Source organism: Lipophrys pholis (genome assembly GCF_963383615.2).
Source record: "Lipophrys pholis genome assembly, chromosome: 1".
NCBI classification, from domain to species: Eukaryota; Metazoa; Chordata; class Actinopteri; order Blenniiformes; family Blenniidae; genus Lipophrys; species Lipophrys pholis.
In genome coordinates, this window is record NC_137635.1 from 43322406 (window position 1) to 43587990 (window position 265585).

The 265585-nt window shown below is 40.3% G+C and overlaps 13 protein-coding genes across 22 annotated transcripts; 12 read left to right on the plus strand and 1 right to left on the minus strand.

Moving 5' to 3' along the window:
* The first annotated feature begins 350 nt into the window (after positions 1–350).
* apol1 (apolipoprotein L, 1) lies at positions 351–15014 on the plus strand. 3 transcript variants are annotated; one of them, XM_080458178.1, is made up of 38 exons: positions 351–591; positions 702–749; positions 1658–1729; positions 2099–2164; positions 2253–2318; positions 3143–3214; positions 3322–3384; positions 3521–3574; positions 4746–4811; positions 4911–4979; positions 5098–5169; positions 5255–5326; positions 5563–5625; positions 5694–5762; positions 5914–5985; positions 6080–6145; positions 6281–6340; positions 7233–7295; positions 7496–7549; positions 7663–7710; positions 7850–7918; positions 8005–8058; positions 8182–8244; positions 8491–8544; positions 8911–8976; positions 9191–9259; positions 9347–9406; positions 9599–9679; positions 9788–9841; positions 10112–10213; positions 10805–10861; positions 10972–11064; positions 11233–11283; positions 11756–11803; positions 12559–12645; positions 12739–12778; positions 13184–13235; positions 13559–15014. In XM_080458178.1, exons 1-38 carry the CDS (start codon positions 589–591, stop codon positions 14517–14519), a joined length of 3279 nt encoding a protein of 1092 aa, XP_080314304.1. In that variant the 5' UTR covers positions 351–588; the 3' UTR covers positions 14520–15014. The 3 variants fall into 3 exon arrangements, with proteins under 3 accessions (XP_080314304.1, XP_080314305.1, XP_080314306.1); XM_080458179.1 differs by having other exon boundaries at positions 10127–10213; XM_080458180.1 differs by lacking the exon at positions 8491–8544 and having other exon boundaries at positions 354–591; positions 10127–10213.
* Positions 15015–16733: 1719 nt separating this feature from the next.
* On the plus strand, positions 16734–39424 carry LOC308110624 (uncharacterized protein). Of its 3 annotated transcripts, none has more exons than XM_080465037.1 (48): positions 16734–16806; positions 19808–19866; positions 20721–20747; positions 20859–20921; positions 21733–21786; positions 21875–21949; positions 22168–22227; positions 22314–22361; positions 22454–22519; positions 24120–24194; positions 24358–24408; positions 25100–25204; positions 25460–25528; positions 25779–25883; positions 26082–26153; positions 26247–26309; positions 27126–27197; positions 27343–27408; positions 27564–27629; positions 27723–27788; positions 27885–27953; positions 29699–29761; positions 29903–29974; positions 30171–30227; positions 30399–30455; positions 31316–31381; positions 31665–31718; positions 32070–32141; positions 32227–32289; positions 32370–32423; positions 32536–32604; positions 33076–33144; positions 33662–33733; positions 33993–34058; positions 34137–34190; positions 34286–34351; positions 34430–34501; positions 34773–34832; positions 35098–35163; positions 35267–35326; positions 35422–35493; positions 35609–35671; positions 35772–35834; positions 36050–36130; positions 36223–36262; positions 36376–36427; positions 36517–36931; positions 37026–39424. In XM_080465037.1, the coding sequence occupies exons 2-48, from the start codon at positions 19813–19815 to the stop codon at positions 38523–38525; spliced, it is 4824 nt and encodes a 1607-aa protein (XP_080321163.1). In that variant the 5' UTR covers positions 16734–16806; positions 19808–19812; the 3' UTR covers positions 38526–39424. The 3 variants fall into 3 exon arrangements, with proteins under 3 accessions (XP_080321163.1, XP_080321162.1, XP_080321164.1); XM_080465036.1 differs by lacking the exon at positions 16734–16806 and adding an exon at positions 18226–18388; XM_080465038.1 differs by lacking the exon at positions 16734–16806 and having other exon boundaries at positions 19821–19866; positions 20699–20747.
* A 9147-nt stretch (positions 39425–48571) lies between these two features.
* On the plus strand, positions 48572–53148 carry LOC308113236 (putative ferric-chelate reductase 1). The gene is made up of 7 exons (XM_080469307.1): positions 48572–48653; positions 49313–49417; positions 50073–50279; positions 50820–50924; positions 51971–52112; positions 52202–52351; positions 52667–53148. The coding sequence occupies exons 2-7, from the start codon at positions 49319–49321 to the stop codon at positions 52717–52719; spliced, it is 756 nt and encodes a 251-aa protein (XP_080325433.1). The 5' UTR covers positions 48572–48653; positions 49313–49318; the 3' UTR covers positions 52720–53148.
* A 1468-nt stretch (positions 53149–54616) lies between these two features.
* On the minus strand, positions 54617–60816 carry LOC308113244 (heterogeneous nuclear ribonucleoprotein C). 4 transcript variants are annotated; one of them, XM_080469320.1, is made up of 9 exons: positions 60668–60816; positions 58573–58686; positions 57113–57381; positions 56926–56998; positions 56663–56713; positions 56402–56565; positions 55822–55935; positions 55439–55608; positions 54617–55177 (listed from the first exon to the last, which is right to left on the minus strand). In XM_080469320.1, the coding sequence occupies exons 2-9, from the start codon at positions 58575–58577 to the stop codon at positions 55076–55078; spliced, it is 948 nt and encodes a 315-aa protein (XP_080325446.1). In that variant the 5' UTR covers positions 58578–58686; positions 60668–60816; the 3' UTR covers positions 54617–55075. The 4 variants fall into 4 exon arrangements, with proteins under 4 accessions (XP_080325446.1, XP_080325447.1, XP_080325444.1 ...); XM_080469321.1 differs by having other exon boundaries at positions 60053–60790; XM_080469318.1 differs by having other exon boundaries at positions 54619–55177; positions 55439–55611; positions 60668–60793.
* A 3115-nt stretch (positions 60817–63931) lies between these two features.
* glis1a (GLIS family zinc finger 1a) lies at positions 63932–110771 on the plus strand. Of its 3 annotated transcripts, none has more exons than XM_080481472.1 (9): positions 63932–64068; positions 85426–86505; positions 91605–91766; positions 96909–97022; positions 99850–99976; positions 102167–102317; positions 108578–108711; positions 108799–108897; positions 109339–110771. In XM_080481472.1, exons 2-9 carry the CDS (start codon positions 85654–85656, stop codon positions 109482–109484), a joined length of 1785 nt encoding a protein of 594 aa, XP_080337598.1. In that variant the 5' UTR covers positions 63932–64068; positions 85426–85653; the 3' UTR covers positions 109485–110771. The 3 variants fall into 3 exon arrangements, with proteins under 3 accessions (XP_080337598.1, XP_080337599.1, XP_080337600.1); XM_080481473.1 differs by having other exon boundaries at positions 63932–64046; XM_080481474.1 differs by lacking the exons at positions 63932–64068; positions 96909–97022 and having other exon boundaries at positions 85532–86505.
* Positions 110772–113265: 2494 nt separating this feature from the next.
* LOC308116787 (uncharacterized protein) lies at positions 113266–118929 on the plus strand. Its single transcript, XM_080475181.1, has 2 exons — positions 113266–113352; positions 116591–118929. The coding sequence occupies exon 2, from the start codon at positions 116593–116595 to the stop codon at positions 117805–117807; it is 1215 nt and encodes a 404-aa protein (XP_080331307.1). The 5' UTR covers positions 113266–113352; positions 116591–116592; the 3' UTR covers positions 117808–118929.
* A 3117-nt stretch (positions 118930–122046) lies between these two features.
* On the plus strand, positions 122047–126187 carry best4 (bestrophin 4). Its single transcript, XM_080475168.1, has 9 exons — positions 122047–122275; positions 122348–122448; positions 122764–122997; positions 123181–123335; positions 123461–123538; positions 123624–123776; positions 124236–124316; positions 124403–124557; positions 125880–126187. Exons 1-9 carry the CDS (start codon positions 122124–122126, stop codon positions 126118–126120), a joined length of 1350 nt encoding a protein of 449 aa, XP_080331294.1. The 5' UTR covers positions 122047–122123; the 3' UTR covers positions 126121–126187.
* Positions 126188–127816: 1629 nt separating this feature from the next.
* Positions 127817–138547, plus strand: LOC308118355 (E3 ubiquitin-protein ligase HECTD3-like). Its single transcript, XM_080477738.1, has 20 exons — positions 127817–127948; positions 129268–129671; positions 131030–131286; positions 131367–131523; positions 131762–131877; positions 132661–132771; positions 132860–132942; positions 133056–133221; positions 133354–133435; positions 134129–134311; positions 134419–134471; positions 134570–134738; positions 134825–134938; positions 135015–135104; positions 135341–135547; positions 135666–135795; positions 136028–136102; positions 136889–136970; positions 137787–137858; positions 138035–138547. Exons 2-20 carry the CDS (start codon positions 129327–129329, stop codon positions 138102–138104), a joined length of 2562 nt encoding a protein of 853 aa, XP_080333864.1. The 5' UTR covers positions 127817–127948; positions 129268–129326; the 3' UTR covers positions 138105–138547.
* A 254-nt stretch (positions 138548–138801) lies between these two features.
* hectd3 (HECT domain containing 3) lies at positions 138802–145895 on the plus strand. Its single transcript, XM_080458831.1, has 20 exons — positions 138802–139064; positions 139445–139901; positions 140136–140389; positions 140489–140624; positions 141234–141355; positions 142054–142167; positions 142282–142364; positions 142506–142671; positions 142777–142858; positions 142940–143122; positions 143238–143290; positions 143398–143566; positions 143642–143755; positions 143852–143941; positions 144157–144363; positions 144482–144611; positions 144982–145056; positions 145195–145276; positions 145358–145429; positions 145657–145895. The coding sequence occupies exons 2-20, from the start codon at positions 139557–139559 to the stop codon at positions 145739–145741; spliced, it is 2562 nt and encodes an 853-aa protein (XP_080314957.1). The 5' UTR covers positions 138802–139064; positions 139445–139556; the 3' UTR covers positions 145742–145895.
* A 2279-nt stretch (positions 145896–148174) lies between these two features.
* On the plus strand, positions 148175–150945 carry LOC308123088 (small ribosomal subunit protein eS8). Its single transcript, XM_080485353.1, has 6 exons — positions 148175–148210; positions 149050–149156; positions 149396–149495; positions 149700–149875; positions 150246–150375; positions 150786–150945. The coding sequence occupies exons 1-6, from the start codon at positions 148207–148209 to the stop codon at positions 150893–150895; spliced, it is 627 nt and encodes a 208-aa protein (XP_080341479.1). The 5' UTR covers positions 148175–148206; the 3' UTR covers positions 150896–150945.
* A 1865-nt stretch (positions 150946–152810) lies between these two features.
* Positions 152811–160779, plus strand: acadm (acyl-CoA dehydrogenase medium chain). The gene is made up of 12 exons (XM_080488479.1): positions 152811–152909; positions 154226–154337; positions 154427–154524; positions 155097–155166; positions 155522–155622; positions 156720–156800; positions 157013–157143; positions 157256–157364; positions 158432–158572; positions 159213–159308; positions 159403–159651; positions 159737–160779. The coding sequence occupies exons 1-12, from the start codon at positions 152895–152897 to the stop codon at positions 159806–159808; spliced, it is 1275 nt and encodes a 424-aa protein (XP_080344605.1). The 5' UTR covers positions 152811–152894; the 3' UTR covers positions 159809–160779.
* A 1073-nt stretch (positions 160780–161852) lies between these two features.
* Positions 161853–167810, plus strand: rabggtb (Rab geranylgeranyltransferase subunit beta). Its single transcript, XM_080486004.1, has 9 exons — positions 161853–161919; positions 162250–162357; positions 163835–164032; positions 164314–164419; positions 164638–164690; positions 164969–165079; positions 165207–165332; positions 165597–165746; positions 166237–167810. Exons 1-9 carry the CDS (start codon positions 161917–161919, stop codon positions 166375–166377), a joined length of 996 nt encoding a protein of 331 aa, XP_080342130.1. The 5' UTR covers positions 161853–161916; the 3' UTR covers positions 166378–167810.
* Positions 167811–188357: 20547 nt separating this feature from the next.
* On the plus strand, positions 188358–264898 carry st6galnac3 (ST6 (alpha-N-acetyl-neuraminyl-2,3-beta-galactosyl-1,3)-N-acetylgalactosaminide alpha-2,6-sialyltransferase 3). Its single transcript, XM_080463277.1, has 5 exons — positions 188358–188645; positions 216197–216361; positions 223733–224142; positions 260320–260427; positions 263076–264898. The coding sequence occupies exons 1-5, from the start codon at positions 188628–188630 to the stop codon at positions 263263–263265; spliced, it is 891 nt and encodes a 296-aa protein (XP_080319403.1). The 5' UTR covers positions 188358–188627; the 3' UTR covers positions 263266–264898.
* Positions 264899–265585: the final 687 nt, after the last annotated feature.

Sequence of the window (265585 nt, forward strand, 5' to 3'; positions counted from 1 at the left end):
TGCTGTCCGGTTTTGGCCCACAGGCCTTATGTTTGACACAACTGCTCTAATAAATGATAATCTGCTGGGTTTTGAACGAAATAACACCCCTCTCTAAAAGAAAATATAAAGATTAAAAAATTCACATATTTATATTCCAATGTATGGAGTAAAATCTTGAAGTTGTCCGAAAAACAAATACTGTATTATTTAAGTCCTATCTTCGCCTGACATTTCTGAGACAGGATTTTCCGTGCAGTCCGTGAACGCAGCAGCGGGTGCACGGCGGCTCCCGGGTGGGACGGACGCGCCCTCACCTGCGCTGCAACACCCAGGTGAGACACACAAAACTGGATCCACCAGTTCCAGCCTCCTCTCTTCTAAAAAAAACACAGGTGTGTGGGAGGTTGTTCCCCTCAGCCGGTTCCCACTCTTTCTATTTTTTTCTAAACGGGGAGGATCTAGAAGTGGTCGGCGAGTGAAAACAACACGGAGTATCAACACGGAGGACGCGCTCCATATTCCGAGGATTTAAGCGTTTTATGCGCACATTTACCGGTTCATCTGCGGAATAACTTCACTTTGGAGGAGTTCGGAGCCGCTGCATTAATGGTAAGACAACGACTCAAGTTAAACCTGAAGACTGGAGCCGATTAAAAGGTCGGGTTTTATCCGTCCGTGTGTTTTAATGTGTCAAATAATGCAAGTGGCCGTTTTGACAGGATCGATACGATGATCTGGATCTGGACTGTGATGAGGGAAATGTTTCCGTGAGTGTTTCACCCTGTTTGCTTTTTCCTCTCAAGCTGAGAATAAACTTTCATTATACTCTTTATAGGCGATACACACCCTCCGTGTGACCTTGCCGTCATAACTATTCATATGATTCACTCTATAAGTGTGTGGATCAAGTAGATTTCTGTCTGTTTAGGATTACTTGGAGATCCAACTAGTCAACATGGCCGTATCACCCTGCCAGGGTGCTCCGGGGTATTAACAGCCTCCTGGGGCACCAGCAGACCCACCCTCACCTTCTCCAACTGAGTTTAGAAACTGTGTCGTAGATTTCAGCTTAACGGTTTTGGAAAAATGAATAAACTACTTAAATTGAGGTCAGAGAATGATTAAAAGAAGTCAGTGGTTTTGTCTGTGCTGACGCTATGGGTGTTTTCACTCACGGGTCATGGGCTAGTTCTAAAATGACATTGAGGTGCGTCATTAAAGGACCACGGTGTGAAGTATATTTATTATTCTTTTTCAGAAGGGAAGGAATTATCTAATACAGAATTAATATGGGATACTTTAACTTTTAATAAACAGTCTCCGTGCACTGGGTTCACCTCACCTGGCTTTACCTAATTTGTTATGACAAATTTCATCATATAAAGTATATTGTGCTTTCTAGATGTCTTAGTTTGATCAGTTTTCATTTCACACTGGTCGACACTGTTGCTGTGTTTTCTTGCTTTGTGAACTTTAGACATGAAAACAGTCGATTTGAATCTACTTTCATCACTTCTTTGAGTTTGTATGTGAAACAAGCATCAAGTCAAGACTTTACATTTTTCCCTGAAGTTGGACTCTAATATTTAAATGAGTCACTTTTTCATCGTTACAATCAGGAGAGACTGTCGTTGTTTTTTTGCGGTTGGTTAAAATGACATTTCTCCTGTTCCAGCAAAAAGCTGCGCTATTCGGTGGGATGTTCAAGAAATCGCTGAAGTCCCCAGAACCATCAGTCCAGGCTCAGGTGAGGTTGTAATTTGTCTTGTGGTGACTTTACTTTGAGGGCAGAAATGAGCCGTTATTTCTTATATAAAAAATTTGCAAGAGAGTTTTTTTTCAGGAATAATTTTTTCAGTTTTTTTCTGAAGTTCAGAGAAAATGAACATTTTATAGTTTTCTTTTTGTTCCAAAATTGGCTTTTTTTGTGTGACATTTTGCACGTTTCTATAACCAACGTTGATAACGTTTTTAAAACTACGTCTGAATCATCTTTAAAGCTGGGAGGTAAACCTGTTGAGGATGTGCGGAGCAGGAAATCACAACCACCAACAATGAATCTGCAATATTGGAGTCTGCATATTTATCACTCAAAAGCTTCATGTTGACATTTCAGGACAATTTATCATCCAACAAAGAACTGTCAAAGAGCAACGACAGTCTGACTGAGAGCAACACCAAGGTGAGCAGGAGGTGGGGTTCCTCAGATGTTCCTGTCTGAAAAATGCCAACGTGGTAGACATTGTTACCGTTGTTTATTTATATTTCAGGACAAAGGAGTGTTTAAAGGGATGTTTAAAAAGGCGACCAAAGCTTCCAAGGAGGATCAGCCACAGGTTTGGAGATTGTTCCCATTTGTTTTGTTGTACGATCGGTGTAAGTTGATACGCATATATTACCTCTAAAGTGTGAGAATGTCCTCCTCGTGTGATTGGGTTTTTTTTGGTTGTTGCATATCCTACTTGAGCAATGACTCTGTTCTAGTTAAATGTCTTACTATTTCCTGATATACAGTAAAAGTACATCTGGAAACGGTGACAAAGTTTATTTTTTCATTTTAAACTGGGAAAAGTCCACATTTATTACACATTAAGTGAAGCGATTAAACTTTTTTTAAACTCTATTCTTGATCGTTTTAGCTTCTAAGTAATAAAAATCCAAATTACAATATCTCAAAATATTACAATATCTAATAAGATAAATTATTTTTGTCACTTTTTAACCAGTGACCACAGTTAACATAATCAAAGTCCAACCAACCAATTTTTTCATTCGCTTTCCCTCTTGAGTTACTTTGGTTTTGTCATTTTTAGTCACCAGGAGCGACATTTTTCTTTACCTTGTTTTATTGAAAACGCAGAATCGTTGTACTTTCAAGTTACATATGTAGCCGATACCCATTATACTTTTTGGTATAGCCAGCCAGTTAAAAAAATGCTCACAGGCCATAATTAGGACACCTCTGGAATGATGCTTAATGAAATAATTAACATTAACTTTTATACTCAGTAAGTGTGTAGAAAATAGTTTACTTTAAGTCACAGCAGCAAAAAACAAAAGCATCTTTAAGGATGCATTTATATACAAAACTTAAACCTGAGCGTTTTGCTTTAACTAGACTAACCTGTAGACTAACATTAGACTGTTGTTTCTGTTACAGCAGGCCACCTTATCGATACAAAACCCTGAACTGTCTGCCAGTAGTGACAGCCTGAACAGCAAGTCGTCAAAGGTGTGTGAGCTTTTTTGTCATTTTGGATTTTCCTCCACAGGGTATCAATGTTTAAGCTTTGAAAGAGACTTTTTGTACTTTTTTTTTTTTTTTTTTCCCCCCAAAAGGATAAATCGGCTGGAAAATCTAAACGCTCTCCCAGACTGGGACACATCCGCAGGGCTTCACAGGTGAAACCATAAATGCTCGACACTGTGTCTGAAAGCTTATCTGGGAGATACAACAAATAAGTGACGGCCTAAAATGCGAAAAATGCAGTTTTGTTTGGCAGGCGAGGAGACTGATGGATAATATTGTGTTTTTCAGGATCTGTTGGATTTCTCTGGTAGTAATGACAATCTGTCAGAGAACAACACTAAGGTGAGTGTCATCACAGGTGTTTTGAGAAGAGCTTCCAACATATACCATTCAAGTAAAAAGACAAAAGTAAAAATAAATGTTTAATTTTATTCATACTCTGCCTTTTTTTCATGGTGGTGCTGTAATATGCTTGTACATAATTCAGAGTCAGAAACAAACAACAAAAATCCCAAGCACTTTTTATAAAACACTATGAATATCAAAAACAAACAACTTCAGCTAATATTCTCTCAGAAAAGGGCAGATACCAGTACAGTAACAAAGTCCAAATATTTTACTTCCTCACCTCTGGTTTTCAGTTTTAAAAGAACAGTGTTATAAATCTCTTTTTAGTATTTATTTTTCAAATATGATAAAATAATAAAAAATACACAGAAATTATAAGTTTAAAAAAAATACTGAAGTGAATGATGGAGCGAAATAAGTGGTGGTAATATTGTAAATCAGGATTTTTTATTTTAATTCTTTCTTAAAATGGAAAAAAAGGCAGTGTGTAGCAGGGAGCATTTATTTTCAATGACGGGAGATGTTGGCATTTACTTCTAAAAATATCTCTTTAATTTTTTTTTTCTGATTAAAAATGTACATTTATATTGCACATGGAAACATTTAACAAAAGTTCAGAATACTAATATTTGATTATCTCTGATACGAAACCATGTTCTGTAAACTAAACTACCTACATAAATCTATTATAGTTTTCATAATTCAGTCGGTATTACACAGTGGACACAGAACTGTTACAGTAACATTGAGAGCCAGTGAATGACAGTATGACGGTGATGTGACCGACAGTAGCCGTGTAAACTCTGACTCACTGAATTGGCATTTTGTGTGTGTGTGTGTGTGTGTGTGTGTGTGTGTGTGTGTGTGTGTGTGTGTGTGTGTGTGTGTGTGTGTGTGTGTGTGTGTGTGTGTGTGTGTGTGTGTGTGTGTGTGTGTGTGTGTGTGTGTGTGTGTGTGTGTGTGTGTGAGAACGTGCATGCATCAGCAGTTTGTATAAAGAGCAGCCAATTGTTTCTAACACAAAATCCCTGTCTGTCCAACTGGCATCTGCACCAGGAGTTTCTAAAAACAAACAAACAAATAGAATAGAACTATATAAAACTGAAAAAACACTTTTTCTAATATGGATAGACGGCTCTTCTAATGGGACTTTGCTAATTTCCAGGAATCTGGAGGCATGTTCAGTGGGATGTTTAAAAAGTCCCCGAAGCCCTCTGCAGCCAAGTCTCAGGTACTTATTGATTTACTTTTTACTTGTTACTTTTGAATTGATTGTATTTTCTCACCTACTTTTTAATCCGTTTTTTTTTTTTTTTTTTTAAATTCTCAGGAGGATTTATCTGCTGCCAGTGAGCATTCAGGCAGTGCTGACAATCTTTCTGTGAACAGCAACACTAAGGTGAGCTTTGGAAAAGTTTCTACTTCTAATCCTGAAACATTACAATCTGATCTTTCACTGTAATCCTCTTCAATGGAGAACCATTCTTGAATAATACGGGGTTTTTTGGGACTTCCAGGAATCAGGTGGGGTGTTCAGTGGGTTCTTCAAAAAGCCACCCAAGCGCTTAGGAGTAAGGGCACAATCTCAGGTATTTGTTTAGCATGTTGCTATTTCTCATTTAAATATGTTTATATGTATTTTTAACGTATTTTTTTCCGGTTTCTGGCCTCCAGGAGGATGATTTGTCTGCAGACGGTGAGCTCTCCGGCAGCAACGACAACCTTTCTGTGAACAGCAACACTAAGGTGAGCTTTGGAGGAGCCACTTCCATCTTCCATCCATTCTTCTATCTTTTATCCAGCTTCATCCCGTTCACAGGGCTAACTTTTAAACTTATTCAACTACGATTTTCTTCTAACAAAAGCAAACGATATGCAAGGCGTTTTGTTTAAATATGAAAACTTGCCGTCATTGTTAATCCTCCACCGTGTGGAAATGTTCTCAATCTGTATGTCGTTAATGTGACTTTTGGCACTTGCAGGAGTCAGGAGGGATGTTCAGCGGGATGTTTAAAAAGGGCCACAAGCACAAGACGCAGTCTCAGGTATTTACTTAGAATGTTATATAACCATTTATCCGTGTTCATATCGACACTGACTGGTTTTCCTGCAGGAGGATTTGTCTGCCGACGCTGAGCTCTCCGGCAGCAGCGACAACCTTTCTGCAAACGGCAACACTAAGGTGAGCTTTGTACAACATTTTCCTGTCGTTTACAACTATAGTTCAGCAGCTATTTTTAAAGAATGCACTCCAAGCAAACAAAAGTGTCTGAATGATAATCAACCCGGACCATCGTTAATCTGTGGTTATGATGTGACTGCTTTGCTTTTAGGAGTCTGGAGGAATGTTCGGTGGGATGTTCAAAAAGCCTCCCAAGCACTTTGGTGCACGGTCTCAGTCTAAGGTACGCTATGTGGGAGTATTTGTGCAGTTTGTTTCTAAGCCTATTAAGATGTGTAAAATAATTCAACTGGCTGACGTTGTTCTCTCACCTTCAGGAGGATTTGTCTGCTCCCAGTGAGCTCTCGGGAAGCAGTGACAATCTCGCTGAGAATCCCTCAAAAGTTAGTTTGATCTTCTTCTTTTTTTTTTTGGTTCTAGTATGACACCTCCTACCTCAACAGCCAGACATTAAGAACGGTCATTACACTAATATAAACAAATTATGATTAAAAGCTGGTTTCATGTGACGTCCTCAGGAGAAAGGAGGAATCTTCGGTGGAGTGTTCAGAAAAAAAGTTGCCAGGTCTCAGTCACAGGTAAGTGACAAAACAACACAAGGTACCTCAGGTAGCCTCTGCAGCAGGCGTCACACAGTGGATGCTGCAACATGAAACCACTTCACAGAGGTTTAGGGAAGTACCTTTTAGTATTGTGACATCAGAGTGACGTGCTGGTTTCAAATTTAAGTTGGATGCAAACTCTTAAAGAACAGAGATTTTTGTTGCTCTTTCAAAAGTGGCATGAACCGCCATGACATCATTCGATGTACACCTTAATATAGGAATAATTCCTCCATCCAGCACACACACGCTGTTCAAATACCAATTGTATCTGTACAGTCCTGGGTGTGTTGCTCTTATATTAAGGTGTGGTCAAACAAATTGTGATGCAGCGCTGTCAACTAACACTACACCTAAAAGTCTGCTTATAACCAAGGCGCTAAAATATATTTTCTGCGTGTGTTTTTCTATGCCTGCTGCAGGTTGAATTATTATTAATGTTATTAGCAACCCCTTTGAATCAAATGCTGTTCTATTTTATTTTTCTGATGACGCTTTACTTTCCCCACCTACAATTGAACACAAATATCTGCATGTTAAACTTCAACATTGCTCCTTTAAACTCTGAGGACGATTCAGAGTTCATTAGATGGCTCAAAGCATGTGACGGTAATATTTTATTTGACATTGTTTTAAATAAAGTCTAGTCGGTTTACTTTGTACCTGATGACTATGACACAAGTTTATTTACGATCTGTGTCATTGCCACAATTTAAGTTGGTCTTTAAGTGTCTTATTGTTGCATGTCATACCTGAAAAAAGCCGCAGAACTATCTGTACTTTAGTAATGAGTGTTTTCACTTCCTCTGAAAATGGTGGATTTCTGGGAAATCTTTTTAATATACGTTTGCTGTTTCTCTCTGTGAAGGATGATTTGTCTATGGACGGAGAACCGTCTGCGGACAGAAAAGGTCACGAGAAGTCAACAAAGGTAAGCGGCTTAAGTTTGTGTCCTTCCTCTCTGTTGTATCTGTTGACTCGGACGAAGATCAGTATCAGTTTGTGAATTTTCTTCGGGTTTGAAACGTCTCGGAATCACTTCCCCGCCTCATCACATGCACGTTCATAACACCTGTGAAGAGGCTTTTCCGGTGCTGATATGCTCATCAAGTGTGGTTTGTCTCCCGTCAGGAGAGGAGTGAGAACTTGGAGGAGTCCACTTCAGAGAAACCCAAAACTAAACAGGTTGGTTTCTTTTTGCGACAAAGTAATTGCGACTCTACTCTGTGTGTAAAATCTCTTAGTCTTCTTTTTTTTTTTAAGTTTTCTGACAATCTCAGCATCTTGACTTATTTCAGAATGGATTCAGTGCAATGATGAAGAACACATTTCACCCGGACAAAAAGGTGAGACGTGAAATATGTAATTCCTCTCAGATTAGAATGAATTAATAGTAAAATCCCTGCCACTATAAAATTAATCGGTGATAACTTATATTATTTAATTCTACTATTATTTAACAACTAAAGTTGACTTCATCTGCAGGAAAAGAGCCCGAACTCTGACGACGAGGAGACATCGGACAACGAAGATGGCCAGACTGGTCAAAAGCAGGTTTCTACTTTTAGGATTTCATAGTTTAGAAATGTTCTTGAGGTTTTTCTTGATTAATCTTTTGATAACATTTTGTCCTCACTCAGAATAAACTGGCAGGAGCAATGACGAAGCTGAATCCCTTTCGAGGTGCCAACAAAGTAAGCTGGATTTTGTGCTTGTTGACACCGGTGAAATAAAACTGCAATTTTTGTAATAAAAATAAGCTTAAAAACTACATTTATGTGCTCTCAATTGAATTTTTGATTTTTTTTTTTGTGCAGCACGAGAAGCAGATGAGCTCAGATGAGGACGATCCAGCTGAGAAATCATCAGGTCACAAACAGGTGCTTTCATGGTTACTTGTTCCTGTTTCACTCGGTTTGAAATTTAACCGAGTCTGTTTATTCAAAATTCACCTTTTTATACTTTCAACAATGATGGTCTCCTCTCCAAAGCACCGTGCTCAGTGACTCACTGGGTGGCTCATTTAGTTTTTTTTTTTTTTACCAATGTCAGATTGTGACTCTCAAAGCTTCGATAAATTTTTCGATATCCACCTAAATCCTGTGTGAACGTGTGCTCCTCTCCAGAATGCTTTGACCGGAACCAAGTACTTATTGAATCCTTTCCGTTCTGCAAATAAAGTAACTATGACGTTAAATGTGTTGGGTGATGGTGGCGGTGGTAGTTTGGCCGTCGGTTCGAGACTGTTTTGCTTCTGTAATACGACAGTGGTTTTGAAACACTGTTACAGGTTAACTAACCATTTCACAACTGTTGTGGTTGTGACTGTTGCGTTGAGAAGTTTTTTTTTCTCACTGGTTTATACAACAATAATACCCCTGCAGATTTATTACAATTTGAACAAGACGCAAACACAGATGTGTGTATTTTGTAAAATAACCTCAAGCTTTATTCAGAAATGTGTTTTGTACAAATGTATTTCGATTAATGAATGTTTCTTCTCACTGGTAAAAAAAACAAACAAAAAACAATTATCTTTTAATCAGAAAGGCACTGAAGAGGCAGAGACCCTCAAGGAGAATGAGCATCAAGTGAAAGAGAAGCCAAAACCAGTGAGTCTATTTACTGCCTCACATAGTAGTCACACACACACACACACACACACAGACACACACACACACCTGATCAACTTCTCCTCATGACCTCCTCTTTAGTATCTTCCCCACATCCTCCTTACCTCTCACCTGCTGCCCGTGGAACCTCCTCGTCCGTCTGCTCTAGTACACCGACTGACTGACTTGGTGTGTGTGTGTGTGTCCTTGTCAGGTCAAAAGCAACATGAGCCAGCCAGAAAAGACAGACAGAAGTGAAACGCCACCCAGATCAGCGGAAAAGGTTTGCATGCAGTCAGACGGTGACCTGTGGTCTTTATGAATCTTCGGTAGCTTCTTCTCTGTCTGACTCTGTGACATCGTGTTGCAGGAGGTGAAGAGGACGCCCGCAGACGACAGAGAAAAATCAAGAAGACAAGAGTACGATAAGGTAGCCTTCTCAGTTCCTTTTCAATAATATGTAGGCTGTCTATGCGTTCTGCTTGTCCACGGAGTTTGATTGGTGTTTGAATATCGGTTTGAATACAAATCTGCTGAATGAGCGCAATGTTACACTTTCAGGAGAATTTTTTATATACATGAAAAAGCCTTTGTCACGGATATTTACTCTTGTTTTCTTCAGGAAAACAAAGATATGAGACCGAGACAGAGAAAAGAAAACCCTGAAGAAACTCCTACAGTTCCATCCAGACCGACTGAGCAGGCGAGCGGTCTTTGTCAGGGCAATGGGGCTCATTTATATCAGCTTATAGGTATGGAAAGTGTACCGTAGACCGTTATTTTTTAGGTAACGCCTGTGGTTTCATTTCAGGAGATGAGCAGAACGAGAACTCGTGATCTGCAGAAGCAGAGACACAAACATCAGGTATTGCCACGGACAACACATAACACAAGTTAAAACATTATAGATTGTCAATAGAGAGTTTTAGCTTTCAGATATCAAGCATCAGCTTTGAGTGTGTGTTTTCTTTCCTCCCACAGTAGCTATGATATAAAAATAACAACACTTTAAGATTGAAAAAGGTTTCAAACTTTTCAACTGAATGTACTGATACTAATACTGATGCAAAATATAACCCTCTGCCATCTCAACACATCTGGAACATGAAAAATACAAAAACGATGAACCGATCAGTTTAATGTGCCGCAGAACCAGTCGGGGGATGAAGGCATTGAAGGAGACGAGTCTGCTGCAGCCAGAGACGGTGAAGAGACGAACATTCCAGAGAATCAAGCAGTAAGTATGATTTGTCATGATTACAAGTCAGGATAGAATCACTATTAATCCCCAGTTATTAGATTGAAGAGTTTTCTTAAATGTGTAGAAGGTCATTCACCATTCTTTTGATTCTGACAAATAGATGATCTTATAAATAAATGCGTCGTTCTGAGATGATTTAAGGTAGGGTTTTTTTCATCATTGTGCGCTCTGAACTCTCACCGACTGCAGGAAAGCATATTTGTTGTGGCTCCTCTGCCAGGATCTAACTTTTCTAGTTCCTGCTTCCTTTGTCTTCAGTTATATCTTGTATAAACATGCAAAACACATGTGACACCTGCAGATACCATCACAAAGAAGAACTAAAATATATATATATACGGTAGTGAAGTTGGACTGTAACTGATTTTAATGTGGATGAAAAACTGAGAGTTCTGTTATTTTGAGAAGCAGCAGATTACTTTTTTCTGGGAATCCTGAAGCCCCGATGCTCTTTCTTCATTTAAATACAAATCAACAATGGCTGGAATATTATATACTAACAGTGTTGCTCTTCCAGTTGTTGTTTCTCATGTCACGTACTTGTGATTGTGCCAATTCTCTCGACAGACTAAGGTGAAAAGACACAAGCAGGCTAATCCATTCATGCCACGTACTGCAGACAGGGTAATGGAGTTTGGACACAAGTGGTTGCCAAAATTAAACACACTATAATTTGTATTTATCTCGGTGTCATGCTGACTGGGGTTTTTTGTGTTTTGTTTGTTTGTTTTTAGGCTGCGTCTGATGATGAAGGCCTGAAAGATGAAGATGAGGCTTCCTCAAAAGAGGAAAATAAAGAAGAGGAGGGCCAGGATAAAACACTAAAGGTCTTTCAGATAAATTCTCTTTCATGTGCTTGTTGAATAGAAGTTTTTCTGTTCAGCTTTAACTCAGCGTTTCAGGAACAGAACCTCGTGTTTTCTGACGACAATGTACAGTACGTATAGGACCTCCTCCAGGGGACAGTGTAATAATGTTGCGCTCTGTTTTTACAGCCCAAAGTCAAGAAATACAAGAAGCACAATCCCTTCATGCCTCGTGTCAAGGTAACGCTCAAACATGGGACGTGCTCAAACTTGCCTTTTTCTGTCTGGTCGGCACTTGTTTGGTTGAACCACACAGTTTAAATGCCCTCCGTTACAATAAACAACATTACAAGGACATTTTCTACCTCCTGGAGCGGTTGTCCTTCATTCAGCTGACCGCTTTATTGCAGCTATTTGTTTTTTCTGAAACTGCTTTACGTGAATTAATTTTCATTGGCATTGCACTCTGCTGAAATCTTTAACCTGTCCCCCTTCTTAAACGTCCCTGAAATGACTTTAGTGTAATATAATTTCTAGTCTTGCTGTGTTATTTTGATGAGTGTATTTGCATAGCAGAGATTCCACGTTAGTTCTACATTTATGAGTAAATCTCTGAAGACTAAAGACATGGCAAAAGAAATCACAATGGAACTGGAGCCTATATCAACGTTGTCAGTGTTTTAATTGTGTGTTGTGTGTTCATTGGTTTTAGCCCAAAGTTATACAGAAGAATGAACCAGGCGAAGCAGGAAACGCAGAGGTAATATAAGAAATACAATGCTTTTTTCTTAGAAAATGACTGGGATGGTGTTTCTTTTTGTAATTATGTAAACTAAAACCGACTCTTCTAAGTCTTTTCTCACCCAGTTGGTGTGTTTGTCACACAGAATTGTCTCTTTACTCATTGTGGTTCAGGGTTACAAAAGCTCTGTCTCAGTCACCTGACCCGTCCTTCTGCTCCGCCCTCAAACCAACCTCATTCTTCTTGCCATTTACAGAGTTTGTCTGGAGGGTATCGGCTCTGCTCTCTCCGCAGACTGCCCTCCTCAACATGTGTTTTGTATTTATTTCTCTTCCGCTGCTGACATGAAACCCACCCCACTCGGTGTTCGTGCTTGTCCTGAGCCGAGATTAGGCTGAAATGTGCCCAGACTTGTTCCTCCGGATCCCTTTTGAATGTGTCCCTGCGACGTTCTGGTCCTTTCACTTCTGCAAAAACAGCAGAAATACATCAGTACAACCAGAATCTCTTTTGCCATAACTTCCTCCTACTTGTTAGAGTATAAACCAGTTAAAAGTGTGCATGGGTTCAGTTGGGGGGGACTTAAAGGAAAACTGAGAAAATGTGATGACAGCTTTGGTTGCTCACACTTTTTTCTTTTTCTTTTACGGTAGATTAAATTGTATGGCAAGTGATGCATTGAAAGACACGCACATAGACTTTCCTTCATCAAAAAACAATTCATCCTTTTGGTTATATTGAACTGTAAAGATGCATGACTTGTGTTGTCTCAGAATGAAGGGGCAAACAGGTCCTTGTTTGACCAGCTGGAGGAATATCGCATTGACCCTGGAAACCCTGACAACTCCCAGGAAAGTCAGGTTGGTCGTTAAAAGCAAAACATTTTCAACTAAACTATTCAAATGTAGTCCACTGATTCATCAGCAACATACAAATATGATGGTGTCTTTCAGGATGCTGAGGATCTTATGGACTGGTGGAACACTGTGGAGCGTAAGTATTAGATTCAGTTGTGTTAATTATGGTTTGTCCAATCACTGAATGGCTGACTTTATTCAAATTACAATATTTGCCTACTGCATTTAACTAAATTTCCCATATAACAATCAAGAAGTGCATGCAATTCAAATACTTCCAATCAGTATTTCTTAATATGGCCTTTTTAATGAAAAAAAACAATAAAAATTTAACTGCTTTACATAATAACAGCAAACACAGTCATCACACCAAAATGAGCTACAACTACTACATTCGTATTAATAAGAATGAATAAGTAGTACAGGTTGTAGTGGCAGAATAATGCCCAAGTTTTCTATGTTATTTAATGTGTTCACATAGTGTTTGCTCTTTAGTTTATGTAACGTTATGAAAAATATCCCTCTTCTTATTCTTTCTCAGCATGGGAGGAAAGACAAGAAGATGAAGACATGACAGAAAAAGAAGAGGCTAAGTAAGTGACTACATTATATATACATAAGTGTCTTATTTGAAGCTTCTCAAAGGTCTGTTGACAAGTGTCTTTTCATGACTTCCCATTGGAATCAACCATGTAAGTTTCATTTCCGCGTGTCAAAGTTTTGACATTTCCACATCTGGAATCCACCTCATAACAGCTATAGATGATAAACTCATGTAAAAATATTCCATTCAGAGAAAGTTGTTTATCTGCACCACAGTTTTTTTTTTTTTTTTTGTTTTTTTTTTTAACAATAACCTTGATCATTCTGCTCAAAAATCCACTGTATACTGACCCTCAACCTCTTCTCCCCTTAGGGCCTTTGCTGTAACAGCAGATAAAGTGCAGAAAGGCATCCGCGTCTTCAACAAGCTGTTCACGGAGCGCGCCGAGTCCCTCTGGCAGCACGTCATCGACCTCAACGCCATCGCAGATGGACTCGACAAGTTCAACAAGAACACAAAGATTGCTCAAATCACTGGTGGATCCACCAGCGCCATCGGGGGCGTGGCCACCATCACTGGCCTCGCTCTGGCTCCCGTCACCCTGGGAACCTCCTTAATCGTGACCGCGATCGGACTGGGCATCGCCACAGCCGGTGGTCTGACATCAGCAGGAGCCGGCATCTCCAACCAGGTCAACAACTCTATGGATCGCAAGAAGGTGGAGAAGATTGTGGAGGACTACCAGGAGAAGATAACGGACCTCAACAAGTGCCTCAAATTCATCAAGCAGGGGATCGAGAACCTGCGCAGGTTCGACCTGATGAAGATGAAAAATCAGGCGTACAATCGAGACTTCCCTGCCCTCACTAGTAGTTTCTATGAAGACGGCGCCATGGCAGGGAAGGCGATCCTCGTCAACGCCAATGAGATCATGCGTGTGGTGCAGATCGCCAATGTGGCGGGCAGCACGGCAGCCAGAGCGGTCCAGATCGCCAGTATGGCCACGGGCGTGCTCACTGGACTCTTTGTAGGTATGGATATCTACTTTGTGGCCAAAGATTCCAAAATCCTCAAGAAAGGCGCCAAGTCGGAGTTCGCTGCCAAAATCAGGGAGGTGGCAACACAACTGCACGAAGGTCTGGTGGAGCTGAATACGATCCGAGATGAGCTGCAGTCCACCACTACACCAGAAAACCATCAAGGCGAAGAAACCAAGGCTTCGGACGGTGATAAGAAGGAGAAAGAAGACCACCACGACAGCTCCAGTGAAGATGAAATCGACCGCATTAAAAAAGCTATCAAGAAAGAATACGAGAACAAAGAATACGTTTGACACGCAACACCTTGTTAAAGTTTCCATTGAAATTTTCGATTTTAAGCTTTCGGTTAGATAGTAGTGAGATAACACTGAGACTGTTGACAGGCGTAGAGATTGTTTATATTTATAATGCCTTAGAAATGCCATATGGTGCGGCAGTGTAGCCTTACTTTGGCTTTTGTTTTCTCTCAGATGGAGCGTTTTAATGGTCTTCAGATGCTAAAGAGTCCCTCATTAGATGGCCTCAGTAAACTAGCCAGAATTGAGAAGAACTGCTGGTCTTTTTTTTTTTTTTGCCATTTTTATTCTTGTTAGCACTGCTATTATTATACCACATGTAATGTATTCTCTGATGAGGTCACCATTGTAGCCAGTTTATGCAACTTATATTTATTTGTATTTGTTCAGGGCAGAGGTATTTACTTACTGATATCTTTTTATGTGCAATACTTTTCACTGTCCAGAAGAATTGAATGTAAATGTGAAATTAAAGGCCATAGCATCACCTTCTGTCTGTCTTCTTTTTATAGTTGCTGTTCAGCAAACACTTGGTTTCCTCACACACAAACTGCTGTGCACTTACGTGAGCGAGTATTTACTCAGTCAGTAGCCAACATCAACTTAATCACTGTTTGCTCTCATTCTCAGATTCCCACTATGAGTAGGTGAGGTATGTTGTCTGAAGCAAGTACTGTGCCTCACAAATCAAAAAGTGTAATATTTTCAGGCTTATTGATTATTGGTGGCGTCCAAAGTTAACATATTGTGAATGCGCCTGTGCTTTCTGATGGCACGCCCCAACACAACTCTCTGGATTTGCTCATTTTTATATTCAAGTTAGTTTGCGATCATTAAAAAAGAATTTAAGAAAAAAAAAATGGGGAAAATGAAAATAGAATGGAGTGCAGCAGGATGGGCTACCTTTTTTTTTTTATGGTCGCCATTTTCATCCAAGATTGTGCATGTCGTTCACTGCTCTATCGTGACACGTGTTGTTTCGTTTATGTGACACACAGCAGAAGAGGTCATTCATAAATATGCAAACGCCAATAAACAGAATGTCACCTGCCGACGAAAGGCTGCACTCAGTAGTGATGTCAGTGTGTCAACCACACCTTCAGTGTCTCGATGTCACTGCAGTCAGACATGAAGTAAAACCAGTAAAGGTGTGGAAAAATAAGACTTTCAGCTGTTACCAAAAAAGCTTGTTTTATATTTTTGTATTTTTTCTATCTTAATAGCTTATAATCAAATGATAGTTGTATCCTACAATTTAGAAATGGTCTAGGTTATGAGATTCATGTGAAACAAAATTAATGTTGTTTTCCAAATATGAGGTCAGTTTACAAAGTCTCGGTTCAGTTTGAAGAGTCCATGGGTAAATAGCTTGAAACTAGTTTAGGTTTAGTTACTTTAGAGTAGTTTAATTGGAGTGGGTCAAATAGAAAATTTGTAATTCTGTTTTAAAGATTCAAGGTGTGGTTTGATCAGTCCAGCTATTTTAAACAGTCTGAAATAAAAGGTTGTTACTTGTTTGAAGGATTTGTGTCTTCTTTTTAAAGTCAAAACATTATCCCATGCATTCTTTAAAGAGCTCAATGTCAATTTAAAAAAATTACATACATAAAAAAGAGCCACGATGAGATGAAATAATTTAATCAAGTTCAAAATCTGCATCTCCATTACAGAGTACAGATTTGGATTAAAAATCTAAATCTAATAGAATTTCAAAACATTTAAGAATTCCAGGTATTGCTCAAAGTAGCCTGGTTTTTGTTTTGAGCGTTTTTGTGTGGTTCAGGGAGTTAGTCTCTCGTGTAGAGAGTCTGGGTCAAGATTTTAAAGGGTTGAAATGCAACTTGAATGATTTAAGAAGTGTGAAATTATATATAGACATGCACAGGGTGTACTCTGAATTTGCATCCATTGCCCTATGACCCTGAACAGGATGACGCAGTGATTGAACAGAAGATTGATTGATTAGAATAATGTATGATTAAAAAAAACTAAAGAAAACCATCCACCATGATTCACCTCCAGTCACTGTTATGGTTTCTATTTACATGACTGTTTTTCTTCTCCTGCTACGTTTCTTTGTGTGTGGAGGTATCTATTTCTGGAGCGACTCTCGTCATGTTTGAGGTGTATTCACATGATTCTTGTGAAACTGGTGAGTCAGAGTCACACAGGTAAACCCTCATATTGGCCACGCCCTCTCCCAGGTGAGTTCACACAGAAACCTGAAGGGAGACAAAAGGGTGTCTGCTCCTATCCTCCCCTCCATCTTCTGCTATTAGTCAAGGTGAGACATGGATGGACATTTGGCGACCAGTGTATTTCATGGTGCAATGACCCTCCTGATTGTGTAACAGAGTTTAATTGAGAGGATTGGTCTCTCAGGTTGCTGTCAGGACGTGTTTTCCCTGTTTTAAGATGCTTCGTTCCACTGGTGAGCGACGTTGCCTTTATGTGGTGTCGGAAATCTGTGTATTACCTAATGCGGACGTAAACTCACTGGAAAAACATGTAAGGCAATGAAAGGCAGGTCGAGATAAAGATCATTGAGGTTTGATAAGTAAAGGTGGAGCAAAATCAGCAACTAAACCAGACAGCAATGTCTGTTTTATGACTTAGCATTTTACATATTATTGCAGTGTCACCATGATGGTTTTAGAGATTTTGTCTTTGTTTGTTACTCATTCTGCAGTTTAAAGAGAATTATTTTGTAACATCTGCTTTCTATACAGAAATCAAGTTACGAGTGTTGATTTTTAGCCTACTTTTTAATTCTAGTAAATTATCTGATTTCATTAATCCTAAATCGTTTACTCCAAGATGGATGTCTTACCACCCGCATTAAAGTTTCTATTAAAACTAAAGACTATGCATTTGCCAAAATGGAGGGGTAAATATGCTTGTGCTTTTGAAACACTACAAATAATCACCACAGCAAACAATCTTTTAAAAAACAAAGAGTGAGGATATACGCTGGGGGGAAAAAAAATACATGTGAAATATAGGCAACCAAAAGATGAATAGACTGCATCTATCTTCTGTGCCGCATTATCCTGTGACAGGTCGCAGGGCACTGGAGCCAATCCCAGCTTGCGATGGGAGAGGGCAGGATACACTCTGGACTGATTTCCAGTCCATCAGAGAGCAAACACACAGAGACAGACAACCACACACACACATTCACACCGAGGGACAATTTAGGGCCTACCAATTAATCTGTATGTTTTTGGACAATGGGAGGAAACCAGAGCACCCAGAGGAAACCCAAAAAGGCCCAATATGATTGTGAACCCACTGCCTTATTGTTGTGAGGCAAGCACCCTAACCACTACCGCACTGTCGTCAAAACAATATATTTTACTTGACTGAATGCATAAATATTTCAGTTATGTGCATTACTAACAATATGTGAACATAACTGAGAGTTAAGGATGCTCATTTTTAAGTTGTAGAACAAGAAAAAGAAAAACAGCTGTGCACTAGAATATATAAGTGATTGTCTAGAAAATATAGATCGATCTTTTTTATTTTCTAAACCTTATTTTGATAATATGGTTTAAATACGTTGTTAATAATATTCGAGTTTTCATTTTAAAAACACGTTCTTTTTCCCAAAAACAATTCTTTTTTTCCCCCCAAAACAAGTCCAGTACGAATGGGAGGACACCGCGGCTGCTGTGAAGTTCAGATTTCCGAGCTGTTGCGGGGCTCGTGAAGGCGTCGTGGTGCAGATGTTAGTGAGGGTGTGGTGAAGTTTTAAAACTCCTGGGAATGTGTTGACAGTGAAGGAGCCGCCAGCTCCGCTCCGTTTTATCTTTCTCCTCTTAAAGCAGGAGGCTCAGCGCTTTCAATACGTCTTCACATAGATAGTAAGTAAACGTTTCCTCAATTTACTCACGGCTGGGCTTATATCTTTCTTGTTTTTAGCGGTTTGAAGTCACTTGTTTTACGTCTCTTCTTGATATTATCCTTACGAGCGCGAGCAAGCGAGCTAAACTGTTTTAGCCTGGAAGCTAAACAGAAGTGACTGAAATGTTTTATTTACTGTATTTACACTCAAAACGTGACTTTTACAATAGCTGGGATCTTGAACAGAACTCACTGTATTTTATTTTCATCTTGTCATGGTGATTAAAGTCACTGTAGATATTTAAGTGTCAAATTAAATATTCCTCACTAAGAACTAATTCAATATTTTCTCGTATATAAAAAAAAGAAGGTTGATCTGCAGGTCTTCTAGTGGAAAACATTGTGAAATTTGGGCTTTTTTTTCCCCACATACACAAATCCCTGTTTTTGAGTCAAGTAATTGACAGAGGATTGTTTATCCTTGCACAAAGTCAACATATATCCATTTATCACAAATTCAGAAACATCTTTCTTTACAGATCTCACTGGTCACTCCTGCAAATACAATATCTAACTTTAGTTATGTTGACTTGAAGCTGAATACATATATCCACTTGGTCTAAAAAGGGATTCTTCAGATTTTCTTAAACAAATAAAATGATTTAATACGACATCGCTGACATAAATATCCTTTTCTATTTTGCCCAGTGATTGTTATTCTTGTATGAAGCACTCAATTATGTTTAAAATAAAACTTTTCAAGAAGGAGACTTTAAATCAGGGTAAGACAAACAAGTACGTGTCATTAATTCAGTCAGATTTCTTGCAAAGTAGTGTAAAACTAACCAAAATACACTTATTTCAGAGTAAGAATACTTTAATAATCCCTGGGAGGAAATTATTAAATCATCTACTGTTTGAAATGAATACTTCTTCTTTTCAAATGGGCCTCAATCTCTTCTTAAAAATTACAGATAAATTTTTTATGTATATATTTATTTTATTTTATTTGAAACAATTTATTAATAGGTATCAGTGTCTGTCTCCATCACTGATAAACACCAGACGCATACATACATCTAACAGAGCACCCCTGAAAGACACTAGTGCGAGATTAAGATAGTTGAAATATTTCATTTTTAGGAAATTTTAAAAAATGGCTGCTAAATGTTACAGCAAAGTGGTGAAATGGTTCAAAACAATCCAGCGAAATAAAAAAAATGATCACAAAACTGAGACTGGTCCTGTTTAAAACTGTATCAATGGTCACACGGCTGTGGCGAGCTCCTGATCCAGAACAAAGTAGATAAAGATCCGGCTTAAAGAAGAACTTTTTAATTCATCAGTCACACTTGGTTGCATATGGTTTGTTTTAATTGATGGGGTTCGAGCACCGTGCGTGATGTGTAAACTTTAATCCCTCTGTGTTGCTGCGGCAGGCAGGATGGAGGCGTGCATGATGAAACCAGAAGCCAGAAAGAAGCCAAAACCAAGGCCGGTGAGAAAATTACACACACACACACACACACACACACACACACACACACACACACACACACACACACACACACACACACACACACACACACACACACACACACACACACACACACACACACACACACACACACACACACACACACACACACACACACACACACACACACACACACACACACACACACACACACACACACACACACACACACACACACACACACACACACACACTCAAAAAACCCACAGATATAATGCTCACAAAAATCTCATCATTAAGAAATCATCTGCAGGGAAAACAATGATATGCACCAGTCAGTCTTTCTGATCCAGCTCTGCATGTTTCACATGTTCCTGCTTTATTGAATTGACATCACACACGCATCCGTGCAAGAACTGAAGATGCTGTTGCACCATTTGTTTTTATTATGTCCCGCCTGGTGGGGGCTTGGGTTCGAATCCTGACTGCAGCAGGAAGGAGATCTGATGTAAAAACTGGTCTATGATTCATTGACTTGCTGTGGGAGCTGGATAGACACTTGAATATTTCTTTCTTTAATAATTTTCCATCCTAGTTCCTCCATTCATGTACTTACCTGATACTCTATGTACTCTTATAGTTCTATTTCACTGTTAGAAAACCTGAAAACATACGACCATAAACCACGTCCTGTTTCCTTGATTTCTACGTCAGTAAAATCAAAGAAAACATTTAAAATGCGTTTAAAATGGCCTTAATGCTTCTGTGTAGTTCTTACTATCAATAAGTGTGATTCTGATGAACTGAGAATGATCGAATATAAATTTACACGGACGAATTAAATCTCATCCAGTTCTCACAATGTCTCTTCACAGAACACAGCTCCTCCAAAGCCTCCAGAGGTCGAGTATCAAACCCAATCCTTTCAGTAACTACAGCCTCGCTGAGGTCAATAAGTTGGTTTTAACCAACGTCTTCAGAATGTCCGAGTGATGACAAAACTCTGTTTACAGATGGAAAGATATGAGAGACCGGAGAAACCAGCTCCTGTGGCGCCTCCGCGGCCGACGGACGCTGTGAGTCCACATCTTTGTCATGACCACCAAGATCCAAAGAGTCAAGGCTCTGCTGATTATAGCGGCAGCAGTGTCTCTCTGAGTTGTATGAGAGGGTGTCATTTATTTGTCAAACACATGTTGTTTTTTTTAATGCAGCAAGTGTAGTGAGTTAACATTAAGTCTGCTAACTGTCAGAGCGACAGAAGAATACCGATACCAACGCCGATATAAGTCAAGAAAAGTCATCATCAAACACGACCAAGGTGTAGAAATCATAATTCCTTCATGGAAACAATTTTTCCTTTTTGAAATCAAAAATATTGTCTCATTGAAGCCATTTGATGTATTTCCATCACAACTTTGTGCCAGAATAAGTGTTCTTCATTCTTTTCTTTTTTTTATACAGTTTTGTGAGGTTTTCAGGTCCTATCTGTGGCCTCCGAATAGAAGTTGTCAAAATATCTCAAAACATTCACAGAGGTTTCCAATTTCCCCGCGCAGCTCACAAGGCCCCTCGTAAAAATCACAGAAGATTGTGTTTCTGAGGTTGTTTCCCCCAAAATTCTGCAGTGATCTTCCACGGTAGTTGAGGATTTAATCGACATGTTTAACCGACTTTTTGATTCTGGCTTTTATCTAATTGTACGTCTGTTAGTTTGTTTGTTTTTTTTGTACCAGGTGCTATATAAATAATCCTTCATGTGTTCTTGCAATTTTGCGTCTCCAGGTAGTCGCGTTCTCTCACAGTGTCGATACGTAGGAGGAGAGGAATTCAGTAGGGAAAAAAATGATATAAATCAACTTTCTCTCTGTGTGTTTATCCGTGCAGGAGCTGGGTCACACGCAGCACAGAGTGAAACGACTGGCGGCAGTATTCGATGTGGTATTATTAAGTGTTTCATTTGTATTTTCAATTTTTTTGCAAAGTTCTTTATGATGCTTAAGTTGATTTTGAATTTTTTTTGGCGTAGCAACCAAATGGGAATGTGAGGCAACAAGAGAAATCGTCTGAAACGCCAGTGATTCCACCCAGGCCCAGCGAAAAGGTAGACCCCCCCCACCCCCCACCCCCAAAAGTGTCTTTATTGAGATCAAACAAAAGATCTGTTTGGTTTATTATTATATTTTTTTTAGAAATTGTTATTAATCAGACTCGTGTGGCGTTTGGTTGCATAGTGTGAGAGCAGAGCGACTCTGAGTGTCACGCTTCTTCCCTGTTTCATAAATCTTTTGTTTTTGTTCCTTTGTGGGTGTTTTTGTGCAGGAAATGAACTCCACCGCTGTGTACAGCCAGCACACGAGGGCAGAGGTTGGGGGCACACAGGTACACACACACACACACAGCTGCACACCTTTCTCCCCACGTGCCTTCGTTACCAGTCGAGTCAGCCCCTTCCTCTTCTTTCTCAGAAGTCCGCTCAAGCCAACAATCCCAGAGATGAAGCGGATTTCAAATCGGTACTGGAGCTGCAACTTTGAACTCCCAGTTTCTATGTGGTCTTTATGGAATACAAACAGCGTTCTCCTCTGTCTTCTCACGTGACATGTAGAGTCATCAGCGAGGAGTGCCTGGGATGTTTCAGCGGAACCAAAAAGGGAAAGCGCCTACATTCACAGTAAGAATTGCAGAAGTTACACAGCCTGCTGAAAGGCTCGAAAGCATTGCATAATCCTATTTATTAAAGTTTCCACATGGCTGACATGACCTTACGGTTGAGTCCGTCTTACTGTTTCTGGTGAGGATTCTGCAAGCATGCATATAGGCTGTTTTTGTTCATTGACAATAAGAAATATGAAGTATGAATATAACACTCTATATTATATAATACTAAATAATTCTATTGCACAGTGGTTAAAATCTATCTAATTAGGCTCCGTTTACATGACAGTGTTTTGAAGTGAAGAAATTTAGAAGTTTTTGAAAATGGCTGCCAAGGTGGAACGTTTCCAAAACACTCAGTCTCCATGGAAACGGGGGGGAAAACAAAACTTTTCTAAAAGGCCGCTACTGTGCTTGTGCACCACTGCCACAGTCAATAGTTGTTCTGCACATGTGCGAGTGGCTGGACAATAAGAACAACGTTTGCCTCCAGAGTGTCACGACTCCTCGTCCATATATTTTTGGTAGTTTTATAGTTGACATTCATCCAGAATAGCAATCCAGCTTCGTCGTCTGTCCACACGAGTGTCCATGTACTCGCCAATGTTTATAGCGTATTGCTCTCTGTGCGAGTGTGTGTGTGGTTTCATTACAACAACTCATAACAGCACATACTCGTGGCCCAAAATGAAAACTACATAATTTTCAATGTTTCTGCGATGTGTGAAACTTTTCATAAACTAAAAATGCAAAAACGATGCGTATTCCCTTCAATGGTTTTACTGTACGTGGGGCCTTAGATAGCCAACTGTACAGAACACTTTCTGTATGAGAGATTGCTGCTCGGCTGATTACAGGCTGTTTACTTTGTTTCATGTAAATTAGCAAATTGTGGTCAATATCCAGCTTCCTGTGTGATTTCACAATAAACTGGTCTGTTGCCACCATTCCTTGGGATCATGAAAGCATTGCAGAAGCCGTGCCAATTAAACATTTACTTTAAAAGTGAATGTTAAGTGGGGAGGCCCGATCACTTAAGGTTTTGCTTTGTCATTTGTCTTCAACACATTTACATTACATTCACTTCTAAAGTTGTTTGAACTCCACTTCTTACTTTTTTGGATAATTTCTTGTAAACCTTTATAAAGAATTTAAGGCAAGCTGGGACATCAATGCACTCGTACTCATACTCCAGACAACTGTCTTGCTCAGCTTCAAAGTGAGTATTGAAGTACTCGAATGATGAGTTAGTCAATCCAGAAATCCCAGACTGTAGTTTCCTGAACACCAAGATGCCTCTCTGTGTAGAAAGGCTGTTTAGAAAGAGAAAAGAGCTACTGTTGTCTCTGCTGAACTGGTTCTGGATGGCAGACAGGTGTGTGTGGGTGTGTACGCTGATGCACGAGGAAATACAGTCGGAGTGTGTCAGCAGACTGAAGCTGCTGTTCCTGACTTGGTCACTGTTGTAACTTAGTCAAAGAGTAAACAAAGATTTTTGTGGCAAAGTCCTAAAATAGTCATTGATCTATGATGTGTTAGAGGCTTTCTGCTCAGCACTGTAGGTAAACGGTTTCTTTCTTGGTGGAGTTCTTTGTCCTGATATTTGCTCTGTGCAGGCTTACCTCAGTCCAAACGCTGACAAGGAAAATCCTGATGAAGTCCAGGTCAAACAGGCTACAAGCAGCAAACCGGTATGTGTGGTTGGGATTGGGTGTGTCTGTTGGGTTGCGGAGACCAAAATGCTGGACGCCACATCCTTCCTCATAGATTTACATGGGATGCCATGTGTGTGCTCTTAGGGATACATTTGTGTTCCTATGGGTCCGGATTGTAAGATGTAATTGTGATTGGCAGGGCGGTCTGAAGGGAGTAATGAAGGGGTTACAATTCAAGTCAACCCCAAAGGTATGAAGCACCGTCAGTGTTGGTGTTTTCTGCTGGTGGCGGCTGCTTTGCTTCAGTTTTCTTCTGTTTACTACAATTTCTATGGTGGCGGTAACTGGACATGTTTGTTTAAATTCAACATAAGTTTCTATTAAATTCTGATTATGGAACGTTTCAGGATTTATTAATTTTTTGTTTCCAAACGTATCCAAGATAAGAGATGTAACATGCAATGCAATGGGAAACAGGATGGATGGATGGATGGATGGATGGATGGATGGATGGAGTTTGCAATCGTGTGTTATTATAACCTGATTGGGATCAGTAGATATAAAAAACAGGAAAACGTTCACGACTAAGATTGTCCTTAACTAAGGTCTTTCAGTGTCACATAGTTAATGGTAAATCATATAATACAGAGCTCATTCAGTGTGGTGACAGGCTGGAAAGTGATTACTGTATGGTCCTGCACGCTACAAGAGACTTTACCATAAAGTATTGTTGTTCAAAGTGTTTCATTTCTGTTTTAAAAACAAATATGATTCAAAAAATGATTGCTCTAATAAAATGTGGACCTGGTCTTGTTTTTTTTTAATGTTTGTTGGTGTGTAAACTGATTTTAAAGTTTCAAATACGTAGGTCCAACATCAGATTCTCTTCCTGTTTGAGAGTTTTTAGGAATCAATGATCTTGTTGTTGTTTCCTCTCTCAGACCAGCAGAGACCAGAGTTCTGATCCCCAGACAGAGGAAGCCGCCTCAGAAAAGGAACAATCTGCAGAGAAAAACCTCCTCGAAAAGAATGCAGAACCCAAACAGGTACATTTCAACAATAGTGCATCAAAGTTCTGCTTCTGCTTTTACAAACAAAATCATTCTATAGTTTTTTGTTAGTGTATCGTCGGTGTCATAACATAACAGATTTTTAAGGCTTTCAGGAAAAAGCGACGACACATTGTCCCCCAAACACGTAACGGTTCAGCAGATCTCACATTTTGGGCCAAAACGAGGCGTTATGCTGTGAAAATATGTCCCTATTTCTGCTATAATTATTAGAAACATTTTTCTTCCCAGGAAAAAGGAGGCTTCTTCTCTGGCATCCTTAAAAAGCCTCACAAATCAAGTGATGGAAATTCTTCATGGGTAATACACTCTAAATACAGCTTTATGATGTAAAGCAATGGAATCGAATGATGAATTTAAGAAAAAAACATGAATTCAAAAGTAGAACGCAGGTTTGAGACCTGCATTTGTCTGAAACGTGTTTCTCATGGGAATACACAGACTTGAGGTTGACATCCACTCAGAACCAAATAATCGAGACACTTATGGCTCTTTTAATTTAGTTCAGAATAAAGAGTTCAGCAGATTAATAATGATTTTTACTTTTCAGGCGAGCAGAGATCCAAGTCCAGAACCCGGTGCAGAGGAAGGATGTGCAGAGAAGCAGCAGTCTGCAGAAAAAAACAAGCAAGAAAGAAATGCAGAAACCAAACAGGTGCACAGAGACCACTGCATTTTAAACTTTGGTGTTTCAACGAAAATTTGAAAATGATGTCGTTCGTCTAAACCTGGAAGAAAATAACGGGGGGAAGTATTTACTTTGGGAATGGGATTACTTTCTTTATGCTGCGATATAGAAACGTCGCTTAAAGCCAAAGATGGGAAAATATTTCACTTTTTTCCATTTCTTCAGGACAAAGGAGGTCTTCTCACCGGAATGTTTCGCAAAACACCCAAAGATAAATCCTTGTCTACGGCCCTGTCGGTAACCTCAACTCTCCTGCAGCTTTATTCAGCCTGCGCTTGTATTTTTATAATGTGGGCTTGATTTTTCACTCCTGGATCTGTTTGTGAGCAGATCAGCAAAGCAGACAGCGACAGCGACGATACAGACGAAGAGAAGAAAAAGGAACACGGACATGTAAGCCTCATCCTGACTTGGAGCGAGTAAAATAAACTACAAAAAGAAATTCCATGCAGATGACGTCAGGCGAAGAAGGTTTACGTGAAGTGAGGTGGGACCTCCCCTGGGTCGAATGAGAGCTTCATGCACAGCAGCTGGAAAAATCTGAGAAATTATTTTTATCTTTTAAATCTCAGAAGGAGTCTTGATGAAAGAAACAAGTTGAGTGGAAACACTTAAGGCATCTGTGAACTATATATGAAGACTGAAGCGTCTAAATGGCAGCAGAAGTGCAAGGACTTTTGCATGTGGATCGAAATGGTTGTTCACAATAAGTGACTCTTCCTCACATCAAAACCTCTGATCTGTTTGTTTTGTTCAGTTATTATTTTTGATGAAACCACCAACCTTTAAAATGAATGACGACAAATATCCAGAAAGACCGACATTTAGGTATTCAAATCAGTTTTTATTGCTTTTTGCTGCACAAGGTATAAACAATCAAACAAAGAAAAATTTTTATAAAGTACAATTCTACAGCTTTACAAATTTGATCTACAGAAAGTAGCAGGACATTGTGTTGTCTTCAACACTATTACTACCCCTCATACTAATGAAAACTGAACGAAAAGAAAAAAAACCTGATCTGACTTAACAACTTTTCTATCAATTATTATTATTTTAACAGAATCCTGAGCTGATTAGTCACGAGCTGAATGTCAGGCATTACAGGCTACTGAAACGCAGAAAAGTAAATTATGATAACCACCCAGGCTATTGTTATAGTTAATTGTTGTTTATGTGTTCTGTTTAAATAAAACTATTTCTTTACAGGAAAAAGGAGGCTTCTTCTCTGGCCTACTTAAAAAGTCCAACAAGCCGGCAGCGGATGACGTCACGGCACAGGTGAGCTGTCATTTCCAACAACACAAAGTCTTTTGACCTATTGATCGCAGGATATAGCTCATCTAAAATATGTTTAATAGTTTGATGATTGTTGTTGAATTCTGCTTTTCTATTTCTTTTTTTTCTTTTTTTTTGATTATTTCAGGATAATCTGAGTGTTCCCAGTGAGCTGTCTGCCAGCAGTGACAGTCTGTCTGAAAACGGCAACAAGGTGAGCTGCTTTGTGTTAAAATAGCAGGAGTAACGATAACATTATCTGTAATTACAATGTAAACACAGAATTACAGTGAGGTGACCTGTCGTTGACCTCAGCGTGGCCGAAATTACACCTTTCGAACTGGTCCCTGCACTGTGTCTGTATTTCAGGATAAAGGAGGAATATTCAGTGGGATGTTCAAGAAGAAACCAGCAGAAGCTTCCGAAACCGATCAGGCGAGTAAGAATCACGTAAAACACGCTGAGTCTATGCGCAGACGTAAAGATTTTGTGCAAACATAAAGTGAACCTGGTTGTTTTGTGTTTCAGGATGAAGAGTCTCTGCATGGAGAGCTCTCTGGTAGCAAAGGCAGTCTCAATGAAAATCTGCAAAAGGTTCGAATGTGTTCGTTTAGTGCATTTGTTGGAAATTCCTACAGAGTAAATGTAATGAGTATGGTCGGCACAACATCATTTGTCTGATTTCACCAGGAAAAGGGTTTTTTCAGTGGAATGCGACGCAAACCAGCAAAGACTCCTGGAGAGGCGACTCCTCCACAGGTAATGAATCACAAGAAGAAAAATAAAATGCAAATGTGCGTCGGTTTAGTTTCTGGTAAGCTGCGTTTACGCAGGACGACGAGGCACGAATCTCCATTCGTGTCCACGGATCACGAAGTGGACCAAAATGTTATGATTCAGGGCAGAGGCGTCACGAACGGTCGCGACCTGTTACCATGCGTTACAATTAATAGCACGAAACTGTGGCGGGTCATCAAGTATCCACATCCAGAGGAAGTTTGTGCTCGCATGCATAGTTGGGCTCTATGCCGTAGAGTTGTGTAGAGAGGAGGAGGATGCTGTGAAGAGAAGGTCAAATTTAGGTAAGCTTGTGCTGTCACGGACCCTCACCTTCAAGAATACATTAGGAATGCTGTCACGCTCTATCACACATCTCCACGCATCACAACTAATCGACACGCTCTGTTGCAAACTTCACGAATCGAAGATTTTTTTGGGCCCAGATGAATCCATTGTTTACATTTAACTGTTTGCTTTAAGAAGTGAGAACAGACGATATTTGAATATAAATATAATGACGGCGATCACAACATTAAATTAGATTATGTTCCGTTTTCTTGCTACAAATTTGCTTTCTCGGAGCCGCTGCTTGTTAAAGATGGACCTTCTTTCAAACAGTTGTTTGAAAATGTAACTTGTCTGATAATTTAATTCAGTAAAGCATTACTACATTTTTAACTTTACCTTGTAATTCATGAAAAACAAAATTCTTATTTTATTTCTCAAAACAAATGGAATCAGTTTGGTCATATGTCCATGTATTGGAAGTGTCTCCATCAGTTCATGCTTGACGTGGCCTGTCAGTTGTTTTTTTTTGTTTGTTTTTTTCCTCTATGATAAATTGGATTCCATAACGATCACGATTAGAAAATGCTTTACGCTTTTCACTTGATAGTATGTTCTTAATCCAACACACAATTAAACACAATATGTAGAGAATGTTATGCTCTTGTGAAGACGAACCACAAAGAAAGCACCAAAGCAAAGAAAAGGTTTTAGAGAGGCGAGACGAGCATGAGTGGAAACGTATGTGAAAGAAAAGCTGCGGGACATTTGCAGAGGTGCTTAAAGAAACAACTTCAGTTTTCCTGTTTACACATTGAAGCAGTTGACACTGTGGATGTTTCACATGTTTATTGCTTTTCTTTTGTGTCCAACGTTTTTTTTGTTTGTCACTGTGATGGATTATCTGCATTTCCTTCCTTTCGAAGCCGGATGTCTTTTTTTTTTTTTTTAACACTGACAGGCACTCGTGCAGAAGTGTCAACTTTCTAAACTGCAAACTGCAAACTGCAGTCTGCAAACAAAGACTGAAGTGCAGTCAAAAGACAGTCTTGTCATGGCTCACACTGTACAGTATTTATTTCCCCAAGTCAATGTAGTTTCTTTACTGTAAAATGTAACTTCAAAACACAAGTTTTTTGGCTTGTTTCAGAGTATATAAATTAAGTAGTTTTTTTAACCTCTAAAACTCAGTGATACTCACTTTATTCAGCAGTTTTCTTGTTGTTTCTGCTACAATAAAGGAAGAAGATGATTTTTATTACTGATCAAACATGCTATTGGGATTTTAAACAGTTGTCTACAATCAGTAGGGTTTTAGTGTCACTCATGAAGCAGCCATTTATCTGTAGCGTCAGACTTCCCCTACTGGGACTACAAAGTATGTGTTGATAAATCGAGGTAAATGTAATTTTTGATCACTTTTGTTGGTTGTGTTTTAGGAGAAAGAGTCCCTGCAGGCTGAGAAGTCGGCCAGCAACGACAGTCTGTCTGAGAACAGCAAAGTGAGAGTACTTTACATTTTTCACAGAACTTGGGGGGACTTCATGTATTTCAGTTTTATTTCTCTGAAGCCAAATCAAACATCTGAAGAATGACTAGAACCAACATATCTGAGAAAAGCACTTTATTTCTTTGTGTATCAGGAGAAAGGCGGTGTTTTCAGTGGAATGTTTAAGAAATCGCCAAAACCATCCGAGGGCCCCCGACTACCGGAGGTAATGTATTAAAAATTGAAATGTCACTTCTTACGCTTTAAGTTTAATATAAATGACGACAATAATATGTCTTTGGCGCCTGTAATAACACTGTTACACAGGGCAACACATTTCTCTGATTTCCTCGACCTGGTTGTACCTGCCATCAGTGTTTACGCGCCCACATGTTCAATAAGTCTTTTGTTGTTATTTTCAGGGTACAGAGCGGCTGCATGGTGAGCTCTCGGCCAGCACCGACAGCTTGGAGAACAAGGTTCGTCTCTCGTTACAACTAATAGATGCTTCGTGCACGCCATGTGAAACGTCATGAGCCACCACAAGAAACGCGTGGATTAAAATTGCTGTAGGAACGAAGGCGGAAGATTAACTTCCCTGATAATTCTGCCACCAAGACCATGATTTTCTTTTTTTCTTTCCTCTGTAGGAGAAAGGCGGGTTGTTCAGCGGACTCCTCCGAAAGACTCCAAAAACAGCGGGAGAGGTACAGTTTATTTATCACAAGTAGTTATTTAACCTTGGAACCTAAAACCGACCAGACCAGGCTTAATTCACAGAATAAAAAACATGTTTTTATTGTTTTATAAAAAATAATTCTAGTTTGTCCCTTAAATTCATTTAAGGGACATGTTGGTTCCTACAAGTGGCGTTTCATTGAGTTTTCATTGAGTTGTGCTGTGCATCCCAGCTCGACCACACTTTTTTTTTTTCTTTTTAAATGAATAACACTTTTTATTCACACCAAAGGAGACGTCTATAAAATACCAAAAGGTCTAAAACACATAGAAATGAAAATGTTAAAATCATTCTGAATACCAGAAATATTTTCATTTAGATATTTATTAGGGGTGTGTGTTATAATGATGCGAACAAAGACAAATCCTAGTATCATTAGTTATTCATCATAGTTTTCACCTGCACTTCTCACCAGGATATATGTTGAAACTAAAGCTATGACCCAAACTGCTCTGAATGGTCGTCTTTGGAAACAACACGAAAGGAAATAAAAACTGTTTAATGAACTTCCTGTAGTGACTGAATGCAACAGCAACCAGGAGGGAAGAACGAAATGTCTTGTTTGATGTATTTCCTCTTTTGTGATTGTTGGAAACCTTTGAAACCTCACAAAACCCGAATGATACTGCTTTAAATCACTTGTCAGGATACACAGCACATCGTTTTGCTCTTAGTTGAGATTTATTGCGGAATAGACTAAATTAGTAGGTTCTGTAGATTATGAAACCATAAAAAAAAAAGATCCTCCACCCTTGTCAACTCACTTATTATCATAACCAAACTTGATAAAAGACAATTTCGCAAATACAATTTGTGTTTTTGTTTCAGAATTCCTCGACCCGTGAAGACATTTCGGGTAGCACCGACAGCCTGTCTGACGCTGCCAACTCAAAGGTCAGTTTGGCTCCGAATCGAAACACTTTTTCTTAGTTTATGTTTAATGTTGAGCTTTTATTATCAGTTGAACGTTTGTGTGACTTTGTACGCTCTTGCCACCAAGCAGCATAGAAATGGAAAATAGCTTTAGTTTAGTTTTAAACATCCTCATCCTAGTCATTTCAGCTGCTTTACAGAATGAAGCATTTCATCCTGATTATTACCCAGTCACTTATATTTAAGCAATGAACTGATTCCAAATTGTGGATTCAAGCTCATGACTGACCTCATCTTTTCTCAGGAGAGAAAGTCCCAGGATGATGAAGGGAGCACTGAGGGCCTGACTGACAACAAGGTGACTCATTTTTATTTTTCCTATCTTGCGGAGATGTAAAATGTTGACCTCCAGTTCGACGGTATTAAGTCCTGATAGCAGGCGTTTGTGTCTGACTTTTCTTCTGTGGCTCTCAAAATGAAAAGTTTCTTATTCAGAGACACTATTGTGACTCTTCTTTCTCGCTCTTTATTTCCCTTCCTGTTCAGTTATTTGCGCTGATTTTAATGTTGACAACACAATGCATCACTTTCTTACTTAGTTGATAAAAAAACAAGGATGAAATCATCTTTCTGTAACGTCCAGCTCTGATTTCCTGTTGTCAAACACTGAAAATGAACACCGACTGCACTCTCCACATGTGTGTTTCAGGAAAAAGGAGGAATATTTAGTGGATTATTCAAGAAGCCTCACAAACCTGCAGAAGCCGCTCAATCCGACGAGGTATTGGTGGGAATATCGATTTGATTTGAAAAGTTTATTTTGGACATGTTGGAACAACAACAAAACACCATACTTTTTGTTTCAGGATGGAGAGAGTCAGAAAGAACGGTCAGCCAGTAACGAAGACCTGTCTGAGAACACCAGCAAAGTGAGTGTGACATAACGAACGCTTACAGTTTTTATATTGGATGCAGAGGGAGCATTGACTGACACCACTTTGTCTGTTAGGAGAAACACATCTTCACTAACATATTCAAGAGGCCGCAGAAACAAGCAGAGATGGTAAAATGGCTCCATTGGATGTGTAAAGAGTTTCTAGTTTTAAAAACATGCCCTATTTTTATTTACTTTTTTTTTTTTTTTTTTTTTTACTGTTTTCTGTGTTTGAATTTAGGAGTCAGATTCCACTGAAAATCTGTTGTCAGGAAGCTCTGAGAATCTGACCGACCAAACCGTCTCAAAGGTACCTCCCTCCGCTGACTGCAGCTGCTTTTGTCTCGTATCACTGAACCGAAACCAGATCGTAGAGATGAGATTGGACGACGTGACATGAGCTGGGAAGTTATTGTCACGCCTCGCATTGTGTTGTTTTAATAAACAGTGTGTGTGTGACGAGATCTGTGAGTAAATGTCACTACTTCACCCAGTGCTCGGCGTTTAGTTCAAGATCCAACCCTTCGATCTGCAAATTTACCCAAAGCCGCAAAACAGGTTTAACCTTTAAAATGACGCCAACTCGGCCTCTAAAGTTGAGTTTTGAAACGCGTACAAAAACTGTATTTTATGTTGCATTTATAAGGCTGCAATTACACATTAGGATGGTGAACGTTTCGTTACATTTACAGCTGTTTGTGTACCTGATTTTAGCCGTTTCATCCTTGAATGAACACCTGAGAAACTGCCGAATAATAACAAACGTGTGTGTTTGTTTAAGGAGAAAAAAGGAGGACTGGCAGAAATGTTGAAGAAATCGGCCAGCATCGAGTTTGATCTGTTTGATGAGGTCAGTAGAGGTGTGTGTGTGTGTGTGTGTGTGTGTGTGTGTGTGTGTGTGTGTGTGTGTGTGTGTGTGTGTGTGTGTGTGTGTGTGTGTGTGTGTGTGTGTGTGTGTGTGTGTGTGTGTGTGTGTGTGTGTGTGTGTGTGTGTGTGTGTGTGTGTGTGTGTGTGTGTGTGTGTGTGTGTGTGTGTGTGTGTGTGTGTGTGTGTGTGTGTGTGTGTGTGTGTGTGTGTGTGTGTGTGTGTGTGTCATTGAAGTTTAAATTTTCTTTCCACTTACGTACATGGGTACATTTCGATTGTACTTTTACTTTAAAACTGGAGTACTCAGTAGAGATTGATACTAACAGACCAACCAAACCTCTAAAAATATGAAATATTACAGTCATTTAAATTCACCTTACATGACACCGAAGGACAGAAAAACCAAATGAAACAAACAGACTAAATTCTAAAACCTTCTTCTTTATAATGTACAATTCATGGTGTTTCATGCACTTTCTCATTTCCTTCTTTCCTTCAGGAGAGCGGAGGCCTGTTCAGTGGACTCCGCAAGAAAACACCCAAAGCATCTGGAGATGAGGCGGCTGCGGAGGTGAGACTGGTCACTCTTTAAATCTTTACTACTGGATTGACTGGATTTTTATTTCATCACTTTAGAATTGTAGAGAAATGATTCAGCGTTTCGTCCTCTGGGCCACTCTAATGACTTGTTTATGGGCAAAAAGCTCTATTTCTGTGCTTTTTGGCAGTTCCTGTCTTTCCTCGGTGACATTAACAGATGGAGCGTCACTATCTGAGACAGCTGCTGTTTGACACTGTGAATTACTGTTTGTTTATTATTTATCATATAGGACAAAGACTCTCAGAAGGAGCTCTCAGCAAGCACTGAGAATTTGTTTGAAAGCAACACCCCCAAGGTAATGATCTGAAATTAGGCTCATATAATCGTTTTTTCCAAACATGTTTCTTTATCTGTGTCCGTTGTTTGATTTCAGGAGAAGAATATCTTCAGTGGGATGTTTAAGAAAACTCAAAAGCCAGCAGATGAGGTGCGGTGATGACTTGAACTTCACAGTGCAGCATGTTTACCTCGGTGATATTTGCCTCCACATCTTTTCCGTCTTCTCTTCTGTTGTGTGCTCAGGAATCAGGCGAGGAGAAGAAATTATCTGCCAGCTACGAAAACCTTTCCGAAGGAGCCCCAGCAAAGGTACAGGTGTTGTTGATTAATTGTCCTCTCTGTCATCTCTGTCCTCCGACGGTTCATCATTGTTTCCATACGTTTTAGGAGAAGTCTGGAGGACTTGCAGGGATCTTCAAAAAGTCTCCCAAACCAGCTAAACGATCGACTACCGCGCAGGTGATCAAAAACGTTCCTTTGGTGGCCGGGTATTTTGCGTTCCACACGCGAAACTGACGTATCGCACTCAGCAACCACTTCATCCGTTTACTTGCCTTTCTATGCATTTTTCCACTTCGTCACATACTTTTAAACTTCTGTGTTTTGCATCTTGTTTACGATTGAGTTTGAAAATGAACTCGAGAGACAACAGAATGAACTTGGCAACAAAATGTGTCTGAAAAGTACGACTGCAGCGAGGAGAGACACTGAAACTTGTTTTCTGTCCCAGGATCCTCTGAGTGACTCGAAGCGTTCGGCCAGTGTGGACAGCCTGACCGACGCCGGAGAGGTGAGATGTAACCGATCGCTGAGAGTTACTAACAAACTAGAACTGCCGGTTTAATATGTCTGTTTGTTATTCAGAGAATCATTTAGTTTCTGACTTTAAACTACAGTACAAGATGAAATATGCCTTTTTAAATTGTACCAACATAGTATTACATTACCAATAATCATAACATGTTGAAATGCACATTTACCTACCCCGAGTTTTTACTTTTACTTCACTGAACACTATGAGTACTTACCTGTTCATTTATCCATTCATTCATTAGGATGATCCTTCAGCTCGAGATGAATTATCAGCTAGTAATGAAAATCTTGAGTCTGCAGGCACAAAGGTCAGTTTTACGGAGCGTTTCACACCGTGAGCGTGTTTAATTCACGTCTATACCTCCACACGGGTGATGAATAAATTCTTTGTGCTGTTTTTTTCTGTGACAGGAGAAAAAAGGTGGTTTTGCTGGTATGTTCAGGAGGACGCCCAAAAACGAGGAGCAGCAGGTATGAATGGTCTGATCCGTGCCGAGAGGGATTCAACTTGGACATCAACATGCAGAGAAAGTTTGAACAAACCGTTTCCCCGTCTTGTTCTGCAGGCAGGTGAAGACATGGCGCCGCCGACAGGAGGTGGGCTGAGGCGCAAGCGCACAATAAAGAAGAAACAGCGGGTGAGACGTGGTTCACGTTGCAACACAAATCAGGACATATTATTAAGTCTTAGTTTCACTTAAATATCGCATCATATTCTCACATGAGTTCCTGCTGGGGTTTTTTCTTTTTCAGGTTGTGTCTTTCCGAGTCAAGAAAACTCTTCCACGAATGCCCAAATTTAATTTGACTTCACAGGTATCGATACTTTTTCTTCACTTTTGCTTGACTCTGATTGCACTGAAACAAACTTTCTATGAGTCGTGGCTTTTCTATTTTAATAGTTTTTCGTTCACAGAGTTCAGACAAGATGCCCGTTCTTGAGGAGGCTGTCGAGCTGCAGGAGATGAATCCAGGGCAGGTCAGCATGAGGAGAGCAGGAGCAATACAAATGAAGCACCAACAACAATCAAAACAAAATGAATAGATAATAATAGGAATAGAATGAACATATCAGTCACGAGGACATGCTACACCTTCAATCATTCTTTACTTGGAAATGTTTCTCTTTCCATGGTATGTTGACTTTATAGAAGTTCACAGGCGGTTGACGCTGCGCTGTGGTTTGTTTTCCAGGAGAACCCGGTGGAGGTGGAGGTGGAGCCGGTGGAGATGGCAGATTATCCCACCGATGAGGCTCGGCTCCAGGCTGAGCAGGTGGGCCTATTCTGCACAATCATATTCCAGAGATAAGTCTTGGTTTTGTGAACCTCTTTTTTTTTTTTTGTCTCTTTTTTTTTTTTCTTCAGGAAAATAGTGAACTGATGGACTGGTGGAACTCTGTCAAAGGTTAGTGTAAATGTTCACTTTAAAGAAATTAGTTTTGCTCTCCCATTAGTTTTTATGTTAGTCTTTGCTCTCACACACACTAAACTGTCGATGTTTGTGCTGCGGGTTGCCAGGTTGGACCGAGTGGAACGAGACCTCCAATTTTGGGACAGGAGATGAAGAAATGTAAGTTGTTTTTCTTCTTTTAAATTGAGTAATTTTCCTATTCATTTTATGACCATTCATTGTTGTTTTTCTTCTGTCGGTCTCTCCAGAGCGATGGAGCAAGCAGCGGACCGTGTCTACATGGCTGCCCGTGTTTTCGTGCATCTCTTCAACCAGCACGGGGCGTCCCTGCAGCATCGCATCCTGGAGCTTTTAGCGCTGGCTGACGCTGCCGATCACTTCCACAAGAAGACGACGACAGCGGCGGTGGGTGGAGGCGTGGCCAGCGTTGCCGGCAGCATTACCACCATCACCGGCCTCATTCTGGCGCCTTTCACTTTCGGTGCCTCCATCATCGTCACAGCGGTGGGGATCGGCGTGGCGACGGCCGGCAGCATCGCATCGGCCACAGCCAACATCACCGACACGGTTCACTCCAACATGGACCGAAAGAAGCTGGAGAAGATGATCCAGGAATACCAGGACGAAATCAAAGATATCAGAGAGTGTTTGGAGTTCGTGCAGGTGAGAAAATGTCTGGTTATAATTACTCTTCTTTTATCCACAGCTTTATTGTAAGTTCATGCTGACCCTCCTTTCTTGTGTCTGCTTGATGTAGGAAGGTATGGACACCCTGCAGGAGTGGGATTTTGAAAAATACTCTCAAAGTGCAGCCAGCAAGGCCATGAACCACAACCTCAAGCACGTGATGAAGGAGGGAGGCCGCGCCGGAAAAGCCCTGATGATCAACACCGACAAGCTCATCAGCACCGTGCAGGTTTTGGGTGCAGCAGGTGGCGTCGCCAAAGCTGCCCAGGCCATCAGCGTCACCACGGGTGTGATGTCGGCGCTCTTCTTGGCTCTGGATATCTTCTTCCTCGCCAAAGACTCCCACAAGTTGCGCAAGGGAGCCAAAACCAAGTTTGCCTCCAAGATAAGAGACGTCTGCAAAGACCTCCAAGACGGCCTGCTGGAGCTGAATAAGGTAAAGACCCAGCTGCAGAAGACCATGGACGGCATCGAAGTGGAGGAATATGAAGAGTTCGAGGAGGTGGAGGTGGAGGTCGACGACGAGTTGGAGTCCGATCCGAAAAAGCTGGCCGAGCTGGAGCAGGAGCTGGACCTCCTGGAGGAGAAACTGGACAAGAAGATTGAAGAGGAGCAGCAGAAGAAGAAAGAGATGGAGATTATGAAAGCTAATGAGAAGAAAGAGAAAGAAGTGCAGGATGAAAAGAAGGACAAGGAAGAAAAGTCAGACAAAGGAGAGGGCAGCTCGGAGTCCAAGTCTGAGACTGACGAAGAAGAGCAGAAGAAAAGCAAAGAGGAACCTTCAAAGGAACAAGTTCAGAAAGGAAGCAAAAGGAAGAAAGAAACGGAGAACTGGATAACAGCTGGAAAACATGAGCGTGAAAGAGAGACAGTGAATGATACTGTGATAAATAAAACGACAGCCGGACTGAGACATGAAGTGAGGAGCAGAGAAGAGTTGAGACCAAATGAGAGGAGCACTAAAGCTTACAGTGAGTGGGTCAAACCTGAGACCGAGAGCGTGAGGAGGAGGAGCAGCAGGGAGGATGAAGGAGGGGTGAAGCCTGAATGGAAATCAGTTCATGCCGAGAGAGAGACAGAAAGCAGGAGCACGAGGAGGCACAGTAGCAGGAGTGACAGGGAGGAGGAGAGCGGAGGCAGACATGAGGAGCACAGACGGAGCCGTCACACAGATCGAGACGACGACAGGACGGAGAGCTGGAGGAGGAGAGCAGAGGAGGAACGAGGGGTGAAGGACTGGAGAGCCGAGACGAAGGGAGCAGATCACGGGCGGACGGAGTCGCATCGAGGTCACGAAACCTCAGGGTCAAGGAGGGAGCGCTCAGAGAGGGAGAGGGGGGGCAGTAGGCAGGACTCGACGAGGAGTCACCACAGCGAGAGGGGGGGGAGCAGGAGGGAGTACGAGACAGCAGGAGGTGAGGAGGGAGAGAAGGAGGGAGAGACGGAGAGGAGGAGAGAGCACGGAGGGAGTCATCGGAGAGGAAGCGACGGAGACAGAGAGCATCACCACAGTCGGCGAGGATCCCGACCTCGCTCCAGCGCTCTGCTGGACGACGGACTCTACATTTAGACCGACGGGACCAGGGAGCCACGGAAAACCAGCAGATTTCATCAGAATGAATCGAATCCTGAGTGACAGAAAAAGCCGAGCAGAAGTCTTGAATCCTGAACCTGGTGGGCGAGACTGAACGTTTTCAATACTGTCCTCCTCAAACACACATGATGGTCGTGATTTAGTCATTGTGAGGCTTCCTGTGGAGCTCTGAGCTGCTTTTAATGTCACGACAGCTCATCCAACTGGAGTGCTCCCATACGCATCATGCAAAAGTCCAATTTGACACTAAGTTCGATTCAATAGGAAAGAAAATTAGAAGGAAACCAGAAAGTGCATAAAGACAGGGCGAATGACAGGCGAAACATATCTCTAAAAAAAAAAACAACCACAGCAGGTCTTTGCAGCTTTAGTTATTTCAACATTACCCGACATGTGCAGATAAAGCAGCAGCTGACTTCCTACCAAATGAAAGTCAAGGCTGCAGATAATGAAACACTTTTGTAGATTAAACCGAAATATGTTTTTCTTCTTTGGGTCTTTTATACTTTTTGTGTGTTTCAGGGTGAAACTTGCGGGATTGTGAGGAAAAAACTGTACGTGTCTTAAATAAATGCTGCTTATTTCTACTTTGACTTCTAATAGTTACCTCTCAGGTTCGAGCCTGTAAATGTCTCTCAGTGATGACTTCATGTCGTGTTTCTATATTTGAACATTGTCTGTTACAGTTTTCCACTCAGCGCACTTTATCAAGACATCATCTCTTTCCAGGTTTATTTAACTTGACCAACTTCTGATTACACTACGTTTTTATGTGTTCGATGTTTTTATATGACCCCTCTGGGTATTTGTATATTTGGGTAAACCTTGTAATCGATGGTGACGGTTCCTTACTGACATAATAAATTATTACGTTGCCTCTGTTGTCCATTTCCTTTCATTCATAATTCACTCATTTCACTCACATTCACTCACTGTGGGTGAACATCACTTACACTCCTTGCAAACGAAAGGATCAAAGTACCTGCTGTTTACCACTGGGTGGCGCCAAAGATCAAATACATTTACTTTCTCACTGAATTATGATTTTGTGCTACTAGAGATAGGAAACACTTTAAATAGTGCGCTACATGTTTATGTGTACATTTAATACGTTACATTGGATTTTCAAATAGTATTTTTTTTTTTTTAAGAAATTTTCCAAGTACTACACAAACTCTTTGTCACTGGTAGATTTCACCCTGGTTAGTGGCCGCTCCATAATTGAAATGTGTCCAACAAAGACGTTGTTTCCTACAATGTAGAGCAGCTCTGGAAAACTTTGCAAATATGCTAAAAACAAAAAAAAAAGAGGAAACTTTACTTTTCACTTGAATTTCCACATTTATCATTTTTGTTTTGGGCGGAATGTATAAAGAGTAAGGGTCTAATACAAGGGTGTCAAACGTGAGGACCGTGGGCCAAAACCAGCCAGCAGGAGGCTCCAATCTGGCCAAACCAATGTGTGAAAACCTGTGTTTGTGAAAATATTTTCATTACGTATACTCTATGCCACAACAAAGAGAAACTTTAGTTTAAACCTGAAGGTTATTTTGGCACTGTTTCTCCTGTCCAGCCCACTCAAGATGAAATTGGGCCGTCTGTAGCCCCTGAACTAAAATGAGTTTGACACCCCTGGTCTAAAATCTAAGCCTAAAGCAGCCTAACTGGAAAAGAACTGGCTGATTGTGATCTGAGCTACTTGAACTACAGTCCTGATAATAGAAACAGTCGCAGACTCTCACTGAACCTGGGAACTGAAAACTCTGCCTCCATTTTCCTTGTCACGGCTACAGCATCAGGTGATGATAAAATAACTGACTGTGTTGTCATAACTTCCTAGACTAATGACCCAAATATGCAGAGCACATCCTTTTTATTTTTTTGTCTGTTTTTGTCATCTGTCTCCGGAGGAGCTGGGGTTTTGCATATGAACAAAACAGACAAACACTATCATTAAAATTCACGATGACAAAACATCTTTAAAAACTCGCCAGCCTGGTTTGGTGAAGAGCATGAAGTGATGAAGCCACTTAGGTATAAGTGTAGATAATCAGCTGTTGCTAGAGAAGTGTTTATAATAAAAAAATAAACAAGAGTTTCTTTAGGATGATAAAATGGATAAGTCTTCTTTTCATGATTTAAAATTCTGTATTGTTTTGATCTCATGTGACGACACCGCACCTTATAAAAGATAACGAAAAGGAAATGAGTGGTTGTGGAACTATTTACCGTCGCATCCGTAGTTGCAGGAGATTCATGCGACATGTTCGGATGTCTATTCAGTCATCTGAGAACGAAGAGGAGATTTCACGTGCCAGTGTGACTCGTGGAGAGAAATCGTTGAAAATGTGGAGCACTGTGGTTCTATTGTGTCAGTGTACAGGTCAGAATTCATAAAGGTCAGCCTTTTTTTTTTTTTTTTTAGATTTATTTTACATTTTAACATCCAAGGAGGTTCAGCTGCTTGTTGTCTGCGGCACGTTTACTCTGCGGCGAAATAGTTTCAGTGACGTGTTCTACTTTTTGTTCGGCCTCTCAAGCCACACAAGGATTGATCTATTTACAGTTCGTGTGTGCATGTCCCCACAAAGGGAGAAATAAATATTTGCTCCATTTGAGACCTTTAAAGTTTAGTCTTAGTTTCCCTGAAACCTTTTGTTTCACTAAAATCAAATAATGCTGACGTCTAATCACGGTAATATAAACTTAACAGCCATCAAATAGCCAATGTGACTCTACAATATTATCATCCACACGGCATCAGTTTCTGATTCAACGTCTTGAAGTGAAGTTCCTGTTACCAGTGAAGGGAAAATAAATCAACACTCCTTTATTTTATTCTCTTCCTATCTGGCCCAGAAGTTCCTCGTAATCACTGACGTGCAATTGTTTTCTTGCTCCGTGTCATTTATTCATCATGACCGTTCCTTTTCCATGGACTAACTAGTGTTAGTTTTAATTCAGAAGAAATGAGCTTTTAAACCAATTGAACCATCAAGTATCTGAGACCTACTCTGACTAATTCAATGGCTTTATTTCAACACCAGTTATGACTGTGCTTTTCAGAAACGGAGTCCAGTATTAAATCATGTGTAGACATATTGCCATTCTACATACACGCTCAGCGCAACAACATTTGTTTTGCATTAGTGGAAGAGCTCAAATGTGTTGCAATCATTTGAAAACCTTTCCCAAAGCCAAAGCCTGAACTATGTGAGAACTTGACTGTCACACGAAAGTCGTCATTTACAAGGAAACATTTTCAAAAACATCGATGAGTTAACACAGGTGACAACAGACCAAAGAAGAAAGGCTGTAAACTCAACCTTTATTTCCACGATCATTGTATTGTGTTGACTCACTTTTGATGTGTACACTAGTGTTTTGCGACGTTCAACGGTCTTGTATCGAAGCTTGTTTTCCACCCTGGGCAAACACCCGCACCTGCGTTAATAAATGATTACAAGTTACCTTTGTTGTTCATTTTCTTTTATTCCTAATTCACTCATTTCACTCACATTCACTCCTTGTGTGGGTGAACATCACTTCACCCCTCGGTGTGGCTTGTTCACTACTGAAACACGAGGATGTAAGTACCAGCCGTTCACCACTGGGTGGCGCCAAAGATCCAATAATGAGACAAATTATTTAAATGAATTTGTGAGCGTTATAAAACTTTCACAAACTCTCACTGACAGACTTCAACGACAAAATCAACCCTAACCCAAACACCACACTACTAGAATTGTATACTCGGACACAACTACCGTTACATTGCCTGAAATATACCCAATCTCAGGTAAAATTACACTTTTTACTTTATAATAGCGGACGTTTTATGAAGTGTACTATGTAAAATGAATTTTGGGGGTATTTCTAAAACAATAAAAAATGATCATACGTACAACTTAAAGTTTCAAGAATGAACCTTTTGAAGCATTTTTACTCGACACAACCTTCAGAATACACTGTGGTCCCCTTGAGGTGTCGCCACAGATCACAATGGGGTTCAATGTGGCCCAGATCGGAAGCGTGGCTAACACAGAAGTTTTTCTACAATCCAGAGCAGCTCTGGAAAACTTTTCTGTACGTTACAAATGATATAAAACTTTTTTGTTCACTTAAACGTCCACATTTAACATTTTCTTTTTGAGCGGGAATGTATGAAAAGTGAGGGTCTAAATTAAAATCTACACCTAAAGCAGGTTAACTAGAAAACGGTTCATTGTGATCGGACCCGGCGGTTCCGGGTCCCAGACAGCAGAAGACACTGTTGACAGACGTAAACAGTATTATGTCTCTGCATACCTGGGGACAGCCAAGTGAGGTCCCGCGCTGATTTTTTTTATTGACAGCGCCACCTGCCGGCAAACTGGGGAACCACAGCAAGTGCACTGGCATAGTGAGATCCCGCTGACTGAGAGCCTGCACTGCTTTTTATAAACAGCGCCACCTACCTTAAAAAAAAGTCTGCATAATAATTCTAGAATGCAATTTACTGTTCTAAATAGGATAATCAAGGGTGAGTTAAACATATTGCTTTATAAAGTTACCCATCATAATAACTTGATTGCCGAGACTTGCATTGTGTAATTTACATACTTGTGTTATTATCAGGTAGAATAGCCTATTAATGGAATCATACATCAGAATCATTTTTTTATTGTAGACTCCAGATTTAAAAGGAATAGCTTAAAGGGTTGGAGAGACGTAATACAAAATTACAAGTTTGGAGGAGTGAGATTTTAATTTATTATATACAATGAAATAAATTCAATAAAAATAAAAGATAAACACACAAACAAAAGTGAATTATCTTGACCCACAGTGAAAAATGTGCTCTCACCTCCTGAGGGACACAGAGATAAAAAAAAAAAAAAATGAACATACATTAGTACACATAGCATTGATATATGTAATAAACTGTACATATTTCACAAGTTTACTTTGGCAAAATGCATTTCATTTTAACATTTCATGCCAATATACCTCCTTTTGAAGTGAGCGCCACCTACCAACTAAATGATTTCCCTTCCCTCTTTGACTTTCTTTCCAGCCTCTTGCAGAATTCCTCCATGTCACTGAAATAGTGAGCCGACAACTTTATTTGTTTTTCTTAAACAAATGTTTGCATATCTTACCTTCATGGAGAACTGCTCCTTTAAAATGGACGTCTAAATGGGGTTTAACCTAATTCAACTTTGTTGGCTTGAACAAAGTTTTTGCTGCATGTGGTGCACATGTTCAATACAGGGAGGGTCTCCCTTGTTGGGTGCATCTACAAATATAACAAATTGAACATTTTCAGATCATTTTGCAAACATAAATGAATATAAATCAGACCTAATCCCAGAACTGGATACAGACATATAGAATTTTCTCTCCTGGATTTTTATGTGTAGAACGTTATAACTTCAAACAGGATGTACAATAGACAGAATAGACCTGTGCAAAGTAAGACATCAAATGCGTTAAACAATAAACGTTATAAACGAATGTTCATTTGTTTTCTAATGTCAAACTAATAAAACTAGTCACAGTCAGTACTCACGGCGTGGCTGTCTTCCATCATGGTGGTAAGTCTGTTTCTCGCTGTAACTCAGCCGTTGAAAAGACAACAGGTGTGTAGAAGAAGCGTGCAGCCCAGTAATGTCACCGAGTGCAGTCTGAGTAAAACCCTGTAAAACCTTGTTCCTTAAAAAAATAACTGTTTGGGTCAAGTGAACCTTATGTAATTAATTCGATAATTGTCGGCAGGCCTATGACATAAAGTAGTAATTAACTCCTTGAATAAACCTTTCAAATTGTAAGACTAGTTTGAGTAAAATCATCATTTAAAACAATAAACTTTAAAATTGTAGGTATACTTTGAAAGACATAATCACTTAAAATAGTTTGTATGAATCATCTTTTATTTTTCTTTAAAACAGTAAATCGCGTACTTGAATTATTATGTATGCTTTTGAAGGTAGGTGACGCTGTTTATAAAAAGCAGTGAAGGATCTCACTCTGCTCTCTCCAGGTATGCTGAGACACCCTTTTCTATGCAAATATGGATGCCATGCGCTTGGCACGCTGGCCACCACCAGAGTTGCCAGATCTGACTCACTAACGACGTCAAACCCACACACCTCAATAAAAACACGCCCAGATCTCAGGATGTTGTAGAAACCATGTTAAAATTGTAAAACCATTATATGTGTAATATAGAATACGCCGTAAACACACGATGGACGAAACTAACAAAGTTAACAGGTGAGAGAATTTGGCTCCACAGTTGGGCGACACCCACCATATCTGGTAACACCGGTCAGAGCGTGTATATCCGTTTTCAACATGAACCAAGAGAATCTTGACAAAATGATGGCGGAGAGAAGAAGGGGAATGGGGAAACAAGAGAGCATAGCTTTTAACATTTTGGCTGGGAACACTTCCTCCGACGCTTATCCGTGATGTCAGCCACACGTCAATGACGAGGGAGGGGCATGTTGAAAAATATCAGAATCTCTACCACGTGTGCTCAAGGCCTGGATTTGGTGTGAAAAAACAAAATAATAATAATTGGAGCTTTCCTGGAAGAAACAATCCTCTGTACTCGACTCTGTCGATTGTGTGGACGAACCACTCAGATCTGTGCTGCCACTCGAGTCAGAAACTAAATGATTCTCTGAATAACAAACAGACATATTAAACCGGCAGTTCTAGTTTGTTAGTAACTCTCAGCGATCGGTTACATCTCACCTCTCCGGCGTCGGTCAGGCTGTCCACACTGGCCGAACGCTTCGAGTCACTCAGAGGATCCTGGGACAGAAAACAAGTTTCAGTGTCTCTCCTCGCTGCAGTCGTACTTTTCAGACACATTTTGTTGCCAAGTTCATTCTGTTGTCTCTCGAGTTCATTTTCAAACTCAATCGTAAACAAGATGCAAAACACAGAAGTTTAAAAGTATGTGACGAAGTGGAAAAATACATAGAAAGGCAAGTAAACGGATGAACTAGTTGCTGAGTGCGATACGTCAGTTTCGCGTGTGAAGCGCAAAATACCCGGCCACCAAAGGAACGTTTTTGATCACCTGCGCGGTAGTCTACATGTTTATGTGGACATTTAATACGTTACATTGGATATTCAAATAGTATTTTTATTTTTAAGAAATTTTCAAAGTACTACATAAACTCTATGGCAGCTCCATAATTGAAATGTGTCCAACAAAGACGTTTTTCCTACAATGTAGAGCAGCTCTGGAAAGCTTTTATGTATAATTCCAAATATGCTAAAAACAAAAATATTGGAAACTTTACTTTTCACTTGAATTTCCACATTTATCATGTATGAAGAGTAAGGGTCTAATACAAGGGTGTCAAACGCGAGGCCCGTGGGCCAAAACCAGCCAGCAGGAGGCTCCAATCTGGCCAAACCAATGTGTGAAAACCAATGTTTGTGAACATATTTTCATTACGTATACTCTATGCCACAACAAAGAGAAACTTTAGTTTAAACTTGATGGTTATTTTGGCACTCCAGCCCACTGTCAGGTTTAACCTTTGCACACTTATTAACCTGCAAGAAAGAACACACACCAAGTCAAGTTTCAGGTCTTACTCGCGAGGAGAACGGACAGAGAGTGTTTCAGTTACAATCTCCACTCCGCTCTGAAAACTCTCGTCCGTCTTCTCTCTTTTTATTAGGGTTGCAGCAAGGTGTTTACATTTCTACAGAGATCAGTGAGCAGAGGAGGGAGGAGGTGAATGGAACCATCGCTCCGTCGAGGTCAGCTTTGACTCGAGTGCTGGAACACGTTGTTCTTTTGTGAAACCGCTCTTTGCCGGTTTTCACAAAACTGTCTTCTCAGTTTCAGAGGATTATCATCTACAAGGCATAAAGATTATTGTTGCAACAACACCCCTGCACTCATCATAGTGCAAGAATGTGGAAATACAGCATGGGATAAATTATATACACTTTTATTCCAACACCCACTCAAGATGAAATTGGGCCGTCTGTAGCCCCTGAACTAAAATGAGTTTGACACCCCTGGTCTAAAATCTAAGCCTAAAGCAGCCTAACTGGAAAAGAACTGGCTGATTGTGATCTGAGCTAACTGAACTACAGTCCTGATAATAGAAACAGTCGCGGACTCTCACTGAACCTGGGAACTCAAAACTCTGCCTCCATTTTCCGACCACAGCGAGCATCAGGTGATGAAAGAGAAGGTAGACCCTCGGTAGTCTGTCAGTCCATCGCTGCACTGAGACAGAAAATAAACTTCACCAACACATTCAGCCTTTTGGAATCACCAAGAAATGTAAAGGTAAAAACCCCTGACAGTGTAAAACCTCCCTGCGCTGTCATGACTTCCTCGACTAATGACCTCGATAGATCTCGAGTACACGTACTTGTTTTTTCTGTTTTTATTGTCATCTGTCTCCAGAAGCTGGTGTTTTGCAAAGGTACTAAACAGACAAAACACTACTAGTCAACTTTCTGATTGCACAATATCTTGAAAACTCGCCAGCCTGGTTTAGCGAACAAGCATGAACCGATGAAACCACAAACGCCGTCACGCGCACTTGCAGAAGGATCTGCTGATTATATCTTCATGCCTGACGCATTGAGAGCTCTCTGTTTTGGTCTTCTCCAGTTACACCACATCTTATAAAAGACAGCAAATAAAAGGAAATGGGTGGTTGTGGAAATATGTCCCGTCACTCCCGTCGTTGCTGTAGATTCATGTGATATGCTCGGATGTCTATGCAGTCATATGAGAATGAGGAAGATATTCTACATGCCTGTGTGACTCATGGGTAGAAATCATTTCTTCCATGGTTTTTGGAGCAAATTTGCTCATGAGAGTTGGTTTGGCTGCTTCCGATGCGGTTGAGCTTTTTTCTTTCCTGCCCTGTTGGAAAGTATATTGGTAGAATGAGAAGAAATATGAACAGGCTGGGTCTTCTGGAGGGAAACAATCTGTTCCCATGTTCAATTTTAAGTTAGATTTTAAACAATATTTTCACATTTTTTCCCCCATCGAAGCTCGATAACTAAAGTTTGTTGTACTTGGTGACGTTGTCGTCAGCTCAACAATCATGTGTTCATCCACACATTTGTGAGAAACGTATAATTTCACGCTCCGGAGACAAAAAAAAAGAAAAAAGAAACCCCTTTCCTATAAGATACACCTGATCTGATGGGAATGTTCACCTCTCAACTCCAAACAAAAGCTTGGTTTGGTATGAAGACACGCGGCAGGGACTCATTCACCTGTCATTTTCAACACACATTGTTTTTTTTTATTTTATTTTCCAAAGACAAATCAAGGTGAAATGAACAGACGTCACCTTTACCACAGTAACAACCACAGAGAACAGCTTGAACGTTATCAACAAACACTGGATTGGTTTCTTTTGAATCCTGCCCTCTTAATTGAATGTTCATGACCTGAAATGTGTCTCGGTGAGTTTATTTTTCCCTAAACAATGTAAACTAAATCTCTAAAATCCAGTTTACATGTAACCTTCTCGTTAAAAAAAAAAAAAGGAAAAATGCACACACAAGTTAAATATTCAAACTCCACAACTTTACAAAAGATAATGTTTTGTAAAGCTTTTTAATGTAGCCCGTTTCTGGCTGTGTTTTAAATCATATCTAAAAAAAAAGATTCTACCAAAATGCCAGACATCACGTTTTCCTTGTAAACTCATTAAATTTGAGTACACTGCTCAAGTAAAAATATTTGGAATACTAAGAAGTGTACGGAAACTCCAAGTTGCATGTCGGAACTGATCATGACACATCCAGTAACAGAAACTGTAAGGAACTTTTTATTTTCTTTCTTCTAAACAAACCTGTTCAGCACATGATGATGGAGCACTTTCAGAAGGAACATTTTCAATGGTGATGATGATGATGATGATAAGGATGATGATGACCATGTTTGGGGGAAAGGTGTGATGCAGGTGTGTTCCTACAAAGCTCCGCCCTTTCTTCCTCCTTCCTGCATCACCGGCACGCTTTAAATGTCTCCTGCACAACTCAAGCTGAGAGAGAAGAGCGCGCCCGGCTGATAAACACTCACCTCCAGCTCACCTAACCACACAGCTTCAAATAGTGAGTACTAACTTTGCCTGTAAACATCTGCATTCCTGCGATTGAACCAGATGTGTCATCTGACCAGAATTCAAGTCCAACTTTGTTGTAATGACGTGACACTGAATGACTGACACATAGAAGAGTTGTGATCATTACAGGAAGGCCGAGTTCATACATCCGATGAGAAAATGTTTCTTTCCCAAAACACACAAGATTTGAACACATAGGTTGAGCAGAATAGATTTAAATTAAAGAGGAAACGCCGAAAGAACCGTTTAGTTTATGGGTCTTCCCATGAGGAGTTGGCTTGTTCTCACTGAGTGAATGTGAGGTTTTTTTTTCCAACTTTCTTTTGAAAACTAATGTGATGAAGTGAGAAATTCTGAGAGACTTTATAAAAACAAGTCAAAGACAAATATAAACGTATAAATGCACGTATCGAGTGTCAATCTAAATTTGATCAATCTAAATTGTTCCATGCAGAGTTTCACAATCGATTTATAACGAGAAAATAAAGCAAAACAAGCAATGGGGTTTTTTTAATCAATCCAAGTTACTTCCTTTATTGATTATCTTGTCATTTAAAGAATGTACTCAGACATGGAGGTTTAGTTCTAACTAATTCAGTTGATGACAAACGTCTGTGATTTGTAACTTTCCCTGTTGATAACTCCCAGGTAAGAATGGAGCGAGGACTGATCCTGCTGATCGCCACGGTCATGGTTTTCCTGACATCGGGTGTCCGAGGAACTTCTCACTTGTCCTTTGATAATAGTACACAGGTTAGTTTTCGTTCACGCTGATGGTCTCGTTATGTTATGACCTTATTAGTTGAGGATAGAAACACACATTTTTCCAAAAAGCGTTGATTCACTTTCTAAAACATACATTTGAATTTGATTGTCGGTGTATTCATCATTTTAGCTCATGAGTCATGAAAATCAACAATTAATGACTGCAAAACATTCGAATTTGTTTTCATTATGAGTACAGTTACTTTAACCACACAACTGTCCATTTTTAAAACTAATCTTAAAAGCCATTTTTATTTCTTGGCTTTTAACCCAGCTTGAGACTCTGCTCCTGTCTCTATTGCTGCCATGGTATTGTTTTTATCGCCTTGTTCTTTTTTGAATTTATTGTTTGCACTAATTTCTTATTGAGGTTTTTATGTTTAATTATGTTTTTAAAGTGCTGTATACTGTAGACAAGGATGTTTTATGAAACAAATTGAAAATTACAAAACAAAAAGGAATCAGTGACGCGCAATAGAGTTACAAACGTTTCATTCAGTGGATTTATTTCTTCATTTTCCTTGTGTTGGCTAAGTTAACTATTACTAGGAGTTCATTGTAGTACATGTAGTATTGCAGTATAACTAAAGAAGCTATTAAACGTGTAAACTGAAAGGCTTGCGGTGCGTCTCGCGTCTTCCAGGTGAACATCACGCGCGCAGGCTGCGGGGACACAAAGCTGTGTGTTGAGATGCCGGTTGGCTGCGACCCTGCAGGAAACACCGACTGCCTGTTCACATCCATCAGCGCCACCCCACTGATGCCCCCCAACGGTACCGACCTGTCCGTGGAGCTGAGTGGAAGCTCTCCCGGGTACATCGCACTGGGACTGACCGCCCAGTCTTCTGTGGTGAGACACACAAAAACAACAACAGCTGACAAACGACTTCAGAGCGGTCAAACGTTTCCCCCTGCGATCTCCGGCGCCTCCTCGATCGGGCCACCGGATGTCCCGGTGGGACACACTCCTTATGCGCCATTTCTATCAAATGAGATATTTGGAGCCTTGAAATGAACAAAATCACATATATTTGATTATTTGACACCGTAACCTGGACTTCCCTACTTTGTCTAAAGACAAAGTAATCCGCGTGGAGGTAAGAGCGCCAATATGTTGCAATCATCTGAAAAGCTTTCCCAAAGCCTGAACTATTTGACAACTTGACAGTCACACAAAAGCCGTCATTCATAAGCGGACGAGGAAACATTTTCAATGACATCAACCAAACAAGAAAGGCTGGAAACTTGACCTTTGTTTCCACTATCATGGTGCTTTATTTATTCACTGGTGATGTTTACAGTAACGCTTTGTGAGGTTCAATGTTTTGGTCTTATCTCAACGTTCCAACCTCTCACCACATCTTCTTTTTTTTTTTTTTTCCTTCTTCAGGGAACTTCCTTGTTTTTCTTCTGTGCTCAGGACAATGGGACCTTCTTCTTTCGAACAATGTTAAGAAACAACACCAACAACACGACTTTCGTTCCAGTCGAGACGGTAAAGTTGAACTCTGTTTCATCACCTTTACACCTCTTAATTTCTCACTGGGACATTGGGGAGAATGGCGTCGTCACAGTTTTTACTCAATTGTGAGTTCATCGTTATCCGAAGCATGTTTGAGTAGTCATTCCTACATTACACTGAAGTTTAAGGCGCTGGCTTGAAATGTGTACCACTCATTTTCCAATGCCCGGTGACCAAGGGGTAATTAACTATCTAATAAACTATAATTAACTTACTGAATATATATTTGTTGTTTAACTTCACCTGAGGATTGCCTTCATCATGACATGCGGTGGGGCCAGGCCGTTGTTCGTGTTCTGTGGGAAGTTTCTGCCCATGTTCCCTTTATGAGAAATGACAGGAAGTAAGAGTAATTTGACCACGCAGAACTTGTAACAACCAACCACAATGAGGATGTGACTGACAAACTCCAGCTGAGAAACTAGTTGGCGAGATAATAGATATCTAAAATCATGGCTTTCTTCTCACACTCTGTAAGATTAGCAATCATTTTGTAATAAACCCACTGTGTAAAAGAGATCTAGATAGATGTTCAGCACATAAAGGTAGAAGAAAGATGCATCAAAACCATCCAAAACGGGCTCCCTCTGGTTTGCCACCTCAAAAGTGCTTGAAGGAGAAAAGAAAAAAAAAAAGAAAACTGCATAGTGACGCTGTGTCCAGGGAAACTGCGTCATCACAATCTAGTATTCAGGGTGCAACAAACAAGCAGAGCAGTTTTATTTGAAAAAGGTTGCTTCAGTTTACCGACAAATTCAATCCAGTTTGGTCGATTCATAGTGGTTCAGTCTGTGACGTGGTCTCACGGCACCTGAGCCAAAGACGGCGGATTGACGGGCGTCAGAGGTGCCACATACACACAGATTATATATAAAGGATGGATGGAGAAATTCCCCCAATATTCAACATCTCTTGTGTCTTTCGTAGATTTCTTTTCACCAATTAGAAGTTTTTATATTATTTTATTTGTTATTCTCTGGCTGCTGTGTCTAACTTCATGTCGCATCCCCCCTTTTCAGATAGTGACGGGCATACGGAGCTCATTGAATGGGAGCTTAATCCAGTGTGAGTTCACCGTGCCCCGTGCAAACGCCACCAGCACCAGGAACAGTGACGCCGGCACCTTTGCTGTCATCGTCGCGTCCGGAATGACAAATGGAAGTATGTGCAATGGCAGGAAGAGCAGAATGCAGTGGAACTGTTTTACTGACACCATCAATCACTGACGTTAATGACGCTTCCCTCCCCAGCTATGATCATGAGTCCTTCGACCATCTTTGAGAGTCCTCGTATGACTATCCCCGGGGCCGTCGCAAACGTTTCTACAACACCAACACCCGCCATGAACATGACAACTATGATGACAACATCCGGGGTCAGCAGCTTCTTCACCCCTCATGGTACGCATGTTTCTTCTTCATTTTTAGACTTTGAGCTTTACAGATGAAATCAGCAACATTTGTTATTTCTATTTTCCACATGCACACATTTTGACTTTTAGTCAACCTCAAATTATTTTAATATGATACAAATGAAGTTTTTCAGCGCGGCCTGTTGTTCCTGCTTGGCTTTGCTTTGCTTTGTGTGTGCGTGTGCGTGTGTGTGTGTGTTTTTAACCAGTGTAACTCATAAATAAATAGCTGCGTCCTCTTTAATATCATTGAAGTTACACATGAAGTTTCTGAAAAATGCTTTTGATGTCTTTTCCCTGGCAGCTCTGCTGCTCCCGCTGAGTGTCCTCGCACTGTTTGCCCTGAAGACCGTCTGAGACGCTTCCACGGAGACACAATGAAGTTTTACATCCCGAGACAAATAGAGTGTCAAAACCTAAGTTTCAATTAGATTAAATTTTTTTTTTTTTAATTCTTACAAATGTTTCACCAGTTTTTTTACTCTGTCTTTATGCATTGTTGTTGAGTTGCTGGGCAAATTTGCAGTGTAAAAGACACACACACACACACACACACACACACACACACACACACACACACACACACACACACACACACACACACACACGCACCTTAATATTTAAAGTTTGAAGGAAACTGAGCCAGTTGTGGCAGTGAAGTGAAAAACAGCCATCGTCTTGGACAAGAAGCTCAGGATGGTTGCTGTGATTTGAATTTGTAATGTTGATGTACTTTAGTTGTGTATACTTTCATGTGAGATTAATAATAAAACTATATTCACATCACCCCGTCTTGATATGGATTGTGAGAAACTTATTGATCAGCTATGACATCATGATTACCTGCTGAAGAGCAAAGTGTGACACACCGACGCCCCTCCATTAAAATCTCCACGAACGTCTGCAGCGACAGTCGCTCCTGGCAGATCGCACCACCCACTTCATTCCCCACATGCTCAAATGAGCCTCAGCTGCCCTTTCCTGCCACTTTTGATTCGATAACGACCACTACAGATTGGTGACCGCTCTCATTATCATGAACTCCTTAGTACCCTCACTCTGTTACTTCACAGATGCTCAGATGAGGAAAACTAATCAGGCAGAACTACAACCCACCGATTCTCCTGATTGATGAGAGAAAAAGGTCAAATATTGCTCCATACCTGAATTTCTTTGTTTTGTTTTATGTAATTCAGTGGTTTGCAAACTAAGCAAGCTTCTTAAGAAAAACAAAGAAAGTCTTTTGGGTGAGTTTTCAGCCTATGCAGAATTTATATATTTAATATTTGTGGTGTTCAAGTATCTTTAGTGCCTTTTTCCACCTTCACGATTTACCTCTACAAAAACAAAAACAAAACCTACACACACAGCCATAGCTCTAGTTAAAACTGCATGCTTGAGGAACAACGGGTACACGAGACAAGAATTGCAGAAATATGGTTAGTTAACCCGTCACTGTTGTTATGGCGGATCACTTGTACTCCGATCAGTGACGCCGTTGCTGTGGGACAGACATCGGTGTGCTCTCAGGCCTTTTAACAGGAGAAAAAGACATTTTCTGGTATTTTGGATAAACCGCAATCCTGTTGAGCAAGTCGTCATGGATATAAAATGGATTTCATTTTTCATTAAACACCTCAAAACCTGTCCACATGCAGCTCAATGACATAAAAATCACTTGAAGTTCTCAAACGGTAATAAAAAAACTAAGCAATTGTTACCCAGAGAAACCACTTTACAATTCAGCCCAGAGGCAAGTAAAGGACCTCAGCATGTAACAATCATTAAAGCACGTACTTGTATAAGCATCAATGTTTAACTACTTCCTTATTGAAATGTTTAACTTCTGACAGGATCTTTTGAATCTGCAATGTTTCCACTAACTCACCTTGGGTACTCAAAAACTGTTAGGATGTGGATTAAAAGAAAGGCTTGCATCATTAACCTCGAGATTCAAGAAACCGGTATTCTCTGTTGACATTAAATTACATGAAAGTGTGAATGGAGCTTGTTAAAGTTCATGAGGGGGCAACGGCAGGGTAAAACTTGGGAGAGGCCATCAGTCCATTACAGGACTAAGAGTCTCCACTTGATCGTGTTTACAAAGTTTAAAATTTTGAGTTTCCCCATCTTTAAGTTAATCCCTAGTAACAGTAGTTACTATGAGAAGTAGTGGTAAAGTAATCTGTGGTTGAGGGAACTGCACTGTCCCAATAAAACTACATTGTTTGAAACAAACCCACCAAAACAAAGAGTGATTTTAATATTTTATTGCAATTTATTCCTTTACAGTTGAACCAAAGAGTATAAAAAACTGACATTAAAACAGACACGAGAACAAACGAACCCACTGATGAGAAAAGTACACGCACTGAACTTAAAAACAATGGTTGTCTTGAGCTGAATCGCTGTCCTCACATTAAGACATGTCCGTCGAGCTGTCGTCTCTGAGAACATCAACGTTCCTGCCTCCTCTCGCAGACCAGTAAAAACACAAGCCCACCCCCTACTGCTAGTTATTCCTGTTACTGTGACACTGGCAGAGATAAACCGATTAGAGCAGATTTAGGATGTGAGGACTGAGTGTTTGTGCACCATGCTTGTGTGTGTGTGTGTGTGTCTGCGTTTCTATCTACAACATGAGTGTTAAAACAGGAGTCCAAGTTCCTACAGGAAGCTGCAAGAAAGCTGCATGCGTCGCCGTGATCCGCATCTACGAGTCTTCGTCACCGTTGACACTGTCGCCGTCGTCGTCCCCTTCCACGTGCTCTCCTTCCTCCTCTTCGTCCTCCTCCTCCCTCTCTTGACTCTTCACCTGTAAGAGCACGTTAGGACTTAATCATGGCAGCAGATCAAGTGGTGGAGCTAAAATGAACCAAATTCAAGTTGATGGTTTTTTTTTTTTTTTTACTTTATTACAACTAGATCTTCAGTCTGTAGCTACAAGCATTCACATTATGTTCCTCGGGTGGAACCATTGGTGCACTTTGCTTTATAGAGACAGCTAGCACTTTTAGCAGCACCCTCTGCTGGCCAGTGTTAGAAACTACATTAAAAGAAGATCCACATCTCTCACCTCTTCCTCCTCCAGCAGGTCTCCCTCCTCCTCATCTTCCTCCTCCTCCTCCTCTTCATCAGAGTCGTTCATGTCCTGGCTCTCCCGGTCTCTCTTCAAGCCGTCGTCCTTCTTGTTACTCGGGTGTGGAGGTGAGGTCACTTCTCCTGGCTCCGTCTTCGAGCTCTTAACTTCTGTCCAAAATGGTGTCACATTAGTCACTGTTTTGTTTTAATAGAGGATAAAAGTGTTATTCATGGAGGGATTATGGAAGATAATGCTTAATAGCACGTCAGGAGACAGTTTTGCTTCAGCAGATTTCAGTTTCATCTAAAAAAAACTGGGACACTTGATGAATTTGATGTCCATCACCTTGATTAAGAAAAAACAAGTTTCCCTCGTACCCGACTTCTTGCTGTGGTCCTTCTCCATGCGCTCCAGATTCTCCAGCAGGTCGTCCACTTTGCTTTTGATCTGGGTCAGTTCTCGTTTGATGGTCTGAAGCTCATCCACTTTCACTGCAGTAAACAGAGAGCGAGGCTTTGTGAGTTTCTACGCACTAAAATGAGATACTTCCACGTTTTCACGACAGACCCTAGCTCCAGCTGTGACGGATGGTTGGCTTCATCCATGCCAGGTTTAAGAAATCCTCTGGTCGTTATTGACAGTGACGTAGCCTCATTTCACATGTTTGTGTTAAAATGAGCCCCGGTACAATTGTTACATTAATGTGGGCTGTTTGTGGAAGTGTGAACGCTGCCAACTGCACCCTGGAGCAGAAAACAATTAAGCTTAAAGAAATCACGGTATGCTTATAAATCTACTCCGGTGTTGTTAGATTAAAGTCTGTCTGAAGGGAGAACGGAGCACAGACCAAACCCAGGACACAATATATCTTTCGGTCGAATGTTAAAACCACATCCGAGAGCAGATTTTTCTTCTTTAGTTCCTTCCAGCTCACCGCGCCACGAGGGAGACACTCACTGGTTTTGGATGAAGTCCTCTGGCTGCTCTTGGACGTAGAGAAGCTGCTCTTGGTTCGCCGGCTGCTTCCTCCGCTCAGGCTGACCCGGGGGCGCTTGGATGGGATCACCGCCCGTGAAAGAGGGGGAGGGGGAGCGGGCACACGGGACGGGTACGAGTACATTCTGGTACCAAACAGTGGGAACAGAGTGAATAACAAGTCTTTTAGGAGACGCCACCCTGATGCTTGAAGGCCATTGAATTCTGTGACACTTTTCTTACCTGTCGTAATAATCTCTCTGGAAATCGTAGTCCAGATCAAAGGAGGAACTGCTGTTGAGTTTAAAAAAACAAAACAGAGATGTCAGGAAGTCTGACAGCCACACTTTGATTTTCCAGTTCTGCTGTAGGTCAAGCGATTTTTACCAACAGTTCATTTCCTGGTAACATTGTTAACTATCTACTCTGCAGCTTCTTTTTTTTTTTTTTTTTTTCTTCCCTCTAAGACAACAATGGTTCCAATTGTAACTTTGCTGCTGACTAACCTGTACATGTCTCCAGCAGAGCGTTTAGTGGTTTTGGACCGGTGTGGCTTCGGTTCACCAGCCAAGTTGATGTCTGAGAAAAGATTAAAATGTTGAAAGCAAATTTAAATGCCAGTTTTAATAAGGCAACCAAAACAATCAAAAAAAATTAATCTGAGGATTTCATGTAAAATGTTTCAGTACTCACCAAGCACTTGTCCGACAATCATCCGCCCGTCCTCGCCTCCCACGGCAGAGCGGGCGTTCCTCTCATTGGCGTACTGAACGAAGGCATAGCCTTTGTGGACAGAGCAGCCTACAATTTTGCCGTACTTGGAGAAGATGGCCTCGACGTCGGCCTTGGTGACCAGCAGGGTGTTGAGGTTTCCGATGAAGACCCGGGAGTTGAGAGAGCGCGGGTCGGTCTTGTTGGTGACGTTGCTGCTGGCCATCAGGCTGGAGGTGGAGGGTGAACGACTGGCAAAAAGACAGACGCACACATAGACATACATTTCCCAGATTTAGTGGCAAAATCTGAAAAGCTGCTCCTGCTGCCGACGCCTGCAAGTCAGGACACTGTCTAAGAAAAACATCTAGGGGGATATAGATTTACAAACAAAAGACAGAAACCCAACTGTGCCTAACATTCACTGTTTTGATTATTTCCTTCCAGGTTGAAAAATACTCAAGTCAAAAATGAATATTCAAAAACGGGCAATTAAATGACATCAGAAGCCTGAAATCTACCAAGATCACAAGCAATCAGATAGTAAACTATGCAGGGCTGATACCAAACTAATCATTGTAGTTCAATACCTAATGACATAAAAATACACATTACATTCACAGAGTTTAATCTAAGAGTGCAGATACTCCTGAATTGAGGAAAAAGTGAAATATGAATGTGAACTGTGGTGTGATGTTCTCACTGTAAAGTAACAGTGCTCGGATGCCTCTGCTAGAAAACAGCTGAGCGTGAAGTCACTAAAATAGGCATTTGTCAGAATTATCTGTTTTATCTCAAGACTACTATCGCAACACACATCCGTCACCCTGCCTTAAGAGCTGATGTTGATCAGAAGATGCAGGTAGATTGTTCAAAGTGTCAAAGTGAATGCATTGCAGTTATTTCACAATCAAACCAGGTGAACTTCTTTTTAATCTTAGGAGGAGCCTAAAGGATTAGACAGTGAACCAATGACTTCAAGTGATGGGACAACTTCCTGTTAACCTGGTTGAACGTCACCAACTATATATGACAGTCATGTGGAACCAAGACTTTAGTGACATTTATAACAGTACATACCACAGGTTTTTCCCCAGGCTAAAGTTTGCTACGTTTTTTGAATGATTAGGATTTGTCTGGGTTTTTTTTAAACATTGATAATATAACATTTTGAGGTGGTCTGTTGGTGCTTTCTGTGCCATGGGAGCTATGAAATGCAACCAAGTGTGTGTGGTTTTGTTTTACAGGATTTTTCAGGAGAAGAGCAATCATTAAGTGTTTATGTGGAGCACACCAACACCTAATCTATGAAGCCTGTTTGCTGTGAAGCCTAGAGCCTCCCGTGTGAGTTTATACAAATGAAATAAACATGAAAACATCAGCGGAATTGATAGTAACCCCCCCGCCCAGCTGTCTGGTGGGGTTTAACATTCATCACTCACTCCATAGCGTCTGTGTGCAGGGTGGTCGTCTGTCTGAAGTTTGACACTGTGGGCTGGGTTCAGTTCAGTTTGGGCTGGTGTCTCGACCTTCACCTTCGCCCCTCTCGATTTATACTGAGGTGACAGAAAACACACCTCAGTCAAACTGAGCAGGGTTATGTTGTACCAAGTCTTACCTGGTAGGAATGCGTGCAGGAGTCAGTGGGGAGGCAAACATATTACCCACACAGCTCAACAAAAGAAAAGGAGCCGTGGGATCTTGAAGGTTACAACTAGGCCTCAACGTTCGCCTGTGATTATTAGTAATCTGGAGCGGTTAAGTATATAAGCTGGGTGCAGTGCCAAAATAACAGAAACACTGTATTCATCGAACAACAATTTATCTCGGGTTGGCTCAACTGTTTCAGTGTGTGCCAATTACCAGTTTCTTTTAAAATGTACTATCTGCAGGTCTATTTAATTCATAAGCTCGAAAACTAAAACTTCTTACATGTCAGACTGGTTCATGTGACCATTTGAGGAAAAATAAGTTTAGAGGTGGGACATTAACAGACAATGGTATTTGGTGCATGTGCGTGGTGCTGCGCATAGTCTAAACAAACATTTATTGAAAACAAATCTTGCATGTGGGTGGAGGTGGGGATCGCTTACATCATCAAGAAACAAGTGTGCTACATCACTACACAGAACTGACATTACAACCTCTGAATAGAATTTGAAGCAAACGCGTCTCGCCCTCATTTCAATTAACTTTAAAAAAAAAATCAGCAAGAGTTGAACCATCAGCATTACAGAAAAGCTCATTCGTCAAACAACACTGAGTTGTCATGAATTAAAGTGTGAAAGGTGTTAATTTGACAAATAACCGAGAAGAAACCCAGCAAGACAATAATTACTTGTCCTACAGACAGTACGGTGGCGTTATTTTAAAGCATTTTGTTTGTCTATATTATATAGATACAAATTATGAATTGTGAAGGACAAGGAGTCATCTGGAGGAAAGAGTGATTCCATATTTATAAAGATTTAACATCTTACAAACATGTCTTGTCATATAATCAGATGATGATAGTGGACATATAGCGTGTGGAAACAATACTGAGAAGGTAAATCTCCCATTGATGCGTTTGATTGTGTTTTCTTCACTGCTGTGGGGGAATCATGAGTGTCTGTGGCCCAGGAGTGATTGTAAAAGCGTGATCTGATTCTGATACACAAACAGGCATAATACTCTTTCATGTGAAACGTTTAATCAGGAGTGTGTTTAGCAGCGTTATGCAACATGAAACCACTGGCAGTCCAAAGCTTCCAAAATCAGAAGGAAAAAAAAAAAAAAAACCACTTCGTAAATGGAGGGCGAAAAAAAAAATATAAAAATCACGAAGAAAATCTACTCCACAAAAAACACCAACTGTCCAGGCCAGAAAACTGAAGCGTAAGGATTATCCGAAAAAGAGGGGAAAAAAAAAATAAAAATTACCTAAACCATCCACAACACACGCCGACAGCGCAACCTGCTGGCATCGGTTTGATACACAGGCCTTGCGCCAGCCTCGGAAGCCCAAAGCCGGCTAGCATTGCGAAACGCTAGCCAACCACCACATTCAAAAGCAGGGAAAATACACCAACGTCAGACCAGTTCCTCATTTCCTCGCAAAAAGAAAAACAAAGCCTGCAAAATTCTGATAAATTGGCCGTCGATATTCTGCAATCAACCGGGGACGTGAGGATGACGCTGCGGCTACCACATCAACGCTGTTAGCTTCGCGCTAACGTTAGCTGGCCGGCGGAGCCAAAAACAAATCAGTCCCATCAAAGAAAAGTCTTCACAATAAACACTACAAAAATCAAGCTAGGCACACTTGCAGAAAAATGTAAAACTGTAGCTAGAATGCATCCAAAGCGTCGTGTTTCTAAACCAGCGTGTGCGCTTTATTGAAGGGAGGGAAGGGGGGGGTGAGCTAGCTACCTCAGCTAGCCAGCACATTACGTCCACTCGCAAAATAGAGGAAAAAAAAAAAAAGCGTAGAAAAAATCCAAAAACAAAAGAAAAAGGAAGGAAAAAATGAAAAATGTCTGGTAACAAAATACTCACCACGACCTGTACGAGCAAAATGTCTTGGTTTGGATAAAATCTGTGAAATAGTTACTTAGGTCGTCCTTTTACAACACGAGCGATTCGCCCCCCTCTGAGTCGCGAGCGAGCTTTCTTTTAGCTTCCGAGCTAACGTAACGGGCGATGGCGCAGTCCTCTTCGGGAGCGCTGGTTTTGTAGCAGAGAGTCGCCTAAAAGGGCGGGGTTAGTAGCAGAAGGCTCACACAAGGGCCGGGCATTCACCGGTGTGACTCGGTGACTATAACATACAGAGTTGTTGTCTTTGAAAATCTGAACGCCGAAATAATCTGATCTATCGCATTTGAAGAGTATTTTGCTTCTAATCTGTGCGTTCAGCGAACTAATTGGCAGCTTTTTAAAGTTGCGACACATTTCTGATTAATTATTATTTAATTTACGGAAGCGACAGCGAACGCTTCTACGTCGAATAAACAAATTTAAAACCTTGCAAAAACTTTTTCTGCAGCTTTGTGTACACACTGTCTTTGCAGGAGTGTGTTATTATTGTTATCAGTTTAGTTTATGTAATTTTTATTTATTTTTTATTAGTTTGTGTTGTTTTACAGTTAAACAAGTAATCCATTTGGTTAGTAGTTGTTTTTTTTTTGTATATCTGTCTGGTTACTTTAATGTTTTTTATTTGAAATAATCATTAGTATTGCTTAGTTTTTTCCAATTAGAAATCTCCAGTCATTCCAGCCATAGGCCTTTGAGCTGTGCACTTTGTTGACCCATTTAATATATAACATAGTTTTTAAATGTGAACCAACCAGGAGGTGGCAATGTTGTCATACGATGTATGCATGCGAACAGCAGTAGGTTGACAAAGATGATTGCCCAAGATACAGATATGTTAAACAAAACATACTCAAAAGTCTCAAAGCACAAGAGGAACAAGCTGATCCCTGGAACAGCACACCTCAGTTTGTAATTTTATTTATTTTCTTACTGTTACAATGATGTTTTTGCCATTTATTTTCAAATGAAGCAGTCTCATCTATATGTTTGCCATTGATACATTTTCTGTTTATTTTCTGCTCAAAAATTTGATTCCAAGAAAGATTTGTACGGTGTTTTTAGAAGCTCCAGTGATAAATATCAGCAAACCACATTAAACAAACTTACTGGAAAGGAGCTATACAAATACAATTTAACTGAATAATTGATTGACTCGTTGCATTGTTTCATTTTCATTTTTGACAAGCTTGTGATGCAATTCACCTCAAATCTCCTGCAACATTAGAAAAAAAAGAAAAAAAAACTTTGTTTATGTTTTTTGTGTGTCTTGTTGATTGGATTTTGGTCTCTAGGTGATTCCCATGTGTTTGCAAAGCCTTTTTTAAATAACTTGTACAAAATAACAAACATTTACATCAAGTCTCAGGGGCTCTTGTGCTTCTTTTGTCCTCCAATTTGCCATCAACACATCATTAACTGTAAGGCCAATGAGCTGCAAATTACTGAAGGATGTGTGTTTTGTTGTGGCCTAATGATTCGTGCGATTCATTACTTAAATTCCCATTCTGCCACTTCGCTTTTTAAATAACTTTAGACCGAAGAGACAGTGAGTGGAGGAGACCAGTACCAGCTGGTTTTCTGTATGTTGTTAGCAAATGAAACCCCCTATGTCCCAAGTTTTCATGGAGAATATGTTCTTTTGTGAATTGTTGTTACCCATCTGGTTTTGTTTGGAGCACAGTCACCGAGGACTTGTTTACAGTTCTGAGCATCATCTCGGGAATCAGAAATGCAACTCTGACTTGCAGCTTTGCTGTGTCATCACATACACAGATGAAAGGTTGCTCTGGTTGTATTCCTATATTCCTCCAGACTTCCTGTCTGTGTTAACAGAGTGACGATGGACGGACAAAGTGTTTCACAAGCTGTCATACAAAGATTTCAAATTTCTATGTGAGAGGTACAAAAATTGGAGCAACAGAGCATACTTTTCACCTTCTGCATGTTGACACTGGCTGTGATTGAGTGGTAAGGATGTCATTAGTCTTCGCCCCAGTATAAATTATACAGAACTGACGATGGCCGAGATGCCATAGGAAAGTGTTCAGACCAGAAACCAGAATATGGTCAGTGTGTGGTCAGTACTGAGCCCCTCAAACATGCTGCACGCAAAATTATAGGGAAACCACTGGAAATAAAAAATATTACAAAGTGAAGAGAAACTCAATATGAAGTCACTTTCAGTCATTACATATGAATAGTGGTAAACCATATGTGAGAAGAAACCATAAAACTAGTCTGGCACATGTATTTCTGTAAAGTCACTTTTTTTATGCTCACATCTGGAGCTCGTTCAAGTTTGATGACTTGTTTTGGTCAAAGAGCAGCAGGTGCTAATGATCACAGGAAGCCCTGTTTAGTTGCACTGTGTGTGTCCTCAATCTATCACAGCATATGATCCATCCATGGACCTACAGTACCTATACATCCATCCACAAACCAACAATTCCAATCAAACAATCAATCAATCAACCAACCAACCAATCAACTAATCAATCAATCAATCAATCAATCAATCAATCAATCAATCAATCAATCAATCAATCAATCAATCAATCAATTCAGAACTGAGACAGCAATGCACAAATTGTGTTTTTAAAACTGACTGATGTGATTTGTCTCAGAGGGATCGTTTGTGAAATGTCTTTCTTGTACAGAGGCAGAAGTTGCCCAATCAAACTGGAACATGTCTTTTCATAATAACAAAACTAGCAAAAAAAGAAAGGATGAAAAAGCAGAGACTTCAGCCCGCAGCACTGCCAGGTGACGGTGAATATGTTTGTTTTAGAATTTAAACTGAATTTGTGTGCTGCATAGGACTAAGGCGGCAGTCGATCACACGTTCACGCATTCATGGGAATTTAAAATCATTAATTAACGCCAAACGTCTCTAAGACAGTGGAAGGAGAGACATGCATAGGGAGAACATGCAAACTCAACACAGAAAGGAACTTTGTGAAGATTTATTTCATGGCCAAAAAAAAAAACTACTTCTGGACGATTTATCCATTTTTACTAGTTGCTCTAGCGTCAGCGTCTGTATTTGAACTGTATTTCTTGTTCATTTCACCGCTTGTGATTTGTTTATATATCATCACTGTGAGCCTGTGGTGAAACAAGAACGCACAGAGAGGACGCAGCAATGTAAAGGACCATAACACGTGTAGTGCAGACGCTGGGGGTACTACTAGGATGGGATCTATGCGTGTGCGCGCGCATCAGAGCAGACGCAGCAGCAGCAGCAGCAGCAGCAGCAGCTCGTGAGCGGAGCGCGCTGTACTACAGTGGGAAGTACAATCCTCGTGCAGCCAGCGCGACGCACACATCTCCTAACCAGTTGGTGAGTGGACACAAACAACACGGTAAGAAAAGCGCTCATATCTCCTCTGAACTGGCACAATCTGAGCTGTCAACTACTTTTATAGTTCGCGTGGTTCATGTTGAGTGTTAGGCATTCAAAGTTTGACAAATCTCTTTTTAAATCGTTGAATGACTTGTTTTCCTCTGACACTGATAATTAGTTATATATGAGACATGAACCATGTGTTGGTGGATGAAAATGTCCTCTAACCTGCCAAAAGTTATCGATAAATGAGAAAAAAGAAGATTCTTCAGAAGAAAACTAAATTGTAACAAGGTTCGTGTTTACATCTAATTCATGATTCACACAATAACCTGTTTTAGTATTGCAATAAGAATGTGTTAATTAATGTTCGGTGGTGAGCCCATTCTTTAATGGTTTCTTATGATATGCCTCTCTCTTATTACTTATGGGACTCTTCCCTTTCACTCCTCTGCAGCGCACTGATTTATGTAATGTTGCTGGAATGAGAAGTGCTGCGCAGGGGGTGGAAATCTGGCTTACTGAAAGTCAAACAGATGAGGAGGCTTGTTTTAATCATTAGTCTCATGGTATCTCTGACATTGAGCTTGTGCTGGGGAATAATGGTTTATGCTCTCAAGCCTCAAGTCAGTTTTTCCCATGGCGCAGAGGTGTGTGCAACAAGGGTCAAATCAGAGCTAATTTAATTGCTGACCTCATCTAATCGCATATACATGGCTATTAACTGGGTAACGAATGACATTTGCGCCGCTTTGTAAAGTGCCAAATTACATTAATTTGCATCTAAAAAGGTTGATTGAGTTCTTGATCAATACCAATGACTCAACAATTGTTTGACCAGATGCTCAGATTGTTTGCTCAAGTGTTCAGATGGAGCATGGCACTGCGAGTGGGAAGCAGCAGTAAGCCAAGATTTGTTTCGACCTAGAATATTTGTTTGGCCTGGCAGATGTACTGTATGTTCGCCTCAGTTTCACACCAGGGGAAGAAAATAACAAAAGCATTTCAGTTTTACTGGACTGTTTTCTTTTTGCTGACTTTTCAAAATGTAAACAACAGATTTAAGATGTGTCATTGTGTTATAGCAGGGCTGGATCAACCTCCTGACGAGCCCTTGGGGTAAAAGGTATGGTTGGGCCTCAGTTGGCCTTCACAAAAGAATAGGACATTTACATATTTAAGCATAAGTTTAGAGACCAGCCAATCCTACACAGTCCAATTGATTTTTATTGATGCAGATTTTTTTTTAAAGGCAGAAAGGCCCAAAAATAACAAGTAAAAGCATTTTGTATGCAAATATATTCTACTGTTCTAGTACAGTAAAGCCTTAATGCTATATTTTTTTTTTTATCTTTTATGAACTTTGTAGGCTGCCAACAATATTCATATTTTAGATCATGCATTTTTAATATTACAAAAAAGAACTTTGAGAAGGTCTTTATGTTTGAATTAGTTCCCCCATATGCTCGGCATTATTTTTTGTCTTTTTTTTTTTTTTTTTTTTTTTCATCTTTGCTCCTGATTCTTCACAAACCATCCTAGCTGGCTTTAGGTGGATTGATCTAATGCAGGACTTTATAACTCTGCTTTATGTCAAGATAGACCATGCAGGTCTGTGTCAACTTGGCCTGTTGCAAAACAAATGATGTTCTCACTCAGTTGAGACCGGACTAGATGGTGTGCCATTGCATGATGCTGTTATGTTAGATATTGCTTTAAATCCATAAACGGCATCTCTAGAGCAACTTTCTATTTCACCTCTATTTTGCCCAGAAGTCATTTTGAGTTGAAGATTAAAATTAAAGACGTGTCTCAACAATGAACTGTGCCTGAGAAAATCAGAAACATTCTCTCCTTGGCAAAAGAACCTATGGTACCCTGAAATTATTTGATGACTATAATTGTTTCTAGGTCGCTCGAGATTTTAAAAATCTCTCCACATACGTTCAAAAACAAGCACTTGGAAGAGAATAACTGGTAGCTCGCAGAGATAGGAAGTTCGAGATTGTTTAAAAACATTTCCTATTATTGATTTGTAAACAAAAGTATAGCAGTGCTGTTGTATACCCAGTGAGGTGCAACTCGATCAGAGTGTTTATCCTGTGGGACCCAGAGCTGTTTTTGCTGCTGCTGTTCATATAAGAAAAAAATGGTTTCGAGACACAAAACATGTTTAACCTTTTAAAAGGATAACACAGTTTATAAAGTTTGCATATTTAGTTTTGCTATACATACAAAAACTGCATCTTAGGTTGAAGTTCTAAAGTTTTAGTCTTTCTATATTTAATGAAAGTTTTAGCTCATTTTTTATCGAATGAGCTGTTTTAACCATTTTTGAGTAATTTTCTTTTCCTTTAATGGTTTTGCTGTTGCATTTACAATAAAAATAATAATAAAATCAATTTTAGTTTTTGTAACTATGGATGTTTTTTCTTTTTTCTAGTAATTTCTTTTTTCTTTAGCTATTTTAGGTCACTTCCTGAAAACTGCAGTATTTATGATATTAACATCAAGATGCAGTATACCCTGAATTCAATATGCACTATAGAGGCTGCATGTATATGTATGTGGCTGTAGTCAATGACCGTGAAGCTTTCCCAATTTTCTTTCCTGGATATTAAAGTAGAACACACTTTTAACTCAAACTAAAGCCAATTTTCACTTTTGTTACTTTTTCTATTTGTGCATTAAACATAAGCTTGTCGTCGAACAAAATGCTTAAGCACCTGCATGATGATAGCCTTTCAGACGGCTTTACCCATGCGTTTCATAGCTGCAACCAAAAATCTTACCAGGCATGACATTATAGTTCAGACTCCCGCCTCTTGGTTTACCTCAATTGTGGGTTCTTTGTTTGGCTTGATTCACACCGTCTCCTCTTGACGGTGGATGTTGAGATGTGTTTCCTGCTTGAATTCTGAGAAGCACTGGCATAGACCCTAATCTGTGGTGCTGTTGGGGATTTCTGCAGCTCTGTTGAAGCACAGAGAACTTTTAGTCTTTTCCCGGAGCTTCTTCTTTCCTCAGGACATGGAGTATTTGACGATTTTTGTGTGTTTACTATAAGAATCATTGAACGTTGTTTGAGGTTTTCTGGAGTTATGATATTTTGTAATGCAATGTTGGACTGTTATTTATCTTTACTTGGTCTGACAAGTCTTAAAATAACATACAAGAAATTTTGGAGGGGAAAAAACCCCTAATAATGTTAGATTAAAACCCCTAGGTAACAGCCTCATCAAACCTGCTGATACATTTCCCATTTACTAGGACAGTGGTTGCCAACCTTTTGCTTTGAACATTTTAGAAAGGCTGTGAACACCCTCTCTGATCTCTGATTCGCCTATACATTACAGTAAAGCCGAACCCTGGTGGACACGCTGACTCTCACAAACGTATAAAAGCAGGAGCCTGCAAAATCACAAGACAAAGCAGTTTCTCGGGTCTATGCAAATCTCATTATGGTTTTCTTTGACAAATTCAGAGCAGGCAAAACCTCAGGCCCCCCTGTGATCCCTGGTACCTCCCTCGGGGATCCCAGTTTGAGAAGTACACAATAACCCTATTCTCAAAATAATTAAAAAAGCATTGCAGAAACGCACAATGAAAGCAGAAAATGGGGAAACACAAAATAAAGTATGTAATGACGCTCATTGACTCATTTTGTTTTGCTACACCCACATTAATTTCCATGCTGAAAGTTTATCGATTTTAAGAGATAATACATTTGTTTTATGTTCAAGCAATATTTAGATGGAAACAACTCATTAATTCCCTCCGGTGGCCTGTAGGAGTCACTCAACACTTTGTTCTTGAAGTTACTTTAACATTCGTGTTTATATTACTCATAACAAGATGATCTAATGTATTTAATGAGGGGTTCAAAGTCACAAAGTAACTTGGGTCATATGGGATGGATTAGTGTCAGGCAGGAAAATAATTTGCTCTGGTAGATAAATATTTGTTACCATGTCTTAAAAAAAAGAAAAAAGAAAAAGCCTGCAGTCCCAGTTTGTCACATCCGATCTCGAGCTACTTAGAGCTCTTGTTTTCTGACAGCTGTTCCCGTATTCATAGCAAGCTGCTGAAATGGTTCGTCACTTGTTTTCCTCCGCGCTCCAGTCCCTACATACCTTTCACGGACATTAACTGTGATTGCCCTACAAGCAGAGCTCATTTTGGTTTGGTTCAGAAATATTATTATTGGCCAGAAATGTGGGCTCTTTTGCAACACCCAAGGGTGACACAGCTGGGTAATACAGCCCACTGCAAGTATCAGAGGAAACTGTTCCAACATTTGTTTCTGGGGTGTATTGAGTGCAGGCCGATGTCTTTTTAAATCATGTTTACGTTGGGAAATTATTTGGACTCCCAGGACTCTTCTTCTTAGCAAAGTCTGGGTAATTAGTCTGATTGTAGCAGACACTCTCTCTGTAAAGGAGGAATATAAACCCCAGATCCTCGCTTGAGGTTGTTCTGACTGTACATCTGTCCGTGGAAAGCAAATGTATTGTGTGTGTTCGCGTGCTCCACTCCAAAGGCAGCTGAGTCTTCTTTTGATACGTTGACGTTTGTTGTTTGGTATTTTACTATGCAGCACTAAACGTCTCTCAAAGATTTAGATGTAATCCTTCAATGTGGTCTTTGCTATTTATCCGAATAATCAACAAAAGAAAAATTAATTGATCGTAAACTCATTGTAATGGCTTTATCCCTCAGGATTTAAATGCTTTATGTGAGTCAAAGTGTGGAAAAAAATATATAGTTAAACAAAACAGCACTAATTGGAAATAGAAGAAAAACAAACCTCAAATGTATTGATTTCTCTATTTTCTTTCCTCAAGTGCCAGTCCAGATCTTTAAGTCATTAGTTTTTTTTAGTCACATATTAGCAAAATCAAAACAAAAAAACACTTGATGTTTATGCATCAAATATAAATCTATATATTCACTTCAAACATGAATGATATACAGTAGTCTATTTAAGAGACATGTTTTCTATGCATGCTTTTACACTGGAAGGCGCATAGTGCGTTGAAATGTTATTTTCATTTCAACTTAAAGCTGCGTAAATGGAGTCTTTTCCATTCAGTAGAAAATGTGCAATCTGATCGATTATCTCATCAGGAGCATACATCCACTTCATGACTGGGAAACTGGTTTTGTTTAGAATGCTCTCGTGGTAAATAGGTTTTTGTTGTTGGTAAAAGTTTCACTTTATTCACCAACTAGTCATTTATTTGTGTCGCGTATTCCAGCCGACTTTGTGTGAGAAGTAGGCTGCACCCTGGCCAACCCCAGGTTGCAAGTCCGTGCACATAAATACGATCGTACACACCTGCAGACAGTTCAGTGGAACCTTTAATCTAACATACATATCCTTAGATTCTGATAGGAAGCTGAAGAACCAGTAAGAGAAGCAGGCACAGGAAGACTCCAAATAGAAAGGCCTCTATTTGGTCTCGAACCCAGTCCCCCCTGGCTGTGATGCAACAATGCCAACCACTGCAGCAGTATGTGCCAACTCTGCCAAGTATGATCACCAGATAGTTGCCAGATATGAGTTTCCATTTGTGTTGGTTGGCAGGTACTGTTCAGTGTTATTTATAGAGCTGTTTTCATTTCTATTGAAAACAGATTGGTGTTGCAACTTCAGGGAACAGCAAGCAATTACAGGAAACGGCAGCATCGATGATAATATTACACTGAAGATGTCAATTATTGCAGGTTTATGAACAAAATGTCCTTTTGCATGCTATGATGCATCATCGATTCAACATGATAAAGCTCTTTTGTTTTCAGTGCTTGAATAATTTTGAAGATGCAGGCACACAATATAACATAATATAGTTTATTAGTATAATTTCTTGTGGGAGCTGAAGTAACAGCAGTGCAAGCAGTCAAAGAGCAAAGAGTTGGATTAATTTGATGCAGCAAGGATAAGCAATATCCCAGAACAAAGGGGAATTGTCCCTCAGTAATGAGAAAATGAGGAAATTACTCTGTCAAATTAGAAGGGTATTTCTCACAGTGCATGCAGTCACAGCCAGTAGCAACATGATGTACAGTCTTTGCATTAGTTTGTGTTGGGATGAGGGAGAGTACCCGAATCAACATTCAGAAAGTAGTTGCCGTATAGTTCAAATATTATTGCTGGGAGCCACCTTAGACTAACATAGAAGCATAACAAATAATGCAGTTAAATTAAAGAGCTCTGTCAAGATTAATGACGCCTCGCAGAATCTGTAAAATAAGCGTACAGGGGTTTCCCCGTTTCATCTGCTCCCGCTGGAGAATTTACATTTCAAAGTTTTCTATTCAAGGCTGCAGGGGCTCTGCTGGAGCTATGGGAGGAATATGATGAACAGAGATGTGAGTTTTCAGGGATTCAGGTTTACTTTGGCATGAAGAAATGTTGCAAAGTTAAGAGTGCAATTTGGAAAAGGTGTGTGAATTCACTAATTGGTTTTTAAAAATAGCTTATTACGCATGTTTTCTTTGTTCTTGCGGTGCTCAGCACCTCATTCCTTCTCACTGCATGTATTTGCAACATGACCCCAAAGATTTCACTTTCCTTTGGAGAGAGCTGTAGTTATCTTCTGGCAGCCGCAGGCTCCATACGTATGGAGCTTCAGTGGGCCCCTTCCCTTTTCCCTTTTCATTACATTAATTCCTGCACCTATAACTTAACCAAGCAGCCAACGTATCCACCAGTTCTGTTTTATAGGTCTTCAATAGGCAGAATAAAGTGGAAAACCATTTAACACTGATCTCTGCACTGAAATGACCTGCATGCTTCAGATGGACTATTTACAAACCTCACGCACATCTACCGTTGAAAGGAGGCTGTGTCTAATCAATGCCATTAAAATCAACAATCACATTGATTCTTTTTTTTAAGCAGTCAAACAAATATTTCACATTAATACCTAAAGCCAGGGGCTTAAACTGATTTCAGTTCAGGGCCCACCTACAGCCCAGTAGTATCTCAGGCCCCGTTTACGCAAAAAGAATTTCAATTGAAAACAGAAATTTTTTGTCGTATTTTGGATGTCCGTTTACACGACAACGGTGCTCTGAAGAGGTGGTCCCGGAGCAGCTCCACTCAAATTCTGGTGCAATTATTGTGTGAAAGGATCTGCGGCAGGATGCGCCACAAGTCTGAGCTAAAAATGCTCTGGTAGACCAGTGAGATTTGCATTGTGGCTAGTTCCATGAGCCTATCACTTGTGATAAATCATTGAGATGGGGAATGCCAACAGCCTTGGCCAAATGTAGAGCAGAGAATCTGTGTCTGAACCATATTTTGTTTGACGTCTTCATAAAAATGCAAGAAAAGAACGGTACATATCCGGTGTTTTGTAAAGACCTCATATAATGGGGCGCTAAACACTACAGGAACATTGAGGCTTCTTGTGTCGTCGTGCTCAGTGGACACGAGAACATGACGGTCCACCGTTTATCTGTGTGGCTTTTACCCCAGAATGAAAAAAGTAGTTGTGAATGTGGAACAAACAAACTACCATGTACTGATGTACTTTCTGTCCTCCTGGTCTGCACTAACAAGTTTGAAAACTCCCTAAAACATTGTGACCCACTGTAGATAAATTCACATGAGCGGTTTTATGTATGTATGTATGTAGAATTGATAGATTGCAGTGCACGTCGTCTTTGTGGCTTCATCGTCCACACAGGCTGAATCAGATGGGATTCTCTGTCAGGCCGGTTTTTGACCTGCGGTTCGTACGTTCGATAGCCATACTTCAAACCCCTTCCAGAAAACCTTCAGGATATAATGTGTCAATCTCTGCTTTGAACAATATACAACTTTTCATTTTGTCTTTGAGTGTCTGAAACAACTGAAAACACTTTTGGCATCCATTGTGGTAAGCTAGTATTTCACAGCTGGCGTTTGGGAGGTGGACACCTCGGTTTCCCAAAAAGAAAGCTCAATAAAATACAGGATGACGGCTCACTCCCTGTAATCACATAAAGAGCTTGATTCATCCTAGTTCAAAACAAATAGGTGAAAAACTGTTCAGATCCCAATGTTTTCGGAGTTACTCAACTTGTAAGGAGGGAGGCATTTTGAGTATATAGATAATATCAATCAGAAAGAGGTTAGAATGATTTTTAATTTTTAATCACATTAACGGCAGTAAAAGAGAAATAAACAAAGGTGATAAATTGTCTCCCAAGTGGTTGGACGATCCAGTGTGATAGAGGGTTTGTTGAATGCAACTTGTTAAAATGTTTATTTGGTCACCACTGACAGGTTTAATTATAGAATTTTCCCTCTGTGTGCCTTGCTTGTGTTGCATCTTCCCTGCAGCCTCTCTCAGGACATAATTTAAGAGAGCTGGAAAATGCTGGACAGTCCTCGTCCCCACTGATCCACTGGCTAATTTATTGATGGTTGCTCAAACATGGGCTATAATAAGCCACTCGAAGTAAAACATAATCTGTTTTCACAAGAGTTTTCTGACCAAATGCCACCCAAAAGTTGTTTGGAAAGACCCATTGGAGTCGGTCAGTGCTCGGTCCGTCTCAGAAGAGTTTTAACAGACGTCTCGTGAAGCTGCTCCGATTTCAAGATGCTGGCAGATTTCGAGTCCAAAATGAATCCATAGGCTCTGCTGCTCTCGCTGCCGTTGGTGGTGGTGCTGACCCGGCTGCGTCTGATCCATGGGCTCTGCTCGCACTGTCTTGTGGTTTGGACTGAGCCACTGTCATTTCGCTGGAATTTCCTGCCATCTGTACTCAGTCAGAGTTTCTCACAGATCCACACCTGCTTGTAAATGTTCAGGTCTGCCAGGAGGAGAGAACAGAGGGGGGAAGCTGAGGTGTGCTGGAGGAAGGTGAAGCATTCATTTAATGAATAGAGTTTGGAAACAATAGAAGACAATGTGTGTGTAAATGAAGACAAATTCATATTGAGGTGTTAAAGAAAGTAGCAGTATCTGCATTTTTCTTTACAAACTCAAATAGTTACTGCATAAATGGAAATCTTTAGGATTCCTTTGAATCACTAAACTAATATTTCAATGTACAACCACTGTTTCTGAGAACTGCTTCTTATCTGTGTTGCATGGAGTGGACCAACCTCTCACCTGTCAGCAGGTAAACCAGACCAAGATGGTTTGACGAAACTCCACAATTCGTCTGCATTTCTTGGATTTGCCAAAGGAACAGATGTTTTGATATCACCCTATAGGTTTACTTCTCGGCCACGCTTTAACCTTATTCATCTGTATTCAAGACGCTGCTTGCTTATCAGTGTATTTAAGGTTGTTGTCTTGTTGAAACATTTATTTCAAGGGCATTTTGACGTAGAACAGATCCATGAACCCTGGCATGTGGTAAATACCATTGTCGGAATAGTAAGAGAAGCATCCCCATGTCATGATGCTTCCACTACCATGCTTCGCTGTCTTCAGAACGCACTGTGACGTGAATTCAGTATTCAAGGATCGTCTGTCCAAAATTAACAATCTCACTTGTGGGACTTTGTGGCGCTTCACCGAGGCATCTTCTAATTGTCCCAGTAGTTGCAGGTAACTTCAGACAGCTTTTTTAAAAAAAAATTTTTTATCAACCTGGAGCTGATCGTTGGCTGATTCTTTCCCCTCTGGCTAACATTTGAATGATAGTCATCTCTTTTTGTAACGCATCTCTCAGGTTTTGCTTTCCAGTTTAAAGCTCTGGAGATCATTTTAGCCTATCAGGCTATCACTTTCTGGCCGATTGATGTAAGCATGTTTCCACTGAATGAATGAACTCATTAACTCCACACTTCTATTATTTTAGACGGGTTCCTTTCAATTTATTATTCAGCTACACAGACTCATACCATGAATGTTGGGTCCTTTGGTTTTTTTATGACTCAACTACATCTACTGATGAATTATTTGCCATGTGGTAATATAATTTCTACCAAAAAACGAGATTTATAACTGTGGGATCGGCTGATTCTGCTGCTCGAGGGAAAGAGGGCAAATCGTCATCTCAAAATAACCTCTGACCAGCTGTCACCTGATTTGTTGCTGCGTTCGTGTCATGTTGCAGGATTTCAACTGCTGTTTCTCATTCAACTCTGAGGAGTTTTGCTATAAAACTACAACTTCGAGTTTTACTCGTGACGAATCACATTATAAAGATAAACTGTATTACCATATTCTTATAGTAATTGTTATTCTGTTCATCTGAATAATGATGAATTCTACCTCATTAGGACAAGGTGCTATCAATTGAGCCCTCTGAAGTGATTAGTACTTCCTGTGTCTGACGTTTGCGTCTACACATGTCCTGTGAGGAATAGTTATATGATGAATGGACATTACTTGTATAACGCATGCTTAAGCAACATGATCAGTCTAATTGCCGTGTCTACACACTCGTATACCAATTTACAAGTGGCGAGGGCACAAGACTGGAAGCAGCTTGGGCTTCAGTGTCTTACCACTTTTGGCACATGGACATTGCAAGATGAAGGATCAAACTCAATATTAGGATTGAAAGAAGGGTCCCTCTACCACCTGGGCCCCCTGATGACGCTCCCGAGATGTGACCAAGCAATTCATTCTTCTCCAAGTGCTGTCCCGATGCTCCAGAGGAGTTGCTCACAGCTGGGACAGGTTTTGTGGTCGAGATGGTCTCTGGGAAACAAACCCATCTGGAGTATCCCACAGATGATCAAATATGGGGTGAAGTTCAAGACTTAAACACTGTGTTGTTTCAAGAAATTGACACAGATTTGCGCAATGTGAGGACAAACATTACCATGCAGAAATAGCTGCTCCAGAGTGTCTGGCTACAACATGTTGGCCTTTTCCTGCCATCAGTGTCCCAACCACTCGGTCATGTGAGACTTGAGTCACTCTCGGCGTGATGAAAGGCGATGTTTTAAACAAAGTGTCTAACTTTTGTTTTTAAGCCTGAGTAGTAACAGCTTGCACATGGTTATTGAGAATTGCTCAATAACAGTATGAGCAAAGAGTTGTACTTGTGACCAGCACGTTTCTTTCGAGGTGCGGTAATGTGTGGTTTCTTGGCCATGTTTTAGTCTCTTTTCACATATTGTAAAATTTCCCTGCCCTAAAATATGCCATTCAATTGAAAGTCTGTCTGTAAAACTTCTTCTTTTGTACCTGCAGAATCGATTCATAATGATATCAGAGACATTTCTCTGTATGTCATACTTTCAAGCAGGAAATATACTTGAAAGTATGAATTTAACTCATTTCTACTGTCATATATTTGGGATTCAGCTCATTCTGGAGTTTATTCCATAGTTCAGGAGCGACCAAAGTGAAATGACTTGTTTTAAAGTACGTCACTTAAGATGTTGGCTTTAGGATTAAAAACTGACAAAGATTGAAAGTGGACAAAGATTATTTATTAGCTGGCGTACACAAGAATATCCTGAAGAGAATTGGAGAACCTTTCTTCTGAGGTTGTCGTTTGTCTTTTTGTGTGTGTGTGTGTATTATACTTGAAGAGAGCCACTTGACAACAGTTTATACTAGTGGCTTAACGGTTCCTCTCATGCACAGTTTGGTTCAACTTTATTTGAAAACTGAGGTTTGAACCAAACCAAGAAAAAAAAATCCCCCAAAAATCTTTTAATGCTTGTGGGATTTTAGCATGATTCTCACTTTCTGATGTGTGAGAATTGGCAGCTCTGCTTTATTTCGAGATCATATATACATTTAATGTGTTTTGTCCAACAAAAAGTGGGACGCATCGACTAGAGAGAAGTAGATCCTTTGGGAAATTTGCGTCCTCCTTCTGGTCCACTGACCTGAAATAAACACTTTTTTATAGTGATGGCCTTTAATATGCACATGTATATTTTCTATATGTTACCAGTCGCTAAAATGAGCAGTTTGAAAACGTAACTCTCCTTCAAGCCCATTTCCATATGGTCGCCGAATAAAGTGATGTGTGCAGTAGGGTGTGGTGGACGCAGGGTTCAAGCCAAGGTTCAGGAAAACGATGTTTAAAAACTGAAATCTTTGAAACAAAGGTTTTCTGGGTTGGTTAAAAGTCAATACACCCCTAGTTTGTACTTTTAGAAAATAAAATATATTTACTCATTTAGCCGCCCCCCTCCCTAAGAAGTAAAGCTAATAAAAATTAAAATGTCCTTATTGTTGATATACGTTAAACAAAATGGAAATTTCCTTTTCGGTTATTAAGCAGAATATTATTTGTTTCTTGTGGGACAATTAATTACTGTTAAATATCTTGTCTAAGAAAGTACCTGGCAGGCTCTCGCACTGTAATAACTGTGTTGTGTGTCTTTCTGAATTGTGAGCCAATAACACATCCTTTTTTTGTGCAACATGAGTCTTTGTTATTCACCTGCTCCCACTGAGTTCACTTTTGTCCTAAATGGGCTCACAATGATGACAAAGTGTCAAAAAACTTTTCTGGCTTCAGTCGAACAACAAACTGGCCCATCACTGATACAAACGACCACATGTAGCTGAATAACTGATGGGAGTTTTCTTTCTTTCTTTTTTTTATCCAGTGACAGCGCGGCACAAAGGAGCCAAATTTGTCACATCAGAAACTGAAGGTCAAGCAGGGTTACAAATCACTGAGCTGAAACTCTTACAGGAAAAGACTTTGTTAAAGCGGGGTAACTTTAGAGCAGCTGCAGGTCATTATACAGCTTCAGTCACGAGTACAGATGATGGACATTATCACCCAGCTTTTATGCGAAATGACTAAACCTGCTAAATTCAACAAGAGTGCCAAAAAACACTTCAAGCTTGCACTTCAGCTGAGACGGAATAGTAAATGTAAAAACAACCTTATTGAATCAAAAAATATTGATATTGTCTAAGGTGACAAAGACGCACCAAGATTTATTTTACTGGCAGAGCTGCAATGTTTCATATCATAACAAAATATAGGAAATGTAAGATTTTAGAATAATTGTCAATAATTAGTTACTAATTCCCTGTGGAATATTTGCCTTTTTTTTTTTTTTAAGAATAATGTTGCATAGGATTCAAAAGGCAGTTTCTCAGAGTGATGAGAACCTTTCACATTAATGTCCCGCTGTGCTATAATTAGTGAGTGATTGCATGAGGTCGCGCCTGCCACATGACTTTTTTTAGGAGATTTGACGGCACCGGTACAGTCGTTTGGGGCGGCTGTGGCTCTGCTGGTAGTTGGCTCGTCTTCCAATGCAGAGACTGGCTGTTCAATACTCCCTCTTTCCCGATCAATTAACGGTAAGACACTGCATGCCAAGTTGCTGCATGACGGCCGTGTGCGTGTGTTGCTTCAACAAAAACTTAAACCTTTGGTTGAAAACACAGAGTTGATTCATTTGTTATTTTTCTTCTCTGGCTTCATTACTAATATGGGTCGTTAGATTAGACTGATAACTCTACAGCTGTGCATTCACTTATGTTCCTCCAAATGTTGATCTCTTGAAGCTACTCAATGCAGCTCAACATTTAAGTTATTTGTAATGTAACTAGCCCTCTCTACCCACTGATGATCTATCTTTTTGGTGACTGACTCACCTTTTTCCAGCTGGATTTTCAGCAAAAACAAATATGGAGGAACAATCACCTCCTCTCCTGGGTTCTTGTGGGGCAGCTTTACATTCCCTCCTTTCATTAAAAAAAAAAAAAAATGAAACAAAACTATGTTTCCACAGACATTAGTGGTTTTGTCACCTGGACAGGGCTCAACTGTGAGGAAAGGCCCCAAAAATTTGGACTTGACTTGATTCGACTCCGTCTTCCTTGGCAGCACCGGTCAATTTTGTTATAGGTCTGTTGCTGTTGCACATTGTCACCTTTATTAGACTGATCGCTCACTTCGATGTGCAGGGGTTTCTGCTTGTCTGGAAAAACTGTATTCAGCTGGGTTGTTTTTTTTTTAAACACAGACTACGGTGAGAAATGTTTACTGTAGACTTAAGTCTTGGATTGGGGGGGGGGGGGGGGAGACATGTACCATAAGTATATGATAACAAGCCCTTTAAATCAAACTGCAGCACGAATAAGTTGTAACTGCTCTACAGTCATTGGCAGGAAATATCAGTTGTCTTTCAAAATGTCCAAAAACACAGTTGTTGAAATGTGTTGGGTTTTTGTGTGTGTGTGAGACAAAGCAGTGGCTGAGGTCAGGTTACATTTAGGCAGAGAAACATCTTGGTTGGGTTTGGGAACAATTGTGGTCCTGTTAACCCCCGAGAGCTTGAAGCAATTTTTCTCTCTTTTAATTTCAACCTGGAAAACATCTTTGGATTAAGTCAATAACGGCTAAGCCACACTGCTCTCTGGAGAGAGAATTTCTAAATACAGTTGATGTCTTTGTCCTTAAGACCACACCAGAGAGGGTTCAGAACAATAAAACGAATAATATTTTTTGCTCAACATAATCAGAACTGTAACTCACACTCAGCCGTGAAACGTCGATTTTACTCACCTGCTTCTAATGGCATCACCCAAAGTCTGAGGTTTTAATAACTTGTGTGAGGATGTTGTGACGACTCTTATTACAAAGTGTGGAAATGTATTTTGGTGATCCTAGCGTAGCTGTGTTTGTCAAGCACAATAAGATTACGTTCCCATGAGATGTGGAAGTTAATATTTTTCTTAGATTAGACATAGAAAAAATGTCGATTTATCCCAAGTCTTACGTGAAACAAACACATTTAAGTTAAACAATTTGAATACTTAGAGCTTAATATTATGTCTGCAGCTGCCACATCTTATGCACTAAATCTTAATTTTACAATAGTAATTTGTCTCTGTCACACATCAATAAATTATGAGTATATGTATTTATAAGATTGATATTTCAGAAAAACTGTTAAAAATATTAACACTAATACTTTTATACTCCAACATGGAGTGTTTTGACGCTACTGAGAAAGTTCTTCCAGCTCCCGTCATTGATCAGACTGAACAAACTGAACATTAGAGATTCACTTTACTACAGTTTTATATCCTTTTATAGATTGAAATGAAATGTTGGGTATTTATTTGGCCTCTACTGGCTCATTTGGTGGAGGGGCGAGAGGGTGAGCCGCGGGAAGGTTTGCTTCAGTTTCGAGAGCGAGCGAGAGGCGGACAGAGAGAGAGAAGGAGCTGTAAGTTGGTGTCGAGGCCGTTTTTAGTTCCAGCACAGTTTAAAAAAGAAAAAGAAAAAAAAAGCACACAATGTGTAATGGAAGCGCGTATAGGAGGAGGCTGTGTGCAAAACATGTTAGGAAGAGTGTAGATGTATAGAAGCAAGTGACAGGAACACACACAACTGGTGCTATTGTGAAGGCGTGTTCGTGTTTGGAGTAAGAAAAAAAATGAAAGAAACTGAACTATGAATTCCCTTCAAAACCTCAATTTGGAAGTACTATGTTTGAAACAGAAACGGGAGGTCTTGCCATTCAAGCAATATTAATGTAACTCGATCTTCATCAGCTCCTGTCTCTTCAGTGTTGATAACTGTCACCGTCAGCTGGTTTGATAGTTTCATTCTGAACGGAATCCTCATCCATACTGGTTAAAACAGGTAAACGGAAAGTTTTGGATGATCGTGTTGAAAAATACTCAAGTGTGGTATTAAAGTACAGTGCTTTTATTATTTACTCTTTGACTTGTAGTAATGACAGCTGGTGTCTTCAGTGAATGTGTCACGCCTGGAAACTAAAAACGGTGCCGGATGAGGATTAGTAAAAGATAGGCCTAAGACCTGGCACTGGGCTTGTAATTTGACAGGAACCATTGTGCTCCATTAACTTCAATGACATTACAATGTTTATCACTATGCTCCTGAGAAAGAAAATGGAGCTTGAATTTCTCGGCTGCTACAAGTGTTTTTTTTTTTTTTTTTTCTAGAAGCTTTCTAAAGATTGTTTTTGAAACATCGGATGCCGTCATATACGATGTCGTCAGTTTCTTGGAGAGGGGGGGGGCGGCAAAACCACCCAAAGCACAAATTCCTGAGGCCTTTTTTCAGGATTAGAGGATACACATGAATTACATATTTTTCTGTTAACTTTTGGAAGGAAAGGGGTATCTTTCACTTCTAATCACAACAGTGTGCCTCTTTGTGCAGCGCTGCAGTGTCAGGTTGGGTCTCTTCCCTCAGTATAAATAAATGTTTCAGAGGGCTCCAGTTTAAATTTCTCAGATGAAGCAATTTGACAGCTCATGAAAGTTTCAAAGTGGACAGAACAGAACGTTTTCCGTGCTTGTTAGCTTCATTTATTATTACAGAGGGCTTCATTCCTGCAGAGACGCTCCTCTGCATGCTCTTGAAGAATCAGACCTAAGTTGACCCCTCACTGAAAGGGAAAATATCCCAAGCTGGCTTGTCTCTTTTTCAGCGAGTTATAAATTTGTGCATTTCGTAGTAAAATGAGTTTGCTTGTGATTTATTAGCTCTTTTTTTTCTTCCCCCGGAAAATCTCAGTAATGATGAGTTTCTAACCGTAATCACTGCAGGGCTTATGAACGTAGGCAAAAAGTTCCCTCAAGCTTTTGAGCTATCAAAACATTTCTTTATCAAGTCACTCAGGTTCACCAGGGCTGCGGTTTTCCTTCCCACTTTGTGTCAATAGCAGCTCAGCGTCTGTGAGACTGACGTGCAGATGGTTATAAGATTAGATATGTGACCGATGTCAAAAAACATCTTAAATTAAGTGCATTTGTTAAAGAGTGCAACTGTTAAAGAACATTTTCCTTCCTCTGTATTTCTTCCTTCGGGCTGTTGCAGCGTGGTAAAGTGAAGACATGTTTGTAGGTATACAAGAGGGGTATGACATACTAGTGTGTTCAAAGTTGGTCAAAACTTATATTTTCTGAAAATGACTTGGCTGCTTGAGTGGCGTTGGATCGGTTTACAAGCTTTGTATACCAGGGGGCAACAAAGCTCAGACTTGGAGAAAAGTGTTGTTCTGCCTGCATAAGTTTTACCTGAAAATATTAAGACGTATTCCGATGCAGGAATAATTTAAGCGACCAGCTTTGGCAGTCAATAGCACCTGTGTGCTCATTTCATTTAGACGAACAAAGGTTAATAATTCGACAGCAGAGTAATTTATGATTTACTGCCTGACATTGAGCACACACACAACTGACTTCACAGGATTGATGCCTTTTGAAAGTGGGAGAATTACTCTGAGAGGTGTAAACTCTCACCCGACAGCCAACTTTCTGTGTTGCTGAGGATACCGTTCCCTCATGTCCCACTATGAAAACACAAGAAGCATTTGTGTGACCGCTTATGTCATTCATATGTTGTTTTTTTTTTAAATAAACCGCCAACCACATTTATGAGATCCTGTTGTCTTCAAACATATTGTCCTAAGCTGAAAAATACGGCACCTGCGGGGATTAGCACAGAAAATCCAGGAACTAAGATTTACAGCTCTTATTTTCCCCTCAGTCATAAAATGGATCGTGTTTTATGTAAAATCATGACATAATTCAAGCTTCAGGTTTTAAATGATATCCCAGATGTAACTGGATACGAATGGTGTTAATTCTGTATGGCTTGGTTGCTTTTGTTTGACCTGATATTGGATTTTTACAGTGAACAAGTGACTGATTACAGCACTGGGGAGCGCATCCCAATAATTGCATGAACCCTGTATTTATTGAAGGATATGTAAAGTAAAAAGGCTTTTTTATACAGTCAAATTTTGATTAAGTTAAAAAAACAACAACTACCTAATGATGATAAAGGGTGTCCATGAAACTTTTCAGATGCATTTGTAATATATTCATCTTTAAGCTGTACATTTAAGTAAAATAAGGAGTTTGTCTCAGTTTCCAATCTGCTGAGGGAACACTCCAATCCAGTAGGTGGCAGTAATATGCACATTTTCTGCATCTGAACTATTAAACCAATCAAAGTGACTTGGAAGTAAAACATCATCTCTCATGGTGGTATAAAATCAATCATGTAGAACTGCACATCTGGTTTGATGCTTTAATTCTTCTTTCTTCTTTCTTCTTTTTCTTCTTCTTCTTCGAAATGCATCAATCAATGTTAAATTTAATGTGGTAAATATAGGAAATACATATTTTTTTCTTTTATTTGTGGTAAAAGTGTGTTTGTGTACGCATTCATAAGCATTTGGGAAAAAGGTTCTGTGAAGTCATGAATTTTTGTTTGCAAAAGTGATCACAAGAGGAAAATCTGACTAATTGCTTTGTTATGTTCAGCTGCTGGGTGTTAATGCTCCGTGCATGTAATTTAGTGCTTGCTAAGTAGTATGTAATGCGTTTTATAAAAGCATTTACACCGGCTGTGAGCAGCTGTCTGGAAACGTGATTTCTGATTGTGTTTACAAATAATCAAACAATGAGTTAAAAAAAATATGTATTTTTTTACCATTATCATTGCAGCGTTGAACACAGAGCAAGTAGAGCACATCAGTTTTTTCTGAGACGCACACATAAAATAATTAAGTCAGACTTAATCTTAATCATATGCTTAAGCTTTAATAACATGTGGATTTGTGCAGGTTATTACTGGCTAAGACTCAAGATACCATGTATTCATGTTTAATCAAGTTTAGATCCTTCAATTTTAAACATTCCACTTATACCTTATAATATGTTAATACAGACTCTAATACTTGCTTTTATTGATCCAGAAACGTCAAACAAATTGAGACATTATCCCTGTTTGTTATTGTTTATATGTTTATTTTTTTCTTTTTAGAAAGAACACTATGGTGCATTCCTGACTTTCACTTTAGTGACTTTTTTTTATTTCATCCACATTTCACTTAAAGCAAAACACACACACACACACACACACACACACACACACACACACACACACACACACACACACACACACACACACACACACACACACACACACACACACACACACACACACACACACACACTCACACACAGAGTTTGTAATTCCAGAACCAAAGATCTTGTTGTTGAGACAAGTACACATTTGCTTGTCCTGAAATGCCACAGCTGTGTTTAGCTAACCTCAGCAAGTGAGTCTTTAAAAGACACCACATGAGATGAGGCTGCTATTTTACAAAGTTTGCTCGCTCAGTTGAGGCTTTGTGGATCACTTTTTTTAGATTTACTGTCTGACTCTTCTTTCTGGATTGAGACCAGAGTGGTTTGTGAACGGACCCTTCTAAAAAAAAAAAAGTCCCCATATTGCTATATATACCGCTGAATATGTTGTCATATTCGCAGCAAATTGGATGTTTACACCAAAATACTAAAGCGTGAGCAGTTAGATATAAACATGGGCAGAATAATTCACAAGATCGTGGTGAAGCTGGCATTATGTTTCCCCTCAAATCTGTAATATTGGTTTTAGCTTTCAGTCCAACAGGTACAAGGTTGTAATTATCATATTTCAAACACACCAAACCATCAACACACGTATCATTAATCTCGCTCAGCTCGTCGACACGCAGACACTTCACAGCCTCTCTAATTAAGATTCAACCACAGTTCCCATGACTGGTCTGCTGCTTGACTCTGGTGGGGGTGGGGTGGGGGGGACTCCAACGATTTACGGGAAGAATCATAAAACTGTAAACCAGACTATACCAGGAAACTATGTGCATGAACCTACACTTAGTGACTGCATCAGTTAATATAACTACAGAAGTGAAGTTACTCATCCTTTGAGCTGTGCTCGGTTCTCGCTCGTAAAATAACCATCGGCACAAAATCCCTATTGAATCTTTCCGATGACTAATTACACATGGCAGAGATCCTGCTGCAAATTAGATCATCAATATGTGCAGATGTCCGAGGACGACTTCACTCAAGCCGAGCCCAATAAACAGTCAAGGGTTCCTGCACAGTGGAGCTACTGTTTGTGCCGCAGAGGCCTGGGGAAACGTCTGCGTGTCCCACCATTTTCCGCCACTCTTAAGTTGCACCAGTAGCTGGTCGAGAGATGTGGTCCATTACTCTTCCTCTGTTAACAGACATCTGGACCGGGTTCTAGGCAATCGGCTGCCACACAGCGCCTGGCGGGGCGTGACAAGGGTGGCCTTAAAGCCCGCAGTAATGAATCACACCAGACTGTCACAGCAGCTCAAAAGAAACCAAATATACACCCGCTGCAGCGTCACACTCCGCAATACCTGACTGAAACCTGCTGACGGGGGGTCAGACATGATGTTTGTTTGGGTTTCATTCCATCCAAAACCTTCCTCGGCTGGTTACCCCGGTCCGTTTGTTGGTCATTTTGAACACACAGCGGAAGTGCAGGAATGACAGAGTTACACATTTTAGCTTTTAAACTGTGAAATGGCATGTGAAGTTGTTACACCAGCTGAGTCAACGTTCTGCAGCATCACGACCAATCCGAATTTAGTCCAGCCCATACAGTGAAATCTGCCAAGTAGTGTCTTCAAAAGGAAAACTCCATCAGTATTACACACAAAAAGCCTTTTAGTGGCTCCAGAGGAAGCTGCTTGAAATCTCACTTGAGTAAACATCCGTCTGCTGTGAAGCCGACGGATGTTTGAACATGTGGAGGGAAACAGAAATGAATTGATCAGACTTCTTCAGCACCTCTGATGAAAATGACCAGATCGAGGCTTCATTGGTAACATCAAGATAACACACCAGAATTTTCTTAGCTTTTATATTGCATCCTGCAGTTTGGGTTAAAAATCAGTTTTTCAGATCTATAGAAGAATTGTATTGACACACTGCCTGGATTTAATTAAATGAATGCTGCACTGCAGTATCTAGAACATGAAGATTACTTGACTGGAACAGAGCTACCTTATAAGAATATTTAACATTTAATTTGAGACTGTATTTTTAAGATGTATTGGTTACTTCCCTTCAGCCATCCATCGCTGTGTGAGATCTTTGTTGTACAATACGTCATTACTGAGCTGTTGTCAAAGTTGTTGTGTTAAATGCACTCGTATTATATTGCTGTACTTGATTTTCTAATGATTGCCGTTAACATTCTGAAGTACCTTTTCAGATTCTGACATTAGATCCCAGTTGTGCAAATACGTTTAAACCTCTCAAATATCAAAAAGTACATTTAAGCCTTTATCCCATGGATCCCTGTGGTGATAGTCACGCAGCATAAACTACATTACTGTGCACAGCTGCCAAAACTGATTTTTACAGTGAAGTCTTTTCTACACAGCCAGTAGTTTTCCTTCTAATGCTTAAAACATATTTTCCTGATAAATCTTATGTACTTTTACTGTGTTGGATGTTGACTCAATGACAATTGTAAGAAAAGGGGATCTGTGTACTTTTCCACAGCTACTTCATTAGGCTGTTATGTGAATTGTTTCTGAAAGTGTTTTGTGTTTGTGATTTTGATCTTGTGAGGTGACTCATTCGGGTTTGGTTTCTGTCTCCCACAGTGCTCGAGTGATGACTGCCGACGCAGCAGCTTGGAACAAATGACAGAGGATTACGTATGCAGAAGATGCCAGCAGCTGCACGTCAAACTGATTCGATTACACTTGAGTACTAAAAGATGTTGTGGACCCTTGTACCTTCGATGGATTTTTAAAGTTGTTCCAAGGCAATCACAATTAACAATTTTACTGTGGGGAAGTCTTGATAGAAGCAAGTGAGCGGGGGCCGTCATGTGGCCCCCCGACCTTGGGCCTCCAGATGTACAATTGACTCTCCCTGGTTTTGGGAGCGTGTTTGAGGATGTCGAGGATCCTCAGGCTCCGTTGTCTTGCGGAGGCTTTTGCCAGTCATCCATCCATTCTGGAGGCCTGTGCTGTGTTCCCAGGGCCTCCCTCTCCCAGTTCTCTCTGGCCTGTGACCTCACCTCCCTGCTCAGCTGTAAAACAGCTGGATCGCAAAGGGAAAGGACCGTGGAGGACTTTGCCACCACAGGTCACTCAGACTCCAAAAACAGCACCCACATGTTCAGCTGCTACCCCCAACCCTGTCTCCCCGTTTCCTACACGCTCGCCAACTGTGCCACCCCTCCGCCTTTTGGCTCTGCGCCGTCCTGTTTCTCTGATGCCCAAAACAAAACATCTCAGCAGCAGCAAAAGGTTCAGGAGGAGTTTCGCGCAATAAAGCAGGAGCCTGCAGATGATTTCTTGCCGTGTAAGAGGGAACCATTCCAAATGAACCAGCAAGCCGAGCCGTATCATTTGGGTCAGCCTCTCCAAGGCTTTGAGGGTCAGGACAGCACCCAGTCCCCTCTGCACTCCCCGAGCCTGAACGGACCATTAGGCCGCGACTCGGTTCTGAACCAGCAGGAGCAGCTGTGTCACTGGATCGACTGCAGCGCCACCTACAGCAGTCAGGAGGAGCTGGTGAGGCACATCGAGAAGGTGCACATAGACCAGCGCAAAGGGGAGGAGTTTGCATGTTTCTGGGCCGGTTGTGTGCGTCGTCACAAACCGTTCAACGCTCGTTACAAGCTGCTCATACACATGAGGGTCCATTCTGGAGAAAAACCCAACAAGTGCATGGTGAGTTGCTTTGTAACAAACCGTTTTTTTTTTGTTTTTTTTGATTGTACGTGAGGACAGACAAAACCTGCACATTTTCAACTAATAGGCGCCTTTGAGAGTTTTATTTAGGACTCCAGAGACACTTCAAACTGACAGTTACACATTGTCCTTGGAGAGTTTCCAACACATAGTGGCCAGCAGGGTTTGTTGGGCACAGTGTGTGAGTTTAAGACCAGCGAGTCTCTAATTATTGCCTTTTAATTATGTGTACAATCCGCCTTATTGCTCGTGTCCACTGCCAGATGCAGATTTCTCTCCTGCTTGTGCAAACTGATTGGCCACTGTCACGTTTAGGCAGTTTTCAGCTTGTTTTCTGCAACTTTTAATTAATCGTGTCAAGGCGTCACAAGGATGTTGGGGCATCCAAAGTCAAGAAACTAAAGTCGTGTCGCAGTCATGATTTGAATGGAACTGCAAGTCGTAAAATCATCAATAATCTTTATTACTTGGAGAGCTCAGTAGGAATTATGCCAGGGGTTTACGTCCACCTTATTCATAGAAATTCTTATGAAATACTTGAATCAAGCTCACAAACATATCTCATCCTTTCCACCTTTATGTCTTCCAATGCTTAATTTGAAGCGCCGTTGAGAGCCGTTTCCTTACTAACAGTCTGTCTCCGATCAACAGTCTGTCAGACAGAGCGATGATTAAACGGTTTCCTTTCGTCACCCATGTTTCCCTTACTCATTAATGCCTGAGTGAGAAACCTGGATCAGTCGAATGAATGGTGGATGTGTTTGCTGCACCGAGCTGCTGATCACCCTGGGTTGGGTTTTTTTTTTTTTGTGGCAAATGCACTTATTTTACAGTTATTCCAGAATTAAAACGAAAGCACATCGTGTAAATTCATAACCCAGAAAAATTGTTTTAAAGTTGGGCAGTAATTAAATTTTTTCCAACATTGACTACTTCTAGTATTATTGTAGATATTAAGCAATTAACAAATAACTTTTCAACAGCCACTTATTTACTTATTCATCAAACCATGTGACCAATGTCACATGGATTTTATGTGTTTTAGTAAATTCTTTCTCCAGATTGCTAAACCTTCAGTATTTGCAGTGCACTGCCAAACATAACTCAAACAGTAAGAACATTTTTGCTTGGTCAATGTTATTTGTTGTAACAATGCTTTTTGGCAACAAATGGGATTCTTCAGAAAGCCTGTTTATTTCCCTTTTAAATGGTGCCAGATTTGTAGGGGATGTGTATTTTTTTGGGTATGAATAGCAGAGCTGAGTAAGTTGCACTCCTGAACATCTCCTTAATCTTCTCTATGAAACAATTTTGACTCTGTCAAAATGTCTTGTCTCTGCAAATTTCAGCCATTCAAGCAACCAAGCAGTTGAACAATATGTTCATTTTCACAATCAGGATCCTCTGTATCATGATGGTCACCAGCCTGCTCACACACTTCTGCTCACGCTTCTGGGAGAAGCTTCACATTCTTCGTTTGTTGCTGATCTCACACAAGTTCAATAAGGTTGAGGTCAGGACTGCTGGCAGGCTGCTCTGTCGTCTCCACTCCCAAATTCTGGAGGTTGTCTCCCAATAAAGAAAAGCTGTCACGGGCAGAGAAGATTTTCTATTTAATTTTTTTAAGGGACCAGTCCACCAACTCTGTTCTGTTGCACGTCCCACAAATGCATGTTTCTTACAAATATGGGACATGAACAGGCTTTCCAATAGTAAAGAAAATAGTATGAAGAAGCATTGTTTGAAAATACACTCAACAAATGTCTTTTCTTTTTTTTTTTTTTAAATACTTGGTTTATATAAAGGAGTCTAACAATGGCCATACAGTTATAATTCAATTGAAAATGGGAACCTTTACAAGCTCCATGTTGCAAAACTGTTTTCCAGTTTTGTACAATCAGATGTTGGTGGTTTTAGTATATGGTACTAAAATGACTGAGGATGACTAAAACAATGAATACTTACTCGTAATAAACGTACTGGCTGGGTTCTAAAGATTAAGAATGAGAAGCTTGATGGTTATGTTTTTCTGCCCAGTCAATATGGAATCAATTTCAGAGAAGTGCTTAAGACTTCATATTTTCCACATTCTTACTGCTGACTGCCCTGCCACCGAACATTTCTGCTTTTTACAGTTTACGGGTCTGATTTATTAACATAGTGTATGGAGCGGACGGAATTGCATGCAAACACAACTAGATTGAGTTTTCACTTTGCTTGTGTTTTGTCAGTGATCAACTAGGAATAACACCAGTGACATCATACAAATGAGGGTTTTGTGTGCTTTAGGCCCTGTGCGCTCATGAATTATCTGAGAGTGGGATTGGATGGAGCGTTGAGCCCCTACAAGCACGAAATGAAGTGTGATACCATGGATAAACTGAATTTGGCCCCCCCCAAAAAAAGAAAGCTCAATATGGATATGATCCATCACAAAGTCAAAGTGGGGAAAAAGAAGAGCAACGGAGGAGGCCTGGATAAGATTGTAAGACCTAAGAAGGGTTTCAATAAGCAGAAAATGACTGAACCTCCAAAAAAACAGCAACCATTAGAAACGGCACATCACGCACAAGTATATAAAACCATATTAAAGATTTAAATCAATTTGCAGGAAAGTAGTAAATGTAAAAAAATGCTCATTTGATAGCTTTTTGTTTTTTCATGACACTGTAAACTCGAAATGGCAACATAAACAGTGCAGGTATTTTTTTTTTTTTTTTAAACACAATGATGATAAAGACCAAACCAGATCAGACGAGGTACGAGCAGAGCGATGTTTCTGTATTACAGCGATTACCTCTGATCCCTCACATGCTGTCGCCCTTCATCCCTTCTGTCACGAGTCATTTCTGAAGCTTAACTATTTGTGAACTGAACATAAATCCCCGATCGGTGAGTAACTCCTATATTTCATGCAGCCATCATCTCGGGCGTCCGATTAATAATTCAAGCACGTGTTTTCATTGAGGGACTTGCTTCCTACTTTAAGTGAATTAGTTTGTTGAAAGGACCCAGTATGCTGCCAGTTTGTAAATATATTACAGTGGCGAGTTGTCTGCAAACATATTAATAAGATTGAATCAACACCAAAAATCAGTCATTCGTCACACTTTGAACTACATGAGTTAACGTCATTTATTCATAAAGCGCCCGATCCAAAACATGCCTATTGAGTCATTCCTGAGGCAGCAATGGAACATTAATATCTCACATGAATGCAACCAGTGTTTGTTAATGAATTCCGTTTCACTTACCAGCTCATAATATAGAGCCTCTGATGCGACAGGTGTGTCTCAGGCTGTAAACATTGGCTCCCAGAGCTTTCTCAAACCCACAAATGTAAACTCATTGCACATCATTTTTAAATTAATGACATAAACTTGGGTACTTTTAAAGAATAAACAAATTATATTGTATGTTTTTACGAAAAAGACCCAAACCAACAATGACCCAAGAGCCCGCCGTCTGTGACTCCGCATAATTTTGTGTCTAGTCTGTCGTCCAAGAAAAACATTACAGCATCCGGAGGAGCCCAAAAAATTGCAAGTATTTAATGTGAGGAAACTCTGTTGAGTTTTTATTTTCGAGCAAGAAGTATACACTCTGTTTTTTTCGCATTGGTGTGTCTAAGAACACGACCTTCTAATTGAAAGATTTTTACATATTTTGCACATAAATGCACATATTCAGTGGTGGAATTTAGAGTTTTCTGTGTTTTATTGCCACCGCAACCCCACATGGACTGAACAGAAAAGAAGACGGGTGATGTTTTTACGCCATTTATTAAGTTCGTATTGCTTATCCGTGTGTATACGTGGAGAGCAAGTTTTAATGAGGTGGAATAACACATTGGTTGGTTTCCTCATTGGATTTGTTAAGAAGAAGATCTCAGAAATGAAGAGAAAATTGAGAGCATTATTGTTCTTCAGGTAAATGGGTACAAAAAAATAAGAAAAGTGAGAAGTGGTTTGTATTTATGGCAAGTAAAACAAATGCCATGAATGTTTGAAGGTAAATAGAAGGATAGAAAATTAGCAGCCTAAATAAATGTGTCTCAAGTTGAAGTCTGCTGTTCTTTGTGTTCAAAACTCAAATGTGAGTTTCAAGTGTTCCTCAACAAAACATGTTACGTTTCACTGTATGTGTTTGTGTGCGTCAATTACTGGTCTGTGTGCTTGTGCAAGTTCAATATGAAGTCTTCCATTCAATAATCTCCATGATGTGAAGCTTCATCTTCACAAACCTATTAAATTGAATGATGTGACATTTACAGAGTCTGAAACTTAATAAAACACCCGGGGTAAACATTGGGTAAGAAACAAAGGTCACTCTTCAAAGTTTTGTGGTAACGTTTTATAAACAGCATTCTGTCAAGTATGAAATTTATGGGAACATGGTTTTCTTTTAAATTGAACTGAAACGCAGATATACTGTATATCTTTGTGTTAAATCACTCAAATTTGCCATGGAAAATCTCTTGGTTAAACTCTAAGATTACTTCATAAAATTTAGTTTGCTTTAATCCTTCAGCGTGCTTGTCTTCAGTGCTCCTTTTAGATCTTTCAGATTAGTTTGACATGAAAGTCAGAACCAATAACAACATGGCTTATCTGAAATCTGAAGGTTTTTTTTTTGCAGTTATTCCGTGATGGATTCTACATCAAGCTGACAAATTTAGTTTTTTGTTTTTTTTTCTTGTCTGAAACCCTTTCAACCAGAATATACTTCAGTCATGTTGCTGCTTGAGAAAAGTTTGATTCGAACGTTCGTATGCCGACTCATCATTTCCGTTCTTGCCGTCAATCAGTTGTCATTCAAAAATGTTTCTCCATGTTATTTAAATTTGAGGGTACAGGAGGAATGAAGTGTACATGATTTGTATATGAGGATGGATATTCAGATGTTTGTTCGTTTCAAAAGCGAGTATCTACAGCACAGTATTGCACTAATGTCCTATTTTCTGTGGCATTAATTCATAAAAAGTATGTTTTTTGAGCCTCTTTATTCGATGAACTAATGACGCAAAAAGTAGTTTGCGTCCACTGTTCTCACGAGGAACTCTTGGATTTCTCTTCTAGTTTGAGGGTTGCTCCAAAGCTTTTTCCCGTCTGGAAAACCTGAAGATCCACCTGAGGAGTCACACGGGAGAGAAACCCTACATCTGCCAGCACCCCGGCTGCCTCAAGGCCTTCAGCAACTCCAGCGACCGAGCCAAGCACCAGCGCACGCACCTGGACACGGTCAGTGAGCAGCGGCAATCACCTGACACACACACACACACACACAGCTTTATTTATAGGAAGTACCTCACTCTGGCATAGGTTCATTCAAGTACAAAGCTTCAGTTTAAATTCGGAACAAACCTGCGAACAGCTTTTTAAAATCATGCCACAATGTAACACTCAGCAGCTGGTGGATTTATGCTTCTCTGAAGATGCCTCTCTGCATCTGTTTTACACTTGGACTTGATTCGCTTGCTGTTATGGCCTTGACAAGGTTTGGAGCTGTGGTTTTTCAAAGTGTTTGTGGCCTGTAGGAGGCGCCAGAGAGCAGAAGAGGAGCAGGACAAATCTTTGGGTCATGGAGATGTTCTCTCCCTGTGTGAAAACGTGATGACAGGATATGAGTTTGGAGCTAAAACAATTTTTTTAGGTCCCGTTCTAAAGTATGATGTCCCTGTGAATGTGTAAGTTGTCTTTGTGTTTTTAAGGGTCAAGAATCCTAAAAAATACACTTGAGGTTAATTGGAGACTAAACTGCACGTAGATGTGAACGTCTGTGGTTGTGAAGACTGCAGGTTATTACCGAAACATGTGATAAATTGGATATTGTTGTTGAATGTTAATCCATTTTACAACTGCAATACTCAAGTAGATGAAGTCCATATCTTTGTGCTCTGGGATTTGTACCCCCTAAAGTACTCTGTCTCTTTTTGGACTCGATTCTAATTGGACCCAACTGTGCCGGGGTTTTATTTATTTATTTATTTATTTATTTTGAACAACATGTGGTTCTGCAGTTTCCACCAGAAGCATTTCATTAGCGGAGCTGACTTTGTTGTTTTTACTCATTTTGATTAGATTTTCGTGCTTTTGATTTCTGCCCTGTGGCCACTAGGTTGGATGTAATGCTGGAAAATATGAAAATATCATTCGTTGTCACAAAATGATGCATTGAGGCTCTATTTGAACGGCGCACATGAAAACTGCACAGAAATGTTCTCACTGTGAGGCTACACTGCTAACCACTAAGGCCTCGTTTACGCGACGTTTTCGAGAGGAAGTGCAAAACTATTGTTGTGTGACGGGTGTCAGTTTACACGACAGCGGTACTCGGGGCCAGTGAAAGCGCAACTTTTCGAAAATTGCTCCCAAGGCGGAAAAAGCTCTGAACCACTTTAAACAGGGGAAAACACAAGTTTCTGGAAACGCTGCAGACGGCAGAAACGCTGCGCCTGTGCACCACGGCTGAAGTAAATAGTTTTTCTGCACATGCGTGAGTGGATACACAAAAACAAAAATGGCCGTCTCCAGAATGATATGACTCCCAGTCCATTTTCTATTTGGACTTGGTAGTTTCATAGTTGAGTCACCCGGAATATAGCACTCCAACCTGGTGGTCTGTCCACACAAATGTCTGTGTACTCGCCATTGATGATGTTTATAATGTTCTCTGCATGCACGCATGTGGCCCACTGGTGGCCAAACATTAAAACTATATTGTTTCTCAGTGTTTCTGCCATTTCCATGTAAATGGACTTTGTTTTGAAATCGTTGCATGTAAATGTGAAACCTTTCTGAATCGAAAGTGCAAAAACCATGTGTTTTCACTTGAAACGTTGTCTTGTAAATGGGGGGGGGTGGGGGAGACTTTACGATAATATTCATCAGCCAAATTCATTCACATTTCATCCACATGTTCAATTATTGATGGTCATTAATAATGTTAGGATATATCTCCATGATTGTAATTGTTCTACAATACTTCTATTAGTTAAAAGTAAAATATTTTCTTCTGAAATGTGACAAAGTGGAGGAATAGACCTGAAGAGATTAGTTTGGTTTGCGTAGAGTCTAAACGCATATAAATACCCTATGTTCAGTAGTAGTCATCATTTTAATTCAAAACGATGCCTGAAAAGTCCCGCAGACTAAAAATCTATGTCTTATAGCACCAAATATTTTACTGTAATAACTGGTATTTGCTGTGGTGCTCTCCACAATAAGATCAGTTTCATTGAAAGTGCCAGTGCGGCCCTCCTCTCCCCCTCCCCCCGGTCCACATAGCTGCCTTATATACAGTCTGAATTTTTGGGAATTGTGAAACTGCATACCTGCTGTGGATTTACTCCACAAGCCAAAGTTATTTTTACTCCTGCTGACAAGCGATGAGGATTTAGCAGTAATCCAGCGAATCTGATCTCTTATTACATGGCTGAGATGAGGCTGCGCGTTGCTCTCCGCTGTTATTACAACACGAGTTAGTGAGTTATTTTCTCCCTTTTGTGGTTTCACGCTTTCTAATGGCGGCTTTGCGGTTGCGTCACAAATCAAGAATCAGACACATCTGGCGCCATCGCGCACGCCCGGTGGAAGATTGTCTGAATGTAAATAATTGCTGAGTATAGGGTGACGGCCAACCATATAAAAAGCTTCTCTAGTTTGATTAAACCGCTTGTGTAGTGTTACTCATATTTAGTGGATTTAAAAAAAAAAACCTAAAACAGAAACGTCTGTTTTTAACTGCATTCACACAACTGAAATAATTATTCCAAAAATTTTTTTTATCTAATAGTTTTTTGCAACCTTTGCACCTTTTATGTTTTCAATTGACATTATTGTATATTAATACAACTTTGTATTGGTGACTGCATTTATTTAGGGTAATCTGTCATGCTGTCTGTCGTTGTGTTTACATTTCCTGGGTACTTATCAGTGGTTGGAATAGAGCCTGCAGGGTCATTATCTGTTGGTTGATAAACAAATTTGCAGTATTTGGAAATACTTCCTCCCACTTCGTTTCAGACGTGTAGGTACACATAGAAAACCAAATGACTTGTTTGTGTTTGGTTTTGGGCGTGTTTCTTTTCTTTTTTTCCCTTCTTTTGTGGGCCGTTGTTTCTTGTGAGTCAGAAATAAATAAACAAATAAATAAATAAAATCTGACTCATGCAAACTGGGTGTCACAACAGTCTGATGCTTGAACTGATGAAATGAATCATTGTTTGGAATTTATTTAGTTAGTTCCCTCACCACCTGGAAAAAGCATAACTCTTGTGACTTTGCCCATTAATTCATCTATTCATCTTCCTTGGTTTATCCAACTTGGCCAACCTTAAGTGGGAGTCAGCATACACAATGGACTATTTGCATACTGGCATGCCTTTTAATGAATTTACAAAAAATGTCACTCGTGTCAGTTGGCATCAGAGCATTACATGCTATTATAATAAACTTATTCTTATTCTCATATTAGAGAAGGGAAACTTCTTCTGCTCCCCTGAGTCTCAGATTAGTGGCAAAGGATTACTCTAACAAAATTGTTTTGTGAATCATAACCAAATTAATGCCACCAGTACAGAGCAGTGATTATTATTATTTTGCTGATCCAAGAGCTGTGTTGGAAAAAGATTTTTGAGTAATAGAATTACCAACACACGTCAAAGCACCAGTGCTGTTGTTCATTAAATTTTAAACTTTTTATTCTTAATCATTGCTTTTTCCTCTTGTTTTCTCACAATATACTTACTTTTTTTCTCCCTTTTTTCCTATTGACCATTATTTATTTCCAAGCTCTTTTGAAACCAACAAGTTTTCCAAATCTTAGCACCTTTTGCTTAACAAACAGTGAGTCTGTTGGTTCTTTATGTGAACCTCAAGAATATCCTCCCAAATATTTGGCTTAAAGCTCCTGTGTGTTTTTTACATTATAGGGTATGCAGGTTGGTATTTTGGACCTGCAGTGCTGAAATTTCAGTACATAAACCCACAAGATTTAAATAAACACTGTACATGTGTTTTCATGAAATCCTAATGAACTCCACCTGTCAAATAGTCACAAATAAAAAAAAAAAAAAACAAGTAGGAGACCAAAAGTCTGTGATGAACTGCATTTATGAAAATTGGCAATTTTTTTTTTTCTTTCATTTGATCTCACAGCTTTGATCAAATTGTGAAATCCAGGCTGCGAACTGAACTAAATGCCTTTCAGTCGTATGGAGTGGAAACTTGTTTATGTCAGAAAGTCATGGCTAAGACCAGTTAAAGGCCTCAAGAAAGATATTTTGGGACGTTGTACTTGTTTCAAATGACTCAACTTCAGCCTCATTTCACCCCACAAAACACAAACATGTTGCAAGACTCTCCTGTATATGTTGCATGTAGCTTATTTAAAGCAAATTAACACATTTTTGGCTGAATTCTCCTCTCTCCTTTTTTTAAGCTTGCAGATGAAAGGTAAATACATTTGATTTCTAGCTGAGGGAAAATGTTGACGAAATGGCATTCTCTCTCTCTCTCGCTCTCTCTCTCTCTGGAAGTTTTCACAATACGTAACCACAGCGAGTGCATTGCAGTTTATGTGTACAATGTGGTTGTGACTCAACAGGAATTACACTATTATTTGTAAATGGGCTTTATGTTTGACATTAGTGTGACCATGAAATCGTAATCAAGTGGAGATTGTTTCACAATATGGTTTACAAAAACTAAATGGATTTTTTTTTTACTGGGAGGAATACAGAGAGTAGATATTTTGAGGTGTTTATAATCTAAAATTGCTTTTAAATCCGTTTTAAGTGACTGTTTTGGGGTTATTTATGCAGTCATGACATACAAACTGAATGGTCTCTGGACGTTTTTACACTTTCATAGCCTCCGGATACAGCAATAGGATATATACTAGTTTTTTTATGACTTATAAGCTAAGATGGCAAAGAATGAAACAAAGAAAACGACTTTCAATATTTCGGTTTTTGTGTAAACTAAGATATTCAAGAGTTTCATGGGTTGAATTTGAAATGGTAATGGAAAAGTTCAGAATTAAGAACGTCAGAATACAAACTAAATGTTTACTATTGTAAATCATTAATGACATTGTTTGAATTAATTTGTGACAAGTTAAGTTCCCATCATATTTACATTGTATAAGATGCACCTGTATGAAAAGTGACGGTTGGTTAGTTTTGTACATTGTATCCCTAAAATGCCTTTAGATAAACAAAATACTTAATTGTCGCTTATTACAAGAAATCCCTTATCTCAAATAGCAGCATTTATTATTTTCTTTGTGTACAGAAAGGAGTGAGGAACATTTGTTTCTGATTTGTTTCCCATGTGTCCTTCTCCCTTCTCTTACAACCACTGCGTTTGGTTTGCCTGCAGAAGCCGTATGCCTGCCAGATCCCGGGATGCACCAAACGCTACACCGACCCCAGCTCACTGCGAAAACACGTCAAGGCCCATTCAGCCAAAGGTCTTCAGGAGCGGGAGGTCAAGGTATCATCGTGCTTTACACTCGTATCTAAAATATTATTAAAAGTAAAAACGATTTTGAAAGAATGGCCAGAAATGAACGCAGAGTAATTGCAATAATTATTTCCATTGATAGAAAACGTTAAAGTCCGCAAATGAGTAACAACTACTTTTTTTTTTTTTCAAAAACTTCAACCACCACTCAACAGAAAGTGGTCAGAAAACATGAAAATAGCCACGAAGCAGCAGTTTATTAGATGGAAAATCTCCAGAAGAGAATGGCCAGACTGGTTTAAGATAATAAAAAGGCTCCTCTAACTCAAATAACCACTTGTTACAACCAAGTTATATATATATAAAAAAAAAAAACCTGAGTACTCCTGGCAGCTAAGAACAGGAAATTAAGGCTACATTTCACACAAGTTCATCAAAACTGGACTACAGAAAATTGGAAAAATGTTCTTTACTCACATGAGTCTCGATTTCTTTTGCCACATTCAGATGGTAGGGTCACAATTTGGAGTAAACACCATGAAAAATATGGATTCCTGCTTTTTATCAATGGGGGAGAAAGCCAGGGATCACAGTTTCACACAATATTGATATTATCATGTAAAATGTGTTTAAAACCATTCCTGAATATGTTTAATGGATGGTTGAGGTTTTGAATGTTGGAAATATGGGGGCCAAGCAAGGGAACAACATGCCGAAATAGTCTGAAAGGAAAACAAGGATGAAGCTGCTCCAGGGTAATATTGCTAATGTCAAGGGCTGCCAAATGATTTCCCAGAGGAGACCACAATCAAAACTGGAACTACTGTGGAGAACTGAGTCGAACTGTTGATTTCAACGGTGCTCAGTATTAATACATGTTATCATAAAAGTCTTTATGTTACATGGTTTTGACAGGCTTGTGCTCCTGCTCTGTGTCAATCAAGCGCTTGTATTTCTTTGTGTTGTCTGGTCTTAACAATTCAAATTATAATGGACAAAGTAATCTGTTCATCACAAACAAAGCAAAATGGGTTTATCTTTGTCTTCACGGAATGAAGTCGCCATTTTAGATGTCCATATCAGCGCAAAACTCTACATCATGCATCATGGTTTCTTATTTTACTAAAAGGTGATTAAAAAAAATTAAATAATGATAATAATAATTTCTTTGCCAGCCATAAGTGAGGATGAGCAAAGGTGCTGACGCGCTCTGAGAAAAAAGATGTTGGGCTGAATGAAGCCCAAGTCTGGTTTTTATGATCCTTGTCCAATCAGTCATCGCATCTCTTCGATCTGAGAGCACCTCTGGGTGTCTCTCTGGAAACAAGCTGAAGTCTCATATTCCTCTCACTCATCGAGTAATTAAAATCCCCCAGCCACACACTGCATGGCTGAGAGTTTCACTGTGAAACCACAAAATCATGACACTTGAAATATCACTTCAGCGAGAAAAGAAACTGATCATTACTAAAGTGATTGAATCCAATCTTTTTTTTTTTTCTGTAATCAAACAAACGTGTGCAAATGAGTGTAGCAGGAAATATAGAAAAAAACGGTTCATTGGTGTTTACGTTTGGAGGCATTAATCAGAGCATGCAGATGTTTAAAACCTCCTCAACAGAAAATCGTAGAAAGACAAAAGAACAAATCGGTCCACTGTTTTCTCGTATGCTTCATCTTGACTTGATTTGCATAGTTTTTACCTGGTAAACATCAACATGTCTTTACAGGCTTGTGATACATCCGTACAATTTGTCCTCCTTCAACCCCGTGCTTGTTCTTCCACAATTTTTCTTCTTTTTTTTCACAGTGAAAAGTTTCTTTATGTAACTTCCAAAGAGGGGGGAAAAAAAGAGTCGTCAGAGATCGGTGGTCATAGGTCTTGTTTCTGAGAGAAGATTGAGAGCAGCAGTGGGAGAAGAAAGCAAGCATGTTTATGATTCAGTAGGATGAAATACAATAAAACAGAGTATTGCACACACTCCCTGGAAGTCAGAATAGGGAGCCCATTGTTCTGCGTTATCTGGGCCTTGTTTGTTTTCTATGGACCGTGAGTGACACTGGGGCTTTGTGTGTATTCCCATGCCTTGTTTGGCTTAAGCAGAACCACGTGTGCTTGTAAGTTGTGACATGACCGACACGCCCTGCACTGCAGTAAACCCTGTGGGGCGAAATATGACTTTGAAATATTAAACACGCAATCCCTGAACTCCTCACGGTTATACATTTCTTTGTGCTGATGTGTCACGGCTATTGAAGTTTCTAACTTCATAAACACTGGTTTCGGTCAACATTTCTCGCTGATTGTTCATGCTTCTTCTGTGGTTGACGGGCGTCCTTCGTAAGCTCCTCCTGAGTCTCGAAGCTGTCAATAAATTGTTTTGGAAAGTCCTGGGGGATGCTCTGTTAGCGCTGAATAATAAACTAAATTGTCTTGATTTAATGTTGTTAGAAGAGTTTGGAACACGATTGCCTAACATGAGTATTGGAAGTTGGATGTTAAGAAGCTGGAGATGAAACGAGAACCAGGCGTTCAATGCCAGCATCACTTTTTTTTTTTTTTTTTTGGAAAAGATTAGCAGTAGAAAACTGCCTGCAGAGAGCCTAATGTGGTTTTAATTGATCAACTGAATGTAATCGAAAGAGATGTCAATCCCCTCAAACTGTAGCTCCATGGGAGTTGTATTTCCCAAAAGCAAGAAACAGTTGGAGGACAACTAAGCTGCAGCTCCAACATAATTGTTCACATATCCACATGACGGCAGTCATCTGCACATGCTTACAACAAAGAAAGAGCTAAAGTCTCAAAGGTACGATACGCATGTATATAAACAGCTGCGTTTTGTGTTATTGGCAGGTTCAGGTCCGCACAATGCTGGAATCCGACATCCTGAGTGATTGTCTGGCAAGGCAGCATCTCCACAGCTCGGCCTCCTCCCACCATGAAAACAGCTCACCGTTGCCACCCTTAGACGACTTCACAGGTGAGTGCACCTGAAACGGAAGCAAGCGTGTGCGCTTCGTCTGCAGCGCCTCTCTGGAAATGAGTACAGACAAAGCGTACGGGGTAGTCGCCCAAACACCTGGGCTGTTAAGCTGTCGCTTTCATTTCCTCCCATGGCCTCATTCGCTCCTTTTCCTCTCCCCTCCTCTCTCATTCCTTCGATGATAGCTCATCATGCCAGTGTTTACCTTGTCCAATTACCGGGCACTGACTGTGGGCAAGTTGGCCCCTCACCCCGCCCGTCCTTCAGCTTCTCCAAACCAGTTTTCCCAGCCAAACTCTTTTTCTTTCCCTTTCAATGGCTGAACCAGGATCAAGAAACTGTCAGGTAAACTGAGGCTCGCTTGGCAAAGGAGAGGTGAGAGCGTCCAGGAGTGCTGTCCATGTCTATTACTTCAGACTACTTGCAGTTTTACTCAGAAGAGTTGTTGGGAAAAGCCTCAAACAGCACACCATGGACTGTGTTTATTCAGGGTGAAACAAGCATGTCAGTGTTTAATTCTGAAAATATCCCAAGAGGCCCTTTCACGTTATCAGAACCGGCCAAATAATATAGCCTGACACCTACTTTATGTTATGCAGGCACACAATGTGATATGTGGATGCTGGATTTTACTCTCATCGTCAATTGTGGTTAATCTCAAAGTGTTAAAAGCAATGTTGATACATGTGGAGCTGCTTTAAATGAGCAGCATGAAAACTGTGTTTGGTTACATGCAGTCAGTCACACTAATTTGAAAGGTAGCTCTGAAAAGTTTGACAAATGCTCCTCACTTCCAATGAGTAACTGAAAACTTAAATGTTTGCTATTTGTATTGTCACTACATTTTTAGCTTGTTTAGATTAACAGTGCACAGAGCCAATCAATGGTCGCTGGTTTAAGTCCAGTTTGCTATATTGAGGGAAAAAAAAGAGATATGGGGTTAATACCAGTGACGTCTTACCTTTTTTTTCTTTTTCTTTTTTGGAAGAAACAACTACTGCACACTCGAGCTGAAGCCACAGCCGAAAGCTGGTTCTGTCTCTGTTCCTTTGTTCCCTCATTTCTCAGTTACTGTCGAAACGAATGTAAGTGGCAGCTGCAGCCTTGAGCCTGCCGCGGGACGGATGATTGGTCCGGGTTGACCTCGGGATTAAAGCACAAGATAATAGCAGATGGCTTTGTGCAGACATTGATCAGGTTGCATTGTTCAGTAGTCTTGCTGCTAATAGTAAACTCGCATGGTGGAGTGTGACTGTCAGAGTTGTTTATCAAAACACTGCAGAGTTTAGAAGGGTGTACATTTAGTACATTAGTGTACCAGAGAATGATACATGTTATGTATAAGCAGTTAATTCAATTTTTACGGATTAATGTGTTGAAGATTTGAGCCACTTTTCTTTGGTTTGTGTCTTTCTGTGTGTTTTTCTCCTGTTATCAGCAATGCAATTTCTCTTTTTGTGAATGCCTTATCACATGAGAGGAGCGAGATGTTAAAATTATTATTGATATGAGCCAGATTTTACTGCACATGTGCTAAAAAAGCTTGGTGGCTTAAGGTTGGCTCATAGTTTTCTCTATATCTTGAACAGTGCTGCCAGTTCATCAAAGCTGTTATTTTAAAGGTTGTAGGTGATAAACACACTTTTGAAATAATCACACTAATGTTTGGACATCAGATTATTTCATAGAAACTCCATTAAACACTCCTATAACTGTTTCATTAAAGCTTTAGTTCTGAAATACACTGAAATCGTGTTCATTGTGATCACTTCTTCAAGATTATGTGGACCCAAGGCATGCTCATTTACTTTGAATGTCCAACCATCTCTCATCCTGAAGCGGATCATAAACCTTAAATTAGATTTTCTTTAACAGCAGATTCTTCCTGGAGAGAATTCCTCTCCTTGAATGGTAAACTATCGTTGTTGAAACACTCAACTGACTGACTTTAGTTTGGAGAAAGATTTATGCGAATGTCTTCATTACAGTCAAACATTGGCAGCCCCGACTTTGAAAGCAGCACTTCAGGACAGCCGACATGAAAAACCTTTTTTTTTTTTATCATTTTAACACTCTCAGCAGGCAAACATCCTTAAAAATGCAAATCAAAAGTTTCACAAGGGTCAAACTGACTTGTGGGAAAAGCATGAAGTGGGAGCATGTCACTGATGGTTTGTTCTCCTTCAGGGGTTTACTCCAACAGCACTCACAGCCGAGGGAATGCCGAGTTTCTGCCTCCATCAGCAGACACCTGCTCCAGGTACGCCGGCTTGGACGGGAGCTTTGATGAAAACGGCCCCGTATCACTGTTAACTACCCAGCGGAGCATGAGAGAAGGGTGAGTTTAAGAAGAGAGCATGCTGAAGTTATTATTCGTCCAGAGAAAGTCGATTGGAAACAATCAGCCCGGGAATCTGACCAGTTTCTACAATAAGCTAATAGATGTGAAGTGCTTCACTTCTGGACAACAGGAGCTGAACCTGACGGACTGGAAGTGTGTGTGTGTGTTTGTGTCCCCCCCCCCCCCCCCCATATCTCTGCTCCACACTTTTGCAATGTTTTCTCATTACATAAATATAAACAGTGAATGTCCAAACATGTATTTTTCCTGCCGCACTGTCAGGAATTTTAACATGATACTGCTTTTATTTCTTGGGAAGCAGAGTTTTTTAATGATGTTTTAATGATGTACCCAAAGGAAAACTTAAATGGGCAGTTCATCCAAATCACAAAAAGTAAAGGAAAAAAAACACAATTTCCCACTTGTGGTGTCTGGCAAGATTTGGAGTTATCTGCTGCCTGGATTTCTGCTGCCAGCTCCGTACAATGGAGTTAAATGAGATTTTGTTTGGCAGTTTTCATTCAAAGCTATTTTCTACTAAAGATAAAAATAGTTGAGACTTACTGACCACAGTTGTGTCCTTCTCTCAGGATATGTTCTTAAAGTTGTGCAAGGATATATTTCCAGGGCACGCTCAGAAATGAGTTTCCTCTGGGCGTCTTAAGCCAAATAATTAGACAAAAATGTTTTTATTCAAGCTTTTCTAAGCTGCACATCACCTTTCAGTTGTCCCTTCCTCTTTCATGTCACAAACCAAACTCGCGTTTCAACCACAGATACTTTTTCACCATCGAAATCCTGTTTTGATCTGATTCCACAGTGACTTTGCTTGTCTCTCTCTCTCTCTCGCTCTCTCTGCATACACATTCTTGAATAAACCAGAGACATTATCACCAGAGATGGAGTTATGGCTTTGTGGTCACACTGATTGGGTAGTTTAAGGCCACAGAACTTATGCGTATTGTAAACTGAGACAAATTTTGTCTCGCCATGTATAAAAGTAGAAGTGAGACTAAAAAGACACAGCTGAAAGCCTCGAGGGCGGCAGTTGCTGGACAAAATGACCTCAAATTATTGGTCCTTGAAGGTTTGGATCTAAACCGACTTTTATTGGCAAAAGAAAAACAACAAAAGTAGTCGATGCAATAAAAGAGCATTGATAGGATTCTTTGTGGTTTAATAAATGATATCATTCAAATCATTTTGAAAGAAAAGAAAAAAACAAGATATCGGATCTTCCTGTGTAATGCACTGTCTGTCTACTTTTGAGTAGATTTCAGTTGTGCTTCAAGTCTTGGCTGATACCTTCAGTTTTTTTGTTTTTTTTCTCTCTGAGCACAAAGTAGCAAAGTAGGGCCTTTCAACCACAGCTTGTATGTCCATTATTATTGACACTGGAAAAACAACTGCTTAATATACTGGACATAAAAAAAAAACAACATATTCCCAGAATTCAAGACAAAACATTCACAAATTGGCCCTGGCGGAGACTATTGCAATCAATCTGTGCTATAGTGACCAAGGTGTCAAAGTCCTGCCTCGTACTCAGCCTCTGTGAAGAAAATGAAACTGTTTTGCTGATACATGGTTTGCTGGATTGATGATTGGTTGTCCCTTTCATTTCTTGCATGCTCCTCATAACTATGACCGTAACCCCGAGACCATTTATGATATCTACAAAATTCAAGAAATACCAGAAAGGAGTTTGAGTGCTTTGTCTCATTATAATATCTCAATGGTGTAGACTTGAATCACAATCGCAAATTAGATGACTTCAGACTCAACTTAGGAAAATATTTTAGGACGGAAACTCGACTTTGACTTCAGAAGCAGTGACTCAAGACTTCACTTGACCTTTAGACTTCATAAACACCTTTTTGACTGAAAAAGGACTTGACAATTCCCCCTAATCCACAAATACATTGCATTTGAAAGTTTATCATAGATGAATTTTTTTTCATTTGTTTCCTGTATAAAAGTCACCGTATAAAATCCTAGCACCTGAATCCACAATCAGCCTCCAATCAGAGGACAGGTGAGGACGACAGAGAATATTGTGTAACAAAGCCAACCCCCAGTGCCATTCATTTGCAACATAATCTTCTCAAAAATCCAAACAGCCAGAATTTCCATGAAATCAATGTTTTGGTGCCAAAATCTTGTGAGTTTAATTTCAAACATTGGTTGTTGTTGCTTGACTTCACATTGCGTCTCTACTGCAGTGATATATAGTGGTGTTGTATTGTTCTTTTTTTTTATATACACAGTCTAATGATGTACTGATTCAGATTTTAATCAAACATCTTATATTTATAATCATTTACTTCCTTTTATTGGCTGTTTTAGAATAATATGCCCACAAAGAATCAATAAAACTAAATTACTCCCACATTTTTGGATTGCAAAAATATTTACATTTTTACAGTGATACCAAAGCTGTTATATAAATGAACGTTTTATAAATGATTGCTTTTGCCTGAGAATTCGGTTCTGTTTTTCGTACATAATAGTGTTTATGGCGTTCCCAATACTGGAGGAACCAGATGCATTTTGTCATGTCTGGGGGGAAAGACAAGTTAGTCCAAGTTCATCTCCTCCTGTACTTTTCTCTTCTGTCACTGTCTGCCCCTGTATTCACCCTCTCATGTCGATACCAGCTGAGTCTCATTCACATGCGAGGTAGAGAGGGTCATCTTCCAATCCCAAGGTTGGTAGTTTGATGTGTCGGCATGTCTTTGGGCAAGACATTAAACCCCACAATAGCCCTCGATGGAGTGTAAGCATCTGGCATACAGTAGTGTCATCATTTGTGTGTGACTGTGAGAATAATTGCGTGGGCAAATGTGATTAATAGACTAAAGTAGGGAAAAAGCATTGTCCATTCACCAATAATGTAAATTCGCCCGATGGCTGATTGAGGCTGAAAAAGAATGTATATCTCCACCTGAGCCTTCCGCCTTCTCAAACTGTTGTTTTGATGACAGATGTATATGTTTCTATGACATGGAGTTGATGCATTAGAATTTAATTGAAATGTTTTAAAAGTTTTAAAGAAAAATAATGTAATGTCACATAAAGACACGTCGTACAGTTTCAACTGGATCGATTCACATTTAGCAGTAAAATTGATTTAAAACCGATCAAACAAAGTCATGCTTTTGCTATTCAAACATTTGGGTGACCCTAAAGCAACATATCTCAGCCAGAGCTGCCATGAAGCGATGCACAATCTGTGCCTTGACATCTCTTTATAGCGGCTGAGGATGTCATTGAATCCCACTGGTGCCCACAGTACATGACGACCTGCCAAAGCCAATACCAGACGAGCACTTGTTTTCCCCCCAAAATGACTTAGCGAGACATTAAACACGTGAAAGTAAATTATCTTTGCTTCACGGCACAGCCGGCATCATGCTCTGACCTCATAGCCAGCCGAGTGTTTACCCTGGCTGGGCCGGGCCATTTCGCCTTCTTTAATACTTGAGGGATTCAGAGGCCCGCGCTGAGGCTTGTCCATCAGTAAGTATTTGTGATGTGCACTGTTTGTATATTTAGCGGTTGTGTGGGGAGGTTGGTGTGGAGCTGGATTGGCCCTTCAGCATGGCATGTCCATCAGATACAGGCACACGAACCAGGATGGCTCTCGCACAGAAAAGCTATTATACAATTTGATGGAAAGCAATGTAATTGAGTTTACTTTGCCGAAGCTCCGAGTGATATTGGACCCAAATAGCTGGTTTAAGTGAAATGTTTGACATGTCTGCACTTTTTCGTATTGACTATGGCTGCAACATGAAATGAGCATACACCGTTTCTTTAAGTACATCTTTGGTTGCACTTAGATCACATTAAATTTCCGTCTGTGTTATACACATTTACCGTAATCCCCAGAGATCCAGGAAATTTAAACACCAGAATAATTTTTTAATTTTACTTTTTTGTGCCCTAAACCTGAAAACAGATCAGTTTTGTGATTACAAGCTGGCATCATTAACGGTGACGGCTGCAGACAGTGCAACGTGCGCCAAAGATCTTATGGTCTGCAAGCTTGATTCATTCTAGATAAACAGTGAGGAGGGCAGCTGGCTGTATAGTTCAAGAGGTAAAAAGAGGAAGGCCAGTAAAATATGATCAGAGGGACAGTTTCCCTGCGCCGTGCTGACAGCCGCCCCCTCGATCGCGGGCCGAAACGACAAATCGTCCCGTCACAGCTCAGACATCTCGGCTATGTTGCCGCAGCGTTACAAGAATGTAAGCTGCAGACGCCATTGTTTATAGTCGGGGTCAGCGCTGCTGATCCAGGGGCCATTACAGGGGAGTCCAGGGGAGACGTGTTGAATTCTTGGTGCTCGCAGTCATCGCAGCACATTGGTCTCACTGCAGCCGCACTATATCAAAGCCCACTTTGTTTACATAATCCTATACGAAACCTGGTCTTTATTACCTCGGGAAGCCATCGCCATCTGTAAGTTCAGTTTGGCCTTCAAAAAGTCTTTTTGATTAATTTTGGCTTTTATTATCGTTTTCCACTGAAAGCGGAGACTGTAAAATTAAATATAATGGCATTTGACGTGGGAAATGGGGAATAAAGAGACTTGGGAATGATAAATGATAGATATGTAAAGAAATCTCCAAACATTTCCCTTTTTTTCACAACTGGTCAGATGCGAATATAGAAGACTCTTGGGCCTGCTGCCAACGGTATCTGACAGGGCCTGGCTTGTTTATGAAGCCCAATAAAACTTTTCCAGCAGAAACCAAGGCTGTTCGGCTCTCGGGGGACCAATATGCTGCAGTACATCATCCAGCAGAGCTCTCAGGCCACATGAAATACAGAGAGCAGGCGCTTTGAACAGGGGGGGGGGATCAAATACCATACTGGGGGTTTTTCAGCTGCATATCTCCTCAGTGAGATTCGACCGCCTCCCTTTCTTCTCATGGACTTGGCTCCACTGACTAACTCGTTTCCACGTTGAGTCAGAGTGTTTTTGCACAGTCAGCACATTCCTTCCGCGTAGCGACGGATGCAGCCCCTCATAGAGCCCGCCTACATCAACCCCCCCCCAGGTGGAAACACTTCCTTATGTAAACTGCACTGGTTGTAGACGAGAAGTATTTACTCATTTATGTCTTTTAACAGCTGTGGCCACATGGCCAGCGAACAATTACCTCGACCCTGAAATATGTGAAATAAAGAATCACATGAAATACTGAGCTGACTAATAGAACATAAAGCAGATTACAGCTAGTACTTTTCACCTAAAACCGCAAAATATTTTGGGAATTTAACTTCTGAAATGAGCGGTGTTTCCTTTCAATGCTTCTTTTTTTACTCCCCACTTTGATATTATGTTTTCTCCAGAAGTGGCATGTCACAAAGTATTATGTAGATTTTTCAGGTTCTGTTTTTAACTTTGCATCTTTTTAGGCAACTTTTTTACGATTTATCCCAACTACCTGTCCTCAGACTTTTCTAAGATACTGGAATAGAATAAAACCTCTCGTACTGAAGATGTAAAAGGAATTATTCATGAGAAATGATCCTGGGAACAGCACTTTTTCTTTTTGGCATATAATGTAACTAAAATTTGACTTCGACAAGAATATTAAGGTGTAGCACAGTATTTATACTATTAGCAGGCACTACTACCCAAGAAGTTATTCTAATTAAATAATGTCCATTAATTGTAAGTCTTTTTTTTTAACTTCCTATCTGTTTTTATTACATTCCAAAAAAAACATTGTTATATGTATGCTAATCCCTTAAAAAAAAGAAGAGGAAAATTACATCTGTATTTGAGGACATTTCCAAATTTATATGATTTTTTTGCTTTTAAGTAATGTAGTTGAATCGGCGCTTTAACTTTTCCAAAATATTTTTGTTACAAAAGTATCTGTACTTCTACTTATGTGAACACTGAGTATTCTTGGCACTTCTGTGTATTTCTAGTACTTCTCGGATTGACATGTTGTTTCAGTTGAGCATATAATTACTACGTAAGCAACACTTTCCATGCTAAACACAAATTAATCCCTAAATAAGCCTGCAACTTAAGTGGTTTTTCTACCTCCTTCTCACCTGGTCTCCTTCCTCCTCTACTGTCACACCATCCATCTCCATGTGCTCCTCCAGTACAATCCTCACCTCCTCCTGCCTGGCAGCTCCATCTCCAACATGTTTTTCCAAAATATCCACTGTCGGTGATAGATTCTCACAGTGACCTTTTCTTTACTGGAAATTGTGAATGTGTTACCAGAGACAGACCGGCGGCCTTGTTCGTGTCCGCCGACGTCAATCCGTCGGGCTCCTGCTCGGACCGAGTGGACATCCGGCTGCAGGGCTACCAGAAATCCTACAGCCAACAGCAGCAAGTCTTTTCCCAGCAGCAAGGTACACACAGGTTCACCAGCTTTGACTCGAGTGCTGCCGGTTGGTGAAGTTGTTTCTAATCCTTTTTGGCTCTGTGGCTCTCTGAAGGCTGCCTGTATGGCGAAGGGAAGGTGGTGCAAGCAGCCAGCGATGGCGGCTTTGAACCTGCCAGTTACTTCTCTAATCCTCCAACCACTCACTCTACAGGTAAGACTGCAAATAACCAGATTATAGAGAGAGAGAAATGTATGGAGGGTGAGAAAGGGGGAGAGGAGAGCTTGCATTATGTGAATTACAAAACGAACCAATGGAATGACACAGACTTACAGTATTTCATATTTTTACGCCACATATTAAAGAAATGATGTGCATGCGTGGGGAGAGTGTGCGGGTGGAGTTTCAGGGGTTCACACCAAGACGGAATGAGTTTCTAAACTCGGCCATTAAACCCAGGTTTTCAGGTTCTGTCATAAATCGTTGCACCACCCCGAAAAAATTGAGACACGAGATGACAACAGTAAATTTACACACAGGATGACTTCACCCCTCCAGCTGAAAGGAACTGCACTTCAGCAGATCCTTTCTCTGCAGACTCATAACTACGAGTGGCCTCTCTCACATTGCCATGTTCTGACTTTCTCTTCTCAGGGTTTGATTTGCTGCAGGACCTGCAGGGTCAAGCGGGGGGCGGTTACTCCATGTCTCCCTGCCCACCAGACGACAGCTTCCTCTTTCAGGCAGGGGGCGTCGACCGCTGCCTCAGCCAGATCTATTCCATCTACCTGGACTCATGATGGACTCAACCAAAGATCAGGACTGGAGCCAGCACGGGTGGTGTGTAACGGCGAACAGCTCGCCATGATGATACAAATTAGGCAAAAGTACAAGAAGCATAAATCGTGAGAGGGAGTCTTCACAGATGTAAATAGCAATGACCTTTTTATTCAGAGATGACCGCAGCATTTGTGATCTGGATAGAATGAGCTGTACGCTTTTCTTTTTCTCATGAGGACGCCCTCATGCTTTCACCGTGGTTGGCCTGACGATGTATCATGCAATAATCCAACCTGGAGTGGGAAAATAATTACGTGGCGTGAGGAAAATCATGAAGTCACAAAGTATTGAAAGATCATTATTTCACCAGCTTGCATTCTTCCTGATCTGCACCACAACCTGTGAAGGTATAAGAAAATAACAGGATGTGACATAAGATGGGATGCAGCTTCTAGTTGAGCTGGAAATTTTCTGGAATCATTATAAGACTTGTAGAAGTCTAATCACTTTAGGAGAGATGCACTTTTGTTACATGAATTAGATGAGAAGATACAATTCTCATGCATTAAATATGACGCCAAGGCTCCCAACAGTTAGCTTAGCACAAAGCGAGTGAAGTATGTATTTGCCTTTTGCAAAAACTCCAGTTTATCAGTCATTTTCAAAGAGGTTTTGAATAGGCTTGCTGATCTCAGATGAAATAAATAATCAATGTTCTTATTAAACCTTCAGCAGGCAAAAGAAATAAGTGTGTTACTGAAGATGATGGCCTATTTATTTAAAGTCACATTGTGTTTATCATCAGCCCAAATACCTTCCAACTGCAGAGCACTTAAGTACTACAAGCAGCCTCTGGTTGTGTGTTTTTGCATCTGTAAATGAAAGCAGTGCTGCCCCCCCCCCTTCCCCCCCCCGCGCCCGAGTATCTGAAAGACTGCACAGATATATTTTAAACAATGGCACCGTGTTTAAGTGTGGATGGAATACGCTAAACAAAACCAGGAAATGCACTAAAACTGTACAGTTACTCTACAATCTAGACTGCAGCGTAATCTGTTTTTAAATTCTTTGTGATACAGCGTCTTGTATTTTCATTGTTTGTTGTACAGTTTCTATCAGTGTTATATTCAGTTAGAGGAAACCGTGCATTGTTTACAAAAACTTCTCTGCACTCTTTCCGGTCTCATCTTCCGAGACGTTTAAGAAGATGACCAACCAAAAAATGTTTACACTGATTTTGTAGCATTTAAATAAAATCATATTGAACAGTGTAAAGACTGTATAAAAATGCATCTGTCTTTTATATCAAAATAAAAAAGTAAATGAAAAAGGGGTTGGTGTTTTCCTTATTTATGATCCGGTTATTTGTATATTCTATGGTTAGATTATGAATCAGTAAGTGGTTTAGTGCTGCCACCTACTGGTTAAACAATGCTATTGAGTACATGTTATAACCTATTTCCACTTGATCAAATATCCCTGGGATATTATAGGATATTGTCCCATAAGAACTCGCTGTGACACAGCATTTATTCAGCTTTACATTTGATTTAAACTCATCAAATGCCTAAGTGATATCTGCTCAACATTCTGGTTCAGTCATGTGACAATAGTTTCATTTGGAAACCCAGAACACTTACTAAAGTTACCACAATTGGCCTTTATCCAATAGGTGTTTAGAGATGGTGTTTACATATGTCACATTGGGCTTCTGACCTCAAAATAATCCTTTAACCTCCTGCTTGTTTAATTTAGCTGATTCAATTATTGTTGTTTAACCCTAAACAGACAAAATATAGAAAGTCATATGAAATTAAATTATTAATATCATGTATTGAGAAACAATCTTTGCATAGCAGTGAATAAAACCAAACAAATCAAATAGGCCTTGGGGAGTTTGAAGGATATGACAAATTAAAAAAGACTAATTGTTATCAGAAAACTGAAAACTGCACCAGATTCTGGTTCTACATGCTCCCATGTACCTGTTCTAATTGTCAAGTAGATTCACTAGCACTTTCTTTTCACAATTACACATTGAAGTCACACCCAATTAATATATTGCCACACAGGCTTTTTTGTTTTGCTTTGTTTAAATTCCATTAGAAAAAAAAAAGGTTGACCCAGAGGTACTGTACCTGAGGGCATGCAGAACCAGAATGTGTTGCAGTTTGCTGAAAAGAGTTTGACTTTTTATTATTTTTTTCTTAATAAGCCTATACAGTAATATGTTAATTGAGTGGGATTTCAGTGTGTAATTGTAAAAAAAGAAAATGCGACAGGGAACCTACATGAAAATTGAAACCGGTACCTGGGGGCTTGTAGAACAAGAATCTGGTGCAGTTTGTTGAAAACACTTTGATTATTTATGAAGTGAAAGTATTTTTCTTTACTTTTATTTAGATTATATATTATTGTGATGTAAACACATCAACCTAACCAATAACAGGTTAGTTAGGCTGATACACGTGATGGAAATCCAAATAAGCATATCTCTTATGTTACCTACCAAAAAGCTGATTGCTTTTCAGATTTGCCCATATTTATCTTAAAAGATCTTCGACACCGGGGTCACAACTCAAAAGGCAGAATTATGTTCCACGTGGACCATTTGGTCTGTATTATATCTCCCTCGGTATATTAATTCCTATAAAGAGTAATGGATCAGGGTTCTTATGGGATACAAAAGCAAAACCCCACAAAAGACGTACATGAGTTTCTGAATTAGGTTCCACTTAAAATGTGTGTTGTTGTAGGACGCTTTCTATTATTGCTGCAAATGAGCCTGTTTAAAGAACAAGAAGAAAGTACAGACACTTGTGTTCAAATTTAAGGAGAAAGCAGATAAAAAGTACTCAGAAAAGTTTTAACTCAAGTAAAGTACAGCCATTTCATTTGACATATCTAGTAAAGTGTGGCAAATCTATGACTATTGCACCATTCATACATAAGGCACAGGGAAATAAAGGAAGTACATTAAAACAAGACGATTAAGAATCTTAATCTGAAGCGAAGTTCAGGAAGTTGTTTTTTGTTTGTTCTAACACTGAAACACTGAGTTATAGGCCAGAAGTGACATTTTGAAGTGGATCCTTTGACACTCAGGCAGCCAGTGCAGATTGAAGCTCAGCTGTAATGAGCCTTTTTTTTTTTTTTTATAAATTCAGCCTACTGAAAATAAATTCAAGCTTCTCTGAATATTGTTTGGTGAGAAACACTTTAATTGTATTGTTGAATTTCAGGTCTGAGTCTATAATTACACCCAGATTTCTGTCTTGATCTGTTGTCTTGAGTGGAGTCAAGGTGGTTGCTGAACTTTAACCTTTCCTGTTTGGGTCCAAAAACACGTTCCTACATTTAGAAGAAAGAAGTGCCAATGCTGTGGTACTCCAGCTACCTGCTGGTAACGCATTACAACTTGACGATATACAGAAGGTGATTGAAGTTTAGTTCAACCACCAGATGGCGCTATGCAACCTCGCAACTCAGTTGAACTTTATCATGAGTCCATCAGTCAAATCTGTCGCCTGTCCTCAGACAACCACACCACTCTTGAAAGACAGCAAAATGCTATTAAGTCTTAACACACACACACACACACACACACACACACACACACACACACACACACACACACACACACACACACACACACACACACACACACACACACACACACACACACACACACTCTCTCTCTCTATATTCATGCAGACAGAAGGTTGTGAGTCCACATTCCTCACAGGAGGTGACACACCCTCAGATCCGGAGGAGGAGGAGGAGGAGGAGGAGGAGAGCTTCACTTGATGGGATGCAGAGAGGAGAGAAGACGTCATGTGTGAGTCCTCCATCAAAGTCCCACAGCAGAGCAACAGCTCAAAACCTCAGGTAGGTGCTCACATGTTAATCTTTGCAGTGGCTGTTTATGTTTTGAAGCAAGTGTGCACTCAAGTTCTTAAAGTTTTTTATTTACTGCTCGTCTTTCTGTTTTTACAACCCATGAAACGTTTGCATTTTTGCACATTTTGTAATGAAAAGAATTAAATGTTGGTCATTTCTGCTGCTGAGCATCAAATTCAGAAAAGTACTTTTAAAGTAAGTTTTTAATCTTATCAGAAAGTTTGCTTGATTTAATCAAGCATATTTAATTGATAGTGGATATTAAATAAGTAAACTGGTTATTTCTCTATACATTTTCTCATTAAAAGGGACTTGTTAGTCCTTGCCTTTCCAGCCGTGCTGTCCCCGGGATATTTTGTGATGGAAAACTGAATGGATAATGGAGACCGTTATTTCAGAGGAAGCTCTGCTGCCAGGGAGGATGTAGCGGCTCGCATTGTTAGCGGGTGAGATCATCCATGTTGTCCACATCTAAATTCTCGGTTGAGATCAAGATCTTTTTGGTGAGGGTCAATCAGTGTGCCTGTGTTTGTGTGTGTGATGTCAAAATCCAAAGATCAAGCTCATCTGTCGATGTTTGGACTGACTGCTTACTTGACACAAATCGACAGAAACGTCAGACAAGGCCGATCACATCGGCTCGGCTTCATGACAACTCTGACCTTTACACTACTCCTCCCCTCAAGTCTGAGATGGGAGTGGGACTCTTCAGGCTGGAAGTGTCTGAACTGGAGAGCAACAGGACTTGGCAACACATCCACAAGTTGTTTTAACTTAGCTCAAGATGTGTAGGTGCGAATGTTTAGACCAAAGCATCCAAACTTAGGACACTAAGTATTGCCTATCCGTAACCACTATACTTTTACTTTTTCCGTGTTTGGAGGAGGAGAAGAAGCTTTGGCTGCATGTGTTTGTTGATAGCATTCAGTGACAACAAAAGCATTTCATAATGCAGTGCAGCATGCAGATGATTAAGGACATGGAGATGTGGTTCTATAGATAAACAAAAAGCACTGAAAGAAATCTTGGTTGACAGGATTTTGGCCTCCTATTTGGAGTCGTTTGCTGTTATTTGTGATGAGCTTTTCACACTTTATTCCTCACATTCTCTTGTTTGATATCTAGTTCAACCAAGAGTCCAAAAACATGCATTTAAGGTAATTAGGTGACTCTAATGGGCTTCAATGTAAATGTGTGGTTGTCTGTCTTTCTGTGTATGTCCTGTGATGAACTGGTGACCTGTCCAGGGCGTGTCCTGCCTCGACTGGACCACATCTCCAATAAACATTGCCTTTCATATCGTCATCTTTGTTCATTTCTACATTGGGGTGATCAGTTCTCACAGTGAAGGTCTGCTCTAAAATTTGACCCAGATACATGCATGTTTCTGCTCTTCTTCTATTTTTTTTAATTTTCTGTCCAAGCAGTGTCTTGACAGGCTGTTTATCGTCTTGGAATTCAGACTCCCCTCTTTAACATATACATCCTCCTTCATACTGACCATAACTCATCCTCACACACACACACTCACTGGAGATACGCATCATCTCCAGAAGCAGCAGATATCAGCTCGAAACACAGCGTTAGTCTCCACCAACACTTGTTTCCTGTGTTTGTTTAAGAGCTGATACTTTGAGTTTAGGGTGAAATCCATCAATGCCTCTTTTATATGTTCCTTTTTTTTGTTTGTTTCATGCCTGTTGGCGGGGGAAATTACATCTAATGAACACAAAGTACTTCAATAATGAGCTGTTGAGTCATTGTTTTGAAGTGTTTCCTTTGAAAAGGTGTTTTGGTTTCCTAGTTTGTGCCAAATTGGTTACATTACGCTTATCAGTAAAAAAATTCACTAGATTTTGGGTTCAAAGGCTTTAAGGACTTGCATTTAATTATAAAAACAATTTTTTTTTTAAATTTCTTTGATAGGAACACAAAAAGACTAAGATTAATAATAATCTATGGCAGGATTCTGATTTTTAAAACCTGCATCAAGAGAATATCATTACAGATTAATTTATTTTTGATCACTTGACCCATTTCATTGGGTTTTGCTCCCTTGTGATTGTTTGTTGTGGTCATATTAGAAGCCATGCATTAACAAACGTGCATCCCCGGCCTGTAGTTAGGTCATCATCCCTCTTGTCCTTGTTAGGAGTTCTGAAGTGAGGCATCTGATTAAGGAGGTCTACGTGGTAACACAAGCCTCCAGCTGACAACGGTGGTCCTGCCTAAACCCTCTGCTGGTCATGAATCGGTCCTGTTTGTTGGAGAGTTAGCGCATTCCTGCTTCCGAGCAGCAGAGCGGCTTTCAATCCTTTTTGTAGTGGGTGAAACAAGCACACCCTGCCCGCCGGTGTCTCTTATCCTGACGCTTCACATGAAAGTCATTCGGGGTGTAAAACCAAAAAAAAGATCTTGTTCCTGTTTACCCCGTGCTCTTTTATGTTTAGGCAGCGTCACAGAACGCAGGGGTTTGAAGAAGTGAGCAGCAATTGGGTTTAGGGTTGTGTCACCGAGAGCAGATGCCACCTATCCCAAATGACTCACAGCAGGAAGGAAATTACTTTAAAATAGTCCTGGTGGGGTGAAATTACAGAGAAAGTTTACACAAAAGCTACAAGCATGGATGCTGTTTTCTACTCTTAAGTGTAGTTTCATTCTGTGAGCTTGGTCAGGCCCTGCAAGCTAAAATGAACTTTTCTGATGATACAGATGAACGTGAGTCATTTGTTATTCTTAAAGGGTGACATGTTTGTATCTCAAAGTAACACTAGAGCTGATTCATTCCAAAGGGTGTAGGCTTATTGATTTGCTTGCATTAGCACAAGAAAGCGCAGATGTTTCTTTATCAATCCAGATATGAAGGGGTCCAAGTCCTTGTAGAATCTAGATGAACTTCCTCTTGGACCCGGCTGCAGCCCTCCTGTCGATGAAACAAAACCATCACGTGAGCGTTATAGTAGCACCTGTTTCCTCTCCTACAGCCAAACATTGGACTCCTGATCCCCAGTGATCGGTGTCACTATGCCAACTGTGACGATCCTCAGCAACCGGGAGTCCTCGGAGAAGCATAATGTACGTCTCCGTTGGCAGACATACAGTCCCCCTCCTGCACTTGACAGGACAGACAGGGAGGATGAAGGAGCAGAGGACACGACTGCAGTAGTTTTTTTAGTGAGACAATCACCTTGTTTTCATCTGTCTCCTACTGTGTTTTGTTTTTCAGAGATGGCTTTCCGCTGGAATTCCCTTCTAATTTTCGCACTGCTGGTGAAAACGGAGCTTGTGACTGGATGCGTTTGTCCAGCAGCTACGGTTTTGTCTCAGTTCCCCTCGGAGATTTCTGCTCACGTCTGCTGTCTGAACTACTCTGGCTCCACTTTCAGCCATGTGCACTGGTCTGTGTTTACCAGTGAGACAAGCCTCCAGACACTGGATCTCTCCAGCTGTAATATCAGCTCCATTGGTTTCAATGCCAGCGAGGCCTCTGCTTTACAGAGAGTTTATTTGGGTCACAACAGACTAACAACCTTACCAAGGGAATTCCTCTCTGGCCAGCCTCGTCTGATGGAGGTGGATCTGAGTGGGAACTTGCTTCAGGAGCTGCCTGAAGACTTCCTCCGTGGCACTGACAATCTCCAGGAACTGTATCTGCAGGAGAACCAGCTCCGATTCCTTCATGGTTCCATACTGCAGAAGTCCAGTCTTCAGAGACTGGAGCTGGATTGGAACCCGTGGGACTGCTCCTGTTCCCTCAGGGAAGGCTTGGAGGCGGGTGAGCACGCCAACCGGACCACCAGTCTGCAGTATCTGGTGGGGAACTTGACCTGCGTCACGCCCCAGCACCTGGCTGGCAGGACGATATGGTCGGTGAAGCTAAACGATGTGTGCCGCCCAGCTGCCCTCACGGCGCTCTTCATTGTGCTCCCCCTCATCTTCCTCTCTGCCTTGCTGCTTTGCTGGTGCTGCGGGAGAAAGAGGAAGAAGAAAGAAATGTCCATGCTGAGCACCTCAAAAAAGAGGGCGTCCAGTGCCGGCTTGAACGGTCAGAAACATTTCATCAAGCAGCTGCCTCTGGCTGCCGAGCAGAGTAAAGCTGGAGAATCCGTTAAAGAGGGGATCCTGAACAACCAGCTGTTCCTGCGTCCGGCGTCCACCCTCCTGGGCAGCACGAGGGACATCTATGAAGAGGTAGAGATCAAGCTGGGCTCTGTGGACTCTCTCCCACAGGTCTCCTCACACTGCTCCAGCTCCACAGAGGGGATGCAGGACGGGATCAGTAAGACAGAGCTGGACGCTGTCAGCGTGACAGAAGTAATGAAAGACTCAGCTGACAGGGAGAAAGCCTACCTGACTCAGTCCACTGAATATTATAGTTTAGTGCCGGGTATCGAGCTGGAGGACTCGGACCACGGAGAGTATGAGAATGTTGATCTCTCGTGACATCACCTGAAAAGAAACATTGAACATTTAGGGAAATATGTAAAAATGTGATTTTTTTTGGTTACATGAGAAGATCTGCAACGTTCCATCACGTTCATGGTGATATTCCTTATAATGATCAGGTATATGAAAATGAACTATTTTGATTGCAGATTTTAAATGCACTAAAGAGAAACACTGTGAGTGTGTCACAGAAAGGGGAAGTTTTCTCGATACAGAGACAGTGTGGAACGACCTCAGAGGTATCACAATGTAAGGGGAAGTGATTTAATCCCCAGCTTTTCCTGTGGGACCTGAGAAATGCAGCGACCTTTTGAAAGGGAGGCCTGCTGTTTTGTTTTGTTTTTTTACTGTGAAGAAAAAAATGCAGTTTTAAAGACGCAGAGTCATTTACTTTACTTTATTCTGTACTTGCTTATACTGTTAAGCACTAATGCAGTTATTTATATAATGTTTCCCCCTTTTTTTTTTCTTTTTTTTTTTTTTACTTCACCCTATTGTGATTCTTAAATGCATTCCAGTTTGACTTGTTACCGATTGGATCACGTGATGTTTCCCATTAAATTTGTACAACTGGAGCCGCACAACCTGATAGATGGGTGCTGCTCGGTGACTAATCTGATCGCTATGCTCTCAGTTATTTCAAAGCAAAATGTGGAATGTAAAGCGTACTTAAGAAGTCTGACCTTTTTTTTTTTTTGGTGTCCTGAAGGTGTAACGTGTCATACACTGTATGTTCTTTTTTAAAAATGCTTTGGGAGACGAGTGTTTAAACGCTGATGAAAGCTGGTTCGAGATAAAAATCTGTGCAGTGCCGGTTCAGTGAACTGGGGAAGAGACCTACATAGGAGACAACAGTGAGCATCGGGGTCATCGTGTAGGACGCAGACGCTGGATTGTTATCTCAGAGGTGGAAAACCCAGACTCACACGCTTTCAGAGCTTTGGAAACTAATTGGGTTGTGCTCAATAAAAGAGGGTGCAGTGAAGGGTGAGGTACTTCCTGGAATTGAAGTCAAGGGAGATGTCATTGTCCAGAAAGGTTTTCTCATATTTTCCATTTAAGCTTTACTCATCAGGCATTGTGTCATTTGCTGTTTCTCCAACCCAAAGCATCTGAGTTAAAAAAATAAAATAAAATCATAATAAAAAAAAAAAAAAATAACTCACATGAATAACTGAATGTTGTATATTGTCTTTTTTCTAAGCTGAACCATAATTTAACTTTTAAGTTGTTTTGTCCTAAATCATTGTTTCCATACCTGCTTTTTAAGCTTTTAGAATAATAGTTTACTGACTCTGAACAGTTGAAACACTGACATCCCAAGTTTGTTCTGCGACAGTTTAGTTGATTATCAGAAAATTTGTATATATATTCTAGATCACTACAGAAGCAGTGATCTTATTATACGCTTAAATCTAACCAGTTTTTCCAAAAATATTTAAATGTCAGCTCAAATTAATCTCAAAAACGTTTCTGCTAAAATATGTTCTTCTGGAATATGAAAACAAAACCAAACAAATATTGACACCACATTGAAATTGTCGAAAGAACTTTATCAAAAATGACTTCATAGTACACAAAAATGTTAAATGATACAAAAAGAATTCAATGCATCAATCAATGCAAACTAATTGATCATCTGTCTGAAGCAAAACTGGTAATGTGATAAAAGCACATCATGTTTAATAGGAAGATGCACTACCTTGATTGTTTTTGAAAGCAAAATGTTGTTGGGACCAAATAAAATATATTTTCCTGCCATAAAATGTTGACTAATAACACGGTCACTGTGAAAAGCAAACTGAAGTGTATCGACAGATCTTTGTATGTTTGAGAAGCAGCTTCAGGCCCTTTGTATTTGAGTTTCCTCCATGGCCTCCTGCCTCTTTCTGCCCTGACAATGACCCAGGCCGGCCTCAGCTACCTGAAATCCCACTTTTCTTTTTGAGCTCTAATTTCACTCACCGTGGGAAGTTGTAATTACAGCGTTGGGTTACTGAAACGATCAGAACAGGCCGCTCTCCCTCTCTGTCTGTCTCTGTGCTGTTCTCAGAAGTCTTAGTCCTGACCAGTGGATCCAGTAGCAGAGGCCAGGAAATGAGTGAGCTCAAACCGTTGAAGTATCCATGGATGCAAATCTGGGAGCGTGTTTGATCCCGAACAAGATTACAGACCACCCATTGTCTGCAGATCTCATAGAGAAGGCAGACCCGAAGATAACAACTGCAAAACTTGGCTTTTATCATTTCAGTGACATTCAAATGGAAAGAGAAAATTTGATTACACATATTTAAAATTGAATACATACAAATATGCTGTGTGATATGTAGATAATGGCTGCATTGGATGTCAAACCATCATAGATAAACATGACAGAACAGTATTTACTATATCAGGTGTAGCAATAATTGTTTCTTGTCAACAGGAGAGAGTTGGCATGTCTTTGTTTATGAGATAAATTCAGACAGTGACGCCTCAGGGCAGCGGCTGGAAGCACAGTTACAAATTACAAGAGCGCCCTCTCGCGTCAGGAATTGGAATGAACCAAACCCATCGCCACCTGTGACAAATAGACATAAATCTCTTGGTTGTAAATCCACAATGAGGATCGCCAGCTTGCTGCAGACAACAGGGAAGTGTGACAGTGGCTGCAGTCCCAGAGGGCACATGGCCTCATAAATGTTCAGGGCAAACAAGAGTCCGAGGTTGGAGCCCAGCTGAAAAAGATTTACAATAGACTGCTGTAACGATGTGAAAAATAAACAAGTGAGCAGATTGCAGGAGTCGGTAACAAAGACTGAGGGACAGGAGGGATGACACATCTGAAAGGTCTGTTATTTAGACTGTTGTTATCGCTTGTAAAATGCATTCAATAGCCTGGCTGGGTGTGTTGTTTGACGGTCTGAGGTGAAGCATTATATCTCCTGAGATAACAGGTCCAAAGTACTTTGGAGATCTGTGTCGCATGAGAGGGAGAGACCGAGGAGGAATGGCTTTTTAAATAATCAGTTGTTACATCACATTACATGTGCAGTTGTAGTAAAAACTTCACTTCCCAGCAGTGACACATAAGGCATAAAATGGTTTTGAAATATAACACACAAAATATGAACAAAAAATAAGTTAAAACAATAAAACACTTCAAATCCTCCACAAAAATAATGAAATACAATCATGATCCACTAATATAATTAACATTTTAGGATGATGCAGAGGTCGGCATTGTTGTCTCAGAACTTTACTATTTTGTACTTGAGCCATGCAGGGGTGTAGTGGTCAGCACAACTACCTCACCTTGGCCATGTCTCTGGTTCAAGTCCAGGCTGGGGTTCTCTATGTTTGGAGTTTCTGTGTTCTCCCTATGTGTGTCTGAATTTCCTCCAACAGTCCAAAAATCTACAATTTCTAGTTAGTTGGTGACTCTTTGTCCCAAAGTTGTGAGAGTGTGTGCTCATCTGGCCTGTCTCAAAAGTCTATTTTCTCTCACTTATATGGAATAGATTGTCATCAATTAGTAGATCAAAACATTCTTCTCCAACAGAGTTATAGATATAGATTTAATATCATAACTGTATTTGAGCATAAAATGTGTTTGTGGAACCCTGTTTTGTTGCCGTGTGTATTTGATTTACTGTTTGTGTGCATTTAACTTGTATGTTCATTTCTTCCGATGTGAAACTGTTTAATGGGATTATCAGCACATGTAACTGCATCAAAAGTGCTTTTTAAATGTTTTTTTTTCTAATTAATTTTGACAGTGAAGTCAATGAGCTCATTTTTTTATGGTTTATTGTTTTTTTATGATTTTTGGGACACAGCACATATTCGAACACCTTTACCATCCATGGAACCAAACTGAATTCACTTTTTTACTTATTCAATAACAATTCCTGTCAAAAACAGAATTAAAAAAATTACCAACACCTAAACATCTGATTAATTAGTACAATACATTGTGGTCTGTTCAAGTGCTTATTGCTCTCTGGATAAATACTATGAAATAAATAAAATTGTAAGAAAAATTATAAATGTCAAAATTCTATTTCAAATTTAAACCATATACCAGAACACCCAAACGTTTCACAGTTAAAAGATCACTGAAATTATAAGTGATGAATTGATCTCCCAGACTGCAGATTGATGGAAGAAGAGGCTATTTCTGTTCATGCGGTAGGCGTGTTTCTCTCAGGCTGTTGGTTCCCAGGTTATAAATTTAAAAGGTGAGCTTATGACGGCATAACACAGAGGTTTAAAACGAGGCTCAGTTGAACAAATGTTCTTTTCAGGACTGCAGGATTCAAAACAGAACAAACATGACAGTGTCCTACACTCTGGAGGTGGCCAACGCAAGGTTTGGTGGCTTCACCAGGCTCCTCTTCAGGTGGAAGGGGAGTATCTACAGGCTGCTGTATAAGGAGCTCCTGGTGTTTTGTGGAGTTTATCTATTTTTCAGTGTCTATTACAGGTGAATTGATCGATATGCGTCATTCAATCTTCGCCATCCTACAGTGTCGTTGATATTTAACCTGCTCCACAGATTCATCCTCACTCCAAAGCAGCAGGATCTCTTTGAGCGTGTCGCCCTGTACTGTGACCGCTTCACCAACACCAACTTCATCCCGGTTCTGTTTGTGCTCGGTAAGACTGAACCAACAGTCTCTGTCCAGCTGAATCAACCGAATGTAGAGCTTTGATTGCTTTTCTTGTTTTTCATTGGGAAATTTCCATTTTTGTAGTCTCATTGTTCTCATCAGTTAGTGACTGTCTTCGCTTTTTCTAAAACATATAGCTTGATGTTTTGCTGTTGTGAATAAATCGAGTTGTTAATGACCTTTTTTTGGTCATCGTAAGCCTGATTCATAGGTGTTCACTACTAAATCCTCTTGGCATTTCTAACTGATTATCTAACTGATTCTAACTAACCGTTTAATGTGATGTTCCGATTCATCCCAGGTTTCTATGTGACCATGGCCTTTAATCGCTGGTGGGGTCAGTACACCAGCTTCCCGCTGCCTGACAATCTGATGATGGTGGTCTCCGGGAACGTCCATGGGGCGGACGAGAGGGGCCGTCTGCTGCGACGGACCCTCATGAGATATGCCAACTTATCTTCAGTCCTCATCCTGCGCTCTATCAGCACGAGGGTTCACAAGCGGTTCCCAACCTTGGAGCACGTTGTGGAGGCCGGTAAGGAAAAACAGTGCTTCACAATCTCTGCATCACACCAATCCTTCATCGACTAACCTAATTATTTCATTTTTCCATCATTCATTTAAGAAAAAAAAAAACGATATTTGAAGATCTGCTCTTTCCAAACATTGTTTCAGGAGTTTTATCAATAAATAGTGAAGGTGTGTGTTCTGTCTGTAGGGTTCATGACCACACATGAGCTGAAAATGTTCGAGTCTCTGCACTCGGACTTCAACAAGTACTGGATGCCTCTGACCTGGTTTTCAAACCTGGCATCCAGAGCAAGAGAGGAGGGCCGAGTGAGGGACGACATAGCCCTGAGGCTGCTGATGGACGTGAGCTGCCTATTAGTTGAAGATTTACACATTTACACAAGGAAAAAAACAAACCAAAAAAAGATTTACACATGATATACGCCAAAAATAAACTCCCTTTATAATTGTATGTGCTGTGTTTGCAGGAGCTCAATAAATACAGAAGCAAGTGCAGCCTGTTGTTCCACTTTGACTGGATAAGCATCCCTCTGGTTTATACTCAGGTATTTTTACGCTTTGAAAAAAATTTAAATACTGAACTTAACAGTAAATATGAGCAGTTTGCATTTTTATTGCTTGTCTCCGCAGGTAGTAACCATTGCAGTTTACTCCTTTTTTGCCTTCTGTGTGATCGGACGACAATTCCTCAACCCAGAGAAGGGATACAGCGATCACAAGATAGACATGTATGTTCCTGTTTTTACCCTGCTGCAGTTCTTCTTCTACGCCGGCTGGCTCAAGGTAGTGTCCTCATCCAAGTTAGAGAACTTTATTTTAATTAGTATGAATGTTTACATCTCGACTCTTTGATTTCATATCATTGGGAGAAAATACGCTTTCACCATCCATTGTGCTGCCTTCAGAATAACATAATTTGAATAATGGTTTTGTAGGATTTCATATTGAAAGAAATACACTGACGATGAAAAGAGTCAGAAAAAACAAAGCATCACAACAACAAAATTCATGATAGAATAAATTTTTGCATCAAATGTTTCTAAGTTCAGAGTAATCAGAGACCATTTTGAAGGCATTGTCTGTCGGGTCAAGGGCGAGTAGATTATTAAGACGAAAATAAAATAAAAAAAATGTAGCAGCAGTTTCCCCCAGCACAGCGCGTAGCTCAGTAATCTTCATGGTTTCAGGTGGCTCATATTTTCCTTGATTCATCCATGTGACTGTGTTTTTTCTGCTCTGTAGGTGGGAGAGCTGATAATCAATCCATTCGGTGAGGATGACGATGACTTTGAAACCAACCAATTGATTGATCGAAACATTGAGGTTTCTCCTCTCCTCAGATTTGTCACCACAAATGACCATCATAGACATTTTGGGTTCGATTTCATTTTGCTCCTGCTTCTTGTCAGGTGTCGATGCTGGCTGTGGACGACATGTACCAGAACTTGGCTCCGATCGTGAAGGACAAACACTGGATGCAGAGGAAATTCTCCGTCCCTTACACTGTGTCGACGGCTGCTGAGACGCTCAGGCCAGCTTTCAAAGGATCCACCTTCGACATGAGGTAAACTTACAGACTGAAGAGGTAACTCAGGTTGCAGGTGTTAAACATCTCCAGACCAGGCCTGCATGCCGCCTTTAGGGATTCACAATTTTGAGGACAAAAAGCCTTCATATTGAGTTGCAAATTTTCCAGTTTAAATCAGAATATAGAATTTTACCTGTACGTAGGACCAATTTTCTTTCAAGTCCAAAACCAGCAGGGTGTCATGCTTGTTGTTATTTACTTGGTAATATATTGTAAGGCATCACAATTTGAACTATTTCAATTTACTCTGACATCGTTTCTGCCAGTCCCCACTGACGTTGGAGCAGCTTCTGCAGCATTTCCCAGGGTTTGCTGCATCTACCTCGATCAGGATACAAATATTAGCCAGAATACAGTAATAAATCATTAAACTTGTTGGACAGGGGAGCTCAAATACACGGTCCATGGACTAAAACAGGGCTGCAGGCCTAATGCAGAATGACTATGCATGTGGGTGTGATATTGAAGACGGTATCTTTAAATTTTTAATAAAGTGAATCCTGCTTGTCATTTTTCCATCGAGGACTGCACTGTTTGATTAAGATTAGCCGACCTCACACAACACTGGGATCCCAGTTTGTGGAGCAGTGATTCAGCAATGAAAACGAGCTACCCAACTGCAAGAGAAACAACAATAGACGTTGAATTTGTGAACACGTGCACACTGAATCCTACACACATAGATGCAAGCAAGGACTTCACAGGCTTAAACCAACGCTGGAGCTGGCAGGTTTTCAGATCTTTCAGATTTGCCAAATGAAACACAAAGTGTAGTCATTTGTTGCACTTTTGAAGGAAAAAATAATGCCAAAGAGAAAGAGAGAGAATATTTCACTGTATTTTGCCAGATGATGCATTTTGGAATATGATAAAGGTCTGAATTAGCATGTAAATCCATTCGTTCAGGTTTTGGTTCACAATTATAATTTTTCTTATTAGTTGCAGATTTATTCAGAATGGGCTTGGGCCCGTTTCTGTAGAGTTTGCATGTTCTCGCTGTGCATGAGTTCTCTCCAGAGACACCACGTTCGACAATTAAAAAATGTGTTAGAGGTTAACTGATAACTAGAAAACGCCATGTTAGCTTTGTGATGGACCGGAGACCTGTTCAGGGTGTGACCTATCTTTATGGGTTTGACACCCCTGCTGTAGACTTCCTCTATTTACCAGCTGCCACTTTTGTTTGTCTTGGGAAATATTGGTTATTTGCCTATGACCCACACCTTTCTGCTTGTTGCAGTAGTCTTCTCGCATGAGTTTGCGTACATTTGAGAGTAAGTTGTCTGTCATAATTACAGGATGAGCGCTGAAGATCTTGAGATTCACCAACTTACAGACAAACAGTATTTGCCCCTTCATGGTTCTCTGGGTGATGGGCTCCAGCACCTTCTGCGGAACAGTGAGGGTGGCAGCCTGCCCATGGTGAATGGCTCATCACACCCAAACCAGGAAGATAAGGATGCCAACGCTGACTGTGACCTCTCCAGCCACAAGGAACAAGAGACGGCGCTGATCAAAGTTACAGTGGAAAGTTACTAGAGAAAAGGCTTCTTGTGATTTTTTTCGCCACTGTTTGAAGTTTAACGCAATAAATTTATATCACATCAAAACGCTTTATTTGTTTGAGTAGCTGTACATTTTAATATGACATTGTAACTATGATTTGATTAGGCTTTTGAATATCAGGTATGGAGTTTATGACATCAGCAACTCAGTTTCCACTTCACAAATTTAAATATGTAGTTTTACTTAATACTGAGAAAGTCACACATCTGTATTGAGCTTCACATCCCAATTTACTCTATTTCAAACCTTTTGATTGACATAATTACAATTCGCACAATTAAAACAAAACTGAAGAAAAAAAAAGCCCCAAAACAAGAAACTTCAGTTATAACAATTTTAATATTTAGTATGTCTTATTCATATTGTATTCACATCACATATGAATATACATCATATAATTATCAATTATGGATTATTGTGATTATTATGTATTAATCATCCATATGCTATATATATTTTATAATGTACAGTAGTTTGCAAATGTATTTATACCAATTGAACTGTTCCATAATTTGTCACATTACAACCACAAATATGTGCAAAGCTGGTGGCGATCCCCCCAAAACACTTGCAGTTGTGATTACAGCTAAAGTCTTAAGAATACTAGCCACACATTACTGTTTGTTTTTTTTATTTGTAAAAATTTTAAATTGTAAACTATGGACTATTTTACTTCCATTTCACAATTATTTGGCACACTGTGTTGGTCTTGACAAAATGTGGGAAAGTTTGAGGGATTTGAATACTTTTGCAAGTGACTGTACATATTACTACACCTTTATATAGATTACATATAAATATACCATTTACATTCATGAGCAGCAACCAAAAGGCCAAACGAATACCAACAAAGTTCATCCAACTCATAGCGGTTTATTTTGTTTTCTAGATATGCTTGAACTATGTTAATGTTCAAAATATTTTCAGATATTATCTTCCGTTGTTATAAAAGTTAAATCCCACAGATACACAGTGAAGTTCAGTTGACTGGCTGCATCTGAAATGCACAAATGCCTTTCAAATCCTAATTTCTTACCTTTATTTGTCAAAACATTTGAATACTGCAGGCCAACTGTTGAATAGTTATCTTGTACATTAATTGAATAGTCCCGACATTATCATTGAATAGGAGAATGAAGGAACAGTATCAGGTACGTAAGGATGTGGCATTACTATGTATTGATTTGACTTATTATTTGCAATAGATTTTGGATATGTTTGCCTCTTTGGTGGCTTCTAAATTAGTTTACTGTTTATTACTCCTCCAATTATTAACAATTATCAAACATTTTTTTATTTCATTTCTTTCGGAATTCATTCCAGACATATCAAAAAAATAGTATGAAAAAGGAGAGAGAGGAGAGAGAGGAGAGAGAGAGAAAGCGCGAGACACGCACACATACAGATACACATATATATATAAAACCCCTTGTAAATAAATCTATTTTTAATAACTATACATGAACATAAAATAAATAAATCCATACCAAAACTATACACACCAAGACATATATATATACATACACGTAGAAATACACATGGGTAGGAATTTTCTTTTTTCTTAAATTCCGTGTTTGTGTCCAACTTCTTTCTTTCTTTCTTTCTTTCTTTCTTTCTTTCTTTCTTTCTTTCTTTCTTTCTTTCTTTCTTTCTTTCTTGTTTATTCCAGTAAGTGACGACGACGCAACTACGGAAAGTCAGAAGGATCAAAAAAGTCGATTTGCGCTTCCGCGTTTACGGAACCAGCCGCGTCGGGAGTCGGGAGGAGTCCAGCGTTAAGAAAAACTCAAACTGAGCGGAGGTACGTTATTTTTTACTGTTTCTACACCCAACTCTGGATTTTAATAAGACTAACGTGTCTTTTTCATTAGACGGCATGACTTGTCCTAAACTGGGCAAGACGCCCACTGCAGATAAACTAACGGCAACTTTGATTGAACTGCTGAGAGACTGGGAGATCTGAAATATGGAAACACCATCATTTGAAACATACGACTGAATTCATTATTGCTGTGCGTTAATTTTTATGGTCGTCCGAGTGATCGGACCCTTTAAATAGACCGGCTGAAGAAACGGGGCGGCGTGTTTGAATGGGAAAAGTTGACTCATTAAGTATCATGACGCAGTGATGCAGAGTTGGCATGAGATTCACACTTCCTGCATCGATGATCTTTGAATCGAATCATCATCAGTGATCGTTTCGACGCCTCCTTCCCATCGGTGTGGGGTAGATGCTATGCAACAAGCTCAGTTTTCTCAACGGTATCTGTCTTTGGAGCGGCAGAAATACCGTCTCCATGAGCGGCCAGCTGTGCGCCAGTGTGCAGGGACCGTGTGCAAATTAAAACCGCTGCAACAGCCAAGACACGTCCTGCAAAAATATCTAATAACGTCACTGTTATTCACTGCAGTGTCACCAAGATCACTACAGCCTTCATTTGTCTCCTCACCAGACTACAACATTTGGTTTGAAATTTAAAGGAAGGAAAAAAAAAAAGGCTTTTTCATTATTTCTATTGATTGGTAAGAAATTTCAATAACTTCACTGCCATGTACTGTTGACCTATGAAACCCTCTTCATTGATTGATTTAAACCAGAATGTTTAAGATCATGAATTGAACTTCTTAAACACTTTAACACAGGGGTGTCAAACACAGTTTAGTTCTGCGGCCACATACAGTCCAATTTCATCTTGAGCGGGTCGGACTGATAAAATAGTGCCCTGATGACCTTTAAATTGTAACTTTAAAGCTTTAATTCGTGGCACAAGGCGTACACGATGAAAACGTCTATATTTTTCATAAAACCAAACAATTAGTACAGACAATGACTACAATCTCAACATAAAGCCAATTACCAAATACCTTCTTGGTCAAAATGCAGTGACTTGTCTAAAAAGAAAACCTGTTGCTGCATGTCTTTTACAAAATCATCCTGACTTTTATGCTAATCTGATAGCAAAGAGGTCGCTATCTTTCCCAGCAGCATCATTGATGTCTCAGCTCGGGGCTCAGTGTTGTGTCTTCTTACAAATTCTAAAATATAGAGAAGGTTTTGAAGGATGTTTAGTAAAGTCTATTTGTTTCATAAATAATCTCTTTGTTTTTGTTTTTTTGCAGTGGTGTATCAATGTGAAGATGATGAACTGCTGACTGGCTCCCCCATCATCTTCACCAGCATGTCTCTGAGCAACAATCCTCATCTGCTGCTGGGCAGGATCCGCTTCTTCAACAAGTGCATTGAGAGTTTCAGGGAGGGCGAGTCTGTACCCGAGAGTTTGTGTTATGTCCCCAAAGAAGTGTGCTACAAAATCTGCAAGGATTCGTCATCTACCGCTGCCTCCCATGGAGTTCCTACTGGGATTGCAGGAAAAACCCTCATCTCTGTCTATGAAAGCCCCCAACGTAGTCTTCACAGCAAGAAATTTTGCAAATACAATTTTCAACTGAAGAAAGGGGCTTGCATCTGGACAACAGGAGAAGAATACTGTAACAACCAGGGCCTGTGGGTTAAAATCAGTAAGGTAAGATAGTGTGCTTGCTGTTTCCTTTTTATTATCATATGATATTATATCACAGATAGTTTTTTGTGAGAACATTTCCCTATATTTAAATTCAAATTGTGAAATGAGAGGTTACCATTTACTTGTATGTATCATAAATTAACAATGAAGTGGCAATGTGGCATTGCGGTGATGGACCTGTGAATCTGCTGAGGTGTTTTGGAAGTTTATGTTGCTTTGGACTTCAGATCATCTGTATGGAAGCTCTGGTGTTTCCTGTCTTCGTCTTCATAACAGTTCATTTGCCAGGAGCAGGGCAGGGCAGGGCAGCTGGCACCTGGTCAAGCTCAGTAAGATCACTGCCAGCAAAGAAGTTCTTAAAAAAATAAACATCTCCTGTAAGGCCTCTCAGCAGAAGCATCAACATCTCTGAAAATCTCCCTGTGTGAGTATGAAAACCAGAAGGGACTGAAGAACAAGAGGAGAATCACAAAATGATATAATGACCTCACAAATGACAGAAAAAGAAAAAGAAAATGCCATTATGAAGTTGGGTCTCCAGAAAGTGTTGGCTTTCCAATTGAAGGGTATTTGAAAGGAGCTAAACCAAATAATATCAGGGTTATTCAGTCAAACATTAAAAAAGGCTCATGGAAAGACCGCATTTGTAACTATTACCCCAAAGGAAGATAAAAACGTAATTGTGACTACAAGCTATCCACATTGATTTTGACTAATAGATTTGACAATATCAGTGGAACTACAACAATCAGGAGAAAAGACCATATTAAGTCCAGACACTGAGCAAGCCTTTGACATGGGCAGTTCTTTATTTTTTATTTCAGACTCATTCATGAGACTCCCTCATGTTCTAAAAACTACAGCAAACAATGTTTGAAAACAGATGACTAAAATGGACAATCTACTAAGACCTTCATAAACACTGAAAGTAATTCTACTGACACTTTGTTCAGTGTGTTTTCAGTTGTTTGAATGGAGGGGGAAAAAAACAGTTGAAATAAATCTCATTGTGGAAGCTGTGGTGATTTCTGAACTTGATTATCCACACTCCTTGTTGGCTCTTTTAGTTTTTTAAATTGACAAACACGTTACCTTTCCAGTCAGGTTTCTACAAATCTGCTTTAATGGCACGCAGTTTGTGAGCAGCCCACCCTTTTCAGGATTGACTTTCTGTCAATCAGGACATCTATCCAGACGGCACTGTGACGACACCTGACTGAGAGTTTCATGGTATTGATACAATATAGATAGTGCTCAAGCTTTACTTGATATACTTAAGTGTAATGAGATTTTTCTTTTTTTTCTGAAAACATGCATGTCTCAGTCGAAAGATGAATATAAGCGACGTGTGTTTTCAGGAGCAGCTGGAGGAGCACTGTCCCGGCCAAGAGTTGGAGGAAGGCTGGATCCTGGCATGTAAACGCACTGAGGGATGTGACCGGCTGGTACCTCTGGAGTCGCCACAGACCATCAGCAGGCAGCGGCAGCTCTTCGGGTACGACCACAAACCCTGCAACAGGTGGGAGCAGATGGTGGACGTGGTGGAATGCGCGCTTTACAAAAACACCAGGCCCCAAATCGCAGCGTGTGACGACACTGCTGTCCAGAAGTTGAGGTGAGCTGCCTTCGATGGACGTCAAACTGGATCGTCAAGATGATTTGGTCAAACCGTAATGTGAACTTTGAACCTTCCAGGTACGTTCCTCCCAGCTGGACGCTTGAATGTGATGAGGACCTGATACACTACCTGTACGAACAGAAAGAGATGGAGGACACGATGACGATGCAGGGGGAAGAGATGCTTGGATGTTTGAAAGACTCCGTGAAGGCCATTGATGCGTCTTCGATCGCGGTAAGCATCATTCAGCTCTTTTCACAAACCTTCTCTGAAACTGACCCTTTGATTAACTGGCTGTTTTTAACTTTGATGCAAGCCATTTGAAATAAGTTACGTTTCTGATGTAACAAAAATACTGCATCAAATAAAATCATTGATCCATGGAACATATTTTACGTGTGTTTTAATAAGTATGCATGTTTTTGCGTATTCCTTTCACCTGTCATGCTACCTTGATATTTGGTGACGTCAGCCTTACTACGGGCTGAACTGTATGACAGACGACGACCAAGACTCATTCTGGGAGAGTGCGGGCAAAAGAGGACAACACTGGATCCGCCTGCACATGAGGAGAAGCATCGTGGTCGAGTAAGAAGCGCCAAGCCACTAATTAATTCATATAAATCAGTGAGATTGTAGTCCACACAGTGATCTTTTATTTTGGCGACTTGGGTTTTATTGTGTTTTCTATACTTCTGACCATAATTCATTCAAGTCGCATATTTTGCCAGATTTTTCATTTTTATTGTTCACCTGTCGTGCTGATCGGCGTTCATGCTCATCAAATAATTATGAGCATTTTGTCATCTTATGTTTTATTTTCATGGCATGTGAAAGCATAAAAAGCACAATGATTTGAGATTTATTCAGATAGCCCCTTTTAACCAAATGCATTTATTCAAGCTGATGTGCAAGCAAATGGAAAACTTTTTACATTTTAAGATGTAATTGTATTCTGCTCCTTTGCATTTCATTGATTTGAACTATTAGGAACCCATCCTAATGAAATAGCACAGTTCACTGCAACGCCAGATCAAACACACAGTGAAACTTTATGATATCTCAAGCTAATCTGATCATTACTTTTGCAAAAGAAGACATGATAACTGAGTGGTAATAAAGTAAGAAATAAAGAAGCAAAGTAAATTTGTGTTTTCAGTCTTTGTGAGCTGGCTGGTGTCTGACCATTGTCATTTCTAGATGTTATTGCCATAAGAGTTGCTCATTCAGGCAAAATACAACTACTGCATGTCTATCTACACACGACCCACTCTGAGTCACATGTAGGAAGTTAGTTACTTAGACGTTTCTGATAAATTGTGAGCATGCTTTTATCTTATGCAGTATATTGTGCCTGTTTTTGTCCACCAGTAAATTGATGGTGTTTGTAAATACCGATGACCACGATTATATGCCCAAGAAAATCACAATTTATGGAGGTGAAAAACACCTGAAGAAGCTGAATGAAGTCATCATAGACGAGTAAGAAAGTCTTCTCATTACCAGCTGGTTTAGTAAATTTTTTGTTGTTGCTGATGTGTCATAACTTATTGTCCCTATTTGCCTCCAGATGTACCACTGGAGAAGTGTGTGTACTGCAGGATATGACCTTCCACCTGCCCGTCATTGAGATTCGAGTTGAAGAATCTGCGTGTCAGGCTATTTATTAACTTCTTGTGTGATTTGTCTTTCAACATTGAGATGCCTCTGTAGATGCTTCTCCAGTAAACCTAAAACAATATGTGTTTCCTCCTGGTCCTTTACAGTCGAGGGGACAAATGCGCGGATCCGAGGCTTGAAGATCACTTCATCGTGTGAGAGGGACCTGGGCCTCAATGCAGACGAGTTTCGGTCGTCTAAACTGGTGCGCTACCCCCGTCTGCGGGATACCCCACCTGACATCCTTTACAACAGAGCTTCACTCATTCAGAGGTGAGTAGTGCTCATTCAACCACTTGTTACAGGTTTTTACAATAACCTTTTTTTTTTTTTTTTTATACAGTTTACGAGTTCTGCTGTTCATGTTCACGTTATATTGAACGGTTATCCGTCTTGTCTCTGCAGGTTCATCTGTGTCCTGGACAGTGTTCTGCCTTATTTAGTGCCAGCGTGGAACTACAGCCTTGGTAGCTTCAGCAAAATCAAAGTGAGTCATCTGAAAACTTTTAATAAATGCAATAGAGGCTGTTAGAAACATCAACATATAAACTCTGAGTTTATCTTTACATTCATTTGAGAACATCATAAAGTCATCTATAGTGAGTGACTCAAACGAAACTCGCTGCAAAACTGTGATCAATAGGAAGGCAGAAGTTTAACAGATGGGTCAATATTGTAGTATTATTAAATGAGTAACATCTTTACCTTTGAGTAGCATAAACTGCTTGCCTTTCCTTGTTTGACTAAAGACAAAGGGATGCACTTTTTTCTTTTCTTTTCTTTCTTTCTTTCCTACTTTTTTTTTCTTCATTCCACATTACTCACACATACCTGCAAGTTGAGACACATTTTTTTTCAAGCTCTTGACATTTCTACTAGGTTAACTTTTAAACATTCATTAGTTTTTTTATTGCCATAAATATGAATAACTTCACATTTTTTATTATTATTCATATGCTCCTCTCATATGCATCATCACCCCTTGTTTATGTAGTGTCTGCACAATGTATCCCTTTACTGGGGTTGTTTGATAATGGGACTGATCCAGCTGTTTGTATTTTTGAGAACTAAAGGCCCATATCGGATAGATATGCACATACTGAATGACTGTAATTGAACACTTGATATTTAGCTTCCTCATATATGAATACAATCTGTATTTGTCATTTTTGATCTGTAGAGCGCAAAGCAATTTTTGCTGCTGTCCAAATGCCGCACAGATCTCATCACTCAGTGCCTGAAGGACTCGGAGACCAAAGAACCAGAACGATTGCCAGAAGTCACAGTCAACAGGCGTCTAGCTGCGGAGCACAGAGAAAACCCGTCTCTGGACCCCAGCTGCAGGAATACTCTGTTCAATCAGGTACTGACAATCATGGTCAAGATATTTACATTACGGAGGTTAGATGCTCATGACAGTCTGATGTTAAGATTTAAATACTGTTGTGACTTGTAATTTTCCTCCTTCAGATGTATGACGCTCTGAAGGAATCTGCCACATTGAAGAATGCCTTGACGTATAGGTCTGCATATTCCCCAGCCATATATGTTTGATATTTTTCTCTCTGCTCGTGACTGTAACCAAGTGGTTTCATTTCTCAATTTCTGTCAACCTCAACAGATGGCCCATTACTTTTGTCCAATGGTGGAAATGTGTGTTTGTTGGAGAAGGAGTCATTGACCAAGGCGGTGGGTTTCGAGACAGCATGACAGACATGTCGGAGGAGCTTTGCCCCAGCTCAGCCGATAGTCCGATACCTTTGCCTTTCTTCATTCGGACATCCAACCAAGTAATCACTCCACAACAATGCCTATCAGAAATTATTTAAATTCAGTGTTGTCACTCTCCTGAAATTATATTGTCTTTATCTGTTAGGATTCTTTAGATGACAAAGATTACTACATCCCAAACCCGTCCTGTAAAGACTTTTGCAAGTATGAGTGGATTGGCCAGCTCATGGGAGGTGCTCTTAGAGGGAAAGATTTCTTGGTGAGTTAGTCTCTACTTGTTATTTGGTGTATATTTTTGTATGATTGAGTCTTGAATAGGTACCTTATGTCGACAGATCTTGGCTCTGCCCAGCCTGGTGTGGAAGCAGTTGACTGGAGAAGCCATCAGCTGGAGTAAAGACTTCCCCGCAGTCGACTCTGTGCTGGTGAGGACATTAAAATAAATGTTTAATCACAAGATGTAACGCTAATCCTTCTGAAAGAAGAGAAAGCTCTGTTCAACAGTTGGAAAAATCTGTGTTTTTTACATGGCACACTCTCTTCTGTCTTCTTATTCTTTCCATTTAAAAGGAAATATGATAGGAAAACATAACTTTTGTTTGGTCAGTGATTCGTCCGTTCTGGTTGTGGCTTCATGCTAAACGTGGATGTGTGTGTTCAGGTAAACCTGCTGGAGGCCATGGAGAACATGGACCAGGAGACCTTTGAGTTCAGGTTTGGCGAGGAGCTGGTCTATACCACACTGCTGACTGACGGCCAGATGGTGGACCTCATCCCCGGCGGCAGCAATGTGTCGGTTCACTACGAGGACCGCAGTGAGTTCATCCGCCTGGTGCAGAAGGCTCGGCTGGAGGAGAGCAAACAGCAGGTGGGCCTTCAACTTTATTTCTCTCAACTGCTCTTGTTTTTATTCTTGAGGGAAAACTGCGCAAAGCTAAATCCTCACAGTTGGTCCATTCTCTTGATTATCCATATCTGTGCTGCAGATTGCAGCCATGCAGGCGGGGCTGCTGAAGGTAGTCCCCCAGGCAGTGCTGGACCTGCTCACCTGGCAGGAAGTGGAGAAGAAAGTGTGCGGAGACCCCGAGATAACAGTGGAAGCTCTGAAACAAACCAGTGAGTTTTAATTTGACAATTAGCAGTAAATATGACTGAAGCAAGTCACATTTTGTGGTGTCGATATTCTTTGTCAACACAATACAATGGGAATGTCTTTAGGGAACTGATTCATTATTTAGAACTGAGAATAGTTCTTCAGATGATTATGAGGCGATAAAAGCAACAAAGCTACTATCTATAAGAAAGTTGCATTAAATAAAGTCTCTCTATTCTTCTGATTTCTCAACAGTACTATTTGGAGGCCAGGAAGAAAACGATGTCAGAGTGCAATACTTTTGGGAGGCGCTGACAAACTTCACCAACGGTCAGTGTACCGTTTATATTGATCTTTTTCTAAAACAGTTCATGTCTTTTGTCAAGTGAACTACATATTTTGGTGTCAAGTGTCCTTGCTGCAATTTCTAAAAGGTTGAGATGATGTGTAAAATGCAAATAAAAACAGAGTGAATAATTGGTGAATTGATTCCGTTTCCAAATCTTCTAACTTGTATTTAATTGTCAATCGAAGGAGGAAACATGTCAGCTCTCCATAATTTCATTTAATATTGAAGAGATTAGTTTATTTTCGCTATTGCAGAGGTTGCCACAGCAATTCATGACAACTTTCACTATGAATTTGGCTTGTTTTCATGTTGCTTGCCCTTTTTGCCACAGCCCCGATTTGACTCATGCTAAAGGGAAAGGCTTAACCAGATGCAACATTGGAAATCTGAACAAATTTACATTTCATGGCAGTGACACATCCCATAAAAGTTGGGACCAGAAATAGTTTTTCTGCACAGAGTTATGCTACTGTGCCCAATTAAAGGAACCTGGTTTAAAACTGCTTTACAGTGTTCTTACTCCGACCCCGCCTTTTTTGTTAAGATGTTTTTGAATCTAATTCCAAAATGAACTATTCCTCTTTTAGGTTTTACTCTCATATCTGACATGCTGTCTATGTCCTGTTGTAGAAAAAACATTTGCATGATGTTGTGTTTGCATTTTACACATCCTATCAAGCTTTTTTGGAATCGGGTTGCATTTAATTTACTCAAGAAGTAAAGAATTGAACACGGCAACCAACAAGACTGTTGAATTCAATTTGCAGAAGACCGCAGTAGGCTTCTGAGGTTTGCTACCGGCAGGAGTCGACTTCCGGCACCTTTCTGGATCCATTTTGACAATCCAAGGTGAGCACGAATGAATTATCTTTAGCAGTCACTATTATGAAGGAGGGATGTCCTGATCAAATTGAAACTAAACTCTGGCCACCATAAAGCAGCTGCAGAGATGGTCTCGGAGGGACTGCAATCCATCTCTGGCATAGCCTGAATGCAACGGAAATCAATTACAGTCGACTGCTGACAAAATGCCCTGTGGTTCTTTAATCGCTCCATATGAAAAAGCCAAAACATAAAACAATTTCTATCTGTATCCACATGACCATGACGCTTGTAAAGCTTTTGGATGCACTGTCATCTTGACATTATATTTTAGATTTATATATTACAGTTCTGATATATATTTATCAAAGCTATACAACAAAGTATGTGATAGCATACAGGGTCTTTTAAAAATAAATAAATAGGGGTGACCCCTCTTAGTTTCACTGCAGACATTAGGAGCTCCACTATTTGCTCCATGTCACTGCCGAGCTGAGCTGCCAATTGGATCGATTCGGATCCTTTTCAGGTAAATCCACCAGGGTTGCATACACAACAGTTTTGCGGGTCTCATACAGCAGATAATTTGTAAGAAGCCATCCAGGAGATTATGAACAATTGGACAACTTCAAGTCATTTTGTCTACAATAGACCCACTTTACAGGTCAGTGTACTAAGGGAATCAGCATAGAATCTGGAAAGTATTGGGATCGGCAAATACTACACACTTCGAAACAAATCTGATTGGAAGCCGTAAAAGTGTGATCCCATCTATGATGTAGTGTTTCATGATTCGAAAGAAAGCATTATTTAAAAAAATGTATATTCTATTCCGGAATACAGCTCTTTAAAGAACGACGATCTTCCCCGAGCATGTACTTGTGGCAACACTCTTGATCTACCAAGTTACTCAAGGTACGACTGATGTGTATGTTTCATGATGCACTTTTGCAGAAATATGTTTTATTTATTTTAGAAAATGATGTATCTTGCACAAAACATTTTGAAAAATAAAAATTCTGAAAAAGGCAAATGCAATGTCACATTAATCACCTTGTATGTGTCCTCTGCTCCTTTTTGTTTCTTTGCAGTGCAAAGGTTTGTGAAGAGAAGCTGCGTTTTGCTGTGTACAACTGTATGAGCATTGACACTGACAACTGACCTTCCTACTGTTCCAATCAACACTACATGCTCAACAAACTGCAGCTGAAAGGAGAAGACAATTCAAATTAATCACCAAATATTAAAGTCTGCCAATCGAACTATATCTGAATATAATAAAGATTTACATGGAAATCTAATTAAAGGGGGATTATATTTACACCTTCTGTGTGCTTGTTTGATCAGATATGAATGAATGTAATAAATGAATGAATGTACAAAGATACTTCAAGACATTTTTAATCACAGGGGTCACTGTTTAATTCATGTGTTTGGATAAAACATTTTTATTCTCAAGTTCCTCTTTGTGTGATTGATCATCAGATCGAAAACAGGACCAGTCAATGCATCAAGACTACAAATCATAAAAATAAGAAGCTACTGAAAAGTATGACGTATATTCGTGCATATTTTTGAGCAGAATAAATTAAAAGTTAAATGTTATAAATCGTTTGAAAAATTGTTGAAATGGATGGAATTGTTTGAAATTCAAACTTTGGGCAAAGCATATTTATTTCCATAGCACCACAATTAAGAACAGCATGAAAAGGATAATAAATAACGTTCACGCTTTATTAAGACAAAGATAAAAAAATAAAAAAATAAAATCTAAAGCCTGTGCAAATATCAGGAAGTTTGTTACGCGGGTGAGGAGCGTAGGAACTAAAAGCTGCTTCACCTTGTTTCTTCTGACTCTGGGACACTTATAAACCTCTTCCTGAGGATACGGGTGGTTCATGTTCTAATAGTAAATCTGAGACTCAAAACTTTATGGACAAGAAGTCAGAAACTGAAGTTGATTTTTTGACACAAAGTAAAGCTCATTTTACGATGTGAATCGGATTCATATTTTTTTGTTTAAATGAGATTTATGAAAACGAGAGGGACGGATAATCACGAGGGTCAAACTTGTATTTGCACTTCCGCGTTGTCAGACTTCTGCAGCAGCCTTAACTGCAGGTATGTGAACTCTCTCTGATTACAAGCATTACTGGTTATTAGCTCAAAAACGCCTATTTGACACTAAATCGTGACGAAAACCAAACGGGTTCGCCATTGGGAATGTTTTAAAGCAGCGGAGAAGCATCAGGATATACCTTTACAGAGCTAGCATGCTAACGTTAGCGCCCTCACTTCTACCTTTTGGAAACGAGCCGATAGTTTTGACTTTTTTTTGTTTGTTTAGTTTTAGACCTTTGATTGTTCACTAGCGTACTACAGGTCGCATTGATTTAACATTCCATGAAAGAGACGCTGGCACTGAGTCAACGCAGGCTTTATTTGCTGATCATTGAAGCTGACATTTGTCAGGAACATTCGGTTTTGTTTTGGTTTGACAGGAGCATCTCGGTGCAGCCAGACAGGACAACAGAGGCAGGGCTGCTGTGTGGATTCAGGCTGCTGATGCTGAACTTCTGACTGTCCCACCCCCCCCCCATCATCTTCACCACCATGTCTCTGGGTGACAATCCTCATCTGCTGCTGGGCAGGATCCGCTTCTTGAACAGGTGTATTGAGAGCTTCAGGAAGGGCGAGTCTGTGCCCGAGTGTTTGTGTTATGTCCCCAAAGAAGTGTGTTACAAAATCTGCAAGGATTCTTCATCTACCTCTGCCTCCTGTGGAGCTTCTACTGGCTCCACAGGAAAAACCCTGGTGTCTGTGTTCGAAAGTCCTCATCATAGTCCCCACAGCAAGAAGTTATGCAAATACAGCCTTGAACCGAAGAAAGGGACTTGCATCCGGACAACCGGCGAAGAATACTGTAACAGCCAGGGCCTGTGGGTTAAAATCAGTAAGGTAAGATTTGACCATATGTTAGTTTGATGGTACAGCTGCACAATTTTATAGGTGTTTTGAACAACTCTGTAGCCACTTTAAGTTGGTGCTATGACATACAGTTCTTATTCCACGACACTGAAATGGAAAAATGTACATAACCTGTGGATAAAGATAATGCTTAAATGGTAGGGTGACTATAACTGTGATCAAAAATAAAACACACATGATCAACCGATCCCTGTATGTTTTCAGGAGCAGCTGGACGAACACCGTCCGGGCCAGGAACTGGAGGAAGGCTGGATTCTGGTGTGTAAACACACTGAGGGGGGTGACAGGCTGGTGCCCGTGGAGTCACCAGAAACCATCAGCAGGCAGCAGCAGCTCTTCGGCTATGACCATAAACCCTGCAACAGATGGGAGCAGGTGGTGGACGTGGAGAACTCGCTTCATATCGGCGCCAAACCCAAAGTGGCAGAACGTGACGAAGCTGCTGTCCAAAAGCTTCGGTGAGCATGTTTGTGAGAAGTCAAACTGGAGGGTGGACATTTAAAAAAAAAAATGCAAGATAAGATTGCTACTTAAGTATTTACCTTTTAATCCTCAAGGTATGTTCCTCCCACTTGGACATATGAATGTGACGAGGATTTGGTGCATTACTTCTATGACCACATTGGCAAAGAGGATGAGAACCTCGGAAGTGTCAAGCAGTGTGTGACCAGCATTGACGTGTCTTCATTTTCGGTAATCGTCGTTGTATGTTATACTCTGGAGCCATAAAAAAGACTGTAGATATAGTACATTTGTATCAATGAATAGGAGAATTTCTGAATGGCACATATTCTAAATGCAAGAGGGCTTGAAAAATTATACTGATGGTTCATTTTCATCAGTTAATTCAAACTGCAGTGAATCAGCAGAGTGTGGTCCTTCATATGCCTTTAAAGCAACAGCAGTTCCATTCCGCACAGTTGCGCACACCTTTGGAAGGAACTTGCAAAGATGTCGTTCAAAAACATCATGTAGAAGGAAGCACAGATCCTCTGCCCATGCCTTCTGGTTCAGAGCCTTCGATCTCTACATGTAAAACCAGACAGACTTGATTTATGTTAAGATCAGGGCTTTTTTACGATGATATTTTTGAATAAATGTAATAATGTTTGTGGGGTTTTTTCCCCTCCACTCCAAAATAATCCATTTTGAGCCGATCCTTTCTGCCGATATTACATGATGGTTAAAAAGCATTTATGGTACACTTTGGCTTTAAAGTGAATGTAGTGTCGGTGTAGGATTTTATGTCAACATTGAATGAATAAATATGTTAACATAGGTACTTTGATGTTTGCCAAATAGGATGATCCCAGTGGAGGGGTGAGCTGTCTGACAGATGGAGACACTGAAACATATTGGGAGAGCGATGGCCTGCAGGGACAGCACTGGATCCGGCTGCACATGAAGAGAGGCACTGTGGTCAAGTAAGGCCCCGTTGAGCACCAACGTGAACTTACTGTTTATAGTTCTGCTACTAACACAAGTTGATATTTAATTTCCTAATTTAGATTTGAATCTGTTTTTTTTTTGTTTTTTTAACTTTTTGCAGTGTGTTGCACTTTGACCTCTTTGGTCCTGAACGCTGCAAGATATTCTCATGTTGCATGTTTTTATCGTTTTACTACAACAAGGCAACTATTCACTAAGGCTGCATTGTACTATATTATGTGTTCTAAGTTGTCTTTTAATAATAAACTACTACTGTATGAAACAAAATAGATATATATTTGATCTTAATCTGGCCTCTTATTGTAACTTTGAAGTCACCACACTGAGCAGTGATAAACTCTCCAAGCTTTTAACATGTGATGCAAAAATGAAACCCTTGGTCGAAAATGGTTGGGACAATATGTGAAATGTGATGAAACAAGATGCAATATTTAATGTTAAAAGTATGACAAAAAAGTAGATTTTATTTCTTGTCTGATGTCTGAAATGCACTGATGATGTTTCTGACACCTTTCATTTTGGTGTCACAAACATTTCACACATCATCCTGATCGTTGAGGTTGGAAGCTTTTACACATACACATACACACACTACACTACTACGACTCATGCTGGGAAATCCATATTGCCTTTTTAGGATCTGCCATTGATGTCTTTTTGTGTGTCTCTCCAGTAAACTGATACTTACAGTGGACTCAACGGATGATAACTACATGCCCAAGAGAGTTACAGTCTATGGAGGAGAAGGCGACAATCTGAAGAAGCTAAGCGACGTTACCATTGACGAGTCAGTTTGTTTTACTCTGATACACATCATTTCTCGATCTGCAGCAATTTTATGAACGCAAGAAAATCCCATATGTTTCCAATGTCGTAGCTAGTTGTTTTTATTTGTTTCCAGTAATTTAATTGGAGAAGTGTGTGTGCTGGAAGATATGGTCTCTCACTTGCCTGTCATTGAAATTCGGATTGAAGAATGTAGAGGTAAGGTTTTTTTACGGTGTCACTTTATGACTGAAGTTAAGTTTTATTACTTACATCAGAGTACTTTTAGAGAAGATTCACAATAAATCCTAAAACCATGATTTTATACATCCTTTTTTTTTTTTTTTTTTTTTGGTGCAGATGAGGGAATAGACGTTCGAATTCGAGGACTAAAGATTAAGTCATCATGTGAGAGAGACCTGGGTCTGAATGCTGATGTATTCCAGTCCTCGAACCTGGTGCGCTACCCCCGTCTGCAGGGTACCCCACCCGACATCCTGTACCGCAGAGCTTTAGTCATTCAGAGGTAGTTTCCTGCCCATCGATCTACTGAGTTGTTACAATCGCTAAATAATTACCCGAAACATTTCTGTGAGCTGTAAATGCTTGTCCATCACTTCCGTCTCTGCAGGTTTATTTGTCTACTGGACAGTGTGCTGCCTCACGTGGTGCCGGCCTGGGACTACAGCCTCGGCACCTTCAACCAGATCAAAGTGAGTCGGGTCATTCTTTTATATCACTCCTGTGCATTCCTTGTATTTATATTCAAATAAGTGTCAATTTGCGCCCCCTAGAGCATAAAGCAGTTCTTGCTGCTGTCAAAGCGGCGTTCAGCCCTCATCACACAGTGCCTAAAGGACTCCGAGACCAGTAAGCCAAACTTCATGCCTCGACTGTACATCAACAGACGACTAGCGATGGAGCACAGAGACAATCCGTCTCTGGACGCCAGCTGCAAAAACGCAGTGTTTAATCAGGTAATCAAATGCAGAGATTATTACTTATGGAGGTCACAAATTCATTTTACAGCACTATAATGATGCACTTCCGTCGTTCCACTATGGCGTCATGATGTATGTTTTCCTCTTGCAGGTCTATGAGGGTCTCAAGCCATCTGACAAGTTTGAGAAGACTTTAGATTATAGGTCAGCATTTCCCCAGCCTCCTGTGCACAATATACCGAGAATAAGTATGACTACCACTCAGTGGTTTCTAGAATCTAAACACACATGGTGTCTCTTTGACTCATTAGGTGGCCCGCTCGCTATGATCAATGGTGGGAATGCAAGTTCATCGCCGAGGGAATCATTGACCAAGGCGGTGGGTTTCGGGACAGCCTCGCAGACATGTCGGAGGAGCTTTGCCCCAGCTCAGCCGAGTGTCCGATGCCTTTGCCATTCTTCAACCGTACATCCAACCAGGTACTGACTCCTGATCAATGTCCACTAGATCAGGCTGGAATTCAGAGGCTTCATTGCTTTTTGTTCATCTGTCAGGGAGCCTTAGAGGCCAGAGATTACTACGTCCCAAATCCGTCCTGTAAAGAGTTCAACAAATACGAATGGATCGGCCAGTTAATGGGAGCTGCTCTCAGAGGGAAAGATTTCTTGGTGAATAAAGCCCACTCTTCACTAATTACTGGATTTTTATTGTGTTTGAATCTATTGTATATGATGAAGGCTTGAACAAGTGTCTCGTGTCAACAGGTCTCGGCTCTGCCCAGCCTGGTGTGGAAGCAGTTGACTGGAGAAGCCATCAGCTGGAGTAAAGACTTCCCTGCAGTCGACTCTGTGCTGGTGAGAACATTTAATTAATTTATTTTTTAATGGTTATTGTTCAACCATACCTAAATGTAACACTTAACCCTCTGGCAACTTGACAGATCCCAAAAAAAATTTCTTTCTATTTTCTCCATTTAAACGAAGTATGAAAAGACAACATAGTGTTGTTTGGTCAGTGATTCGTCCGTTCTGGTTGTGGCTTCATGCTAAACGTGGATGTGTGTGTTCAGGTAAACCTGCTGGAGGCCATGGAGAACATGGACCAGGAGACCTTTGAGTTCAGGTTTGGCGAGGAGCTGGTCTATACCACACTGCTGACTGACGGCCAGATGGTGGACCTCATCCCCGGCGGCAGCAATGTGTCGGTTCACTACGAGGACCGCAGTGAGTTCATCCGCCTGGTGCAGAAGGCTCGGCTGGAGGAGAGCAAACAGCAGGTGGGCCTTCAACTTTATTTCTCTCAACTGCTCTGGTTTTTATTCTTGAGTGAAAACCGCGTAAAGCTAAATCCTCACAGTTGGTCCATTCTCTTGATTATCCATATCTGTGCTGCAGATTGCAGCCATGCAGGCGGGGCTGCTGAAGGTGGTCCCTCAGGCAGTGCTGGACCTGCTCACCTGGCAGGAAGTGGAGAAGAAAGTGTGTGGAGACCCCGAGATAACAGTGGAAGCTCTGAAACGACTCAGTGAGTGTTCGGCTTGGAATTTAATCCAAACTCGTATTAAATGAGCTATTTTTCTATATTAATCAAACTGGACTGTCCTTTCTCTTCATTATATTTTGGACAATGGATGTTTGAGATGATCCTCTCAGGCAGGAGAACCGTGAAGAGAAGAGTCATAGATGTAGTGATGCAGGAGGTGGCGATAGTTGGTTTAATGCATGCAGGCACTACAGTGACATAGAGGCAGGTGGTCTATTGTCACAACCCTTGAAGAAAATCAATTTGTTTAAAATTTGACTGTTGATTCTTGTGACTTTATTTTCCCGTCAAATTACAAAGAGATGTTACAAGTGAAATCATTTTTTAACTCGTATTTTGATCCCCCTGCCAGCACGCTATGAAGACCTGGAGCAAAGTGATGTTCGAGTCCAGTACCTATGGGAGGCACTAACGAACTTCACCAATGGTTGGCTCATGATATTTTGTTTCATGTTTTATTTTGCAGTGGTTATTTTTCCAAATAAGTAAATATCTCTCAAAGTTGTGAACTTTGTAGTTTAAAGCGATAAAGATGTTTGAATCACTGGATCATTTCTGCTTTCAGAGGATCGCAGCAGGTTTCTGAGGTTTGTAACTGGTAGAAGTCGTCTTCCTGCACCAATCTACGTCTTCCCTGACAAACAAGGGTGAGCACAAGTACATGTAATAGAAAGTCATTGTGTTGGAAGACATAACTTTTAAAACATGCCTTTTGTTTTGTTGTTCAGCTCTGAAACAACTGATGCTCTTCCACAATCATCCACATGTTCCAGTACACTATATCTACCCAACTATCCAAGGTATCACCATGTTGTGTTGAAAATGTTCATCACTCTATCAAGTATGACAAAAACGTTTTCATACTTCATCCCTAGAGGGCACCAGAGATCTTTAGCAGGAGGTCTTTTAGTTTTTTCCTTCTTAATTTAAAGGTATTCTGCATCCAGCCAGCACTCTAGAATATATCGATTCAAAACTAGTGCATCATTGCTAATAATGCCACATGTGTGTTTTCAATGTCTTGCAGTGCAAAGGTTTGTGAGGAGAAACTGCGTTATGCCGCGTACAACTGTGTAGCCATCGATACGGACATGAGCCCATGGGAGGAGTGATCTGCCTACTGCTTGACTCAACACTGCACGCTCTACACGTCACAGACACTTGCCAAGTTATTTGCTGTATCTCTACAATTGCCTAATAACATAAGCTGTACATGATAAAGAATTATATGGAAATAATTAAATGTGATTGAGATTTTTAATATTGACTTCCTGTACGTTTTAATTTACATGTGTGTTTGCATTACAGCAAAAAGGCAAATGATTTCACCCCCCTCCCCCCCCCCCAAAAAAAAAGTATTTTAATGATGGTACCATAAGGTAATGACAAATAAGATAGGATAAATGTGTCCCATAATGGGACAATCAAAAAAATGAACAATTATAGAAAAATTTGGTAATTGACAATATTTCACATTCTTGCATGATAGTGTTGGTAGTGATTTTAGATATATAAAGATCATTGTTCTTACACAGAATAAATTGATCATATATATTGCACACCAGACCAGTAATTAAAAAGTGCAGTGTGTCATTTGTGCAGATTTGGGGTAGGTAGGGGATGGTGTTACTGAGAGCAGTGCTGCTTGCACATAAAAATTAAGCTTTTTACTTCTGGTAAGTGATCGACAGTACAATTGTGATGATTTGTGTAAAATTCAATAACTTTTGGAAAAGTTAATTTGAGCCGTGACAAGAAATTGAGTGGGAAAGCTGAGCCACGTTGCACCAGTAGTCTCGCGTGAGTTTGAGTTTTTGGGCGAGAGTTGAGTTGTCAGGTGCGGATCATTAGAGGCTGATCATCTTTCACGTGATGGCAGGTGCCTCTGCGGCAGTGGCCACTCGGATGGGGCCAACAAACAAACCTGGCAACATTGGTCAACGACTACTGCTAGAATGAATTATTTTAATTTAAGTAATGATTTGTAAACTCATACGAACAGAGTTTTATTTAATTGGTATGGTAATATCTTCTATGAATATTGCATGAACCAAGTCTGATTGTTTAGTTATCGCTAATATCCATTTAATGGAAAGTACGATAAAGTCATGTGACTTCAAGTATGATCATTTTGATTCAGAAATGTGTTTTTTGTTTTGCTGTTTCGGTTAACATCCCCATTTGTTTGGTGTCTTTTTTTGTCTGGAAACCTTGCATCACTGGTTTAAGGAGCAGTTGTGTATTTAGTTAATAATAACCAGACCACGTTTCACATGGACTCTGAACATTTTAAAGTTAATGTTTTGATCTACTTCTTTGTTGAGAGCAGCATTTTTTTGAGGTTTTGTCTCTTATCGAGACCGATGTTCCTTCACTCTTTCCGAGTCCAGAGTGTATTGTAGAAATCTGCAAGTTGTTGTGATGCATCGTCACCTCTTGTTGAGCTTTCATACTCCTTGTCACTCATTGTGCTTTAAATATACAAAAAAAAACTGCCAGCTGAAAATGTCTGTATTCTTAGTTTGTAATGCTGCCTGCAGAGTTCATATAGCATTTTTCATGATATTTATTGAGTTCAAGTGTAGGTTTTGAACTCTATGGCTTCTATGTCTATTAGGGGGGAAATTATCAATCCGTCTATCAATCTTCCATTCCACGTTGTTTAACTCAGTGTCATGTGCCACCGGTGCCAATCTGAGCTTGTATAGCTGTGTGAATGTCACCCTGGTGTGTCCTGGCTACACTCTGCAAGCACAGAGAGAGCGAGTTAACCACACTCACTTTCACTCCCGTGGTCCATTGAGAATAATCACTTAACCCTAAATAGATGGGGGGAAGTAATGTACCAGGGAAAGAAAAAAACAACATTGCATACACAGGGAGAACATGCAAACTCCACACAGAAAGCCCCACAAGCTCAACCCAGACTTGAAGCAGGGACAAGGCAATGAGGCGACTGTGTTAACCACTACACCAATGTGCAGCTCAAACATCAGTTCAGATGTATTGTCCTGGTGAAGATACAAAGAAAGATTAGTAGCTTTTAATTAGTGAAATTTCTAGATGCACAGTCCGGCAGATACAAAGAAAGCAGGACTTCATATTCACGTGTTGCAGCACATTTACCCAATGCTGGGGCTATGAGTGCTTTCCTTCGAGAGTTGGGCTTGCACCATGTTTTAAAAATACTGTAGTTTACTGTAATTTTTATCACATTAACATACTGTTGAAGGCCTGATATGTGCTCTTGCTTCATAGTGAACAGCCCACAATGCATTGCAAACTACATTACAATGGGGCCTTTCTGTGCATTGTTTCTGATTGTGTGGATTTTGCCAACAAATCAAACTAACAAAAAGTACCTTGGTCGTCATCCAGACTACACAAGTTGTAAAAAGCGCAGTAGATGGATCAAAATCATTGAAATGTTTAAACAATACAAGATGAAAAATAAAATAATTAAGTTATCGGCAAAAGAAGACGATCTCGTTCTCTCTGGCGTTAAGTCTCGCGAGAGCAGCTATCTTCATACCTCCCATGAGCCTTTGCGCTTCCTCTTTCCTGCCGGCGCCTGAGAATGGGTACGTTTTCCGTGCTCACGTCGGAGGCAGAATCCCTCTCCATCTGAGGTTTTAGCCTGCTAAATATCAGATATTGGTTTGCCATGCTTAAGATTAATGCTAACTGAAAGTATTTGTTGAACGCTTTTCAGTTTAGAGATGGATGAATCAGATTTTGTGGAGTTAGTATTTGTGGACGTCTCAACCGCTCCAAGATGGCTGATCGTACTCGCTGTCGAGTTAGCTGCTCGTACAGTAATATTTGTCAAAACGATTCACTTAGAGGTGTTTGCGTTTTGACAAGATAATTGCAATGGGTTAGGAGTGAGGAAACGGTGATCAGACTATTCTTGGGCTGAAAAGATCAATTGTAAGGGCTGTGGTAGCGCTTGTTAGCATTAGCTTGTCTGCGTTTCCTGGAGGTGGCATGCTGCTACACACAAACACGAGACTATTTCTCAAATGTATTCTCGGATATTGGTGTACAGTCTTAACCGTCTTATATAGGGCTTTAATCACAGCTTGTCATTGTGTGAAGATGTATTTGAATGTGTATGTTATCGGTTGGTAAAGTGTATTTTGTCAGCTACACAGGCGAGGTGTGCATCAAAGTTTTAGTGATGGTAAGTGAAGTAAAGAAAAAAAACTTGTTTAGAGCCATAACCACCTGTATTAAAGTATCAAAGGTAACTGCTTGAGTAAAATGATGAATCTCTTTTTGCGGAATCCGAGTTACACTTGCGGACAACCTTTACCTTGGAGAACTGATTGCTCAAGCCTACCAAATCTGTGTATAGTATTCCATCGTGTGAACCTTTTCAGTGATCTAATACCCTGTAATTTTGTCTTAATCCATGCAGGTATCTCAAGGGATAACTGGCATAAACGCCGCAAGACCGGCGGCAAACGCAAGCCCTACCACAAGAAGAGGAAGTATGAGCTCGGTCGGCCACCTGCAAACACAAAGGTGAGTGGAAGAACGATCCACCTTGCGTCAGATTTACAGTTGCGTGGGTGATGAAAACATGACCTTAGGTAGGTCCTTTTGAGCCGTTTTGGGTCAAAGCTTTGGGCTTACCGATGTTAGGACTTGTCATAGTTACACTGACACGCTTTCATACATGGTTAAAATATTGTGATCCATCAGAGCAGTCAGCTTTTGCCTGAAGGCTGTGACACAATTCTAATTGTATTAAATGTCTTCAGATTGGACCTCGTCGCATCCACACAGTGAGGGTCCGTGGTGGAAACAAGAAGTACCGTGCTCTGAGGTTGGATGTTGGAAACTTCTCGTGGGGCTCTGAGTGTAAGTGTCTTTTAAAATTTTATCATGAGCCTTCTCTGTTGCACACATCTACTCCATGATGATAACTTTGTCCAGTTCTGCTACTGATTAAAAGTGGTGATATCAAAGACATCTGAGATAGACCAGCTCTCTGTCCTTTATCCTGAATGTAGGCTAGACAAAGTTGATAGTTTGCATGAGTTAACAATTCCTTTTTGTGCTCAGGCTGCACACGTAAGACCAGGATCATCGATGTGGTCTACAATGCCTCAAACAACGAGCTGGTCAGAACCAAGACCTTGGTGAAGAACTGCATCGTCCTTGTCGACAGCCTTCCTTACAGGCAGTGGTATGAGTCTCACTATGCCACTCCTCTGGGTCGCAAGAAGGGAGCCAAGCTGGTACGTCGGAATTAAGTTTGTGTCGATACCTCAGTGGTTCATAGTTGAGAAGCAACAGAATTTAAATGATTTCAATAGTGACATTTACCCCCTTTAAAAGGTCATTGTATTATTTAAATCAATGGTCGTTATGTTGGTTGGTGGTCTCATTAAGGATGGTCGTAAACAGAAGTCTTTCTGTTTATTGTTAGTGAAGTTGCCATCTGATCTGGTTCATGTCTTTCCATGATGATACCTTGTCCAGTTCTGCTACTGAATGAAAGTGGTGATATTTACGACTCTGAGAAAGACCTGTTACCGTTGCATGCAACTGTGATTTTTGCATCCAGATCCTGGTTTCACACGATTTTCAAATGTACTCCTCTTGTAGACTCCTGAGGAAGAGGAAGTCCTGAACAAGAAGAGGTCAAAAAAGACTCAGAAGAAGTACGATGAGCGTAAAAAGATGTCCAAGATCAGCACGCTCTTGGAGGAGCAGTTCCAGCAGGGAAAACTTCTCGGTAATTTTTGACATTTTATCTCTTATGTAGGGCTGAACGTCTACGCCACTATTGTATTCCATTCGATAGACGTCTGCACTGGCAGTTTCCTGGAACTCTTGTCCATGTCCCCTGTGGCAATTTGCTTAACTTCGGGGGCTCAGATGTAATAAATTTATTTTTCATATTATGTCTGAAACTCGACATTGTCCAGTTGTTTTACATTGAAATATACAGTTTATTTACTCCAGCTGGTGAAATGAAGTAGCTTGGACTCTTATGGCAATGCAGTATCTAAGTTTGAGTGTCTTCTTTATTGTAAATTTTTTAAGTCCATTTTTGCCCAATCAAATTGGTGCATTTTTAAAGAAAATGTGTGAAACCTCTTGGTTGATGTTCAGCTGATCATGTGTGTTTTTCCCCCGCTTTAGCTTGCATCGCCTCCAGACCTGGTCAGTGTGGCAGAGCAGACGGCTACGTTTTGGAGGGCAAGGAGCTCGAGTTCTACCTGAGGAAGATCAAGGCCAAGAAAGGCAAATAGATGTACAGCTGTTTGATACGTCAATAAAAGTCCACTCGTCCCACATTGTTCTTCTGTCTCTGCTTTTCTTTTATTCAAGGGTAACAACCTTGGTAATTTTTCAGTTGGCAAATACATTGTTCCTATAGAGGAAATGCTACATTCTTCATATTAAACCACTTTTATTTAAGATATTGGACACCTGTAATCAGACTTCAGAGAGTATGTACACTTTTTAAAGCATGAGTGATGCTGTAACAATACGAAAATATCACTGCCGCATAGAATAAATTGCTTCTAGAGCCCAGTTGGGAATGATTTGGTTGGTATGTAGGAGAGAAAATGCCAAGTCAAAATACTCTATTTTCTCCACGCAGGTTGTAAAAATTTTTCCCAAAAGTAAATGAAAAACATTCTTCATGAAGGACCTTTAGGATTCCTTTGAGTGACTTTCTTTAAACTATTTTCCTGATCAAACCTTTTGAAATTCCCTCTTTACAGCTCATCCTACTGCACTTATTCTAATGCATGTAATGCACAAATTACCTCATTAAATTTCGTGAGCACATTCAAAGTAAGCTCAATTCCATTCAACTTAATCCAACATGTATGTGGATTCTTGCTTGGTGTGATTTTATTTACAAATCTTTGCCTCATCACATAAAGATTGAATACTGACAATACTACTCAAATCTGTCAAGGTGTGATAATCTTAAAAGACATTTGTCTACCTTTGGTACTCGTAACACTCATGTTGGCATTATTATGGTTTGACTAAACGATGTAAGCAAAACTCACACTGGTTGTGATGCACATTCTGTCAGGAGTTAGGTCTGACTTCATGGGTTCAGGCTAGAATAGGAAATACTTCAATCCCAGAGGGTAAAATGTTGTGGGAAATGGGTTAAATACACCTGTCATGCTGATTGACAGTATTACCACTACATTATCACTGTTATTGAACATCCTTCATTACCTCAGCCAGGGAGGTTATAAAATCAAATGTGCTTATTTAAGATATCTCAAAAACTAATGCCTGGGTTTGGTAATGTTTATAAATGTTTAGTTATATTCATATGTATTAATGGTTGAAAATAGCATTCTAAAATGCTTTGAAAGATGGATTGATGTGTTGCTTGAAAATATACCTGATATTCCTTTTGTTTTTTCTAAACTCATGCTAATTGTCATTTCCAGTAAACCAGCTCCAAAACAAATTCATATTCTAACAGGGACTAATGAAGCTTTTGCTTGTATTTGGTTACATGAATGTGAATAAAAGTTATCTTAATAAGTGCTCTTTATTCATTAACTGTTTAAAAATACCAAAACTTTCATCACTGAGGCCTCTCTCAATCTAAAAAAACACAAGATTGTTGTAATGTGGTTTATAAACGCACTTTATTTAAATGAAGTTAACATTGGCTGAAATGGAATAATAATAAAGAGCCCCACCTAAGAAATGTTTCACCAGCCCGGGGTACTGTTACCGTATTGTCACGAGCATCCCTCAATTTTGATTGCGCAGTTTTAACCATAATTACGGTAATCCTTTTGCACAACACACAGTTCAGGCCGTGTTAAATAGAAAACATCCAAACCAACAGGAATTTTATAATGCTCCTGCTGATATCCAGAAATGACAAACGGTTATACAAACCTCCAGCTTTATAAGGCCCTTCTATGTGTTTGAATGATTTTTAAGGTCTCATTTCGATTGTTGTTTTACTTTCATCAATGTGAAACCATCTGTGTTTAGGAGAGATTTGACTTTCATGCAGCGTCCCCTCCACTTAACTATTCTGATTACTTGAGTTGACTTTAATACGTGAAGGATATATGAGGTAAACATTAGAGGTGAGGCGCCTTAGATAACTTAACTGGGGCAAAAGTCATCGTCAAGAGAGTGGGGGAGCCCACGTGACCGGATCCCGATGCTGTGATTGGTTGAGAGCCCTTCACTTGACTGTAGGACAGAGGCAGACTCACGTCAGACTATCTGGAGCTCCACTTCACGAAAATGCTGCTGAATAAGGTACGGATTTTTAACATCACCAGTCAACCATAATCACACTTTCGACGTGACTTTCGAATAACACTTTGCTGTGAGTAGCTGGTTTTCCTCCTGACCTGCATTTCTTCCATTTTTGGTCTGCTACTTGCGTCACAAGCTAACAGCTAAGAAGCATAAATGGCTATAATACATTTATATACATTATTCAACCCGTGTTTCTTTTCATACCATGAAATAGTGCTTAAATTAAATCAATGCTCATTGAGATTGGATGTAGTCTTTATTTTGCGGCTCTTTAGTCTTGCATTTCTTTGTAATAATCACCAGAGCTTGTTTAGATATTTGCTGTAAACGATTTCGTGAACTTCCGGTGAGAATATGTCAATGAGGCGTTTTCAGGTGTTGTGTTTTTAAATTGACTTCGCACTCTGCCTGCTTGTCAGCTCCTAGTCAACTGTGACCTTATTCGATCCCACCGAAGGGCTATTGTCGTATTTAAACATGTTTATATTGATATACCACCGTTGTTGTATTGATACATGTTGTTTCCCCTGTCCAGGCAGCTCAGCTGGTTTATGCAACACAAATAATTAGCTGCAACTAAAAGCATTAAACACTAACAACAATAAACACTAACAGCATTAAACACTAACGGCATTAAACAGGATGCCAGCTACCAAAAGAAGTGACGCGCGGGAGACTCTATTTTCTATTTCTCCAGTTTTTGATAGAATTAAATTAGTTTTTGTTTTCTCTTTTTTTTTAAATTGAACAATCAAAAAATCTGTAAAAATTGTTGTCATTAAATGTGCTGTATAAAGCTCCATTAAGATAAGATAAGATAAGATATCCTTTATTTATCTCACATGTGGAGAAATTTGCAGTGGTACAACAGGATAGTAAAGAGAAAGAAGCACACATAGCAGAAACTAAAAAAGCAGATAAAAATACAATATAGTAAAAATATGCACACGGCGCCTATAAGTGTGGACATGTCATTTTATAACTTTTTTTTTTATTAGTAGTGTGCAACGGGATATTTTGAATGTAAGAAATGAATCGTGGCTCAGAAATGGTTGAAAAACACTGCATTGGTGTACTGTATTTTTTTCTTCATGTCTTTCATTAACATCAAATCAACGTATTGGAACATAATTAACTTTTTGGCAGGCGCTGCTTAATAAGGATCCTTTTATAAAATAAAAAGCTTTTATGAACACAGTGGCAAAGTGAATGAACAATGCCTACAAAATAGCACAAAGGATATCTGCTGGAGAACTTAACACCCTGTCTTGTACAAGATGTGAAGGTGATTCGTGTTTTTCTTTTCCTCTCAGCTACTTAAAGCCGGTGTGCGGTCTGGGATCCGTCTGCAGGGCACCAGTGCAGCTGCAGCCAGTGCTGAATCACTTTCCAGCGGTCATACAGCAGCTGGCGGTTTCTCTTTTGGTGAGATGGATACTCTGGTGTGTAATACATTTCCTCATTTTAGGCCTATGCTCACATGTCATGTGTCTTCTTGCTGCTTTGACCCAAAGAGCTGACAGAGCAGCAAAGGGAGTTCCAGCAACTGGCCAGGAGGTTTGCTCGTGAAGAGATCGTCCCTGCTGCTCCTGCATATGATCGCAGCGGAGAAGTGAGTATTGCGGAAGTCATGTGACTGAAGTTTTTATCGTTTTTGTTAGGGGTCCCAGAATATTGTACCACAGCAACGAAATATAAATCTGCAAAATTGTATTTTTAATGGTATTGTCTGAAGCATGGCCAGACTGCTTGGGGCACAACTGCTCCTGTTCAAAGACTCCACTTTGGTGCTGCTTACATTTACTATTAATGGTCTGTTTGTAAGAGATAGTCATTTCATCTGTATGTAAGACTATTGCTATAACTGCTAATTTTCAAACTACTACTCCTCTATAGTTTAGCAAAACCATGGCAAAATGGGACAGAATAGAGGTTTATATGGCAAAAAAAAATGACAATTTTTATATCATGCATTTATAAGTAGAACTTGAGGATACATTTCTCCTCAGAAGTAGCCATCTGGCTGTTGAACATTGAAAGTGACATGTTGCATATCATAAAATCACGGCTGCAACATTGACTCCACCTTCTTGACCTGCACACACATATTCTTGACCAAGTAAATATCCATAATTTTAGGTGTTTTGTGTGCGTTTATAACTGAAGTGTCTATTTTGTGCACAGTATCCTCTCCCTCTCATCAAGAAAGCATGGGAACTCGGTCTGGTGAATGGTCACATTCCACAGGAATACGGTGGGCTATTTTCCTACTTGGCTCTTTATATGGTGACAAATTTGAAATTCTGCTTCTTGTTATCGAAAGATTGGCATTGCCTTCTTTGAACTGTTGCACCCAGGAAGCTACAGTCATTACTAAATCAGTTTTGTCGGGTTTCACTTTTCCAGCCTTGTGTATGTAAACTCGCTTGGCTTAAACTTTGGTGACAAACTTAACCGACTTGCAGGATAAACCGGGCAGCTTCAGGTCCCTTCCAGCCAGTGTAGGGTTATACAGCATGTTCATAGTGTGTATAGTTTAATCATAACAATAAACATGTCAACAGCCCTCTAATTGAACTTTCTACTGCTTCTGTTCCTGTTGTGTTCAGGTGGAATGGGTTTGTGCAGCTTCGACACCTGCCTCATCACAGAAGAGCTGGCTTACGGCTGCACGGGAGTCCAAACAGCAATAGAAGCAAACTCTCTGGGGGTATGTTCTTTTTAACCAACGCTAAAAGTGAAGAAAGTGGAGGAAGGATATCTTTTGTTAAAAGTCAAAAACAATGACGACAAATCATGTTTAAAGCTGATGGCACTCACAGCCCATTATATTCTTATGTAGGCTAAACACAACTGTGAAAAAGCAGTTTGGAGAAGGAATGACCAGCTGCAGATTCTCTGCCAGCTTCACATTTCTCACACCAAACACAAGACTCAAACATGTTTTATATTTTTTTGGCATCTTACAGCCACAATGTCATTGTTTTATGAGTTTGGTGAAAAAAACAACAAGCCGATGTATGTAAACTGGTTATCGGCAGCAAGGAGAGAAAAGAGTGAACAGGTCAAATATGGTGGAATGAAACTTTGAAAGTTTTTAAGTTTTATTCCGTGTTTGCTTCCCAGGCACGCAATATCAAGTTTAAAGGTTGCTCCAAATATTAACTAGGCAAATACATTAATCACACCGTTACATAACATGGTGGAGGTACTGTGTGTTCAAAAAAGGAAAATATCACAAAAATTTATGAATTATGAACAATGTAAGAACTGAAATGTTCACTAGGCGTCACCAGTAATATGAAAACAAATCTTTTATGCTCTTATAGTTTGGGACAAACTTCCAGCTCATATAAGAAATCCATCCACCTCAAACAGTTTCAAGAAAATACTCGAGATCTAATTTTATCCTCTTGCTATTAATTAGTCTTCTGGTTATAATCTTCTGCTTGATTTCCATTACCCAGGTTTTAATATTATTTCATTGCCAATTCTGTCTTAACCTGGATTTGTATTGCTTGTGTTTTAATGTTACCCTTTTAGATGTATTTTTTTCAATTTTAATACTTTTTTCTTTTTTGTAATACGATACTGTACGAACATCATCATCAGTCAGATCCAAACTGATGTGCAGACATCATCATCTCTTCACGCCAAATGTTTTTTTGTTATGGACCAATGCTGTTGTCTGAACCAAAAATACCATGAAACACTCGACAAACCCTTTTCCTAATCTTTCAGTTGTCTAACAGGGTTTGGTAACCATGTTAAATATTAAACTAAGCTTCATCTGTTTCTTGCACACAGCAAATGCCGGTTATCATTGCTGGGAATGAACAACAGAAGAGGAAGTACCTGGGAAGGATGACGGAGGAGCCTCTCATGTGTGTGAGTAATTATTCTTTTCTATAATTTATTTCTTTTTTAAGAACTGCTTACAGGATAAACAGTAACTCTTCCACTTTTATAATTATAGCAACTTGTAACATGCCCACTGTCCTACACAGTATTAACTTACTGCCGTCTGCAGGCGAAAAGGGAGACGTGTGCTGCCCCACGTTGCTTTAGATCATGTTATCTTGTGTTTTTGTGTTGGGCAGGCGTACTGTGTCACTGAGCCTGGAGCAGGCTCCGACGTGGCCAACATCAAGACTCGAGCTGAGAAGGTGGGGGATGAGTACGTTATTAACGGGCAAAAGATGTGGATCACCAACGGGGGCAAAGCCAACTGGTGAGGGCTTAGTATCGTAATGAAATTTGATCATGCTCTGTTGTCATCGGGTCGATTTCAAGCCGACTTGAGACTTTATTAGATTGTCAATAAATGTCCTGTTCGCTCCTAGGTACTTCCTTCTTGCCCGCACCAACCCGGATCCCAAGTGTTCAGCAGGCAAAGCGTTTACTGGGTTCATTGTGGACGCAGACACTCCGGGAATCCAAGTAGGACGAAAGGTAAGGTGCCAAAAGGGTAACTTCAATTCTAACGCATGGGCAATAAGCAGAAATCTTTTGGAGTTGTACTATAGTAACATCAATCTAACGCGCAGTCCAACACAGAATCTGTACCGCATCAATTAGATGCTGATCTAGCAAAAACTTGATTTATGTATAAGTAACATTAAAAAGCACCTCTTTCTAACAGTAGCTAACTTGTGAGGCGACGAAGAGACAGAAAATTAAAATGCCGTTTTAATTTATTGATATAAAATTGTATCTCAAATAGACTTCTTAAAGATTACTCAATTTCTTTATGCTGAAATTTATCTCATTGTGATAATAAAGGTATAAGATCAAATAATAAATTCTGAAATGAAAAGATCATACAACTAATGAATGTTAAGACTAGAATATCTAATCTTACAGGATAAATAAATAAAAGAAAAATATAAAATCATGTTTTGAATAACTTCTATATTAGGCAACACAGCTCAAATGTATCCTAATATGCTCTCAATGTAATAATTTAAATAATACAAGAGTAGCCTCACAAAGTACTAGTATAACAAACTAAGAATATCTGCACTTAATTGACTAAATGGGGAACGTTTTTTCACATTTGATCTACTAGTAGATTTTATGAGCGGATTAGACACGATGCTGCCGGATATTGTTTTTTCACTCGCTCTCTTTGTGAGCGCAATAGAGCCTCGCACAAGTCAGATTGTAGGGATTACATGACACAACTAGTTAGTAATCTGGGAGAGTCAATTTCGATATCTCATTTGAACACCATTCCGTTGACCTCAACAGGATGAGAAAAGTGGAGCTGATCTGAGCAAAACATTGAATTTGGTCACCGTAATTTGGTGGACATGTTCAGAATCAGAAACTGGTGGACGAATGAAATCTTTTCATTTATATAGAAACTATTCTACAGAAAAGTCAAACCTTTATTCTCCAGCATAATGTTTTTGAAAAACATTTTTAAAGTGTTCGTACAAGATGTATCGGACAACATCCTTCCAGGGGAAGTCAGCGTGTGCACCAAGAGGTGATGTGTGACTGCCTTGTGCCGACAGGAGATGAACATGGGCCAGAGGTGCTCCGACACCAGAGGCATCACTTTTGAGGACGTGAGGATACCGAAGGAAAACGTCCTGATCGCAGAGGGAGCTGGATTCAAAATCGCCATGGGAGCTTTCGACAACACCAGACCCCCAGTAAGTCTTGCAGTCCTGCAAGACGATCACCACTGATGTACGATGAAAGTGTGCGAGTCAGAGGGAAGGTCCAGCTTTAGATCATGTCCTTCATCATCAAACGTTTACGTCATAAAAGTGAGACACGATTCTTTACCGGAGGAGGGGAGACACAGGAGGGTCACATTTAGACATTGGACGAAACTCCACATCTCCAACGCTCCATACAAAGTTGTGCTCTCTTCTATATAGTTATTATTATTATATAATAATCTATATAGTATATATAGAGTGCTTCATGTGACGACAGTTCTTCTCCATGTGGGTTACTTTAGGACCGTAGACTGAGAATCAAGACCTGCAGTGTGAACATAGCTTTAGTTGAGTTTACAAAAGTTTTCTAATATTAATTAGAGATGATTTATGTTCGCTTTTTATAATAATAATAATAATAATATCAGGAACTTGGTGACCTCCTGTCAACAGCAAATCTCATTTGTTTGGATTCATTTGGACTTTCAAAGTATCACCAAAAAAATCATGCTTTTCTAAAAACACAGCAAACGAAGAAACATTTCACTCCCACCTTCTATTACAATATCCATGTTTTGTTTTCACTGGAGGATTTCGCGTGTTCCTTAATGTACTTGATGTTCTGTAGGTGGCAGCTGGAGCTACCGGCCTGGCACAGAGGGCGTTCGATGAAGCCACCAGCTACGCACTGGAGAGGAAAACCTTTGGCAAACTGATTGCTGAGGTTTGTTTTTACAAAAAAACTTTTGTGTGTGTCACCTGTCCATGATGGCGTTCGTCATCTGGATGCATGAACGGACCGTTTTCTCGTCGCGCAGCACCAAGCCGTTTCCTTCATCTTGGCCGAGATGGCCATGAAGGTGGAGCTGGCCCGGCTGTCCTACCAGCGCGCTGCCTGGGAGGTGGACCAGGGCCGTCGAAACACATACTACGCCTCCATCGCCAAGGCTTTCGCTGGAGACATCGCCAACCAGGTGGCCGCTGATGCAGTTCAGGTGTTTGGAGGCAACGGCTTCAACAGCGATTACCCAGTGGAGAAGCTGATGAGGGATGCGAAGATCTACCAGGTGGGTGTCTGTGCAGCGCACGTATTTCTTTCTGGAACTGCAAAGCGTAATATTTTCAAACTTGTCCCGATTTTGTTTGTTGTAGATTTACGAGGGCACCGCTCAGATCCAGAGAATCATCATCGCCCGAGAACACCTGGGAAGATTCAAGAAATGAACCTGAGCGTCCTGGCTTGTACTTACTCGTTGTAGCTTTTCCACATGAAATCCTGTTTCTATAAAATAGATTTTTGCCAGCTGAACTCTGAATTTGCCTTAATGTTGTTTCATCTAGCACGTTTGGCTGAATTGCACATCCTGTGTCTACAGACACAGTCTTTCTCATAGGAATCTAATCAGAGCTCTGAATGTCGGCCTGAGAGCAACGAAAAGAACTTGCAGAATACTAATAACTAATTAGGATGTCACATATCACCTGGAAGTGTTCAGGTAAACGTCATTCCCTTGTAAGAAGACTACAGGTTGTAAATGGAGGCAATAACATTCTGTTTCTATTGAAAATAAGCAAATAATACTGTTTATCTGCATTAATGTGACGCTTCCTTGTAGTCATCTGCTAAACCTTTAACGGTGCCGCTCACTGAATTCAACATGTGACCTGATAAACTAAGGAAAGCTCATTCATTTGTTTTTGTTTATTTTGTGAAGATACATTGTCTTGTGTTGCGGAGGAGTGGTTTTTACCTGACCTTCAACTTTAAAACCTTGTTGACCGGTAAACATTCACATAAAAATCAAAGATTGTTGCATCATTTTCTCCCTGCCTTAGACGACACTGACAATATGACAAGGCCTCTCTCTACCAACTGTAAGAGCCTGTTAAGATCAACTTTGTCAATTGTGAAATCTGTACAGATGAATGTCTCCTCAGAATGTGTCGAGAGATATCAATGGTAAACTGCATGTTTGTTAAATAATTTTCTGCCTCATTTACTATAAGTCTGCCGTCGGTTTTAAGTAAAACAATATAATCCAACAGAGAGAACCATCCACTATATGCCTAACCTTTGCACATCTAGTGTGAATATTTGTATGCTGTTTGTGGTCAAGCTGCCCCGTTTGGCCGAGCTCACCACTACTCATTCTGTATGCCATCCAGTCAATAAATTATTCTTTTCAGACAGACAAGGCGTTGCAATGCTTTTGATGCTGTTTCTTTTTTTCTTTTTTTTGCAAGTAGTTAATGTATACAAAGTTCTAGGTGATTTTTGACCTTCCGGTCAACCATGGAACCATGGATGTTGTTATATATGCAGGGCTAAAAGGGCCAAAATTAAATAGATACAGTATTAAATAATTACTTAAATGTCATTAATTCAAATGGAAATTACAAAAATTTGCCATTGAATTTGTCAATTCATTGAAATACCAAGTAATTTTATGTTAAAAAAAAAAAACCCAGACAATTTCACTATTTAATTGTCATTCTCCATAGTGTTGCGATGCTTCAAAGTCAGTGGACGGATCCTTACATCTGATTGGTTCCCCGGCACATCAAGTCAAGGCAAATCGATCCCAGATAATGGATTGCTGCAGAGCCCTATGTTAAAGTCTGCTCCGTACTTATAATAAAGCTGTATGTGTCTTGTTTCCACTTAACAGGTGGATAACGTTACTTCTGCACGAGGTTACCTTTATGTTGGTTTGGATACTTTATTTAACAAAACTTTATTTTTGAGACAAAACCCAAGGGGAAGACTCGGTCTGGCTAGTTTCAACGCCTCAGGGTGAGATATTTTAGATTTTAAAACATCTCTCACCAGCTCAAAGTTTTTCCATAAATTAATTGGTATTTTAATGACACATTTATGTATTTAATTGCAATTGTATTTATTGTAATTATTTAGTGGTGTATTCATTTATCTATAATTTGGGCACTGTTACTATTTCTTTGAATTACATATTGTTGGTATGCTTTTGCTGTTTGATGTTACACTTTGTAGGAATCCTGTTTATTTGTGCTTTACTTATTTCTCCGCTTATTCAGGTCAGTTGTGAATCTCTGTATATACCCTACATTCCTTTATTTCAGAACTGGTATGTTTTTAAGATTTTATCATTTGCTTCTGCGGAGATTGTGATTTAGAATGGTTTATTTTATTGGTTTTGACGGATTTTAGCCGGAAATTGTCAGGCAGACCTGGCAACCTTGGATATAATCTAGCCTGGAGTTGCAGTTTGTAACCAAACGGTGGCAGCAGTGCGGCGTCGCGATTCCGTAGAAGAAGAAGGAGCAGGAACCCTGATCATGCAGAATATGTCAGAATGGTAACCAGCGGCTTGTTTAATACGTTTCTGTTAAAGTACAGAATATAGTCAGTGTTTAGCGGTATACCAGACCCGATTAGCTCCATAATTTAACTCTATACTTAGTTATTCAATACACGTAGTTAGCACAGACTCTACAACGTAGCGGGCAGCAGCGTTAGCATGTAGCATCGTGTCATCTGTGTAACAAACATTTCTCTGTTTAGTCATTTAACCGCAAACATGAATTAACCCGCTGGTCGCGGTGAAGGTGAAATGATGGAGGTGACAAATACTGAGGTTATCTACGAGATTGTAGCCTGCTGACGTGACCTGTGTGTTTGTTGACAGGGGACTCAAATAAAAGATGTCATCATTAAAGCGGACGCTCCCAGCTCGCTGCTGCTCGACAAACACGCAGACTACATCGCTGCTTACGGCTCCAAGAAGGACGACTATGTGAGTGAAACACCATCCCGCTGCTTGTAAAAACTACGGCCAGACAACAGACCACTCTCAACCCACATCTTGTGATATGAGACTTCCGGTCTTCCGTCCATTCTTCATCAAGTGCGACACTTGACAAGTACAAATGAAATGCATGTCGTGTCCGTTAGACTCAAAGGCAGAGAATCACTTCAGCTGTTTCAAATCTCTGCCGCCCAAAAGCTCCCGAACACCAGGATTGCAAATGTATTTCCATAGCATCATGCAGACAATCATCATTCAGGCAATTCAAAGTACCTTACCACAAAATAAATATTTCTTCCACAGTTGAGGAATATATTAATGCATAAACAAGTTTCTCTGAATCTCGTTCCATCAGAAATCCTTTAAATCCTCCAAATATTTTTCAGAAGTTAGTTAATGGATTTTGTTGTTGTCGTAATGTAGTTTCAGGTCTCAGGTCCACAATTCCACCCAGAATTCTGCCTTGATTTGTTGTCTTGAGTGACGTAGAGTCAAGATGAGCGCTGACCTTTAACCTTTCCTTTTTGGGGTCAAAAACAATGACCTCTGTCATACCGGTTTTAAATTCCAACATTGGTACATTTAAAGACTGTTTAAATGATGTTACTGTTTCTGCAAGCACATCGTGGCCTTGCTAAATGCTATTACCCTGCATGCTGAGTATATCAACTATTATAACGTATCAGATTCTGCCTGATTTACCCCAGACTGACTGGTCAACATGAAATCCTGACCTCAGTCCCATTCAGAACATTGGCAATGAACTGAAACTAGACCTTATAACTGTCAATGTTCAGGTCAAAATGGACCTGTTTTGGCATTTGAGCTGTGGTAAAAATAACTTCCAAAATATAATTCTTGTCTGAAATTTGATTACTTTTTCACAAAATGTACAACATTTAAGTTTTTGTACTTTTGAGGTTAGTTTAGTTTCAATCAAACCAAACAAAAGTGTGACTTAAAGTTGTTAAACTGGACAGGTTGTGTCTGTGTGAATGTTGTGGACCAATGACAGAGTTTCAGAGAGATCTATCTGTGTCGTCCCACAGACACGGATGAAATGGTAAAACATGCCAGCGATGCTCTTATATGATGGACATGAATAGCAGAAGTCATTCAGAGATTAGAAGGTGGTTTGACACTGTGATCATTTGTGGACCCGAGAGCAAAAAATTACATAGAAATCTGATTTGTTACAGGTTGGAAGGTGAGTCGAAGTTTAAGCTCTTCTCTCCTCCAATCATTGGAAAGAATAGTCTAAAATGTAACGCCATGAATGCGACTGACCTACATAATTACTGTGGCTGACGTGTTCAGTGAAACTGTGTGTCGTCGAGGAATGCTGAAATGTGGTGAATATGAGCAAGAGTTTCCCATTGTGTATGAAATGAAGCATCATGTAAACCGATCCTGGTATATTGTCTGTTATTCTCTAGAAAACAACTTTCTTCTTTCCCGTGTCCAGGAGTACACGCTGTCCGAGTACCTGCGGATGAGCGGGATCTACTGGGGGCTGACGGTGATGGACCTGATGAGCCAGCTGCCCCGCATGAACCGGGCCGAGATCGTAGACTTCATCAAAGCCTGCCAGCACGAGTGTGGCGGCATCAGCGCCAGCATCGGACACGACCCCCACCTACTCTACACCCTCAGCGCTGTCCAGGTGACTTTGCACAAAGTCTTCTGGCTTTCTTTACAGCCCTGTGCCGAACAGAAGCTGAACTGCACGTTGCTTTGAAAAGTTTCCTCTCGTTTCTAATGATTTAGATTCACTCGGGATGCAAAGTATGTTATTGTTGTCATGATTCACATGTATGAAATTACCCTGTGACGATACCGGTGCATCAAATCGAATAATTCATCCTTTTTTAATCTGTTATTACCATTATTGTAACTCCGAGGTTTTCTTTGCTTAAAATCCTTCTCCCAAAATCCCCTCTTCAGATCTTGAGCTTGTACGACAGTGTGGATGCGATCGATGTGGACAAAGTGTTGGAGTACGTCAAAGGGCTGCAGCAGGAGGACGGCTCCTTTGCTGGGGACAAATGGGGTGAGCGAGCATGGTCCAGATCCACATCCTGCCACAAGGTACCGGCATGCTGATGAAAAAGCACTGCAGCTTTTGTGTAGTGGTGAACACGGCTCACACTCATCCTTTAAATATCTATTGTCACACAGTGACTATGTTAAAAAAAGAAAACACAGTTTATTGTACTAGTATTGAATTTGATTTGTATCAACAGTTTGTTTTTTTTTTTTCCCTCACAGGAGAAATCGATACCCGGTTTTCTTTCTGTGCTGTAGCCACCCTGGCTTTACTGGTGCGTACGTGAAATGTTTCTGACAAATTCGTATTTGGCAACAAAATGCGACCGGTGTCATTTACTGTTGCGATGAAAAGTGTTATAAAGGTTCCAACATTCAACTGTATGATTGTCTTGCATGTCTTTATAGTTCCGTGGGTAAAACTGGAACATAGAAATAACTCAATGCAGTTCAGCAGCAGCTGGATCCAACAAACTCCCCAAACTTTTAATTGAGTTTCTTCTCCACTCTAACTGAAAGGAGATCTTTTGGATTGTCTGTCTGTCGTCCTCAGGGTAAGATGGACACGGTAAACGTGGACAAAGCCGTGGAGTTTGTTTTGTCCTGCATGAACTTTGACGGAGGTTTTGGCTGCAGACCCGGCTCTGAGTCTCATGCTGGTCAGGTGAGTTCACTCCTGCTCTCATAGCACGAGGATGTTGTGGTTTTTTTGGGTTTTTTTTACCCCCATGTGTCTCTGATTATTTTGAGCGTTTGTTTCGTGTTGAAGTTCTTCCCTTTCTGCCGGTCAGATTTACTGCTGCACGGGCTTCCTGTCGCTCACCGGCCAGCTGCATCAAGTCAACGCTGACCTGCTGGGCTGGTGGCTCTGTGAGAGGCAGCTGCCGTCCGGAGGCCTTAATGGACGCCCCGAGAAGGTCGGTGCCCTCCAGATATTGCGCTGGGCCAGTGTGAAAATATATAGTGCACAGTTTCTGGGAGGTAAAAGTGAAGTGACCTTCACTGTGGAAGAGTTTCATCTTCACTGTAGTTTACAAAAAGCTTCATATCCTGGCGGCAGACTGTTTCACTCAGCGCAACAGTGACGAAACACCAAACCCTGTGTGATTTGAAATGAGAGTCAGAAGCTCTTAACGTATAAGTTTTAAAAAGAACATCACTCTGACTTCTTCCTGGTTCAGCTTCCAGACGTGTGCTACTCGTGGTGGGTTCTGGCATCGCTGAAAATCATCGGCAGGATCCACTGGATCGACAAAGCGAAGCTGCGGGCGTTCATTCTAGCTTGTCAAGATGAGGAAACGGGCGGCTTCGCTGACAGACCAGGAGACATGGTACACAATAGACCCAACGTAAAGCTTTTTTTTTTTTCTGAGTTGCTTCATCTCGCTGTGTCTCTCCGGAGCCAGCTGGCTCTGGGAGGAGGCTGCGTGCACCGCGGAGGGGTCGCCAGTCCCAACGCTCGCACACCCACTGGCAATTTTAGTCGCCAGCTGACAACAAATGCATGTTTTTAACTGTGCGAGGGAAATTAGGAGTGCGTTAGAAAAACCAAGCAAACTACACAGAAAACTCTCCAACCTGGACTTGAGCCACGAGTGCTCACCACAGCCGCAAACGATACACAAAGACTCCAAACCATAAGGCTTCTTTTTTTTACCCTCTTCATCATACTCGAGAACGTATTGTGAAGTAACACTCACTCCTTTGCAGGAAACGTTACGAAATAGACAGTCCTGTTGGTTTTGCCTTCATTATGCTACCACGTGCAACTGCAAATGTTCTGTTATTCAGATTCACACGAGCTCCTCCCATCTTTGGCAGGTGGATCCTTTCCACACCCTGTTTGGAGTGGCGGGCCTCTCGCTCCTGGGAGACGAGCAGATCAAAGCGGTGAACCCGGTGCTGTGCATGCCCGAGGACGTCCTGCAGAGGATCGGCCTGCAGCCCGACCTCCTCAGCTAGCCTCCGCGCTCATCCCACACACAGACACTTAACGGTCACGCCTCCCACCGAACTGCCACGGCTTGGATGTCGGAGCACAGGAAGGGACCACTGCACGTCGTAGTTAGCAGAGTTTTATCAGACTGACGTCTTCAGCAGCGGCATCATCATCATCGTCATCTGACCCGCTCTGGTTTCACTGCAGCAAAAACAAGCGGTTTGGAAAAGTGTTTCCCCGCTTTTATCACCCATCAGCTGGCGCACTAACCCGGAGAGTTATTTAGGTTTATCTTTGTCAGATGTTGGTGTCTTTAGTAACAGTTTGCAGGAATTAATATTCAGAATCGTCTCGACACAAATGACCTTGAAAGAGTTGAAAGTATATATGTGAAAGTAATTAAATGATGAGAAAAATGAGCTGCTGTATTATGTTCTTGCACCTGAACTGGACTGATTCAACTCTGAATCCTATTTTGGCTTTTAGCGCAGGGCGAGCCAAGATGGGGTTTGTTTACACCTGGTATTCCACTTTGTGAGCAGCACATAGACCAGAACTTAACCCCCCCCCAAACATTGAATACAGAAGTTATATTATAAATGCTGTCCTTTGTATAAGTCTGTACTCTTTAACTCGGTCAGAGGAAGGAGAAATGTTCTCTTAGTGTCTGGAAACTCTAAAGAGATTGGACGTTGTTGTCGGTGTATTTATTGTCTTTTCCCAGGGACACGTTTTGTTTTGATCTCTGTCACTGCGGCTGAAGATAACGGTTCGATGTTCCTCCACACTGTCCGAAACATCCCAAAACACGTCTGTCTCTCAGCTCAGATCGTCCAGATCACTTGATGAATTGGCTTGGAGAAGACGTCGCTTTAACTTGATTTTCAAACCCTGCACTCTTGTCGTCTTACTGAAACAAGATTTTACCTGCTCTTTATTTTGTTACAGAAAGGAAATGAATCACATGTTGATGCAGTTGTTCTCAGGATCTCCACAGTTTGAAGGACTGGTCTGATATATATATATATATATATATATATGTAATGACCCCCGAGTCTAGGACAGAAAAACCTTTAAGGGTTAAATGGAGGTTCTCTGTGAATTATGTAAATTATATTAATAAAAACGTACAAATCTGTCACGTCATTAAAAGTTTATTTCTTGGCTTACACTGCAAGCTCCTCAAAGATGATACCACCTTAGATTGAGCCCATTGAATCTCAAATTAGGCAGAGTTTCTCAAGAATATAAGTGGAGAGACTTTGGCAGCTCCCATGTGTCTCATTCTCTATAATTTCCCTTTTAATTTTTGATTTGGAATCAAACTCCAGGGCAAACAACACTCAGATTAACCTCAAAAATGTTTTGGATGGGAACTTTAAGCAAATCCATGCCTGCGCAGGGAGAACATGCAAACTCCAAATGTAAAGGCAGTAATAAACCTATGCATACCTCCGTCCTGCTACTGCATTGTAGTCTGCTTTTTCACCACTAGATGGCAGCACCACCACACAAAATCAATTTAAGCCGGAGGGGAAAGTCCCACTAATGAACTTAGAAAACCTGTTTTTGCATCTCTTTTGTCAGTGTTATGTATAAAGCTTGCACAGGAATGTAAATGATGAAACATACTGTTTAATCGGTGAGCTTTAGTTATAATTACATGCCCCCCCCCCAAAAAAACCCCACAAAAAAACAATTAACATACATGAAAGTAACCTTCACCTCTGCATCCTCAATAATAATTATAAAGTGGATTAATTACCTTTCTTGTACTAGTTACACAACCTCCCAAAGTGGAATTCATGTCAGAGCTGCTGCAATGGAAACACATTATATAGGTGAACTAAATACAATGTTTTGTGCATGTATGTGTTGTCCAGCCGAAGATCATTGTTTTTTTTTTGCTTTTGCTGACTTGTTTGAACTCTATAATACATTTATAATGAAGACCATCAACAAGATGTCAGGATTTAGTTTTGTAAACGATCGCTATGCTTATAAAAACCTGAATATAGTTCAGCGCAGTACAGCGACATTACAAAATTGATCATAGATGAAAAGAACTTATCTGTTTCTATGATACTGCGTGGAAGCAAATTTCAAAATAGCAGCAAGGCTGTGTTCCCAGTGTTTATTCTGTTTTTATGCAGCAGTACAGTAATTCTACCAAAATATGCAAATAAATCGTTCTCTATGAATTATCAATAACATCCACCACAATGTACAGTAGCTTTGCTTTGTTTGAAAATCAATCTGCAACACACACACACACACACACACACACACAATTTTGTCTTTGTTTGAAACATCTCACGGTCAAAGACCACATAAACAAACTCTCACGTAGCAAAGCCAAAAGAAAACACTTTTCCCTCCTCCAGTGAATTCATGCAGATCCATGCTGTAGTAATGATGCTGTGTGAGCGATTGTGTTTCGCAGCAGTGGCAGAGTGTCATAATGGAACTGTGTAACGATGGATGCACTGTGCCTGAGTAATTAGAAACAGTAATTCTCTCCTACCTACTTTCCCCCATATAATGATGATAAGGACCCCCCCCCCCCCTCCCCCCCTTGTAATCTAACCCAGATAAGAAAATTACACTTTACCTGGAATCTTTTTTTTTTTTTAACAAAGATTTCATAAAATGTCAAATGACAAATGATGAAGTGATAGCAGTAACTGTGTGGAACGCGATTATCTCCACACTAATTACTGCGTGAAGACGGAGAAAAAAACCCCCCCACAGTTCTCACACACTCAGGATTGCTGCTGAGGAGCTTCATTACAATCCTGTGAAATCTGTGTTAAAGAATCACATTAAGTTGTTGACGCCTTGTCGGATGGCGAAACATGCAAACTCCACACAGAAAGACCCTCAAGCCCATCCAGGACTTGAGCCGGCCCATTCTGCTGAGGCGAGAGTGCTAACGACGGCACAAAGGTGTTGGCCTAGGTCAGTTCTCATCCCATTTTCAAGGCTTTTTTGCTCCTGCCCTGGTTCTTTATGCATGTTTTTGTAGTTACGTGTCCTACTTGTGGTTCTTATTTTCAATCCAATCTTCTTACAGCAACATGTTTCAGATGTTTTCTTTCTATTCCTGGTGTCCGTGGTTGAATCTTTTTTTGGATCTCTTCTCTTCCAGCCTGTAATTTTCTCTTTTCTGTGCTCATTTTGAATAATTTCATAGCCGTTTGTCTATTACTGCCTGTTTTACATTTGCAGTGTCTGATGATTGCTCTGACCGTCTTTGTGGGGATTTACTTCTTTTTTTTTATATGCTTTCCGGTTGTTTACAGTCTTTTTGTGTGTCTGTTGTGGATTTCATCACGGTTGCTTTGTGTCCTGTTGTTTTACCCTGTGGTTGTTCTTATGCATGTGAAGATGTATTTTCCATCCGGAGCAGTTGACATTCACTTCATACAGAGGTTGTGGTGCACCTCAGTATTCACTGGTCCTGTTCAGTATTCCTTCCATGACAACATAACCCTGCTGGCAGGGGCGGGTTGAGGAGGGGGCAACAGGGGGCCCAATCAGATTTAAGGTGCCCCCGGCTCTTCCTTTATCTCTGCTTCTGTTCCTTCTTTATGCATATTGCATTATGGGATATTTTGGACCTGCAGAAGGCAGACTGGCATCCCTCCGCGTTTTGTATTTATTTGTGTATTTATTTAGTCGATGGGGGAGCAGTAATCTGTGGGCCCCTGGTGTCTGGACGGAGACAAACATGCTGGTTGTTAGGCTACTGAGAAACCCCACCGGCTCTCATTAGTGAGGAAGAGAGAGATGAAGAGGAGGACAGAGGGCGGGAGAGAGGGAAGGAAATAAATAAACAAACAAACGTGTGAATGAAAGATGGAAGCAGAGTGCAAGGAGACCAGAGAGAGAGAGAGAGAACAAGAAGCAGGGAGACAGACGGATGGATCACAGCTTTTGCCTCTCACTCTTGTTTGTAAGAAAAGCCGGAACCCATTTTTCGTCCCTCTCCTCTCCTCTCCTCTCCTCTCCTCTCCTCTCCTCTCCTCTCCTCTCCTCCGTCCTGTCACCCTCTCGTTATCTCTCAGAACAAAATACAGCGGATTAGTCCAGGAAACGAGGCGGCAGCCTGAACCACAGGCCCAGCAGACAATCACTTAATAAATGTTTAATTAAACCACAGCAGCATTATGTGTGCAGAGATTACTCATGACCGAGGAGGAAAAACAGAGATTTGTGTTTTCATCCAGCTCGTGCTTTTTTTCCCCCAATAATATTATTTTGTCCCTCGTCGGGCTCGGGAAGGTCTGAGTTTTACATCAGCATCATGAACCCTTGTTTGATTCCTGAGACGTCTTCGAATGTCAAAGCCACTGCTGTTTGTGCAGTACAGCAGCAGCTGGTTTGATTACTTTGGATTCAATATTTTCCTTTTTTGTCCCCAGGGTTGGCATGTTATGGCCAAAGCTGCGATTGTGAGTGTCTTTCTGTCTCTTTCTCTGTTTGGCCTGTGATGGACACGGATCCTCTAAAGTCCCCCACAACAACTAAGTTGGATAAAACATCATTAAAAAAAAAAAACAACAACCACGGTGGTCGTTTCTACTCTGTTGCATTGCTTGTGTTATGTTTCATATTCTGTTCTGTCCTGTGTGTTTCTCCTCGGCTTGATTCCTTCGTTGTTGCGTTTGTTTCTTATTGCCTTACGTTGTTCTGCTTTACAGACGTTAGCGTTCATAGATTTCCCTCCATGTCCGTGCCATGCGTCCAGGTGTCCTGGTGATATGTCACGTCCAGGTTAGACTGGCGTTGTCCATGTCGTGTCAACACATTCTCTTCCATGTTTCGTGCTCGTGTCTATGATCCAGGTTTCGTGTTGTGGCTTATCTCCCCGCCTGCTTTCACATTCCATGTGTTTGGTGTGTGTCTTGTTGCTCTACCTTTCTCACCTGAGTGTTCATCCAAAGGTCCATGTGTCTGTTGTGGTTTGTCTGTTTCAACTATGTAGCTCACCTGTCTCCTGCACGGTTTCCACTCTAGTTTACTGCCATGTTATCTGTCAGGTTACTGTTAGTTTTCCTCACTGTTTGTGTGTGTGTGTGTGTGTGTGTGTGTGTGTGTGTGTGTGTGTGTGTGTGTGTGTGTGTGTGTGTGTGTGTGTGTGTGTGTGTGTGTGTGTGTGTGTGTGTGTGTGTGTGTGTGTGTGTGTGTGTGTGTGTGTGTGTGTGTGTGTGTGTGTGTGTGTGTGTGTGTGTGTGTTTCTCCGCTTAGAATACTTTCATTGGATTTTCGTCATCTTTATTAAAGGGTGCCCTTAGTTGGACTCTAATCTACGTTTGCGTCCTCTATCAACGCTGCCAGACACGCAGTGCCACTAAAACAAAAGCAATCTGAACAAAGTAAGAGTCAACAAAATGACATGAAGCCTGTGTTGGAAGGAGGACTTCTCTCAAACATGATTTGTATTGAAGAGAAATGTTCAGCTTCCATGCAGACCCAATCTAATTTGATTTCTGCCTAAATGATGAACATGAAGCTTGGAGACAATTAGTTGCAGATACATGTGAGTAACATGAAGCTGCTAACCTGACTGTGACTCGTTATTAAAACATCTGCCCAGCAGCATCACTGCAGTCATTAATTAATACTGTCTTGTTGTAGCTGTGAGACAGTCGTCAGAGATTCAGACCTGGAAGTTCTTTTTAAATCCCTGTACATTTACATTATTGAATACTGGTAGGTGGATTGTCATTGTTCCCAAAGACAGGCGATGTTTCCTCATTGCCAGTTGTAAAGCTCAGTCCCACTAACTAGGATTAAATGAAGCTCGGAGTCAATGTTTGCGTCTGTCCTCTTCTGTTGTGTATCTCTTCACTGAGAACGCAGAGCAGCAGCAGTTTACTCATTCACACATACTTTTCAGCATGTCACACCACATTTAGTTGATCTCGGTGGCATCACATGATGCACATCTCGTTCTAAATGTGGATTCTATGGACGTCAGGTCGTGACAGCCTGTCTTGTAATACCACTTTGTACCACCAGATGGTGTGATGCATCACTCAAGCGTCGGTGTGACCAAAGAGGCATCTTTAATAATTAACATTGTTAAGGTTTTGGCTTCACTCAATAAAAGATTTCTTTAAAAAGTCTGACTAAATAAGTCTGACACCATAGAGACTCAACTCTACCACAGATTGTCCCAAATTTATTTTATGTGAATCTTGCATAAATACTCAGAAAGATTTATAAATACAAATTAAATACAGAAATCAGAACATTTATTTGTGTATAATTCTATATAATGATAAGAATTGAACACCTCATTGTGGCGTAGTCATTGCCACCCCTGTCTACTTCGAGTGCAGTTTGCATGTTCTACTCTACCTCTTCGTTTCTGGACTTTCTTTGAGTACTCCTGCCATGCTCCAGATTGATAAGTGACTTTAGATACGTGTGGTGTCTGTGTTTGCCCCGTGTGTAGCTTACATTTACCCACTGGGTGGATTCCAGCTACTCAGGAAATTTAAGATGAACTTGAGAAAGTCTAAGGGATGGATAATTAGAATTGTTTTGATTTTCGCCATGAAAGGCTCAGTCAAGCTATATAATATATTGCAATTCAATATTTCCAACGGAACAGTGGATATAGTTGTTTTTAAACTGCTTTTTGTTTCCATCATAGGTTCTTTATAGTTTTGTTGACAGCAGTGGATGAGTAAAGTCCCATTGAGCAGGTTGAAATCGCCAGATGTGACAAAATGATCCTTGCTATTAACTTTATGATACAGATGGGTGGATTATGCTTTATGCTTCTGTAATCACAAGCCTTGGATACAGGAGACTGTTTTTGGCCTTACACTTAATATGGATTTTCATATTCAAACAGATTAATAAAAGCCCTTTATACCGTTGAGATTTTACAATCTTAAAAATCAGAAAACTTTATGTGAGAGAAATGAACGTGTGTTCAATTAATAATACAGTGAAGCCGGCTCCGTGTCTCTGTGCTTGGAGAAACCAGGAGTTCCAGGGTCTTCTGTTACAGTCGGTATCTCACCTGCTTCACCCAAAGGCTTCACTTTCACTTCACTTGAAGAAAAGTCATATCCTGACTATTTAAAAAAGCAATCTGAATTGATGGTCCTTGTTGTATCTTTTTTGGGACTGTTCTCTGCTGTGCGTGTTGGAGTTGTGTCTCACCTGAAGATGAAAAAAAAAAAAATGTTTTAATTCGTCTCAGACAGGAAACCCCCCTCTTTTGAGTGGCTGAAAATGGCAATACTGCAAACTGAAATAGATATAATCTTGAAAAAAATAAAGTTAAAATATAATATCAGATGGCTCCTTCTGTATATATATATATATTTGTTTAAAAGTTATTCTACAGAACCACAATGTGATGTGTTCAAATAGGAGACTTTATCACGTAATTATGAGAAAATGAACTCATATGAGATACTGTGAAAGCAATGGCGGAGAGGGGAGAGGAGAGGGGGTGCAGTATTCAAATCGAAAGAAATTTAAATATGAATAACATTAGGAACAACTATTTATAGGGATGAAAATTCTACCATTGGAAGAAAATCCTAATCTAACTTAACATTATTAAAACTTATCAGAACTGAATTTCAAAGCCCTTCACCCTGACAGCATGGCTAATGCATTAATACTCTATGTGTCATGGTGCAGACAGTTTATTCTCTTTAAGGTGAAGAAGCACCTCACCAGGGAGTAACCATCACTGAAATGACCTCTTCTGGATTGTTCTCTGTAAACAGGCGGCATAAATTTAGTGCACCAAGACAGGGTTGGAATTCATCCTTGCTGTAAGTGAGACAAATTTCTGCTTTGAGTTTGTTTTCATTAAGCACTGGACACATCCAGTCCAAATGCCTTCATGCACAATTTGTGCCGTAATATCCGAATCATTAGAATGATCTTTGATGCAGAAACATGATTTTCTACAGAGAGTTCAGTGGAGTCGAGGTAGAAGGGTCCAAGAACCTTGAAACTTTAGTGCATTGTGTCATTTCTGGAGACGGGAGGGAGCAGTAGTAGAATTTCATCCTCGTCCACCACTTCGTGAAGAAGCTTGTGGGATTGGTTTTTCAAGTTGTTCCTGGGGCTCACCAAGCTTTTCTTTAGCTTTCATACTTGATATGAAATATGAAAGGATTTTCCTGGCCTTTGTCCCGAATCCAGCCAGTGCCACGGGCCGCTTTGACGATGACAATACTGTGATGATAAACCCAGATCAGAGATTCTATTGCAGAGATCAGACAGTTCCAGTTGCTTCTACAGTCTACAATATTTGACAACAAATAACTGCTATAACGTCTGGTCCTCACCTTACAGCAGCATATGTCTAGTCTGTCTATGGTCCAGACATACTGCATGTAAGATAGATAGATGTAAATGTGGCAGTCACCAACCATAGCTAACTTAGTTAAACATCCCATAGAGACTGTGTCTATCCCTCGGACCACCACAAGTATAAAACTATCTAAACCTAGGAAAATAACTTCTAATGACTACAAAAACTTAATCCGTATCAAGTGTGAAACTAGACAAAATCAAGACAAAAAAATTAAATGTGGTTTCCTAAACATTAGATCTTTATCATCCAAAGCTCTTCTAGTCAATGATCTGATAACCGAACACAACATTGATCTCTTTGGATTAACAGAAACCTGGCTACGTAAAGATGAGTATGTTAGTCTAAATGAAGCCTCCCCTCCAAGTCATATTAACACTCAAATAGCTCGTGAAAGTGGTCGAGGAGGGGGCGTGGCAGCCATCTTTAACTCTCAGTTACTAATTAACATGAACCCAAAACCCAACTTTAGTTCTTTTGAGAGTCTGAGCATGACCATGCGACACCCGTCAAATAAAATAGTAAACTCTGTAGAATTTGTAATCATTTATCGTCCTCCTGGACCTTATTCAACTTTTCTAACTGAATTCTCTGAATTTTTGTCAGATCTAGCCCTGACTAAAGATAAGGTTATCATGGTAGGAGACTTCAATGTTCATGTTGACGTAGAAAATGATAGTTTCAGTGCCAGCTTTAAATCTACACTTGACTCTCTAGGTTTCTCTCAGGTAGTAGACGGGCCTACCCATAAACATCTACACACCTTAGACCTTATTCTAACTTATGGTTTGAATATAGAGCATCTGACCATCTCTCCTCACAATGATTTCCTGTCAGATCACTTCTTAATAACCTTTGACTTTGTTCTAAATAGTTATAAACCTCCGGCTAAAGCCGTGTTAACCAGGTCTCTCTCTGATAACATAGTAACTAAATTCAAGGAAAGAATTCCCTCTGCTATAGAATCAGTAGTGAATCTTCCTGACCCGTATACTGTTGCTAGCTCAGACATTGAATACCTAACAAACAGTCTGACAGATATGCTAAAAACAACGCTAGACGACATAGCTCCTCAAAAAATGAAAATGAAAAAACAGGAAAAGTCATCCCCATGGTTTAACTCATCAACCCGCGAGCTTAAACAACGCTCCCGTAGATTAGAAAGAACTTGGCGTTCAACAAAAACAGACCTAGATTATATAGCCTGGAAGGATAGCTTCAAAACTTATAAGAAAGCTCTGAGTAGAAGTAGAACTAATTACTACTCATCCTTAATAGAGGAAAACAAAAACAACCCTCGGTTTCTTTTCAGTACTGTAGCCAAACTGACCAAGAACCAAAATAGCGTTGAGCCCACCATTCCTAACAATATATGTAGTGAGGACTTCATGAAGTTCTTTCAAAATAAAATTACAACGCTTAGGGATAACATCCATCAAACCCTACCGTCCGTTAGCCCCATAACAGAGGAACTGGTTAAACCTAACAGTCATCTGGAATGCTTTCAGGAAATACAACTAGTCGAACTAAATTCCCTTATTTCTTCTGCTAAACCAACTACTAGCCTGTTGGACCCAATTCCTACTAGAATTCTGAAAGAGGCACTGCCACTAATTAATAATTCTATACTCGCAATTATTAACCAGTCTCTATCAATAGGCTATGTGCCCCAATCCTTTAAACTAGCAGTTATTAAACCTCTCATTAAGAAGCCAAACTTAGACACAAGCCTTCTCTCAAACTACAGGCCCATCTCCAACCTTCCTTTCCTGTCAAAGGTTCTGGAGAAAGTAGTCGCTAAACAACTCAATGATTATCTGCACGAGAATAATCTGTTAGAGGACCTTCAGTCCGGCTTCAGAATGAACCACAGTACAGAGACTGCACTGCTAAAAGTTACTAATGATCTTCTAACGGCCTCAGATAGAGGTCTTCTATCGGTTTTAGTTCTTCTGGACCTTAGTGCCGCATTTGATACTGTCGATCATAATATACTTTTAAGGAGATTAGAAGATGCCGTCGGCATTAAAAACTTAGCCTTAAACTGGTTTAAATCATATTTATCTGACCGGTTTCAATTTGTTCATGTAAATAACAAATCTTCAATGCATGAACGGGTCCGGTGTGGAGTACCACAAGGCTCCGTCCTCGGACCGATATTGTTTAATCTCTATATGTTGCCACTCGGAAATATAATTAGGAAACACAGCATTAACTTTCATTGTTATGCAGATGATACTCAGCTATATTTATCAATTAAAGCCAATCAGGCCGACCAACTTGTTAAACTAGAGTCCTGCCTCAGGGACGTTAAGTCCTGGATGTCTATCAACTTCTTAATGCTCAACACATCCAAGACTGAGGTTCTAATCCTAGGTCCTAAAAAGCTCAGGGATAACTTTTCAGACAGTCTGATTAGGTTAGATAATATTACCTTAACCTCTAACAGTGATATTAGGAACCTGGGTGTTATTTTTGATCAGGATCTGTCCTTTATTTCCCATGTTAAACATGTCTCCAGGACAGCCTTCTTCCATCTAAGGAATATTGCAAAAATTAGAAACTTCTTGTCCTTCAAAGATGCAGAAAAAATTATTCATGCCTTTGTGACTTCAAGATTAGATTATTGTAACTCCCTAATGTCAGGATGTCCAAACTCCTCTGTTAGGACCTTACAGCTAGTGCAGAACGCTGCTGCACGTTTACTAACCAGAACTGGAAGAAGAGAGCACATCTCCCCAGTCTTAGCATCCTTACACTGGCTTCCAATTAAATCTAGAATAGAATTCAAGATCCTTCTGATCACATATAAAACTCTTCATCAGAAGGCTCCGTCCTATATCGAGAAACTTCTAGAAGTTTATCACCCTCCACGAGCCCTTCGCTCTGAGGATGCAGGACTGTTGGTAATCCCTAAAGTCCATAAAAGTAAAACAGGAGGCAGGAGTTTCAGCCATATGGCTCCTTTACTCTGGAATCAACTACCAGCCTCGGTCCGAAAGGCCGACACCATTAGTTTATTTAAGAGTAGACTAAAAACATTCCTATTTGATAAAGCTTATCCTTAGGAATAAAATAGGAATAAAATAGGACCACTAAGTTGAGCTGCTATAGGCCTAGACTGCTGAGGGGATTTTTTCTCTCCCGTTAAAGGGAGGAACTCTACATTTGGAGGTTCTGTTTCTTGTCTTTCTTTCTTTCTCTCTGTGTAACAACATTACTGGAGCCACCAGACACTGCCGCAGTCTTTTTTATCCCTGACAGGAGGAGAGCAGGATCCAGGGGATCAGACCCAAGACTCACAGAGTGGAGTTACGACGGTCCTACTACCCAACCCCACCACAGCACCGGGACCCCACCGCAACGGCACGGCCCTTAAACTCCAGACTGAGATTGGCTCATCATCAGACCAACGCTCATCATAGACTTTTCTTAGTATTTGTACTTATCTGGCCTGTCTGCCACTCTCTCTCTCCCTCTTCTTTCCTCTCTCTCCCTGTCCTATCCCATGTACTTCTCCCCCCAACCGGTCAAGGCGGATGGCCGTCCTTCCAGAGTCTAGGGTCCGCCCCACGGTTTCTTCCTGAAGAGGGAGTTCTTGAACTTCTCTCCATGCGAGGGAGTTTTTCCTGGCCACTGTTGCTTGTTACACCTGCTTGCTTTGGAAGGGTTTAGTTGGGTCCTGTTGTACTCTATCATTGTAAGAGCGCTTTGAGATGTTTGTTGATGTGATTTAGCGCTTTACAAATAAAATTGAATTGAATTGAATTGAATTGTATTTTCAAAATGTCACTTGTCTCCCGAGAACATTTTTCAACATCTGACTTTGAGGTGCAGATGTTCGCATTCATATTTAATTTTTCTCTGAACATATTCCTCCAGGACTTTTAAAAGGAGCTCATATCAGAGCTATATTTCCAGGATAAGTGGGAAGAGTTGATGTGATCAAAAGCTCCCGCACAGCTGCTAAATGGACTGTGAGGTGTTGAATTTATCCTCGATATGCTGTGCTTAAAGGCAGCGCAGATGGCGTGTTTATTGTACAGCAGTTAGACGCGATTATCCCAGACTTATTTCTCTCCCATTATCACTCTGCTTTGTTCACCAGGAGGCAGTAAAGCTCAGGTGTTGGACCTTGTGCCGTTTTGGTGACATGGATCAGACTGTTGGTTGAAAAAGCAGTTTTCTTCTTGCCCTTCCACAGAATGAAAGTCATTTTCTTCCCAGGAGTGATGATTGCCTCGGTTATTCATTTTAGTCAGTTTTCATATGGTTGAACCTCGTGTTATATCAGATGAATCATTCCTACAGGAACAAAATAACAGCATCCAAAAAGACTCATGGTAATTAGATTTCAATTTATGCTTCTTCTCAGTGTCAGGAGGGGCGAATCTGTCAAAGTGAGTCAGTACAATTCATCCCAAATCCGTCTCGGAAGCAGAGAGGCTCCGGGGGAGACGACAGCTGCTTCTGTAGGTGGAGACGATCTGATGTGCAACTACAGCCTTTCAGATTCCTGGCTTGTGTGAAAGTACCGCTGGAGTTACCTTTTATTAAGGACACAGACAGACCATGATACCTGCTCTCCAAAGCAAAAACTATCATTAAAGATGAAGTGGTTCATACCGAAAGTAAGCACGAGGTTAGTTAAAAGTGTGGTTAAAAAACAAAAAAAAACTGTCATCACATAGAATTCACAGAAAATAGATTTACTGTGAAAAAAAGTCTTGAAGGTGTTGACATGATTTATTCAGTGATTCCACCCCCCATATGCTACTTGGATTCATCCAGTTTAGGGCCGTGGAGCTGATCCCAGCTGTGACGATGGATGAAGGCAGGTGACACCTTGGACAGGCCGTCAGTCCTTGACAGAGCAAACATGGAGAAACAAATCGCACAAATTGACATTTAAGGACAATTTGAGATTAGCTAGAATTCACAAACTCCAAAAATGCAGACCTATAAACCCAATCTGGATTCAACCCAGGGACATTCTAACTAAACAAGTATACAGCCCCAATATTTATCACATCACACAACATCATCTATATATTCAATTTGTAATATTTTCTCACTTTTAAGCACAGAAAGTAGCTGCCCAATCTCTAAAAATGTTTTCATTGTACATTTCCTCATGTTAAATATCTTTCGATCAAACAATGTTTCTAGGTACCAAATTACTGGACCTTCACCGTCCTAGAAATCTTTCCAACCTCTTCTAACTACCTTAAATCAATATGTCTCACTGGGCTGTGAGAACTTGATACTACCTACCTTGATACTACCCAAAAAATGCAGGAAAATACAAATCAATTTTTACTTGTAATCCTAATGAGTTTGATCTTTGCATATCTTCATGTGGTAAAACAGCCGTGACTGTTTTGCTACGACTGCTATAAAAGTCACGCCACCGTTAATCAAACGAGAATTCTTTAGTATGGCGTCGATCCTCTGTCCAATCACTTGGTCATCAGACGTCAAAGATGTTCAGATCATGTTCTCAATCAGGCCCTGGGCATGTTTCGAGATGTTTTTGAACATCCTTCATGAATTATTTGTAATTTGTCACTGCCAAATGAGATAGGGGATTGATATACATAACGTCAAAGAATGTTGGTCATATTTCCAATGACCATAACTACGAGAGATCTCTTTCTATCTTACCTGCAGCAAAATGAATGCTGCTTTCATATGAGCTGCAGGATCATACTGACACCAACATTTCCATGTTAGTATAATTGGGCTGGAAAAACCGAGAAAAACAAAATCTTTGGAGACCCAGTTTAGATTTTGGGTAGCAGTGAAAACAGTGTGTGTGAGGAGACAAACAGAGAAGTGAACCATCCTGTTTAATGCTGAGATTATTCAGGTGCAGACGAGGTTGGAACCTTTTCAGCTGGACATCTACAGAGAAAACGACCTTACTCTTCATCTGCAGCAGAATAATGAGCCAAAGCACACTCCAAGGCTTTGAAGAGAAGCTTTATGGGAGCCGAGGTGTTTCAAAGGGAGCCGAATGTCACAGACAACACATTATCTCATCTTGTGTTGTCAGGTATAATTAAGATCTGTGGGGTCCGTAAAGCCTGATTACTGCAACAATATTGTGCATCGTGCAAAATGTCCATTAATGAAAGGACATTTTCACCTAAACTGTTTTGGATAATATTGTTTGTAGGATTCCATGGAAAATGTTGCGGCTAAGAGATTATAGACGGAGTTGTCTCCATCAGCTGGCAACTTCTGCTGGTGTCTTTGTGTGAGTGTCTGTCAGCGAAAGAGGAGGGTTTCATGCAGCAGGGAGGGCAGCCTGGGAACCAGACCAACGCTGACCATTCTCATCACACAAATGGATATATGGCGTTTGAAATCAGACCCCTGCTGCTCAGCATGGTGCCACGTCTATGCAAATCTTTACACGCTATCTTCACTAGAATCCCGAAATGAACCGGACAATGTTGTTTTCTTGGAGAAGTGTGAGCCTGTGTCTTTATCAATTACAATTTCTCCACATTTTATTTAGTCACTTATGCACTTGAGCTTCAAATAAACAGAAAGCAAACTTTTAGCGTTTGAGCACTTTTGTTTTCATGTCTTCTTATCAAAAAAGACAATCTAATACAACACCTGATCTTCCTGAAGGCAGTTTTTTCTTTCTCCACCAGGTCCAATAGGAACTCTGTAAAATGAATAAATGAGTAAAAATGAAATAAAATGTAAAACAAGTCCTTATTCTTTAAAAAAGAGAGCGCAAAGACCTTTTGGGAAATTGTATATACTTAGTTGTATAGAAGTGAGGAGCAGAGTCAGTTTTGTTTTGTCACACGGAGCCACGTTATACAACATTGATGGTGCTCTCAGATGAAGCTGAAACTGTCTATCGGGAGATCCACTGTACAAATCTGAGACAAACCCACTGAGATTCATTTTATTTATAAGGTATTGTGTTACTATCCTGAGCTTTCTGGAGACTTATAGCTCCTTATCACATCCAGAGAGGCGACAGCGTGTCATCCACAGTCTCTTAATCATCCGGAGGTAATTTCAAATGCAGATGACCTTGACTTTCTCTTCTCAGAACTCGCTGCACACACCGCCCTGACAATTTAATCGGTGGTATGGCACTCTGAGTTTGAGGATTACTTTCCTCCGTGCCTCCTTTGAAAAGCTTTTGAAGAGGGAAGGAACCGGGGAGGAGAGGACAAGGGAAAAAAGGTGGAAGATGTGGAGATAACCCTGATAGAGCCATTGATTTGATTGAGAGGCCCAGCTTCACCCTCGCAGAAGATATCTGAAAGGTTTAATCAATGTAGCTACAGCTAACGTGAAGACATGAAGTTCACCAGCAGCTGGTGCTTATACCGACTTTGAGGGTTTTCATACGCGTGTTTATGTGCTTCTTTTCCACCCGTAGGGTTTTGTGCCTCAGCGGATCAAGACTGTCGTGTGTCTCGGTAATTACAGCCACGTGTATATCAAATATTTTTTTGGGTGGGGTTGAAAAATTTAAATTGGGTTCCTTCGTTTGCAAACAAGACCGACGTCTTGGAAGATTTCTATTTACTTAAGGTGTCATGTCGTCAGGCAGGGAGGCAGGCTGCAGATGAACTCAATTACACCCTCCCATACAGGCAGCACAGACACAGCGCAGGCATTTCAATAACATGATCGATAAGACAGACAGGGTGGTTCCCATGTTTCTATTACTTTTTCTGAGTTTCTGTGAAAATATACTGGAATCGATAGCAACAGAATCGGCTCTCCAAATATCTGCTATCAAGTCAGGTGCAGCCTTCCATTTTCTATATCTACTTTGTGCTGTCTATGACTGCGAAACGTTGCTGCCGATCCCAGGCAACAAGGGAGTGAACAAAACTGAAAGGCAGCACTTACTCACTTAATGAAACCTCTTCACATGTACATAAAATTATTTCAAATGAATCTCTGACAGGTGTTGAGGGAAAAAAAAACACAGGACAAAAACACCACATCAATGTAGACTCACAGTTGTCAAACAAAGTTTAAGACAGAATATAGCATGAGAGGCTTAACAACTACAGTTAAGTGAAACCACAGACGTTTGAGCAGAGACCATTACCACTGATAACAAAAACAACCCATCAAATCATGAAGGTCGAATCAAGAGATTTTAAATGGAGCAAATATTGATTTAGATACATAATAAATATTCTAACAGTTAAAAAGTAAAAAAAAAAAAATAGGAGTATGAGATAAGTGTCAGAGCACTATGTCAGACTACTTTGAGACTAATATGAAACAATAAAATCACTTCATGTAAAACAAGATCATCTTAGCACTTCAGACACCGGTGTATTTAATAATATCAAGTTTTTGCACTGCTGTGGGGTGACATTGCTAATAACCTCGCTATCATCCCCTTATTGTAGAAGATCACTGTGTCCCTTTATACCCACATGTGGCATAAATGATGTATAGTTAAAATGTTAACAAAGATGAAACTGGTTCCATCCAGCAGGTCAGTTCCCCGCTCGGCCAGCACTGGTTAGAGAAACAGGTTTGTGCTCAGTGTTCCAAAGAACAAACGTTGTCTTTCTTGTCCGATAACGATCTTAGAACAGCTATTGCAGCTCACACCGTGCTCTTGGCACGTTCTTAAGCTCTGGATGTTCTTCCAGCAACCAGGAATCGAACCAGGGTCCTTCGAGCTCGATGTCCAGACTAAAGTCAATGCAGGGTGGGGTGGAGACGTCACACATAATATCAGTCATTAAAAGTGACAAATATGGACAAAATTATTCTAACAAAGTTAGATTTTTTTTTTTATAGCTGCTTAACTTTGCAGAAATTCCAACTATACATTTCTTTATGAGCAAAATTTGGAGTAAGGGGTCCTTATGCCGTCCTGTAATAAATTGTTATTGTACACAGCGCTGCCATAAAGAGGGTTGTAAAACCATACAAATGGTACAATGAAACAGTCCCTGTAAGAGTATTATGGGGATATTTGCCTCATGCATGGATGTTTAAAAAAAGACAATTCAACACACTCATCCTCAATGGTTATCGGTGTCATGTCACAACTTCCCTGGAAAAGATCAGTCACTGCATTCATCACATGCTCTCACCCGACCAGCACGTTTCCTTTACTTTACTGCTATGTTAACCCATCGTCTGGCAGATTTCCAAGGTAAAAAAGCAGCTATGAGTCCTCTCAAAACTCTGAAAAGGGGGAAGTTCATGCCGTTTCATTTAATTAAATTTTTCATTTCTTTCATTAGCACTCATATTCAGTGGTGCGAGGAGGGAACGAAGCCGATTGGCTTGTACAAATGTTCCACCCCTGTCAATATTTATAACAAAACGTTTTGGTACGGCTAAACAAATAGACATAGAGAGAAAGGAAAAAGAAAAAAAATAATTCTTCATAATCTTCGTTTTATGAGCAAAATGGACAAGAATAAGGAGACAGAAGTGGGATTAATCAGTTGCAAATAATGACAAAGGACGAAAGGTACCAATTAAAATAAGTAAATAAAGAGACAGAGTAAGGATGTGGGACATGAAGAAAGCATGTAATAATACGTAATGGATCGGGTTTTCAAGAAAAAGTAAGATATGTATTTAGCTGCTTTTTAAAGAGTGATTGGGACGCTATAGATCTTAAGGAAGGAGGTCGTCCATTCCAAATCATAGGACCTCTGTGAGACATATTAAACTGATGGTGTGTTGTACGGGTAAAAGGTAAATATAGAGAGGGATTATCACTGTGTCTTGTGAGTTACAACACAAAAAAACCCCGCACACATTTGGCTTTTTTTTTTTCAGGATATAATTGTGAGAAACTGTTTGAGAACAATGATTTATTTTCCCCCCACTGCGATCTTGTTGCATTCAGGCAGGTCCATCATCCAAAGAAGACATACTGCATGGCAGAGTTTATCTCTCTACCAGCACAGATAACATAAATATTCTCAGATAGGCAAACAAAAGCACAGAAAAGATGAAAATATGCTTAAACTGCTGTTTTTCTGCATTTTTCAGCAAAGAATGCTTTTTAATAGCAGGATGTCAGACACTTTTGGCATGTTGAATAGTGCATGTTTTGTAAAAAAAAACAAAAAAAAACAACAACAATCTGTATGCAAAGTATAAATCCTTGAAGTGGTTTAATATTTACTGGTTAATGTGCCTATAAATTGTACATGAAAACATCTGCAAGTGTCCAGATGGGGCAAAATGTAAAAACAAAGTGATTATGGAAAATCCTATAAGCCATGGTTTTTTAAATGGTGGGAGGGAGCTCATGTAGCTGGAACTACATTAGGCGGAAAAGTCATTATTTGAAAAGGCTCCCTGACCCCTGGATTTTCCTGGTGTTTCACCCCCCCCCCCCCCGACCGCTCTGCTGCTTTATGTATATTATCATAGGTCTTTTAACTCTCTGATGTCATCAAAAATGAAAACGTCCATTTGAAAAAGAAAAGCCCCCGCACTTTGAACACAACTACTTCAATTTATGTCTTACTGAATAACGTACAAAAAGATTTATCCTAATGTCATATGGAAAACCTGATGTAAGGATACACAACATTATCTGGCCTTTGTCGCATTATTCATTTTTGTAAATATGCATCCAGCTGTCATTTGGTCCACACTGACTCACTACATATTTTTTTGCGTATTGTTTTTTTTAAATTCCCAAATTGCCATGTACCATGAAATATAATTCATATCACACAGCAAAGGAGGAACAATTCTTGGCAGTAGCGTGTGCACATCCCAGCAGACCGGTGTTATTATTGCTGGGGGACTAATGGTATGAAAATTGTATTATTCAGCAGTTTCTTCACACTTCAAACCAAGGACCGTGCTGGTTCCACGGTCGCACCAAGTAAACCACTGCATCTAAAAATGACATATCTTTAGCAGTGTCACCACAGTGTTGAAATATTAACCAGATCTGCATATTTGTCATTTCAGCTTTTTTGTTTATCTTGTGTATATATGACAGTTTAAATGGCCGAGAAAGTTCCTGCAGCCGTAAATAATTTAAACATAGCAGGTTGTTCCTATGTGTTACATTATTGAGACCGCACAATACTGACATTTTTTGGAACCAGGTCAGTTCTGGAGACTTTGTCTCCTTTGAAATGAGGACACATATTGACTTATGCCATACTCTTTCACTGAGACTTCTCTCACAGTAATTTCAGAATATGAAATGTGCTTTGATGAACCTAGTAAATGAGTCCGTTATGCCTTAGGAATAGAAAAGCCATTGTACGCCTGACCACCTTATAAACCTCCTTATACGTTCGGGGCCTCATAATCATCTCTTGATCTATTTCTCCTAGTGGATATTCCTCTTTCTCCTCTGTGTCCAAGTTCTTCACATATGCTGTAGCTGCAATTTTAAGCTGCTCTCCTTTTTCCTGATTAAATCATCCATCCATCTTCTATACCACTTAATCCTATGCAGGGTGGCGGGGCACCAGTCCCAGCTAACTATGGGCGAGCATACACCCTGGACAGGTCACCAGTCCATTATATGACAAACAAACACACACACACACACACACACACACACACACACACACACACACACACACACACACACACACACACACACACACACACACACACACACACACACACACACACACACACACACACACCGGTGCAATTTAGTCATCAATTAACCTCACATGCTTTTGGACCATGGGAGGAAACTCATGCACACACAGGGAGAATACGCAAACGCCACACAGAAGGGCCTGGCTGGTGTTTGAACCCAGACCTTCTATAAACTAGACGCTAACAAATTTAAAACGTGCTTCTTGTCCTCTATGGTTGTTCAGGTATTGCTGACCATACTTACTTTCAAAGCATTAGTTCCTTCCCTCTCTCTTCTCTGACCTTTTTCTCCTCTGCTCTCTCGATCGTCTCCTCTCCTGAACTATAGTCTTTAAATTTCTCCTTGCCTTCTGGACGTGCCTGACTGAACCTCATAAACCCTCTCTGTACCACAAGAGTAAATCATAATCTTTTCTAGCCTTTCCACCACTTTTCCTCTGAGCCTACATAAAATCACAAATAAATCTCTGTTGATGCCCTGGACCATCTCACTCTAGCCATCTGCTGTATGGTTCTCTCTCTGACTGGCCTGCTGACCTCAGAGCGAACGGCATCCCCTCTTACCTCCTCAGTGATGCTGATGTTCTGCAAATTGAGGTTTTCTACCTGTCGCTGAACTGCACTGACTTCTTTTGATCAATGTGAATACTCTGCCCCTTCGCTGCTACAAACCTTTCTTCTCTGATGAGTTCTAAGCATTTAATCAATGTTAATTTCCACAATGTACAAAGACAAACCTCAAGCAACCTGTCCTCTGACTGATCTGATTATGACTGGTCATGTACAGACCAGCAACGCTGCTGAAGCAGTAACACCCTATATACACAAGTAAATTTCATTCACCATTTTGTTTGGTTAGTATGATGACAAAACTATAATGTCTGGAGGGGGCCTCACCTGTGTGTTTCGGAGGGGAGGGGGGGGGGGGGGGGGGGGGGGGGGGGAGGTGCTTCAGGGCCACAATTGGACACAAAAAGCCACAATTAAATGAATTTCCTGTTGAATGAATTTCCAGGACATTGCATGGATGTCTTGTCTGGAAGTCATATGAATGTCAATGGAAAAAAAAAAAGTGCGACTCCACTGGGAATCAAATCCATAAAATAACCTCTGAAATACCCTAACACGCATCAACAAACCAATGATTGACACCAAACACGCATGACCATCAGAATTTTTTCAGAAAAAAATGGTCCAGACTACAAGAGATCCAGTCCTCAGCACCATCATATACCCAGTGCTGAATATTAATAATACAGTTTATGGACACTACCTTCAGACAGAAGTCACCACAGACCTGGATCAGCTTCCTGTTGCTGCTCATCAGAGTCCCCCAGCTCAGTTTTCTTAGGAAATCCGAAATTTACGAGGTTTCCCTGTTTGAAATTGACCAGCTGTCTGATTTAAAGTGACGTTTAAGACGAGCGCCCCCACACTTCAATGGTGAGGACAAGAACTACGTGCAGGCCGGCAACTTCATTAAAGTGAAAGAGTGACGATTCACCCTCATGCACAAATGAAAAGAAATAAAACTAGCCTAATTTTACAGATGGCCATGAAAAAACTACCCCCGTAGTTCGCACCCTGCTCAGACAGGCCTTATTAATTCTGTGTTACAACTACTCTTGGCGTTTTGGTAACCAATGAAATACACGATCGTATTTACCAGGAAGTTTCCAAAAAGTTTTGAAGTGATGTGTGTGTATGATGGTAATATATAGGACATCTACTTTACACACAGCAGCAGTCCCAGAAGGAGCCATGTTCTTCTGGGATAGGCTTTTATATTTGAGAATAAGGCACAAACCAATGTCCAATAAAAAGGAGATAGGGCTGGCACCACTTTGAATGGAGATATATTGCGCTGGTAAAGATTTTACAACATGAAATGATAGCGTGATAACAGTCGCGAGGTTACTGGATGATGGGACTGATTGCTCTTCTCATGCTGATGTTGTTAAAGCCAAAATCAGGAACCCAGCACCGGTCACGTGACGCACGCGGGGGCGGGACTCTGCGTCTCCGCCAGCCAGTAGCAGCGCAGCATCGGTCCAGGTCCCAGCATTTTATATGCCAGCGGCTCTATGAGGGAAAAAAAAAAAAAAAAAAAAAACTCGAGAGGCGATACGAATAACGGTGATCTCCAACATTTATGGAGCCCATCCCTGCAGATCACGGTACCGCATCCGCGTCCTCTTCGGCGACGGACATGTGAGCCCCGGTGTCTGCGGACGGAGGCGCTGAACGCGGTGTGGAGCTGAAGAAAACGAGCGGTCCACCATTGTCTGCGTAGAAATAAGAATGGCCTGGATGTGGAAGGTAAGAAGGGGCTTTCTCTCTCATATACGTCGCTGTCAGAGAACGAGATCCGACCCCCTGTGCTGCCTGAGACGTGGCCGGTTCTCAGCCGGGGCGCATTGAGAGCAGATGTGCTGAAATGTGAGCTGCATGTGGCGGTGGAGATGCTCCACCGAGGGAATCGATCCTCCTCTGGTGTCTCTCTGCTGTGTTTTCTTGATGCCCCCCCCCACACTACCCTGTTGCAATGTGAATGTGTGATGTTGATGCACACGAGATGAAACCTTGTGTTTGTGTGTGTTGCTGGTGAGAAGCAGGCCGGTCAGTCAACTGTGCAGACTGCGTGTCCTTCACGACACGTCCAGGTGTTTCCATCATGTGAGACATTGCAGCCTCCACAGCTCAGGGACAAGGTAACGAATGTGTCTCACCCTGACTGAGGGACACAGTTCAATCATCTGCGCAGGTCTGCGAAGGGTGTCGGTGGAGACGCGCTCCAGTGCTTGATGAAAACACAGGAAACACCTCCCTTTAAGTGGGAATATACCAATGACTATAAACTAATATTGTTTGAAATTCACATTGATTAAAATGCCCAAAAGTTTCAGGAAAGAGCTGTGACATATTGTAACAATAGATAATGTATTAATGGCGAGCAATATAATAATTTCTGTCTTTTTCAATGCATTTTCAAAGCTAGTAACGAAAGAAGTTGCCAATAGTGTAATCTGATATTTTATCCATTATTGCAGTAAAGTTTTGCCAGTATTGTAATAAGGGATGACATGATTGAAATAGCATTAAAAAAAATTCACAATATAAAAAAATAAACTGCAACTACTACTAAATACGGCTGCATATCTTGGAAATAAAAGTTTTTCGCAGGTTTTATGCATTTTGATGACCATAAATAAGTGGATGAGATAGCCGTCATAGTTTATAGTTTGTAAAATATATTTTACTATGTTATTACATTATTGGCAATTTTTTTATGTTATGAACATTTTTACATTCAGAATGGCCACAGTCTTTACTTCATTGGTGTTACAGACCTTTTAATATTTTATTCTAGAAAAATGTGTAGCAGAAAGCTACACATTTGACGCTCTGAATGAGAAACACACGTTTCACTGTGGGACCATCAGTTAGTGTGTTTTCTGAATTCCCTTCTTCATTGTCCTTGGTTTTCACATGACCAGAATTATGGTCCCATTGCACAAAGGTCCCTGGTAGGAGTTTGGGATTAGGATCATTTCTCTCTCCCTTTTTCCTTTGCGTGTGTCGGTTTTCTGTGGAGACTCCAGTTTTATGCAACTGTCCAATAACATATGTTTGAAATTAAATCGTGGCTCCAAATTGATGTCTGTGTGATGGTGTATGGTGACGTATTCACCTGTAATTTCCTGGGAATAGTGCAATGCAGTATATGTCCCACTGACGTAAAGCATGGTGGATGAACCATCAAGCTTCTAGATAGATATAGGAGGTGTGTTAAATTGCCTCTACTGTAAAGTGAAATATTATTGAAGGGTGCTATTGACACCACCAGACATAAGCTTCCTTCTTCAAATTGTGTATTTCTTCAGATGAATTTGTTGGCATTTATGTGTAAATGTGCTCTAACTTTGACAAAAACGTAATAAACAGTCTGTAATTATTGCCAGTATTATGCCCATAGAAAACACACAGCTGTTCTTAAAGAGCTTAAACTGTAAGAAATACATTCAGCCTGTTTCTAATAACCAACGTTAGACCAAATGCCAAATGTTCCCGTCTAATAACAATGAGTTATGCAACTCGAGTCAGAGGTTTCATGACACTCTTCCATGCCTCTTTGCTCGCCTCAGATTTCCTACTGAACACATGTGACACGTGGAAACATCAACTTATAATAAACTCCAAACTAAATATTCAGCTTGGAGTAAAACTTTTTACAGAATCTGCAGTTAACAATAAAAACACAAGTTGTTAATTAACTTATATCAGTGAAATGCCTAATCTTTACCTTGGAATTCTTTCTATTGTCTGACTGTTCAGCTTAAAGGCATGCTCACTATTTCCTCTCAGCTTTCCATTCCATTTCACCTGTGTAACTCCATTCCCTCCCTCCCACTTTGTCACATATAAGATGAATTTTCCATCATGTGTTTCACAACTGGTCAGGTTGCTTCTCACTCGTCTATTCCCTTTACAAAGTGTTTCGTACGATAAGACATGAGACTTTTAACTTGTGTTCGTTTTGTTTTTGTTATCTGTTTGAAATCAGTTTTAGGACCCATATATTGTATGTCTCAACACACTCCATCATAAAACACCAAAGCTCAGTCAAACAATGTGATGTAAAAATCACATGTCCAAACTTATGTTTGTCCTTTCCTTTATCATGTTCCTCTCTTTTGTGCTTGAACAGAAAAGGTAGCAGCAACCTGACAAGTTATTCTTGTTTTTTTTATCTTGCTCCCGTTGTTGCCCCTCTGCTTCTTTATCTCCTGCGTATTGCTTGTTTTTAATTATCTCTGTGTGACTGTCCACTGTGCTGCTGTGACACTGCAATTTCTCCCTTGGGAGACAAAAGGAATAGACATCTTTAAAATATCCAGGTTCAATTCCAAAGCAATGAAACGAACCGTCATGGTGACAGGAATTAGTTTATGGAACACATTTCAGAAAGAAGTAAAAGAGTCAGAAACTCTCCTGAGATTTAAGAAATACATACAAGCTACAATGTTAAAAAAATCTGAAAATGAGATTTGGACATAAGTAATGTGAGATATGTGATTTGAACAAACATGAAAATTGTCACGATTCACACTCAGAGACTCAGGTGCGGACAGAGACCCGGTACCAGGAGTTCTCTCAAGAGTACTTTAATAAATAAAAGGTGGCAAGGGACTCAACCCAATAAACAAGATAGCTGAGCTGATGCAAGAGGATAAGTAAGAAGACAGAGAACAAAAGGAGGGGAAGGGGTGACTGAACTACTCAGCAAACACTAACAAACTAAGAAACTGCCAAACTAAGCAAATACTCACAAGATGGGAAAAAATCTGAACCAAAGTACAACACAGAAACTATACCACTACTAAGGTAACGCTCAAAAGTATCTATTCAGGCCCAGCTAGAGACTGAGGGGAGCACACTGCCTGGTACGAAGTGGGTAACTGTAATTCTTAGTCTTGAATAAAATAAATAAATAAAATGAAAAATGGAATATGAACATGAAGTTTCTCATCTCAGCTCATCTTATCTCACGTAAGTCTTTTAAAGAGTTAATAACGTTTTTTTGTTTTTTTATCAAATTGTCACAGGTGAACTTCTTTTTTAACAGAAATTTTGCACAATAGAGGAACTGCCGTTCATTGAACAAACTAAACTAAAGAAAACATTGACTACAGAATGTTAGATTTTCTGGTTTGAAGCATGGTATTTTATTCCGATGATCAGGTTTTCATAAACTCCCAAAATGCCGTTATTTTCCCTCATACACACAGTTCCACTAAACACACCACCAGGATAAGGATGTCTAATGAATTTAGAATTGAAACATCATTAAAATGGCGTCTTGCATAACAACTTTTAATGAGCCAATAGCATAATTTTGTTTTCATACATCTGACCACAGGTCATCTTTTTATCCCAGATTAGGAAACAATGTTTTGATAATAATGATAATGATGATGATGATATTACATTTTATTTGTATAGCACACTTTAAACTCAAACAACATCTCAAGGTGCTTAAAACAGTAAAAAGAATGAAGCTTTCTGAACAGAACAGGACACAAACCTGCTGAATAAATGTTTTTGAAACTTTGAAGTTACAATCTATAAATTCTTTTTACCCTCCGGAAACATACGGAAATATTTTCAGCTCGCCCATCAACTTCAACAAAACCACGGCGATACCGTTTCACTGTGCTCATGGGAACACAAGTAATCGTAATTAAAGTCTGATCATAATGAAAACGGTTCATGTGAACATGTCTGTCAGGAGATTGTGTTTGATATCCATCCCGAGAGAAATTTAATCAAGAACGCTAATCAAAAAAACAGAATGACGCTGTAGGCTGGTTTGCTTTAATAAAAACTTGAGCATATCCCTTGGAGCAAATTTAAAGCTCAAGCTTGAAACCAGAAAGTCACTGGTTTGAATCCCAGTGTCACCACTGTGAGCAAGGATCTAAACCAGTGGCAAAGACGCCGCACACGACAACATGTTCAAGTGAACGCAGAAAACTTTAGTTGTGTTCTCTGTGCCTGTTTACATGATAGTGGTGCTCAGAGCCACTGAAAACGCAACTTTTTGAAAACGGCTCTAAAGGTGGCAATTAAAAAAAGAAAAAGAAAAAAAAGCTCCAACTCTGTGTGGAAACGGGAGAAAATATAACTTTTTGAAAACGCTGCTACTGCACATGCAAGCAGATGGAAAATAACAGCAATGGTGACCTCCAGGGTGTCATGACTCCCAGTCTTCATTCTCCTTATTCACCTGTCATAACAATGCAACTTCATCATCTGGTCAAACGACTGTCCGTGTTCTCACCATTGTTCAAGTTTGTTGCGTAATGTTCTTTGTTCACGTGTGTGTGTGACATTTCACTACAAAATCAAGTAGTGGCAACTCGTCGCCCAACATGAAAACTGCATCGTTCTCAGCGTTTCTCCCATTTCCTTGTAGACGGACATCGTTTTCTAATGAAAACACAATAACAATGTGTTTTCACTTGAAATGTTATCGTGTAAATGCCGCCTGAACCAGTGGTATCTAAGTCTGGTCCTGGAGGATCCCTTATGTGGTGTTTCAAGTTACGAAGCTTGTGACAAATCAAAATGCCACAAGATGCACTTTTACAACACCTGAAGGAAGCAGCAATTATTGCTACTGCGACATGTTAAAGTTGAGAGTATTTTGTTCGTTTAGAGGCAGTTTGTGGATGCCGTCAGTCTTTTAACACCCACAACCTCCTCTTCTTCCCTGAAGGAACGATGCTTCAGCAACACGTCACTTCAAAAACTTTGCCGTCGCCCCCGCGTCTGCTTGTTTAGGCTGTTTCTTGTTATCTCAGACAGCAGCTAATTTCACAGTGGATTTGACACTGTATTATATTCGTGTATTTCAAAGACGGGGAAGGGAAGAAAAAAAAGGCAATATAATTACACGGTGCAAATTGCAGAGTGAATGAAGGGGAAGTATGATGGGAGGTGATAGGAGTATAGTAGGAGCTGTCACTTGAAATCTAAAGACACCAGACTCTCTGTTTCTTCTTGATTCTTTGATTCAAAGTTGCCCAACATTAGTTTAAACTAATTATTCAACATTGCTGTGAATCTAAGTGGTTCTTGTGCTTATGCTGATATATTTTTTTTTTTTATAGTTAATCATCATTACTCTTACTTCATGAGAGAGGCATTGTCAGATCAATTGGGGCTTGTATCAGTGCACAACAGTGAATAACAGGCCATCGAAATGAGTAAACACACGTATTGCTTGTAGTTATTTGCAAATGATTAACTCTAGTCATAAATGTTCCATTGTAATTTATTTTAATGCTGCTTTACATTTTGATGATGAATTTGACTTATGGCACTGAGCCATCAATGACTGACAATTGATGATAGAGCAGCAACAACATGTATGTTTGTGTAATTTGTCTTCTACCCGTTACAGTGTGTTTATGTTGGCCCACATTTTTAAGAACTCTCACACTCAAATTAAACAAGCCGTCATCTCTGAACAGGTTAAAGGGCAAAATGCACTGTTTTTGACATGCGCCACGCTCAGGACAATTTTAGATTTAAATAAGTAATGCAGACAACAAAAACTGAATTAACTCTGATAGTTCAGTTTTTAAAACGGATACAGTGAAATGCATCCGACTAACTTCAGCTTTTACTTTAATACTTTAATTTAAAGCTTCTACCTGTCACCCATTAACAAAACCTGGCTATACTGTCTAATCAAATCAAGACTTCCGCGAAGCAGTAAAGCCTCAATGCTGCCGTCACCGCAGCACAACGTTTGTGTTGATGTTTGCCTGATGCAGAAGTGGGTTTACTGAGATAGAGTTTATTGTATCTCCTCTGTAGTTTTCTTATTTTCCATTTTTGTCACTTTTTTATTTGTGGTCGATGAAGTAAATACAAGCTACGTAACCCCAAATTGCTCTGAAAGTTAATTAATTAATGAAGGAGGATGTGTAAACTCTGTAGATAGTTCTTGTCATTGATCAACATAGGCACTAAAATAAAATAAGCGACTTTAATAAAGTCAGTGAAGCGTAAATGCTCCCATTATTACAGGGAACCAGTGATGTTGTAAAACAATCACTAACAAAGGAACTTTGTGCTCCACGTATTAGCAGAGAAACAAAATTAGCTGTGACTTGTCAGTTTCTTTACACCCGTGATGCGTTCAGGCGTACAATCTTTTAATCCACCAACCTGTCTCAGTGTGGGTCACCACATCGTGGAGTTGTTTCACTTGGAGAGGCCTGCAGGGAGAGATCTGATGTACACAGTGGCCCCCTTGGTTAACCTGTGTTTTAATTGAAGTGATTTCATCCGTGAAGAACCGTGCTTGAGCTGGGAAAGGCTGCTGCTGCTGCTGTCCTCCTCCCGAACTGTTCAGGGTGAGCTCTCTTTCGCATCTCATCAAAGGATAACGGTGCTGTTGTCGTTGCTAACCACACACGGCAGAACAAGGTCGCAGCAGCCAGTCGTAGTGATGGGGTCACGAGTAGACACCGGGACAAAACACACAGACACAAAGAAGGACATTAAATAAATCTCTGAGGTAACGCAGGCTTGTCTTGCATGCAGCGGTCCATACTTTTTGGATGATCATCTGCTCCCTCGTTGGGCTGTCGCATGTTTGACTTGGTACAATAGTCATGCTGGACGCCCTTCCTGATGAATTATGAATGAATTATTTGTAATGTTTGTTTCATTAGAATCCAAATATAAATAATTGTAAAGTATCTGTTTTAGTATATTAGTCCAACTTGGAGCTTAACAGAAAAATGCTGGACATAAAAAACAGGAAGGTTTTTATAAGAACATTTCTACCATTTTCGTACTGAAACTGACACATAAAAGGGATTTTGTTATGCTTGTGGTTTATTCTGAAATCCAATCCTCCCCCCCAAAATTGATGGTAACTCACACAGTCTTGCACAGATTAGAGTAGATACATAATATCAAGTTTAGCTACATAAATACATTCATTATTTGATAAAGACCAAACTTTTAGATTAAAATTAAGTTGGTTCAGTTCATTTTATCCATGCAGCAGACCAATCAAATCAGGTTTGTTGAACTCAGTGCTTTGCTAAATTTGAGTTAGTGTAACTATGAATGCCTCATTTGTGTGTTTGAATTCATGCATGCATGCCACCAACAGTCATTTGTGTCTTATGAGAGGCGTTGTACGAGCTGTGGGGAATGCAGCGAGCGTCACTTGTTTCAGCACTTCATTGTTCTCTTGTCCCATGTCATGGTGTCACAGCAGAAGGCAGACAGATAACAGATAGAAAGGGCACCACCAGAGGCCTCGTTTACAGACGGGAATTTACAAAACCAGTGATATTTCTATGGGTTTGGGCCTTGCATTTACACATAAATGCAGCTATGAGTCTCCAAGAACGATGATTTCTGAAAACTCCGGCCACAGTGGTGATTTAGAAAAGCTCTGTCTGTCCGTTTGCATGTGGAGAGAATGGGAAAAGGGAGATGTATTTACAGTTTGAACGCTGTGATGAAAGTGCATACAGTGAAATCAGTCCTTGTTCTTGTGCTTTATTTGCTTTATATTCTAATGCCACATTTAGGAGGAGCTCCGCTTGTTTAAGGGTCCAAACAAACAAACTGTTTCGCTGAAAGAACAGGAAATAACTTGCGGCATTTGTGATGTCGTGTGTTTACCAGGATTCTGATTGGCCAGCATGACTATCTGCATCTCGTTGCACTGCCCCCTACAGGTTTGGCATGCTCATAGTACCGGTAGCCCTGAACCAGGATTTTATGCAGATCCGTGTAAGTGGAATTTTTTTTTTAAAACGTCAAGGGGGAAATATCCGTTTTTGTAAGTACCTGGCTACGTGTAGACATGGCCACAGTTTTTAAAAAAAGCTCATGGTGCCAACAGGATGTTGAAATAGCTGCTTGGCACTCCTGGTTATTCAAACTCGTATCTGATCTGTGCTTAAATATCTCTTTGAGCGATTTTTAAAATCTCTGTTCTCGTTTTAGAGTGTGGTGTTTGTATAAGTTGTTGTGGGAAACTTCTTTGTAACATCTAGCTTTTAAATACTTCTCTCTCGCCATACTTTTTATCCACTTTGTCTTTAGTTTGACTCATAATTATGGCAAATATGTTTAGTTTTTTCAAATGCGCTGTATAGAAATAATTAGCAGAGAAAGAAAAGAGGAAAACTGAATTGTTTTGCCTCCAGTTAATGAAGGGTGGATATTTATTTACCTCCCAGCAAAGTTGGGTGAGGTAAATCTTAAATATGACCAGTGAATAAGGAAGGACATTTATTTTTCTTCGCAAGGAAGGGTGGTACCTTCCTAAACCTATTACGTTTCCTAAGCCTAACTGGGGCATTTTTTTTTTTTGTATTTTTATGATTGTAAGCAGGACTAAAGTCTTGTCCCTCTGTGTAGTTTAGGTGTAATGGGTTAGGGTTCGAGAGCATATGGTAAAAAAAACAAAACTCTGTTCTACTAGGTTGTGGGCTTCAGAGCAGAAAAGAAAAAATTTGAGAAGTAAGTGTGATTGAAGTGTATTTTCTATATAACATGTGTCTTACACATTATATACTCTCATTATATTCATGTTTCCTTCTTGTGTGTGATCATAAAATATGCGGTGCTTCAAATTCAGGCGAAAAGTTAATGTTCCACCCCGTTATGATGAGGCGCCTATGAGCAAAGATCAAGGTTTTGTTCTGATACTGATGTTCTGATTTTATCTTATGGATTGTTATGCACTGAATATGTAACTCAAATGTTGGCCATATCTTAAACGTTATATAAGTCAGCATGGACTTTCACACTGGGAGAAGCATATTCGAAGCCAGCTCCTCCCGCAGACCTTTACCACCAGTCTGTAGTTTTTCTGATGCTATTCAATATTAAACATCTTTATCCAAACAAAGAAGCATCGTCGAAGCAGTTCTTTTTCGCTCTCTTCATCGTCAGCTGATTTCCATCATGATCAAAAGCCATAAAGCTTTAACAAGTTGGCTAAACAAAAAACCTGTTCATTATTTTTTTTCTGTCCTCTGCACCATCTGATAGTTTTTCTCTGCTTTGGGAAAGCCGGTATGACTTGATTCCGTGTGAATTAGACAAATTTTACACCAATAAGGGTGCAGACAAACCATCGAAGGTCATATACTGAAGTCCAAGTCACTCCAAAAGGTTTCATGTTTCCTCTCTGAGCACTTGAGAGTATCTTTTAAGCGTGTGGCTTTTTTGTCATGGTAATGTAACCTACATCTGTTGTGCAAACACACACACACACACACACACACACACACACACACACACACACACACACACACACACACACACACGCACCGCTTCAGAAGCTAGAGCAGGGTTAGCTGGTTGTCAGTGGTAACCAAGGGTGAGAACGCCTCTGCAGATCTGGCATTAATCCACAGTGTCGCAGTTGGGAGTGTTATCCGGGTCAGCGGCCGAACCTTCGCTGGCACAAATGAGTCCTATCAGTGTTTGGAAAAGTGTCACTTGATGTTGTGTCTGTCTAAAGGCTCCCACAAACTGCACACTTTTTGGCCGTCTGTCTGGCTTTGTGCGTGGTTGTATGGTGGCCACGGTACCGGTCAGAAGCCCGTGACCACTATCAGATTGTGTTTGATATTTGTGGAGACAAAGAGGCATGATCATTCAAATTCTTCTCGAACAGTGAGAGGCTGTGATGACTCAAGATTGTTAAACTCTCACTGTGTGGGGAAGCCTTAACCCAGGAGTTTCAGTGGTTTGAACTCGGCTCGCAAGCTTAACTACCATTGCTCGTCATTTCATGTGTTGTGGCCCCGCCTTGGCCAAAACACAAAGACTCCCAGAGTCGTGGAAAGAGGTGATATGGCTGCCTGCAAATTAACTTCCACCCTATAATTGCAGCCATGGTCAGCATCATAAAATTACATGTCACTCACCAAGAACCTGTTTACTGTAACACCCTTCACTACTGTACATGAATTCACAGAGGAGCTGTAATGAACAGAGAACAGTGACTATCCTGCAAAGCTATTCTATAAATATTGCTCAGTATGAACATTATTTTGAATATGTGACAGTTTTTGAACTCCCCCCAAAAATGTCATCATAATAAATTGTCTAAAAACGTAATAGGTGTGATTTACAGACATAATTCTCAGACTTGTGAATGGACTTTGAAATGTTGAAACACATTGGATTGAACAGAAATACACGATGTTGCTTGTTTGAATACATGTTTCATACTGTGGTAAATCACTATCTGAGCCTCTTCATGTGTATGGATATTTATTGTCAAGACGGATGAATTATGCAACTCAACAAGTAGCTTTTAGTATTATTTGCTGCCCTTGAAGTCGTTCTCTGTTTCAAAAAGGCTGATGAGCCGCTGTTGTAGCGTCTGTCTGATTTTAGAGCACTTCTCATGGGATAGGGACAGGACGGCTGAAGCAATTGCTCATTTGCTTAAACTGTCAAGCAAGGCGATGCAAAGGTAAATAAAATAAATCCAAAATAAATACATGGATCTCCTGTCTAAAACACATATTAGCACCAAATGTACCGAATGTGTTTGTGTGTATAGGTCCGGGTTTTCATTTTAGTGTACATGATTAAACATGGAGGTTGTAGTCTGAAACTGTTCTGTATTTTAAATGAGAAAATTTGCGGCTGATCACAGGACATTACCACTAAGATCCAAGAGAAATAATTCTTCACTGTTGCCTGTACAGAAATGAGGTTCAAGGTAAGATGAAATCTCTCTTCGTCTCTCTCTCCTCACTCAAAAGAGTCTGAATTTCAAATCTTTTGCTTGATCACAAAGTGATTTTATATCTAAATCTAAGATATTGTTAAGCTGGGTTTTTCTTGTCTCTACTTCGGTCTTTCACAATTATTTTCAGAGAACTCATTTTTTGTTTTTACCTCATTTATTTTAGGTCATTATAGGTAAAACAAATTCAATTATATTCACGGTGCACCTCATGGAAAATAATTTCCTTTAATGATAGAAGCATGAATAAAAGACGCCAGTTAATTCATAGTGAGGAATGTGGATTCTCGAACGTGCTCATGGTTTTTGGTGAAATGCAGAATAAGTCCAGTAGGAACCAGCAGTTCAGTCATGACAGAGGTTAAAATGACCTTTCCTCTTCTTGCCTTTCCTCAACATATCCAAACATTCAGAGAAAACTCTTCGACTGCAGCCCCGATCTCACTGGGTTGTGACAAATTGTGAAGACAATTTGCAAAAGGTTTTCCAAAATGCTTGAACCACTTTCAGAGCGGCTCACTGTTCTCCTTGACTTTTGTTCAAAGAATTCTCGGAGGGTCTCAGAATCAAGGTGGATTTCTCTTGTGAATATATATTACGTTTTAACCAGATAGTGTGCAAAACGAGCCTTCCACTTGCCAGTCTGGTCTTCATCCCTTAACTTCTGCACTTCTTCAGTTTTGTTTGACACCCGATGACAAAATTTAATTATGAAGCATAAAATGTTTTTATCTGAATTTACTTTGGAACTGGTGAGAGATTGTTTGGAACATCATGACAGCTATGCAACCGTATCAAAGTACCAATTTTGTCTTATTCCAAGTGAAAATTGCCAGTAAGTCACAAATTTTCCCACATTTTTGCGACTTCAAATAGTCTGTAGCTGCATAGTCAGACATGGATATACTGTAGTTGCTGTTAAAAAAGATTTGTTTTTTTAACATTATCGTCTAATAACAAACTTTCTTCGGTTTTTAAATGAATGTTTTGAGTAATCAGCAGAGTTAGATAGTTTAATTTGATGTTTCAGTCTTGATTTCTGTTTGAATTACTGTCATATTTACTGTGTTTTCCTTTATTGTGGTTTATCATCAGTGATTCTGTTGCCGCCTAAAGTGTCTCATAATCAGCTCTCCGCAGTATTTGTTACACCTGTCTGATCCGTCTGCGGCACAAACTCGCTCATCGGGGCTCTTGGCCCGCGACTCTTATTAACGGGGATTAAAGGGTCATAAACCTTTTCGGGTTTAAGACTGCCCTCCTAACACTTTGCCGTCCAGTCGGATTTGAACTCTGGCTTGTAGAAAAACACCAAGAGATCAACTGAGCGCAGCCACTGCAGTCAGTGTGCAGCCAGGAGCGAAGCTGCCAAGACGGCAGATCGCTGTTGGTCAGATGACATCATCTGACCCCGACTGCTTCCTGGATGAACTCTACAGTGTTATTAAAACATGATCCAGGAGGCCGTTTGCCGACTAAACAGCAGTGAGGAAATGACAAGTACCGGATGGACACAGTTCACGTATAAAGGCAGATTTTATCTTATTCATTTATTTATTTTCTGTGAGAGATGACGTAGCCTCACGGCTGTGAACCACCTGCTTACAAAGTCATATTTATAGCAAAAAAAAACAAAGCCGTGTACAGAACTGAAACAGATGGCTAAAAGGTTTTATGGTGCAGTATTCAAAAGACATTTGATTATTATTCCCCACTTAATTATCAAAAACAACCATTTTCCCACAGCTTAAGGAATAGATGAATAAATTAATGTCTCACGTCATGGTAAGATACAAAAATATGGATCTTTGGTTAATTATTTAACTTAAATCCTGGTCGATATGCAAGTTTTCAATTATTTCTTCACAAATAATTAAATCAGATACCTGAAAACACTTTCCACCAAAGACAAATCTTCACATTTGCGAGGCTGAAATACTATTAGGCTTTGTTGATCAATAAATGACTTGTTTCAGTTATTTCTGGAGTAATTTAAGAGTGGAAATTACTGCTGAGTTAATTAGTCGATAGAAAATAAATCCACAACAATCCAAACACAAAACTATAACGACTCAAGAATTGGAGAAACTGGAGCTGTAATGAACATTTCTGTGGGATTTGTGGTTCTCAGGTTGATTTTACTTATAAAATGCAGCCTAAAACATTTTCAGAACAACAAATGATGATTTAACTTAAAACACATTTCATACAGCGTCGCACATACCAAGTTAAGTTACCTTTACATCTCCTATTTTATCGTCTAATCATCTCATGTTTGGTATATAAAAGAATAATGTAAATGATTTCTTTAGCGCAAAGTAGTGGTGTTAAACATAACTTGTTTAAACCAGATCTTCTTGTTTTGGGGCACATCTTCAGAGCTTTTATACTTGGTTTGCTGGGCAATTTTCTCAACTTTTACCAAGCAATTACAATTTGAGTTTCTGTTATAATTTGAACACGGAGTAGCTACAGAGACGACCCACAGCCAGTTGGACTCATTTGAGCGTGTTGTTGCACTATTGCTGGATTACATTTGGCATGTGCTCTTCTGCACATTGTATGCTTGGCAAGCCTTCTTGCAGTCTTGGCAAGGCTTAACAGCACGTTGGCACAGGGGCGATCCAAAGCCCCAGAAGAGGCGGATCAGCAGAGGCCATGTTTGATAAGGAGTTATGCTCTCCACAGGCGTGGATGTGGCTTAGAAACGCAGCCCAAATGACAAAAAAAAAAAAAAAGAATCAAAGAGGCCAGAGGCCGTGTCAAACTGTGTAGGAAGACTGGATGTTGACTGGAGGATTGGCTGAAGTGTCGGTGAAGTGCCCATAAGTGCAGCTGAATTCCAATCATCTTTAGTGGTGTTTGTTTGTACCCAACCTGACCCTCGCTATCATGGTACTGGAGGGAATCGCCAAGCAAAACCATTGCCTCGGAAAGCCAGTGTGTTGTGCTGATTTCATGAGAATCCTGTTTTTTATTGCAATTTGCTCCCATGTTGCTGCTGCAAAAGTAAATTTCTCTCAAATGCGAGAATCGAAAACAGTAAGGCTCAGTTTGAAGCAGGCCTGGGAAAACAGCAGAAGCACAGGATAGTCCTGATCTCTGTGCCACAGCGCTGTAATCCTATATGTATCTTCTCAATAGCTTTTCCAGACAGCGAGGTGGCAAGATCAGGCTTGGCTGGTTCCCTGAGTAATGGTTGAGATTTAGAGCAGCTCGCTCTCGGCTTTCTGCGCTCCGCCCTTGAACCGAGCATCTGAGGCGGCAGAAAATCCCTGTAATTGCATTAGTGTTGTCCAACTGTGCACTGTGTGCCACGCCGGCTCTCTCCAGACCAGCTTTTTAGTTTAATTTATTGCCCTGACATGTCGGGATTTATTTTCATCCTACTGAAGTATTGTGGGAGACATACACAGCATCAGATATCCTTGATGAATATCTTGGCTTGGATTCTTTTCTCACTTATTGGGGTGTCATGTCGTGCGATGAAGTCAGCGATGTGCTCAGTGGGACATGGGTCTGCTTGCACTATTGGGCCTTTTTCCGATGCCTCTTGACCAAGCACAACTAGTGAAAGGTCGGTGCTCCTGTCACCACTGTTATTATCCTCAGTGGACACCCGGCACAGCACTGCGACGCCGATTGCCTTTGTGATTTGAAGAGGTTGACAGATATAAATAAAGCCTGCTGGTCAAGTGAGGACATTAAATACGGTCACTTTTCTTTTTGGGAACTATAATCTGCCGTGTGCTTTTATGCTCGCCTGAGCAGTGGAACTTTCTGTTGTTGTTGCCATTATGAAAAAAGGAAGTGGGCTGCGCTTCAAAATGCCACCGTGCACTGTGGGTACTGCAGCGTCTGCTCACTGAGGCCCACTGTTGCTGTTTTGTGTGTCTGATGTTTCACCTCTTGTTTTCTGGTAGTTTTTTTTTTTCCTGCGTTCAGATTTTTATTTTGGCTTTTTATTGATCTCCTCGACGACTGCAGGTATTTGCTGCTGTCTTTTTTGTTTGTTGACACTGTCACTGCTCCCACCTCTCCTGACGCAAACTCACACACATGAGCTCCTTGGATTTGCCAACACAGAACCACAGGGATTTGGATAGAAGCGACTCGATGGAGTTCGTTGTTGTTTTTGCCGAGTGAACGCCTGTGTGTGCCACAGAGCAGGTCGTTCTGTGACCTGGATGGTTTGTTTATCCAAAGTAACAGCTGCTCGACTAAAGTTTCATAATTTTGCTGTTGAATCTCTTGGAGCACCTTAAGAATATAAGCGGATTAATGACAAACAAAGAGCTGTGCTGGCTGAACATCTGAACGTGTTGCTTTCCGGAAATCTCAATGAAAATCCTGCCACTGCAAACAAAGACGAATCCGCTGACTCAGACTTTCCGTTCCACAGCGAAACCTCCAATCATAAGCGCTCGGAGTGGGACACGACTTTAAAATGCATCCTCAATTCAACACATCCTTCATTGGATCAAACACATCCTATTTGATGTCTCCACATCCGCCTTCAAGCATGTTCGTGGCTCATTACCCTGTAAGCTTATGTAGATGTATGTGTAACAGGGTTTTTCTGTTCCAAAGATCAGCTTACAGGACTCCATCCATCCATCCATTCATCCAGCCATCCATCCACCCATCCACCCATCCATCCATCCATCCATCCAACCATCCATCCATCCATCCACCAGAACGCCTGGAGAAAAAGTATGCATGCATTGGGAAAACATGCATATACAACGCTTGAAGGCCCCCCAGCCCAGACTCGAACAGGGGATCACTTTGCTGTAGGCAAAAGATTTAACTGTTAAGGCAGAATATTCTTCCTTTATGTTTGTGTATTTCTATGTGCATTGTCATGTCTTTACTCCCTTGCGTCCCTTACATTGACGGAGTTGTTCGGCAATGCATCCAGGAGAGGGCAGTGCACATTGTTAGTTCCATGTGGGACATTTCTAAAACAGGTTCTGAAATAAATAGCTGTGACAAAAGAAGTTTAAAAAATCTGGTGGGATAATTTGTTGCCTCATGTTAACAACCTTGCAGGTGAAGATGTTTCTAAACTATTCACAAGTCACCTGAATCTTCTTTGTCCTGATTCACACCGTCTTTCCTCGACGGCATCATCATTTCTGCCGTCTCCCAGGTTCTGTGGTCTTTTTTTTTTTTTTGTTCCTTCGTTTTTATCCACAGAAGAACCAAACTGCACAACACTGCCCCCACAGTTTAGCAGTGCTGTATGCGACGTATTCGTAAGCTCACTGCAAACGTACCAAATTACTCAGCTTTATCTGTCTATGTGGTTTGCAAATTTCGGTCTCTGTGGTCCAAGTGCTAAAATACAAACTGAACAAAGTCCTTTTCCTTTGCCGAGTCATTTAGAAAGTCATTGTGCTTTGCTGCCTTTTGTCTCATGTAACCATGAGCACATGTTCCCTTGTGAGACACGTCTCCTAAACAAATAGCACCCCATAGATTCATTTTTAAGATTCACTGAGAAGGAAATTACTTACAGTGTTTACTCCTTTGTCCTGCATCTGTCTGATCCTTTAGTTTTCACTTTATGAAGTAGATATACTCATATTTCAGTGTGCGAGCATTCATGCTGTGTGTAATCACTATCAATGAGATGGGCCTCTATTATGGAGTTATAGAGGGATGCTATTGAGTTCCAGGGGAAATATCAGTTGCTAAATGTCAGTAATCCTGCTCTGGCATTTGGCAAATTGAAATGGATTTTCTCTGGTCGATGTTTTTTTCTCAGCGGCCAGTTTTCTCCACATTTCGCACATCAAACATACAGACATAGAGCAAATAATTGCGATTCTGCTGTGAAGTATGCCATAGAAATTCAAAGTGTAGCACATAGCATCTGCTCTCTTTTGCATTTTGTGTTGCGTTTTTAATGCAATGGTTTTTCTTGGAAAAAACTGGGAGCACTCTCAGATGAAGTTGATTTGACTGAAGTTGGCACATTTGTAGTAAAGAGAGAGAGAGAGAGAGAGAGAGAGAGAGAGAGAGAGAGAGAGAGAGAGTGAAGCTTTACTCCAGTGTAGCTTTGTCCTTGGCTGGCACTGTGGTCTCCTCTGCCCTTTGGCCATCTGCAATTATCAGAGCCAGCCTTTTGAAAACTCACATATTAAAGGAGGATGGAGCTGAGAGGGCTCTTGTTATAAGTGAGCAACAGAAGTCAGTTTCTGTGATTGGCTGAATGCCCTAAGAAATCCTGGCTCGACATTGTGACCCGATGGCGGCCAAAAAAAATGGGCTTGAAGTTATGAGTCAGAGTTATTGTACAACAGAGAACATGGTCAAGTGACAGAAATATGCAGTCTGATATGTTGAATGGACTGAGTGTATCTTCAGGGAAATACTGCCATTGTTCCTTTATTGAAATGATTTACTTATTGAATGATTTACAGTGTATATCAACGAAGGTACTTCACCCCCTTGTTTCACAGAAGACTAAAGGTAGGAAGCTTTTTGTTTCTACAGTGCCCACCATCATGATCCAGCAGGAATCTCTTAATAAGACAACTAAAAGAGGTTACCACCAGTCTTTGGACGTACTCACCAACTGTGCACTAAATCTAAACCCAATTAAAAAAAACTTCTCTACTAAAATTAGAGAGAAAATAAATACTCAAGGAAAATTTAGATACGGTAAATACCTAATTAAGTAAAGTGATTCCCAAGAGTGAGCACTTCTTCAATTTTGAAGTAGAAAGATTATTCAGAAAAACTCAACAATCCTTATTCTTAAGTGAATGCATTCATAGCACATAGTGGAAACCCACTCCAGCTTTTTTCCACACAGTGTTGTTTGGTCTGACCTTGAATCAAAACAGTATTAAACGAAGCATGAAATCCAATTGAGGTAAACTATGTTTGTGCTGGGAGAAAGAAATCCACACTGCAGAGGGTCTTTATTTCAGACCAAAAACTTACAGTCAGACATGAAATTTGCTTTGTTTCTGACAAGTCGGTTCGTTTTACTCTCATAGATATCCTGGTTTGCAGCAATGTCCCACAAAGAGCAGCTGCTTTACCTGAAAAATCCTTCATTTTCTCAAGTGAGCAGGCATCAGCCTACGCAGTGGAGCATAGAGCGTCACCAAACAGTCTCTGTGAACATATGGTGCTGTGTTTTGTTCCAAAAGTTTCCTGGATCCAGAAGGGGAAGTGAATATAGTGGATTGTTTAATCCTTTATACTTGTGGGGATTATGTTCCATTTGATATCAGATATACATTAGTCAAATGGGTTTCATGCTTTTTCCTGCAGTCACACGAGTATCCACACGCACACGCATGCATTTGCATCCACTGATAAAAGCTGGTCTTCTGTATTTTTGGTTATATTTAAGAAGGGTGTTCCTGCTTATTGTTATCACCTGCAGAGTCTTATCTCCATAAAAAAAAAAAATCCTTTTTGGGTCTACATTAAGATTCTCCGTGATGCTTGGTGCCGTAATGATCCAGTTTCATGCCAGCAGAGCAGATTAGTGTTCATTTGACCTGGATTGGAGGATTTGCTTTTCATATGTCACTGCTGATAAGGGTGATATCACGGAAGTGGCAGGAACCAAGGGCTGTGGCGGCAGCAGCAGCAGGATATGTAGTTAGTGTGTGTCAGAGTAAGTGAAGCGCTATTTGCACAGCATGTGAACATCTGAGCTGTAATCCTTCAGCACACTCAAAGGGCCAGCGATGGTTTCATATGTCTCCTCGTGCTCTTTTAGTGAGTTTCCTAAAGTTGCTATGACAAGAGGGGATCTTCCATGGTAGCAGGGGTGAGCCCCTTTCTCATAAACATGACTGGCCATCTTGTGTGCTACTGATTGTTAAAGATCTGAAGTGATGCCAGTACTACTACAGAGCAGGTTCCCATTATCCTGTGTAAAGTAGTTTATTCAAAAAGTACAGGCTTAGACTTACTATACCCTTTGATTTCACTGTCTACAGTACAAAATTCATGCATGTTTCACCAACTCATATTGGACAATGCTCACTAATGTCCACTGGTTTAAGATGGTGTTGAATTGCTTTCTAATGACAGAAGTTGAAGAGCACAATGTAGCCGATGGGACTATGGGAAAAGTCATATTTGCATCATTTGTGGGTTCTAACCAAGTTTGACTCCTGCTACTTCCTGTTCCCTTTCCTAAACATGCAACCCTTGTGCTTTTCTGAAATACCATGGACCACTCCAGAGGTCAAACGGCTCATACACAGCGTTTATCGTTTCAAACCGCTTCATTGATTAGAAGAAAGATGATCTTCTTTTATAGAAATGTTTAAGCCATGAGTCAGAAAAAAGCAGGTTAGAAATTCTGGTTTGGTTATATGTTATATATTTGGAGTATTTCCATAATCAGGAGCATCTTAAAAGATGTGCTACTCCATCCCAGATTTCTGCTGACATGTATGGGCCACATGACAGCTGTGTGAGGTGAGTGCCCCCTCTGCTGGCCTCGGCCGGGATCAGCAAGCTACTGCTACTGCTGGTTCATTCATCCTGCTGCTCCTTCAACAGGGAGACACTGTACATATCCAGTCATTACAGGACTGCAGTTCTACTTTTATTAAATAATTCAGCAGAAAAAAATACTGAGAGATTTGAAACATTTAATTTCTTTAAGTGGAACTTCACTTCTAGACAGGGTGTGTTTTTTAGTGGTGGGTCTCAGGTGGGATACAACATTCCTCTCATCTACATCACCAACAGGCAGAACAAAACATTAAAATAAATTCTCATGCATCAAAAGGGCACCACATTCAGTACATGCAGTCTCACACTAACATGTCAATTTCATTTTAGATTGGACTTCCTATACAAATAAAGGAAAGGGGTCCACATACAATACCTGTTCACTAAATTATTTAGTTCTTATTATTAGTCTTTTTTGATCACAATTACTTGGAAGTACTGCATGCTGGACCAAGAGACATATCTTGTGTCAGAGTGTGTTTCCTAAATCTTCTACAGAATAGAGCGGTTTGTGTAGTCATGGTTCTTGTACCGGTTAGTTTGTTGTCTTATTGACTATCCAGTTCATACCAGGAGTAATCAACAAGGCCTGCTGTCCCCGAGTTGTTCTGGGCAAGCTGTGGAGCCCTCACAGTTTGAACACTGTCTATTACGTCCCACCTCCGTCTGGTACGTCATATTAGTCACTGTCAGAGGTTTTTGGCTCATGATGAGTATAGAATACTTATTTTGTGACACTCATGCAATTAATTTTGTGGCTCAGCAACTGAAGTTCATCAATTGGAGAAAGAGCCACCTTGAAGTTTTCTATTTTGTCTTTAAGCCATTTTGTTTATGATGATGATCCTGACACAACATGTAATCTCACCAATTCCTGGTCACCAGTGTGGCTTCTTGCTGCTAATAACATTTCTCCTCATTCAATTAACTTATTGTGTCATTCAGAATCTGGTCCATTCTGTCTTTCACTTTGATATTTTTAAACGAAAAGTGCATGAGAAGTAGTAGGTTATTTTATTTTTAACACCACAAAAGCTGACATTATTTATGTTTTTGATCACAAACTGTTGAGGCTACTGTAACTCATTCTACACATGCACACTTTTCCAAGCATCTATTTTAAAAACCTGTATGTAATTCAACATAAAACCTAATATAAGAATACATCGAATACGTCTATATATATATATATAATTTTTTTTTTTATCTTTGTTTTTATTTATTTAATAAATCCTTATAATGACAACTGCAGCTCTTGACTAGTTTAATTATGTTGCTGTTTTATTATTTAGATTTAAAGCCAATTTACATACAGGCTTTAAACACAAAAATGTCTGACAATGCTCGTGCTTTCCATGATGCTTCCAATACAGGAGGATCATAATAATTGTTTTACACAAAATTTTAACTAAACAGAAAATGATAAGCTCATGTAAAAAGTAAAAACCCAAAAGGCTTGCATGAATAATTAATGAATTAAATGAATCATATAGTCATCAACCAAATCTGAACGCAGTAACGTGAAGATTATTAATGCGCTTTCTGTGCCAGTCAGACTTCCTGTGGGTAGATTTTGGGAGGGAACTTGTGCGTGACGGTGTGACCGGCAGCAAGGAGACGGCCTCTCTCTCCTCCAGGACAAGAATAGGTTGTTATCTTGTGTTTGGATGACTTCTGAAGCGAGACCTTTGCTGGAAATATGACATGAATTAGGTAATGTGTCTGGACCCACCTCCAATCTCAAGAGTGGCTCTTTGTTTATGCCCCAGTCTTATTACCTCTGAGAGACACACTAAGGTCAAAAAGAGAGGAGAAAGAAGAGCAAGAGAGAAAGACTGTAAATATTTTCTCAAACGCCTTAATTGAAATTGGATTTTAAATGCTCGCTGGACCGTGGTGTCTAGAATCCGGTGCCGGGGAGGTAGCTTTTTTGCATTGCAAATGTAATTTTCAGGGTTTTTTCCCTGTGGTCCATGAGACACTTGGAAAAAAGCAAACAGATATGTTTTTTCATGAGCCATTTTCTTCAGGTTGAGTCTCTCATTAATCCAGTAGCATCGCCATTAGCTTTTGGGATTGAAGTACTGTGCACAGTCTCCTTGTTTGCTGAGCTGAAGCATTATTCTTTGTGGGAAATTGTATTCGCTGCATGCTCAGGTAGAGCCTGATGGAGGTGAAATTGTGATTGCACATTACGTATGAGGAAATAAAAGAGCTAATTTGCTTTAAATTTCCATTCATCACACAAGGGAATTGAGCACCTCTTGTTTATCATTCGGCAATTTACAGATTTATTTCCTATTCGGTATACATTAACTGGGCAAATAGCCTTAGGGACTGATGCAGATAGAAATCTTAAGGGAGAGAATTTGTACTTTTCTCAAGAAAAAAACTTTGCTATTTATGTGAATCCTCAAAGCAATCATACAGCCCAGAGTGCTTCTCTGCGACCTGTTCAGCAGAAATATGACTTGACTCACTCATATGATCTTGTCTTGAATTTTTGGGGGAAAGTTTATTGGCAAAACTTTGCCTGAAAAGCAGAAATACACACTAATTAAATGGCTTAATTACACCACAGCCAGGTCCAACACTGAATGTATTTTTTTAAACTAAATTACATGAAGAATTTCTCTTCATGCCATCCATCCATCCATCCATCCATCCATCCATCCATCCATCCAGGAGGTGATGAGTGGGAGCAGGGTAAATTCTGGACAGATCACCGGTCTATTACAGTGAAAACACAAAGAGACAGAGCGATAACCGCTATGCGACTGTGCACTATATCCCAAAAATATGGTGAACATCGGAGCAAGCCACCAATTCACCAGCCAGAACGCAGGTGGTTTTGTTCTACCTCGTCCTAAATCTGGCGGCTGGTTTATGGGGCTGTGTGCAGTGGTAAAATGATGCTACGGCACGTTTTGGTGACTGATGTTACAGCTCGACGATAATCCATCAGACCAGCGACTCCAGTGTTCTGCCGGGTAAAATCATTAGGAGTTTTTTTCAATAGCGTATGATAACTATGAGAAAGGCAATTGATCAAACAGTTCCATGTTCCAGAGGGACTCAAGGTCAATGTAAAGAGATAAACATATTCAAAAGCAATATTGACTTTATTTGTCTGATAAACTTTGCTTTAAGTAGCTGGTTTAGTTACTCTTCCTGTTCACAATTTTGCACATTCACTATATATATATATATATATATATATATATATATATATATATATATATATATATATATATATATATATATAAAAACAACAACAACATCCTCACAGAAAACCACTTCAAGTGTTGCAAACAATTCTTTTATAAACTTTAGACCTTGTAAGTGAAATCCATTTTCTCATACTCAAAGAACTCACTGCTGTCAGCTTTCAAAAGAACCGATACTGTACGATTTTACACAAATGTTTACTGCTGAGATATTTACAGCAATCACTGTTGTCAGTAAAAAATAAAGCAGCTAAGATATTTTTGTCCACGACACCTAAAACTAGAGCTGCTGTATAGAATTATTGCAATAAAAAGATCTGAAACGTTTTTTAAACGTAAGCAAAAGATATACTTAATTCTCTTTGAGGCTTTGTTATTACAACACAAATCTCCCTTTTCACTCCTGAGTTAGGACACAGCCACCAACGGACATGTTGGCCATAAATAACTTTCTGCTGGTTTCCCCTCTCGTATGTAATCTTGTCACACAGGCTCGCTTGCAGGAGAGACTGGGGGGAAATGATGGCTCTCTCTCGTGTCCCAGGTCCTGGCGATCCCGCACAGGCAGAGTGTGAACTGAGATCAATACCCCCTCAGAGCGGGTTTTAAGACCTTTAATAACAGCACCCCCAAAAGCTTTTTCGGTGAGGGTGTGTTAAATGAAACATCTCCCCGGGCTTACCAGCACAAGTGGCGCTGCAGTTAATGGCCGTCATTGTCTGATGTGACGGTGGCAAACAAGGTCGTTGCCGCTTCATATGGAGTCATATTCCTCAAGCAAAATGTTTTAGCATTGACTGACGCCTCTGGTGTTGAAACTTTATCGCTGCTCTGATGCCTCTCTGCTGGTGTTAATGATCCTACTCACTGACTGTACTCCTTCCTCACCACCGGCCCTTTTGACGCCCGTGTCACATGGCTCAACAGGGCGATTTGTGATCGCCCTGATGGATGAGTGAACGAGAAGAGGAGTCGTGCGTCTCACACTCGAGACGGTGGAGGTTCAGCGCCCCGCGACGCCCACTCCGGGCCCTCCGATTGCCTCCGGACTTTGACACATCATTTCCTCCGTGATTTGTGGCCAGATTGAGGTTGAAGGAGACAAGGAAATGTTCCATCCTCGTGAGAACAGATGGATGCTGCAGCTTTGCAGACTGAGCTGAAGGTTCCGTTTTTTTCCCTTTTTCTTTTCCTCTCCTGAAGTACCCTCCTGCTCCATATAGGACTGGTTTCATGCTCCATTATGGACTCTTGATGACTGCCTATTACTGTACGTTTTCAGTAAATTAACTTGTGAATGACATGAGACAGATTGTCCTTCAGATCTTTGGAAAGTAGTCAAGATGTTGATTCGAAAAATTATTTCTCATAGGTTCTCTTTGTGCTGTTGTGCACTAGATCAAAGTCAGGATTCCTGTGTTTATGATCAAAGATGGGCGGTAATGCTGGGGAATGAGGTGTGATGTAACATAGGTGCAACTGGTGAGATGTGATAGGCTTGTCGGGGCAGCAAATGGTCACCGTCTTTTGCACCCCCCCTCCCACCCTTTTAGCCCCCCCGAATGTTTGATCTTGTCTAAGAAGCAAAGCCTCTGGTGCCTCCCTTGGGACGTTTGATGTTAGAGATCAGAGATTGTGGCGGTGCGGGCATTTTGGCTGTCGGGGCATCACCAGTGCTGTGCGCCACATCCAATCTTTTCACCATCAGATAACTTCAAAGAACCTGTGAAACACCACCTTAACTAAAAAAATAGAATAAAAATCCAGAGTTTCCCACTGGTGTTGTCTGTTAGATTAGGAGCACGTTATTGAAGTTTCCTGGAAAAAAAATATGTCTCCCGCTCTGTTGAAATCTATCATCACCCCCAGGCTCTGCCATGTTGTAGCACACCGCTGATTTTTTTTCACCCCAGTCTGATTCTTTCTCTCGTCTAAGCATTGATTTCCAGCACTGCCCTGCCAATAGTTTCTCCTCTGTGAGACCTTTCCTTGTCCTCAGCCTCTTATCCATTATTCATCACGTTGAGCTCTCTGCCGAGCCGTAATACCTCTTACCTTTAGATTTTGCAGTGTATAAAAAAAACAAAACAAGCCACGCTCCAGCTGTTGCTTTATTGGTAGAAATGCTAAAGCTGAAAAATAGATTATTAAATTCATGCGAAGTGAACAGAGGTCCTAATCCAGTCACAAGACAAGCCTGTAGAGCAGCTTGTGGCCTGTGATGTTCCCTTCAGCTTTGCGTTTGTCCCCATGTATTACGATTAAAACAAGATCCAGCCGTCCATAAAAGACTTTGTGGTAACCTTACTGCATCAAAGATATAAACTCTGAACAGTTTTAATGTTTGAACATATATATATTTTTTTACTTCTTTCAAATGATCAGCTGATCCCTTGGCAACGATCCTGTGAGTTGATTTCCAGATTTTTCAGAACTGTAATGTCCAACACCTTTGAATTGTGTTCCATGGAGTTGCCCAAAACAAATGTAAATCTGTTTTTTTAAATAAGGTATCTTATATGATAAACTGTAGTTTAAGTACGACAGGTATGGGATAATTTGCAAAAATGACCAGAGAAAAGCCAGAACATGTCAAATCTGCAGAGAGAGGAACCAAGCCAGGACTCACATCTAGGCTATTTCAGCTTTGAGGTCTGAGCGTCGACCACTACACCACCTTGCAGTGGCAGGTCTAATGATATGTAGGCACACTTTCAAAAACTAGCAGAAACAGATAAAGACAACCTGCCTGCTGCCCTTTTTCAGACTATTTTGGGTTATAAAATAAAAGTAGTAAAGTCATGAAAAGTCTAAAGTTTTCAGGAAAGCCTTAGATCGAAGTCATATCATCTGGGAACCATACATGTTTGTATGTACAAAAGTATTTTGTTTCATTTAAAGTCACGGGAAAGTTAGAAAACCACCAAAGTCTGCAAGAGTAATCATTTGTGAATGTTCAATAGCTTATATTCCATGGCAGTTTGTCGTTTAGGTATTGAGATATTTCACATTACATCAGTAAACCTCAGCCAGCTTTTATGCAGCCGATGCATCCTCAGGCGGATGTTCCTTGTTAAAAACTAAAGGTAGAACGCCAAGAAACGTTGCACAATCACAATTACATAGGAACTAATTGGGTCAACAGGATTCATCCAAATACATTTCTATGCAATTCCCTAAGTCGTTGTTCAGAAAGTCTTGATAAAACTATTGAACTGACAGACATCAATCTTAAGAGTGCGATTAACACCGATGACAAATGTCCATGAACCAACTCAGCTATTTCAAAGTGTGACAGCTCGATAACGTTTGAGTGAAACTGTGCGTGTCAATGAGCAGAGATTAAGTGTTAATCTTTGCAAATTGACTATCTTGAGGAGGGGTAGGACTTCAGAGAGGGCTTTTCATATTCGATACATCTGAAGTGATGGGAGGAGGTTACTACGAGTCGTCAGTCTTGAATCAAAAATCCTAATGGTTGAATTTAATGCTTACGTTCCTCCATGTTACAAAGTCACTCTGCTGCTTAGAATTTGGCTCCCAGAATACGAGTGCTCTTGTCCCCCCTCCCCCGTTCATACGATACTGAAGTGACTCTCACAGATCCTCATTTTTCTGTTTGTTTTAAGTTCTGGTGATTCTCAACCATTAATCATCAATTATTATGCAATACAAGTTGTCGGAATTTCTATAATCCCAGGTAATCCAACCACATTAGCAGGAAGTTCACATATCTACTGAAAGACGCGCGACAAAAGTGAAATTGTGATTTGATCGGCCGAATGAAAACATTAGGATATTTTAAAACGTATGTCATCTGTTATGAATCAGCTTCTATAAAACGTACAGGTGATGACATAGAATCAAAACTGAGGCTTTAGTTATCAGTCAGTATCAGTCAGTAAGGCTCAGACAGACAAACAGATTGAAAAATGGAACACATGGAGTAACAGTCAATCAATAGGAGAAAAAAAAACCCTAACCTTTTTGATTCGTTTCAGATTTTAACTTTAAATCTGATGTTGGTTCTGTCTGCCTTCATTCATTGTGAAGATATCGCAAAGTTTCTGGTCAACATCAAGCTATTAGAAATCTCCTCGTAGTTCAGAAATGGTTTCATTGGTTTCGAAAGCACTTTGTGGTCTTGCACCTGAATCTGGCATCCACATGCTCATAAGCGTTATAAAGCCGGCGTGGCCCTCAGATCCTCTGATGTAACTCTATAGAGTCGATGTCAAAATGTAATTCTAAGTCTCTTGGTGAGGCTTTCTTCAGCTTCTTTAGCTGAAAATCTGAGGGCAACCAGAAGTGTACACGTTTAAAAGAAAGTTCAAAACATTCCTCTTCAGCCTCACTTTCATTCACTCAAACATCCCAATTTTGCTTTTTTTTTTTGTGTGTGTCTTTAGCGTCCTGTATTTTCAAGCTATTTTATGTTTTTCCTCCGAAGCACTTTCATTATATAATACTTGTCTGACCTTGTGTTTGTTGGACTGCTTTACACTTTCCATATTCAACTGTGTTTTACGAATCATATTGTTTTAATGCAATGTACTTTTCATATGTAACACGTGTTCTGCCTTGCACTACAATAACCCCGTGTTATAATAGATGATGTTTTTTCATACTGGTTTCTGTCTTGACAGCGTACATTTGCCGTTCACTGCTGCAGATGGATTCACCTCCCAAGGCCACTTCTATGTTGATTATTCACTTTTAGCTGTAAAACTTGAAGGCAAACAGTCTAAAGCTGAATGTAGATGTGGTCTAATGTTCACTGAGTCAGATTTCGTCAGTCACGTCACAAACACACCTTGTCTCTTCCTTCACAGAGGAAATCGCTGATCGCCACTGCTTTGATTGTGGTGGTGTCTTTCCTCGTGGTCATGGTGAACTACTCGGAGAAACCCTACTTCCTCCTCGAGCCCGTGTTTGGTCAGACGCCGGACAAGGCCTTCAAGCCTCATCTGGGCTACGTCAGCATCGTCAAAGAGGAGGTGAGAGCAAACGCACACAGGGCAGTGGGCTGTCAGCACCATAATTTCCATTCACAAAATGTGTGCACAATAAATTCAATGGGTAATTTTAAACTGTTCTTTAATTATATGAAACTACAGAGGATTTTATTCACCATCCTCTGGCTTATTGTTTTATATGGGACATTTGTGTTCACCTTTGATGGAAAACCAACATGTAACATTGCAGTGCAATATCTTTTTTATTACAAGTCACCCAAAATGAAATGCATTGCAAAAATATCTAACGTGTATAATTTGTCTTGGATATAAAGTTAACATATCTTGAAACATTCAGCAGAATGAGACAAAACAACAATGTCGACGTCATCTCAAGAAAAATGTTCTAATGTGATTAAAGCAGCTTAGTCCTGCTGTACTTGTTTGTACCACAAGAAGGTGTATTGAGTCGCTGAAAAAAGGAGCGAGACAAATAAGTGTCATACTGAAGAGCATGTTATTACAGTGGTGTAGTTTACTGGTGTAGTATATGTGATAATGTGCAACTAACCATCAACAAGACGAGTTTAAATAATTGCCCTTTAAATCTTTAATTTGGTAAATAATATAGGTGTTAAAAAAAACCTATATTTTGTGATGATAGATTACTGATTGTATTGAACCTCTGTATACACACAGATAAAGCTTTCTCATAGTCTCACTAAACTAGCTATGAATGAGAAGTACAATGTTGATCTTTATTCAGTTTTGCAGCTAAAACTGAACATCATAAAACTGGAAATTAATCTTAAGCAAAGAGGGAAAAAAAATGGACGAGCAAGGCAAACTCTTTACACTGAATGACAGAAAGTTGGAGTGTAATTCTTGTCACTCTCCGGCTCTGTTTACACAACAACGCTTTTTCGCTGTTGTTTCATAAAAGTTTTACGTTTAGACGTTTAGCCTTTCATCTATAAAACTACCAAGTGTGTATTCTATAACGTCTATTACCATTAACCTGTCATCACACTGATTCACCGCCATAATGAAGGTGTATTCAGATGCGTTCATGCAAATGTAGCACCTCCTTAAGGATTTGTTTAATTCATTGTATCAGGTTCTTGGTGATGATCTGAAAACGGCCGTTTGATGTCTCCTGTGTGCATTATTTCTTTGTAATTCCAAACACCCTTGTCCGTGATCCTATTCTTCTGCCTTCAAACAGCTCTGTGCTGTATATTCCCAACACAATTTATGGAAATTGAAATATCAAAGTCTTTTAATTCCCACCACATCCAAATGTAACAACCATGCTGTGTGTTTGTTGTTTGGGGGAAGCAGCACACTGACGCTCTGCTCATATTTTCAATATTGCTTAGTCATGCAAGGAAATTATAAATTCAGCCGGCGGAGATGCAACGCAACATTTCTAGCCGACATGCAATGAGGTTTCACACATTGCACGCTCAGTTTTGGGTTCAGATGTAGACTTCTTGGCCCTTCATGAGAAGTGGATGCCTTATATTGAGCGGGCCGATATTGTCAGATTAATGCAGAGCGTCATCTTCTGCCTCAGAGGGTTTCATCCACACAACATGGGCCCAGAGGCAATCACGCCTTACACCAATCTGTACGTCTACACCTCCTTCTGCCTCCAGACAAGCCTGCTTTAAATCACTGCCCTCTCCCTGAGAGATTTATGCAAATCATGGAAAAAGACTGGCAGCCTCTGTGGAATTAGGCCTCTTTTTGGCTCAGGGTGAGCTTGAGGTTTTTTCATAGTTTTTTTTTTAAATAGTAAATCAGTAAGGGCCATGATTGGCCTGAATAGGAGTCTTGAGTGTGGTGCTCGGTCCTGAAATTTCTGACAAAGGATGGACAGAATTGTGTAGGTCTGCTCAAGGTGAGACTCCTGTACCGGGTGTCGTAAGCGATAACGTCGGGAATGAAGGCCGGCTGTAGGAGCTGTCAGCCTCTGTTAAGCACGCACAAACACCTAAGAAGCAGTAATATTTCTCCCGGACAGTTAGGCAGTCTTTGCCAATCCACAGTGTGCCGCTGTTTGGGGTGTTATAAACCTCCCACAAGCATGTATAATGCATAACCCAGCAGCATGGGAATGGTCTACCTTATTTTCCTCATTTGATTGAGTCTGTCTGTAGGTGTGATAAATTGTTCCTGCTCTGCTTTTCGGGAGAAATGGAAAACATTTGTCTTGTGGCACTTTACATTCACACCTCTGGCCTATCGCAGTCTGAGAGGGAAACTATTTTTTGGGGGGGACCCGAGCACTTTAGATTCAGGCTTTTTTTAAAGGAAAGGACTTCTAATTTCGATCAATTTGTTGGTATCGTTAATGAGATTTCTTCTCGTTCTGGACTATGTTGCTCCAGCTTCCCCATTTGCATGTTATTAATAAGGCAGAGCCACAGTTACGGGCTGTAATAATATTTCTGCTGGCTACAGCTACAGCAGTCCCAGAGTCCAACACTTTCCGAGCTTTAACAAATTTAGAGGTTCATTTTCCTCTTGTATCTGTGAGGGTGCACACCGTAATACAAATCCATGTTGTTAATTTACTTTAAATATGATAGTGAGTGTGTTTCTATCAGTGTGGGAAATGTTTTTTGTAAAAATAAATACCATAGCTAACCAGCTGGTCCGGTTACCTGCATTGTCCATTTTTCATTTATTTTTATAGTTGTTATACCCATACTTGATGTAAAGCGCAATAACTACTAAGTTCACACTGCAAATAGCTGTAATTATACCAATACTTTCTCTCATCCCAGTTATAGTGGGTTACTTTAACCGACTGTGGATGAATGGAAGGGAAGTTATTCTTTAAAAGACGGTGGAGGGACTAATGGCAAAACCAGATCAAAGAGACCACGCACCAATGAGAACCAGCATCATTTCCTCGAGCTGTCAGCACTGCGTGGGTCACTCAGCGAACATTTTCAATTACTTGGTAGTGCACATGTTATTTTGGCCAGTTAATTGGTCATTATTCTATTTGTAACTGCAAGTTCTCCCACAAGGATGGTACAATTGAAGCCGAACCAGTTCTGACCATGTAGACACTGACAACAGCAGACAGCTCCTATATGACACTGAGCTTGTGCTCATTTAGTGAATGTGAATCCATTTCCAGCACGGGGGGGGGGGGGGGCATTCAAACTCTGGATGACGTTAAAGCTGAGAGCAGGACAGAGAGAGACAGCCGCACTTCACTGCTACTTTTACCGCAAAATTACAAATCTGAGGCTCTGTTTATGACAATGTTTTAAAGAGAAACGGGAAACTTTTGTTGCGTTTCGGGCGTCCGTGTACATGACCCAAAAGGGAGCAGTGGTGGCCTAGACGTTCCAGAAGTGGAATTGGGTTGAGGAGTTCGAATCCCACAGCTGACAGGTCACCACCTTGGGTCCCTGAGCAAGACACTGAACCTCCATCGGCTCAGCTGGAACAGCGTATTGTGGCTGCACCTCCTCATCCTTGGAATAGGATGGGTCAGTGCAGAAAACCGGAATTTCCCCAAGGGCATTAATAAAGTACGATTAGTTTCGATTTTTAGTTTTAGTTTAAAACCCAACTTTTTTGAAACGTTTCACGTGCACACCGCGGCCACAGTAAACAGTTTTACTGCACATGCACGAGTAAATCAACACTAACAACAATGTTTGCCTCTAGAGTGACATGACTCCCAGTCCATATTCTTCTGAGACTTGGGAGTTTTAGAGTGGAGAGTCACCTGTAATAAACATCCCACTTGGTGTTCTGACCATGTGAATGTCTGAGGCCGATGTTAAATTACTGTATGTAAATAAAGAGAACGGACTTGTTGTACACAACATAATGTTTGAATTTTGCTCCTCAGTGTAATGCGATTGCCCCAAGAGTAGCATCTGGTTTTAATCTCTTTTCCCCATACGGACTGCTAGAGATAATCAATAAATTTTTTCCAGAAGGACTTTGAGTCCCACTGAGGCATTTTACACCAAGATACTTGGCATGTTAATGTAATAATTATTGCTGATTAATTAATCGTGTTCAGAGCATTTTAATGAGCGTCAAGGTTAAGTTCACACCCCACTGCTATAATTTAATGATGACCATGGCAGCGGCTTCAGGCTTGCTTTTCTTCTTCTTTTTCTTTTTTAAATAACCCTCTTTATTTTTAATACACTCATGCATTAAAATCGGAGGCTTTGCTGAGTAGATTTTGTATTTATCAGGCTGCCAGAATTATTGGGATTATAAAAGTGCACTCTGTGTGCGGTAACTGCATGCCACGCTGAAATGTGGCTGTAGTGAACCTGAAGCGGGAGCATGAATCACAGCTGAGGAGAGGGGGGCTGTAACATTTTACCGATATACAGGATGTAAAATTCACACAATTGCTGCAAAATGTCTGTTTGTGAATTACTAGATGAGGATTAATACACTTCTTTTATAATGTAGATGTGTAGCTGCAGACACACTGAACCATTTTAATACAACATGGGCTGATTAATTTTTGTCTCTGAGGCGCTTTATTGCGGCAGCAGTAGGTTAAATGCCTTGCTCAGGAGCTCCTCGGTGGTACGTTTTCCAATCACAAACTCCTTTGTCGCACATGCAGTTATCCAGCCAGTGTTCCCCACAGAGCCCGGTCAATCTGTGTGCGCTGAAAGGCGTGATGGAGTTATGAACTGGGCAGAGGGGAGTGAGTGATGATAGACGAGCTGCTGACAGCTCAAGGCTGCGGCGATGTGTGTTTCAACCATCCAGTAAATGGAGAACTACCTGCCCAGGTCCCGAGATCATTTCTTAACCCCTGATTGAATCTGTGAAAGAGAGAAAAAGCAATAGCGGGAGGCTTTACTGGAGCAATCTGCCCAGAGAATTATGTTTTTTTTTAGAAACAAAATCAGCTTGATTGTTATTTCCTCTCCGAGCAGTCAATCTTGTGTAGCCGCAACAATGGCAGTGACTGCAGCTGAAATAAAACTTACCTGGATTGTCTTGTGGGATTCTGTTTGCGCGTCAAAACTCTTTTGTTCGAAAAAACGAGCGTCACGTTTGCCGCTTGAATGCAGCAAAAATGCAATTTGTATTCAAACCCAGTAAGGTTACAGTTAGTTTCTATTGAGCGTGTGATAAAAAGGGCTTAGTCATAACACGTTGCTTTTCTTCCTCTAACTTTTCCTTGCGTTCATTCATTTAAGTAAGTTTAATCTCATCAAAACAAACCAAGCATATTAGCTTCCATTAACTAAATTTCCCATTTCTGATTCGGAGAAGGCTTTCTTCCTCGCCTTGCGTAAGAGCTCTTATTGTAGATTCATTGCCAATCCCTTTGCTTCACTAAAGTACAATAAGATATGTTTAAAAATTACAGCAAGGTACATAACACAACGTCCTTTCTTTCCTGCGCTGCGCTGTCACAGGTGTAACCTCCTAGGTCTCATATTTAATTAACTTAATCTCTGTTAGCTCTGGACGGTGTGACATCAATCATAAGGTCCAGAAGAAAAATATAGAAGCCTGTAAATCCTGATGAAAATATACATTTTTATTCATCATTACCAAGTGCATTTCACTTAATGTCCCGACCACACAAGCCTCTTGCCAAAACATCACTTTGATAATATTAAACACATAAAATATATCTCAAACTATAACATTTTTAGATAAATATTAAGCAACATGACATGTTGTATATTTGTTGATGGTTATGAAAAGGATTTGGAACTTATTTGATAATAAAGTAATGAAACAAGAAACATTTTATGAGTAGCTTATTATTTCTGTGTTTTATTGTATTTGCAAGACACTTGTTCTTCTGTTTTATAAGAACTTGAAGTTTAAAAGTCTGAACATTTTTCTTTGTCAATGAAATGAAATTGGAATTTTGATGGGTTGAAAAGTAGTGACCACTTAACAGCAGCACAGCTTGGCTTCAGATAATGATTTGGGTCCGTGTACATGACAATGTTTTCAAGTAAAAATGCAAAGCTTTCGTTTACAATGACAACGGTGCTCTGAGCCCCCGAAAACACAACTTTTTGAAACACGGTTCCTAAAAGGGTAACTTTGTGATAAAAGCTCCAACTCTTGTCTTCGTGTAAGCGGAGGGTAATAGTAACTATTTGAAAACTCTTCTCCGGTTAGATGGCAGAGACGCTGCTGCACATGTGCACCACAGTCGTGGTAAATACTTCTCCTGCACATGCATGAGTGGATCTACAATAATAATGATGTCTGCCTTCAGAGTATCATGACTCCCAGTCAATATTCTCCTAGGACTTGGTAGTTTTATGGAGTTACCACTCGTAATAACAATCCAACTTGGACGTCTGTCTGTACGAATATCGGTGTATATGCCGTTGTTAATGTTTATAACATACTGTTGTCTGCATGCATTGTGAGAACTGTACCACAGTCTGGCTGGAGATGAGTTGATAGAAACAGAGAAAAGTTTCCTTATTGCTTTTGTTCGAGATGAAAACAGCTTAAGAGCTGCAAAGATGCTGTCTCTGACAAACTGAGCAAATTGTTGGTATTAAGTCAAGTTTATGTCTCTACTTCAGAACTAACTTTTGATATATTACTATTTCTTTAATCATTCTTCATCTACCTCAGTACTTACCGGTGTGTCACACAGCAACACAACCAAATGTGCACTATAATAACAAAATGCAACACAGAAAGTGTCGTTAGTATCTATAATCAATTACAATTTTTTGTATTTTACGGTTATGAGAGATGCAACGTGTTTGAAAGTTCAAATGCTTCACATGATTCGTCTGGAGCTCTGTCGTTTCTGGACATTGTTGAGGTTCCAATGCTCCAAAGGGGGCCACAGCAAAGACCGCCACGGACATGCTCAATTAACTCAACATCAGGCCACAAAGGAAACAAGACCAGGACTACAGTGTGATGTTCAAAGCAAGAAGAAAACTTTAACACAATCAGATTATAGTGTTCTTACACTGTATTTCTTTATATTCAAAGATCAGTAAATCAATAATCCCTAAATTGCTCAACATTAAATTGAGAAATTGAATCATAAGATTGAAAATGAACTCATTTAGAAATAGTGTTTTCTTTTGTGCGCTAACATTGTATACTAATGGGACTACTTTGTCACAAGATTCTGTTCAGGCTGGATTTCTGTCCGTACTAAATAGCCACTTAACTGCCACTTGCCATCTCAATGAGACAACAAAAACAAGACAAACCACACACACGTTTCGTTATTAAATGCCACACAGTCAGAAACCTGCATACTAACCTGTAATTACCTATACCTAGAGACCTATGATTATTTTAGCATTGTTAGAGATTTTATTGTCTAGTTTTTGTGTGATGGAGGTGGCTGCGGAACCGACCGTGATCTTTCTCTCTTTCCTTCTTTCTCTCCGCCAGCCACTGAAGCTGCACTGTGAGGTGTGCAGCATCGTGTCCAGCTCTGGACAGATGTTGGGCCAAGCGATCGGCGCGGACATCGACAGCTCTCCGTGCGTCATGCGGATGAACAACGCGCCCACGCAGGGATTCGAGGAGGACGTGGGCCGCCGAACTACCCTGAGGGTCGTCTCCCACACCAGCGTTCCCCAGCTGGTGCACAAGTCCGACCACTTCTTCGGCGAGAACAATGACACCATCTACGTGGTGTGGGGTCCACTGCGAAACATGAGGAAGGACGGGAAGGGGGTCGTTTACAACATGCTCATGAAGGTGTTGGAAAAATACCCAAACGCTCGTATCTACATCCACACAGATGAAAGGATGAACTACTGTGACACGGTCTTTAAGAAGGAGACAGGAAAGGACAGGTGAGTTGCAGTCACTTTCTGTGTTTTGGCACAGTGTCACTGACCTTCAGATTTGCTGCTCTGTATTGGCTACCATTCTGTTCACTACTGTAATATTGATTTTATCAATGTTGATGGTCTCTTTGCCCTGTGTTAGCGGACTTATTTTAAATCCCCCTTTCATTAGGGTTTAGGATAGTAAGTTACTTAACTTTTGACTCTGAAGTTGCTCTACAGGGCACTGGAGGCCATTTCTTTAAACTCAAGTGGAGTTTAAGATGGATGTGCTGCCTACTTATATCCATCACCTAAATGCCGGTCTGGTGAAAACCTGGTTAATGAGGTAGTATGAGTCTGGCAGTCTCTCTAAACATGGAGGTTGCAGCTGGTCTCCCAACTTGCCTGACAGCACGTTGGCTCGTTCAGCCTTCCCAGACACAATGAACTGGTTGAAGCTGCAGATCAAAGTGCTGTCGGTAAGATATGTGGCCATTGTTTGGAGGAGACGTTTGACACAAAAGCTTTATGTTGGAGCTTTACACTGTAATTTAAAGACAAACCCACCTGGGTGTCCCTGTTCTATCAATTCTCCAGAGAGTATTACAGGTTAATGACTACGAGAACGAGGCGACGGGTCTGCGATTGTTTCAGATGAACCTCATTTCACATAGTGGTCTCTGCTTATTTCCGCAGAGCTCTAAATTCCTGCTTTTCCCGCCATGTCATCAAGACCTCTCTTAACTTCTTAAGAGGATTAACATGTTCGGTAATAGGCGTAGCATCCGTCCCATTGCAGCTCCATTGTCTCGCTCCTATTCAGCATGGCAGGGTTAACATTGAATTTCATGTAGAGCGTCCATGTTCGACTTGGCTCAGCTGTTCTGGAGTCCCACAAAGCACAGATAGAGGCGTGGGATTAGGGAGGGATGCTCAGGGAGAAGAATCTCATTACAGGACATAAAGCTCCTGGGCGAGATGCAGCGTTTCGGTCATTACTGCTCGGTAAAAGGGACCCAAGAAGAAGGCCTGACAATAAACCATGTTTAATGAATTTCTGGTGAGCGCTGAGTGGGTTTGTCTTCACTTACGCTACTGCACCTGTCAGTCACTCTTTGTGTACGAATCAAATTTAGTTGCAGATATTTTGGTAGTGAGAGGTAATGCGTGTCCATGGAAACAGCTTTTGAATTAGCCTGAAAGAAGGCAGCAACACAATGTATTTAAATGTAGTCGGGGGGGGGGGGGGGACAACTGCTGCCATTTTGCTGCACTAATACCTTTTGGCTGTTTGCAGCTCATTTAGTCATTCAAACTACAAAAGAAACTTTGTCAATTGGTTTTTCTAATTGCTCCCATGTTAAGTACATTCATTCTTGTTTTAAAGACCAAAGCAGCACAACATGCTCTTAAAACAGTCTTAGTGCTGCAGATTGCCCTGTGATTTGTATGTGTGCTCGCTGGTTTACAGTCAGTGCTTCCTGCATGGTGCAGGGATAATCATCGGCGTCGGAAAGATGGAACTGCCATCGACCACGGCTCTAATTATCCAGATTGCTGCAGCCAGCCGTGTAGATGAGCCTCCTCTGCTTTGACTTGCTTACTTGATCAAGGGAAATGCAGCTCCACCGCCGGTTGATTTGGCAGTCGACCATGCAACCGTCTCTCAGAAAGTGATTCAAATGGTTTGTCGGGAAGCTCGGCCATTTCTGGATATAGCTGAGGAACTCACACCGTAGTAGAATCAGAATCGTAGAGGTTAAAAAAGCTCTAAAGAGGGCTACTGCAAAGACCGCCACGGTCATGCTAAATTAACTCAGCATCATGCTGCAAAGAAGGAAAACCAGGACTCCAGTGTAATGGTCAAACCTTCAAACTAATTTATATAGAGACCATTAGCAGGATGAGATTATAGTGTTCTTATGTACATTTACAAAATATTACATTAATTGTACAACACTTACAACCACTAAGTTGAAAATGAAATCAGCTAAATTAAAAAAAATTTAAATTTTCTTTTGTACTTTATTATTTTGAACTAATGAAACTACTTTGTCACAAGATTCTGATCAAGCTGGATTTCGGTACCAATGGAGTTTCCACTTAAACATTTTAGAGGGACAATAAAAAAAAGACCAAAATACTAAATACTAAAACAAAATACCATGCTGACTTCTTTCAGTGTATTCTCCAGAATGTAAACAAACCAATCAAACCTGGCAAATGCTGTGGATCTGGGATGACGGGAGTGTCTGTTGTTGCAGTGTATTCCTCAAAGGAAATTGAGGAGTTGTTCCGAGCAGGAAGGAAATGAAACAGCACGCCAGCGCCCGACAACACCTTGCACAATTTATGCTTTAGGGAAAAAAAATAAACAATGACTGCTGATCAGGATGTACAGAGATGAAGATGAGTGTTCATCCAATTATTGATTGCAGCAATTTGCAGTGCTGAAATGAACTCAGTTCTGAAATTTTCAGCCGAAAATAGAAAAAGAAATCCTGTTGGATTTAGTTTTGTGACCTCTCCAGGCTCCAGAGCTCCCGCAATCCTAAATTTGAGCAAATGAAACAGTTGATTGATTAATGGAGAAATAAAAACGTTGAACTGTTTCAGGTGTGATGTGACAGTCACTTGTCGTCCTCTCTTCTTTCTGTATTCACCCCGTCATCGGCTGAACTGAGCTCACCGCTAATAATTACACTCTAAAAGGAACAGATATCACATGCGCGATTGGGCCATCTAACAAGAGCCGCGGGTACTGAAAAGTTCTGGACGCAAACGTGGTTGACAGCCACTTAAACATATGATTCATGTAATTGCGCACTGCGGCGGCAAGTTGCACGGGCTGAGCCTCTGTTATCAGCAGTACCTCCTGAGCTGCAGTTGCCGGCTGTCGGGGCGTATCGCCGTGGCCCTGTTAGCGGCGGTAGATAACAGACCTTACAACGACACAGCACTTAAATCACACTGTCATTTTATACCGCTGCCACCTGGGCCGGCGTGACCTGGGTCTCCACTTCCCAGCCAGCTGCTCCTTCATCGCACGTGTGCGTGTGCGCTTGTGTTTGTGTGGATGGAGATACGGCTGTGTGTGCGTTCACTGGTCTGACACCTTCCCTCTGTTTTTGATAGTGTGAGTAATGTTATTTGTTCCCGCGAGGATCTTTATCCACTAATCTTTAAAAGCAGTAGTCTTCAGATGTAGGTCACTGTTTTCTAGATTTCGGAGCAGTGTGCGTTTCTTTTTCTTTTCTTTTTTGTTTCCTTTCAGCTGTTTCTCAAATGTCTCAAAGTTCAAACATATTTCATCCGGGTGAGAAGGCTTCATTAACCTTTTGGTTCATTTCTTTTTCATACTGCTTTGTATTAAGTCAAGGATTTACACAGAAGCTGACCTGCAGTCCTTCTTCTAATAAGCACAAAGCACGAGCAGTACATCTCTCTAGTGCAGGCCTCGCTCTATTGACTGGCTGTACCAGAAACATTCAACAGAAATTCACTTGATTGAATATAAAACACTGAATAAATTTGTGAATGGTTTTGTCCAAATGTCTCAGAATGACTAACCAGCACGAGGTAAATGTAGGTGTGGCAAACAATAATAGAATATTGGGAAATAACATAGAAATGGCCATTAATGTTGTGATTTTGGCTGTTATGAATTTAATATCATACTAAAAGATGCTTCATCGTATGTATCCCCAATGAATGAATTTGATGACTGTGTCATATGCATATTTTTGATAAACAAAACCGGCAAACAAAGCCTTTATTTCCAAGAAACGCCACCCTATTTATGTGTTATTACAATTTTGGCTGCAGTTATCACATTTTGAATAGATGCTTTCTTTTACTTAATGTATTAATTTATTAGATTATTGGCCAAATGTTAGGATGACAATGGCTCAATTATCCTATTACACTAGTGGCAAGTTATTACTTTATTGGCATGTGTTATGTATTTGGCCATTATTACATAATTAGTTGTTATAGGCGAATTTATGAGTTTACCCGTAAACTAAAGTACACATACAAAATATATGCAGGCACTGGGTGAACGTTAAAGATTCACACAGATTTGTTTATTCTGTGAAATGCAGGTGTCATATTTAATTTTTTCAGTTGTTTTTTGTCTATTAAGTTGTTGCTTGATTAATGCAACACCTGAGTACTATTCACATTTATAAGCTATTTTCTATTTACCAGTCGACAAACTACTTTTATTACTTTCAATTGAATATATTCCTGCAGTCACTAATGGGTGGACAGCAATCCGGGTCCAGACCCAGAGCCGACTTACAGAATCATTGACTTTGTAGCTAGAATAGCTTTTGACTTGTGACTGTTTTTTGACCAGACTGCTACTCAATTACCTGGACATCCTGCCTGGGCCTGAATTTCTTCTATTATTGGGCTTGAATTGGCTGAGTTTAGGCAAGAGAGCCGAGATTGTTCAAAATGATTGCAAGAAAGTGAGAAACCACAGGAAGAGTAGGACAGTCCTTCTCTATAAAGAAAACTGAAAACTGGTGTTATGAGTGAAAAAAAGTTGGTACTTTAGTGGCAGCGGCAGAAAAATATAAAAGAATATAAAAGTGAAATGCAGATAAAATTATGAATTTGAGACGTGTTCGGTTATTTAAAAGTAGTCACATTGAGCCCGCGAAGCATAGTGAGCCTGTTCTGTTATGCACATAATAAAAGAAACAGTATTCTATTTTTGTATGGAGCCAATTCTTTGTTTTTACATTCAGTTGAATATCAATTCTGCTGTTTTTTCTTTTTTTAATCTATTCTTTCTTATCAACCTTTTCAGAGTTGCATTACAGGTTTTGTTGAATTGAATTTGTTGTTCTGCATTTGAGTCATTGGCATTATGTAATCCAGATCCTGATTCAATGAAACCTTATTAAACATAAATTGATTGCAATGTAATGTCCAGGCATCTCTGTCCACTGCATCTTCTTCCAGCTCTTCTTGGCGGATTTGACGCTGATAACTGACCAAACCAGAGATATGGTTTCTCCAGTGAGTTCTGGTCCAACCTCGAGGCATCCTCCCAATCGAACGTGCCTGGTAAACCTCTAATGGGGGGCGAACAGGGGGCATCCCAATCAGATGAACCGCCTCAACTGGCTCCTCTCAAGCTGTGCTTACGCGACAACATTTTCAAGAGAAAACAGAAAACTTTCATTGCCTTTTGGGTGGCTTTTTATGTGACAATGGAGCTCGGAGCCACTGAAAACGGCTATCAAGGTGGAATTTTTCTAAAATGCTACGACTTCGTGGAAACAGGGGATTCGCACTACAGTCGTAGTAAATAGTTCTTCTACTTATCAATGTGTAGTCTTATAGTTGAGAGTCACCTGGAATAACAATCCGACTTTGTCGTCTGTCCATACAAATGTCTGTGTACTTGCCATATATCGATCTATCTGTATGAACACAGTATTATAAATGGCCTTAAACGACAATATAATTTTAAGTGTTGCACAGGAACAGTCCTTCCTCTGCTTCTGCTGTTCTGATATGTCCTCATGCATGAAGTGCAGGAGATTCAGACACTGTGAGCACCTACTTATTAAAGCGTTAGTCAACAGCAAGTTCATGGTCAAAAACTCCACAGGTGACCTTTCATTTAAATAGAACCCAGGTGGTATTTAGTCACAGCTCATTAAGTTTTTTTGCACTCCATTTTACCTTAGTCAAGAAAATGTCAGTTTACAGCATTGGTGGAATATTTTTCCACATACTACTTGAAAGCTGTATTGTTGCTGTGGTTGGCAGATGATGAAAATATGATCGAATTTGAATCCTTAAGCAATAATTACAGGAAATTGCTAAAGTCAGTGGTGACAAACAGGAAACCACAGTTCTGACACAAAGCAAACCAAACCGCAGATGTCAAATTGAAAAAGCTTCCCGGTGAGGTAACGGGAACCAAAAATGGATGTTTCGTCAGTGATTTATCATCACAAGTGAGTCACCATAATCACAGATGAACTTTATGGCAGATGCTCCCTTCTCATGAGCCTCCCAATATGCATTAGATTTTATTTTAATCTGTTCTTATTAGCGTGAATGTCACGGCTGTGTAATCATGCTTCATAATCTGCGGCCATCCACTTCATATGAGTATAAGTACCTCTGGCACTCAGCGCTTACTCATCCCAAAATAGTTTTAAATGAGAAACCATTCAGCTCAACAGCTTCTCTTCTGTGTTGTGGACACGGCCTAAGAAATGTTGTTCAATATTTCTCGATATCAACGGCTCTTCACCAGCAAGATGCTTTTTGTGGTTATGCCAGTTGAATAAATCTGAGGATGCGCTGATGTGAATGACCTGTGAACTCACTTGACAGGGAGTGCTTTCAGTTTTAAAAACCACAGCTTTAAATAAAAAGTTCTCATGTGTCCAAGCTCGCAAACAAAACTGATTTTCACTGCCATAATTTATTGTCTTTGAAAGAGCGGGCTCGGTCTTATCAGCTATTTGAGGGAAGATGCTCTAAAATATTAATATTGGTGATACAACGAAGAGACAAAACAGCTGAGATGAACTATGAGCAAGCAAATCGCAGCAGACAGCTCTTATTAAGGTAAGCTAATGTTTATTCAAGGCGGACGGTGCAGATATAGGCTGAAGTTTTATGTTCCTTCCGGGACTTGAATATTTCCTCCTCCAATTAAGAGACGTTATTAAAGTGGTAACGGTTAATGCTAAAGCTATGCTCAGTAAGCATGACAAGGAGACACAGCGATATCCCATGCAGCAAGAAAACCAAAACAAATGGCCTATCAAAACTTAAGTAGATGTAACTGCTTTACTAATTTCATAAACGCAAGGCAGGGAAACTTCAACTGTAGGGCACATTTCAACAACAAGGCAATTCTAAATGCTTTACAATATTAAACATGTACAACTTACTTGCAAGAGCAAAAAGCAATGAGAAAAATGAAGAAAAACAGGGAAAGAAAAAACAGGCAAAGATAGATATAAAAAAGAAAAGATAGTGTAAAAGAGCAACAATAAAATGTTTCTGAAAGGCAGCAGCAAACTGAAAGACTTCAGCCTCATTTTAAAGGAACTGAGTTGGAGATCGACGCAAAGTCGTCCATGTCCGCATTGAAATGCATCGTAGAAACACCCCTAACATTTATATGTGATATTTGTGAGTTAAACTTTAGTAATGCATCAAATGCATTAAATATATTACCACACAATATCATCAAAAATTACTTCACACTGTACTTGTATGAAATCAGGTTGATTTAATCAGGATTATGCTAAAACAGATTTTCAACAACTATATTTAAACTCTAAAAATGCAACCCTGTCGTCACGTCACCGTGACACTTTACTTTTCCCTCAATCTTCACAACACATTGATATAGGAATTCAGCAAGACTGAAACAAAACTTCTTCAAACCTTTTCGGTCTTGGAAAAATGGAAATGGGAGTGGATCTTAGCTTCTTCAGAGCCCGAAGGGGAGTTTCAGCGAAAAACGCTGCTCATGAGTGTAAACCAACATGGACTTCCACTTACAACAATAATATAATCTACAGATTGACTCAGTATAAACTAATTCAAATGGATCAAGCTGAGGTTGGTTTGACTTTAAGAATTTCATCAGAACCTAATAATGAATGCGAGTGTTTGCTGACAGTATTCTGATAGTCGACACACAGTAATCATCCTTAAAAAATATATCTTGATTGTTAAAGATAAATTGTATAATTAGACATAAAATCAGTTTCTTTAATGAACACACTCATTCGAATGAATGGAATTCTCATTGTTGCTTCACATTATTGTGCTAAAAATATAAACAAAAGATTCTAGCTCAACTCTAAAGAAAGTCAGAAAGAGGCTGAACCTTGCTGCACGACCCTGAAATATTTCAAGCGAAAGTGAAGGAATGTGACAAAGAAACCACAGATCGTTGAACTTTGTTGATGCAATCTGTGTCCTTGGTGTTATTGAGAGCGGCCACTGGCTTCAATGTCAATTGGCTCTGTGGCAGTGCAGGGTTTACAGGGTGTGTAGTACGTGACTGTATCTATAGTTGGTTTGCGTTGTGATGTCAGGAAGAGAAACAGCAGTTTGTGGAATTGTTGCCATTGGTTCATGCGGGAGATTGAAGCTGTGTTCGCTGCATCGCCACATAACTGTGATTTCATGCTTATCACAAGGAACCGTTTAAAGAGAAAAGAGAGCGGGAGGATTCATTGTTGTTCCTCCCCGCATAAAACGGCGATTTCCCCTGCATACGGTTCTGAAAATGAGCAGCGACCACATAGAGCTCCATCCAAACCAAGAATCTGTCACTGAGCAAGCATGACATTACATTTCTATGTTGAAAGCCTATAATTGCTGTGAAATTATCTTATTAAATGAAGCCCATGGAAACCCTGAGACATGAATAACACGGCGTTCTGGGTGGCCGTTCACTGGGTCAGAGGCGGTCAAATCAGAGAAACAGGAAAGTCATCACAGTGTCTGCTCTCAAAGGAAAGAAGGGATCAGCTACGCGTCATTTTCATGAGTTCCCGTGACTCCGTTTGAAAAAGAAATGAGGCGTTTGTTAGAGGGAGAAAAGCAAACTGTCAGCTAAAGGCAAAGTGCAGCCGGCCCTGAAGCTCGTTTGCATTTATGTCGTAATGATGTACTGACATTAGAAAAACTATTAGCCGGAGGAGGAAATTCGGCTGTGCATGAATTTCCACTTGAATCGTCAAAAAGGCAAGGAAGAAAACCATTGTCCTTGTTTCTGGGAGTTTTGTGCATTTTGAAACGAGGGTGAACTTTTGCTTGAAACTTGGCAGTTTTAAAAACAATACTCTTCTGTCTACATTGGCTGCCATCAATCCACTCTTTGTTTCAGTGGCATTATCTCCTCTCCTTCCCAATGTGCTGGCAGCCAAACCTTATACGTGTTTGCCACGGTAACGTTCAAAAATTGCTTATCTATCTATAAAACAAATATATTTCCACGTTCTCACCTCACAGCAAGAAAACCTTCGTTTGATTCTAATCTCATGTGGCGTGAGTCTCCAGGTACGGCCGCTTCCTCCCATTAAACATTGTACATGTGGTGTTAATTAGTGAATTTAAGTTGTCATCAGTTATGAACGTTCGCTCCAGTTTGTTAGCCTGTGATGGACTGGCCATGTGTAAATGTAATATAAAGGAAGGAAGGATGGATTTGGTTTTGAGTTGCGACTCACACTGTGAATGTTTGAATAGTGTATCCAGCGTGTCCAGCAGCTGTGTATCAGTGGTTGTAAATGGTTGCCACTCATAATGATAACAACATTTAACATGCAGATAACTTCCATCCCATCCATCCATCCATTCATTAATAAAATCGGCTTTATTTAAGTGGATCGGAGCTCACACCTAAAGACAGGGTCCACAGTCCATCACAGCGCAAACACATGGAGACAGACCTAGACGGATGTTTTAATTCCATTTATGCGTATTTTAGTCATGTAAATTGATAAATGCATTTCAAATGTTGCCATATGTCATGTCATGTCATGCCTTAATACTCCCATTCATCCCTTTTGTTGGTATGGTTGTGAAGCAACACCAAAGAAAACTCGCACATATACGGAGAGAACTTGCAAACTCCTCAGAGGAAGGCCCCCAAGCCCCAGTTGCTGTTTGACCAGGAAGGATTTTTACTTGAGTCCCATTGGAAAAATAAATAAATAAATTATAATAATTATAAATGAACGAGTATTACTGAGGCCAGACACTGGAGTGTTTCTGACTCAGCATGAAAGCCTGCTCACACCACAACGGTTATAAAACCATTCCAATTAAAAGCCTTTCACCTTCAGACTTTCTCTCAATGGCCTTCAGTCTTTTCCACAGTGAATCAAAAGAACACAATCATGTTAACTGTGCAGGAATAGGTTTCCATTCAGTGATTAAATCAAATGTGGGCCGCAGTGAACTCAACAATGGCACGTTTACAATGAATTGTTGTATGATGCGGTTTCATTTTTGGGGCATTTCTAAAGGTAGTTTTGTGCAGAGTGGCATCAGTGCTCTGAGCTCCCAAGGTCTACCACAACAGACTCAGAAAACCATTATTTGAATGAATTTGATTTTGTCCAGGAGTGCTCGGTCGTGTTGACAAAACTACCAACCTGCTTTTATGGCCACACGTTGTGTCAATTTTCTCCCCTTCCTTTTCACGTTTTATTTTAATTGGATTTTTTCTTGGCTACGCCGTGGTATTGGTAGATGAGTTCCGCTTTTATGTCACAACACTTGGGTCACAAAAGTGACATACATTTGTCACACTTTCTTTTATAGAAGCTCCTTCGCCTTCGGAATAAAATCTCTGCAGTGGCTGCTAACGAAATCATGTCTGACTCGCATGAATCGGTTATTGTACGAGCTGGGCTATAACGCAGGTAGACATGATGGTTAGCCTGCAGCTACAGGAGCCGCGAAAGCATTTTTCTTCTCTGCTTTGCGGCGCCTGAATAAGCTTGCTCGGCCCAAATCTCCCGCATACCTGCATCACCAGTCATGTAGCGAGCCAGCCTCGCGTAAAATGCCTTATTAGATGTAATGCATTTGTGACTTCTGAAAGCAACACACTAAAAAGATAAAAATGGCCTCATAATTTCATGTTTTACAATGTGTCATTGTGTATTAGGGATGTGTCTGTGCTCCATTGTCCCCGAGCAGTTCCTTGCATATTTACTGTATAGTGTTCACGAGAATTGTACTTTGTCCTTTGAAGGGTTATATTGTCCATATTCAAGCATAAGGTAAAAGTGAAACTTTATTAGGCCTATTGAGAAATGCAGCCCCTTCAGCAAAATAATATACAATTGAGCAGGAAGAATATGAAAATGTGAAGTAGAGTACTAAAAACAGTGGAGCCATCAGGAAAAAGACTGTAGATTCTATTGAGATAAATAGAAAGATGCTGTTTCAGGCGCTTAGGGCTATTGTTCATGGTTTGGGTTTTTGTGTCTGTGTGATTTGAGGTGTTTCAACATTTTGTGTCGCATTGTCAACTAATGGCTAATACCCACACAGTGTAAAAGAAGCATAAATGATAAAGTGAATGCAAAATGAACACAATGAATCATCTGTCCTGCGGCTCCTGGAAGACGCGGTGTAACAGTATATAAAACCCAAGAACATTAGCGTTCATTTCCAGCAATGCTAATGGTCTGCAAATATCTCCAACTTCACATTAATCAGGTTTACAGTTGATCATAGGAACGGAATGGAAGGGTGGTGGGTTTGTCGGGATCATTGCTACAGGAAAGACCACTAACTCACGCCGGTTCATGCAGGAGGTTTGTGTTTCCAGAGTTTCATTGTCAAGGTGAGAGCCTGAGAGCATTTGAAATGTGGTAAGCTACAGTCAGGCATGAGAGTGTTTCATAGGTATACTGCCGTAAATTTTTACCACTTGCCCTCCTCCTCGTCCTCGTCCTCCTCCTCTTCTTCCTCTCCCGGGCCATTGTTTGACATTTTAACTGCAGCAGGTGCTGAATTCTAAGTTGCTCCACAGATCAGATGGCTTTGCCTCTTTGTCTGTGTCTCATGGATCCTCTAAGACAATGTGGCCTTTTTTTTTTTTTTTCTTGTACAACCCACTATTCTGTGGAATAACAATCAAATAATCTGCAAACCAAGCCCAAACCACAAAAGGCCAGACAAACAGGCTGCTGTATTATTTGAGACAACACTTGCTGTGTGATATCACGTAATGCACTTTGGACGGAGATGCATCACCCGTCAGTGTCCTAAGCAAGAAGAATGAGCGCGGCCATAGTGCTTCATGCAGCCGCGGCCCTAATGCATCCTGTCAGCGATGCGCTGTTATAGGTTTGGCTCCAGACTGGATGTGAACTAGTCAATTCAGATTATAGTTGTACAACACTGTGTGAAAAGAGAAGCAATCACCTCTTGCCAGCAGTATTAAAATTGCCTTGTAAAATTGTCAAACCCTCATCTCTCAAAACAGAGCTGCTCTTCTTCTGAGAGTTCCTCACCCAGCGACTAATAATCATTCAGTGCTTTTCTTTGCCTGACAAACACCAGCTTTCAGACCTTTCAATGAGGAAACTCGCAGCTCTAGTGCGTTGCGTTTTGAATGTGGATTTTTAAACATGCTGGCACACAAATCATAGTAACACCAATAGCTTCCTCTGTGGTTTCGCAAACTGCAAAGACATAACAAGACTGCATTTGACAAATACAGATAGTTATAGTGTAATTATTATTCAGAATCTATTTAGGCTAATGGTGTTTCGAGATTGTTCCAGAACAAAAAGGCAGTGGAGTTTCACAGTTCAAGTGTGAATGGAAATGCTCATAAGTACTGGTAACAATGCCAGCATCACATAATGAAAGTACATTAGTGCGCTCTTCAGTGCAGAATAGAATATGTAAGAGCACAAACAGGCATCTCTCTCAATGTATATTTTATTGCATTTGTATGCAAGTAAAGAATATTTTTGTTGAATTTTAAATGAAGTAATATTAAATCCTAATTTTCCTGGTTAGTTTATTCGAGTTTGTAACTGTTAAATATATTCAAATATCTAAACATCCAAGGTTGCATTTGACTGCAAAACAGTTCAATTACATTTTATAACATATCATGAAACTTGTGATAGTTCTGTTTTATAAGCCAAGGATAGTCATGAACAGTGTCATGGTTACTGGATATTTTGCTTTATTTCTCACCAACAGCATCAAATGGCCGTTATTTGCTTTAAAACATTCAGATTTGTTTGCACTAAGGCCAAAGGAAATATTTCCCCTTTGCTAATTTAGTGTATGCGGCTCTAAAATGTCACATCAAAAGCAGGCCGATTTACCTTGTAGCAGAACCTTTTTACCGTGTACTGAATCAATGTGATACAGAGGAAGCTGTCAGAATTATGACTGATTTGTCTGAATGCACTACACATCTTAGTCAGGCAGTGATTGGATTTGAAGTACTGTAATATCCCACATTGGCTGTTCTGCTGCTGAAATTGCCCCTTGTCCTCAGCCGGACCCCCCTCCCATTGTTTTCAGACCATCTGCACCACCTGTACCTGTCACGCTCACCTCTGGAGGATCTCTGCCTGTCATTTCTTTCCGTGTGCTTCCCCAGCTCCACAGCTTGAATGGCTTTGTTTTTGTTTTTAGCTTGATTTAGAGTTTGAATTGTTTTCTAACAAATGTACTCCCTCCATGTGCATGAGCACATGTGGCGCATATAGAAAGGTATACATAGCGAGTCTGTATGAGATCTGGCTATGGGCAAATGAGCGACATTAGCAAATGCATTACACGTTAAAGGACGAGTGATCACTTCGTTATTTCATCTGTCACACTGTTCAGATTTCTGATTTGTGTGCAGCACGATTTGTCATCAGCATAATGTGGTGTGATGAACATGAAAATGTAAAATCGGAGCAGCAGTCGCCGTAAGACGCCCGTAAAACCAAGAGCGGGAGGGTGTTGCATATTAAAACCTTTGCACATTTCTTTGTGAGCCACCATAAATCTTCTTTACTGTACGAGAGAGGACCTGGTGTGGCTTAAGAGCGGCCTGGGAGTGCTTAATAGTACCACGGTTATTGGGATTACTCCCTATTGTGAGGCTCTCTGAGGTGTCACACCCAGGAGGACTCTGCTCTAAATAATTCAACAGAACAAGTGAGATTAATTGATTATTGAGCTTTAAATCAATGATAATCAGTAGTTCTGTGTGTAATTCGGGATCTAAGGTCTTTGTCTTGATCTCTGTCCCAGGAGAAATCTAATAAGTTGGGCCTCATCTGTTTTGCTAATCCTTGGTTTTTACTCCCCCGGTCTTGGACAGGCATCCCATTAACATGTTGAATAGGCGGCGAGCGCTCAGACTCTGCCACTTATCTCACTCTGTTTTCCATGCTCTCCTTTTACCCATAGAAATCGTGCACTTTTAACAGACCTTTTCAGACTCCCGCTCACCTTTTCTGACCTTCAGTCAATTGTTACTCAACTCCTTTTTTTTCTTTCCTTTTTTTTTTTGCAAAACAAATCTTTCCAAACAGTTTATGGCTGATGTTACTCGTCTAGGCTTTTTCTTTGATGTCCACGTGTTTAAAAACCTTCCCTTATGTTGCTTAACTCTATCTGGTTAAGATAGACCCCTCAACAGGCACAAGGCTTTAATCTCTAAAACTTAATATTCACTTTGAATAATGCATAAAAACAAATGCTGTTTTTTCCCCTGTGAAGCGCAAAGGTCTCCGCTCGGGTCGCAGATGAAGATGGGATTCTGTTTCTCCGAGCTGTGTGTCAAAGTTCTGATAAACGGAGCCAATAGGCTCATCACGGGGTCCAGATTTCTTTAAATCAAGATCTCGCCCAGTGAATTGTATAGAAATTTGTTGCACGAATGACATTTTGAAACTCAATTCTAGTGAGATGAAGTGAATGACATTTTCATTTATTGTGAGCTCGCTGAATTAGACCTGCCGCTGACATTTATTTTCATTTTTGATTACCTTGTCAGTCTTTCTCTAACTGGTGATTTATTTAGTCAGTCAGTGGCAGAAACTATTAAGAATTAATGTCTTTGAAATGAGGGAAAAATCACACTTTTTCAAAATGATTTGCATTCAAAGCTTGCAAACATAGAACAGCCATTAATCCAGAATTTTACCCTGGAGTTAATAAAGTATTTTTATTCTATTCTATTCTATTCTATAATATTTAGCATTTTTGAGAGGAGCAACACGGTCATGTTAGTCTCTGGTCTCGGGGTCACTCTGGGCTCATGCCGACCTGTAAAGCTTTGCAGTGAGTCTCACAGTCCAGCCTCACATTAAGCATTTGTTTGAAGTCAACGTGGTCACATGGATAAACGCAATGATTTAAAAAAAAAAAAAAAGTAATAATCCTGATCAAGGCCACACAGTATTCGTTTGGACTCTCCGCTCACAGGAAGAACATGGTTCGAGCTGCAGTTGGACTTAGAGGATTTTCTCATATGTGGGTTTTCTCTAGTTTGACACCACAGTCCAAAAACATATAAGGTTATTTGGTGCAGTAAAACAGTTTTTGGTAGTGGTGCTTGGAGCCACTGAAAACGAAAACTGAAGCTTTTTGAAAACGGCTCCCGAGGGTGGAAATTTTCAGAAAAGGTCCATCTTCATGGAATCCTGGGAAAACGACATTTTTCGAATTTCTACTACTTCACATGAGTCACCTCTAATAACAATCCAACTTCGTTGTCTGTCCATACAAATGTCCGCGTACTCAACATTGGTAATGTTAATAGTGTATTGTTCTCTGCACGCAAGTGTGTGTAGTTTCAAACAAACAACATGCCAACTACATCGTTTTCAGCATTTTGGCCGTTTCCGTGTAAGCGGATGTGGTTCAAAACGTTGGCATGTAAACATTAAACTTTTCTGAAGCGGAAATGCCAAAAACATTTCACCCAAAACTGACAGTAGACGTGAATATGAGTCTGTGTGGCTGTTTGTTTCTCTGTGATGGGTTCATTTGCACGCAGGGATAAGACTGTCATCATAAGAAAGTGTCAAATTTACCTTTTTGTGTTCGTTTTTTTTCCTACTCTTTCTTTATTCAGATCGGTTCTTTAGAAAAACAATATTGTCTGCACTCAGACATACATCAACACAAACCTTTTTCCAACCGAGACAGGGGAACGTTGTGAGCTTACAGAGGACCATTTCACAATGTCCCATTATCTCTTTGAAGGATGATAAGTACCTATTGTACTGTAAAATACTTTTATTAATGATTGAAAGGGGTCTAATTGGTGCCATTGTCAGTTAAATAACGATGTTTTCAAAGAGTAATTCAGCGAGCAGACTGATACTTTTTTGTTGTTGTTGTTGTTGCTCTGATTGACTTTCTTGTCCCACATTTGACCTGATTATTGTGCAGGATGTGCACACACTCCTTTCCGAGGTGTTTGCAATGTGTTAAGTCTGCAGATGTGTCAAAAGTTGTTTCTTGAACTCCATTTGAACTGGAGCTCTAATCTTTCTCTGTAAGATTATCAGTCTGGTCCAAAACAAATGCAATTCCCTGTTCACACTTAGTTGCTGCAAAGTTTTGGGTAAAAGGCATGAGGAGCAATAGCTTCGGTACATTACATGCATCACTGGAGGTGCACCCTGACTTTAGGGAATTGGATGCATTAGCTTCAGTGCAATTAAACTGAGAGAGAGAGAGAGAGAGAGAGAGAGAGAGAGAGAGAAAATCAATGCTTTTATTGAGCTTTTCTGTCAAATATAAGGGAACTAGAAATCCAAATAATGCCAGTGTCAGCTTCAACTAATGTGCACTTTTTACCTATTCTGTTTGGGTCTGGTGCAGCAGGGGGCACGTCTTAAAATTCCCTTTGTTATCATTGTTGTCTCCTGACAGGTGACAGGTGGGTTGTCGGAAGATTATTGGTTGACAGCTGGTCTGTTTCCATGGCGCCGGGGCACAAACTCATTACCAACCCACGAGTGGCCCATGTGGGAGAGAGGATACATAATGTTTAGCGCAGCCAGACACCGAGTTGACACCTGCTCCCCTTGGTTATAATCTTTCTCATGAAGGAATGTGGAATTATGGGTATTGAGAAGTGAAAGTAGTGGGTGTATAATATATTTCAAACATCAGAAGAAAAATATCGTTAGACAAATGCAGCAAAGGTGTATAACACTTTCAGCCAGAAAATAAAAGCACGTATTAACGGTATTACTTTGAGTATTCATGATCCGCAAGACTATGAATCCTGCCGAGATTGGTCATACTCTTGTTTTATCTCCTAAGCGCCACTGTAACCATACACACAATATTTTACTGACTTTTGTGCCCCTCAGATGTTTAATTTCATCATCAGCCTTCACCTGGTGGGCTTATCTAATAGAAACACAGTATAAATGTTAATTTCTTCAATAAAAAAGGTTGCCTTTCATATTAAATGGTTAATGGGGAGTCAGCCCTTATATCCATTCATCAGGCAGTCCCACAGATGGGAAAATTAGTGCGATCAGTTAACCTCAAACTCATGTTTTCTGAGTACCTGGAGAAAGCCCACATACACACGTAAGAGGAATATGCAAACTCCATGCAGAATGACCCCCAACTAAACATAACTGGAGATATTCTTGTTGAGAGGTGAGAGCCTCTGCATCACTGTTTGGTCCCGACAAGGAGTGCATCTTTAAGAATATTTATGCACATATAAATATAGTAAAATAATAATAAATGCTTTGAAAAAAAGAAGAAAGTTCATAAAAAAAAAAACTGTTGCTTGCAGATAAGTAGCAGCACTTGTGAACTTTTATCCTGTGGAAGCTACACCTGCTTTCATCTGTGAGAAAATGTGTCTCTTTGGGACTTCTACACAATAGTAAAATAACCAGATAAAGTACAGATTCAAAACTGAAAAATCCAAAGTGCCAATACACAACTAAAGCTATTGATACCAGAAAATGTGTGATGCGTGATGCTGAGCATTAGCGAGCCACAGCAATTCCATCAAAAGTGACACTTGGATTGTCTGTTGCACAGCTGAAGTGCAGTTAACTAATTTATTTTTTACCCTTCCACATTGAACCCGACCCCTGAAGTCGATGTTGTGAACTGCAAACTCTCGGCAGATTTGCGAGAGCACAACAGTCATGAATCCTCTGACACAACTTATAATAAGGCCAATCAATTTGCCCCGACCCAATTTGACTCCTCCTGTCCGTTGTATCTAAAATACATTTCTACAGAGGCTTCAGTTTGTTTATGATCAGTTCGAAGCTTCACTCCCTCGTCAGCCTGGCGATGCTGCTGCATAAAACAGTGTCTCTGACGGTCACCATAACTAATCTCATCCCCACAGAGGCTTCATCAGGTCTGGACTTTGCCAGTTCACTGTTATTTTTTCTGAATTGTCAACGATATCTGCTTACGCTATGGGGACATTCACACGGTTGCCGAACAGAGTCCAACCCCATACCAACACATCCACTCTGTGGGGTTTAAATGAGCCGGTTGCCAGAATATCCGCCAGAGCGTGATTAAGACAGCAAAAATATTTGTGGACATTTCAACGTTCACACCTGTTTGATGCATTGATGAGCAATAATTTGAACTCATTTGAAGGCATAAATGGAAAAAATACTACACCAGCACACGCAGAATTTTTCTGTCTTCATCATTGAGTCTGCAGGAAAAAAAAAAGAAATCTAATTGTTCTAATTATGCTGAAAATTTTCAAAAACTTGTCAGTCTCCAGATATTTTCATCAAAGGGCGCTTGTGTCTGCCAGCAGTCGGTTTTAGAAATAAGCACAGTTAGATCTGATGTATTATCAAAGCTGCACTGTGATAAATTTAATCACATTGACTGGCTCTGATTTATGAATTTGAAGAAAGTTTTCAAGCCTCGAGAGAGGACGATGGAACAAGTTCCATCCATTTTCTTCACTGTACAATCCAGCTTAGGGCAAATACAGGAAGACGGACAACCATTTGGAGACATTTATTCCTCAAATGCATGTTTTTGGACTGTGGGAAGAAACCAGAGGGGAAAACAAACATACACACTCAGAAAGAACATGCAGCTCCTCCACACAGAAACCCCCCTAAGCAACATGTACAACTAATGTCTATGTACTGGGACCACACAATGCATTTCCCTTTCTCACACATAGTAAGACATGTTTCTGTCCAGCCACATTCACCATTGACCCGAGAAGACTCAGATTAAGCTGTTAACTGTGTTGTCTTCTCCCTCAAAGCTTTTGACTGTGGCTCACTGGGACGCTAAGAAATTAATGAGAGAAAACTGCTGTGGTGGTGGAGGTGGTGGGCATAAAAGCATCAGCTGCCTTCTACCGCACTGAGAGAATTATTAAAGTGCTGGTTGCCAGGCGGAGATGAGCACATCAGTGGAAACCCCTCGCCGTGAGCTTTGTGCGTGTCAGGAGAAGGAAGGAGGCTGTGAGGATTCAGGAGGGAGGCCGGCAGGGGGAAAACATGTTGTTTTATCGCTGTTTAGCACCATCTGGTTGGTCATGAGGGTGTGTGTGTGTGTGTGTGTGTGTGTGTGTGTGTGTGTGTGTGTGTGTGTGTGGGTGTGTGTTTGTGTGTGTCCGCTCTGTAAACGTGACGGGGGACAAATGCTGTGAGTGGTTAGGATGATGGATGTTCTCCACACGCAGAGTGTCGGTGAACACAGCCGTCTGGATCACACTAACAGCACAGAGTCTGCAGGGGGAACAAATGTTAGAAATAAAGTCGCCGTCCCCGGTGCAAGGTAAACTTGTGTTGTGCTCACATTTTGTCCCTTCTTCAAAGATCCACTGAAGACTCACTTACTAACTACAAAAAGAAAAATTGAAAATGCAAACACTGAACAGATGACTTAATTTAATTTCTATGTCACATGTAATTAGATATTTGTCCCATAAATATTAGTAATAATTAAAGATTTAACTTTGTGCTTTACAATCTGCAAAGTCATTTTGTGTGAACATCTGAGCCAGTATTGAAATCTCATTGGATAAGTTTGAATCAGTTCACTGAGAGGAGCCGGTCAACGTGGGTCGGGCATGTGATTACGATGCCCCTCATTTGCCTCCCATTGGAGGTGTACTTAGTACGACCAACTGGGAGGCGGCCCCGAGGTCGGCTCTGAACCCGATGGAGAGATTATATCTTTCCTTCGGTCTGACTGCGGCTCGGGGTCACTGCGGATGAGCGGGACGAATATTCAGATATTTTTTTTTTTTCCCCCGTCTGTGGTCAAGAGGATGTATGGACGTATAGATGGAAGGAAGGTTAATCATACCATCTGGTTCTAAATAGAGCTGCCCTTAGTCACCCGTCAGTAAAGACACCAGTGCAGCAAAGTATCGTACTGGGAAAGTGTGAGTTCACGTTGGACAGATACACTCGGAAACCGTTAAGGTCGTCACTATGAGCATCGGTCTTCGTCAGCATTTCAGTAGCACTTCGCTGCCAAAACATGTTGCATTGTGTTGTATTAATTAGCCCAAGCTCAGCTTTAACTGCAGGTTTCCTGTCACTAATGCACTCGGTATAATTACATCCACATGAAGCACCTCCAGCGGACTGCAGGCGGGTCATTTTATCAAAGGGAGACAAACTTTAAGAATTAAAAATAATGCTCTCCGCTGCCTGGACTTTGGCCAGACCCGAAGCTTTTGCCATGATAAATCTGCCACATTCACTTCTGCAGCACCTCCTGAGGTTAATGAGGCATTTTTTACTGGAGCACTCCCAATTTTAACAAGTTTTTTTTTTTTTATGTGAAAACATCGCACCACCTTTAAAACTCCCCGAAAAGTTTGTTTTTCCAGAATTTATTGACATTTGAGAGTCCTAACAAGCCGACATTGTACTTCATAAGTAAAGTCGAAGCTCACATATAAGACGCAGATTAACGATGACAATGTAGCTGGAAAATAAAAAAAAAGCAAAAGAAAAGTGTACCATCCTAATTATTGGCAGCTGCAGCATGCTTTGAAGCTCTGACATTTTCTGGGACATTCCAGGGAAACTAACCGATGTAGCGCCACTCATCTGTGGTGATATTTTCACCATATCACGGTTGTTTCGCCCTCAGTCATCTCCCTCCTGATCATCCTCGCTAAAACGGAGCATAATTTCCTCCAGTGGCAGAGAGGTCACTGTGCCCGGGATTAGCCGGGCATTTCACTTTAGCAAATCCTGTGTGCAAAATGTCGGCGCAGCAACACGAGCGTCGGCTGTTTGCTGGGACGACAGCCGCCACGCAGGGAATTCTGAACCTCTTTGTACCTTTTTCACCAGCCCGCTGTCCTCCGTCCCGCCGCTGTGCACGTATTGACATCTGCTTTAGGAGAACTACAAAGCCATTAACTCGTGGGAGAGGCGACGGCCAGGAACAGAAGGTCAGAACAGAACAGAGGAAGGCAGAGCCGGGGATGAATAAAGCGACGAGGGAAAAAGAGGAGGGTTAAAAGGGTCACAGAGATAAATTGTGGAAAGAGGGGATAGAAAAAGTAGTGAGTAGAGATTAAGTGTGAACAGGAAATGGTGCAAAAAGGGTTGAGACGGACAGAACGTTTGATGGCAGCTTCAAATATTGAACTGGGAACAAAGACAATCCAATATCCTCGGCCCCTAAAGGACAATAGTACAAATGACCAAAAAAACCATTTTATATCCGACAAGTAAATTTCCCTTCAGTGTGTTTGAAATAAAAGTAATATCAGATCAACTGAGTTTATGAAGAGTTCATAGCGCCCCATCTACAATAGAAATATTGATCACCGTCCTGCAAGCACTGAACTTCCATTAACCCAGGACAGGAGGGATGACAGTCAGAAGACCTTAGAAAACTGAAAACACTATGATTTATTTATTTATTTATTTATTTATTCACTCATTCATTCATTCATTCATTCATTCATTCATTCATTCATTCATTCATTCATTCATTCATTCATTTACTTACTTACTTACTTATTGGTGTCTTTTTCTTCATGCTGTTCTTTGTCCTCTTTTTATGTTTTCATTTATTTCCTCAAGTCTAAATTCCAGATACTGTATATCTGACTTTTAACATCAGTTTTATGTTGTTTTTGTCATTTTTCTATCCTTTACCCGGTTCAGTTGTTGGCAACTCTCCTCTCTTTCTCTCACCTTTAATGATCACTTTTAATTTACCTTTTAAATGTCTTTTTTCTTTCTTTTTTGTAACCACCGTCTCTGCATTTCGTCTTGGTATCGCTGTATTGATCTTCCTCTGAAGCCCTGTGAATTGAGCTAATCTGCATGAGTATTGGAAAAGTAACTACTTCAAACTAGTAATCGCAGCAGTTTCAGGGGAATTTGTTCCTGTGAGAACTAAACAAATTCACACCGCAAACTACACTTTGAGACATTTCAGTTTCAGAATGCGTGTGAATTTTCTGACTCAGTAGAGTGAGAAAAAGCCATGCAGCCACAACAGCTGGGCACCTCCTCCTCACGGTGTGTAAAAATTTAATCAGTACAAGTAAATCAGATTTGTGTGTCTGTTTCCTGTCTTGAAGGCGACTGGACTTCCTTAAGGATTTAAAGATGTTTCTTCTCTCATCCAACAAGCTTCATTCGTGTAACATGTAAAAATTGTTGGTGATGGAAGTTTATTTACTGTCCTCCTTTTACAGACTTGGCGAGTTTTCATGCTGGACACTCAAGAAGCTACACACACACACACACACACACACACACACACACACACACACACACACACACACACACACACACACACACACACACACACACACACACACACACACACGCGTGCGCGTTTTAGCCATGACTTGGTCGTGTCTCATGTGTCTCACCGAAAACCACACTAATTATTTTCTGTCCCCTCATTACATATTTGTTTTGGCCAAATAATTTGCAGGATCTTCCACAGACTTAACTTGGTAAACACCTGCGACTTTTGCTGTACCATTTTCATTTCTGAAAAGTCTTCGCGTTCACACAGCAACGTTTGAAAACGATGTTCATGTGCCAAAGAACTATTTACTCCGCCCATGGTGCGCTGGTGCAGTCGCTGCGTTACAGAAAAGTTGTGTTTTTCCCCCGTTTACACAGAGACACAGTTGGAGTGTTTAAAAAAAGTTGAGCTTTCAGTGCCTTTCAAACACCGTTGTCATTCAAACGAACCCCCAGAACGCGAAACAAGAATCTTCCGTTTTCACTTGCAAACAGGGACAATCTCAAGCGCTGTGGCAGCGGTGAAATGGTTTTGAATGCTGGATGTGTCGGCGCTTTCATCTCAAGATGTGTTTACAGCTGTAAAGGCCACTTCCATCTCTTCAAGACCGTGGATATTTACTCAGTCGTGTTCAGAGAAGAAGTCAAAGAAAGATCTGTTTTCTGTGTTTGTTCAGAATTCTTTGGGTGGTTCGATTTCAAGGTTTGTTAACATCGAATGGGATTTGGCTGTCATCTGTTTCTGTGAAGTGGGTTTGTTTTTGGCCTATTCAACATGATATAAAAACAAAGTCCACATTCTTAGAATTTAAGACACCTCCCCTGAATCATTCCAAATCTTTAACAAACAGATATATCACCTTGATATCTGTCTTCTCGATTTAGTTTAATAAGACTGTGCTTTTTTTTATTTTTTTATTTTTTGGGGCATATTTTCTAGCAACTTACTATGACTGCAGTGTTCTCTCTGCAATGAAAAAGTTCAAGGACTTCTTGTCTGCATTGAGACCACCGATGGCGAGTCTGAATTAAAGTAACAGAGCAGTTGACGTCATGCTGCATCTATAAAAATACACCAAGGCATAAACGAAAGACTTTCGTGCTGATCCTTTTCTCAGCACCCTTCTCCTCGGTCTGTGCTCTGTTTTCCACAGTGTTGCCGCATTCATGGATTTCTTTGACTACTTCTCCCCGGCACATTTTGTGGGTGCTGATGGTAAAACAGCATGTCGAACAGAGAGGTGCTTGACAGAACGGTGATGGAAAGCGCTGCATGCTTGTTTCAGGAGTGATGTTCCTGAATTCCAATGACTTTAAAGGTCCTCGCTGGTCCAGTCCGGTGCATAAGGGATCCAGAACCTTTTTTTGGGGGGGACATTTGTGAGGTCATTTCTAAGCCTTTCATATATTTATGTCCTTTTACCTTGTGGCATGGAAATAAGTTAGAGATGGCAAAAAGAACAAGTTTAGCTATCGCAGCATATAGGATACACTCCGCCTGGAGATTTGAATTTGGATTTTAGTTTTCTGCAAATAATTTGTTTTTTACATGGGATTTTAAGCAGCTTGGTTGTCAATGCAGCCTACGCTCGCCCTGGAAGAAAAGTATGTTCTTACTTTTGGAAATAAGACTGAAAAGTTGATCCAAACTAAGTTTTGACGGTGAATACATTTTAGGCTCTCCGCAGAGGGTACTGAGGGAGCAATATCTTTAAATTGATACTTTCTATGCAAACACCGCCCAAGTTATTGGAATTTTTATAATAATGACCCAGGAGAAACAACATTTGTTCTATTAAAATGTTGAGAATGAACTCATAAGTATTAGTCTACGAAAGTGAGGCGACGGTGTTGGAAAAAAACAATACTTAAATAAATGTAACGACACGTTACCCTTCATGAATGTAATTGAAAGAGATTTTAAATGATGTGATTAATCGGTGAACCTTGTGAGTCTGTTCTATGGTCGTCTCGATCTCCTCTTTGTGCCCAATCTAATGCCACAAGATTTTTTTTATTAAACCTTTGAAAAAGTTATTTATGGATTCATGGACTTTCAAGAAAATGAAAAACAGAAATAGTGCATTAACAAAAAAAACAGCAGGAACTTTGCATTTGCTGCGTTAATGCCTTAATATAATTATAGATATTAGAAGCTTCTCACCACGTGTACATCCCACCAATATGCAGTACAGTTTTACAGGATGTTACAGAAAAGTGTATAGAATAATTCATGATATAAACAGAGTATTTTCTTTTTTTTTGATATTGCACAGCATGCCATCTGAGCTGCTTTTCCTATTAGCTGCGGTTCAATAGGTGTTCTGAACCTCTGCTCAGATATGTTTGTTGTTGTCGGCATCTTCTGTGTAATTAAAGCGATTCGCACAGTTCATTAAACTCTCTGGGGTATTTTTTAGGGGTCAGCATTTACGTCAGTACTTTGATTTCTCTTCTTGCTTTTCTGAGCTTAAGACTGTATTTAACTCCTTCAAAACACATTACATGTTCAGTACTTCAGTGACATTTCAAGAGATTGAAGTGCTCAGAAACTAAAGAACACAAATTCTCACTTTTTAAATTTCCAAAACCTTCAAAGCAGGGGTGTCAAACACATTTCAGTTCAGGGGCCACAGCCACATACTGCCCAGTTTTAATCTTGGGTTAAAATCGTGCCAAATATGTGATGAAAATATCTATGTTTTTGCCATACCAAAAAATCCCTACAGAAAATGACAGCAATCTCAACATAAAGCCAATAGTAATGAAACCTTCTGGTGCAAAATACAGTGCAATGTCCAACAAAGACTTCTCCGATAGTTGTTGCCTTATGCTTGTTTTTACAAGCATAATGTTTTTCTGACAGCATGGCTGATATCTCAGCTCGGGTCTCAGTGTTGTTGTATCCGCTGCTCTTAAGAACTTTTTTTTTTTTTTTTAAAAATCGATGTTTTACAATTTGCTTTGTGTGGTGAGCCAGATCGGAGCCTCTGGTTTTGGGCATGCTCGACATCCCATGCTTTAAAAAATTCGATCCGTCGTAGAATTTTGACAAAAGCCGGAATTCCAGAAGCTCCCGTCTCAATGTTTAACACAACTTTTCCCTCCTGGTTTCTGTGATTCTCCTCAACTCATCAGTGAAAAATGTGTGAGTTCATTTGCTCAATAATTACTGCTGCTGTACTATATTATAACCAGAACGCGGGAGCATCATTAGCAGTGGTTTGCAGTGATCGTCACCACTGTTGAATTTTAGTGAATATAAATGATGAACATGACAGCTCCCCACAAGTGCAGTCAGAATATCCTGCTCACTAATATCTTTACCATTTGTAAACAGAGGCTGTGCAACTGCAAGTGGCCAACAGAGACCGAGGAAAAGATATTGAGTTTCAACCTCTCGCCCTTGAACGTAATTGTAGAACACAGTGAATCTTTGAAGCTTGCTGGACAGAGTCAGCTGGACAGAGTCAGCCGCGAATCGTTTTGTTCTTCAAAATAATAGCAAATAAGCACACAACGCAGTCGATACTGCACAGACACCAAAGTGTCTGCTTACATATAGGATCTAGGTCTTGTGCTATGGCAGCAAATACAGTCTGGCTTGTTTTTCTTCAAGGTGGATCCAAACTCAATATACAATGATAAAACCACAGATTTCAAGCGACCACCGGAGATATCACAATAATTGCCTGTCTTTTGTCTGAGTTGGCCACAATCCCACAGCATGGAGTCGCCTGAAGTCATCTATACATTTAAACAAAACTAAATTGAACAGCATTCCAAACTTGAGGTAGTTCAGCTTAATTTGCCTCCGTGGCTTAAAGCAGAGACCCATTACTATAAATGAACACTAAAGTCGTGTACAGTACCACTGTTTTCTGTTTTCCCAATAAGAAGTTGTGTCAAAAAGAAAGACAAAAGCCACAAAGACAGCAGGAGATTCATTGATAGTTTGCTTCTGGGCAGGGAATCATTAGAGATGAAAGCGAAAAGACAAAAGCAACAAAAATGAAATATCTGCTCGCTTTGTCCATCCTGACATTGTTCAAACAAAAGACGGAGCATCTCCACTCCAACGGGCGTCTCTCCTCTGAGGGCCTCCTCCTGGTTATTAATAGCAATCTATACAAACAAAACTGGGCCGCAAGAAAGGAAATTGTCCTTTTTGTGATGCAGGTTGTGGAGGTCATCCCCATCGGTTCACGTTGCCTCCCAGCAGAATTAAGAGACGCCTCGATAAGTCTGCACGGCCGCATTGTTTATTCCTATCGTTAAAATAAATTGCTGCGCTGTCTGGTCTGTGGAGAAGAAAAATGTTACCAAAAAAGCCTCGTTTTCACCCGGTGGCTCCGCTCAGGATTTGTCACTGTTTTGTCCCGGGGGCTTCTCAGCTGCTTCAGAGACACAGGGAAGACGTGGTGTGTTGTTGCTCTCCACAGAGCGAGCCCGCGGGCAAACGCAGCAACCCGTTCACTGCATGAGGTAATCAATTAATAACAAGCACTCATTTGCATCAGGCTGCATGTGGATGAAGACAGAGCGGGACGGAGGAGATTCGGCGTGCTGTTCGTGTCGTGTTGGGGCTCAAATCCATTCCGATTCCGCACAGAGAGTTGAAGGAGTCATCGCGCAGAAGTTGCTTTGTGTTTTGTTGGATGGTACGTGTACAAACCCAGACGATATGGACGCAGCGCGAGTGGCAATTTATCCGATCCGAAACAAAAGAGGGAGGAAGATGGTTGATAAAATGCCCGCCCTCTTCTCGGTGTGGAAGGAGGCTTGACCTGATCAAACGCTCTCTCCAGATTGTGTACGAAGATGATAGAGGATGAACGTGTAGGAGAGCATTCCCTCCTCGTACCACAGTAATACTAGTATAGTATTGTATACAGTAATATACAACACTTATTTGCAGATCGAATTAAGCACAGATGTCCAGGTATAAAGCCTAGATTTTAAGTGTCTTTAATTCAAGTTTACATTGAATATATATCTATATAAGGAGATTAAATGAATTCACAACTGGTCAGAATATGGTTTCATTTTGAATATATATCAAGAAAACATGATGGCTGAGCCTCATGTTACCAGTTGTTTATGTGGATACGGACTGTCCCCGTGTGCTGTGAGCTGAGGAAGTCTCTGTTAAAACTCTGTTAAACTGTGGTTGTACATTTAGTTTACACACATACTGCGGGACGACTGACTGTTACTGCTGCTAGCCCGCTAAACGTGCTGATCATGCAAGAATGACTCACTGTAAATAACTGTATTCTCTCAGCAGGAGATTACTCTTAAGAAGACTGGAAAGACCTTGATCTATTATACATTTGCACTTACTTTGAGATGAAATATGTTCAGCACCTTGGACAGTTCTCCCTTCTTTGACAATGCAAACAAAATCCCAAGAAATCTTAAATTACTCACATTAAGTGTGCGTAGTTTGGAAGAGCATCAAGGCCACTGAAGAAAAAAAGAAAGAAATTCTAAATAGCCAGTGCATGGGACTGCTTCTACAAAATGCATTGCAGCCAGTTTGATGAACTGGTGAAACTACGCTTCAGAATAGGCTTCCCTGGGGTGCTTTTATGCTATTTATAAAATGTATTATTATTAAACAAGGAAATCTGGTGTAAGATCTGATGTTCATAAGCAGTAAGCCACCCTGTATAGTCAGTTTTATGTGATTTAATGTGATTATTTTAGCAGCCACGGGCAAATGACCAGAGGAGACGGACGTTTCCAGTTTGTATTTTTAAAAGAATTAGAAATCCCCTCCAATAAATTTTTTTTTTTTACCTCCAATACCTCCATTTTTTTTTTTTTTTTCTTCAGTGGCCCTGATATTCTTCTGTAGTGTAGTAAGTTACCTGGTTTGAGTCTGGGCTTGGCTTGGTTTGTGCATTAGTTTATTTCCTTCTACTGCAGTTTTCTCCCATACTCCTAAAAAACACGCAACTGTGTGTTGCTCTGTGATGGACTGCTGGCCTTTGCAGAATAAAGGTCACCGCTCCTTTACTCATCTGGAAAATGTTTATTTGGCCGTGATGGCTACATATACTGACACACGTCATAGCTTATGTTCTTATTATATTACTGTTTGAACACGCCAGCCTAATCAATAAGAATGACAAAGATCATGATTCAATATGTATCCGAGTAAGAAAAAAAAGGTAATAACCTGGCAGCACTCAATCTAAAACGCCATGAATTATTGATGTAACTAGATTACTTTTAAATTCATCAGCTCCCGCAGCTTTAGTATTGATGACTATCTGCTGCGTTGATCCTTTCACTGTAATCCCGAGATTAATACAAATCAGAAGCCAGTTGTGGGAATGTTAGATGACAGTACAAATATTTGTCTTTAAATGTAGTGAAAGTAAAAAGTCCTTTTGTACGGTATGATTCAAGTTGTGTGTTTTCCTCATCTTGATGTAAATCCACAATAGTTGTATTGATCATCTCATGTGTGTCTGGGCACCGGAATAAATGGGCCTGTTTCACAAAATGTCAAACTTTTAAAGGTTTCACGTTGTAGAAAAGCCTCTTTTAAAAAAAATAAAAAATAAAATGTGATTAACACATAAAAGACGACACAGCTCCAACAGAGTCCAGCAACACTGCCTTTAACAAGTTGTTTGAACTTTTCCCACTTTTTGAAGTCATAAAGCTGAGCTTTTTGCCCGTGTCCGCACCATCTAACTTTAATATGCATAAAAACAACAAGAAAATTCGACTGTGCCGCATGGCTTGTTGACGCTTCAGAGAAAAACCCTAATGTGATGTTAAACTACATTTACATGGTTTTTGGTATTCAAATCCACAAAAGCATCCATTTAATTTCATAAAGTCTGCAAATGAAAACCCGGAAAGCTGTACAATGTGGGACCTTAAAGCCCCGAATCATGATTTATGAGCTGCCAGAAGTGTTTAAATCAACATTGAGCTGTGCATAATGAGAGCAGGTGTTCCTTTGAACATACAGCACAACAGCGACATGCGGGCTTCCTGCTGTGCTGATGTGAATCCGCGCGTTTGTCTGATACTACATCATTTACTTCTGTTGGACGCATAACAGTTTTTACAGTCAGAATGATTTCCTCACCGAGTGAGGATCAACTTCTCACAATGGAGCTGATTTATATTCCACTAAGTACTTCTGACAGGTGTCATATCATATTTGTGCAGCTCGCGGAGGCATAATAAAGCGGGACGGCTCGTGGATTTTCTCACACACGTGGACAGCTCTCCCGCGGTGAATGTCAAGTGCGAGTTATTGAACAGAGTCGGAGGTAAAGGAGTCCCTGGCTGATCCCGGGCAGTTCTCCACCGCTGCTTAGCCTCTGGCGCTCGGCAGGTAAAGCCCAGCAAGCTCCAGCTCAGTCAGACTTAAGGGATTATTTACTTAGACCACGTTCAGAGCGTCTGACTTGATTTCTCAAACATCCTTTTGGTTTTCCGGAGCAACGCACCGGGCCGCGTTCTGGCGTGTCGGTCCCCATCACTCGTCTGAGACTGGAGAGCAGATAAATAAATAACTTCAAAAGGGAATATAACTGAGCTTTTATGTGCACGCTTTCTTTTTCCACATCTCGCTTCATTCGAGCCCAAACACAATTTATTGGTTCATTTTTCAAGAAAGCCGTCTCAGTGGGGACCTAAAGAGTAGAAAGCCAAGCAGCGTCGAGCCAGACCTCATGATACATTTTGTTTGCTGTGTTTGAGTTAAAGGCAGTTTTTTTCTGCTTTGACAAAACAAGTAAATTGCGTCTGTTTTATTTTTTTTTCCTCCTGTCCTCTGGCTCTGGATGTTATTTGTCGCCTGCCAAAGCAGCTTCGCACCGTGCCTTATCTCTCTTTTAAATTGGCCGCCCAATAACAGCATCCTCTCTGCAAAGTTGTCCCATTATAATTGTCGCAGGTAAACACACCACCAGTTGCAGACTTTGAATTCTCTCGCTGGTTCTCCCCGCAGCTTCACTTCCACACATCTGCTTTTGAAATGTTAGTTATCAGGTCGGCAGATCCCACCCCTTTTATTCATCCCAGCAAGCCTATTTGCTCCAGGACATTCAGCTCTCGATTGGGGATGTGTTGCATGTGTGCCTGTCTGTGTGTGTGCGCGAGCCTGTGTGTCTGCAGCGAGAGTGGCGAATGGCTAATGAATAATGCAGGGTAATAGTGATGCGTTGACAGCTCTGACGGCTGAGAGCTGCTGAGCTGTGTATCACTGATAATGTGCCATTTCCCTTCTGTGCTCCTCCACTTCTTTATTACGACAAATTGCTTCTTTTTTTTTTTTTTGGGAGGGTAATGTCACCTCCCCGCAACCCCAAAGTACCTCGCTGTGTGAGAGGGAGTTTGTTAAACTCCCCACACTCAAAAGCCAAACTACACTCCGCACTGCGTGTTTTCCCCGAAACTCTTTAGTTTAGCCGCTGATTGGTTTCTAAATTGAGTCCAGCTTGTTTGCACTCCAAGTTTGGCTTTGTGCAACCACATAAGATAGTGGAGCATTTGAGAGTTAGGAGTGCGCCCGATTATTTCTCTCTCTCTCTTTTTTTAAACCAGTAATAACACTAAACCAAAAGATAAAATGTTGTTTTTCTCATCTCCCTTTTAGCCGGTTGCGCCACGGTCATTACTCACACTGTGGTGCTATTGAAATGTGTTTTAGTCCCTGGGAATGCACTTCACCTTTTTTATTGTTAACAAGGTCCTTAAGAGCTTTTCAATAATTGCGTTCAAGCTAAGAAAAGAAACGTCATTTCCAGAATGAAGAAAAGAGTTTATCAGCATTCACATGTGGGGTCTCTCAAAGACAGAACACTACAGATGAGCGTCTTTAACGTGTCACGGCGGCAGATGGAACCATGATGTACATGACGGGTTTTATTTGTTAATCAATGATGACAGAAAACAAATCCCAAGCACACCAGCAGGAAGTCCATCTTCAGTCTCATCAACTCGAGCGCTGAGGTCACCGGTGTTTTCTTCACATTATTCGACTGGAAATCTCCCAAAATCGATCACTATCCAGCCTTCTGTTGTGTCCTTGTCCCTCCGCCCGACACCGTTTCATCTGAGACTGTGAGGCCGGCAGAATGGAAATGCTCTGACCTCCTTGCATTTAATGATGCATGTGTTTGCATAATGTTTTGCAGGGACTCCGGAATATGTTTGAGGAGGTCACAGTGAGCTTAAGAGTACCTCCATGCGCTGTGTTTGTTTGCTTTTTTAACTCGCTGAAGGTCTACACCTGTGGGGGTCAAACTTAGTTTTAGTTTAAAGGTCATACCGATGACACGCCGCATGATTACAAACATTTTCTGTTTTAGTACAAACAAACTAGTACATACTGAAAATGGTCCCAAAAATTCAGAGGCTCAGTTTACATGAGAAATATCTGCTGGAGATGATGTCGCTTTTTTTTTTCCTCATAGTTTTCTTGTAGGAAATGAAAAAAGGCAGACTGCAACATTTTGATAATGATCGCTTTACTTGTTGGGGCTCAAGAACCCTTTGTAAAACCTGTAGTTTCCCTGCCAGGCCACTTGGTGGCGGTGTGTTGGTGGTGTAGTTTGCATGTACCAGTAGTTCACTCTTCAGAGAGGTTGCATACAGACGTTTTTTCATTTGAAGCGGAGCCACAGTGACCTAGGCAATGATTGTCACTTCTTTGGTTTGTACATTTCTGCAACTTTCAGCATGTCGGATTTCACAATCGAGCCCTCAGAGTGTGGATTTTACACTAACGCTGTTTCGCTATCAGTAAGCTAGTGTTTATAATAAACAGTGTGCAATGATCATAAACACACACGTTTTGTCCCTTCACAATAAATCTAAATGGGTTAAAATTCTCACTGAATATCTGTATAATGTTGCTCAATCCTCTCATTGGATCCTATAAACTACTGAGTTTTATTGTCTCACAGCAATATGTCATTTACCCAGAAAAAAAAAAGGATTTACAAGGCATGGAGCATATATTTTAAAACTGCAGTAAATTTATACATTCAACCAAACTGTGTCTCTATTCTTTCAAATTGTCAAATTAAAAGGCATTATTCAGATGCACTTTCTGGGGGAGAGACTCTATGCCAAAGGGTGTTGAAACACAATTTTAAACATTGTACCTTCTACAAATAACCCTGATCTCGAGCTCAACTGTTTATGTTCAGTCATTCTGTGACTCACATGAACTTTGCTTCATTGTTAGTTTGAAAGATCCTATTGTAAAAAGTTAGTGACTAGACTGATACTTCTTTGAAATCATGCAGGACAGACTGGGCTTTCTTAGGGTCTGTTTTTGCTTCCTGTTTCTCCGCACTTCTCATCTAGTGATTCCCATTTAAAAACTTGATTTAAAACCATGACAATGGTTGTAATTCAATTGGAATCACTAAAGGTTGAGGGTAACGTCTGTCTGACGGCCTCCTCTGTGAGCTGTCGAAATTTTAATTGGTATTGTGTTTATTTTTAACATATCGAGGCTGCATTTGAATCGGCCCACATTATAGGATCAGTATAAATATCCATAAAAACCAGAGCAGAAATGTTAAATGTGTTGAAGCGCAGAACTGCATTGGGAGCCAGTTTGACACAGAACCTGCTGTGCATGTGGTGCCCCCTGCCTCGTGATGTAATTTAATTAAAGGTCAAAATTTTAAACTCAAATGAAACATTTTTGGACAGAGCACTGTTATGTAAATCCACTGGGATTTTTGATTTGCCTTCAGTAAGTCTCTTCCCCAGCCAGCTGAGCACCGACATCCTCGTCCACCCCCAACATCGCACACTGCTTCCTCGGTCAATGATTGTACATAATTGTACTTCATTTGAAAACCTGGCAGCATTGTGCAGTTGGCAAGACAGACATAATAAGGAGGAGAGATGTTCTCTGTAATATTCACTTGATTGAATGGTTTGGGAAGTTAACCCCTGCTTCAGTTTGGACAGTAAAATAATATCAATTCACAAGCGTTCTGTTTGTTTTGTTTTTTTTAATAAAATACCAAGTGTTCAGAGGAGACAGTTAAGGGAGCTGAATTTATTTGAAAGCAGCACAACAGCAGCAACATAATCAACTAAAACATTTCTCAAGTGTTCGGCTCCGAACATTCAGTCAATCATTTATTACATTTAGACCATCGACTCTCTGAAATCCAGCCAATAAGTTACCTCCTTAACACCCACCTTTCCGGATAATCTGAGCTCAGTGGAAATGATTCTGCTGTATTTTCACCTGATTATATTTTGTGTCGCCGCGACTGGAGCTGTGTGAGAGATTTTAAAATATCACATCCCGTAAATAACACTTTGTGATTAGAAAGAAATCAAAGCGTTTGACCTTTCTGGATTCTGTAAGGGTGGAGAACTGTTGTGTCGGTTACACTCTGTTTTCACCTTACAACTTAGAAAATTATTTCAATCTTTAAGGTTTTCATCCTGTTTTCTGGCACAAGCTATTGAAATAAGGGGTTGAATTGATGTCCTTTTTGAGTATGTGGCACATTAAAAAAAATCATGTACTTAATCCAAAAAAGGCACAATGCTTCACAAAAAGCAGCTTTAGTTGTGTGTCCCCGTGTATTTTTACATACAACTTGCAGCTTGTGGTTTAGTGATTTACAAAGTAATAGATTGCATCAGGGGAAGCTCACATTCTAAAATGAGTCAGGTAATCACTCACTTTGAACATTAAAAAAACATCTCTGCCAACTTGATTTGATATGCTTCCTATAGTTTTATTTATTTGGTTTCAAAACACGGGCTTCACTGTAGCAAAGAACTGATTATTGTGGCTCTCAAACCAAACAATGTGACTGGAGGAGAAGCTTATGTGACTGTAACATGGGTTGTTTTTTGTAGTGGTCTAAACTTAAGCAGTGAAGCTGCTCTGTGATGCTTTTGCCTTCTTCAACAATGTCACGTTACGTGTCAAGGCCATTCATCATATTTAATGCAGCGGATTGCATCCATCCTCCTTTTGTATTACTTTATCCGGCTTAAGGTTGCTCTAAAAACCAATACTGTCTTGAACCAGAAACATTCTCTGTCGCTAAATAATTAAAGATAAAATGTTTATGATATCATATTCCTGTAATATGACCTAAACATGTATAAAATGCCATTAGAAGATTAATTTATATTTGACTGGGTAATACGCTGCCTTATTATATTCAGAGGAAATTCGCTGTCCATGGTGCTGATATATTTGCTGCTCCAGATTTCAATGTTATTGTTTATTCTGTAGATTTTTTTTTTCTCAGAACAATAATAGACTTCTAAAAGATTTTACAGATTACTAAGTTAATTTCTATCAATCAAATCAGATAAATAACGAGCAGAGGTGACATTCATTCAATAAATATGTGGTCTTACATCGAGGAAACGATGATCAAGAGCCACTCAGTACAAACAGTACAAAATAATCAGCATAAGAACAAGAAAAGTGTTATTTTTTTCATTGTTTTACATATCTGATTTCATGATTAGAAAAGCTAAGAGTAAAAATAAAGCACAGTTGATTAATTGTATTATAATAACCCTAACCCTTTTGAATAGAAATAATTAGCTAATTTGTAAATTATGCAAAAAAAAATTTCAAATGAAATTTCCAGCCTCTCTATGTTCTTATGTTTCTCTTTGAAATAAAGTAAAACTGAACAAGTTTAAGATTTCTTAGTCAAACTAAAGAAGGTACCTGATCATGTCATTTTGGGCCTTTTCATACCATTTTCTATTGGCTAAAGCCTTATTAAGCATTTGCACAGTCGTGTAGTGTTTAGCTCAAGTAGTGGTTGAAACAACAATATCCCAAGTTCAATGTGCATGCGTGTTTGCATGCATGCTGAGTTTGCATGTTCTCTCTGCCCATGCATGGATTTAGGTACTCCAGTTTCCTCTATAACATATATGTGAGGTTCGGTGGTACATACAAATTGCCATTGTGAGTGTGAGAAATTGTCTGTTATTGATGGGCTGTCAGCCGGTCCACCTTTAGTCAACTGGGATTGACTCCAGTCTCGAGTAAAAATAGATGGACTACTAAGAATAATCTAAGAACAAAGTAATTGGTAGTCCAAGGCCTTTTTTTAAATTAAGATTTTAACTAATGGGATACATTGTCACTATTTTATGTCATGTGGTTCTTTGTAATAACACTGTGTTTTCTTTACTGCTTCACTGTCAGCATCACGCTGCGCACTGTATTTATCTTACACGAGGTCTAAGATCTGCGTTGTGTTTCATGGCGCTGATAGGTGAGGCCCTCGGGGAGTGCATGCCCCCCTGCCATGTGCAGGGCTGCACATTTTATGACTCACTTCAGATGTTACGAATCTGGTTTTCTGCAAAAACCTTGACTCAAGACGTATCTACCACTGTGTTCTCTGTTTGAAAATGATCAAAGCTCCAATTTTTTCATATAATTCTCACACCAGCAGTCTGATGTTGATGAAAGGGCTGTGTATGTTGTTATTGATTGGCCCACCACGTCCCTGCATTATTCACAAGGGACGGCTGTTGTTGCCCTGTTGTGGTGAGCTGCTCAGCAGCCTAATAAAGCCAGCCTCTGCCTTTAAATCTTTTCTTATACACTCAAATGTAATGATTACAACCTCTTAAACTATCACCTACACAATATTGGATTCGTGCATAAAATTAGACAAATTATTCATAAAAATCTTGAAATATGGTTGTACATGTCTGAGCTGTCTTGCTATTCTGCAGCTGAATTTACATTTGAGGCTTTGATCTGTAGCCATGGACAAAATCATCTGTCTGAATAATCAGAATTCTCAGATCAGTACATAACCGCAAAGAGCACAGAGGTCAAAGAAACTGCATCTTTAAAGCCACGTCGATATGTTCGCTCACTGCAAATTATTCTTTTGCATATGAAATATGTGTCTGTTCACAGGCTGAAGTCGGGCACCTACCTAAGCACTGGCTGGTTCACGCTCATCCTCGCCATGGACATGTGCAAAGAGATCCAGGTCTATGGCATGATAAATGACACCTACTGCAAGTAAGATACCAACATCCCCCTGCCTTCCTCCCTCCGCCTCACTTCCCTCATGCTCCAGTGAAAAATGCACACGTTGCTACCAAACTTCGAAAAGTAAATTCGCATTCACTCCAGCACTGGCCAATCACGTCCTCTCATATCCGCGGACTGCCCTGTTACATTTCCAATACCTCAGTTTGGATTTAATGGCTGAATTTCTATGCTGAAATCCATATTGGGTTTCTCTGTGCCATGAATACCATTATGTCTCTCTGCCTAGAATCCCCTGCAAGCTGCAGAGCCTCTGTCACCGTGGGTGGCTGGGTCACAGCACCCGATTCCTTCTTCGCTTCAAGTTTTATTTGTACATTGGCCGCCTGTCGCCTTCTCGCCGAGTCCTGAGTGACTGATTACTGTCTGGCTGCGAGGCCATAGGAGGGATGACAAACAAGATGCTAGTGCTCGGAGCTTCGTCGGCTCCGTCTCAAGTCATCTCTGCTTTGACGGGCGGGCCTCCTCGCACAGCTCTACCTGAGCTTTTCCCATCCCCCAAATCAAACACTTTTACCTAATGCACAGTGAAAATCTGGCCTTTTATCCTCCCCGTGTTCCCCGTACACAGCAGGGGCTGAACTAAAAAGCAGCCCCAGACACATGGCAGAGAGGAGTGATAATTCAACCAGCACGGAGGATTTTATGATTCAGCGAGGCAGTTAAGGGGCGGTTTTCTCTCCCGGCCTGTCTTTCATTAATTTCCCTCCATCCTACATGAGACAGGAGGATATTGTGTTTCACTGAGTATCTGAATTGACAATTTAGTCGTGATGCTCAAGTTCAAGTCGAAGAAGAAGGAAACTTTTGTGCGTTGATGATATTTAAAGCTTCAGTCAGAACTGACCTCAGAAGTTATGTGGTATAATGGAGCCACAACAGGTGCTACAGAGAGGGTGAAATTGAATTTATTTGCTATAGCTGGTGCACACCACTGTGTGACACAGAGGGGAGACCGGGATTGGGACGAACACCGCTCCAAGCTGGCAGACAGCCATAGTCACTTTCTTTCCATGGACCTGTGGGCCGCTCTGATGGCTGTATCGTTTCTGTCTGTGTTCATTCTCCCAACGCAATTGTTACAAGAGTTATCCTTTCATAACACTGTCATTCAGCAGGAGGAGCCAGCCACAGACTCCACAATGAATCAGATCCGCCGTTCAATGCTTCTCTCCGGTTTCAGTGAATCCATTATTCTTTAATGCACACGGCAAACGAAGCGATGCAGCGTGACGTTCAGTACGTGTACATGACATGAATCGGCTTCGTCCTTTCAGATCGAGTTTGGTCGTCATGTTTTACAAATGAACGCAGTTTGGTTAAGATTGTGTTTTTGAATAAATCTGCCTGCCAACAAAGCTCCTTTTTCAAATCATGAAAACCCGCTAGGTTCAGAGATTTCCACGAAGCCTAATCAGATCAAATTAATGAGTGATGTCCTGAAGGGGCTTCAGTTTAATAGTTTAGTAATTCAGTTGTTTTGTTTCTTCAGATAATATTTTTTTTAAAAGGACAGTCAAATCCAAGGACACCATTTGTCCCAAACTGTCTGAACGAGAAGAGATTTGAGATCATTACATTATGATTGAACTGTTGGTGTGTTTCCATAAGCATGTTTTTCTTCCACTGATGCTTCTTTGTTGACAATATTCTAATAATTCCAGTCTGTCTCACGTCGAAAGGTTGGTGGAAGGGATCAGAGATATTGTAAAAAATATTGTCCATTCGATAAAAGCAGAGATTTACAACTGATTTGCATTTCAGCATAAATTTGTGTTAATTAACATAATTATGCAATAGGGAGAAAATATAAAGTATACGAGTTGTCCTTCACAAGGTGCTCTGTTCATTGTCCAGGGTAGAAAAATGATCAAGCATTCAATCCCAGAGTGTAATTAAAAGATATTTCAAGATTTTAAGACTTCAAATTGATATTACGCATCATGTACAATTTATAGAAATGAAAATCTGCTCCCAAATAAAAATGTAATAATGAAGACGATGGCGGATAATTCACCATTTCTAGCATTATAAATTCTCTAAATCTGATGTATTTCTTACTAAATCTCTATTAGTTTTATGTGCACACCCACTTTTTTTGTCAAGTTAATTAATTGCAGTGACTGTGTTTATTTGGAATCAACAAAAGGAATGCAGAAGCTACCGAATAGGGCCACTTGAACATGTTTATATTGCTCTGAAACTTTAGATGAATGTCACACAGACACAGCAAAAGCAATTTGAGAATAGCTTCCAACAAACAATAAACCCTTTTATAAGAATTCCAGACACACACAATAAAGTCTGAACCAATTATGGCCACGTTTCCCAAAACCAAGACATTTGTCCTGAACTAAAACATGCACGACACAAACTGCGGCAGCTTGCTGCTCTCTGGGCTGTATTTATAAAACATTACTGGAAAGATTTGTTTGTGTTTAAGCTGAATTGCATTCATTATAGATTCCATCCATTTTTCTTCTAAACCCTTTTATCTAATTCAGTGTCGCCGAGGGCCTGAGCTGATCGCAAGACGATCACATATTTATATAATTTAAATTTTTTTTCCTCTCAACTTGACTTTTTAACCTCTCATCCTGGCGCTCTTTTCCCTCCAGGGCGAAGGATTACAAAAAGGTTCCCTACCACTACTACGAGACGGGGCGGCGGGATGAATGTACGGAGTACCGCCTCCACGAGAACGCGCCCCGTGGCGCTCACCGCTTCGTCACAGAGAAGAGTGTTTTCGCCAAGTGGGCCAAGATTCACCCCATCAAGTTCTTCAACCCTTCCTGGCAGCTGTCGTGACCCCGGCTGAATCAGCACGGAAACATCATCTTCAGCATCATCAGCAGCTCTCTCATCAACGTCCAGAGGTCTAACAAATCTCTGCACAGTGCAGCAAATACAAGAATCTGTTTTGGCACAAACATATCTATTTATAAAGGTTGTTTTGAAGTGCTGGTTGGCGGCAGGTGGAGCCTGCTCAATCAGGACACTCAATCAGACAATTCTCCTGTTTCTTGAATATCAAGTCCTCATAGCCTGAATTTTAGGGCTGAAGATTTTGCTCAGCTCCCCGCTTTGCACTAACTGATTGAGCCATTCGCTGCTCTGTGAGTCTAGCAAAGGAAGGGCTCGAACTGGGGGGGGGATCTGGGGGGGACAAAGCATCCATCAACTCACAGTGACATCAGCGACTCAGCTGTCCGCAGGCTCTACACATCACAGAGGAGATTTTTATTTAAATTTGTTTCCCATGACTGTGGCCGATGAACAAATCATTCACTGCAGAGACGAGTCACGTTGGCCGGGTCGTTCCACGAGTCACGTCCTCTCTGTTTCCTCCGCGTGTCTGTCTTCTGTCAGGCTGTAATTAATCTATAACGAGCATCATTCAGGCCTTCATCTCTGACTGACACAGTATTGAAGGCAGATGCTCTGTCACTTTCAATTTCCTCGGCTCGGTTCAAGCGCGCTTCAGCCAGCAAGGTCGAGTGAGAAAGAGTGAAACGGAGACACCAAACTCTAAGAAAAACCTGAGCTGATGGGGGTAAGTCAGCCCCGCGGCTATGTTGGGTCTTGATTGCACAACTTCAAGATGTCATATTGTTTGTGTTTTGTTTTTTAATTATGGGGAGATGAATTTTAAGAGGTATTGTCGTGTTGGCTTGGTGCCAGGCTGGTTTGCTAATTTATTCAGCAGTGATACGTTCCTAAAGCTCTTGAACAGTGTGCCATTGTGAGCATCACAGCACATGAGCAATGTGCAATTAGAAGCTCCATCTTTATGGAAGAACTGAAGTCATTTGTGACCCTGTGGAGGGGAGATTTATGTGTGCAGTAAAAACCATTTGAAGTTAATTGTATTGTATTATCATTTTGTGCCTGCAATATACTCTGCAGTTCATTGTATGGACACAGAGGAAGATGCGCCCGCTCTCTTTCTCTCTCATATTTTCATGCACCTTCGTGCCTCTTTGTGTGAAGTATCACTGTGTGAGCACATTCGCCCATTTGTCTCCGGACGCGACATACGTGTTTGCTGGTTTATGCCGTTACACCTGAATGCATCTGTTCCAGGACACTGAAGAATAATCAGCGGAGTGCTGATTGTGCTGGTAGTTGGGGAGTTCTGGGATGTTCTGCTGTGACCATGACTCCGCTCCCCCTCTCAAGGCTGTGATTAGTGTCCCGGTCAGAGCTGTGGCCCCGGAGGGGGGGGACTGGAAGGATTCAAACAGTTGTAATTCAGGCGACAGTCTCTGACGACGATAATGTAGTGCAGCTGAACTTCACCACCTCACTCCTGCTGTTTACTCACACACGCATTTCTCACGCATTTCTCTTTGAGCAGTGATGGGTGATTTGCAGGTCAATAAACATGTAAAGCTGTAGGTCAAACCTGGGCTAAATATAAACAGATAAAGGAAACTGATTTAAAAAAAAATAAAAAAAAAAACTCCAAAAGTTAAACACTGTTTGTAGCTTCTTTTTTTTTAGAGCGTTCAACTGAATTAACTAAATGTGGTTATTTAGATTAGCACAGTTTCATCAGCACTTTACCTTCTTCCAGAATGAATCAGGTCCATTAAACAGATTGAAGTAGAGGTTGTTGAAAGGTCTTCATCCTCAAAATGAGCCTCTTAAACATATCCTTTGACAAACAATCTCAGGTCTTCAAGGCTCTAAATGTACGTTTTGTGTCTACAAAAGGTGCCCCTTAAAACGTCTCCAAAATAAAATCAAGGTTAGCTTAAATGACACTGAATCCTCACAGTCACTTCAGCTTCTGTATTCACAGTGAGCTTTGTGAAGTGAAGTGAAGTGTCAGTGCTCATGATCTTATTTTTTAAATGTGCTTTTCTACACATAAGTGAGATAAGGAGTGTTGAAGTTGAAGCAGAAAACTGAAAGCTCATTGACCTCTGACACAAACTGGTCCAACAAATCTCACAAAATTCATTCATTGATAAATAACTATAAATAGCTATTGATGCAGGAGTAAAGAAAGAAAGCAGAAACCATTTGTAATTGCTAACGGACTTCTTAAAGAAACAAAGTTTGTAAATCTTTTCTATGTTTCCGTTTCACTACACATAGCCTGATATAGTTTCAGCTTATATCC

Coding starts and splice junctions, on each gene's coding strand:
- apol1 (XM_080458178.1), top strand. Junction 5,626..5,693: donor AGCACAAGACGCAGTCTCAG/GTATTTACTTAG, acceptor GTTTTCCTGCAG/GAGGATTTGTCTGCCGACGC. Junction 9,407..9,598: donor GAAGACAAGAGTACGATAAG/GTAGCCTTCTCA, acceptor TGTTTTCTTCAG/GAAAACAAAGATATGAGACC.
- LOC308110624 (XM_080465037.1), top strand. CDS start 19,813: ATGGAGGCGTGCATGATGAAACCAGAAGCCAGAAAGAAGCCAAAACCA. Junction 29,762..29,902: donor GTCTGTCTGAGAACAGCAAA/GTGAGAGTACTT, acceptor TTTGTGTATCAG/GAGAAAGGCGGTGTTTTCAG. Junction 34,502..34,772: donor AACGATCGACTACCGCGCAG/GTGATCAAAAAC, acceptor TTTCTGTCCCAG/GATCCTCTGAGTGACTCGAA.
- LOC308113236 (XM_080469307.1), top strand. CDS start 49,319: ATGGAGCGAGGACTGATCCTGCTGATCGCCACGGTCATGGTTTTCCTG. Junction 49,418..50,072: donor CCTTTGATAATAGTACACAG/GTTAGTTTTCGT, acceptor CGCGTCTTCCAG/GTGAACATCACGCGCGCAGG. Junction 52,352..52,666: donor CAGCTTCTTCACCCCTCATG/GTACGCATGTTT, acceptor TTTCCCTGGCAG/CTCTGCTGCTCCCGCTGAGT.
- LOC308113244 (XM_080469318.1), bottom strand. Junction 56,999..57,112: donor GATTGTCGGACAAGTGCTTG/GTGAGTACTGAA, acceptor ATCTTTTCTCAG/ACATCAACTTGGCTGGTGAA. Junction 55,612..55,821: donor GGACCACAGCAAGAAGTCGG/GTACGAGGGAAA, acceptor CATTTTGGACAG/AAGTTAAGAGCTCGAAGACG.
- glis1a (XM_080481472.1), top strand. CDS start 85,654: ATGTGGCCCCCCGACCTTGGGCCTCCAGATGTACAATTGACTCTCCCT. Junction 97,023..99,849: donor TTCAGGAGCGGGAGGTCAAG/GTATCATCGTGC, acceptor TGTTATTGGCAG/GTTCAGGTCCGCACAATGCT. Junction 108,898..109,338: donor TCCAACCACTCACTCTACAG/GTAAGACTGCAA, acceptor TTCTCTTCTCAG/GGTTTGATTTGCTGCAGGAC.
- LOC308116787 (XM_080475181.1), top strand. CDS start 116,593: ATGGCTTTCCGCTGGAATTCCCTTCTAATTTTCGCACTGCTGGTGAAA.
- best4 (XM_080475168.1), top strand. CDS start 122,124: ATGACAGTGTCCTACACTCTGGAGGTGGCCAACGCAAGGTTTGGTGGC. Junction 122,998..123,180: donor GGAGCACGTTGTGGAGGCCG/GTAAGGAAAAAC, acceptor TTCTGTCTGTAG/GGTTCATGACCACACATGAG. Junction 123,539..123,623: donor TCCCTCTGGTTTATACTCAG/GTATTTTTACGC, acceptor TTGTCTCCGCAG/GTAGTAACCATTGCAGTTTA.
- LOC308118355 (XM_080477738.1), top strand. CDS start 129,327: ATGTCTCTGAGCAACAATCCTCATCTGCTGCTGGGCAGGATCCGCTTC. Junction 133,222..133,353: donor AGAGCTTCACTCATTCAGAG/GTGAGTAGTGCT, acceptor TTGTCTCTGCAG/GTTCATCTGTGTCCTGGACA. Junction 134,312..134,418: donor GGAATACTCTGTTCAATCAG/GTACTGACAATC, acceptor TTCCTCCTTCAG/ATGTATGACGCTCTGAAGGA.
- hectd3 (XM_080458831.1), top strand. CDS start 139,557: ATGTCTCTGGGTGACAATCCTCATCTGCTGCTGGGCAGGATCCGCTTC. Junction 139,902..140,135: donor TGTGGGTTAAAATCAGTAAG/GTAAGATTTGAC, acceptor GTATGTTTTCAG/GAGCAGCTGGACGAACACCG. Junction 143,942..144,156: donor CTGCAGTCGACTCTGTGCTG/GTGAGAACATTT, acceptor GTGTGTGTTCAG/GTAAACCTGCTGGAGGCCAT.
- LOC308123088 (XM_080485353.1), top strand. Junction 149,157..149,395: donor GGCCACCTGCAAACACAAAG/GTGAGTGGAAGA, acceptor AAATGTCTTCAG/ATTGGACCTCGTCGCATCCA. Junction 149,496..149,699: donor CTTCTCGTGGGGCTCTGAGT/GTAAGTGTCTTT, acceptor TTTTGTGCTCAG/GCTGCACACGTAAGACCAGG.
- acadm (XM_080488479.1), top strand. Junction 154,338..154,426: donor AGCTGGCGGTTTCTCTTTTG/GTGAGATGGATA, acceptor TTTGACCCAAAG/AGCTGACAGAGCAGCAAAGG. Junction 158,573..159,212: donor TCGACAACACCAGACCCCCA/GTAAGTCTTGCA, acceptor GATGTTCTGTAG/GTGGCAGCTGGAGCTACCGG.
- rabggtb (XM_080486004.1), top strand. Junction 162,358..163,834: donor GCTCCAAGAAGGACGACTAT/GTGAGTGAAACA, acceptor TCCCGTGTCCAG/GAGTACACGCTGTCCGAGTA. Junction 164,691..164,968: donor TAGCCACCCTGGCTTTACTG/GTGCGTACGTGA, acceptor TGTCGTCCTCAG/GGTAAGATGGACACGGTAAA.
- st6galnac3 (XM_080463277.1), top strand. Junction 216,362..223,732: donor TCAGCATCGTCAAAGAGGAG/GTGAGAGCAAAC, acceptor TCTCTCCGCCAG/CCACTGAAGCTGCACTGTGA. Junction 260,428..263,075: donor ATAAATGACACCTACTGCAA/GTAAGATACCAA, acceptor TTTTCCCTCCAG/GGCGAAGGATTACAAAAAGG.